At 38.9% G+C, this 234,794-nt stretch overlaps 5 protein-coding genes across 13 annotated transcripts; 1 reads left to right on the top strand and 4 right to left on the bottom strand.

Moving 5' to 3' along the window:
* Positions 1-18,743: 18,743 nt before the first annotated feature.
* Positions 18,744-233,356, top strand: LOC126756393 (inositol-pentakisphosphate 2-kinase). 8 transcript variants are annotated; one of them, XM_050469438.1, is made up of 12 exons: positions 18,744-19,189; positions 110,305-110,359; positions 114,980-115,297; positions 218,126-219,132; positions 219,617-219,763; positions 222,069-222,169; positions 225,847-226,089; positions 226,678-226,736; positions 226,976-227,116; positions 230,778-231,267; positions 232,669-232,892; positions 232,978-233,356. In XM_050469438.1, the coding sequence occupies exons 4-12, from the start codon at positions 218,505-218,507 to the stop codon at positions 233,153-233,155; spliced, it is 2,211 nt and encodes a 736-aa protein (XP_050325395.1). In that variant the 5' UTR covers positions 18,744-19,189; positions 110,305-110,359; positions 114,980-115,297; positions 218,126-218,504; the 3' UTR covers positions 233,156-233,356. The 8 variants fall into 8 exon arrangements, with proteins under 8 accessions (XP_050325395.1, XP_050325393.1, XP_050325398.1 ...); XM_050469436.1 differs by having other exon boundaries at positions 218,139-219,132; XM_050469439.1 differs by lacking the exon at positions 18,744-19,189 and adding an exon at positions 53,773-53,807 and having other exon boundaries at positions 218,139-219,132.
* Positions 83,863-117,443, bottom strand: LOC126756390 (uncharacterized). The gene is made up of 4 exons (XM_050469432.1): positions 116,354-117,443; positions 88,899-89,310; positions 86,716-88,788; positions 83,863-85,467 (listed from the first exon to the last, which is right to left on the bottom strand). Exons 2-4 carry the CDS (start codon positions 89,247-89,249, stop codon positions 84,907-84,909), a joined length of 2,985 nt encoding a protein of 994 aa, XP_050325389.1. The 5' UTR covers positions 89,250-89,310; positions 116,354-117,443; the 3' UTR covers positions 83,863-84,906.
* LOC126756392 (phosphatidylinositol 4-phosphate 5-kinase type-1 alpha) lies at positions 102,255-107,893 on the bottom strand. 2 transcript variants are annotated; one of them, XM_050469435.1, is made up of 3 exons: positions 107,775-107,893; positions 107,441-107,712; positions 102,255-105,632 (listed from the first exon to the last, which is right to left on the bottom strand). In XM_050469435.1, exon 3 carries the CDS (start codon positions 105,558-105,560, stop codon positions 103,227-103,229), a length of 2,334 nt encoding a protein of 777 aa, XP_050325392.1. In that variant the 5' UTR covers positions 105,561-105,632; positions 107,441-107,712; positions 107,775-107,893; the 3' UTR covers positions 102,255-103,226. The 2 variants fall into 2 exon arrangements, with proteins under 2 accessions (XP_050325392.1, XP_050325391.1); XM_050469434.1 differs by having other exon boundaries at positions 107,441-107,893.
* On the bottom strand, positions 137,308-137,901 carry LOC126756402 (uncharacterized; the record flags this gene model as incomplete). Its single annotated transcript, XM_050469452.1, has 1 exon — positions 137,308-137,901. A coding segment is annotated over one exon (594 nt), but the record flags the coding sequence as incomplete, so codon positions are not given.
* LOC126756401 (uncharacterized) lies at positions 138,649-139,207 on the bottom strand. Its single transcript, XM_050469451.1, has one exon. It carries the CDS (start codon positions 139,198-139,200, stop codon positions 138,649-138,651), a length of 552 nt encoding a protein of 183 aa, XP_050325408.1. The 5' UTR covers positions 139,201-139,207.
* Positions 233,357-234,794: the final 1,438 nt, after the last annotated feature.

The raw sequence follows: 234,794 nt of genomic DNA on the forward strand, positions 1-234,794 counted from the left end.
GCAAAGGTTTTAGTTCAACCTAGAATCCGACCAAAGTGACCTGACTAATTTACAAAAAGCGTCTATTATTTGGAGCGCTGATCAACGCATTGTTTTGGCCGTCGTCGGCAGATGTTCATGTAAAAACACCCTAAAACTTAAAATTCTCTAATTTCGAATCAACAACTGGAAATTGTCTTACCATTTGCAGCTGGAATAAAATTTAAGCGAAGTAAGTGCACATTTTAGGCACCAGAGTTTTATTATTATTGTTATTACTTTTCAGAGTGAACACTCATATGTCAACGCAGTTTTTCAGTTATAAAGAGTTTCGCAATGCCCCTGTACCTGCTGCTACCAGCGTATTGTCTACTCTTTGTACTCGCAGATCTCTCCAGCTTTTGCTGTACTTCAAAGAAGCTGAAAAAACAATTACAGTGGCATGTGTGTAAGAAACTACTTCAAAGGTTTTGGACGCTTTGACGCCTCGCACGACGTCAATTGAGAGCGCTGTCACTCACGCAGTCAAACGAAGAAACATGATTGTGAAAGGCGTGAAAATTGATTGCACTGCAGGTATCGCGCCTCCACACACAAAACAACGAAGCGGTTCAAATCCCTTCTTACTCGCGGGAGAAGCGAAGCAATTTCCCAAGCCTTATCAGCGAATTGAATCAAATCTATGGAAGGAAGAAGTGCGGAGTGCCATCTGAAGATACATATGTGTTCTGGTGGGTGGCTTATAAACTAACCGCTTTTATGCTTGAGTTCTACTGTAATTAAATTTAAAATTAAAATTTCAGTTCCCTGTAGATTGAGAATGTTGGAAATCTTAAAAAGAATAGAAACAAACCAAAAGGTATTGTTGCTGTATTCAGACAAACAAATATGCATTATTTGTGAAAAAACTTCTCACCTCTTTAAATAAATATTCACTGTAGATTTTTTTGACCACCAAAGTATCAATATTTGATTTCAATTAAGTTTGCCATGAAGTTTGTAGTACCCAAAAGAAAACATCGGAGACGGAGAATTTTAAAATTTAAAGTTTCGCGTGTTCAGAAGGATCAATTGCCAAAAACAATTTGCATTATGTTGACATTTGTCTGCAGCAAACGCTACGGTAACCAGTTTTTGTGAGCTTGGCGATTTTCGTTTGATAAAACAAATGAATAAAAGCATTTGCTTGCGAATTCTTGGTCAAAAATAATACTGCAACGATGTCCCAACCTCTATATTCGCCAGACGTGGTTCCGTGTGACTTTTTTCTATTTCCACAAAATAGGAATAACCTTAAAGTTCCGTTGTTTCACAAAATGTATAAAAATCGCTGAGAGTTTATCTCTAAATGCGATTCAAAAAATACAGTTTGTGAAGTGTTCCCACGATTGGAAGAAACGTTGACATAAGTGGAAAACATCAAAATATTGTTTTAAAGGCGGCAACTTTATTATAAACGAATGAATAAATATTTTTTTGTTAACATTAAAATTCTCATTATTATTGGTTAGTAGGGAAGGAAGATCCCATCTCAGTCTATACCTACGGGTCCAAAGTGGACTGCGGGTAGGCACGAGAGTATATTCCGACGATCTGGATATCTCTCTCTCTTTCTTAACGAATCTGAGGCAGAGTGGAAGCCCGCTCGGGTCGGTCAGCAGAGAGCTCAACATACAATTTCAACAATTAGCAAACAATAGATGGAAAAATATGACAAAATGCAATACGGCTAAATAATATATGACAAGAAAAGAACTAACGACTTTTTAAAAAGATTCAGGAACAGTATCTATAGACTAACTGCTACTATAACAGAGCATTGGCCTTTTGGAGAACAAGCGTCCAAAACGTGTACGAGTATGTCCTACAACAACATCCGCCAAGGCTGCGAATTAATAGGGAATAAGGAAACAATTTTGCACTTTCTCTGTGAATGCTCAGCCTTATCGCAGATCCGACACAGAACACTTGGAATCCATCAAGCACCAAACCTTGAATGGATGTCTACAAAAAGCATATCGGACATTAGTAGCGTCATCGAAACCACAAAATGCTTTGAAAAAGAAGATGAAACATGATAGTAATAATAAAAAGGTCTACGACTAGTGCATCAAAATGGCACAGCTAGTACTAATTCAGCCCGAAATATAAATGAGTCAATTAGCCATGCAAGTATCTTTATATATAATCCATCAGTTTTTGAGATGTGGATCTGAAACTTTGCATACTAATTATGTTTAGAACATATTATTATCCAAAGCAACACTGTAATTGTAGATTGCTCAAATCGGACCACTATAGCATATATGTAGCTGTCATACAAATTAATCGATCAGAATCAGATTAAAAATTCCTTTTTGCTATAAGAAATGCAGCACCTGTAAAGTTTCTATTAGCTTCTTTGCAGTTTCAGATTACATCTTTTCTTATCCAATTTAATTTTATATTTATTTTTTCTTACCTCTTACACCTTTATTCCTTCTTACCACTTTTCTGCTTTTTAAATAAAATCATAGTAATATGCCCACAAATTCCATAGCTCGTTGGCAAATAGCTTTACGAATGCTGCAAACTCAGCACCCATTCTTCATCGCCCACCAAAGCACGTCTTCACTCATTTGACCAAACCAATACACTTGCAGCCACTCAATATCATCACTTTCTTATGCAACACTTGTTTATTTTGAGGCGAGTTTACTTAGAGTACTTGATTATGGTCTTGTTGACATTTAATTGCATGATTGACCAAACGGAAATAAATTAAATGGCCACCCTGGCAGCCCAAACCGCCGGGCAGCAGCCGAAACCCAGCGTCTAATCGCACAGATTAACAGCGATTTTTACTCACACACACACGCGAGGATGTTGATGCTGAGAGTATGTGCGAGTGTTTGTGAGCGTCTTATATGCGCTGTCAGCAATTGTGTATGCGTGTGTGTGTGTGTGGGTGACGCGATACACCGAGGAAATCACGTCGAAAGCTTCATTGCGCCTGTCGGCATTTATCGCACTTCGCCGCTGTGTGTATGTGTGTGTGTGCGAACTGTAACTGTTTGCTGTGTCATCGATTCCTGTTATTCATTTTATTGTTTGCTGGTAGCCAATTAAGCCTGTGTGTGTGCGTACGTATGTTGGCTGGCTTCACCGAAAACTGCTATCAAATCAATTATTCATTTATTTGGTTTCGACTTGTGTCTCAAGGACTTCTGCCCGCCGCACCACGTAAGTGCAGCGCCACCGCAAAGTGAGCGCTATATATTTACTTGTGTGTTAAGCAGCCATAAGTGTGATTTTGTGGCACGACGCAACTCGAACAACTCGACTGGCGAGAGAGCTGAGAGTGTGAGCTGAAGTGAAATTAAGTGCTGGGTGTGAAAGTGCGCCGAGGAGGGGGCACATAGTGTGAAGAAAGTGGCAGCAGGCGCTATAGATTCTCGCATTTGTATTGATGTACTTGTGTGTGTGTGTGTGTGTGTGGTATTAATAGTGTGCAGACAGGCGAGCGAGTGATGTGGTTCTCATGTGACCTCAAAATCATTAGTATTTTTTCCAAGAAACCACAGCAACACACATACACATACAAAGACAAGCACTCGCACGAATATAACCGGAGATTTTATAACTGTTTCGCTGTAGTTGGGCAATTGAATAAATTGCATCGACGACTTGTCAGCCAAAACAGTTTGGACAACCTTATGTAGTGTATTCAACGAGGTGCGCTTGTTTGTGTGCGTGGTGAAGTATATTTGATTTGATTGCAGTTATGTTTGCGTATGGCTGAGTGCCCTTCATTGCGTTAATTCTGTTTGATTTCATATTTTTACACCTCCAATGCAAATTAATTGCTTTAAAAGTAATTAAGCGGAAAATGGCAAATATGTCGGCAGTTGACAAGCACAGTGCATGCCAAATGTGCGCGTACATACCTGTGCAAATACTGGCTCATCAAATTTAATAAATTTATTAATTAATCAAGTAAATTTATGCCCTGTGTTATTTATAAGCAAACCGCAGAGTGAAACCACTGTTTGATTTAATTACATTGAAGTTGTCAGATGGCTATTAAATAAATGTTGTTGATTGCACGCGCAAATCACGTTTTTGCTCCATTTTGATTAGAAAAACAAATGTATTTTTTTCTTTTTAGGTAGAACGCTTTACAGATAAATATTGTAGGCTGAATTTCTTCCAGAAATCCCTTTAACCTACAAAATACTCCCTTAACCACAAAATCTCCAATTATAAATTTTCCTAATACTTTCGTTGATTTTTTTTTTTGTAATTACGAAAATCTTATTTTACCTCACATGTCGCAATTAAAGGAAATAAAAATAAATTTTGTATTTCAAATACCGGATTGAAAAGTAAAAAAAAAATTAGCTCCAAAAATCGGAAAAATAAGAAAAATGTTAATACCAAAATTATGATTAAAAATTAAACTTAAAAAAGTTTCGAAATTTCCACTTTATAAAATCTGATTAAAAAATTAATAATACATTTTTAATCCAAATAGCAGACACATCTCTTTCTTGTAGGCGCGTATAATCGCAGGAATGTACTAAAGCAATAGCCAATGGGCTTGGGTGATCTCGTTGTTCAGATATACTACTTTTTTTCTGTAAGTTAGTAGTACTGTTAGTGACATCTATGCTAAATTCACGTCAAAATATTCATTAGTATTTGAGATACGCGTCGTTTTGTGAGGCTCTATAAGTGAATTTTTTGATTTTTACTATATTTATTGAAAAAAGGTCGATTAAATTTTGTTTGCGCAATGAAATTTCGCCTGCAGAAACGTTGAGGATGTTAATATTACAAAAAGCCTTTGGAGAACAAACTCTGTCTTCTAAAAATGTTTGGTTTAACGAGTTCCGGTGTCAAATCGGCCAAAAACATCGACTGATGAACATCACGTCAAACAAGTGAAAGAAATGGTGCTTGAAAATCGTTAATGAACTATTAGGAGATTGATGATAGTTTGGGCCTATCATTTGGATCGGTGCAGGCAATTTTGAAAGCAAATTGGGCTTGAGAAGAGTCAAATCTCGAATGGTTCTAAAAACACTGAATTTTTTCGAAAAAGACCGTTGTGTTAATATCTGCGAAACAATGCTTTCTGACTATCAAAAGCGAATGAAACGCATCATAACTGTCAAAGTCGCTCAAAAATCAAGGTCATGTTGACAGTTTTCTTTGATTATCGTGGTGTGGTGCATTATGAATTCCTTCCGCCGCGCCAAACTGTCAACAAGGAATATTATTGGAACGTTATGCGCCGTTTGCGTGAAGCTATTCGCCTCAAGAGGCTAGAATTGTGGACCGAAAACTCTTGGGTTTTGGATGGTGCAGTATCATCTCATATGTACTTCATTGGTTATTCGTGATTATTTCGCTATATTGTCAACTATTATCGTGCCGCAACCACTGCATTTGCCTGATTTTCCTTCGTCTAACTTCTGGCTGTTCAGCAAATTCACTTGACCACTTCGAGGACACCGTCTTGACTCAATTGAGGATATAAAAGCTGAATCGAAGAAGGCTCTGATGGCCATCATGACTGAGGATTTTTCCAAGTGATATTGCAGCGGGCGGGGATTACTTTGAAGGAGATGAAATGGACAAAAGTCACCTTTCAGTTTGATCACAATGTTATAATTTAAGGGATTACATGGGTATATGGCTTTCAAAAAATCGATTTTTTTATTGTTTTATTAAATTTTACAACACCTCTAAAATATTGTCCCAAATTTTCAAGTTCATCCGAGTAATAGTTTCGGAGATACAGCCTAGAGAACCTGTGCGCTCGAGGTTAGGTAGGCTACGTGCGTAGTCTTTAAACACGTTTTTCTCGAAACTTTGGCTTTGAAGTCGGTTGGCAAGATTTCTCGAGAACTACTCAACCGATCTTCATGAAATTTTACACAGGTCTTTGAGGTACAAATCTTAAAGACTTGGACGAAGACTTTTTTTTTGATTACTAACCCAACTTGTTTAAACAATTAAATACTAAATTTCGAATTTAAAATTTTAAATCTAATTAATTAAAAAAATTAAAGCCCTTTTACGATGAGTACTAATCTATTAATACTTTCTTTCTATTTTGTCATTTCAAAGGCTTCTTCTTTAGTCTAAAACCTATTCCCTCAAGTCACAGACCTTCTTTTGTTGATTAACTTTTGAATAATTGCCTTCCGTAACGATTGCTTCGAAGCTTCCACAAAGAAATATAAAAGAGCTTAATTGGAGCTTCCGCAGTCGCTATTAATATTTTGATATAAAATAAATGAATGAAAAACACAAAGCGGAAAGCTGAAAATAAATATTTTCACACAGTAAACACGTGCTTTTCTAAACACAAAGTATCACACTTTCTCTCAGTATTGACTTAATTGCAAAGCTTATGGAAAATGAGAGTGAGCTTTTGCGTATTTGCCTTTGAGATATGCAAAATAACACAAATTTAGAATTAAAATGTTTGCTTCAATAAATATATAAATTAAATATGTGCGTGTGTGTGTACACGCACACTAATGTCAATGTGAAGGCAAACAAAGACGGAAATTTTAATAAAATTGTTCACCGTTAACACTTGCTTAGGCAATTCCAAGCAGCGCATGTGTTTAGTTCAACGATTCCTCACACATACACACACATAATTCCATTTATACATCCACGCATACATCCAATTATATGGCTGAAGGAAAGAATCCAGCAGAGCAGGCAACTCAATTGAGAAATGTCGACAAAATTTAAAAACGAAACAAATCTGCCGCAGCTTTTGCATACCCAATTCGTATAAATATGCCAGCTGGCGGAAATTATCCGCTCAATTTATGCGTAAATGTGTGAAATGCTTGAAAAATAAGAAATCGGTTAGAAAAAATCAGCTCAAATACATACACACATAAAATATACTGCCATACGTACAAGCCTACAGCATTATGAAGATATTATAAGTATATACAGGAGGCGCCAAGTTTTATGCCGGCACTGAAACTTCGTTTAGCAATCAAGTACATAACCGTCTGTTTTATTTGACACATTTTTTTAACACGTACGCTGATGTACGTTTGATTTAAGTACGAATACGTGCCTTGATCCAATTAAGTCAGACGAAATCGAGAAGGACTTTAGAGTTAATAAAACACGCTTATGCAAATTGATCCGTTCTAGTTAGTAGGCGCCAAAAATCTTCAATATTTACATACCGACATATTGGATGACGCACCCTGTATGTGCTTACAATTACACATAAATGCTTCCACGTCTATGCTTACGCTCATACCACGCCTGTTCTCTCATTGATTTATAGCTTTGAATAGAAAATTTTTAAATTGACAAAGCCGCAACTTTGCAATCACGCACAGTGGCTACTGATCCATTAGAATTCTCTATAATTTTGGTCCACATCTATAATTATAATTTAGTCGCATAAAATTGCCTGGTCAAAATTAAGAATTTTTTATTCCTTTTTTAGTTTAATAAATCCTAAGTCATACTTAATCCTAAGGCACTTCTTTGGTGGGTCCAGAAGAACAACAAAGCGGGCCGACGGATTGCCGGCCGAGCTATTCAAACACGGCGGCGAAGAACTGATAAGGAGCATGCATCAGCTTCTTTGAATAATATGGTCGGAAGCATGCCCAACGATTGGAATTTAAGTGTGCTATGCCCAATCCATAAAAAAGGAGACCCCACAATCTGCGCCAACAACGCTGCTTTTGACCGCATGAAAAGAAACTGCCTTTATACCGCGATGTCTGAATTTGGTATCCCGAAAAACTAATACGACTTCGTAAACTAAGCTCCGTTCGAGGCAGCAAATGGGTCTGGTGGTAATGAGGGCAAGACGAAATCATCAAACAAACAGTCGTTGCAACACGACTTGGCTCTCACATCACTGCTGACAGTCATAACTTCAAAGTCGTAGATAATCTCGTCAATCTTGAAAACCAGCATAAACACCAACAACAACGTAAGCCACGAAATCTAACGCAGAATATTTCAATAGTGCTTCACTTAGTCTGAATTGAGAAGTAAAGTCCTCTCTCAACGAACAAACACAAAACTCTATTAGTCACTCATTATTACCGTCCCGCTATATGTTGCGGTGGCATGGACAATGACAACATCCGATAAGTCGACGTTACGACTTTTCGAGGGAAAGGTTTTGCCGAAGATTTATGTTCCTTTGCGCATTGCCCACGGCGAATCCTGCATTCGATGAGCTGTTTGAGATATACGGCGACTTTGACATAGTTCAGCGAATCAAGAGAAAGCGACTCCGCTGGCTAGGACATGTCGTACGTATTGACAAAAACACTCCAGCACTGAAAGTATTCGACGCAGTATCGGGGGAAGCAGAGAAGGAAGAAGACCTCACTCCGTTGGAAAGACCAGGTGGAGAAGGACCTGGCTTCACTTCTAACCTTCGATTGGCGCTACCTTGCGAAAAGAAGAAACGACTGGCGCGCTGTTGTTAACTCGGCTATAACCGTAAAGAAGGTTAGTAAAGAAGAGAAGGAACTGGTTGGAAGAGTATAAAAACTGGTGGTGAATCACTTAAATTCCGTAAAACAGCGCAAGTTAAGTTAGTTCCAAGAAGCAACACGCCTTCCCCTTCGAAGCTCAATCTAAGCCATTTCAACACCAATGTCCAGCAGTCGAAACAAAACCACTGTGCGTAGGCGCCATGACGTCGCCGCTGCGGCGGCATTCCGCCGTCAACTAGTCAGGACTTAGACCCATGCACCGACCGACCGCCTTGCCAGCTGGGATGATTGAGATTATTGAAATTGAAATCAATAATTATTTCCATATCATTAAATTCAAAGAAAGTTAGCATTTCTTGCCGCTGGGCAAGCTACAAGAGCTCAAGCAAACCAAATAAGAAACAACAAATGTTAAATAAGGTAAATAAATAAAAGGAGGAAGCAAACGAAGTACGGTGAGTGCGTAACCACAAACACAACAGTCATGTCGATGGTGTAGGGACACGTTCGCGCACACTTTCGGCACCCACAAAGGCCGCCAGCTGTTTTGCGCCGAACAGTACTACCCGCTCTCAGCACTTCATCTCACATGCACACACACATACACACATTCCTTGTACTCGTATGCGCTGGCAAACGACGCTTTCATTGCAATTCGTTTTATTAAATTTTTTCCACACTGACTTCCCGCTTCTTTTTGTTTAAGTGGCAAGCAAAAGTGATTTGGTCATGTTTTTGCTCTGCATGTTGTTGTTTTTATGTTTCCCGAATTGCGGTAGTAAATCGCAGTAGAAAGTGGTAGCGTAGTGTGTGAGTGTGGTTGCTGCAAATGCTTTTCGATTACTTTTAGTGCTTGAGTTCGCAAGAAAAGTTTGAATTTTCTGCCCAGATGAGGAGTGGGAGCGGACGCACACACCCGCCAGCACATACAAGGAAATGTGTTACAAACATTGTAATCTGATTACCGGCACTACTCGCTGGGTACTGTTATTTTTCGAATTTTTGTCGACAGTTCCCGGAATCCAACCGTCCTACCGAGATGCGTACATATGTACATATGATACGGTCATATACGCAGAGTTGCTCAATATTGCGTATTGCGTAAGTTATGTAAGAGAACAATGTTAGCAAGAGAAAATTAACAAACTAATCACGCAAAAAATCTGCGAAATGCAAACGGAGTATTATTGGAATTATTGGAAAACAACAGTGACAGCAATTTCCCTTTTTAATACGCGGAACTACACATTTGTTATTCGGATTACCCATTTACGAGCACTAATAGGAAAATAAAAATAATAGAAAATCGTAATACTACACCAATAGACCACTTAACTTTGGCCAAAATGACTTCTTTTTTTGTTATGAACATAATTTTATGCCCTTTTTGAACAAAACTCGGCCAAATTGCTCGCGGCACCGTTTGCATATCCACATACATTTCCGCCAATTTTAGGTGACCGGGTGAAGCACTTCGACTGCAATTACGACTATAGTGCGCTGAATGTTATCTTAGAGCTCCTTGGGCATTACTGGTTAATTGGAGTAAACCTTTGACTTAACATAGTCCTAGTCCATAATCTGCAGAAGGCTGGATACGGAAAAAAGCTTGATGTTTGGGATGCCGCATGATTTGACGCAAAGAAACCTTCTAAACCGAATCAACGCCTGAGATATGCTGCTGAAACGTAACAAACTCGACCCATCTTTGAGGCGGATGGTGACTACGACGAAAAATGGACGACAATTTCAAGCGAAAACGGTCTTGGTCGAAGGCCGGTAAATCGTCCCAAACAGTTGCCATGCCTGGATTGACGGCCATTAAGGTTTTGCTGTGTGTTTGGTGGGATTGGGAATCATCCATTATGAGCTGCTCCCATATGGCCCGACACTTAATTCTACCATCTACGGCGAACAACTGGACCGCTTGAAGCAGGCGATCGACCAGAAGCGTCCCGAATTGGCCAACAAGAAGGATGTAGTGTTCCACCAGGACAACGCCAGACCATACATTTCGCTGATGAAGGTGGAACGGATCATACTGCTTCGATAGAATCTTTGCAGGCACTGTTGTGTTAGTTTGCTGTCAGGTCTGACTCATTAGTGGAGTTACTGGAGATTGGCAGAGGATGTGCTCATTCGTTTATTAGATGGTTGTATAAGGCTCGCTTCAATCCACATTTTTGGTTCGGAAATCTGTTGTTTTGAGTTATCATTACTCTGAGATCACATATTATTTATTCTATAGTATGTAGCGGTCATTGGTACAAAATCTGCTGCCAGAGCTCCAAATGGTAAATTCCTCAAAAATACAACACAAAATCTCAACAAGTACACAAGTGTTTGAAAAAATATGAGGAAAATGGGAGCTTTTTAGAACACGACTCAAAATTTACTATTATTAAACCTGTGATGAGAGAACAGCACAAGGGTGTATATGAAGATGTACACTCCTCAATCTACTTTCAAATGCTCGGAGTACTGGACTGAAAACAACGACGCAATTCCACAAAAAGTTGCAAGCTTTTAATGGTAGAAATGGTGGCACTAAAGGCTGAGTTTATAAGTCTCCAAAGCACTGGGTATCACATGGAGAGACTCCGCTTATGACGCATCATGCGTCAAAAGGGCAAAAATAGATAAGTTACAGGCATAATTGTGCATCACGCTTACATAATTCTTGCATTGTGTGCTTCCAACTCACTTGTAATATTGAGAGTTAAAAATAAATCAGGTAAATTTATTGTAGACACTGATACAAAATTTTGTTAAAACGAGCTGGCGGATTACAGCTTATCCAAAGCCCAACAGGGAGAGAGTAAGGAGACTCTCGCCAAAAAGGTGGATCAAGCGCATATAAATGAGTCTACATACTTCGAATGCTTAGACATATGTATGTATGTAGGCAGACACTTAGCGTTTCAGTGAACAAGGCTAGACATATGCTCCTCACAGGTTTCGAACGAAAAATTGCGCCGATTTATAAAAATTAATTCTGTCTAGTTTTTTGCTTTTTTTCTGGCGTCTAACATTTCACGGGCTTAAAATGTGTTTTTGTATGCCCAATGTTTGCTTGTTTCCTTCTAATGTCGTTTAAAATCCGGATTAAATTGAGGCACATGAACACGAAAACGTTTAACTCCACGTCTATCGAACTTGACTTAAGAAAGGGAGTAAAACGCGTTATGTGCGCTTTGATTTAAACTCTACGCACTTTTTGGTTCCAAGAAAATTTCGCTAAATTTCACTCTGCTATGCTTCGTTTGACTTAAACTCGTCAGCGCCTATGTGTGGGCGTGTGTGTCGAGGCCGTTCCCGATGTCAGCACAAACGGCGCCTCGGCGTAATTTAAATTTGCGAGTTGCGTGTCGGTTTCTCAAAGAAATACAAGCAAGTTTAGCGCACACAAACAACAAAAACAACAATGTAAGCAATTTAAGCGCGACGCCTCAGCGTTAACGCAAAACAAAACGCGAGCTCATATGTGTAAAGTAATGAATAACACACACACACATACAAGCAAATGCACGTAGGCATACTTAACCGTACAATGATCACCACTTGTTACAAGTCGTGTGTGTGTGATTGCTTACAAACATATGGCTGCGTGTGTTTGTGTCTTGCGCGCGTATGTATTATTTATAGCTGCATAATTCTAGGCGCTCATACGCGCCCTACGACGCACAGATTTCATTATTCTCGCTGCTTATTTGCATACATTCTTCCTCGTCCATTCACACACCAGTCTGCGGGCGAGCGTGTGTGTGCGTGCGTTCATCTATCGTTGTTTTCTTGCCTCATTGTTATTGTTTGTAATTCATTAATTTGTATGTCGCCGCCTTTGCAGTCAAATTATGCATTCGAAATGCGCGCGCGCCGCTCAGACGCATATCTCATCAAACTCGTGCAACTTGCTGAACGGCGCTTGTGTGCCTGTGTGAGTGTTTGTTTGTGTGAGTGTTATGCAAATTTCGTACAATTTCTCGAGTTTAGTATTCCAAATGAGTGCTTTGAAAATATTCACAAAAATACACTTTGCTTTAATTAAAGCAATAAAATTTATAAAAAAAAAGTTTCATACAAACACACATGCGAAATTCAACTCGGTTAGGCCTTTCAGTTAAGCAAATTGTTTGTAAATTATTTGAAACTGAAATCATTGCCAACCTTGAGTGAAAGAAATGGCGCTTAACTTCGTGGAAGACTTCTGCCTCTCTATAATTAAAGTGGTTATGTAATTTTCCGTTATTTACTGCACAAAGCGGACTTTAATTATCTATAATAATAACTTAAAGGTCGGAAATAAATGGTTAATGTAATGGGATTTCATGTAGGAAATAATCTGCCATGGGCCAGCACCCACAGACAAATTCACAAACTTCAATTTCATCGCATTTTATAGAAAGCAAGTGTCAAAAGCCGAAAGCTAAGCGCTTTATGATAGGCGTTTTGAGTTCTTTAATGGACTCTATTTGATTATAAGATTGCTGGCTATTGAAAGGAAAATATTGAAAATCATTAATGTGTACAGTGTAATAAGGAAACTTTGTGTTAAGGTTGTCCGGATTGTCCAAGATCTGTTGAAACTATAGTTCGTATATATAGTATTTATACATGTTGAACATATTTTTGAAGAAATACAGATATTGCGATTAAAGGAACTTAATCGTATTTGATAAAAACATATAAATCGTAGATGTGAAAAACTTTATTTCAATTTATAATACTGTAGTCAGTTGGCGTATTGAAAAGAAAAATTTCGCAAAATAAAGCGATGTGGACCAAGTTTTGAGAATCTTTCGAGAACTTCTTCTGCAGTGACTTCGCTGTCATGATGCGTGTGCAGCAACGCCAGGCCGATCAATCTATCTTGAAGCATGTTCGTCCTCAGCCACGGTTTTATGCGGCGAAGTGACAGGAAGTGTGCAGACTAAGCAAAGAAAACTATGAATTATGGGTTATAGGTCTACATCGCATTTCTTCAGTTGAAATCCATCAAGTACTTTTCTAGAAAAGCGTGTCTTTAAATCTCCGCCGATTGTACCCAACAGAGGAACCCACACTGAGACCCTGTAGTATTCTTCGCAAGTTCTCACGCAAAAATTTTTGCCTTTTGTTTGTCTTCTTCTTGGTTTTTCTTGGTCAACTTTCAGTTTTGCAGACATTTTTTTGTGCCTGAATTGATCGAAAATGTTCCTCCTTCGGAATGTTACAAGCAGCGTATCTATCATGGTCGATCGATACTTTCTGAAGAATCATGCTGAGTGAATGAGTGAGAGATAGAATATCACATAGGCAAAAAAACCCAAAAAAATTAGGTGAAAACTTTCAATTAACCAAAAAAAGTACAGCGATACTTCCATGTTTCCATTTCTACATGGTTTTGCTTGTCGGAAAAAGCATCAATGTACTCATCGCAACATAAAAATCTAGCAACACGCTACGTCAAACAAGCGTCGAAATTTTTTTATTGTTTTCGGGGCTTTTAACAATGCCATAATTTATGTGAGTTTATTGATAAATTATTACCAACGCCGATGGCATCTCATAATTTTGACACTCAACGGAATGTCAACTTAATAGGCATATACCGACACACTCATAGCGCGCAGCTCGCCAGCCGAACCTCATTGCTGCCATATATCACCGAACGATGCATACATAGCACGCTTTAAGGCGCCTAACTACCACGCAACGGTCGTTAAAAGTCCAAAGACAAAAGCGCAAAATGCAGGTGAAGTGAAACGAAGTCTGTGGTGTGTGCGTTGGTTGTTCGGCTGCGGTTGGAACGTACACTCCGAATGGAGTGTATTAAATACGCCTTGTTGCTCCACAAATTTATAGCATGCATTTAGGGAGTGATAAAAATGATGAATGCCTAAGCGTATCGTACGAATATTTAGATTGTTAAACGCAAAAATCAGTTAGACGCAAAGAGGATTTTGCTAAAAAAAATTGGAGACCTCTAAAAGCACATAAAATCGGTGTTACATTGCATAATATGAGGGAAATTGTCAATAAATCATTGGTTAACAGAAGTGCCAGCTTAGTGCGCGGGCTTATTAGCCAAGGTAGAGCAAGCAGCTGCTTGTAGTCACCTGAAATTTTTAGTATGTTTTTTTGACGATGGTTTCAACATTTCGGCAAAAAATGGATCATAAAGATTTTCATGACAATTTTCGAGAAACGAGAAAAGTATGACAACCAAACCAGCTCTCATAATCGACTCGGTAAGTTACTCGCACTTCCGTTTAGAGAGGTACAGGTGGAATGGCATTGAAGGTGACTCCTGTGAGGTGTAATCCTTTCACTCCGTTGAACTTGGCTACCACCGAAAACATTAAGCAATAGGCTCGGAGATTGATGAGCTCAAGGATCACATTTTTCGGAAACAGTAAACGTATGAATTTTGTGTTTCCATTTCCTCATACTTCGCTAAAATTAGGCAACTTCAATGGGAGAATATGGGCCAAATACTCAGTCCCATTGGAAATATCACTGACCAATTAGTACAGCAAAAAGCACTTGAGTGAGCGGATTGCACTTAATTTAATTAACGCCTGTCTCCACAACCTACCTATGTCACTTTCAACTTATACAACAACAACATAATACCCTTTTATGTGCTTACTCGCGAATCACCATGTAAACCCATTTCATACATATGTATTTGTATATAATCACGAATACAGACTTTAACAAGACAAAAACACCCTGCAACCTCAAAGCAAAACCATCTGCCATTACAATGTGACAGTTTTTTTATCCGAAAAGTTGTGAAAGTAAAAACCTGTGCGAAAATAGTTATCAGTGAACCTTTCGTGCCTACTGTCTGTGCTGACATTTGATTTGTTGGTGTAAATAAAGTTTTTCTCTCCGTCCTCGGCAACAAGCTCTGTTATATGTCATCTCGTGAAAAATGTGCTGGCATGTGGGGACAGGGGTCGGAGGTTAAATTAAACAGCAAACGCAAAAAGAGACATGAAACGACGAAGCAAATAAAAATTAACCTTTTGTCGTTGAAAAGTGTAAGTGCGTGCAAAGGCAAACAGCTCGCACGTGTGTGGTAGTGTGTGTGCGTGCAACAAAGGTGCGATACAAGCACTTGTATTTCGGAGGTCGTTGCCATCAAAGCCGAGGCTCAACAGCACATGCTCCTACAGGATCGGGCCATGGAGCACCTGATGCAAATGAAAGCAATTAATCACCGGCGCTAACAAGCAGACACCGGCACACACACACACACACACACACAGGGGTACGAGGCATAACTGTGAGGGCACGAATGTTTGTAATCAGTCGCGTCGCTGGAGCAGAACTCTCGCAAAGAAACAGTGCGCAAAGAATAGTGCGAGGACCAGCAGCAGAAATAAGTCAAAATGTGGCATGGCAAAAGAAATTGTCAGCAGAAAGTGTGTAGTAAGCAACGGAGGCAAGTAAGCAATAAAAGCATTTCAAATACAAATTCCTAGAAATAGCAGTTACGCATATGTAAATTTTTTCAAATGTCATTTCCAAAGTCCAAGGGTTTCTACCATCCCTTTTTCTCTTGCTCTTACTTTTTGTTGATTAACACATTGTTGTTGCCACGCATATTTTCCCTTCCGTTTGGTTAAGTTTGGTGTTGCTGGTTTCAGTTTGTGCACTTCGCATTTGGAAGGGTAAGCACAGCACTGCCCAGCGGCATGCAACATGTGCCATATCTATAAGCAACATGCCGCAAATTCTGAGTAGCTCAACAGAAAAAATTGTTTTCATTCTTATTAATTAACGAATTATTTGCTATAAAATATTATGCTAACAGTGAATTTTGTTTTTGAGCGATGAAAGTTTATATTTTTTGACTATTCATACATAAGTTAGCTTAGTTCATTTCTATAAAGAAAGTCAAACAATAATTTGAAGTTTGTAAATATTGGGTGGTCGAAAAAGTCTTTTCGTATTTCGCCAAAACCAAACTATACTAATCACATTGTGACATACCATATAATGTTGGAAAGGTGAGATTTTAAGCTTCATTTAACAAAAAAAATCAAACTCGGGGAAGTTGGAAAAAAGTTACATTCGCTATATTTTGAAAATTTTGTATGAAATAGGGAAGAATGCCACGCAAGCCACCAATGGAATTTGTGAAGTTTATGGAGACGACGCTGTATCAGTATCAGTGAAAGTTTCGATGTGAAAGATGCACCTCACTCCGGTTGACCTATCGTTGAAAAAGTCGATGAAATAATGGAAAATATTGACCAGAACCTTCACATAAGGAGTCATGACATCGCTGAGGAACTTAACATTCATCATCAAACAGTTTTGAACCATTTAAAAAAGGCTGGCTACAAAAAGAAGCTCGATGTTTGGGTACCATATGAAATGTTTAATGGACCGACATTTTCCATCGCACCAAGTGAAAAAATCATTAATTTTTTGGTCACAACTTTGATCATGGGTCAGGAAAAGTAAGACTTTAGGCTAGAAACACCTCAGATTCTATACATGATGACTGCCGCCACCACTTTCTGTGTGTGAATAGGATAGCGTTGCTAAATGCACAAGATATCTATAAAAAATTTAGTGAGACCAATTATATAACTGGAACGCGGTAAAATAAATATTTGTGAAAGTGAAATTTGATCACTGCACCTATTAATTTCGAATTTCAAACTCAAACTTATTGATATGGAAAATATATCACCCACAATTTGCAGAACATTATTGAAATTATTTTCGCGAAATTTCAGAATGCGTTAAAAAGTTACCAACAGCAGAGAATGACTGACCGAAAATATGCAAAGCGAGCAGAGATCATAAAAGTTATACACATAAATTGCACTCACGCAGGAAGAGCTGGCAAGCAAACACACCCACACAAAGCATGGCTTTTGCGCAGCGTAACTTTTTAATTTCGCTTAAAGCCTAAAAGTAGGCCAGCGAAAGTCAGTTAGTGGAACGGCATAAACATTTGCAAAACCACGCTTGTATCGCAGCCATATTTTTATAGCTCACTTTTGACATTTTTTAATTCACTTTGGCCACAAGCAGAACAAATCAAATTGGACGGCGAGGCGGCAAAAACAGATGTTCGCTAAAATCGAGTAATTTTAAAATACTTTGGAAAACAGGGTGCTCAAAAAAGTCACATAATTCATGCAAATTTTTATATGAGTTGGTTTTTTTGGTTTTCGGGGTTGAGATTAAATGAAGTTTTTGTACTCTTTAAACAGTCTAAGTGATGCTACCTTAATGGCTAACCCAAAGTTGGCTGAAAACATTAAAAACCAAAACTTGAAAGTGTTGTCGTTTTCGCTTTAAAAATTCGGTTTAGCGAGAATTTTGAATGAAAATGTTATACTTACACATAAATACATAATAACTATAATTTTAGAAATTGCTAACTAGCACTTAAATCCTTACGCTTAAGGCCCGCATTCGCCATGGCTTTACTAACATTTAGTTCCATTTTTGCTTTCACCGTCAGCGGGAAACGACAATGCCGCAACGAAGTGAACAAACGGCAGAACAAAAATACAAACTGGCTGAAACCTAAAAAGAATCAGCAAAGTGGCCAAAGCACGACCGCGTCGCCGATACTTAACGACGGCAGCGCCAGCGCCAGCGCCAGCGACTGTGGCCAAACAAATAAAATTGTGCTGTTAACAGCAACACAAAGCGACAACCGTTATATTTTGTGTTGTGTTTGCTTTGCTAGCCATTTCGGCCAAATGGTGAGCAACCGGGCGCTGTGCGCTGTGCGCTTTTGCGGGCTTGCTACGGCCGCAGTGTTGGCGACGCGCTGATTGAGGGTTTGGGGTCGACGACGTCGGCGAGACAACCAATGACATTAAATTGTGGACAATCAATGGGCGACGGCCAACAGCCGCTGGTTTTTAAAGAATGCGGTGCACAAAGCGAAGGCAAAAACTTATAAAAATTGCTTTGCGGCTGTGGACATATAATTTTATGCTTTTTTCAGCGGGTCTGCTCGCCTCCGCGCCATAATGGCAGAAAGCACGGAGAAAAAGCAATGCAAATAATTGGTGGAAAATCGAAGCGAAAACCAATTTGGGGCTCAATAACAAGTGCACCAACAGGCAGTGTTGTTGTTGTTGTTGTTTTTATTACACTTTATTTGCGCTGTTGTGGCAGAATGACACCGCTGTACTGCCGTTATGTCTAACTGAATGCGCCAGGCGTGTTAGAAATAATGTTTCTGGTAATTATGGGTGGACAATGACAATGCAGAACTGTGCCCCGATACATGGCAAACAGGCGGGCGATAACAAACAAGTGTGCTGGTTGGCCTGTTTCGGCCGCCTCGGGCGCACCGCGTTGCTCCGGCCGTAAGTGGGTACGTGCGCGCCTCCGCTAGCGAATTAATTAAAATTAAAAAGTTTTTCGTTCGCCATAAAGTGTGACTTAACAGCGCGGAAGTAGCTGGAGGCCAACCCCTCCGCGAGAAATGTGACTAATTAAATTTTGTAATGAATATAATTTTTCTGCGCCTAAAAGCAGACAACGACCGACTTTCTTAATGGCCATTGTAAAATGCGAACTCTGTTTGCTTTTCCAATAATATCAAAGAAAAAAAAAACAGAAAAAAATTTACTTCACGAGTTCCGTGTGAGAATGTGTTGCTTATGGATCGAAGACTGTTGGGTTTACGTGAGCTTTAAAGTGAAAATTGCTGCATACTATTCTATGTAGTTAGTGACTTTTAGAAGGTAGGGCTCCAAGCACTAAAAAGGGAGTATGATAAGCTAACCTCAAAAGTGAAGTTACTGGGGACAGAAACTGAAGATGACATGTAGGGACAGGTAGAGCAACGGAGGAAAGATTGTAGACTCCAAGCAAAATCCAGCTCCTGCTCCATGTGGTCTTTGCAACGGAGTGGAGGTCTTCCTCTTCATCTGCTTCACCCGACGGATACTGCGTCGAATACTTGCAGAGCTGGAGTGTTTTCATCCATTCGAACGACATGACCTAGCCAGCGCAGCCGCTGTCTTTCAATTTGCTGAACTATGTCAATGTCGTCGTAGATCTCTTAGAGCTCTATTACCTACTACTTCGAAGATATGACTGTCGACAATGACGTGGGAGCCCAGTTGCTCAATTTACACAGCCGTTTAGTTTTTCGGGGATATCAACTTCAGATATCGCGGCATAAAGGCAGCTCCACTTCGTGCTGTCGAAGGCAGCTTTGAAATCGACGAAGTGGTGGTGTGTGTCGATTCTCTTTTCACTGATATTTTCCAAGATTTGGCGCATGGTGAATATCTAGTCGGTTATAGGCTCCAAATAACCTTATATACGATGGTTAGGAGGCTTATCCCACAGTAATTGGAGCAGATTGTGAGGTCTCTCTTTTTATGGACCGACCATATTCTACAAAGAAGCTGATGCATGCTCCTTAACAGTTCTTCGCCGCCATGTTTGAATAGCTCGGCTGGCAATCCATCGGACCCCGCCGCTTCGTTGTTCTTCAATTACTATTCGAATTTTTTCATGGTCGGGCAATGGAACATCTGCTCCATCGTTTAAATCGAGCGATATATCGTTTTGTGTATATATAAATCTTTCTCTGACTTCGTGTGCACCAACAGCAACATTGTCTTGTCCTCCAAACTCAACGCCGTCGCCATTTAGAATTAACGCCAATCACCAATTCATAGTTGCGAACACAATAGCCTCTTCCTCAGGCGACAGCGAGCAGCCAGCATATGCTCTTCCGCAACGAATCCCTCTAGCTTTATTGTACCACCATCTCATGGCTCACCTTTCCACTTTGCTTCTCACCACAACTCTCCCCCCGGCAACTGAAGTCTGCTCTTTTGTGCCAACGCAAGCATTCTTTCTTCTGTCCATAATAAGTGACGTTTATGAAAAAGTAGAAAAATGTTTAAAGAAACTATTGGCCGACTACAAAAGGTTGAGAAAGCCAGCCGGAAAGCAAACGGAGCAGACGTTACGGCAGCTATATTTCGATTGTTCCTCAACTATTTTTGCCACAAAAAAAAAGCATTTCACATTTTTTTCAATTTCTATCATTAGAATTCTATTTTTTTTTTTTTGCAAAACATCATATTAATTCAATGCGATGGTTGTGCTTTTCCAAGTCGCTATTGTTATTGTAGTAGTTCGTTCACACGCACCCATTGTGCAGCGTCTTTTGTTTGACTGCATTTAGAACTCCGTGGCTTTTAATTCATTGCTTTTCGCGTACCTTTTCTTCGAAATACATATTTTTAAGATTTGGCTAAGGAGTTTTTTTTTTGCAACTTCTTTAGCACTTAAAATTTTTGGATTTTCAGTTAACCAACGTCGCTACTCCAAATTATGATATAAATGTTATTTAAATAATCATTATTTTTGTAGTCTTCTTGTCATAAGCTTAATATCTTACTAATAAATGGACCAAGCCATATGTAACAAATTCCCTGACAGCCTCACATCTTATTGTGCTTCGTGAAAATGAATGAGCACACCACACGAAAGCAATAGGTACTTCCACATACATATATCGAACAATCGGATGTGGCAGCGCTGATTTTGGCACAAATTTCATACCTCAGAAACTACTCGACTGATTCGGGCAAAACTTGGGGTACAATAAATTCTTCACGACCCGTTAACACGGTTTATTAACTGTCCACTTAGAATCTAGTGATATATTCTGTTGATTATCTTTACTCTTGTACTCGTCTATCGATTAGTGAAGCAGATTAGACAATGCGTGAGAGCCAGCTGACTAAGCAGGTTGCTTTTTTTCATTTGGTATTTGGCAACTCTAGTCTAGCAAACTCTTAACTACAACTTAACGTAAAGTTTGATATTTTTGATGTTGTATATACTCAGAGCGTTTTGCGTTGCTTACAGTTACCTAAAATATTCTTCTCGGCCAAAAAATGGAATTAAATCGAGAACATTATTGAGCTTAACTCAATTTTTGGCGATGAAGCTCTAACAAGGCTCAGTGTTTATGGTTGATATGAGGTCGTGCAAAATTGGTTGCTGTTCCGTAAACTATCGATGCTGTACGCAAACTGATATTTTGAGATCGTCCTGTAACCTATCTCGGGATTGAGACAACTATAGATATTACTGAGATCAACATGCATTCAATATTACATGAACATTTCACTGCAGAAAGAATTTTTAACGTTGGATTGTAACCAAATTGTTACTCGTTCAAAAAAAGACTTGTGGCTTGGCAGGTGGAGAATCGTGGTTTTACATATACATATACGGCATATATACATATGTATGAACGCGAAAGTAAATAGCAGTCGACTGTATGCGTGTTTCTAAAAGAGCCAAATCAAACAAAAGTTGTTCACGAACGAAGCACTTCCAAGTAAATGGTTACCATGTGGCAAGAATACGACTGGAACAACGCAGAATAGTGAATTATTATTTATACACAACACTTTTTTTCAATTGTCTTTCAAAAAATCATTGAAGACGGGCCACTCTTCTTCACGACAATGCGAGCATTTTTTGTCGTTGTTAAAACGGTTGTCTAGTCCTCGTTAGGGTCATCAAACGGTAGGCTCAGTAAACGTGCTGTTTCAACGGCGGAAACTCGTTGCATGCTGGATATATATTTGATATGTCGGTGTCGAGGCCAGATAAGTAGAAGTTACCCTTCTACGAAGCTGTGTAAGAGTCAGTCTGGCTTGATTTCAAGCACGCCAATCACTGAGAGGTAGTCGATGAAGGTGTTTATAGCGCCACTGTGCTTGGCTGAAGTTACTTGCGTCCGAAGTCTGGGGCTGTCGACGGAGTTGAGGAAAGACATTTTGATGCTTTTAGAACACGGTTCCACTTCAAACAGGTGACTGCAGGGATAATTGCTACTAAAACATTGCAGCAGAAACTGCTTGGAGAGCAGTTTATTATGCTCCTTAGCTGGGAGCATTCAAGTTTCACTGTGAAGATGTTCTATAGAAGACATCAAGAGGCAATTCCCACTGCTGCCGGTTCTACGGAATTGAGCGCATTTTATTCGGCCAAGGGCAGTTTTTTCGGCTGAAACAATTGCATTTTTGAGCACTTTTCGACCTTTTTTCATTCCAGTATGTAAGAGATCAACGTTTTTCGGCACTCGAAGAGGCGGTTGATGCATTCAGAAAGCACAGTTTTGGAGATACCTCAATCAGAGTGGCAAAAGTGCTATTGTCGAATATATTTCATGTATATTTCATGCCTGAAAACTATTCTTTGCTATATTTATTTCTTTTTCAAATGGGTTTCGTCCCATTATGTAGCTCTTTGTTATGAAATGTAATATACCTTTCTACATATATGTTCTTTATGAGATATAATAATTTTTAAAATGAAAGAAGCAGTTTTAATGTCAATACCTAAAGATTATGTTCGTCGTGTGAATTCAATCAGATTCGGCGGACATTCCATGTTATGGGCAATAAAAATCGAAGTTGCACGCCGCTGATATTCCCACAACGGACGTGTGTGACAGTTAAAACTGACAAAGAACAAACAAAACCCGATAAGGCGGCAGTAAAAGCTTGCGGATGTGCTCGGATATGGCGGAGAGTGGCGTAGAAAAAAGCGATGGATATATTTAGGAATTTAGTTGAAAATACACAAATGAATATGTGCTCAGTGGTTTTTGGAACCGAAAATAGGGAAAAATGCGAGGAAAATTTGTTGATTAAAAGCTCAGCGGCGCATTTTTGCAAATATTTACAAAATGGCATTTTTAGCGATTTTAAAGCGATGCAATCTACGCCCTAAATAAAATAGCAAAATAGGCGCAAGTGAGTTACATGCGAAGTGCATATGTGTGCGTGACAGTGTGTGGCTGTGTGTATGCAGCAGAGATTTCTAATAATCTTTTCAGTTGTCATTTGCATGCCAAACGACGGGCAAAAGCGAAGCAACAGGACACTACGTCACATGCGAACACCCACACACGCACAGGCATATGTGCATGTATAAGCGGCTGCACTGGTCATGAAATATCAGTTGCTGGCTAATAAAACACTCACAAGAACAACAAAACATTTAGTTACGAAACCATCAATAAAATTGCCAGGCCTCGCTCTCGCATTCATTGGCATAAAGGGCGAGTTAAAGCGGGAGGAGCAGGCGCGCTGGACTTGGCGCAACACAAACTATAAACACATGACATCAAACCAGTTATATCTACAACGGCTAGCTCACGCACACGCACACACACACACAGAAATGCGGACATGGCCGAGGCTGCTTTCGTGTGCGCTTCTCTGACTTGAAAATGGCGTAAAATGATGTGTGACAGTAGCCGCTTGCTGGCGCACAAACAAAAACAACAGGAGGCTGAAGGTGGCGCTCCACCAGGCTGGTGCATGTTAAAGTGTGCTCGCTCACCAGTGGGCTACAGCGAACATTATGCTGCCAATGTGCAGGCATTTACAACGAAACACTAAAAATACAAGCATTTTCCTGTATGCGCCTCTTTGTGTGCGTGCGAGCGTGTGTGTGAATTTGCTCGTCAGTCTGGTGTGGGCTAAATTGATTTGTGAAGTACACACACGTGTATATATTTGGCAAACACACAAGCACACATTCTCTTTGTGCTAAACTGGCCGGTGAACAGCATTTAATGGCAGACAATCATGGCAGTCGGTGGAATATGATGCGATGCATGAACATTGATGAAGATTGGCATTGACTTTGCAGTTGTGAGTCTCACAATGTGGTACAGAGCGGCACGGTATTCATGGGAAATGTTGTAACATGTCGATAATATTGAAATAATCGATTACAGGCATTGGCTTTTTAATGGATTTAGTTGTTCGTAATGTTGACCAGAACTGGCCCTCTGCATAAAATCAAACGTTGGGGTCAGTTTTAATGACCGGTGTTTCTGGAACAAAAAATTCTGGCAAATCGGAACACATCCTACTCAACAATGAGATAAATTTTTTTGTTTATGGAGCTGAATCGAAATATTGGGTAGTCGAAAAAGGCGTTTTGTATTTTGTCACTAGATGTCGTTGCAGTCGTATATCTACAGTGCTACCAATAACATTGTAAGTGTTGATAAAGAAGGGAAGAATGCCCCGCAAACCACCAACAAAATTTATGAATTTTACGGAGACAATGTTGCTCGTGTCGCATAACAATGGTTCGATCGCTTCAGTTCTGGAAATTTCGATGTGAAAGATGCACTTCGCTCTGGCCGACCTATCGTTGAAAAAAATCGATGAAATTATGGAAAATATTGACCAGAAGCTTCACATGAGCAGCCATGACATCGCTAAGGAACTTAACATTCATCATCAAACGGCTTTGAATCATTTAAAAAAAGGCTGGCTACAAAAAGAACCTCGATATTTGGGTACCACATGAAATCGAACCATTTCTGAAGCGAATGATAACAAGAGACGAAAAGTGGATCAAATACGATAATCATGCGCGAAAAATTTCATGGTCAAAGCGTGGTGAAGCTCAGCAGATGGTCGCAAAATCAGGATTGACGCCTCGCAAGGTTATGTCTAGTGTTTGGTGGGATCGGAAAGTGATCATTCACTATGAGCTTCTCTAGTCTGGTCGACGATTAATGCTACATTTTACTGTCAACAACTGATGAGATTGTAGCCAGCAATCGAAAAAAACGGCCAAAACTGATCAACAGAAAGGACTACGCCTTCCATCAGGACAACGCTAGACCACACACATCTTTGATGACTCGGCAAAAGTTTTTATGCATCCACTATATAGCCTTGACCTTGCCCCATTGGACTACCATTTGTTTTGATCAATTCAGAACTCCCTTAATGGAGTAAAGTTGGCTTCAAGAGAAGCCTACGAAAATTACTTGTCGCAGTTTTTCGCCGAGAAAGCAGAAAAGTTTTACGCTGACGGAATAATGTATCTAGTAGTGAAATGGCAAAGAGTGGTCCAGCAAAATGGTACATATTTGGTTTATTAAAGTTCATTATAAATATAAAAAGCAATATGTTGAATGAAAGAACAAGGTATCTTAAAAGCTAGCTCATTACCAAACTCTTGATTAAATGAAGTGCCGCTAAGTAAGCGAACCGACATTATTTTACCTAAGACCGTCGCGTATTCAAAGCATGCAGAAGTAATAAGTATGTAAGTATGTAAAAAACATATAAATTAGCGGTACTTTATTAGTTTAGGGCTACATTTAAAAATAAATAACGGTGTCAATTACTGAAATATTGGATTGCACGCGAAATGCGATAATGAGGAAGCCCAATTTAAGCAATATGTAACAACGCCGCGGTTGCCTATCAACTGCTATGGATATAGCCCATAAAGAAAAGCTCCTAAAAGTGCGCTCGTCCTGTTTGGTATTTGGATATTATGTTTCAGTTTACTTACGCAGGATTACATCCCTCCCACATTACATCATAATGTATTTTTAAAAGGTTCCGCACATAAAAAGTTTCATAAATATGCCGAAAGAGGCTTGTTCTAAGCTATTTGATGTTGTATTTTTGAGGAAGTAATGATAACGGTAATATCTCGCAAATATTTTCTGTATAGTGGTACGTGAGTTTATTTATTATAAATCAGCCGGCGAATATGAGAGAAAGAAATTAAAAAATGCTTACACTCGCACCTTTCTGCAGCAATAGGCTCGTAGGCACTCGCTTGTTGCAATTTGTTTACTTGAATAAGGAAGTTGCCCTCATTTAACCCTTTTGGTAATCAATGAGTTTCACGAAATTATATTTGAATTTGCTTGAGTAAAGACGTTGCTGCTCACTATCGACTGTGATCATGGCAAAATTAAAAAAATATTTACTTATGAAAATTAAGTTCGGAAATGGTTTTTTTGGTAATTGTAGGATGATACCCATTAGAAAAGGAAAATAATGTAACAAAACTGAAAGGAGAAATGGAAGAAAAAATAGTTATTTTTCTGAAAACTGCAAGTCCGAAGAAAAAAAATTACTTGCTAAATTTGTAGGCGAAAAAAAATTCTACCACTTTTGAGGTAACATTTCTTTAACATAATCTCTTAACGAAATTTGGGGCAAAATAGGGGTTTCAAACACATTGTAACTTTCCTTAACCTTACTTTGACTTAATATTAAAATATAACCCTATTTTTCAGAAATTCTCAAAACATCAATATTTTTAAATCGGAAGGCTTTTTGACAGCTGCTTCTAAGAAATATCAGATAAGTGAAATAAAGAAGCAGCATTGGAGCTTTTCGTGGGCAATTTTCCCTTTATTTGGATCTACAGAAACCATTGTTAGGTTGTTAGGTCAGCATCAGAGAGATTTCGACCAAGAAAAATGGTTTCTAATGATGAAAATGTTGCGGCTGCATTTTCACAATAGTTTTCTCAAGAAAATTAAGGAATATTCATCGAAAATAGAAAGTAGGATCTTATCTCATTACCATTTTACCCACAAATACGACATCTTGCTGACGGTGTGTGTGCTTCATAATATTTGGTCGGTGCTCTTCAATCATCATTATTTCAACACACACGCATACATACGTCGGTGTGAGAATACTGCTATTCCCAGTTAGCTATCTCCAACGTCAATGCTGAATATTGTCTGCCGCTCTTTTGTTCCAAGCGTTCCCTGCATTTGGTAACGAGCCATTTAAGCTCATCTATCAGCAACTACGCACGTTAAGTCACTTTCGCCCGTTTTGTGCAATATCGGCAATGAGCCAAGAGCTCTGCGGTTCAAGTCCGAAGGCATTAAAACGCAAATACAAGCAGACACATGTAAATGTTTTATATATTCGTAAGATCCCTACAGTCAAGTGAACTACTTAGTTATGAACTACTTTGTAACTAGTAGTTACAGAGATAGGAACTAGACTACTTAAGAGTTGGCAGTAGTAAGATTTTGGAGAGAAATATAACAATATGACAGTACCCACTATTTACAAAAAAAAAAGGTTTTTGAAACGATTATGGAGTAAGTGATATAAAGTAGCACTCCTTATAGAATATATTTATGCATAATTAAAGAAGATCTAGTAATTTTTCAGTCTAGTTTAATTTTTTAAAACTGGTAAATCTTTCGACAAGTTTGAGGTTTCACTATGTACTCATATATACACGAATAGTTTACTCCTAGTTTCTATGGTTGATCGTCAAAATCGCAATAAAAGAGCTAACGATAGTTTTTTGTGTAATTAGGAAGCTGCTGTAATTCGAGTCATTTATCGAAAAAGCGCCTTAAACCGAGCACAAACCCGACTATAATAAATACTCAACCATAGTTTTAGATGCGGATTCGAAGAAAATGGGCTTCTATTATTTTTATGTCCTCGTAGATCAAGAGTGATTAACGAGTGGTGAATCAATTGTCTGCTTTGAGCGCGGCTGTTCCGTTTTCGGCTATTTTTATTTTGTTACTTGTTGAAAAACCTCTTTATAACCGGAAATTGAAAGCTTTCAACTATTTGAGTTTCCTCTTCACAACTTCTTGTCTAAGGTTTCGTAGTGGCGATCTCATAGTTTTGCAATCTCACAAAGCATTTGATCTTGGAATGTGGCAGTGCTCACAGGTAAGGTTTAATGCCTAATATTGGGTAGTAAAAAAAGTCTTTTCGTATTTCTAATCAAATTTCAAGCTCTTTTTTATATTTATAATGAACTTTATTGAACCAAATATGTACTATATGTACTTTTTGCCATTTTTCCGCTAGAGACATTATTCCATAAGTGTAAAACGTTTCAGGTTTCTCGGCGAAAAACTGTGACAAGTAGTTTTCACAGGCTTCTCTTGAAGTCAACTTTACTCCATTGAGGGAGTTTTGCATTGATCGAAACAAATGGTAGTTCGATGGTGCAAGGTCAGGGCTATGTGGTGGATGCATCAAAGGTTCCCAGCCAAGCTCTCCCAGTTTTTGCCGAGTCATCAAGGATGTGAGTGGTCTAGCGTTGTCCTGATGAAAGACGAACGCCTTTCTATTGATCAGTTCTGCCCGTTTTTTTCGATTGCTTGCTTCAAACTCTCCTCAGTTGTTGACAAGAAAATAAAATGTAGAATCAATTGTTCAACCAGACTAGAGCAGCTCATTGTGAATGATTCCTTTCCAATCCCACCCACTCAGCATAAGCTTTCGAGGCGTCAATCCTGGCTTTACGACCATTTGTTGAGCCTTACCACGCTTGGACCATGATCTTTTCACCACATAATTGTCATATTTGATCTACTTTTCGCCGCGTGTTACCATTCGCTTCAGAAATGGTTCAATTTCATTTCGTTTCAGCAAAGAATCGCTGATGTTAATTCGGTTAATTAAATTTTTCACAGACAATTCATATGCTACCCAAACATCGAGCTTCTTTCTATAGCCAGCCTTTTTTAAATGGTTCAAAACCGTTTGATGGTGAATGTTATGTTCCTTAGCGATGTCATGGCTGCTTATGTGACGGTCCTGGTCCATCTTTTCCATAGTTTCATCGACGTTTTCAACGATAGGCGACCAGAGCGGGGTGCATCTTTCACATCAAAATTTTCAGAACGGAAGCAAGCGAAACATTGTTGTGCTACACGAACTGATACAGTATCGTCTCCGTAAACTTCTTCCCTTTTCTTTACAAAGTTTCAAAATATATCGAATTTCTTTTATATTTTCACTCATTTTTAAACAGTTTTTCTTCAATCTCCCCGAATTTAAAGCTTAAAATCTTACCTTTCCAAGTATATGGTATGGTGCAATGCGATTGGTAGCACTGGAGATATATGACTGCAACGACATCTATTGACAAAATACGAAAAGACTTTTTCGACTACCCAATTTTTTCTGTGGAGACTTCAGACAACTAGTCTAAGACACATCTTTAAAAGGTCGGATATTACGGATATTATTAAAAACTGATGGTTATATCATATCAAATAAATCCTCTTCAATTAGAAATTGTAATGGAGCTATGCATCTCTAACATAGCAATCAAATATCTTCGTATGAAATTCTCTGCATTTTAAATATCAGCAAAAGTACTCCTCCGGGGCATTAGTCGGCGACAGCTTTTGCACTTGTTGTTATTATTAAATCGAAGGCGTTGTTTATTTACTTTAACAGCGCCAACGGGTAGCTCTGCTGCTGTCCTTGTGTTCGGCTCATTTCCTTATTTGCGCTTCGGCCTTTGCTTTCACTTATTACGCATTTTTCCTTCATTTCGCTGCTGGCAGATAAACAGCAGACCATTTGCTTTCGCTTCATTTCGTTATCAAAAGCTCGAGCTTCGCATCAGTTAAGCCAACAGCTACGCAATACCATGTTGCTATCACATAGCATTTGAACGAGCGGTGCAGACACACTCACATATATATTCACTCATATATTCATAGAAAGCTAGCAGGGAAAGGATAATATTTTTGGGAGTGATTTTGCTCGAGTCTACTTGGAGCGTTTGCTTCCTTAGCCACGTGCTCGTTGCGGCATATATATGCATATGTCACATGTTTATGATCCATTCTGTATGCCGGCAACGGGTTCCACGTCGCGTCTACCATATTTCACGGTCACTGCCGCCTTCATTACCGTGGGCTTGTTAAATAAATGTAGCATGTAATGAGGGTTAATGCCACTTACCAATCGCATGTTGCATGTTGCGTGTCAGCTTAAGCTTTTTCTCATGTTTCCGTGCCATCTACACGCGGCCATTTAACGCTTCTCACTTCTTGAGCTCGAATTTCCTCAGACATATATCGCTTCCTGTTCCTGCTCCTTTCTTCAACTCGCTTTTTGGCATTAACTACGCCAATAAAATTTCTGTTACTCACCCTTTAAACTTTTGGCCACGTGGACATTGCCTTGCTTTTCTTGTAGCATTCAGGCCCCGCACGCTTATCGGCTAGCAAATCTAAGTCCACAAACCAGCTGTCAATTAAAAGGGATAATTTCCATGATACTCATCATTCAGACGGCAACAAAATCAGATGCGGAAAGGCACACGCCGCACAGAGCAGAGACAAATGTACGAGCCACCCGACACCCGCACACCGCAACCCTTCGTCACACACTACTGCTGGACACGGCACGCCCACAACGAACGCACGCACAAACACACACGCATTTGGAGCTGCCTTATGGTTGCCTCATTTATTCTTCTTACCTCTCCACCCTCCCGCCCCGCGCTGTCAGATAAAACCGGCTGTGAGTTATGGCAGACAAATTAAAGTGGATTAGCGCCGCTGAGTGTGAATTAAATTCATGAGGATTTTATAAATTTTTCGCTTCGTTTAAGGGGATTCGCCGCGAGCCACTGCGTAGCTGGCCTGCCTGCTGTTGGGCAACTTACTTTCGTGATGTGTCGAGCTTAGTTCGAATAGCTGTCTCCTGTCCGTTACACTTACATAGAGTGCAGGGCAAGAGTGAGGTGTGAATTATGCTAAGCTGCTTTGGAATATTTCCGTATATTTACAAGTCAGACACATAAGAAGTGATTTGGTCTTAATTTGACGTAATTTCACGCAAATTGAAAGGAACAGCTTTCAACTAGGAATATTTGAAGAAAATTTGAGAGAATGTCTTTTTGTTGTAGATATGTTTTTCAGGCAGTATAAAGAGAGGTAAAAGTGCTATATCGTTATTCAAATATAAAAATCTCGATTAGAGATTTAGTTACTTTCTAGAGTGGTGTTAAGATGAAATTTTTTATGAAATATTATTCACAGTTTTACTTATACATTTGAATTATTAGACGACGTTATGATGTCGATCCCAACAGGAATCACACTTGGGCAGCTTATAACGCCGTTTCCATTGTCTTACCCAAAACTCCTATATCTATAACAGACCATAAGACACTTATAAATCGAAAATCGTCAGTTCATGCTACGTCCCCTGGTTCATCGTTGGAAAGACTACCGTAATGCTTCAACCTCAGTCCTATGAAGGCTGGACAATGGAATAGAAAATGTCAATGCGACAAGATGAATTTTGCTAACGTCGCAAATTTATCGAAACCTGTGGATGTGGCCGTTCGATGTATATGTCGAATTTCTATCTACCACAACCTTCACAGGCTGCTATTAATCGCTATATCCGCCGAATGGCTTGAATGCGTTGCGTATTATGCACATACGATGTTACTCATACGCCTCAGTGAGCACCATATAATGTAATATGATGACATCCTTTATATTGGGTAGTCGAAAAACTCTGATCTATATCGTATATCACCAGTGTCACATTGTGTCTACCATATAGTGTGAGAAAGTTGAAAAAAAGTTGCAGCTGTTCAAAAATGACTGAAAATAATGAAGAAATTCGATATATTTTGAAATTTTTGTATAAAAAAGGGAAGAATGCCACGCAATCACCAATGAAGTTTGTGACGGAGACGATGCTGTGTCAGCTCGTGTAGCTCAACAATGGTTTGCTCGTTTCCGTTCTGGAAGTTTCGATGTGAAAGATGCACCTCGCTCAGGGTTTTGAACCATTTAAAAAAGGCTGGTTACCAAAAGAAGCTCGATGTTTGGGTTCCACATGAATTGTCTGTGAAAAATTTGATGGACCGCATTGACATCTGCGATTTTTTGCTGAAACGAAATCAAATCGAACCATTTCTGAAGCGAATGGTAACAGGGGGCGAAAAGTGGATCAAATACGACAATAATGTGTGAAAAGATCATGGTCCAAATGTGGTGAAGCTCAACAAATGGCGGCAAAAGCAGGATTGACGCCTCGCAAGGTTTATGCCGAGTGTTTGGTGGGATCGGAAAGTAATCATTCACTGTGAGCTGCTTTAATCTAGTTGAAGGATTGATTCTGCATTTTACTGTCAACAACTGAGGAGAGTTTTGAAGCAAGCAATCGAAAAAAACGGCCAAAACTGATCAACAGAAAGGGCTTCGTCTTCCATCAGGACAACGCCAGACCACACACATCTTTGATGACTCGGCAAAAACTGGGAGAGCTTGGCTGGGAAGTTTTGATGCATCCACCATATAGCCTTGACCTTGCACCATTGGACTACCATTTGTTTCGGTCAATGCAGAACTCCCTTAATGGAGTAAAATTGGCTTCAAGAGAAGCCTGTGAAAATTACTTGTCGCAGTTTTTTGCCGAGAAACCAGAAAAGTTTTACACTGATTGAATAATGTCTCTAGCGGAAAAATGCCAAAAAAATGGTCCACCAAAATGGTACGTATTTGACTCATTAAAGAAATAAGTTGAAGTTTGATTAGAAATATGAAAATACTACCAACAGTACTCGCGTCGGAAGGCAATAAGAGAATTCCGAACACACTTACGTCATCAAAGAAGCTTCATAACTCTTCCAAATTGGTACCAATAAAGTCGAGCACCACTGTTTATGCCAATATTCCATAATCATAGGTGTGTTTTTTAGTAATATAAGATAATACTAATACGTGCGTCTTAATATTTGAGGGTAAATCAAGTCAAATACGCACTTTCTTTTACTGGGGTGTGTTTGCGGCCAAACTCAAGTGAGTTCAACTAAAGTATCCGATTCTTAAGACATGAGCAAATTGCTAAAAACTACTACTGTGGTGCCGCAAGCAGTTTCCAACACAACTGCTTTCGCCAGCTGCCGCCCGCCCGCGCAACTTCAGCATAGTCTCTTCATTATGTTTCGTTGCACATCTCTGCGCTCATCTGTTTTATGGCGCCGCGTGCAGACACTTAAAAGGTTCTAAAATTTCCAGCGCACATTTACGCGTTGTGAATACTTCATGCGCAGCGCCAGCACATTGCGCGAGCGTTTTTGCTCCTAACTATCCTTACTAGGAGTCCAACAGCACGCATTTTTTGCTTTCGCGCGCTATGTTGCAAGCGCATGTTCTTCTGTATGCTGGTATGTGTCTGTGTAAAAAAGGCGAACAAATCAGGGAGCAAGTATCAGGAACAACATAGCACGCTTAGGACTGCCAGCTTTCGCTTGCTTCTTGTGTTCATTTTCGCTCCAGCTTAATGTTCTGCGAAACAATAGATTCTTGTTGCTTTGTATTTTTTGCAGCAATTTGCAACATGAAAAATATTTTCCAATTAAGCTTAATTGAAAATGGATTATTGCTACCACGCTAACAGTGTTTTTGTAGAAAATTTGTCGCAGCGCAGAAATTCGCAAGCAAAACTGCTGCAGGCACCGGGTTGCATGCAACAATGCAATAATAGGTATATTAGTGAGAGATGCCACGAAATTAATTAGTGATTTGTTTTACAATGAACCTACTTGTAGAACATAGACGGTCTTAGACAAAAATAATGCCAAAGAAATTAGATCGACGAGAGTTTATTAAAGCATTCGGATTGCTTCGATCTGATTAATTAAACTTAAGCGATATACTCACTATTTATACCCTGAACTTGGGATAGTTTACCACGAAGGTTTTAACACCCAAAAATAAACGTCAGAAACCCTATGAAGTATACCTTTATATATAAAAGTACGTGTCACGTTGTTTGTCCGCGATGGACTCCGAAACTGCTGAACCGATTTTAGTAAAAATTTAGCACACTATGTCCAGTTTGAAGCAACTTGGAAGATAGAATAGTCAAAACTATTCATAAATAAGAAATGCAGTGAAAGCTGTACAAAATGGACGCCCCTATTATTATTGTCGCTCTATTAAGCGGACAACTCTAACAACTGGACAGAAAGGCTGGTTAGTCAGTGTCTGTATATGGGAGATTTCACTATATATATTTCTAAATATACGCATGTGTTCACAATCCCCGAATATATTACAGTTGAACTTCCATAACTCAAACTTCTTTCTTTCTATTCTCAAAGTTCAATTTTCATTTTATTGAATAGATTATTATCCAAATAATAGTATAAAATGTATAATAATATAATATGTATACCATGCTGTGGTATAATATGTCTACCACACAAACCCGTGGCCGGATCCACTAGTATACATATAAATGATTAACGTGACGAGCCAATCTGATTGCATGAACCCCGTCCTTCTGTATACAAGCGAACTAATCCTAGTCTAGTTTTAGAGATAACGATCTGATATTTTGCATACTTACTTTTCTCTCCAAGAAGCTGCTTATTTGTTGTTTTAGAACCGCTGATATCGGACCACTTTAGGATATAGCTAACATACAGATTGATCGGTTAAACTCAGGATAAAGATTATTTATATCTTAACCGTAAGAAAATACCTTGTGCGGGGTATTATAACTTCTATGCATCCGAATTTTCTTTCGGGCTTATTTTATATTTTGCTTATTTGTCAATTATCTGTCCACGTCTTCTCTCAAATAAAAGGTCCTTTCGTTCTCTTTGGTGTCACAAAATGTAAAGGTAACCCAATTTGATATTGTTTGAGCTTCAGGTATTATTGCCAATCTCATACCATCATTTAAAACCAATTTTGCTTTGGTCTTGCCTAGTCTATTAATTAAAAATCTTTACTATATAGTCCAAAGTTCTTATAACAGAGGTCGTTTGCCACTTAACAAATAATTCCTTGTGATTTAACCTCATTTAGTTATTAATAAACTGATCTGAATAAGAATTGGTGCCAAAATTTTGATATGGGTAAAATTATGTTACTCATACGCACCAACGGTCACTTTTTGTACATTCTTTTGTATTGACTGATATTAATGAACATTTATTTTTTTCTTCATTTTCTTTACGAAATTTTCAATTATGATGTAATATGCAGTTAGAAGCCCGAAAATAAGCGATTTTTTTTTAAGAAAACTGTTAAATTTATTGAACCAAAAATTTGCACACACATTAAAAACCAAATAGATTTCGTTAATTTGAAGGAATAAGCAAAATAAAAGTTTTTAACAAAATTGCAGTTTCACAAAAAAAAAATTGCATTTTGACCAAAATTTCGCCCTTAAATTGTTTAGAAAAAATATTTATCGGTGAAAAAATATCTTCTATTATTTACTAAAAATATATTTGAAAGTTCGTGCTTAAATTTAAAATGCTATTTTGAGGAAAACGTGCTTACAGTTTGGAATGCTCTTCCAAGCACTCACCTCAATATTCACCTAAACGATATGAAATTTTCTGTGTGTATTTTTAAATATACATACATTAAGAAAATGAAATAAAGAATTATATTTTTTTTAAATTTTAATTGTATATAAGCCCTTAAGCTGTTTTAGTACACGAGAGATTTGTGTTTGAGCAACTGATTTAAAACTATTCTGATTTTCTATTTTTCGAACCTTTTATATACCGTTTCAATTGCAAACTCTCTCGATATTTAAATATAAAGTCGAATATGATTAAAATATGAGCAACAGAGAACAAAATCCGATGCAAACATTTCACATAAAACTCTGGTGGGAGGCATTGTATATAAACCTAACTGTCCATACTTTAAATTTCACCGAGTGCCTACGAAATAACATGTCCAAATCAATTGCTACTTCACCAAACCGCACATTATGCTCTAAGTAACTACAAATACAACATAAATAGCATTGTGCGACCAACAGTGAATTGTGGAAAAGTTCACACACGAATTAGGAGCACAAATAAAACGAAATGCAATTTCGAGAATTCCACAAAAGTTGTGCTAAAATGTTTTGGAAATGAGGTAGCGTCCAAAAGCGAAACATAATTTTCCAATTTGACAAAACACAAAAACAAAAAAAAATACAAACAAACAGACACTCAAATAAAAAAGCAAATAAAACACGTTAATGCAAAACTTTTAAATGAGGATACATAATTATGAAGAAGGTCAGCGCATGGGCCGCAAATAAGCGCCACGCAAGAAGAGAAGCGAAAGTACAAAAACAAGACAACACAGTCATTACTACAACAACTGCGGCGCGCTGTGGCGCCACATGCCGCATACGCTTCCGGCTGCCAGCGCCGCCGTCGCTAATGTGGGCCGCGCTCGCCGAACATTACCGCTATGTCTGTTACTACATGCCGCATTTTTGCTGTTTTTTCGCTTATTTCCATTCAAATTATTTTGCTCTTTTAATGATGAAAGTTTTTATTTTTTTACTCATCCCCACCGTTTGTTGTTTGTTCACTTTTATGCTACAAACGCCGTAGCTGTCATCGCTCGCACATCGCCGCCGGCTGCTGGCTTAAGTCTGCCCTGCTGTAAATTGAACTTGTTGGCGGTCGGCGATAGATTTGCTATAACTATTCTACTTCCTAAAGTGACTTATTTCATTGAATCGGAATCGGTTGGGACTTAGACCTAAAAGTGGCAACGAATAACATTTTTGTGGGGGTCAACCAGTCGCTATATATATTATATACATATATCAGCAGAGCTCTCCTGGTGAGCGCTCCATAATCAAGTATTCATCTTGAGAGGTTCAAGAAAATAATCCAGATTTTTTCTCTATTTGGATTGAGAAACCCAACGATCCATATATATGCTGCTGACATTCTGGCTTATCTTACAAGTTGTTTTTTGTTAGGTTTTGGTGAATCTGAAAAAGCAATATGAGTGGAAGTGAAGTCAAAAAGAGTTTTATTTTTTGTTTCTTTTTTTTTGTTTTTCCAAAGATCTATTAATTCTTTTAGATTAACTAAGTAAGGCATTAGGTAAGAATGCTTTATGCTATGCCAGAGACGAGCTTCAAAATTTAAGAAAAAACACTTTTCTTCTATAGAGCTTCAACTAAGCTAAGCGGCCTTGTTCCTACATGAACACATCTTCTTTCCCGTATATATGAGTGTGTGTGCACTATAGTTCACATTTTAAATATGCTAAATTCATAGGGAAACTCGGAAAGTTTCGCGGCGCTAATGCTCTGTGGTCCGCCGCTGTTGGTACTGATTGCAACAATTGCTGCCGTCGCTATAGCCCCAGTGGTGCTGGCGCGGCGCTTTGTTGCGCGCACTTGCTGCTGGTTGCCAACATCATTACGTCCAACCACACGCACAAATTAAGTTATATACTTTGCGAGCGGCAAATGTGGGAAAACGTGCCAACAAATATTACAATTTTATTATAAAAATGAGAAAATCATAAAATTATGCAATGAGTAAGGACGCTGCGGAACGGTTCGGGCTTTGTTAATATATACAACTACATACAGAAGAATTTCTCATAAATCAAACAAGAACAAACGTTAGCTTCGGTTGCACCAAAGCATAAGATGAGAACTATAATCGGTCAGTTTATACGGCAGCTATATGCTATAGTGACTTGATCTGAATAATTTCATGGGAGATTGCAGCGTAGCCTTGGACATTAATCCCTCCCAAATTTCTTGAAGATATCTCATCAAATGAAAAAGCTTTCCATACAAGCATTTCATTTCGATCACTCAGTTTGTATGGCAGCTATATGCTATAATGGTCCAATATCGGCTGTACCGACAAATGTGCAGCTTCTTAATGAAAAGAGGTCGGTTAGATGCACAAAGTTATAATACCATTGTGCAACATGTTGCCCGTGAGCACAACAAGCGGCATTTGGCTGTCCCTTCGGACAAACACTAATGCAAAAATAGTATATAATCATATATAAGCACATATCAGATTTGACTGTGCCTTCATAGACCCATCTACACATGCTCACACAGGCGCGAGTTGGAACTTGTTGCATTTTAGTTTCCCAAAAATAAAGTCGCACTTGAAATTGTCTAAGCAAATGCACGAAGCGCCGAGGCACTAACAAGTTTTTCCACTTAAAATGACGCCTACGAGCAAACATAACGAATTAAAATAAAACTTTTGGGTTTTTTTTTTGGTCTATTAAGCTCCGCAAACACACGCACATACACACACACACAGGCAGGCCTATATGATTCGCCTTACATTTGTTTAGTTGGCTTATTTTTGTTGTTGTTCTCATTCGCATTTATAAGTGTGCTGTCCGCTACCTGTTTTATGGTGTTCATAAATCATGCAACAAGCATTCATTTGTTTTCACGTTGCTTGCCACATCCAATAATCAAATGCGGCATTGACTGAATAGTCAACTGTATTTGTGTTTGTTTGTTTGTGTGTGTTTGGCCGCACTTTTCTATTTTTTTGACCTCTCCTCCGTGCGCAGTCATCAGCATTTCATGATCTCCTTTCAATTTTTGATTTTGATTAGTTAATATTTTTCGTGTGTTAGTGCTGTGAGCGTGCGGCATGTTCATTTTTTCGCTGCCTAGCTTGTTTAGTAGCGATGTAATATTTCAATTTCACAAATCGATTTCCCACCAAAGAGTCCATCCATCAATTTTCGGTGCGTGCAACAGCGGCCAGTAGCCAGTTGCCAGCCCCAAGCCCCGACAAATCCATGTATATGTATATTTTTACATACGTATGTATGTATGTGAGACTTTATGGTATGTATTTCAGACTCTTTCCTTTGATCCTACTTGATTTCCTCCTGATGTAGGCGTGAATGGGTTGTGTGGAAAGTTTGCACAAATTTGATTAAATCCAGTAAATAAGCGGTCCGCTGCGATAAATTTTTATATAGATGCATTCAACTAGTATAGAACCTCTACTTTTTCCTCAAATTTTCTTTTGGTTTAAAAAAAGATATTTGCACCAATGTAAGCCAGATTTTCTGAAGTAAGTAACCAAAACTCTAATCTCCCCTTTACTATGTTACAGTCTGCCGCATATGCTAATTCAACGCATCATTGGTGCTCTTCATCGACTGACAGACACTTCGCACGGGTTCCGAACTGTGACGAGCTTAGCAAAGAACGAAACTTTTTAACGAACTCAATGGATTTTTGGCAAACTTGTATAAATCCAAGAAATCATATGATATTTACGGCACATCTGCCGGACCAGAGCGGACAAGTGCACTTTAACTAGAAACATCAACCACTGGCTGAGTGGTTTCATATGAACTCACGTGCCATCTGATCAAATTTGACTCGGACCAGTCCATTTCAACTATGCGCGCTAAGCGACTCCATTAAAATTTCATCCCGACCCCTGGTAATGAGGACAACATCGAAAAACTTAAAGAAACAGTGCTTGGAAATCTCCGCGTTGGTATCAGAGAGATACTAGAAGATCTTAAAAACATTTTTAGCTCGACTCAACACATTTTGATTAACGTTTTAAGCAGGAAGCGTGTTAAAGTTAGCCTCGCAACAAAAGACCCAAATCTTAAAAAAAATACGTCAAGTAGAGATCTTCAAAGAGATGCTTGACAACTTAGCTGAAGACCTTACATTCATCAAACGCATCATTTCTGGTGAGGAGACGTTGGCTTATGCACATATCGTCGAAATTGTCAAACAGTCTAGCGAATATCACTCCGAAAATGAGCCAAAACAGAAAAACCAAAATTCACTGAAGGCTCTGAGGACTATCCCAGCTAAGTCTCTTAACAAGTATCTGGAATATTGGATTAAGTACTGGCATATAGGTATTGGCTCAGAGGACATTTTGAATTCAATATTAAGGAATTGTATCAAATTACGTGAAAATGTACTTTTTTCTCAGTCCAAGGCAAGTTTCATCATATTTTTCCACCTAATCAATCAGTGTCACTCTTTGCAGCTGCAGTCGAGCATAAGCTTTACTTCCTAAGTTTGTTGTTATTGTCCTGTTCAGACATGTTAATCTCCGAAACTTCTCACTCCGAAGCAACTTTTCATGCCTAACCATTTGACAAACCATGTCCAGGACGGCCACCAAGGGAGGATCAACAAGTAAATAAAGGAATTGGTGCTTGAGAATCGACGGTTAACAGTAAGAAATCAGATCTTATTGGCATCGTTGGAATATCGAAAGAACCGTGAAAACCATTTTGAAAGATCAGAAAAGTAAAAGCACGATTGGTTCAAATTCACTAAATTTTTTCGAAAAACAGCGTCGCCTAATGTCTATGAAACAATGATTTCCGACTTCCACAATGTCATGAAACGTATTATTACTGCCGATGAGTCTTGGATCTAGGCTTATAATTGGGAAAGCGACGATTAATCCGCCAAATTTCGTAGTAAAGGTGAGCCGAAACCGAAAATACCACGTCAAAGCAGGTCAAAAATCAAGATAATCTTGACAGTTTTTTTAGAATATCGTGTCGTATGGATGTGCGTCGTTTGCGCGAAGTTATTCGCAAATGAGGGCGGAATTATGAGCTGAGAACTTTTGGTTTTTGTGCCACGATAATGCACCGTTGGACGCTGCATTGATTCTTCGTGAGTTGTTCGCCAAATTTCGAACCAATATCGTACCGCAACCATCGTATTCAGCTAATTTAGCTCTGCGAGACTTCTGGCATATCAGCAAACTCAGACGACCGCTACGAGGAAACCGTTTTGAGTCTATTCAAGACATTAAACGTGAATAACTACGCGCATTGTAGGTCTTTACATAAATAGACTTTAGCAGCTGTTTCGAGGATTGAAAACAACGTTGACACAAGTGTCTTGGGGTAAAGGGGGATGAACTTTGAAGAATAGATCTTATTATTTTTTGCTCATGGTAGTATTTGTATAGATATACATATTAAAGCTCTCTTAAGTTCAGGGTCACTTAAGATGATTAATAAACCGCAAATTCCACTCAGTGCCATCTTAAACATTCTACAATTATTTAATAGAGACTCAACTTCCTCCGCAAACAACATTTTAAGTGCAAATGATTTTATTACCTAATCGAATATCCATAAGCAGTACCACTGTCTCACCATTAAAGACTGCCAACGCTGCTCTATGACCTTGAAATTCAACACCAGCACCATAACCCAGCAACATAATAATACAGTGGAGTCACATGCCACGCACTTTTCCATAAGCAGCTCGACTTGAGTGCCAATCAATTCAGTTGCTTATGTACACACACATGCTTATAGATGGTGTCAGACAAACACATGCATGCTTGTGAGTGGCTTAGTGAAATATAAGCAAGAATAAACGTGGCAATGTCAATCTATCAGCAACTTGATTGCGGCAATTCAGAATGAGCATCATACACAGACAACACACCACCAGCATAACGGTAAAATACAAATTTTCCATTTACGTTTAGGAACACTCATATTTGCGAAGATATCACATGACCTCGACAAATTATTAGAAGCGAACCTTAACGGCAACTCGTTTTTCATAGCCAAGTAAACTTAACTCTACACACACACATATACAAAAATATAGATATATGTACATATATAAGCATCTGACTGCTCATTGAAATCGGAATGTCTGTGTGTCGGCGTGTGTGTGTAAATTTGGAGAAGATAGAAAATATTGCATGACGAAAAATTGAAAGAGGCTGAACAAATCTTTCTTTCTTTTGCGCAAAGTAATGAAGAAAAGTGAACGGAGCTTGTTTTTGTTGTAGATTTTCTTTATATGCAAGCACATGCGGCGCACTGCTGCAACAACAAAGCCAACATAATTTATAGAAGAGTTTTACAAATTGCCCAAATAAATTTTACACACGCCACATTTACCTAAGGCTTGCCAATACATGCAACAACAACCGCTACAACAGCAGCAATGAGCAGCAAAAGAGGTAACAAGCAACAGCAAACGAATCTGGGAAAGCAACAGCAACACTTTAGGAAACATTGGCAAACAGGAAGAGCAGCAGTAACATTAACAGGAGCATGTATGCGGATGCGAGCAAAAGTGCGCGTGTGTGTGTGTGAGCGTGCAAGTGCATGCTCAAATGTCAAAGCAGTTAACTGTTTGTTTACTGCTTGAACACCGTATTCATAAGCCACTTGGCAGCAGAACACAGTATAAGAGAGACATAGAGAGAGAGAGCGCGCAAAAGCATAGCGGAGTGCCAATTCACCACGAAAACGTCAAACTGCAAAGAGCGTTGAAAAACACGAGCGGCCAGCAAGAGCACGCTTCTTACAGCTAGTGTTGCTCTGAATCACAAGAAGCGTGTCAGATTGTCCACACAGCAGAGCCGGAAGGTAAATTCGTCCTGCGAATGCAAACGAAGGCTTACAGTGCAAGCGATTCGCTCTCTTTGCAGCCTACATTTGCTCTTTATTACTTCGAAGGCTCTTCGCGGCTCTTCTGCAGCTTTTCCAACTGCGAATTATCGCTGCAAGGCCAGTGAAAACACCTAAACAGTTCGTTAAAGTGTTGCGTGCCAACGATTAGAGACGATGACAGCGACGGCGGTGTTGCGGCGCACAAGCGTGAAGGGTGACTGTTTGTAATGACTGTAATACCCTTGAAAAGGTGTAGTGCAACTAATCTTAATTACAATTAAAATGAAGTGTTGCAAAGTAATTTAAAATAGACATAAATTAGCCGCGCGCCACGGCAACTGCCAACCCGTGTTGAGTACAATCATTTTGCGGTTTTGGCGATTTGTAAGCGCCGCGGTCGGACCAACCACAAGCATATATACATATATATATTTTTTTTTTCTATTCTGTAAGGTGAGTTCAACAGCTTTCAAGTACATAGGCTCAGTAAGAGACAACTGAACTTACATTAGTTAATTGTGGTATCTACAGCAAAAGAAGGTTAACGGAGGCGACCATAGCAACCCTAGTGGACAGGAAATAATAAAAAAATATCCGACAAATGCGCTGAAAAGTATTTTTAACTAATACATACTCACTATTCGAAACAATTGCCTTAATACTCGCATAAGCAATGCTGTCCATATAATCTGAAGCTTTTGCTCATAATCTGTGCCTGAGAAAAGAAGGTTCATATGGCTCATAGTTCGAGGAATTCTTATAATGAATATGAAAACAAAACTTTTCTCTTTCATTAGTAACCAGAAAATTGTAATTCCTCCAGGCGAATGAATCACTTTCCTTCTTTTACATATGATATAAGCTTCCTCTCTCTTAGTCTGAGTTTTTTGCTAATGTCTTCATCTTTAAAGATTGGCTTATCATTTAACTGTAATATATATTATAATCTGTCTATGAGTCATAACAAAGCTTAAAACTTTTTTCAACTAGCTGCGGTTGACATCTGATCAAATTTACTCCATACTGACAACAAAACTACATTTTAGAGTAACACTAATATTTATCATCGCCTGCAAAGTGGCTTCTGAGCCAATAAAAGCATTCCAACGCTAAATCTAACTTATTCATTTCATTTTGCGGCGCCATTCGCCCGACTGTTTGACAATTTCGACGTCATATTCATAAACCTGCGTCTCTCATCACCAGTACTGCTGCGTTTGAAGAATGTAAGGTCTCAGGTACATTATCAAGCACATCTTTTATTACTTCTACTCGAAGTATTTTTGCAAGGGTTCAGATCTTAGGTGTGAGCTTAGCATTGACTCACTTCATTCCTAAAACATGAACCACAATGTGTTGAGTCGCTTCCTCATAGATGTTGAGGTCCTTTGCTATCTCGGCGGTAGAAGAACGACTCACATTAGGCAAGCTGAAATGGGCCAGTCCGGGTCAAATTTGATCAGATGTTATTTTTAGGAAATTTGGTCAAATCTGACTTGCTAGTGGAAATATAGCTTAATAAAAGACGTATCTGCCCTCGTTTTCGCGAGACTAATCTACAATATATGTAAGCTTTTAAATCAGATTTTTTTTTGGAAAAAACTGAAGAAAAGATAATTTTGTGGAAATTGATGTGAATTTCGAAAAGTAACTGCTATTCGTATAATGAGCTTTCCTCTCTCTCTCTCACTCCCTCTTTTATACTCACTACTACTAACTTGACAAAAGATTAAGCTTTATACGTCATGTATGTCATTTAATTACAGTTCTTTATAAAGCTTAGTACGCAGCTCCCAAGAAACGTAAAAACTTCATATAAAAAAATGCTTAGGAAACGGACAAGAAACTTTCCTGCGATAAATTTACTTGTGCTAGTACAGCTCTCAAGAAATCTAGTACTGGTTTTGGTTTTGCGAAGAAACATCAAATCAACAATTGTTTCTTGAAGGAAATTCGAAGTAATCGTCAAATTCATCCTAAATTAGTTGAAATCATTATTATGAAGTATATTCCATTTTGAAATGTTGTATAAAACCTACCAATCATCAACAACATTTCTTAAATCTCAATGAAAATATTTATGTTACCATACACATACACACATACATATTGCGCACAAAGTTTGTTTTCTTTGTTTATTCTCTCTTGCTCTGTTATTTTTTTTTCTTGAACAATTACTTGAGAACCAACCTTGAAGACAATTATTTTATCTATAATTCGAAATCGTTATTTAAAATATCCTTATAAAATTGGAATTTTATGTTCTACACGAGTGAAGCCTGTCAATGGTCAAATAAGTTCTACGAAGCCGTTCAAAGTAAGTATCACACAAGAACTATTCACTCAAAATTACAGCGAAAAGTTGTGGTAGTTCGAAAAGTTCGACACTTACAGCAGCCGACTTGCGAGGTCACCAAATGGCCACATGCGGTCGACTGAAGGTGTTGGCATTTAATTGCCGTTGGCTTCTTCCGTTGCGCGTAAATTTAAATTAACGGACCTGCGGCCATTTTGCGCTGTGTGTGAGCATGAATATACATGTATGCATACAGACACACACTCACATACAGCGACACATATGACACAGCTACTGCCGCTGCGCCTTTTGACCTTAAACGTTAATTCATTTTAGCAGTTTTTGTAATTCGTGCAGCGAACTTTTCCCGGCCGGGTCCCTCGCAGCTGCCGCGCCCACCCCGGTTCCAGCCAAACTTTATTAGCCATTCTCACTTTTTCACTCTTGTAAAATTGCAAAAACGTGCACCGCACACACTCACCCGCACACACCAGGCTGCCACCACAAAAATGCTGAAAACTATGCGAAAGCAAGGTAACAGAATTTTGAAAATAAATTAAAACAAAAATCGAAAAAATAAAAATCAAAAGAGAAATTATTAAAAAACACAGAAAAAATCGCACGAAACATTCGAAACGTGTCCTTTTAATGAGTTCCACACCAACCAACCAACACACACACACACCGACTTTTAGCTTTGAAATATATTAATTTCGGTTATGAGGCAAATATACATCGATTGGTTGTTTTTGCTTTTGCTTCGCTCCATAAGTCGGTCAGCGCCTCGACTTGTTGGTGTGTGTGTGTGTGTGTGCGCCCTGCATTTAGTTGCACGAGTGCTTTTAATACCTCGCATGATTTATGTAACGAATTTTTAATCAATGTACAATGTTCAGGTACATTTCTTGTTTCAAACTTATTTCTCATAATTTGTTTTATACTTTTTTCTATTTTCTTTTTACTTTTTAAAGTCTCACCAAACTGTTGGCCGGCTCAGTTCGAAGGATATTCATTGAACTGCTGTGGCAAACGGCAGTTATGTCAGTGTGGCCAAGTTGTGCAAATTGTGAAATATTGCGAAAGATTGTAACGGCTACGTGGTCGTCTTTCTGATGGCTGTTGAAAAGCGTAAATTTACTCTGAATTCATGACGGTGCAGCGACTGCTTAATTACAATCATTTATTGCTGCTATTTGAAAGAGAAAACGAAAGCAGAAGGGTTTGAAGGAATTAATGACTTTAAAACTATTTCTACATAACATATTTTAAATAACTAAACACAGCTGTTAACCAAAATCGTCAATTTTTTCGGTAATTTGAAAACTTTTCCTGCAAAAGGGTTCCAAAACGGACATTCAACAACCATCTCAAAGACCAAAAACATTCCCCAAACCCAATGAAGCGTACTCACTAGAGACCGAAATGGTTCCAAGAACCTTAAAAAATACCGAAATTATGTTGAATGACAATTTTCAGTTTATAGTTTTCACTACCCTGTTCGAAATTTTTTAAGCTGCGCCAACGTTCAAACCCTTAAAAGTTCATATGTTCATATGTCACATATCATGTATATACATAAGATCTATTTGCTTGTGCAAATTTGTAGTTTTTCTATCACAAATAATATTCTCGCCGACCACAAGTTACTCCGTGACCAAAACAAAAAGAAATAACTTCACCAATAATTACAGATTGATTTTCACTTAGAAACTAATCTCTTGAGGGTTGTCGTTCATAAAGATTTTTTTCTTTTATTGGAATTTCCAAGCCATTGTTAACTTTCCAAACTGCTTCTGCAATGTTTTCCAATAAAATTATATGATTTCTTAAAAAACGCACTAATTGTTAAGGAAATTCAAATGCCTTTTAGTTAATGTGAAGTACAATCAATACAATTCAGTCTTGAACATAACATCATCCACAATTTCTTTTTCAGAAACGAATTTGATGAACCCATTTCTCGAGTACCTTTTTCCCTTAATTAAGTCACATGTCAGGAATTGCAAGTTCAATATTTACTTCTAAGGCTTGAAGAGAGTCTGGTTTACTCCTAAAGGCCAATGACTTCAAATAGTTCTATAGGAAGTAGTCTAATGGTGTTAAATCATAACTTCTTGTAGGCCATTAAATGTCAAATAATCGAATCTCCAAACCTTTCCAGCAATAATTCGGTTGTTGTACGCGCTGTGTTGCAAGTAAACTCATTTAGTTGGAAACAGATGTTATCAAGATCAACTCCTTCCAATTGCAGCCATAAAAAGTTGGTTATTATCCATATGTACCGCTCTTTATTGACAGTAACGCTTTTATCAGCAATATTTAAGTAAGAAGTACGAGCCGATGATTCCACCAAGACCAAAAACTACACCAAATTGTCAATTTCGGTGAATGTAATAGTTGTTTTCTTCGCATTAGAATCGATCATTTTGCTTATTTATCGCAATACTTTGATAAAAGTGAGCTTCATAGGAGATAATTATTATTATTATTTAAATTTTTATCGTTTTCAAGTAGTTCTACGACAAAATAAACAAATTTACGACCTTTACAGCGGTTCAATGACTTCAGTTCTTGAGTGAGAAAATTGTATACGGATACAAGCCCAAATCATTTCTCAAAATCCGCCAGGTTGTGGTTTGAAGCAGCCTCAATTCTTGAGAACGTTTTGGAATCGATAAATTGAGAACTTCTGCAACACTTGCCTGAACGGCAGACATATTTTCATTGCTGCGAGCGGTTCTTTGTCATATTGGCGCTTGAACATTATGTATAGAAAATTTACGATCGAACTTTTCAACAACTTGACGAAAAGCGAGAACAGGCGGGCGGTTATTATGATTTTAAAGTGGCAAAATCACGCAAAAAATTGCAATTGGAGAGCGATTATTTGACAATAACATTTAACAATTTTTAAAAGTTGTAAAAGTTGTTCTTGCGTATATCTTCACATTTAAATTTTAAACATTACTGAATACAAAGAAACAAAATTACAGATCATGACATATTAAAAATGACCGAAACGACACTTAGAAATCATATCATTAACTATTAGAAATCCCGGTATAACAAATCTTTTTGACTTGATACAATTTCAATTAAAATTTATAAACCGGAGACAACTCTACGTAGGGTCAATCATATTCGAAATCAAAAGCAATAATAGAAGAATGAAACTCATTGGAACAGGAAGAGAATAAAACAGAAATGATATATAATATAAGAGCCATCTTAAGTCGGAAAGTGTAAGACAGGAGGGCGGTTGAGCTTTTAAAACTAAAAAAAAATTTATCTCGATTTTTGAACACTTAGGACTTATGGTTGGAAAAAGGTTGAATAGAAATGTTGTAGGTGTGAAGCATCTACAAATTTTGTGTTGATACTTTTTCACATAACCTCAAAATTGTTGGCTTATTATTTTCCTTGTATCAAGAAAGTATTTCCTAGCAGTTTCAGGTAACCCAAACTCATAGAATTTTTTATATTAATTCGACTTAATATCGAAAAAACATATTACTTTCAATAAAAAAAAAGCTGACGTTAAAATTTCAGTTTTTTAAAGGTCGATAGGCTCTTCTCCGTTGAAATCTCTACATTCTGGTGATATAAGGAAGGTAGGTAGGAGGCTGCCACCATGGGCCCAATTACTTTTAGATGCGCCATTTTGATGTGCTAGTATTTCAAAATATGCATTTTCACAAATACCAAACTAAGGGATTTAAAGCTACTTTTCCAAAGAGTTTTTTCTTCTTATAACTTTTTTACCATTTTAAAACGTTTCAATTTTGTTCAATAAATTGAAAATACTCAGAGTATTCTATGCACTCTGTATACGTTAGACAGTACGGACTAAGGTCGTGATGGAACCGGAACAGATAGCTTCTAAAGCATCCATGTTCATGTTGGGCTAGATGTTGTCTATTTATCTACGAATGGATGTTGAGATTAGATTGTGGGTCCACCGTCCTTTGGGTGAAATTTACTACCGTTGCTGCCACATTGTGATGCTTTTGGTTCTCTCCTGTTTTTTGTATACCTACAGACGGCTTTGACAGCTGGTCCAATCGCTTGTCTCCCTAGGTGTCAATGAGCGGCATACTAGCTAGAACTGTAAAATTAACCTTCTATGCCTAATTTTATTCTCGATAAGCCACTTCACCGAAGACTTTAAATTCCAAAACAGCATTCTCCTCCGGTATTCCTCCTGTTTTTTTGCCGTTAGTAACTTTGTACCTGTCAAATTTTGAGAAGTCAATGAGGTCAAGAAATTTAAAGTAACAAAGCCAGAGCAAAGAATTATTGTGGAATAAAAAATGTAAAACAATCATTTCCGACAAATTGGCACGCTTCATAATTCCGTGTCCTTGTTTTCAATGAAATTTTCCATTGCTTACAGAGCGTTCAACTTAAAACTTTCCACACGCACTATTTATATACCAGTTAGGCTTCACTACACTCACCAGCTGAAAATAACACTTCTCTCTTATGAGATTAGGATGCGTTATTTAGCCGAGCGGATTTTAACACCCAAATTAGGTATCATTGAAGGAAGGTCAAATGCACAATACAATCCAATTTACAATTGTCATTTTCCGTATGAAAGCCGACACTTCCTGCATACCTCCACACAAACAGATGGGCTCATAACAATATAGACAGCTGCTATTGCTTCATTTCCAAAATAAGGTACAAAAATAACATTATCATAAACGCATTACTATGCCCAAGGTACGGCCGAGTAGATAGTTGGCAGGACGACGACAGTGACAAAAGTCAACGATCAAAGAGGAAGAACAAAACACAGAATATCGAAAAGCCAGCAGCGGGCACAAAAATGCGGGCAGGTGGGCAAAATAGACGACAATCAGCGCCAAATCAAAATCGATAAAGCCAATCGTCAACGAATAATGTAGAGCAAACTCAAGAGGTCTAAGCAAAAAGTGGACACATTCATGCTTGTGCCGTTATGTGCAGTGCGCTTTGGGTAGAAACGGTGGAAGTCATTTGGATAGCAACAGCACTCAACCTTTATTAGTGTCAAACGAAAAAGGGCGCGCAACCTTCGACCCTCATCTTGAGAGTACACTTGTAGATTTGTGCATAATGTCTTAATATTGAAAAATAGATATGACATACAATTTTGGTAGGGATTGGGTACATTTGGTATATACTTCAGTTGTTGTGTGCAGAAGTTGAAGTGGTGTATAAAGTAGTGATCAGTGTCATATTAGCAAGTGATTTTACTTTTATGCCTTTTTTGTTTTTGGTCTTTTGTCTGCCCACTCACTTGGTTGACATGAAATATTAAGTGAAAATTAACAACATTTTTAACAGCAAATTTCTGAAAAGCTGGGAGGAAGTCCTTATGAAGTGTTCTCACTGTTCTTTAACTGAAGATCCCGTGCAACTATCGGAACGCATCAAAAACATTTGTGATTTGTACCAAGATTTCTTATGCTCAAGCTGAAACACTTACTTTCGTAGCCTTAAATCCAAATACTTGGAAAATCCGAAATATCTGACAAATGCTGGGTTATTGCAGTGCTTCCAAAGAAAGTTTCTGAAAAAAATTACGGGGTTATAAAGGAAAACTTTTCTACTCCTATGAAAGGTACTCCCTATTGATATCAAGCAAATCGGTGGAGAAGTTCTCGAGTTAGGTGAGGTAGGTTTTGAGAAGGACAAACGCGTATTTATTATTTAAAGTTCTACTGCCCTTGCCAAATTCAACATTATAATACCTTGAGTTTTATAAAATCACCTTAGAAGATGTAGCCGAGCCAAGCAACTAACGGACCATTACCCTCAGACAACTGTAAAGTCTTGAAACTTTTACATTTTGCAATTTACTCAAAGATTTTGGTCTAAGTTATGATTCCTGTGCAGTTGTATGCCTCGTTTCTTCGCCTATTTGCGCACATTCAAATTTATGCGCCAAATATTATGCAACAAATTTTTCCCACTTAACTCTATTTGAGCAACTGCCGCTGGAGCTCGTGAATTTTGCATTTCACTACGTTCATAACTGCGCTTAGGTACGTACATATGTACGTCCCGCTACATATTTATGTAATCGTCGTACGGCTAAGTAGGTATGCGAGAGTTTTTATTATGCAAATATCGTGATATCAAGTATTTCGCTCGTCGATTCGACAATAAAATGAGTAAAATGTACAAAGAAAAATTTTACCTCTGCTGCAGTGCCCACACGGCCCAAAAAAGCCTTGCGCCACACCTGATCGCCCCTTGCTTACCTAGCAGCGCCGCTAGATGACTCACTCGTGCCGCCAATGGCAGATTTAGCACAGCAACTCAGCTAGTGCTAGTACTTCTGCACGAACTATTCATAATGTGACTTACTTAGTTACCCACTAAGCTGCCACTTTCGGCCGCCTTTTGTGGCTCCAGCGTCGGCTGCTGCGCGCGCTTACCTTTTTCAGTCATTTTATTTACCCTGCGGAATTCACTAAGCAGCTGAGAAAGGGAAATATTTGCAATAGTCGAAAAAAATTCTAGAAAAATGGTGAAGCCAAGTTGTAGGTGCCAACACTTTGATATGAAATATGCATGTGTATTGGTAATAATGGTGCAGTTGTGCGTGTGCCGTGGCATTTTTCCACTTTTATGTACTTTTTCACTTACTCGCTCACGGTCGCTTTCGAAAATTTCTTGAATAACATAGATTTTCAAGTCAATGAAAGACACAGACGCACACACACACTAGTTGATATGCATATTTCTTCTTTAATATATGTGTGTGCATACATCTCGCTTAGGTATGATATAGATATAGGCGGATGCTTACCAGCCAGCCAACTTTACGACTATTTCATAGTGCTGACAAAAATGAGATTCTCTCGCTTTTTTATTTCTACCATTTCTTTACGAGTGTGCGTGCGTGTATGTGTGTGCCAGGTATAGCTGTAAGTCTTACTTTGCCAGGCGACGGAAGAAGTTGGAATTTGTGCTAGAAATTTGCATACGGCTTGCCTCAGCCGCTGCACGAGGCAGCCTTTGAGGCGCGCGCACTTGCTACGCCCACTGGCATCTTCGAGCGAGTATTGCCCGTATTATTGCGCAAGTATATATCCAATTTGGCTGTCGCCCCTTCCCTGCGCACGTATGTGTGTGCACTCACACATGCATGCACTCCCCATCAATTGTGTATATATTTACGAATTATTTGCATTTTATTTGTGCATAGTTTCTTTGCTTTGGCCTCGTGCAACATATTTGCATGCCTGCAACGCCTACATTTTCACACCGAGCATGGTGCCCAGTGAGCATGAAGTGTCTGTACTGCCTTAAGAGTGCAGTATGAGCCCTTATGCTTTCTTGTCTCACAATGTTGCCACAAATAACGGAGAGTAATGATTTTGGGCGCTTTTCATAAATTCCAAAACCTCAAAATCAATCAGATGCTTAACCAGAAACAAAACAAGAAAAACCGTTGACCTCGGCTGCACCGAAGCTTACCCTTCACGGGAGCGTTTGAGAGTATTGATTTTTATATTCCATTTTGATGGACAGTTTATATGATAATCGTAGTACATATGTATATGAACAATTATAACAAAAAAAACGTTTCCAAGAAGATCCGACGTTTTCAAAACCAAGTTTTGTTCTTCGCATTTAGACCCATTTCTGCTCAATGGATATGAAAACAAGCAAAATTTACACATTTGACAAAAAGCAACCTGAAAAGATCCAAGAGTCTGTCATTTCAAAAAACAAACATTTGGTTTTGTTTTTGAGCCGTCATAGTTCTTTAAAATATTTCTTCAAAATTGTGCCGGTCTGAGCGAAATGCATGGCGTTTTGTGGTGCAATTTCCAATCGGTTGCGATGTCTTGTCGGACCGGATTGACCCTTTTTTTTAGTCTCTTGAGTACTTCCACGTTGACGGTTTGTCCAGGAAGAACAAATCCGTGGTGAACGATGGCTTTGATATCAAAAAAGACAATGAACATCGTTTTCACTTTGGATTTGCTCATTCTTCCAGTAATCATCAGCAACCTCTTCCAGGCCTCCCAAAAAGGCCTGGTGCCACAGAAACACAACACTTCTTGCTAAAGCAACATCTGGGTAAACTGCTTGATCATATCAAAAGTCTCTGTGGCAGATTTACCGAGGTTCACACAGAAGAATCGCGTGAGCCTGGGCTTTGTCCTGCATTTCGGCTTGCGATGTCTCACAAAAACATGACGCGCGAAAATGTTTGAATCTCTGACTTCAACGTTAAACTTGCTGCTCGTTGACGGAACGCTCTCTACCGAATCCAGTCGGTGCGTGCATCCTCCGAAGTACAGTAGTGGCTGAAGAAAATCAGTCCTATTACTTTTCGGACAAACCTTGTATACTATATGTTACAAGCTTCGTGACAAAGAGAAAAGCTGAACATTTCGGTTTGCTGGGTGATCCGCACTGCACCGCCCTACTAGTCTAATGCAAAATTTATGCACATCCGAAACTTTCGACATGAAATTCGATATATTTTTCTTTGCTGAGATATATGCGATATTCAACTTCCACTTCAAGCTACAACAACAACAAAAACAGCAATGACAAGCATATAACTCAACGGTCCTGCCAATACTTGCCAGAAGTCGTACTCGCAACTTTGCCCTTCCCCACTACTTTAATCGACTTTTCGTTTTATGAGTTGGCGCTGGCGCTTGCTTCGGCTGCACAGCATCAATACTCAGTTTTATTTCATTAAATTCACTGGCTCGTGTTGTCGTTGTTAGTTTGTCGCAACTAATTTGCATTTCTTCGTTTGCGCCGTGCAACAATTAGAACGGCGCTGCAACAACTGAAGTCAGCAACTACTCGGCGTGGCACGGCAACCAATTACACACGCATTACCCAGTACTTGCTTGCAGTTGGTGATGAATGCTGCAAGTTCGCCTGCAGTTGGTGGCCGGACGGCAGCAGAATAAGCTGCGTTCGGGAAGTGTAGCGCGCCGCGACAGTTGACTGTATTGAAAAGTAACAGTTAATTTCATGGGAAAATTTCTGCTGCAACTTTTCGCTGGCATCAAATAATTACAATTAAAATAAATGCTATTCCAGAACTTTGACTGGGTTTGCGCACATTTCAGATATTCGCGGGCGTCTCGAGAGTCCAGAGGTAGGTGAAAATACGGCTGTGCAAGATGTTGCAAGTTTTATAACTAATTTATTGCTGTGAATTTATTTACTTGCAGCAATAAAATACATGTAATTGGCTAAATATTTGTTGGTAAGTACTCGAACTAATAAAACAAAACTAAAGGGGGAGACGTGGACACCTGCTAGAGTGAAGGAGCAAGGATAAGTGTGGACCACGTACAAGCAGATATAAGCCTTAAATTTCTAAAGTTCTGTGGTTAAGCAAAATAATAACAAGATGGCAATGTGTCTGGAAATGGTTGTTCAGTGTAAACTAAACTTCCCACCACCAAAGTCAGCCAATTTTTTCTAAACAGTTTGAAAGCACTTTGAGAATTATAGAGAAAGCAAGATGTTTTCAAATAGCCAGGCATGCAAGTAATATTGCTTCACAAGCAGCAAAGGGATGGAAAATGCTGTTTGTTTTAATAAATGGCTCCAGCAGTTAGTGGTGACCGATTTTGATACATCCAAAACGTGAAAAACTTAATCTATTATTTTTCTTTACTGGTGTAGACACCGCTTACGCGGTTATAGGCGAGTTAACAATAGCACGCCAGTCGTTTCTTCTTTTCATAAGGTGGCGCCAATTGGAATTGGAAATTTACTCAAATTCGGAATTTTTATTTTCTATAACTCGATTTTCGGATTTTCAAGCCAATTTTCGAATAAAATATTCGTTAGCTTTTGAGTTGTAGAAAGCAAAAACGAAAATTGTACGTATTTATTCTGGCACAGGGTGGTACAACTTTCGCGTAATGATAAAATAGACCCGAATTTCGAATAGAATACATTCACGAATTGAGATACAGAATAGGGCCCCAGGTCCTGCTTCACCGGACCTTTCCAACGGAATGAAAGTCTTCCTCTTTCTCCGCTCCTTCTGGCGGATATTGCGTCGAATACTTTCAGAGCTGGTTGTGCCAAAGATATCTTCCATGCCCATCCCATCCATCGCCAAGCACGATTTTGATATCGCGGCGGGGGAACTCTCATTAGTGCACTCCAAGCGCTCATAGAAAGCATCTTTGGTCATATCGTACTTCTCTTCGTCGGGGAGTGGGCAATATCAGTCAGAAATCAAATCAGTGATATGTTGAAGAACTTCGCTTTGATGTAGACGTTCATCCATCGGGGTGAATCACAGTACTTGGCGGCGGAGTCTATCTCCCACCACAAATCCCACACCGAAGTAGCGCTCCTTTATATGGTCACTGCAATAAATGCCACAAGGACCTATTCGCCTCAGTCCTTGTCCCATCCATTGCATTTCTTGGACGGCGGTGATGACAGCCTTTATTCTCACGGGTACATCAACCAGCTGGGCAGCGGCACCTGCCCAATCAAGGGACCGGGTCGTCTTCAAAAAGGGGTCTCTCATCCGAGGCTGTTTATGCTTTTTAATTGGTATTGTTTTTTACGTGGCGGGTCCAAACCCAGCGCACAACCCTGTGGAGTGGATGTTTCGCCTTCCAACTTTAGCTCGCCTTCAAACGGATTTTAAAGGCTACAAAGAATACTTGGTCAAAGACCGGAAGTTGTGAGCTGCTTGAGTCATATGTAATCATAAAACATGACTCCATCCTCCATAAACTTAACCTAACCATATGAAAAAGAAACTGCATTTCCGCATAAGAGACTTTGTTTATGTGTCATATACTATTGGTTGTGCGAATATACACAAGACGACCTGGCTTTAACTTTGGGAGTCACCCGCCAAGCCATTTCAAAGCGACTACCCACACTGGAAATGTTTTAGAAACTAGGAATTTCGCATTATATTTAGGACATTCATATTAGGAAAGGCAAGAAAAAGTGAGTCTGCTGTATGACAACACTCGGCCTCACGTTGCCGAACCCGTTAAAACATACCTGGAAAAGTTTAAATGGGAAGTTCTACTACACCCCGATATCGATCGATATATTACAATTTTTATGTGTTCCGTTCGATGCAGTTGGTCTGGCTCCTAAGTAGCTCTACTCACAAGACGACATTGAAAAATGGCTTGGTTCTTTAATAGCATCACAAGATGAGTAGTTTCACCGTAATGACATCAGAGCTCTGCCAGACATATGTTAAAAAGTTGTGACTGATGATGGACAATATTCTGAATAACTCACTTGTAACCATTTCAGTCATCCATGCAGCCATCTTTACGCGGTAAGAGCAACTTACGTTATATTCAATACTTTCTCTTTTGAAAAATACTTCATGAAAAGACCTATACTTTCAAAATCCCAGCCCACCGTTATATCTCTGAGACATCTTTGTTAACAACTCTCCTTATAACCGACATTTCTAAACAAATTCTTCCTTTCAAACTCCACTGCTAGTCCCACACAGCTCTACTAGCAAACCAAACAAAGTCAACTGTAATTGTAATTTCAATTACTCTACTAGAGCACTCAACTCGACTCCACCGTCGCGCACTTCATTACAAATCCGATAATATCAGTGACGGCGCTAAGCAGTGAACGAGCTTTAGCCGAGCTGAGCAAACAGCGCCGGTGAGCCTCAATACTCCAGCCAGTCGCCTACAAAGCTGGATTATTAGACGATGCAGCACCCGCTTACCTTCGGCTCACCCCGAGGCATGGGGGCATTGTCGCTGTCTGTCATTAATTTCAATTCAATTTATCTTCGTCGGTGTGCCGTTTATACTCCAGATGCTGCAAATGTTGTTGCTACCCAAAAAAACACAAGCAACGGCAGTGGTAACGGCAATTGTTGCTTTGCATTTGCTGTTGCTCGCTCGCTTCCTTGCCTTTTGCAAACCGAATGAGCAATCGTCTGTTCCGGGTGCCGTTATATGCGAACGCAGACGCGTGCAATCGCCGGCATTGATTCGCTTCGGACGCCAAAGGTGACTGTGTTCGATGCAGTTTGGCGAGGTGGATGGGCAGCTGCAGCCAAGTGGAAATCGCATTGTGTGTGCGGCTGAGATTTTCGACGTGACTAAGCAGCAGGTGGCGGCAACTCTAGTTTTGGCAAACTTGGCCGCTGCGCACTTCGCTTCACGCTGCTCACTACAGCTGACTGCTCATTGTCCATTGCTCATTGCTGTCTGCTCAAAACCAAAGTCAATTGTGTACAGCGCAAACATGCGAACAATTAATCAAGTCAACCTTTGCCCCAAACACTTCAACATTTCCACTGCCAATTTCGAAGCGACCAACCAGCATTCCGACCCGGCAACCAAGCAACCAACTCGCCGACCGACCGAGCAGACAGCCAGACAAGCAGTCAGACAGGGGAGCAAGCAAACGAAATCAGGCACTTTAATTCTGCTCGCTCGCCTGTTTGTCTTGCTGTGAACTACTTCCATCTCTCTCGCTCTTTTCACCTTTCACTATGTCTCTACTTGTACTTCGCTCCTTCATTGCACAGACCGCAGCGGAAGTGCGAGTGTGGCGCTCTGCTAAGGCAATGATTTGAATCGCCTTTACGATTCGATCAGCTGCAGAAGTGCTTTGTGTTGTTGTTGTCACTATTGTTTTTGTGTTTGTTAAGTAGCACTTAGTTCTAGTTGTTGTTATTACAATTAAAACATACAACAAACACTCAACATGACAGCTAACAGCAAATTCAAATAATGCAACGGCGATGGAGTTGAAAACTGTACGGAGGACCATAGAAGGTAAATGCAGTTAGGGTTACCAAATCGACAGAACGTTTTTCATGTATAGATTTTCCCGCAAGCACTTAATGCTTTCAGCTAGGTGGGGGAATCTGTCCGTTATTAAAGCCACTATTGGAACCGTAAATATCATCGGTTTATGGTGTATACTTGAAGTAACCGCGTAGTTCAGGGTTACGATAAGAAGTCGATCCTAACAGAGATCTCACTTGGACAGCTTATAACGCCGGTCCGTTGTTGTGATACCAAAAACTCTTGTTGATCATAAAACCCTCATCCTTATAACTATGACAACTTGAGTAAGACAAAATTGTTAACCTTTCCACAAGAAAGCCTATTGTATAATATCCGGAACTCCTACGATTGTGGCAAGATTAACAAGTGGCGCCAAAACGGACAAGTAGATCAGTAGATCTCCTACCTTCTACTCTAGACCAAAAGGATATTGAAGTCGGACAGAAGCAGGACTTCGACCATCACCTGCTAAGCACACGCAAGTTTCAATGCAGCTTTGCAGTTGCCAGAGATTCCTCTATAGCCGGGTACCCAAACGAGACAAATGACAAAAGAGGGGTTTTAGGATGGCCAAAATCTCATCCGCCCACCATATAAGCTTTTAGTAATAATAGAAATAAGTATTTTACCCACATTCTTCGTGCTCATACAGAGTTTTTCAGACACTCTGGCAACCCTGCTAACGACACAGTTAGTGTTCGGGCCCAATCGTCCCACGCACAATCATTAATTTGTTAGCAAATTGTGTGAGTATCTGTTCGATTGCAACTCGAGATTTCCATTGTTCTTCCGAGCAACCAACTCAACTAACCGTCGGCACGTGTACGCTTGTATTGAACGTTGGGAGCTACAACTACTACACACTCGCACACATAACTGCAGGCATGAGCGCGTGGTGTGTGCTAGCGTGTAATCAGCTTTGCTCGCCTTACCGCAAAACCCGAACGCCGGAATGCCCGAGCTGCAAGTGTGCATGTATGCATGTGTGTATGTGACGGAGTTTCTCTGCAAGAAGGTCTTAGTTTTTATTTGCCCTCACATTGTTTTTGCCGTTCTCCCTCGGGCGCCTTGCAAAGGCATTTGGTGAAGTGATTTTCCTTGTTTACTATCAACTCGCTTTTGTTTATTCTTTGCCGTATTTGTTGCAATGTACTTAAGTGTTTGCTGCGCGCTCGCCACATTTATAAGCATAATTGACAATTGAAATTAATTAGTTCGTTTTTGTTGCAGCTTATATTGTACTTCAGCTGCATTCTCCCCGCAGCATCGCTCTAGAGCTGGAGTCGCACTTTTTGTTGCCTACTTTTAAGCGCCTTAACTCCGTACTCTGCTGGGGTTTCCGCTGAGACTGAAGTTTTTGTTTATTGCTCTGCTTTAACCGGCTTTGTTTTTCGTGTTGAATTTTTCTGTTTCTTATTGCCGTCGCTTTGCCGTTTTTGCTCTTCTGCCACTCCCCTGGAGGTTTGTGCGTTGTTAATCATTTATAACGTCTGCATGCCTTCGCACTAATAGCTGAGCACTCATTAGATAAAACTAAAGAAAGAAATTAATTGAGAAAATGGTGCAGATTCTTTCTTCTTCTGTTACTTTTTACATTTCAACGGAACCCGCATATTTTCTATTAATTAACTTATAAGAAGAAAGCTTTCAAATAAATGAAGTAAAGATGCACACGCTTTTTGCACAGTTATTTATAATTTGGCAACTCTTTTTACTAAAAGTGTGAGATAAACTTTTCAGCAGACTAACAAAGCCAACTTCCCTTAATCCATATTATTATGATATCTTTAAAAATAAGCAGTTTCCACTTGCCCCGATTCTTCGAAGATCATCGAGTTGACTCCCTCAGCCAGAGAACCAATTTAAATTTTTTTCGTAAGAAGATGCTCGAAGTTTTCTTCATGAGCTCATTGAGAGGTAAGAAGATGTTTAGATATTAATTTATTAACGTGAACATTTATTTAAAAACTTCTATCTTTCTTCAAGTATTTCCAGTATGATGCTTTAAAATTTTCCCATCTTTCAGGCAGTTTGCGGGTTCTATATCAAAAGAACTACGTCGACTTGGTGGCCAAGATTATCAAGGCAATCTTTGCTACGCTGTTCTGATGACCGCTTTTCCAGAGAGGGCGCTCTGCATCGACCGAAGTAAATGGTAGTTATAAAATGCATGGTTACAGTTTGCTTCACTCTCCAGCATGACGCTGATAAAATTATCTACATTTATTGGGTCAACCAGGTCTTCTACGAATTCAAAGAATGAGTCACCTCTTCGACTTTTCCCATTCTGTGATGGTACTTTTGAAGTACCCGTGACCGGATAACAGCTGGGTTGTATTAAAGTCGACTTCTGCGAAGTTACAGCTTGTCTTCTACTTTGGTACAGCAATTTTCTGTTATTACGATAGCTTCGCACCACAGCTCTGAGGTAGTCGGGGATTTTAAAGCTTTTTTTGAGAGCGTCGGTCATATTCACCCATTTAGCGCTGTTGAAGGTGTTTCAGACATTTAAAGTCACAACACTTTAATTTGTACTTATGCTATTTACGCTGTACGGCTTCTACACTTTCAATGACGCATTTTATAGCTCCTAGAGTTGATCTGCCGGGTCTAAAGACGTGCTGTTAAGGTTTGTTTTGTTAAGTAGCTTTTCATAGAGTTTCCCGCTGTGTGAAGCATACATAGTGGACGGTATGCTGATGGTGATCTTCTTGTCCCTTACTGATCAGCACCAGCCGTTGCTTTTACAAGGGTTCAGGGTACATTTCGGCTTCGATTCAGGCGTTGTAGATATTCAATAGTACTGCCGAACGCTCTGAACCGATTATTTTCAGAATATCTGCTGGGATCACGCCCGGAAATCTTAAACTCTGTTCTGGATCACTGACCCTTTTTTCGTGTGTGGAAAAGAGTGCGTTTACAATGTGATCCATTTTGGCAATAATTAATTCAGGTGGCTTCGCTCGAAGACCGAGTTTCTTCATCACTATTTTATACTCAAGTCCCCAACAGTTTTTGCTCGCGTAATTCCTACAATTTTTTCTTTTTGCTAGCATGGCATGCTTCAGCTCCTTTTTAGCTGCTTGGTATTGCTCGGCTTGTCTCCGCACGTTCTCCATAAACTTCCATCAAAAAAACAGATTGTTGTTTAGGCATCAATTATTGACTTATAGTGAAAAAGACACAGAAGGAAAGTAACTTTATAAACAATGTTGGAAATGTTGAAAGGATGGAATAATAATCAAGTTACGCCATCTCTTAGCAGATACGAATATAATTATAGACGTTGTAGATGCAAGAACCAGCTATGGGTAAAGGGGATCTCAACCATGCCAAGCCCAGACTGCTTGGAAAACTATGTATCCAAATACACATGTTGCTTCATCTAATCTACCCAAATTTACTTTCGAGCATCCTATTTAAAAGAATATGAAATGGATCGACTTAATGGACGAGGTTGTCTTACATTACCAGATTTGGGACTTATTTTTTATTACTGATGCTCACTACAAATCTTATGATGTTATGGAATGGGAGAATCTTAAGTGTCATACTTCATAATCTGTTTTTTTTAATTTGTATTTAAGAAGGTTCTCTTTTACAAACGATTGTATCTTAAACATGTGCCCCAAGCGCTTAGCCTCAAGCATATGTGCTGACTTAAGTTTATACTCCCACACCACTAGTAACTCAGATAACTCATACGTCACGTTGTACTTATACTATTTGCATGTACATACATACATGCAAATGAGGAAAAACTTTCCAATGCTTGCAAATCATTTCGGTGCTCACGTGTAACTGAGCCGTGCGTGAGTCACGTGAGCACAAAACTTCCACTCAAACACTCCTCACAGAATTAATACCCAAAGCGTGACTAAACATACAAATGGAGTAGAAGTACAGGTGTTCACACACACACACATACACACACACGAACAAAGGTATGTTTTGCTAAATATATGCGTATGTGTGTGTGACAGCAGCAGCCAGAGCCCGACAACGAGCAGAATTAAATTATACTTGAAGTAATTCGCTTGCAAAGATAAATTTTGTATATCACCTCCCATTTGTTGAGCACCTTCCGGCGGATATTAGCAAATACAACATTTATTTAATCAAATTTAGAAGCGTCGTCTCTGCCAAGTCAACTTCGTTTGTCAAACAGCATGCAGCATTCGAGTACACTTGCCGCACAAGTGTGTGTTAGCACTTGGAAATACGCACACACACACTAGTATTAGACGTATGCATGACATATGTGCCACTAACAGACTGCATATGCTTGCCTGTATGTGTGTGTGCGTTTGTAGGGAGCAGCCTTGCAGAAAGTTCGACACTTGAATATCGTGATTTGCTCTTTCAGCTTGCAGTTGAAGCTGTGTCTTATGGAAAATCAAGCATAAAGCGAAATTAAGTGTGGAAGCTGTCTTCAAAGACTTTCTTTGCAAGGAAAGAATGCTTTCAAAATAACAGTTTAGCCCTTAAGCGCCCATTTGTAGAGACCATTTTGGCATCAGAACACTCGCTAGTAACAAAATCTTAGAATTTTCCTACATGGTTTCAAGTAAATGATGCATTTGTGTTGATGTGTGTATATGTGTGAGTGTTTGTGAGCTGCCGATGTAAGTTATTTGCATTTGCATTCGATTTGAGCACGCCTTTCAATTTGAGAATCACTCAGACGTGTCCTGTCACCCAATCGTTGACTCTGCCACTACGTGCATCACAGTCGTAGAGTAGCTGCCATAACAACAACAACAATAACAATAACAATACCGACATTAATAATACGAATTGCAGCGAAAACATCGTGCATACCAATGCAAAATGCAAAAACACTCCGCACACACACATGCTTAACACAGCAAGGCTTCCCTGCCACTCACACACACACAGACAAGAGTTGCACAGCCAAACACACCATCACGTTCCCCTAACTGTGTTTGCATGCAAATTTGTTTGCGATATTGCGAGTGCGACAGTCATTATCAGTAAAGTTATGAATTCTCTCCAGCATTTCGCTCTTCTTTGCCGGAGTTACAGCTATTTGTCCTCTAAGGCCACTCTCATTTACTAGTGTGTACGTGTGTGCCGCCATCTTTTGAATATTTTGAGCCTGTATCGATATCGACTTGCCGGCTGTCTGCGATAATTATTGCTGCTGCCGAAATTTAATGATTTCGCGCGAATCGTGCAACATTATAAGGCACTAAAAGTAATTCGCACGCACACGCACACACATGCACGCACATTAACTGTAGGCATAAAACACTCATTATACTAAATACTTAATGGCCGGCGGTGTAATTTCTTTGTTGCCAACCCCAGAGCTGATTCTCAAATGACGCACGAAAGTCATAAAAAGCATCTAAGAATTTATGGAAATATTGCTGAATGCAGGCGCATACCGGGCGCTGAAGAGTCCACACCTCCTCTCACGTCGAAAGCGCGCCGCTGGCGTATAAATAAGTGCAGTAATGCCACATAATGTTGGCACTGACCGTTAAATTGCAAATTATTGACGATTAATGGTTGTGACTACACACAAACACACACACACGCATAGATGGATTGTACTGTTGTGTGGTTGTTAATTCGCCGCATTTCATACTAAGGCCGATTGTGTGGTCCATTAAGCGACCTCCAACGCTTAGCCGAATATCGCATTTTGGGCTCCACACACACATAAATATTATTAGTTGTAATTGTTAGTCGTTAAAAATTTGGAATGTGAAATCGCTAAAAATGCGCTATTAAGAAATTTTTAATGGCACTTGCCACATAAATGACGTTCCACAAAATGTATGCGGGCATTCACTACACGGCTGCCACCTTGATTGTCTTTGCATATACCGCGGTAACAGCTGGAGTAATTTGGAAAGCGAGAAGCGTAGTAAATAATATTATTTTATACACAAGCAGGCGCCTTTTATTTCCAAGCACTTGGAAAATAATTGAATTTTAACAGAATTGTCTGTTAAAATGTTGCAAAGAATTAATTAAGCATACCGTTAATTTCCCAGCATTCAATTGAATATCATATGGCGAAAATATTAAGCACACAATATTTTATATTCAACGCATTCTGCCTTTTCAAGGTTCGCCATAACGGAAGCCACATAAATCTTCACTGCTGTGTGTTAACCTTCGAGTTTGTTGGTAGACACGAAGACAGATAGAGACGCCCATAAGCGCGCTGAGAACAGTGGACGCGCTCAAGATAAAGTTTGAAACTTTAAAAGAGATATTCTAATTCTTTGTATATATGCATGAAGGAACTTGCTCAGCATTAGAGTCTTAAAGGGTGAAGATTATATAATTAATTATTTTATGTAGTAAATGAGTTAATTCATTACAACTTTGGAGCATATAAAGGCGCTACGCTTGAGTAATGTTTTGTCAAATTTTCATATATTTTTTTTTTAGAAATTCATACATTCAAAAACGTCTGCTTAAACTTCATAGATAAGTGGATGAGATTAGCCGTGATTAATCCAAGGATTTAAAAAAAAAATAAAACGAATTTTTGTTAATGTGCAACTAAAAAAATTGCCTTGAAAAAATTAGTTGTAATCGAAAAAAAATCCTTTGATCAATCATGAGGTCATATTTAGAAGAACCGTGCAAATTTTCAGTAAGAGCGCTTCACTAGTTTCTGAGGAATCGTGACTACCAGCTTTGAAAAGGGTGTTTCAGAAAAACACGATCAAAGATTGAAGTCGCCGACCGGTTTAGTCTGACGGGTCGCTGTTCCAAAGACTCTATCTCCCACATTTTATTGCGATTGCCTTGAGACTTATGTTCCAGACATATCATAGCATTAAGAATAGAATAAAAAATCTAAAAGCCACGTTAAAGGGTTTCGTTGTATTTACCTTCAAAAAGTGCTTCTAAAACGGTATCCAATTCAAAATTTTTTCACTGGAAACATGAGCGTTTCTATTACAATTCCGCAAGAAAGTTTCCAGCCTGCAAAGAGTCGAAAACGATCTTTCACTAGGTGTACCTGATAATGGTAAAGTTGCAGCGATTCGCAGACACCGATGCACATATTCATCATTAAAATAAAATATGCGTCTAACTTGTCGAATGGACGAGAGCCGAGGCGTTCGAGTAACGTTTTGCGGGAAGGAAAGCACAGAAGATAAGATTGAATTCACGACAGTCATCATTTCAGTGTCAGAATGACAATTCTATAATATCTTCAGAATAATAGTTGTCTCGATTAGCCACATTTTATAGTTGTCCAAAATCAATTTGTGGAGATCGTCATTCATCTCCTCCGGTATTTTTATAACTTGCTGTCGGTTCGTCTGGAGTGGAGTTTTTGCGATACTCAATAAGCTTCCTTTAAGCAAATCAAATGTGCAAAAAAATAGTGCGACTTTCTTCATAATTTTAGAATTCTTAATTTATTCGTTAAAATCTATGCAGTCTCCCTTGACTACAATACACTTGTGCCAACCTTTTTTACAATCCTTGAAACAGTTGTTAAAGTCAATTTCCGGAATAATATTCAAAGCGCGTAGCGATTCACGTTTAATGTCTTCAATAGACAAAAAAGGGTTTCCCCGAAATGGTCGTTTGAATTTTCTGAATAGCCACAAGTCATACGAAGCTAAATCAGGCAAATACGGTGGTTACGCACTATACGAGTATTAGTTCAAAATTTGGCGAAAAACTCACAAAGAATCAAAGCAGTAGGCGACGGTGTATTATCGTGGTGCAAAACCAAGCCCAAATCGGCCCATAGTTTCGACCTCTTTTTACATATAGCTTCACGCAAATGACGCATGACACTCTAATAGTATTCCTTGCTGACAGTTTGGCTGGTCGAAATGAATTCGGAGTATACCACACCTCGTTAATCGAAGAAAATTGTCAACATACCTTGATTTTTGACCTACTCTGACGTAGCTTTCTTCGGCTTCGGCTCAGCTTCGCCACGATATTCGTCCGATTGATCATCTGTTTCTAGGTCGTAAACAAAGATCCAAGACTCACCGCCAGATATAATATATTTCATGACATCCTAGTGGTCAGAAAACATTGTTTCACAGACGTTAACGCGACGCTGTTTCTCCAAAAAAACATTAGTAATTTTGAAACCAATCGTGCTTTCACTTTTCGTAGGCCCAAATGATCTTTCAAACAGGCTTCCACTGTTCCTTCCGATATTACAATGATGCCAGTAAGATCTCTGACTATTAATCGTCAATCCTCAAGCATCATAGACGTGGTTCGTCGTCAACGCGTTCTCGACCCTCTTTAAATAATTTGTACTAATCAAAAACACTTACTCGGGAGAAACAATTACCACCGAAGGCCTTTTCCAACATTCTGAATGTTTCGACATCATAAATTTAATTCCGCACACAAAATTTAATGGCACTTCTTTCCTGAATAATTTCACTCATCGTGTACTCCAGAAAGACAAGCGTATACTAAACACTAATGATTATTTTGATGTGACATTTGGCACAGATGCCACTAACAGTCAAACCAATGTAGACCATTTCTTAAACCATCTTTTTGAAGTGCCTTTTTCAATTGAAAATTAGGTTCCTCCTTTAATATTACATCGAAATGAGATAAAAACAAATATTCCCATATTCCGTTTAATTTGTTTTCGTTTGCTGCTCGCCTTGAGCCCACTGTGCAGCGCGTTTAAACATAACATTGCTGTTGCAATAAAGGAGCTGATGTGCCAGCAAATTTATATTCTAACGAAACGCAACTCAATTTAGCAGAACCTTCGCCAAATAAGACACACAACATTCTTCGCAAAAACACACAAACGCTACACATACACAAACACACATGCGCGCGGCAGCATGTGTGCGTGCAACATCGACAAAGACCAACGAAATAAGAATAGAAATTAAGCTGCAACTGCACATGCAACGGTAAATTTGGCTACTTTGCTTGCTTTGTCGGTGTACCTTGGAGATTTTCATTTCAGCGAGCAAATGAAATGCGATGTGCAGGCGAAGTAAGAAAGCGACCAAGAAGACTGGAGGTAGTCTTTGTGGGATTTAACGGTAAAGCACGAAATTTATTTGAGCAAATCCTTATCGCAGTTTGTATCAATGAAACCACGCTCCTCAGCAGAGTTCAGCAAATAATCGGGAGACGCAAAAAAGTCGCCATCAGTGGAGCGTGAAAATAATTGTGAAACCTTTTGTTTTGCTTCTGCCGGCATGAGCTCAAGGAGACCAAACGAAAGCGCCAATAAAATAGCACAAAGTGTTACTGTTAACGATATTTCTGCTGAAAAAAAGAGTTCACATTGACCTTCGCGTTATTGTTTCATTTTCCTTTTGAAATTTCTGTCTTCGCTTTCATTTTTATCTGCAGCTGTTGGGTGTTGCAGGCGATTATGGCGGCAGCGAACTCTGTGGTAGGTGTTAAGCAGCTTGGTGCAAGGGTGTATCAGCAAGTGTGAGCTTGAAGGCCACAAATCGAAGCGTTTGATTTATGATGCGCGGCGAATTAAGCGCATCATTGCACGAAAGTAATGCAATAAGGACTTAGCGCCTTGGAAGCAAAAGCTGCATTGTGCCCTTGTGTTCAGTTGATACAACAGCGATAGTTTGTAGACTCATTTTTATAGCAAAATACCACTGCAAAAGACATTCGCTTAAACAATAAACGAAAACAGGATAAACGTTTTTTTGTGATCGAAAATGGAATGGCGGGCCCCAGAATATATTTGGTGGTATTTAGTATGATTTTTTATTAAATGATTGCTATACCTTCGTGATCTCATTTTTACAAATATATGCCCATACTTTTCAACGAAGACAACTATATACCATTAGCTCAAATTTGACATGGGAGAAAATGCATTTACAGTATTTTAGAACAAATCTTTATTATCGCCTTCAAAATAGGCTACTTTTGAGCTACTACAAACACACCAATGCTTAATCCAATTTTACGTACACCTGTTATAAGCCTATTGTTATTGTTGTAACGGTTATCTAGTTATCGGTTATTTATCGGTTACCTTGTTATAAGCCTCGGTTGGGACGGCATTCAGTGTCTTCAGCGCATTACGGTTCACATGTGCTGTTTTTTTTAGATCTTATAAATGAGGTCTAACCACACCTGAACCTTTTTATATCTAAACGCAACAAAACTGGAAATTGAGATTCAGAAGAATTTACGAAGAAAGATCAATATTAAGGGCGTTCTCTGGTCTAGAAGTATGATCTTCAGGTAATTTTTAAAAAGTCGTAAAAAAAGGCAATTAATATTTTTAGTATCCATTTTTTTATGAGTTATTTGTTAATTTTAGAAGAGTACAGAAAAAAATTAAAACCTATAAAAAGTAAAAAATTTCAAAAATTTCAAAAATTATGAGCTGACGAAGTGGAGGGTCTCTAAAAATTTCCACGTGACCATACCCATGTTTTCAACCCTTCTAGTTATCTGAAACCAAAAAAAAAAAAGATTATTAATCTAGAATAATGTCGCAATGGCCGGAACTACGGAAAAGTGGAAAAACAATTTTTTCACAAAATGGTGACTGCCTGAAAAAAAAAAGTTTTTTTGGATCAATTTTTCTGACTATTTCGAATTTTTTAAAAATAATAGAAATAAAAATTTGGGGATGGGGCTCGTTCCAACCATAGACAAGCCTATAAAGAAGACTCTGTAAAAATTTCAAGTTAATCGGTCCAGTAGAACCTGAGAAATCGTGGGTATCGTTCCGAAAAAGTCAGTTTTGAGAAAAACGCGTTTAAAGTTTCGCATAAAGTCTTTTGTTCGATTCGTTCCGGCCGAACCAGTTTGGATGCCGAGTCAGAAAAATGCCTATATCTCCGAAAATAATTTGAATTTTGAAAAATCCTCTTGTACACATATTCTTGAATAGTTAAGTTTTGAAAATATAAAAAAAATCGATTTTTTTAAATTTCTAGACCAGAATACCCCCTTAAAAATATGTTTGGAAGAAAAAACTTCTCAGAAACAATTTATGTAATATCCATCACCGGTGTCATGGTCATGAAAGGTTCTAACCTTAATTTTGATCGGTAAGATAGTATGCTAGTAGTAGTGTATACTATAGTGCCTCGATCTGAACAAATTCTTGGCAGATTGTAACTCTGCTTTAAAGAAAAACATATGCCGAACTTCGTGAGTATATTTTGGCAAATATAAGAGTTGATCAAAAATTTCAGAGCGATATCTAAAGAACTGAAGGGTTTGTTCGCGTATATACAAACAGACGTCTGTTTGTCTCTTAACGTGAAGACGGACACGACTAAATCGGCTCAGCTTTTTACACTTAGCGATTGTATATTTACTTTTTAGGGTCTCCACCGTTAACTTCTGTATTATTAAAATTTGGTAGTAAACTTAATATTCCTTATATAGGGTACAAATTTAGAGTGTTCGTAGACTATGCTCTATGATTTCAACCTATCCTACCATTTTATTTAATCGAATAATACTCTGAGCACAGAGGGCGTGCTTACAGTGAGTCTAAAAAAATGTAAATAGGCAAAGGCAATTTGCCCCCTTTCTTTATCGAAATATCGAATATATAAGATTCGCAATACAATTTATTATTTTCGATTGTGGTGGAACCCTAATTAAAATTAATTTCCACCGATTAGACACAAAATCACGCCAATCAGCCATTAGGTGAATCAACCAGAAACTTACACACACACACACAATGTGGGCAAAGGAACGCCCTTGCGAATTAGTAACCGCGACCATCTTACTTAGCAAGGCAACGAGATTCTCTTGGCAAAAATGCAAAAAAGAAACGGAATTAACGGTGGAAAAGGTGAAAGAAAATAAATTCTCGTCCACCTTCGCTGTAAGAAACTTGCTTAGTAATGGCCAAATAACATGGGATAATGTGTGCTCATATTTATAAGGCTGTTGCATATGTATGTGTGCTAAGATATACACACCCTCGTATGTGCCGAGCGAGAGCGAAATAAAATACTGCTCAATAATAACCACAATTCACCGAACAGTTCATACTTTCGAAACAAATACTACATATTTGGGCCATTGATTGTGCAATAAACAAATTTTAAGCAGCTCAAGCATAGATACAAACGTATTTGTGTGTGTGGAAATGTGACAGTGCATGTATGTACATATGTGTATGGCAGCTTTAGCAGCTAAATGTGGCACCGTGATACCCTTGCTCCGTGCAGCAACGTCTTGTCGTACTGCATTATTTACTGCTGCTGCCACTGTTGCTTCCCACACACACACACACAACCCTACGTAGGCACACAGCCACACAAACACACACAAGTTCACTAGAAAACCGAAATAACAGCAGTAAGTTGTTACTGGTGGTTAGTAGTATTATGCAGACGTTGGCGTTTGTCGGCTCCTCTGTGTAACGGTGTGTGTGGCAACAATCCACACGCAATGTGGCCATTATATGCTCATTTTATACGTCTTATTACATACGATTATGCCGCAATGGCGCTGGCAAGACAAAACGGACGCAGTTATACAACATCATTTGGGGGCCAAGGGATGACCAATAAGGCTTATGATGACGCTGCAAATGGATTTCGGTAAGCGCTACCCCAACAAACATACAAACACCTATACACATACACTTGCACATGCACATGTGGCAAGTAGCAAAGTCTAGAGTGCAAGCGCATAATCCTTGTGTGGCCGCCATCCTTCCCTTGGCTTTCCCCATTTGGGTCGTTTGCAAGATGCCCAATAAATAATCCTTTTGCGGCTAAATGGCGCTACTGCCTCCGCCCCCCACCCGCACGCCAGCCACATACGCCACTGTGTGTCACAGCTGCCGTTCGCCCTGCTTTCGATTTCTTTCGGAGAAATTCGTTTTACGCATTTTTCGATCATTTCAGTATTGATACGACAATTGTTATGGTTGTTGTTACTGTTGTATTATTATGCGATTATTGCGTGCGGGTGGCTATGAGCTGTAACATCTCGCACAGCCAAACCAACACTTGCTCACACATACATTTGCACATCCGCAATATTTTTTCGCTGCAACTACGCTTGTTTGTTTGTGTGTATGAGTGAGCTCTGAAGATGCTTAGCACAAGCATTTGCCGTATTTGCAGCTCTTGCGTAATAAATTTTTATTTTTACACAAATGTCCTTGTTAATCCGCTTGCCAAAGAGCATGTGACTCTCGACTTTGTGTATGCGTACATGAGTGTGTGTGTATGCATGTATTTATATGTGTGTGTGTTAGTGTAGTTTTGGGTACGTTCATGGTATCAACTGATTTTTATTTCGCCACACACACATTTGCAGCAACAGCTGGTTATGCCACTACTTTGTCGCTGACTCAGTTAACTTAGTGCGTACGTGGGTGTGTACTGTATGCTATGTATCTATGTTGGAGCCAAATTAACTAGTATTCCACGTCATAAATTTACATTATATTTTTATAACCCGAACAGATTAGTTTTTAACTCTCAGAAGAAACTTCGGAGACCCTATATATACATAGATGTAGGGTCTCCGCGCAATGTGATGAGCTGAGTCGATTTAGACATGTTCATCTGTCCGTCTGTATGTATGCAAACTACTCCCTCTGTCTTCGAGATGTCGAACAGAAAACATGCACGCGTTTTTTTTTTTACCAAGATGCTGATCATTTGTCGGAGCCCCCGATATCGGATGACTACAGCAAATAGATTAGGTAAAGCTAAACTGGTAAGCCAATAATCCACGCATTGACCAGTTTTGGTTCTTTGGAATACCAGATGGAGTTCGGTCCCTAGGTCCAAGAGAGGTAGTCGTCCTTTAGGACCTCTCTTTTGCTTTCAACCCCTCCTAGCTTGGCTTCTTCCGGGGACTTCTCTTGCTGTTCGAGTTGGAACCATCGCTCGCCTGCACAGGAGAGCGAAGGCTTAGAGGGCTTTTTTATTCCGAGTCTTAGTGAACAGTGGCACCTGTGCGCTGTAAAGCTGGTTTGGTAGTAATACTACAACCATCGCAACCTGCTCCCGTTACAGTGGAGATGTGGTCGCTGGCGACCTAGTTCCTAAATTCGCTATGCCCGCCAGTGGTAGCAGCTTCGTCTCCCACCGACTTTTGGACTGATACTCGAATCCGCTTCGTTCCTTTTTAGTCCTCCATGCTGAGTTATATATTCCGGGGTCTCTACCTCTAGCGTTTTATACCTACCGCTAGGTAACTCATTAGCAATGGCCATTGTATTACCCATTCTCCTACTTCTGAGGATGCATGTAAAGCACTCCAATATAAGGGTTTGACTGGGTCTGATTGATCGTCTGCCTACAATGTAATAACTCTGCTAGGAGCCAGCTTGAGATCATTACATTGTAAGCCGCGACCCCAATTGCCCAATCGACACCCGCGCGCAGGATACAATTTCATGCATATCAATACCAAGCTTTTCAAAGTACCCAGAAATGTCTGTATCAAGTTTCATCTGGCTACTTTGATTTCTTATGAATTAAGTCAATCTTCTACAAATAACCGGTATGTAAAAAATATTACAAATAACTCAGCGAAACTTCGCACTCAAAATTAGTTGAACAGCGTCTCACCAATGAGTGCAACGTGCGTTTAGCAGCGCTCACAAAAACCATAAACGCGCCGCCACATCTTAGGAGTGTTTAGGAAGTAACCCTAAACGCCGAGTATCAATGGTGGTAGTTGCAGTGCCAAAAACAGCAAAGCTGCTGACCGCAACATCAAAACATTTCACCGCGATACAAGCCAAACCAGCGCCGCTGACAAAGCCAAGCCACCAACCAAGTCAGCGTGGCGTATACGTAACCTCAGTTTTCTTGTGGAATCGCCGTTGCTGTCACCAGCACTTGGACGCACACAAACACACACGCGCGTCACACATTCATTCGGCTGTGTAGAGCGTAGTGCGAACGCATTTGGGTCCTTCCCGCACACGCACACACACACGCGTGCAGTTGGCAATGGCGCGCACGCAAAAAGGAAAGTGCGCAGACGGCATTCCGCACTTGGGCCGAGTTAGATGAGCAGCTGAGCGCGCGCCATTTGTTGCAGCTGTCAACGCTGTGCAGACTGCGAGCATTCCTATGCGGTTTACAGCTGTGGTGATCGTGCATATGTGTGCCGCCGTATTGCTGTTGGCAAAATCATGAGGTCAAGAATGCCATCAAACATGGCACTTACACATGCACCTATGTGTGTTTGTGTACATGGATTTATTTGGTAAACATTGTGCGCATGTTTGTACATCACCGCACGCTTACATCCACACCAACAACACTAAAACACACATATGCCATAAATTCTTGAAAGTGTCAACATGCCGTGCGTCTGTGCAGTTGTTGCTGTTTTACGAAGGATTTTATTAAGCTGCAACAACACGCCTTGTTTCTTGTTTAATGTTTCTGTTGCTTCGGTGCACCGCTATTACAAACGGACTTGTCACTTTCGCCATTATATCTTGAGTTTTATTCGCGTGCAGTTACATAATTCTTCCTGGAACCCGTTGGTGCTGCGCGGCCCTTCTCAATATAAAATATTTTTCCTCTACAACAAATGTTGTGAGTTTAATTTCTAGCTAGCACAGAATTTTACTTTCTGATCCAATCCTTTCTTACACATTAAAGGACATTCTCTATATCCACCTCCTCAAATGAAGACACCGAAACAAGCTTGGTTAAGCCCAGAACCCTGCGCTTTCGTTCTATTATCGCTTAGATATGGTGGAAGTAGATTCCATACTACGACTGAATGGTTTTGAGTAGCTTGTCTTCTCAGACCAATTTATATTCAGTCGAAAAATATTTCTACACAATGTAGTCCGGTTATCTTACCTCTAAAATAAGTGGTAACAATATATATCAGCAATAGGTCAATTCAAAACACACATGCCTACCATAATAAAACACTTTGCTTTTATTTAACATAGCTTCCTTCAAGGGTCATGCACTCCTTATAGCGACTCTGCGACTTTCGATACCATTTTTCTACTACGATTTGTCCTTTGCTTCAAAGTAGACCTCAGTTTCGGCGTTCACCTCTTTATTATTTTTTCCCAGCTAGCATTGTTTTGGGATCTGAGGACAAGGAATACTCGCTGTGAGCTAGATCTGAAGAACACGATGAACGCGGAAGCAAATCGAAGCCTAACTCATGAATTTCTTTTTCTTAAAATGCGCCTGTGTAACAGTTTCATCTTTCAAGGGGACCAACAATGCTATGTAATAGTCGCTGTTTATAGTCCTTCCCTTTTTATGATAATCGATAAAAAATGTTTCATAGGCATCCCAAAATACAGACATCATAGTCTTGTCAGCGGACAGTTGCGTTTTTCAACTCTTTGGAACGGGTTCAACGTGTGTACTTCACTCGGATGGCTGTCGGTTGGACTTTCAAAATTGGTGAAATTTTGCACCCATGTTTCTTCGATTGTCACATAGCGATGCAAAAGGTTGGGTTTATTGCGTTTTAACATCACCAAACGCTACTCCGAATATTCAACTCGTCATTATTTTTGGTCAAAAATGAGCTTACACGGCGTCCACTTTGCACCGAACTTTCGCATACCCAAATATTCATAAACAATAAATTAAATAAATTTCTTTGGTATCTTTAGAGTCTCAGCTCTCTCGGAGAACTGCTCTATATGGGCATCCCAAATGATTTTACGAACTTTTTTGATATTTTCCTTATTATTAACCTCTTTTGGGCGTCCACTGCCTTCATCAATTTCATCGTTTTTTATAGCAGGAGGAAGCATCAAAAGCCAAAGTCCGCTAAACCTAACACCTATTACATGTCTCTGCCACGAGGCCACTGGATAAAGTAAGGATTACCTCATGCAAGAGAAGGAGCCATTGGGGTCTCTTCTATTCTACGGACTAAATGACGCCTAATCTATTGTAAAAGTCTCAATATTGTCATAATTAGAGCTGCCGCTTCGCTATCAGCTTTCTATTTTACAGAGGACTCGCTCAAATTATCCATCCTGAGACTATTTCCAAGGGTGATTTTCGGTTTTTCTTTTCTACTTGAACAACGAGGGCAATAAAAGAGTACGTGTTCAGAGTCTTCTAGTCACTTTGAGTTCGTCGGTCAATATGGACTAAAATCATAACACTAGACTAAAGTCCACAGCACCCATGCCCACTGAGTATTTGGGTCAGGTGGAAATCCAAGTCCTCATGTTGTCTATCTATCCACGAATGTATGTCCGGAATAGATTTAATAGATAAGACAGCTTCGCACCTGTCCTGAACGCAATAAAAGTTGAGCTAAAGCGGTAGGGTGAACAATATACGAAGAGCTATGGGAGCAGGTTGATATTTAATTATAGTTGGCAGCTCATCTAAGTTTTCCCGCCGAACTATCGCAAAATGCATTACTAATTATTACTTATTATATTATTATAATAAGTTTATTAATATACTAAATATATGGATGTATAAACTTCACGTCAAAGCCTCTTTGCCTTCAGATGTCGTCTCCAATTGTCGCCACAAAAAGTTCTACAGATTTTACGGACACATCGTACTGGTTCATTTTGAATGCGCGCTGAAAAGCAGACAACAACTTTTTGTGTCAGTACTTGTTACTTCCGAGAATATGTAATCATTATGCATTCACTCGAGTGAACAAAAAAGTCGCTGCTACAAGCAAATTAGAGTAGCCTCTTAAAACACATCCACATGTATGAAAATATAAAAACCTGTAATGCGACAAATGAACGGAAAATTTTGAGATGATATCTAAAAGGCTTTCACTTTAAAAATGAGTAGAACTTCAGTAACTGAAATAAGTCTTAACACCGCTCTCGGCAGGCGCTTCGGCAGTGCGTGCATCAAATGACCAAGAGCTTAAAAGTCAAAATTGACTGTCAACATGTAAACTCTTTTAAAACTTTAACACTTTGCTTTCTGCCAAAAGCAAAAATGTGACTAGCAAAACTAAAACGAAGAGGAAAGCGAAAGTGATTGTGAGCATGGAATGTCACACCCAAGCCAAATTCGACAAAAGCAAACGAGAGTACTTGCCTGAAGGTCACAGAAGCTTGCGAGGAGTGAAGAAAGCAAGTGAATTTTTGAAATATCAAACGAACTAATCACTTTATCGAAAAGTTTTGCTCTTAAAGCGTATCACAAACAAGTCCATAAACAAGCACAGAAAAGGAGCACACGCAAAACGAGCAAGAGAGGCGTAGACAACAAGTTGTTAGTGTGAATTTGACTTTTAGTCGTTTCGAAAGTAAGGTGAGAGGAGACAACAACAGCGGAAATACTATCACCTTACTTTCGAAACGGAGTAAACGGACTATAAAACAAGCTCAGAATATACAGAAGTGGATAATGCTGGAGATTTAGGATATTCGTAAAATTCTAGAATAAATAAACTCACCAACCGCTGAGAAGGTACAAACGTTAGGTGCATGAAGTTCTTTAGACACCGTCAGGTCTCAAAATAGAAATGAGTATACCTTGAAATGCTCAAATGAACTCAATTCTTATAAGGTATTTTCTGACTGGTGTGTAAACTCTTTCAAAAAATTACTGCCAACACAATCGAGCAAAGTTTTCAAAGCAACGGAAGCCATCTTTCCACATGCAATGCCGTCTACAATATAAAAACCCTTTTCAAACGAACAGCCGACCATGCCTCGGGCCTGCTACCTCATATGACCTATGAACCGCTTTGTCGTCGCCACGCAAATGTACTTTTAAGTGGTATAGTAACTCAAGCAAAAGGCAACAAAAATGTGACACATGAAATAAGCAGAAAAGAACAGAGCATATGAGCCCACAACAGCCGACGGCCACTGTTTTTGCTTTGCATTATTTGCTCTGAATTACTCGCCGAGGAAATTAAAAGTAAAACACATAAACATAGTCCCACAATTGGTGGGAGGTGTGTAAGCCGGCAGGGGCGTGTGAAGGTCAAGCGAGATATGATTTCGTGCGATTGTGTGCGTGCGTAACACGCGCTGATGGGTCACAGCTGATGCAGACGCTGATGACGGACGTGACATTCGCAAAATGAACGAAAATGAAAGCACGACCTCTTCAGCGCCGACCAGCAACCGAATAATTGGGTTGCAGACAAATACTTGTGATGTACTGCATGTAAGGGTGCATCGCTTTGGACTTCTAAAAAGGAATTTGTGGACGTACTCGAATGCTTTTGGGCACATGCGAAGTTGCATTTCTATGGCATGGAAAATGAGTCCATCGATTTCGGAAGTACATAATTGACCAAGTCAAAAACTACAGGTGCTACCAGTTTATACAATTATAATCGGTATTTGTTTTGGCTTCCACTACCCGCTCTCTATCAACTTCAGTTCCAGACTTCTTAAGTATTGCAGTATTTTTCGAGCCGAGGTTGCTGCCATTAAAGGCAGCTCCTTCAAGGAAGTGTCGAGCTCGTTTGAACTCACTAACCGTGCGATCAAGGGTGGTTAAGGAACGCCTAATCTCGGAATCGAAGGACCGCCGGCAGTAGAATGGAAACGTATCGGTTCTTTCTTGTCCTCTTTATTTCGAGAACAAGATAGCTGGGCTTCGCGAAACTTGAACAAGACTGGGCTGCCATCAGTTCATGTGCCATCGCAAGATCCTTTTGGCCCAATATCTATCGTAAGCAATCTATAGTGGTTCTAACAGGTCCTTACCATAATGCAGTCCATGCTGTAGGGTTGAGTATCTTACCCGACGCCAGCTGCAGGATCTTTAGAAGAACATCTCAACATTTTATTCTTGATTGTCCCGAGTTTGCGAGATCAAGACTTAAATTCTTGTGAGCTTCACCTTCACATCACCTTCAGATGTCCCACTGGACTGATGGGAATAGAAATTGTGCAAATTTTTATTGGTCATTAGTTCGAAGGAGGAGTTCTAATTTTATGACATCACCAAGGACTGACATCAAAGGTAACCTAAAATAAACCGCTTGTTCTAATATCTCTAAGTTTAGATACGATTAGAGGGGCGACGAAATGGAAAGAAAATAAGATTTTTCTGCGCACAATGAGAATTACCGGTAAACCCTGAGAATACTGCATTTAACACCCTCGACATATCTAAGTATATACCTACCATTTTATCGACGGAATTGGTAGTAGAACCCTGCGATTTGACGAAAGACTGCGGCGTATGGTAGGCAGCAGTTGCCGGTAGTGGTTAACCAAATGATTTTATTTGAATGTGATACACCACTCGCCGAATGTTGTTGGATCTCGGCTTGTGCGCTCTCATTATATACATATGGCACTTTTGTTGACTGCGTGCGTACATCCGTTTGCCCCGTTCCTATTCCCCACTTCGTACTTTTTGTACTTTTTTCCTTTCTACACCCAACATCGGCTGGACAGTGTAACACATTTCGTGTGAGTTAACTTTTCCCGAGCAACGGCAGGTTCACAGTTTTTTTCGTTTCGCATGTTTCCGGTGTGGCCCTTTTGCAGTTTTTGCCCTGTGCAAGGACCACAGGTGGTCATGGCGAATTGATGTCAAGAATTACAATTACCGAAAGTCAAGACCGTACAGTGAAAATTAATGAAAACGGCACATGAGCACAGTGCATGATTAATGAAATTCCAGCTGGAAGGGGCGTTGGTGTTTCGCTGTGGAACGAATGTGACAGGTTATGCAAGGCAAATCATGTTTCACGTTTCAAGAGCAAACAAGCAAATGGCGAAGTGTGTTTTTGCATTCTGACAGCCGTCGTTTGTCTAACGACATTTAAATCTTTTTTTCATAATTTCTAAAATATGGAAGGACATAACCAAATGACTATAATATTAAGTCGTAGATGCTCACACACCTGTTTTGATTGCCGTTATTATTTTCTAGTTTTTAAGAGCTTACGACTTTTTAATTCACGTGCACTTGAGAAGGGAGAGAACGGAAGGAAGTTTAATGTGTTTTTAAACTAGACAAGAGTGGCTTTCAATTACAGCTGTATATATTTACACACATACACGTGCACTGGCAGCTGTCCTTGGATCAACAGCCTGTAAAAAACCTTTTGGATCTGCAGCTTGTAAAATATTTTCGTATTTTAACGAGTGAAGAGCATTTCATTGTCGGAGATCCAATCAAACTGTGTTCGTCTACAGTATGTTGGTTAAAGTGATGCGTGTGAAATTGCCTTGGGAAACAAGTGGGTCATCTTGCCGATAACATGTTTAAAAATGAGCTAGCAATGTGTTGAGGGCCTCGAACATAAAGGAGCAGTGTGAAACCTGAAAATATGTAACCACGAAAATGTTATTGTCATCTTTCCACTGTGATATTACAATATTTAAAAACCACCGCCACTAATTGGAACTTAGTTGTACTATTCTGCATTCCCAACCAACTGATTGGACTTAGTCAAGGTAGTTTTAGACAATTAATTCAATATCATCAGCTCAATCATAATCATATCAACTCTGCTGCTCGACTGCTCTCCGTATGAGTCTAAAGTAGTCAAATTTTGCAAACAAACTATTAATCGTTAGAATGAATACAAATAATTGTAAAAAAATAAGACCTGCAACTTCAACAAACACCGACAATGTGACTCGTGTCCGCAAAGTTTTGAACACTGACCGTCGACTAAGCATTCGTTTGTTTGCCCAGATGTTAAATTTATCAAAATCTGTGGTTCATGAAATTGCGACGGAGCACTTGAACATATGCAAGGTGTGTGTGAAAATGGTCCCAAAAGTGCTCACTGACGACCACAAAGGTGTGAAGTGTGCCAAGAAAAGTTAAACATGTGTGAAAGTGATCCCAAATTTATGAGTAAAGCCACCGTACAGCCCAGATGTGGCCCCTCACCTTTGGTTTATTTCCTTGCTTGAACAGGCCGATGAAAGACAAACATTTTGAGATGACAGCGGAGATCCAATCAGCATGCACCACGGCTCTCAAGGCTATTCCGGAGAATGCCTTCCGTGACGCCTTAAATGCTTGGAAATCGCGCTGGCAGCGCTGCATCGGCGCGGAAGGAGCCTATTTTGAAAGTTTTTAAAAAATTTTAAAGATTGGTTCAATAATTTTTTTAATCGACTCAATCCTATTACTTTCCGGACAAATCTGTAAGATCATTAGTTTGTGAATTAAATCATTTTGAGTGAAGCAACCTTTGTTATTGTGAAAACAAGGGATTAAAAGAAATTTAGCGTGTTGATAAAACTTTTCTAAAGAATAATCAACCATCAAGATTTGATATCCTAAGTTTAGGCGTGGTCAAACGAGAATCGAAGGCGGGGAACGTAATGGACATTCACAAAATTATTTTGAATAACCGGAAAGTGAAGTATTCGAGATAGCAGACACTGTAAAGATATCAACTGAACTTCTACAATTTATGATTCACGAACACTTGGGTATGAGAATGCTCTATGCAAAGGGGTGGGCCTAATAAACCCAAGCTTTTACGTCGATATGTGAAACTGGATGAAACATAGCGACAGTCATCCGAGTGGACTTCACATGATGAACACGGTCCATAACGTGGAACACAACAATCGGCTGACAAGGTTATATTCTCTGCATTTTGATATATGCTGGAATAATTTTTATTGACTATCTTGAAAAGTGAAGAAGGATCAACAGCGACTATTTCATAGCGTTATTAGGCACTTTGAAGGACGAAATTGTCAAAAAACGACTTCATTTAAAGAAAAAAAAAGCTGTTTGACCAAGTCAATACACCGTGTCACAAATCCGTGAAAACCATGACAAAAATTCATGTATTGAGCTTCGAGTTGTTTCCGCATCTAACGTATCCTTAAGATCCAGACCTCCAGTGGCTATTTCCTGCTCGCAGATCTCAAAAAATGATCGCAGAAACTGAGGTCTATTTCGAAGCAAAGAACGAATTTTGCTACAAAAATGGCATTGAAACGTTAAAAGTCGCTATAATCAATATATCACCCTTGAAAAGAACTATGTATGAACTAAAAAAAGTGACTGATAAAATGTGTTTTACTATGTATTGTAGGCCGGGGCTTTTCAATTAAGCTGTTATTTGCATATGAATCTGTCATTTAATTTCGCATTTATATTCCGCTATGTACATACTGTTATTTAAATTCGTCACTAAGCCGATTATTTAGTTTGATTGCAGCATTATTAAAAATGTGGAAAATTGCCAGTGTTTCATTGAATGATAAGCGTATAAATTTGTATGTATGTAGATATGTACGATATTCTATTAAAATGGTCGTATAACCCAAAAGCTATAACATGAGTGGCTAATTTTTTTTAATATTTTCATTTATTTTAATTTTTGGTTCATATGCTAATCCATACTGGTCCATATTTTTTATTTATTGGCTGTTATTAATCGATAAAGATAACTGTATGTTTAGCTGTGACGCGTATTTATTAATAAAAATAACTGTCATTTTTAAATGAAAGTGAGTTATCACAATAATTATTTTTTTTGTAAAAAAACTGCAAAGATTTGCACTGTAAATTTACTTTTTAAGAAACTTTCTTTGACAACCCATTATTTTGGGTAGTGCGTTAACTTCTGTGCGAGTTTCACTCTTCTAAGTTTCGTCAGGATATTTCGGGACGGTTGTGAGCCAATTTATCTTTGTATCTGGAGAGATTTGGGCTTTTTTTTAAATCATTTCGATACTGTTTCACGGACCACTTTGTTTATTATTAATATTTTATCTTAATTAGAGGTTTTAAAATTTCATTCCGCGACCGTGAAATATTTTCCAACAAAACACGATTCTTAAACTGAGAGTGATCTCAGCTGGACCGTTAGCTCTAACTTTAATAGCTATTAGCGCCGTAGCAAATATTTTCCACCATTAAATGGAATTATACATACATATCAGATATTACAAAGTATCATTTCAGCAAGTCAGACATATGGTTAGGTAATAGTTTTCACTCCGAAAATGTGGTCACTTTTCGAAATTCACATGCTCATAACAACTTTCGTGCGAGGCGACCTTCCATTCGCTTTAAATAAGTTCTCGATTTATCTCGTTTAATGACATAAATTGCGCTTTATTTTCGCTTTCACTTACCAAATATGAAAACACACACATTCACGACACTTATGTAATTGTGTGTTTGCACCAACATGTGTGGATATGTCGATTTCACTGGCATCAAATTTCTTCACAACGCGTTATTTAAGAAAAAATGCAATCGTTCGATTTTTCTACTTCTAAAAAACTCCTTTCGCTCCCCGCCTCCAAACTGACTTCGTATTTTGTGCCAGTGTGTGCAATGTAAATTGATGTGGTGCCCATTTGGCGCACTGCAGCCATTAGTCACCAGCCACACGCGCATGCAAATAACCCTTCCATATACATATGTAGGCAAGTAGTTTAGCACCCACACACACATACGCGAGGGATTTTGCCAACGTGTTAGAGCTGCTTTTCTGCTCCGCACACGTCTGGCCGGCTGAGCGCAAGCAAATTCAAACGCTAATATTTCAACTCAGCAACCACAAATCGACTGAGTGCCGATGTCTGATAGAAGTAGTATTTTCGGAAATTGGGAAAGTACTTAGGAGTGACAACAGCCATTTCGACTGTTAGGCTCAATAAAGGATTTGCGAATAAATACGAATCTATTTCATATGTTTTCCTTTTCTCTGCGAGTCATCAGAATATTTACTTTCGAGATGTAACTTAAATTTTTTTTGACAAAAAATATGGCTTTATCCTGCGACAGATTATGTCCATACACGAGTAGAAGAATGTTTTTGTTTCAAAAGAAAGACTAAAATATAGACAACGTTTCTAAAGTGCTTACTTCGAGGCTTTCAAAATAAGTGTTTAGATAAAGATGGAATTATCTCCTAATTTGATTGAAGCCACAAATTCAAGTTATTAATCTTGGCGGTTGAACTCCAACTTTCTCAAAGACGCCAAGGAGAATAAGCTAAAGATTTTATAAAAACAATCTTAAAAATTGAGCTTGTATCCCCTCTTCTGTGTCGAATTTTTTAGCATTATAGTGGTTATGTTTCTAAGCTAATTCACTTTGCGCTTGAAACTCTGCTCGGTGTGTGCATTAATTTTGATGATCTTCTGATCCGCCTTCTAAAGCATTTTCAAAGTACACAGAGTAAATTATTGTTTGACGAGGAACAAGACCTTTTTTATTGCTGGAAAATTTGTTTCGAACGAAGGCCTTACGAAGAGGCGACGCAAACCTTTATTTCAGTTTATTAGCTCGGCTACTATCCACATTCTTTTGCAAAGGGTGTTCGCTCCAAGAAATACAAATATTTTCAGTTATGTTGTATTAAGCATAACAGGAGCTCTAAGAACCACTCAAATGGTGACTCTTGATCTAGTGCTAAACCCGCCACCTATAGATCTCTTTATTGAAAGCTGAGCAGCAAAATCGGTGGGCAATTATCGGCTGTAGGAGAATTTACACATAGAACCTTCAGGCATAGCTCAGTGGGTAATGGCGGTTCGGCAAGCACAGACTATACTATATGTTTCCACATTTCAAATGTAAAGGAAGTTTCAGAGTAAACATAGAAAAAGGTGCTTGGCGTAAACTGTTATACGGATGGCTCGAAAATGGTGGACAGAGTTGATGCGGAGATATACTATCGGGAGTTAGGCATAATGCTTCCTTTTAAACAGCCGGATCACTACAATATATTTCAAGCGAAGGTGTTTGCTGTTAGGAAATCCGCAGATCTAACACTAATGCATCAGCTGACAAGTCTAAAGCTAACATGACATCGTCATCGACAGCTAAGCAGTAGTTAAAGCTTTAACCTCGTTTCGCATTTCAGCCTGAAGTGTCTTGGAAAGAAGAGCAACAGCGAAAGTGTTGCCAGAACCAAGCAAAATCGCTTCTACTGGACGGCAGGTCACGAAGGCATCCAAGACAATGTCTGACAATGTGTCAAGACGAAATTGCCAAGAGACATGTACTGCTGTCACCCGAAAACATATTCTGCATAGGAAAACCCATGCAATGTCTCAGGTCTGGACGGCAGCCTGACAAGGAAACTCAAAACGCGATGGAACGATCTATCTGGGTGCAAAACTGCAAAGTCATGTGTAAAGCGATTGATCGATAATATACAAAATTTCTACTGGCACTCGAATACTCACTGGTCCCATATTGGCGGCGACACATCTTTCAGCATGAGGCTAAAAGGCCGAGAAGATTGCAGGAAATGTCAAGAGCAAGGCATTTGTAACGCATAAGCAAGGCTACGATTTAAGAATTTGGGGTCCTCACGGTAGACGGCCAAAGAGTGTGCTGAAATAAGCGTCAAGCGCATACATTCTAAGGATTTACTACACCTCATGGACTTCGTAACGGAACTTTATCTGACATCGCAATGGACAAAATCGGTCTGTGCGTGGCTCATTTGTCTACCAAACTAGCCTAACCTAACCTAGTATTATGTCTGTGATTCGAACCCAAAATCAACTGAGTGTTATTAACGCACTCGGCTACCTTGAGTTTCGTTTACTTACGTGAATTATTTATCTCAAAAATATTGAAACACCAAACTGACTCATAATTTGTATTTGAATTGCTTTTTTTTATTACATTCTTTCAATAATAATGCGAAAAAAGACAAAGGTACGAAAAAACTTAATTGTATGAATAAAATTCGTGAATTAATTATTAATAAATTTGTCTGCATAAAACAGGACACTATAAATATTATATACAAATATATAAACATAAATATATTACATTTTTTGAGTAGCAAAATTATTGCGTGTCATTTGTGATTTATAAAGCGAGAGCAGCAAGCAGCAAAAAAACGGCTCACACGCAATTAATACAAACACACACACTCGTTGCCATTCTATAGTGATAATATCGGTCACACAGCGACACACATAAATTTTAACGATTTTTGGCACATAACTGACTACGTTACTCCGTTGAGTTCGCACATTCGATGTGGAAATGGTTTGTACATAATTAATTTAATTACAAGCGCTGTCAAAAAGCAATGCGCGAATTATGGCATGTTTTCAAAATCACGCGTAAATCATTAGCGCACTACATACATACATGCTTACTAGTTTACATTTAATTTTTAATTAATAAAAAAATTATGCTAATTTATAAACATTTTTACAGATTAATTTATTTACAACATTTTTCGCTCAAAAGCGCGCTTTTCGACGCACACAACAAAAATAAAACCATAAAGTAATATATGCATATATTTACTTTTAAATAAATAATACACATATACACAAAAATATCAATTTTATTTTTCAAATTCTTAAAGAGTCTTTGCGCACACTTTTAGCAAGTAAAAGTGGCAAAAACTCGTTTACACTGCGAGCGTCAGCGGCAGTTCCTTTTTTATGCCGGAAAGCGCCTCATGTCAGCGCCACGATGAGCGCATACGCGACGCAACAAGCGCGACTGGCTGGTAAGTAAGTCTGAGGCGAGAGAAAACAAGCGGTAATCGTATTTACGGGACTAGCAGCTGACTGACCGCCGTGACGACGATTGCAGAAGTCTAATGACCCAAGGCGCTCAACGCACAACGCGCAACATACATTTGCAGCTGTGTTGCATGCCATCCAGCAACAGCCACTCAGACGAAACTCTCCTGACGCGTCAAATTGAATTTGAAATTGCCTCTGCCACTGCCACTGCCACTACCACTGCCGCTACCGCCAACTGCGCCCGCCATCGCTTGCGCGCCAACACCATTTCCAGTAGCGGTAGTCAGCGCGCCATCACAGCCGGCCTGCGCGGCAGTTTGCTCCTGTTTTTGCGCCTGCAGCAATTGGCGCGCCAACGCCGAAATGTCTCTGCCATGGCTACCGTCCAGGGACCATACCTCCATGCCAGCACCAGCGCCACCACCACCACCAGCGCTGCCAATTGACAGCGCCTGCCGGAAGAAGGCGGGCACGCGATGCTGCTCCAGCAGTTCAATGCCCAGACTGGACTCGTGCACCAAGTGTGTCAATGTATGCAGAATAGCTTTGATAGTACGGCGCTGTGCATCGCTCTCGGCGCGCGATTCGTAGCACTTGTAGAATTCCGTTTGGTATGCGCACGTGATGAAATTTATGATGCTGCCATTGGCCAAGTGACTGTGGCACTTCTTGTTCATCGACATATTGTGCAACATCGCTACGATTTGTTCCTACAATGGAGAAGAAAAAAACAGGCTACGAATTAGCATAAGTCGAAATTTGATTGCTAATATTCCAAAATGAATGTGCCTCATGGCAATTGAATAGGCATACGCTTTCACACACACACACGCACAGAAGGCTCGGTGCCTCTGTCGCAGAAACACAGAAAGTGAAGAATTAGGTTGTGCCACTAAAACAAAATGAGAAATACATTTTACTCTAAAAGAAGCAGAAAAGAGAAAAATTGCTTTACAAATTTGGAAATAAATTTCACCAGCTCTCATCCCCTCCCCACACAGATTTGGCAACCGGAAGTAGCTGCCGCCAACCACCAAACTGCTTTAATGCTCATAGGCGTCCGCACAAAGCTTAAGCACTTTGTCATTTGAAAACTCTGTCATGGGATGAGTTCATTTGCTTACCAACTCGTGCCTTCATCCCTCTCGCCCACAGTCGTTTGCTTTTGGTTGCTCTCTTCATCCAACAGCCACTTTAATATACCATTTGAGCGAATGTTACTTGAAAAGCTTTCAATAAAATTAGAAATGGCTTTTTAGTAGCGATTGACTGAGTGATTTATATACTCCAGCGGCCATCCGGCGCAGCCTACAGCAGTACCCCTCAAATACTCAAAATGGCTCGGCATCGATTCATGTCATTCGTCAGTTCAATGTCCACACACAGCACAGTTGGCTCGGAGTGTTGGTCGATTTACGAGATTTTTAGTTCCTTCTTGTATGCCATTTCTCATTCGGATCTCACACTACTCGCCTTCTTATGGCATTTGGGCCGCATACTCATCCTTACCTACGTCAGTTTAGAGGCTCATAAAATACACATTCTAATATAAAATTGATTTTCCTTTCTGGTTTAGGTTTAGTTTTACTTTGAACTTGTGTTCTTTCTGAAGATAATATATGATGGCTTGTCCTGTTGAATTGGGTGTTTTATAAGTCACTTCGTGCCTTCGAAATTGGGACAGTTGGGGGAAAGAGACTTAGAATGGCTATTTATTTTTCAATTGACAATTGAATCTCAAATATTTCTTACTAATGGGAATGAAGAATATCCTTTTACGTTAGAACTCTATTAGAAGGTTGCCTTAGAGAAACTTTTCTTTTTCTAAAATATCGAATAAGATCTGGAAATGATAATAAATATAGACATAATCTCCTTTCAAGTAACAAACAACCAAACCTTTTCTCGTAAAACACATACACACATACATAAAGAAACGTTGGTTATTATGTACTTACGTAGAGAAAAATAGATGCTTCTTCGCTACGAGTCTGCACCACCTCGACCAATTTGAAGATTGCCTCATTTGACATTATCGAGTAATGTGACGTCACCTCGATGCGACTCAGATTATTCAAAGCAGCTGCACACAAGAGCAGTGTCTGCGCGCACGCAGTACTCGTTATCAACTGCGTCAGCCCTTCCACTATGATCTCTGCACACGCCTTCAGGCCATCAACACGATGCTCAGGACCATGCCAAGCAGCAGTGATTTGCGTCAGCAGTGATACTGCCTCGCGGCGCTCAATATCGCCGCGCTTAAATTCGCCTTTCCGCTCTTTACCCGGCACTTGTATAATGTCGCGTACGATTTCGATGCCACCACAAGCGCCCAGCTGCGCAATGGCCGCTGGTGAGCAGCAAACCGTAGCAAGTGCACGCAGTGCTTGCGCGCGCACTGAGGACAGCTTATTCTCGAGGCAGACGATGAATAGGGCGCGCACGGCTTCATTCTGCACAAATGCGTCGGTGAGCGAAGCGAAGCCCTCGTAATCGATGTTCATCAGCGTCGCAATCATGTTGATGTTGGCACGCAGCATGAGATCACAGTGACCTTGTTCGACGCTTTGTACAATAACACGCACCATTTTCTCGAACAGTTGCCGCAGACTAATCAGCAGGTAGCGCTTCAGCACGTGCACATCATCTAACAACGACTCTAGATTGATGTAGTGTTGGCGCTCGAGTGAGTAGCGTGTGTCCTTGGTTATGATATGTATTTGCTGAATATTTTCGTCATAACGCTTGCGATCGGCGCGCGACTCATTGAAGAAGACAGCGCGTCGTTCGAGCACCTGTGTAAATTCGGCGACATTCTCCACCAGCTGTTCAGCGCCAGAGAGCGCCTCGTGTAGTGTGGCCTCCTGCGCGCCGGACAATATGCGCTCCACTCGCTCGAAATCCGATTGCATATAAAGAGCGCGCTGCTGCAACTGCCGTATCAATTTGGCCACGGTATTCGTCGTTATCGTCAGATTCTTGAAGGCTTCTTGCGCTATAGACTTAGTTTGTAGTGTAGACATCACTTCGTGTTCGTATGATGAACGCAAGTCATGCAACCAATGCTGCAGATCCGGTGCATGTCCGTTTAACAATGGATTATCATACTCATGTGTGACATGGCGGAAAGACATCTGCGTCCACGGCTTCGCACTGCTGAGTTGTGCGGCTTTCGGTGTGCTCGTACTAGCCAAAAAGCGCTGTTCGGTTGCTTTCAGCGGCGACAACGTGTCGTCCATATCGAGCGCTTCGTACTTAAGCGTATTGTTGTTGCTATCTTCCTGGGGCGCGCTCGTAATTTCACCACCGGCGCCCAGTACTACCGTTTCATTGTTGTACGGCTTTGCGTTGGGAGTTGTGGCAACCACACCAAGATAGACAGTTTCATTGTTGTAATCTGGCACAACATGCAAACGCGTACGTGAGCGATTATGTTCCGCTGAACGATCAAGCTCATCAAATGAATTGCTGTCTTTCACCTCGCTGCCGGCATCGCGTTCCTCATCACTATTATCTGCATCCTCGACTAAGGTGCGGCGCTTTGTGGGCGACATGGGTTTCGTGGGCTGACGTATGATACGGCGTCGTCGTTTCGGTAGCTGTTGTTGCGCTTGCTGCGGTCCGGCAACGGCCAGTCCACCGCTCGCATTAGCATCGTCGAAATTCAATTTCTTCGCAGCACTCACAGCCTCGTCCATCAACAGCTCATCAGCAGTCAAGCATTGCGGCAAATGTGACTTTGAGTCCTGCTTCGCGGCTAAGGCGGCATCCAGCGTGACCGTTGTGGCAGGTGAACCGGAAAATGATATACGACGCGATACGTTCACCAGCGGTGAATAGAATTCCGATTTGCCTACGCGTCTGATAACTGTGGGTGGCGTCTCAACCGCCGCTGAGCGCACTGAACTCGGCGAACTGGCCACACTGCGTGCACTGCCCGTCGATTTGGCGCTGGGTGAGGAGGGTTTCGACGAACGTCCGCCGAGACTGCGACCGCTGTGCGACTCATCATTGTCAGAGAAGCCCGAGTCCTGCAAATATTCGCGGAGCAATGAAATTTATGCTGATTAGTAACAATGCAATGTGAAGTACAAGAGAATTATATTCAATGACTGTCGCCTTATGATGTAATATCACTCACCTGGCTGCGCAGACTGCCGGGACTGTCACGTTTGCCCCACGACAACTTCGAGTGGTTGTGCTCGTCATCGACTTCCTGTATACGCGACAAATTGCCCACGTGCGAACGAAAGCTGCCCGAATCCAGCGAATGATATCCGCCACTGTGGTTGTTGTAATGTGTACGCTGCGCATTCGGTTGTTGTGTCTTTTGTGTAAAGTAAGAGCCGTAGTAGAAACCGCCGCTTGTGAAACTGCTGCCGTCGCCGATGGAGGATGCGCCACCCGCCGCAGAGGACAGCGCCAAAGAGGAGGGTAACTGTTGATTATCGGAGCCCCACCACACTTTGCTGTAGCTGCGTTGGAAGGCCATTGCTTTTGTTTTTATTGTTTTGTGATAACACTGAGCTGGAGAATTCGTTAAAGGAGGTGATCTGTAAGCAAGAGAGTAAAAAAACTTTAGAATGAACCTAATAATTTAAGTTGAAAATTTATAGATTTTTAGAACGACTAAGAAGTAGTAAAAAGCACATCGTAATGTCTGGTTCTAATTTAAATTAATTAAGAATGAAAATAAAATTAATAAAAAATTTAAAATTAAAACTAAAATTAAAATTATATTTAAAACCAAAATAAAAATTAAAATTAATGTTAAAATTAAAATTAAATCCAATGCATGCGTTTAAAATGCATGAAATTAAATTTTTAATTAAAATTAAAATTAAAAAGAAAAAACAAAAAAGAAGAAGAAAACAAAATTAAAATTTTAAGCAAAACTAAAAAAATAAAACGAAAAATTTTAAGCAATAATTTTGTTATTGATTTGGTAGTGTATAAACGAACAAGAGTTAGCATAAAATTGGCTCTCCCTATATGAATATATATAACGGAGCTTGCAATTAAATGTGCAAATATACCGTTATTTGTAGAAGTACTTATAAGCGCATTTGTAATACACAAGCAAACCTGTGCCCTGAGTGCATTTACGAGTACAAATACCCTCGTTCCACATGAATGACCGTAACAACTATGCACATACTCACACACTCACATACACTCTCAGTTGTAACTTACAGTTACACTTCTGATGTTGCAACAGTTTTACAAGTACTCCACAACACTGTACTGCACTTAACTTCGATTCCAGGTAACTGGGCACTCACACAGGCTCACAACACATACACACACACACATCGATATCGCAAACGTCAACAGCCACAGCAATCGAACTTATTTAACGAGAATTACAGCAAAAATTGGCATTTTATTGGTTTCCTCTATGCACCGTTTCGCATGCATTGGATGAGGCGGAAGTGGAGGCAAACCACTGGGCGAGCAATAGGTGTGTCGACACAACCACAAACGACTGCGGCTGTACGGCATGACATGGAAGGGTAATATTTGTGTGTGAATGTGTGTGAATGTGTCTGTGTGCTATTACGCATTAGGAATCACACATTGATTGCTGCCATTTATGAGCAGTTGAAATGGGTCAACTCAGGTGTTTGACTTCTAACGGTGGTTTATAACCGTATTACCCGAGTGTGCTCGTTATAAGTGCAGTGTGCTGCTGCTTTTTTGTTGATTGTTGGCAACGTGACGAGTAAATATGTGTGGTACAAAGCTGCCCGTTGTTGCATAATATGACTGGTCAGTATTTTCGTACTTTGAACTTTTTGGAGGGTGAGTAAGTTATGAGTCGAGTAGTAATATTCTCATTGTTGAGAAGTTCGCTGAAATTAATACATTTCAAATTAAAATAAGACAACAAAAAATACTTTAAAATGGTAACAAATCGCAGAGGTTTCAGAAAAATTTTAAAATTTGTTTGGATGGTTGCCATCTATTTTAATTGTTTGCTTTATTTTATTTTTAAAACATTCAATATTTCTTTAGAAATATCAAACTAATAATGCTCAGCAAGGATTTTTTGTGCAAAGAGTTGCCACCTGTACTAAATTTTTAATAAATTTTATTTATGAAAAAAAATTATATTATATTTAAAGATACCAAACTAAATATGCTTCAGAAATATTTTTTGTATAAAGATTTGCCACCCACATTTATATTTTTCTTCATTTTATAAAAAAAAAATAAATATTTCATAATAAATATAAAATGTAGATGCTTTTCGAATATTTTTTGTGTAAAGAGATGCCACGTGTTTAAATTTTTTACTTAATTTTATTTATAAAATTTAATATTTCTTTAAAAATATCAATCTTGATATGCTTTATGAATGTCTTTTGTGTGAAGAGTTGCCACCTGTTTGAATTTTTTACTTAATTTTATTTATAAAATTTTATATTTCTTGAAAAATGTCAAACTAAAAATGCTTAAAAAGGGTTTTTTGTTTAAGAGTTGCCATCTGCTTTGAACGTTAAAGTAAATAGAGATCATCAGACGCATAAATACTACTTAACGAAGACACTTTATAACACCTCTCATTGGAAACGATTTTGGTTAGACGCCATTTGTCCGTATTTCACTATTTTTCGAATTTTGTTACTTGAAAAAAAAATGGCAATATCTTGAAATTTAAAATGCGTGTTAAAATCCTAACTATGTCTATGCAGCATTAAATTGTCCATTTCACAATTTAATAATTCCAATTTCCCTCACTTCCTTAGCTTTGTATACATTTCATTTAAGCTACAGAATATAAACAAATCCGATGAAAAGAAACTGCACAGCAAACAATCAAACAATCACAATATCAATTTTATTATATTATACACATTTTTATGCATTGCATCGTATTTTATTTACCAAGGATATGGGCAAAGAGCTTAAGCGCTTTTTTCGCCCGCTCGCCCGCTCGCCCCCTCCGCACAACACGTGTGCATTCAATATACTTTTTAATTTGTAATATATTTTAAGCAACATTGAATGTAGCAATGTAACAATGCAACAATGCATAACCGCATAAACAAACAACGGTTTATGTGCACACCCATTACACACGTACAAATAATTCCCACTTGCTTCGCGGAAAAACACCGAAACATCGAAATGATAGTTGGTCGCAAGCGAACACAATTGCACGAAGATGGACTAGTGTGATGGCGACCAGTTACTGGGGCAGTTAAAAATGGAGCAACTTCGGATGTTGCAAAGCGCAATTTCATTGAAGATAAAATACATTTATTAACAATATTGAAAAGGGTGACTCGTATTTTTTCATAATAAAACATTACGATCCCAAAATTTAAAATTGCATTAAAAAAAAATTATATATAAAACTATTAACACAAACTGTCCTACAAGGCAAATAGGTGTCAGTTACTACCGTGTTACGTATACGCCATGACACACACACACGCGATTTTAAAAGGTTGGCTGCCATAAAGGCACACACATACACATGCACACAGCCACACAAAGCCGAAATAGAGCAACACAAATAACAATGATGCTGTGTGTTTGTGTACAACAACAAATGTACGCTGATTGTTGCCATATTGAAATATGACACAATTTTAATTTCCGCAAGAAAAAATTAAATTTCCGCTTTTACGCTGGCATTTTTGTCCCTTTTATAATATGAATAAATAATAAAATTATTTTAAAGTGTAAGCAATAAGCAAAAAGCAGCAAGCATTGCATGCGCTATACAGTAAAAGCATTAAGCGTAATCAATGAACAATGCGCCAGTGTTTATATGGACTTTTATTAGTCTTTTGTGCGAACACGCAAAGGTCGCGCGTGCACTCACACACACATAGGCAAAGTATGTGAGGTCAACACTAAAGCTTTTTGCTCCAGCTAATGCACGTACATGTGGCGCTCGCTTATTTGTTGTTTGCAAATATGAAAATGTTTCATATTTAAATACGAAATCAATGTCGGTCAGCGCGTATAAAAGGAAAATGTCAATGAGTTGAAACATAATTTCGCTTTGGGCCGTATGGCGTGAGTCACTGTATGCGTTTGTGTGTGTGTGTGTACAAAAATTTATTTAATAAATATTTCCGAGCGATTGCAGTGGCTCACAAGCGTGCTACTGTGCATATGTGCTCCGAGCTTAAATCCAATGACAACTAAATTTACACAGTTCAGTTGTTGTTGTTTTTTTATGAGAGTGTCAAATATAAATATAATAAAATCGTGCAATAATACGTGTTGCTTTAAAAATAACATTTTTAAAATTTTTTTAGCACAATTGTAAATTTTTTATATTTAACTGTAAATTGTTTTCTATATCGGAATATAAATTTTTAAAACTTCAAATTTAATTATAACTGTACATTTTTTTCAAACCAAAATTTTTTGTAATTTTTTTTTTGTATAACTGTTAATATGTTATTGTTAATTTTTTGTAACTGCAAATTATTTTCACATAACTGTATTTTTTTCTAAAATTGGATTTTTTTTTAATTCAATTGAATTAAAATTTTTTTTTGTGGAACTAAATTTTTTAATATGAAATTTTGAAATTTTTATAACAGTAACAGTTGCCATTAGACAAAATTTGTTAAAACTAAAAACTGTTTAATATTAAATTTTGTATCACAGTAAATTTGTTTGCCTCTAACGGTAAATTTTTCATTCCTAACACCTGCAAATCAAAACGTATTTAACACAAATTGTAATAATTGAGTACAGCTTGATTGTCAAAGAATACATAAAATCAGCAAAGCAAGGTTTAAGTGCAACACGGCGTATACGTAACATTACGGAAGCATGCCACTCTGATGTTCATATGTTTGATAAAATGCAAATCGACAAGCATGCAGACCAGCACTAGCATAATCTTGTAAACACTGACATAAAATATGTGAAATATAAACGCTGTAAATATGTATGCATTTATTTATTTGACTGCACTTGTCTACAGCACTTCTGTGGCAGTAATGCGGATGGATGCTTATGTAAGCGTATAAGTGTGTGTGCGTGTGACGGTATTAAGTTACCGCAAATTCGAAAGGCACTCAATGAATTTTTGAAATGTCGGCAAGACAAACAAATACCAGCAAAGTCACTGTGGCGAAATTGTGTGAAAATCTCGGCAAAGCAACTACTCATAAGCAGCTTAAAGCGCAAATAGACGAGGCACGCTTACTAAGTAGGTTATATTTTAGAATAAATTATATTCTCTTTTGCATAAATTTCAGTTTGGGGAATGTGAAAGTATTTGCAAAAATACTAAATATCGAAAATCATAAATTTTCAATGAAAACGAAAATTAAATAAAGAAAGAAAAACGATAAAAAAATTATATACAAATAAAATTTTAAATACTCTATAAATGATTTAGGCCAAATTAAACAAAAAAATAATATTTTTTGAGCGAAATGGTTAATTATAACAAAACTCTTAGCACATATCTCGGCAAACCGCTCTTGTTTTCAATATCCCAACCATATTACTCGCCTTTAAACTGAGCTGTCCTCTTATATCAATGTGTGTATAAGTCACAATTACATTCAGTTGGCATTTAAATGGCAACCGACATTTCACAACAGAATTTCACTGATTTCATTTTAAATAAACAAAATAATTTCAAATGTAACAAATCGAATTAACGCCAAGTATTGGAAAGCATTTAATTTTCATTTGAAACACATGCAGCTTTATACTTTACTTTATATTTATAAGCAGGAATTATTGCGTAATATGAGCTGCTTGTGTGTGCGTGTGAGTGTGTGGTGGAAATTTGAGAAATTAATTTCATTTTGAATTTAAGCTGGCGACCGCAAGAGTTCAACTGCTTTTCATTGAAGCCACTTTTAAATGCCTACAAACTTATGTACACACATTTATATATGATATGTGTGTGTGTGTGCAAAGTGTATAATTCAAAGTCACTTTGACTGAGCATTGCCAGCTTGTAAATTTAGTTGTTGTTTTATTGTTTGTTTAATATTTGATTAGGCATAATGCGGCTTAACACACAAATTTCGGCATGTTCATGTAATTTGGCACAATCTAATAAGACATTTTCATAACTAATGTGAGCAGCCGACTAATCAACATACATACAAAGACAAAACAAACACGCACCTATATACAAACACACACATAGCTATATCTTACAACAGATATATGCTTTTAAAATGGTATATATACAGGTATACATATGTAGGTATATTGTATGTGCATATGTGTTGCTGTATCTATGTATGTATCTTCTTATTGATTTAGTTTTAACTTTATGTAAGATTCCACAAATTGAATTACGGTAAAGTATTTAAAGTTTATGCACAACAATTTGTATATATGTATACATGTATCCATATGTGTTAAGTTAATAAATTTGCCTTTGGTTGCGCTTAAATATTTCTGAATATTTACATTCACGATTAAGAGCTTCAACTGAAATTTTCACTTTGGATGGAAAGTAATTATAAATACCGCACGAAATTCCAGCAGAAAAAAGTGTTTGAATTAATTAATTATTATTAAATAAGAAATTAAGTTATTAAATAGTAAATACCGAATACCGGGTACCGGGTACCAACTACCGATTACAAAATACCAAATTATGATAACCGAATTTCTTATATCAATACCGAATACTAAATATCTAATAAAAAATACCGAATAGTCAATATGCAGTATTAAATACCGAATATCAAATACTAAATACTCAGTATTACACATCGAATATCAAAAACCGAATATCAAAATACCAAATATAATTTACTGAGTACTACAAATCATATGCCAAATACCCAGTATAAAATTTGTGTACATATGTATGTATATATGTATATATACAAGTATATCAAATACCGAAAGCCCAGTATAAATACCAAGTACCGTATATCAAATACCAAGTATCCAGCATTACATATGCATATAATACAAAAAACGTCATATCCAATATAAAATAATGACTATAAAGTACTCAGTATTAAATACCGAATAACCAGTTTTATATACTAAATATCAAGTACCAAATACTGAATTCAGAATACCACAAACCCTGCGTTAAATACTGTGTATAAAATACCAAATATCAAATAAGAAATAGTATTGCACGTCGAGCACAAAAAACCGATCTTCAAAAATTAAATACCAAGTACTCAGTATTAAATAACAAACATAATTTACCGAGTACCGAATACCAGAAATTAAATATCAAATGCTTAATACTCAGTATACTGAATATTAAGCACCAAATTCCCAATATTAAAAACCGAATATCCAGTATAAAATACCAAATACCGAATAACAAATACTAAATACCGAATACCACATACCCTGTATTAAATACCATGTATAAAATAACAAGTACGAAATATCAAATACCAAAAACGGAGTATCAAATATGAAATACCGAATACTCAGTATTAAAAACCGAATATCTAATACCGAATTCAGAGTAAAAATATCGAATATCAAATACGCTGTACCGGATACCAATACCAAAAACCGAATACCCGGTTATACAATTTCATATTTCTTCAAAATTTATGCTTGCTAATAACGGAAAGGTCACAAAAATTTATCCGATAGGTTTTAAATTTAAGAACAATCTTTTTGAATGTTAAGGCAACTTCAATTGTGAAAAAAAAATATTTGTTTTTTTTTTTTACAAACGTACAGTTACAATTAACGTGGCAATGTGAGGACAGCGCCACAGCCAACAGGCAATCAGCATTTTTCCAACATTTCAGAACATTTTTCATTCAATATCTTAATTTTTCGGCAGCAGCAAGGCGGAACGGACACAAAATTTCAACAAACGGCAAAAGTTTTTGCAAACAGTGATTAAAACATATTGAAAAAATTAAGCATATATTTATTTATACGCGATGTGTGCGTAAAGATAAGCCGGTATGTGGCAGACAGTGAAATGTTACATGCCGTTGACATATGTACCGTTAACATAAAAAGCCGCCAAAAGCAATCAAATTACTTTACATGTGTACAAACCCTAAATGGGGTACAACTGTCAGGTGGAAAAAATATAGATGTACCGTTACATGGATATTTGGCACCATAGCGTGCTGCATGTGTGCTGGGAAGGGCAATTGTTATTGTTTTTATAGGCCAAAATGTCAAGCCTCATTCGCTATTAATTGACAGCCGAAGCGCAAAATATTGCCAACAACCAGCCAACTAGCAAGGGGGGCCAAAAATATTGAAGCCAGTGGCGGCGATATCGGCTTTTTGCTAACACATTTCCATCTTTTTCGCTAATTTATTAACGCAGAGGTAAATGCGTGCAAAGAGTCACATGCGACGATAATAAAGTTGATTGCAGCGAGTAAACAAGCACAGGGTGGGTGCCAGCGGCGCGCTGTGAAAAAAGTAACAGCTCAAGCTGGTGTGTGTGTGTGCAAATAGTGGATTTTCATTTGTTTATTTCATTTGTTTTTTTTTTTTACTTTTTCATCAATTTCCATTTCCGATATTTTCAAATTTTTTCAACGGCTTTCATGAATTGTAGAAGAGCGTAAAGCATATTCCATGAGAATATTTCAATTATGTGCAAAATGCCGAGCTTAATGCAATTATAGCGACAGCAGACAATAAAAAACATATTTTTTAATGAAAAGTATAGACGTACAGCTCTATATACTCCAGCCCTCAAGTGCTAATTAAAGAAAACATTTTTTTTTATTTATTTTAATTTATTCTATTTTATTTTTATAATCTATCTGAATACCTACAAACCGAAACAAATCAAAATATTCGATTTCCACTCGCCAGATATGCCAATCTGCCGTAACAAACAAAGAATAACAACACCAACAACGAATTTGCGAAGATTTCCTTTATTTCAACAATCAAATAAATATGATAAATCTATTTTGTTACTGAGTTTATGTAGGAAATTGCTGTTTTCTTTTATTTTGTTGCAGTTTGCATTCAACCAAATCGAATTGCATATCAGCCACACATAGCAAATACCAATACAATGCAGAGTTGTATTTTTAAAAGCACTTTGTTGTGCATATTTGTATGTGCTTGCTTAAGCATGTGCGCTCTTAAATTTAAACAAATTTTCTGAAAAAATAAATATTTTCCATTTACTGCACTAGTCAATGAGCACGAAAGGTAGGAGTTGGGAGTTTTGCTACTCGTCAACCACACTCAACAGTGGGACGCATTAGCATGCATTTTTGTGCGAATGTGTGCAGCAAATTTGGGTTAAAACGAGCAATGTTGGAATGTTATTCAAAATATTTTTTTTTCCAATAATATTCGGATATGTTGTAAACAACTGCATATTAATTGTAGAAAAAAAACATTTAAAACATATTGCAAGCCTAACTCAGCTATAAAAGTAGCTGCCAAGCTACTACTCAACACTAATGTGCAGCCTAAAGGTATGCTAAGGTTGTACTGCAAACGTGGCATTTGTTATTGAAGTATTAACTTATTTTGTAATATGCTTAGTTTTCATTCCACAATAAAAAGTAAGAAAATTGAACTAAACTCTTAAAAATTAAATATCAAAATATAAAAAAAAATTGTTAATGATTTTAATGTCATTATTGCTATAAGTCTGCTAATGATTAAGGGCCCATTTGGTTATTTCTCAAATAACGAATTTTCTCAATATTTGCTTCAAATATGGCAGCTTCAAGTCCACAAATCTGAAGCATACAGTTTATCAAATACCGAATACCCAATATTAAAAACCGAATACACAGTATTAATTAGCGAATGCTAAACACGCAGTATTTAATATTGAATACCAAATGCTAAATATCGAGTAACAAGTACCAATTTTAACTACCCAAAACCAAATACCAGATATTAAATGCTGTATATCGAATGTCAAATAACGAATATCAAGAATCAAATAACCAATATTAAAACCGAATACTCTATCTCAAATACCGAAATCTATACATCCAATATTAACTACCTAATATCTAATACTGAATGCCAAAAACAAAATGCCAGTATTAACTGCCGACTGAAAACCGAATATCAATTACCGCATACCAAAGATCAAATAGCCAATCTTAAAACTGGTTAATTTATGTCAACATAGTATTAAAAACCGAATATCAAATAATACGAAGGATGAAATGGCCAATATTAAAACCGATTACTTTATATCTAACACAGTATTAAATTCTAAAAATCAAATACTAAAGTACGAAGTAACCAAATACCAAATACCGCATACCAAAAGTCAAGTACTCAATATTAAAACCGAATACCATATGTCAAGCACCGAATACCAATTACCGAATATATCGATTGGATTTACCCGGCTTTTGCTCTTAGCAATCAAAATAACTTAAAATCACGTGAATTCATTGTAGTTTCCTCATTTTCTCAAAATTTAAGCGCCACATTATTAATTAAAAATATAAAATATGTTTGAGGCTTCTAAGAAGGTTAAGGGGAAGTGCGATCCGCAAAAATTGTAAACTAATATTTCAATTAGGTTTTGAGGTTCAAACAAGTATGTATAAATATTTCAATTAAATTTATTTAAATAATTGATGTAGTAGTAATTCACACATATGTATATCAAATGAGTAGGGTCCACTACCTGCCACCTCAGCTTTCTCATCCATAAACTAATTAGCCATAATGTCTTTGTAGCCTGCTGGCTGAAAAGAGCGCTGCAATTAAAACCAAGGTTGTTGAATTAAACTTATGCAACAATTAAAATAAACATACTCGTACAGGATAAGGGGAGAGCAAAGACACAGAGAGGCAGCGCTCATAAAATCCCACAAGCGGCGTAAATCATATCGAAACAATGAAGTCAATGGGCCATTTCATCGAGCAACCGAGCAGCGCACGCGGGAAGATTAATTAAGATTTCAACACTGCTATTGGCATGTGTTAAATTGTAGCCGAAATGCGCCAGTGCTCGGTGCAGTGTAATCGCGAAGCGTTTGTTTGCATCGGATGTGTCTGCCGCAGCATAAGATAGGCGAACTCGTGGTAAAGCAGAAGCATGCACCGTAAATAAGGCAGCGAGCGCACTAATACTAGCGCAACTGCTTGAGTGTATATATATATGTGTGTATGTGTGTGCATGTTGTTTTTGTACGCTTTAACGGCAGTTGTTTTTCGTTGCACGTGCCCCACACATATTTGTGGCTACTACACACACACATACACATACCAGTAGAGCCAATCACGCAAAACAACAACAACACGCAACATCAGCGGCAACAAAAACAACACACATGCTGCAAGGAAGCTCATAACAACATACCAATACATGCGGCGCGCCCAAAATACAGTATAACGGATTTTATTATCGAAGAAAAATTAAATGGCAAAAGGGAAATGCGAAAAAGAGGCCGCGCACTTGATCATTGCTGTTGTTGTGTTTGCTGCAGAAACTTGCGGCGGCAAAATCAAGATTTTATCGCAGCAACTACAACAACAACAACAATAGTACTAGCCACTACACATTGACGCCCACACACACACACAGACGCATGCAGGTATTACTTTCTGCTTTACCACTTTTCAATTAATATTTACAGCTCTATTATGTTTAATGATTATTGCGCTGGCAACCAGTTGTACAAAAGTAATATCAATCGACTGCCCCCGCCGCCGCCGCCGCCACACGCATGTTGCACGAGCATGTGTGGCTGTGTGCGGGCGCAAGAGCATGTCGAAAACCCCATTAATTTCGTTGATCTCGCGCAGAAATCAGCTCCGCTTATGTGCCGCAAAGTGTTTAATCGCCGCTGCATGTGTGTGTGTGTGGGAGCATGAGCGAGTGTGCTGGTATGTGTGGCATGCAAAATTCACGCGCTGTCAGCAACTCACGGCAAAGTACCGACTGCACGCGTTGCCATTGTGTTGGAATATGGCGTGTGCTGGCATGCAAGGGGTCGTGCGACGGGGCGTATGAGTAATATATTAATTTATGCGCGCCCAACACAGAGACGCCACGCACACGCATGCAGCCATGCAATTTGCAACTGTCGGCCCGCATAATATTTTTCACTTTTCGCCCGTGTTTCAACACAATACTACTTATTATTGAGTTTCCTCAATTAATCGGGGAAAAATTTGAACAAAACGAAAATGCCGTGGAGCGAGTCAAAGGGAAATAAAATAGTTTCGATGAATGTGGTTGATCGCTTTGCGCCAGCAATCACACACACGCTCGTGCTTACACAGCCTTGTGGCATATACCCTACATTCTTACATATGTATGTACATGTGTATGTACTTGTATTTATGGCTGGGGCGTATAAAAGCGCTTAAGCGCAAGCGTAAACGTCGCAAAATCCTGCCGCTGCAATATGGCTTTGCCGGATATGCGGCAATAATATTTTTTTAAAATTCACTGTAAACAATTGCATAAGAAATAATGCAATAATAATAAAATAATAACGCCACACAATTGATGAAAACAAACTGTGGCGCACAATGAGCGCTGAAAGCTGGCGAATGTGTTCATAACTCAACTGAGAAATATACATTAGGGTGGGTCAAAAAAATTGGAAATTTTTCTTAGAAAGAACAAATATTTTAAAGAATTTAAAAAAATGCTCAAAAGTATAAACAAATCTAAAGTATTAAAGCTTTAAATAATATATACAACAAAGTAATGTTAAAAAATATAAAAAAACAAAAAATTAAAAAAAAAATATTCAAAAGAATTAATAAAAAAGTTACAAAAAAATATTAAAAAAAAGTTTAAAAAATACTTTAAAAAATAGTTAAATTTAAAAAATTTAAAAAGTATTTTAAAAAATATAAAAAAAGAATAGTTTAAAACAATTAGTTTTGAAAAAAATTATTTAAAAAAATTAAAAACATTAAAAAAAAGAAATATTAAAAAAAACGTAAAAAAAATATTTAAAAAAACTAAAAAATAAAATTAAAAAAACGAAAACATAAAAAAATAAACAATTTTAAAACTTTTAGTTTTAAAAAATATTAGCAAAAATTTGTTTAAAAAAAATATTCAGAAAGAAATAGTTTACAAAAATTATTTAAAAATATAATAAAAAAGATTTGAAAGAAAATTTGAAAACATTGAAAAAGAAATATTAAACGAAAATGGAATCCAAACAAATTAAGAAAATATTTCTGTAAACTTCTCTTCTTCGTCTCCGGACGATATTTTCACGGTGGTCAAGGAGAGCAAGAAAAAATATTAATTCGGTTGCACTTGGTCAGTTTGTATGGCAGCTATATGCTATAGTGGACTGATCTTAACAAATTCTTCGGAGGTTGTACCGTTGCCTTAAATAGTAGTGCGCGCCAAATTTCGTGAAGACACATTGTCAAATAACAAAGTTGTACATACAAGAAAAAAAATATTTACCTATCAGTTTCAGGCAGCCAAATACATACATATATGTATGTATATATGCTAAAAGTTTTGTTTGGCCCACCCTACTGTATGCACTCGTATACATATGTATACATACATATTTTTATGTGCAATTGCGACCACACAACAGCAAAAAACGAATGGTTTCTTTTTTATATTTTTTTGTTGAAAAATTACATTCATTTATTTATAGCATATGTATGTACATAAAAATATAAAGATTGCCTTTTATGTCGGTTCGCTGTGTAATACTATGATTATAGTAGACTCTTAATCTTGCTTTACAATCAGTAGGATAAATACGTTATAAATAATTAATATTAGAGCTAAGTTATAATAGCAAGTTAGATTATTACTAATACCAGTGGTTAATCCGTTAGCCAACTTTACCGAACGCCTTACTAGCGAGAATAGCTGTGTAAATTTCCAGTTGAAAACGTTTTCTAACAACAAAAATCTGTATCACCGAAACGCTTAAAAATTATATAATGTTTTTTCCAATATACGCAGTTCTACTGCGCCTGTGCATAAATATGTAAGTGTGTATGTAGGCATATGAATATTTAATTATCATTATAATCGCACATTGGTCAATTAATTTGTGATAGTCAACGAAAAGTAAACTTTTAAATAATATCGATGATAGCCACAAATAAGCATAAAGTAAATAAAGCAGATATCGAAAGAAAATAATACTCAAGGAAACATAAAGCTTAAAAGTAGATTTCGTTTTTCGATTCGGAAGGCAGCAAGCACCAGCGCAGCAACACTTTTCATAACCGAAATGACTCAGGCACTAATCAGGCGATTTGCATGCAAATAAAAACAACCGTTATTGCATCGGATTACTCGCGCTTTCAACAAGCACGACAACCGCGGACTTCGAGCACTTTTAACAGCTAACATTATTTCTAATAAATAAGCGATTGCTTAGTGTAGTATTAAGCGCACTTGGTATATGATGGCTGGCACTCGCACAGACGACGTTCAACTTTCGTTTATTTAAATAATATATATATTAGCCCCTCACACGATCACTTTCCTTACTATATGTACTTGTTCTCCTGCTAGCCCCGCACAAACGCCGCCCGAAGCGCTACAGACGTTGCTTTGCACTCATCTGACATCGTTCAGCACCAAAGTGGTTGTGTAGGTTTGCGATTGCACCGCCTTCACAAGTGTTGTTTTACGCTGGATACCGTTGGAGTTGATTTCCTCGGTACTGTTCATGAGTACACCCGACTTGGTGTTGACCACGATGCCGTTGTTGTCGCCGTCGTGCACATGCACCGGCGCGTCTTCAATGCAGCCGATGGTGGTCACCTGCACATCGGTTTTGGAGAGCCGTGGCGATCGTGCACGGCGAGTGGGCGAGCGTGCGCCACTGCTGGAGGCTACCTCATCGTCGCTGTAGTCGTCGGTGGCGCTGCTTATGGCGCTGCGATTGGAACTCAGGTAGGAGCGTTGCGGCGCCAAGTGTGGCCGACCGCCATTAATTGCCGAGTTGCGATACATGCCGCCTGTGGTGGAGGGTGTAGCGGTAATATCTTCTTCGGAGATATCGTCGAAGGCTGGTGGCGGCGTCGATGAACCGGATAACAGCGGTGGGCGTGTATGCGAGGCCAAGTTCTGTGATGGCGTGCGTTGCGGTGTGCGCAGCGTTGTCGAACTCTTTCGCTTCGACGGGGAATGTTTCAGCGGAAAGGTGGGCGTCTTCTTGAACACAGTTTTACCCATGAAATTTTGGAAACGTTGCGCATAGAAGGATGGTCGGCACACCGAGACCGTGTCGCCGTTGTAAATGATGCTCTTGAACGTGTGCTCGAGCTTCTTCTCCAAACGATACGATTGCAAGATATCGATTATACCGATGTACAGGATCAGACGTTCATCGTTCTCGGAACGTGCTGGTATGCCGCCCGCTGGCACATCTTCGTCTTCCTCCATAGGTATGTCCATGTCGGCGGTGATCGATTCGAGTGCCGTAGAATGTGCCACCAAGCGCTGGCGATTCATGCTGCGCGAGCGATTCAATGCGGTACCAGCCGATTGCAGCGCAGTGGTTGAACCAGCATTCATCGTTTGGTCGAAATCTGGTGGCTCTGGTGCCTCGCGCACCTCTTCGGAGCGTTGTAATTTGGCGCGTGCATTTCGTATCCGCTCCTCACGTTTTTCCTTTTGCGCCAAGTCCAGATTGTGTATGCCTACGAGCAGCGAGTAGTCCATTATCTGGAAACTCTCAAGGACCATACAATCTCGCTGGATTGTCTTTATGAGTGCATTGTATTTGTCTGTTTCGAGAAAAATACCATTTGGATGATGCTCCATGAAGTCTAAATCTTTAAAAGTAGGACTGGCTTTCTGCCGTTCGGTTTTCGATGCCTTACGACGAAATGTGGAGCCTTTCAAATCGTATTTCGCGTGCATTTTGATATCAGAGGGCAATAGATTATTCATCGCCACCAAACGCACATTCTTCGCATTGTAGTGGAAGCAGTAGAGCCCGAAGAATTTTGGCAGTAGAGTGCGCGGATTCTGTGACAGGTTCATGTAGTAGCCCGGCAGTAGTTTTTGTAAAAATTCACATTCCTTCTTCTGCACTGTCTTTATGATAAACTCATCGTCGTCGGTCAAATAGAATATCGAACCGGATGCGCCTGGATTCGATAGTTGGCGCAGCGGTGAAGCACACATCGACATGAGAAAATCATCGGGTGCTATGCCGAACAAGTCGCGAAAGTACCGAAAAGCAATGGGCGCATAAACTTTGAAACGAAATTCGCTATAATGATGAGCTGGCGTTATCGATGAACCGTCTGGCGGAAAAGCTATTGTTTCCATTTCCCAAAAGTCTTTCATGAGCAAGTCCCGTTTGGGTTTGCTGGCCAAACTGCCAACCGTGTGCTGTATGCCCAACTGAATAGAGCCCATTATTTGCTTAGATTGTATGCGTTTATATGTCACCTCGCCACCTTCGTCAACGCGCCGATGTCCAATTTTCTTCTCATGCTTACCGGCCGCTGACGGGTTTCTCGATACACTGGCGTCTAATGTCGAACTGGCACTACGTAAACGCTGTTGCTGCGCCGCACTTATTTCCATTTCAGCTTGCATGAGCCGTGTAGACTCATCGCCACCGTGTGCCGCAGCTGCCTCACTATAAAAGTTGCGTGACGTCGATGGCGCAGCAGGTAATATACTATTTACGGCATTCGTACTTTGATGTACGTCCTGTAATTGTGCTAAGGTTTCATCACTAGATAATCTCTTCTCCGACGTGACATGCGGTGTTATGGTGACGGTGTTGACAACCAGTGGTGGCGATGGTGTGGACGGCTTCGAAGTTGCAGGCGGGATGTTGGCAACATTGTCAACTTTCGCCTGCTCATTTGAGTTTTGTCGGTTAACCGTTTCCATTTCAATGGCATCCGCTGTCTCACCAGTTGCCATTATGGCTGAGTATATGTTTGTGTTTTACACGTGTTGCTGGTCTCTGTACGCTACAGAGCGTAAGTTAAAGGTCTGAAAGTTGGTAAGAGAAAGTCAAAATTGGCAAACCTACTTTGCAGAAAATTCAAAAGCAGGAAAAAAGTTGCAACATTTATATAAAATTTCGTTTTACTAAAATTTTTAGAGTTTAATTTTTTAAGACTTCTCAAAATTAAAAATTATCCAGTTACTCCCAAAATTAAACTAGTTGTATAACGAAACTACTGACCGAGCAGCAAAACATTTGGATATTATCTGCTAGTGGTAAGGTCACGTATTCAGCCAAGCACACATGTATTCATCGACACACAGTCGTGCGCTGGCCAATGAAGCAACTAAACTATTGTTGTGCATTTCTCTTTCAACTCGAAAGCGCACCAGAGAGCACATGGGCAGCAACCAAATTACAAAGCAAAATGTTCAGCATTAAAATTCCAGACGCGTACAAGTGCAATGTCGTTGCACCGTTTATGGGTGTATGGCAAGGTGTGGTCGACGCATTGTCAATCTCATGCGCACTCACCCACTTCATGGCCCGTCTGTTGGATGAGCAACCGGCTGAAATCTCAATTGAAATCGATAATGTATCATCCTAAGCACTATAAGCAAAAATTGCTAACGATTTCAGCAAATCATTTAAAATTATGCTCAGAATTCGATTTGGAACTTTATGAGAGTAAGGCTTAAGTGAAAAGGTATGAAAATAAGCAAATGATTTTGTAAAAACAAATACAAAGGTACTCTATATACTTATAACGCTTTCGAAGCAAGCACAAAAGGAAATTAGGGGGAATGACAGTTTGTGTGCTGCCACTTTCAACATCTGTACACACATCACTTGTTATGGAGTATAAGTATAGCTAGCATATTTTGAAATGTTTATTTTCATTGCTTTTGTCAAACCAGACCGCGAGCAATATACTTGGAAACAGACTTTTGCTACGTATGAGCACAAAAGCTATTTTTATGCACAGTTGGCGAGTCAAGTGGTCAGTATTCTGAATGTGCTGTGTATCACATGGAGAAATTTCATAAATTATATAAAAACAAAAATCGAAAACAAAACTCTTTATTTACTTTTGATAGCCAGTGGTTGGCGGTGGACTTATGTAAGACATAACGAAAACGTGCTACTTAGTAGCTTCACTATTCAACTGAAGGAAGAATGAATTGCTGCCAATTAGCATTGTATACATATGATTTTCAGGGCAAATGTGTATCACCATTTTTTTAATTGCGGGGAAGAGACAGTCGTACGGCAGTGGAATGTAATCTATTTTCCTGCTTGACTTATCAGCATTTTATGAGCTCGCCTCTTACGTAGCAGATTTTTATCTTTAATAACTTGTCGCTTATCTGACGAATGGCAAACGTCGACTATGCATCAAGGGCAGCGGCGCTGTTTGGATTTTTAGACCCTTAAAACACCTTTTCAATTTCCAAATAAAATAAGAATATTTAATAGTAATTAAAAAAAAAAGCTTGTAATGTATAACTGTTTCAGTTTTTCTATATAGTGAGCTACAAATATTTGAGCTTTCGATAAACTTGATTTAGCAACAATTTAGCTCAGTACATACTTTGGCATTGGAAGTATGTCGTCATTTCGTCGCGTTTTTATGGAATTCACAACTTTTCACCTTGAATAGCGCATAGTCTATTGACACAAAAGCAAACAGCTGATATGATTTTTAGCCTAAGCGTTTACAACACAAACATATGTTGTAAAGATAATGATTAAATGAAATATCTGTTGTATTAATCATCCGTCAAAAATATGTTCGAAGATCAAGAAAACGTGATGATTAACTGTTGCAACTTTTTTCGTACGGTTTACTCACAATGGGATAATTTGCCAAAAATTTCCAAAACTTCAACTTCAAAGTTGTTCTCCAAATGAAAAAATTTGGAGAAGCTGACGCCCACAAATGAAGTTTGGAAAGCGTACTGTTGAAAATTGTTTTACTATATTATTTAAAACTTTCCGGCTTCGTACAACAGAAAAATCTGCGTAATGCACGTATCACCAGCTGCTCCAACACGTACTCAGCTAACTCTTGAGGTTGTGCTCAAGCATCAGTTCCGTATTTAGTACGAAATTTACCCGACTTCGCTACACATTAATAATTCCAACTATAATTTTTGCAATTAAAAATTAGAAGAATTTTTCTCCACCTGATTTGCATATAAACTTATCCGCAAATTTAACTCAACACTTATTCACTGCTTATTCTATTTGAAAGTCGTCTGCGCTGATAAATTTTCACACAATTGTCAACGCCAATGGCTAAAAACCGAAGTGCAACTGAAATGGCAGCACTAACTTACGCATTGCCGAACGAAGCGGGAACGAAAGAGCTAGCAGCACATACATGACAGTATTATGAATCATACGCGCAACTACTGTGTAGGGCGACCTCACACGGCCACAATAAGCGATCAAATTGCATTTGTAGACAGGGTGATGACTTTAAAAATATTCAATTATTTTCGACGATATTGTTGTCGACTCCAGTAATATTTAATCCATTATTTGCGATGATATTGTTGTCGACTCAGGCAAGCACAAATATTTTGAGTTTCTTGAAGATGAAATGTACTGCTTTTGGTAGTATATTAAACGTGTTTAATATGTTTTCATCATTTTTCACTTGGATGCTGGCGCTTGTCTACAGTATATGAGTAATGAGGCAACATTACGCATACTCTTAGTTAGCGGAACTTCCGTACAAAAATCCTTTTTATACCGAGTGGCAGCATCCTCCTACGACCATATTTTGAAGTCCGCAAATTTGTAATTTTTCTCGCGATTGTGTAGCTATTATTAAATAACTTTAAATTTGTGTAAACCTAAAGTGCAATATTAGTTAGTCGTACATTCATCGTAATCAGATTGTCATCATTCAATTAGCAAAAGAAAAATGGCTTCATACACAAGAACCGTAAACTAATATTGTAAGTCCAACTGTCGGCCAACGCTAGAAATTTCATTTTATGGATTTTTTTTTTATTTTTCTAAAGAAAGCATAAAATAAGCGTCGAGCAAAAGCAATTAGAAAATAAGAAGGTGCTGAATGACCTTTCTAAATTACGCCATACTCGTATTGGTGTCATTAGTAACCACGCCTGAGTGTTGTTTTCTGCGGCCGTTTGTGGTTTAATGACTCGCTGACCATAATAAGCCTGCAGCGCTGAACAGTTAGTACTTACAACTAACAAGGCGGACAGCGCTAGCTACCGTTACCGCCGACACTGCATACTGCGGCAGCGCCAGCTTTAGTACCATGAGCGAATATTAATTGGATATTGGCAAGCACGTGAAGCTACATCGAACGTCTTTAGCTCGGTAATCCACAAAGCCGCTAAGGAACAGACGACCTAAATACTCAAGTGTTTGCTAGTTGGGCGAAGAAACTTCTTAATTAAAATTCGATAGACATGCGCATTAACCAAATTAGTTATATTTTGTGCTTAAGTGTACTTGAATCGCGACAAAAAAAAAATCTACTGGATTTTAATATTTGTTGCCTTTTTTAATTTTTGTTTTCAGCGTTTTTAATTTCCTCAGCTAAGTACGCAATTACTGCAAAAAAAATCATTTGACCATGTTTACTTGTGTTGTAGTTGTTGCTTGCCCTCGGCACGTTATTAAAATTGTTGTCATTGACCACTCGAATCTCTTCCAGCTCATCTACACGACAAGTGCGTAAATTCGCAATTATGGCCGGCTAATTTGCAAATATTCGTATTTTTAAATTAGTTACAAAAATATAAAATTCAATTATTTCAGTTCCTCATTGCCCCACACCTCAAACCGGTTCTAGGTATATGGAAAGAATTTTGTACATCACCGCGCAATGAAGCACATCTCCGTCGGCGAATATTATGGTGGCTGCGATGATTAAGCTACACTTGATTGGAAACAAGTGGTTGTTGTAACCGCACAGATATGTAATGAGGGTATACGAGAGTTGCTACTTATTGAGCGACGGGAGGGGAGCAAGTGATTGCAGCCGAGTGACCGCGTTCAATACACCGAGTGTGTCATCTACTATTGAAGCGCAGAGAAAATATGTACATATATACATATTTATATTGAATGTTTACATAATTGCTAACACTGTCCTCACCTCCAATCGCCTTGTTTCGCTAATTCTATGCATTTTCATTCCGTTCTCGTTCACTTGCTCATACATACATACACATTGGCGATCCGATCACGTTTGCCGCAAAGGCGTAAGATATTTATTGCTGCAAAGCTGACTACTGATGCTACTTCTGCCATTGTTGCTGTCATTTATCTCCTTTTTGCGCTGTTGCCATCATTGTTTATAGCTTTTTGCTTGCATGTGTGTGTGTGTTAGTAAGGCTTTACATTTACATAAATTGTTTTGCGCTTGAATGACTGAATTATATTAAGTCTCAATTGCGCTTCGACTGGAATTTTGTTAAATATTGAGCTTTAATTGTCGGCAATGCACAGCAGCGCTGCAAGCATTGAAAACAGCAGCGAAATTAGCTGTCATATATTTATGGAAAATCCTACTTAGTGATTGTCGCAGGTGTGCTCATGCAAAATGTGCTTAGACACATACATACATACATATGTACATGTATTACTGAGTAATCTGTGTATAAACCCAATTAGAAACATTTAATCTATCATAAGAATTTATTGTTATTTATAATTTTTTCTTTATTCCAGATAAATTCAATTACACAAAGTTACTCACATCTTGAAAACAAGCAAGCAGTCTGGAGTAAGTAAATACAGTACAAAGATACCGTTAAGTTTAAGTAGAATCATTTAAAAAGATTTTCCGTTAGATTTATCTAATAACAAATTTAATGCTTTATTGAGTCATAAGCGCGTAAGTACAATATACTCCTTTGTAAGTAAGTATGTACAGTTCAATATTCAATATAAACGCATCTATTTGGCGCCGAGTGCAATATAGAAACACGTGCTTAACCGAAATAGCAGTGAGAATAACAAAAACAAAATTGAAGTGGATAAAGTTAATATAAAGTGCAGCTGATAAAACAAAAATACAAGAAATAAAAAGAAAAAAAATTATAGTGTGGAAGTAAGTACCCAGCCGGAAGTTGTCACTTAAAGGTAAAAAAGCAATTAAACATTAATTTTTATCTTCTTTAGTTTCAAACAAAAAAATTTTCCATACAAGAACTTGATTTTGTTCCTTCAGTTTATATGAATATCTCAAAAAACGAGGAAGCTAATGTGTATACAGACGGGCAAACGAACAGGCAGACGTAGTACTGTGATCAAATTGAAAGGTGAATTTTGTCCATTTCACCTCCTTCAAAGTAATCCGCTCCCGCTGCAATACACATGCCAACGAACTTTCAAGTCATCATAGCACTTTTAAAAATTCTCCGTCGTCAGAGCCTTCTTCGATTCAGCTTTTATATCTTCAATTGAGTCAAAATGGTGTCCTCGGAGTGGTCATGTGACTTTGTTGAATAGCCATAAGTTATTAGTTGAAAATGTGGCGAAATGATCACGAATAACCAATGCAGTATGAGATGGTGCATTATCGCATTTCTTTGTTTAATAAATTCAGACATAGTAAAAATCGATTAATTCACTTTTAGAGCCTCACAAAACGACGCGTATCTCAAATACAAATATTTTGACGTCAAATTTAGCATAGATGTCACTAACGGTACCACGGTAACTTACAAAAAAAAAAAATAAATTACCCATTTGAAAAACTCGCGAAGTATAAATTAAAAATTCACCTTTCAATTTGATCACAGTAGTACAAGCCCAGTTCGTCACACTGATCATTCATAAATATATGTACATATATTTTAGAGGGAAAAACTTTTCATTCTGGTTTGCCCTTAAATACATATGTATATAGTATATTTACGTATGTACATATGTATCTTTTAACATTCATATTAACTAGAATAGAATATTATTTATTTATTTTTAATGGAATGGTGTGAACTTTAAAAATATAAAAATATTTTCAGTTTAGACATTCTCTACATAATAAATAGCTGCTGGATCAGATTGTGGTTTAGGCTGTTATAGAAAAGCTTAGCTGAATATTTTAAATATTTTATTTTATTTTCCGTAACACATTCCATAGGACGTATAGTTCACTGCTGCGCTTGAATTGTGTTTTCTTTTATTCATCTTTTTGTCCGACACATTCACACACACATTCAGCAAATGGCCGAAATGACCGAAATGGATACACAAATGTGTTCATTTGAATTGCTTTGGACTTTTGGTCAGCAACAATTTCAAACTATCGGTTGGAGTACGTAAATGTCATTTAAGCTCAGCAAAAAGAAAGACAAAATACCTCAGAGCAATTAGTTTATATTTTATTACTTGCAGATAACTAAAATAGACACATTTCAAAGTAGGAAAATTTGTTGCGATAAATTGGATACGGTATACTTATTTCAGAAATAACAAAAACTGACATAGAACTAAAGCGAAAGCGGTAGAGAAAAAAGTGGCAAAGCGAGTAAAAATGCTTTCCAACGCCACAATAATGGAGCTTCGTGTAAAAAAAAGAAAAATTCTCGGCCGTTGGGTCATTGGCTTCTGGTGGTGCACTGCTGAACAGTCAACATTCGAGTTATACAAAAATTAGCAACAAAAGCTCAGTTTCCATACGCCGAACTGTCAGCGATATTGGAGCTCGCACTGATTGGTGGCACTGACCGTGCGCTGTCAAACGTCAGCTGCATAGAGTGCCGTTACATGTAGCCATGGCATGTGTCTATCAGTCCGCATTCTACCGCTGCTGCATTTCCAACAATTATACGTTAACTGTATTACGTTCGGACACATAATGACACTAATCATAATGACAATAGCTTGTCAAGACGACGATAATAAAGCCATAGCAACTGATGTTGACTGCTGCCTGATGCATCAGCTGTTGATGATGCGTCCATTGAAGTGCGAGGCATGATATTAGAGCCAAGAGTAAGCAGCTTTTTGAACTACTTAGAAGGAAGACTACAGCAAGCTTGCTAAACACGTTTTACGGTGGCGAAGCACTGCTTCAGACACGCTTAGCGTTAGGGTGGCACGCATGTAACGGTATCACCAGCACTGAGGACGAAGAGGCTAAGCTGTGAGGGAAATCCCACGTATCGCCCACATTCATCAGCTCCGCATTTGGTAGCGAGACGATGGTCAGCGGTGACAGTTATGGCCAATCGTCACTGCAATTGTCGTGCTCGTAAATGCGCATCAGTGCGCACACAATTGGCAATTAACTTTAGTTGCTGTCATAAGTCTAATTGAATTGAAATAGCATTTGCGCTTGTAAATCTCTACAAAATGATCGCCACTTCGCCATAAATGCAGCTCAATGAGTCAATGAGTCGCTTAAATGCTACCGAAATGGTCACGATAATGTAAACGTTGTCGCATTCAACTTGCCACATTTCGCACAATTCACAATGGAAAACTAAATGGCGGTTGAATTTTATAAAATTATTATTTTTTTCTGATTTGACTTTTACTGTTATTGTTTTGTGTGTGTGTTTGGATTTTCAGGAAATCGTTTTTATTTATTAGTTGGTATTTGTTGAGGCCATTTGAGTGATACTTAATGTTGCGCACGCTGTTGTTGTTGTTGTTGCTTGGTATAAAATAAGTGTTGCAATAATTGTGTCAATCGTTAACACTTTTCCGCGCTTTATGCCACTTATGTGCATATTAGGGTGGTCATTAAATAACAAATAAAAGATTTTTTTATTTAGCGCGTATAATGATAATACATACATATGTTTAAGGTAAAGGTAGATCGTAGGGTTGGTCATATCGATGGACCTCACGTGGACAGCTGTAAGAGTTGGTCATTGTGATACCCAAAGACTAATAGAAATAGATCACAAGCTCCTCTTTGATCATCGAAGCTTTTTGAGCTTTTAAAAATTTATTGAGGCTTTTTGTTTTAAGCCCAATCATTTCGAGGGACCTAAGACGTGTCTATCGAGATATTTCAATGCCACTCTGGCAAGAGCTGGGCAAAAGAGAAGAAAGTGACAAAATGATACAACTTTGGTAAAATTACATACAGCGTCAGTAAAAGAGTGGAGAGTGTCCAGTCAGAACACCTACAATAGCGCAAGATTGATTTTAGCAAGTAGCTCAGACGATCTGTTACAGATCACTCTAGCCCAGAACAATTTCGCAGCCGCAAAAGTTCTGGTTGATGACCAGCGCTTGCTGTGAGCATGAAAGGGCTAGTGCAAGAATGCAAGGGGATAATGAACTCGCTTCCAATTCGGATGAAATTGGAGTAAGGGTGCCCTCTCTAGCAAGTTCATAAGTTTTGCAGTTTTACCGGCGATTCTGCTGTGACTGGGACAGGAAAAAGTCTAATACAGAAGAAGCTTGATGTTATTGCTAAGAGGTCATGCACTCCTTGACTAGTTTTGAGCGCACAGTCAGACATGATTATAAGTTTTGGTTGACTTTGTAGACGGTAAAGCGCGTTACATTGGGTTTAAGTTTAGATTTTCGTTTGGCGACTCAAGAACTGGCTACATTTGCGTCTAATTTCAGCTCTTCTTCTGCAGACTCACATAAAATACAAAGAAAAATAATTGTGGAAACGCCTCGCAGCAGCCTCCTCTTCAAAAATAATTTGGTTATTCAAATGATGGCGTGAAAAAAATACTTTTAATATTTCGAGTCTATATAGAAATCAGAATTTGTCGCCCTTGCGCCGCGCCCTAACATTTAAGTGTCACTTTAGCGCGCACGTAAACGCTTACATTAGTTCAAGTGTTGTGCATGATTTTTACAATTTTGCTTTCATTATTAAATATGCTGCATTATTTACCGCATAATTATGGCTTAATTGCGCTGCCTATTTCATTCCAATAATTAATAACGGTATTGTTGTATTGCGCAATTTTAATACCGCATTTCTCAATATTTTCCAATTAGTTAAAAGTACGAGTATGTATTTATTTTTATAGCCCAATAAGTCTAATAAACTTAATGCAGCGATAAAGGAGGATAATGCCGGGATTAAGTAGCAGTATTTCGAAATCACGAGATTAATTCGCTCCTCTGACTTTTAATTCCTTTTTTTTTAATTTCTCACACAAATCAAAATAAAGCGTTTTCAGTCAACTCACATATAAAAAAATTATAAGTGGAATAATTAACATTTTTATAATAAAAATTCGAGAAAACATACATATAAAGTAAGTCACTACATTAAAAAACAGCAAATTATTTTTCTGCTGCCTCCAGCTATAAAATATGCTCTAATTTGTTACATATTTTCTTTCAAAGTTTATGGAATATAGAATTTCTTCACACTTTAAATAAATAATCAAAGATTTCTTTGTCTTTCATCCCGCAGCTGTTTTGAGCACGCTTACGTGTTGGAGTCATGTATGAGTAAAGTACAAATGGACGGAGAATACGCATAGCTACATACATATGGTATTTCCAGCGAACTCCGGAGTGAGTCACAAGCGATAGCGCGAATCCAAAAGTCAGGAAAGCATAGAAAAGTAAACAACTTCCAGTTGCACAAAGAACCTAAGGAACCGCATAGACCCCAACGCATAAACGCATAAAGGAAATTACAGAGCTAAATTTTAGCGCATAATTACCAGTAATTACTTAGTCTAACACGGCTAGCAAAAGTGTGGCCGCAATTGTCGTCACTTAACAAGTAAGTAGAACAATTTTGATTATTATTGTGCTTCGACAAATTGACAGTGCAAATTAAGCAGTAAATTATAGTCAAGCTGCAGTAAACAGGTAGTTATCGTTTGACATATGTATGTATGGGTGCATTTAATACAATCAAGGCCTTTGGAATATCATAAATTTATCACGCACGCTAAGAAAAGCGACTTTTTTTTTAAAAACTTTCTCAATTAGCACTTTCTTTTGTTTGTTTTTGAAGCACTCAGAATTGTAGGAAGAGATAAGCAAATTAAAGCTTAAAACAATGGGCGCACACACACGCGCGCCATTGCAGACGAATTGATAAGGTTCCGTAGTATTTATTGGCGGCATTTGTCATATATTTTCACAGTGGCGGGCACAAAAATGAGGTTGTGTAATGGGTGGAGGCTTTGACGAGGTTTTACATGTTTGCGTAATTATTTAATTGTTTATTTTATTTTTATAAGACGATAATGATATAAAGTAAGAGGTGTTTAATAAGTAAATTTAGCTTTGTCAAGTATTATTTCTGACTCAGAAGATCTCAGCATCTAGATACGAAAAAATACTTGGGAAAGACAGAGTATATGGTCTGTAAACTTTAACTCAGGACAGCAAAAAATAAATAAGATAGCGTCTCAAAATAATTCTCAAAAAATCGATAAATTGCATTTTCGAATAGAACAAGCTTTAAGGGTGTAATTTTACGCCTAAATATGTTTAAAACAAGTTTTAGCTTTCAATTCTCGATTTAAAATAATATTTATGAACACTCAGATATAAAATCGCAGCAAATCTATCAAGGTAAAGCTTTTACGATTTTTAAGCCTAAATCTTTGTCGCCTTAACGATCTTATATCTCTCACATTTCCTGGCCTTTCAGCGATCCACACAGCGCTACTTTACATGCTGTTTGCCTGCAATGCCTTTTTGACACACTTTTCAATTTTTCGTTTTTTTTTGTAAATTTTTGATTTAATGCGCCTGACTGTGCAGTCAGTTATTTCCGCTGTCTTTAACCCGTTAACAGCCAATTTGTACATCAAAGCTTACTTACCAGTATTGCCTCCAGAGCCGTTGCACGCTTTTAGAACAGTGGAAAGGTAACGAATACGCGTAATCCAAATATGTTTGTGCTTAAAATCGACGTAGCGGTCCGTAAAAGGCGGCGTGTATCCGTTGAAGCAATGACAGTAGCCAAAGTTATTGACAATCGTGTTTACAACGGCGAGCACTTAAGAGTGTGTGACGACGTTACAAAGTCAAAGGTTTTTTTTTTTACTTTAGTAGACTTTTTCGTAAACTTTCGTGTGTTTGTTTTTTTTAAGAATTCCACTCACTTCTTTGTATTTTGCTTCGAATTTGTTTTGAACTTTTTGTTTTTGTTTTGTGTGTGGCTTTCTTATTCAAAACACGCACCAAACGAATTGTTGTCAACTGCGATTTTCTGTTGTTGCGCGCAAGATTATTGTTGTTTTCTCATGCCACCACAATTACTACTCTTGTTAGTAACAATTAGCAAGTTCTACTTCGACTCGGAACTTTTGTGGGTGAGACACTGCTTTTGTGTAAATATTTTATGCTTTTCCGACACAAAACAAAGCCACTTTTCGGTTCACCAAATTTTTAGTCTAGCAAATAAACTTTTTTGACGCTTTGTAGTTTAGCGCGCGAAAATATTTTTTAGTAAATGAAACACTGTTATATAAAAAATATCCAAATAAGCACTTTTTCAACACTTTTTTATTTTCTTTCCAAAAATGTTTTTTATTCCTTTTTTTTTTTTTTTTTTTTATTATCTTCGCTTAGTGTCCAGTTTTCTTTGCAAAATCACATATCAGTTACTTGCATTTGTTTACTTCGTTAACCCCCACATATCATCTGTTCGCGCCCGTCTCTGCCCAACTACTGCCAATAACTGATATTCACGTCTTAAACGCTACGATCATTCCGAGTCGCTGCCTACCGTCTTTCGTAGCCTTTGCCGAATGCGCACACGTTGTCTTCGTTGTGGTGCGAGTCAATCGCGTTTGTTGTCAACAATTCAAAAAAGACTGTCAATGGGCTACAGGTAAACAACTCACAGTCGCACTCTCCCTGAGCGCGCTCTTATGAGTCAAAGCAGTAAAATGAGTCAAACTGGTCAAAGTATGTTTGCATTGAGTTGTCGAGAACTTACGTGCTATCGCATGACTCATTGCGCCCTTCTAGTGACTAAGCCGGCAGCCAGGCAGTTAGCATTCCTCACTCGAGTCTCCCAGTGCGCGCTACGCCCGTGCACTCAATGAGTCTCTTGGCCTCTCTTGGTTACTTAGTAACCACTTTGAGTGCCGGCTTTATCAGCAAAGTTAGCAGCTAGCACAGTTGAGTCTTCAGCGCGCAAAACAGCTGTGCACGAATAACCGAAAGAGAAGCAGAAGAAACAATACGACACACCGGTCGCTCCAGTTGGACTAGCGGTAAGTGGCACGTTTGTTATCGGCTGAGTCTTCGGGCGTTATTGGTAGGTGCTGTATGTGCTAGTTTCTATGTCGTGTGCTCAAAGTCGTGCAGCTGTCGTTTTCGGCTGTCAGACGTTAATGCGCTTCCTACTCGCCGCGCTGCAACCCCCTTATGCCTCTACCATCGTCGTTGTTGTTCTTCTGTATTTTTGTACATTTACCCATAAGTGACTCGTTCCACATAATGCACCGCATTGTTACAGCGTGTTATATTTATTATACGTATATTTCTATGTGAGTGTGTGTGCGCGCATAAATTCCATTTAGTCGCGTACATTTTTATTGCTCTTTCATCTGAGTAATGTTGTTGTTTGATAGTTGGGACCGCGCAGTAGCGCCAAATAACACAACTGCCGTTTTACGCTTGTTTGTTTTGGGATTGTTGAGTTTGCGCACGCGCTCTTCCCAAACATCCCTCGTGGAGAGAGCGTTGCACTGCGCGCCAATTGACACCTTTGACGCAGTGGCGCAGCGCCGCACAGCGCGTTATGGCTAAGCGGCGCTAGCCCGCATCTGCTGCAAACAGTAACGTTCACCAGATGCACACTCATCAAAGTCATAATCCACACATGTGTGCGTGTGTGTATGTATTGCGCAGACTATTTGATAGCCATCGGCGCGCATGCGTCATTACCATTAGTTTGTTGGGTGTCGGAGACAAAGCAGGGGTAGCTCATGCCGGTGATGACGAGCACCGGTGGGCACTACACACACATACATATATAATTATATCTTGCTGCGAAGGGTGCTTTGTAAGTAACGTTTATTTTGCTTTTGCGGCGACGCAGATGAATATGTGGCTGCCATAATCCAACTTCTGGTGTGCTGCTGGAAAGTTGTGGACGATTTTTATGCCTGTATATATATACATATGTTTGTGACTTATGAAAATAAATATAATTTAATAGTTTAATTGAGCATAGCTAGTGGTAGAATGCTAGTACTCTCCGGCAGTCATACAAGCTTTGCTCTTAAATTCTACCAACATTTTTTAAGAATACAAAAATTAGGAAACCTCAGCTCACTTGCTACTTGCTTCACTGCTTACTTTGTTTAGCGGAATTTGCATAACTTGTCCTTAATTTATTCATAAATGCAACTCCAGCAAACTTCTTAAACACAGATTTGTCTGAAAAAACTACCCTTAAGTCCAATAACAGCTTTTGAAGCTACTTGACCAGACCTGACCTTCTCGACAGATCTGCTTTTTTTTCGTCTCAAGATAGGGTATTTTAAGGCAGTCTTTTCATCTTATTTGTATGGTAAGACGAAAAGACCGATGTCCCGATTTATACATAAAGTTTTAATTTCATCAAAAATACACTACAACGGTTTGCTGCTCTCTGCAAAAGTCAGCAAAACTGTTAAAAAATCTGTCTGTATAATTTTCCTGAAGTTTCTTAGTTAAAATGAATTGTTTGCTCTTTCATCGGGGATTTTGTTTGCTGCCATTCGTTTAGTTCCAAACTTTAACCAACATCCAAGGAGCATTGGTTCTCAGCGTATTTAGGTAAGGTTAGGTAAATCTGGTAGGCCAATACCTACGCATAGACCAGTTTGCCATACCAGATGGAGTTCAGTTGCCAAGTCCAAGAGAAGTAGTCATCGTTTAGGATGCCTGCGCTTGACGCGAATTTTAACAGACTCTGCGGTCTCTCTATCGATTCCTCCTACAGTGCATCATACAGTAGGGACCCCAAATGCTCGTAAACAAAATATGTTAAGTCGATCCATAAAGGTTACTGAGGTCCTCTGCTATATTTCTGATGCCAACAAGATAATTTGCAAAGACTTGTCTTTAACTTTTTCGATGTTATCGTTATTAACAGAGGTGAATGGACAACTCTCTTGAAGAAGGTTTTCGATGACTTCACGACCTTTACAGAATACTTTTTGCCACTCAAAAACCTTGATGATTAAATAGATCCTCATGACTCTTCTGCTACGTTTTCAATGATGCCGTAGCCGTGATAACAATGAAATTGTAAAAATTCGAGCGAACTCGTTGTACAACTTTTTCCATGGTAAAAATTGGCAGATAAACCTTTCGAATCATAGACAAACAACTGCAAAACGCACACTAATTGTGGCGATCAAACTGCACACGAACTTAAAAATGGTTGTATCAATCTAAAAAATATATTTTCCGATTCAACAAGTCCCCACAAAATTTTATATAATTTTATACGAAATAAGCTCTAAGGCCAAATATAGAGACTATGTAGAAAGATTCGAAAGTGAATTCTATTTTCATCTTGATCCTTTAACCATTCAATTACTGTCTATACACCCTGTTTGGGAACAAAAAATACTCATACTAAGACTTTTTTAACCCTTTGGTACTTGAACTTTTTGTAACCGCCCAACTTCAATTCAGCAAATCAATTTAACTAGAAATCACACTATTTATCTTTTCGTAAATAAAACATTTCCTTTGCTTATCATATTCATTTGGAGTTAACAGTTTGGCATTGACCTAAAATAGAGCCCTTTCTGTGTCGTTGCTTTGATGAACTTATTGGTTTTTGTCGCTGTTTGGTGGTATAGAAGTAAAAGTCGATAGCGGTGTTTCATCACCCCAGTGGAATTTTGGTTTGATGCATTTTTGTTTTCGAAAAAGATAACCAACGAAGTTGAGCAACTTACACTTGGGTAAATAGAAACAGTTATGCGTCTATTTGCATTGCGATAAGATAACTGTTTGTGTTGAGATAGTGCGAGTGTCAATGCACAAAAGCTCTGATAGGTGTTGGGGGGTTTAAAACGAATTATTGATTTGGATAAATTGACGGAAGTGAGTTGTGGATAATTTCAAACGAATTGCTCGTTATATGCAACGATAAGACAGGAAAATCATATTTTTTTTTTATAGTTTTGGAGTATAAGTTTCACAAGCGCCGACTAAATGTCTGTATTTTTCGAAATTTAACGCTTTGAGAAATTGCTCTTCGATATAAAAGTTTGTTGGTACTATTGCGAAAAAGAATAAATATTCACATTTTTTGAGCCAAACAAATAGCATTGATGACGCGACATTAGAAAGGCGGAAAATTCATCAGACTCACCATGGCAAATAAGTTCACTTTCGTCATATTCAAGTATGTACCATTTTGGTCGACCACTTTGTGTCATTTTTCCGCTAGAGACATTATTCCGTCAGTGTAAAACTTTTCTGGTTTCTTGGCGAAAAACTGCGACATATAATTTTCACAGGCTTCTCTTGAAGCCAACTTTACTCTATTAATGGAGTCCTGCATGACCGAAATAATTAGTATTCCGATGGTGCAAGGTTAGGGCTATATGGTCGATGCATCAAAACTTCCCAGCCAAGCTCTCCCAGTTTTTGCCGAGACATCAAAGATGTGTGTGGTCTAGCGTTGTCCTAATAGAAAACGAAGCCCTTTCTGTTGATCAGTTCTGGGCGTTCGAGCAATCGACTTGCTTTAATCTCTTCAGTTTTTGACAGTAAAATGTAAAGTCAATCATTCGACCAGGCTGGAGCAGCTCATAGTGGATGATTCCTTTCCAATCCCACCAAACACTCAGCATAACTTTTCGAGGCGTTAATCCTGGTTTTGCAACCATTTGTTGAGCTTCCCCATGCTTGGACCATGATATTTTCGGCACATTATTGCCGTATTTGATCTACTTTTCGTCTCCTGTTACCAGAATTGGTTCGATTTCATTTCGTTTCAGCAAAGATTCGCAGATGTTAGTCCGGTCCATTAAATTTTTCACAGACAATTCATGTGGTACCCAAACATCGAGCTTCTTTTTGTAGCCGGCCTTTTTTAAAAGGTTCAAAACCTTTTTTAACGATATGTCGACCAGAGTGTGGTGCATCTTTCACATCGAAGTTTTCAGAATGGAAGCGAGCGAACCATTGTTATGCTACAGCATCGTCTTCGTAAACTTTTATTGGTGGCTTGCGTGGCATTCTTTCCTTTTTATACAAAACTTTCAAAATAAATCGAATTTCTTCGTGATTTTTACTCATTTTTGAACAGCTGTAACATTTTTCAACTTCCCCAAATTTAATTAATTATTTTTTTTTAGTTAAATGAAGCTTAAAATCTCACCTTTCCAACACTATATTGTATGACACAATATAACAGGTAGCACTGGAGATATACGACTGCAACGACATCTATTGACAAAATACGAAAAGACTTTTTCGACTACCCAATATATATAGGGAGTGTAATCACTAAGCGCCACAGCTGATCCTAAATTAATGAAACGATAGAAAATTCTTTTGAAAACGATTTAGAGGATTTATTTTTTGCCTTTACGGCCTTAACGAGCCATTAATTTACGCATTACATGCTTCACAGCGGAAAACTTTAATGGCATACATTTAACATAACACATGAATAAATTCTGACTTTAATTCACAAAAATGCCTTGGTATTTAACCAAAAATTCAAATATGCAATAATTGAGGTAAATAATATTGCAACCAACAACTAACCAAAATTTGGTTAAAATAAATTTGTACACATGTAATTAAGATAGCATCAACTTGTCGTTTATGGTGGATTTAACCAACAACAGCAAATGATATAACTGCATTTAGCATATTTTAAGGCGTTCGAGCACATAGGTCGTCCACTTTGCTGTGATTGCCACTGCATTTGACAATTTTGCACATAAATATATATATATATACATATATATTTGTGTGTGTGCATGTTGTGCTTAAATAATTTTGCATTTAAATAACATTGTGGAGCCCAGATTCGATGATGAATGAGCGGATTTGTCGACTGTGCCGGGTGAATTATCCTCTGAGCGGAGCGAGCATAAATCTACAAAAATCGCTCCGGCTTCCCAGTTGTGCATGCAGAGCATTACAAGTCAGCAAATCATTGTGAACACTAAAGTGTTTGTACATTGATGCACTGCTTTAATCCTGCCAAACATTCCACATTCATGCACACACCAACACACACGCACGCTTCGTTGCACCGGATCTGTGCCACACACAACCGTATTGATGACATGATGCGCTCATACATATTTATTTGGAAGCCACGCCACCGAATGTGATGCTTCAGCATGATTCAAACCGCACGGAGTAACACATAAAAGCCATAAAAGTGAAAATAAAAAATGATTTATGTAGTTCAAGTGTTAGGCAGTCGGTTAGCCAACATGCCAGAGTAAATCACTGGTTGACAATCGGTGCGCTCTGAGTGAAGTTAGGCCATCATTGGTTTGCGTTGGCTTGCTATATAGTAAATAATTAAATATACGCCTTCAAAAGCTGGTACAATTCGATTGCCTTCACTAACTATGAAAATGGAATATTATTTCAATATTTTTTCACTAAAAAAATATATATAATATTTAAAACTCATCATCGATGATATTGATATCATTGGCTTCAACAACCGCGCGGTTAGTTCTGCTTTCTCCAGATTTAATAAGGAAGCAAGGCGTATGGGTCTGGTTGTGAACGAGTACAAGACAAAATATCTCCTGTCATCAAACAAACAGTCGTCGCACTCGTGATTTGGCTGCCACGCCACTGTTGATGGTTATAACTGCGAAGTCGTAGATAATTTCGTCTATCTTGGAACCAGCATTAACACCAACAACAACGTCAGTTTCGAAATCCAACGCAGAATAACTCTTGCTACTTCGAACTGAGTAGGCAATTGAGAAGTGAAGTACTCTCTCTCCGAACAAAGACCAAACTTTACAAGTCACTCATTATTCCCGTTCTGCTATATGGCGCAGAGGCAAAGATGATGACAACATCTTATAAGTCGCCGTTACGAGCTTTCGAGAGAAAGGTTTGGCGAAATATTTATGGTCCTTTGCGCATTGGCAACGGGGAGTATCGCATTCGACGGAACGAAGAGCTATATACGATGACATTGACATAGTTCCGGAAATGAAGAGTCAGCTATGCTGACTAGGTCATGTCATCCGAAAGGATGAAAACACCAGCTCTGATGGTATTCACCACAGTACCCGCCCGTGGGAAGTAGAGGAAGAGGAAGACCTCCACTCCGTTGGAAGGGCCAGGTGACGAAGTACCTGGCTATGCTTGGAATTTCCAATTGCCGCCAAACAGCGTTAAGGAAGTAGGTAGTAAACTCGGTTATAAACACGTAAGCGGTATCTACGCCAGCAAAGAAGAAGCAGATGGCAAAATGTAGTATTTCGGAGTTCAAAATGGCCACACTTGCTAGTAAATGATGAAAAATTTCGAAAATAAGTGTGCTGTGAAGACTTTTTAAACTACCGATTTGCAAAGAAGAACCCCGCAGTTTGATTTCAGTTAACTAATTTTTACTAAAAATATATATTTTTTGAGTTTTCAAGATTGAGAGATAAAGAGTACATCTCGAGATTCTCTCCGATGATTACGTATCACAAGCGAATGCTTCAGTGAAAAATCTCGCCAAGAGACACCACAATGACTACTTGAATGTTGAAATTCGAAAGCTTTCTTAGAATATCGAATCGTTGAGTCACTTTGTGGTTTTACAATATGAAGAAGCGGTTATTTTTGGAGCGGTCGGTGGACCAGAGTCTTTCGGGTGCAATATTTCATCTGCATTCCTTTGCTAGTCATATTCGCATTTTCTCTGCAAAAGAGACAACCATTTAGCAAGCATGTTTTTATGTGTGGCTGTGCTATATTTGAGGTATCCACTCAGATGCATTCAAATCGGGCATTGCTGCGACAGCTTTCGTGAAGCTAGCAACCGGATTGACACAGTTAAACTGCCGCACACGCACTCACGCACACACACACAGGCACACAGGCACGCATTCGCAGCTATTTGCAACCGAGGCGAGTAGTTGGCTGTGGTAAGTGAGTATAAATAAATAGAGAATGCGAACACGTACGATTGCATATTTGTAAAAACCATAAATACGAATTTTGTAAGAGATATAAGTACATCAGATAAGCAGCAGCAGCAGCAGCATCAGCATCAGCAGCAGCGGCAAGTCCAAGAGGCAGTGCGGCTTACATATGTATATGAATTTGTGCCGGCATGTTGCACGAGAAGTGAATTGTGCCACAACAAAGTGCAATGCATGCAAACTCATTGCTGATATGTCAGCGCAATAAATCCATATAGCGAACGAGCAGACTAATGGACACCGAAGTAAATGAAAGCTCGCAAACATTTGTAAAAAAAAAATGTCGTCACACAGACGTCGAACGCCAAGCATGCCACATGCAACCAGCCGCGCTGATTGTTGTTGCACACATTAAGCTTCAAATAAAATATAACGACTGAAGAGTCATAAAAATAGACGAATAAAATAAATGCACTAAAAGGATATGAAATAAATATAACGGCGCACAGTGGCACAGCAGCGCTGACGAGCAGGGCGCTCACGGAGCGGCAGCGCTGATAGCTGGCTCATAGGTATTCATAGACGACGACAGGAATTATGTGCCCGCAAACACACGTATTTGGTGTGCACGTGTGTGTGTGCGCGCACTTGGCGCAGCTGTGGCAGCATGACGACAAGAAATACGGGCGCGCAAGTCGTGATTGGACGCGACTGGCATTCCTAATTTCTAAGTGGCGCTCGATATTAAGCGAACAAGCAGCAATTTACCGACATGCAGCTACTGTTCGCATTGTTGTTATTGCTGTTGTTGTCGACAACATTTATTGCAATGCGGATAAGGACAAGGCCGGGCGCAGACCGAGCAGACGTCGCCGAACTGAATGCACCTATGCTTGCACACACACACACACACATACACAAATGATGTGAGATATATACAGTTATGCGCTGACAACAAAAGCGCCAGATCAACAGACTAATGAAAAAGCCGAAAGGACGCTGGCAAAGCAGCTGCACTCAGCATTCCAGCGCCTGCAAGGAGATGCCAAGGAAAAAGTGGCATTTCTTCACATGTGAGTTGTCAGACCGCCGGCATGAATGCATGAGTGAATGCCTGCATGTGTGTGTGAGTGAGTGAGTGGCTGGCTGACGGGGTGACTTATTTGACTGGCTGCTTGCCGCTGCAGGCATTGCTTCAGCACCGTTGCCAAGCAGCGGTGGCGGCGGCAGCAACAGAAATCACGATTGCTAAGTAAGCCGTCCTTTGATATGAATTCGAGTTCCACAATGCTCAAATGCTTCCTCTTGCCGTTTCTTATTCGATACTTCGCGCTGACTGCCTGCCAACAAGGGACAAGTACATAAATAGGCAACCGCGGCAAAAAGTGAGGCATAATTTATGTGTTACGCGAGACACGTCGGAGACGTTGATGATGACGACGCGTCGGCCGGAAGCGCCGGGCGCTGAAATGGAGGCAAAGCCGCGCTGTCGCTTTGACTCTCAGTTGGTTAGTAGTGGCAGCGAAATTTGTGGCACTGCTGTGAATGACAATGGCAGCGCGATTTTTCCCATGTAATTGCATACCTTTGCATATGCAAACAAATCTACAAACACAGTTCTCTCACACATACATATATATTTACATGAGTTTTATTTACAAGACGTTCGTAATTTAAGAACACGAAGCTCGAAATTGCCAACAATTTGAGTATGGAAAAATATACTAAATCCAGCACGCTTGTTTACAATGACACAACGCTGAGGTCATTCAACTAATAAAGTCGCGTTTCACCCTGTGATCAGCGTAATAACAGTTTTCCATTATGAATATTACTGTGTGACAGTTTTAATATTTTAAATTGTGCTTTTAGCATTGCAAATAAGTGATGATTTATGATTTAAAAAATGAGCAAACGTAAACGAAAATATCTGTCTACATTCATAGTTGTACAGGATGAGTCAGAATATAAACACAGAACAATTCTGGCATTAATATTTGTTAAAAATTGGAGCTGGGAAGATATTTTAAAGACGATGAACATTCCTATCACTGTATATTGGTAGACAGCAAACTCTTTCAAAGCTCTTGCGTTCTCTCTCGCTATAAATGAAACTATTCGGTATCTGGTACAACAATTTCCTGGTCGTTTCATGATCAAAAGTGGCGACATTTCCACGCCATCCAAAGTTATAATAGCTCTAAATAAAGCTCTGATTAACATAAAGGAGAAATGTTGTATTCAAAAATAGTCTACATAAATATTAAGAAGTCAAAATAAATCAATTATAAAAGACTAAGACTTTTTTTTTCAAAACTATGCAATATTTTCCGACATAAAATATGTCTCATCCCACACCTTTATATACCATCTAGTGAAAGCTGACCCGCACTGGTCTATTAAAACTGCGGCGCCTACCGAATCATTACAAAATTATTTCCTAGACACTTAGGTGCAACCTTTTCTACATATATTCGTGTGAAGTTTGGTCTTCATATGTCAATTAATGTGTATGTGGCAGCTATTTGATTAAAATCCGAAAAGTTTGTCGGCCATTTTTCATAGAAATAATAAAGAGTTTGAAACTTCGTGTTTCAAAAGGAAATCGACTAGAGAAACGTTGAAAATGTTGCATAAGTGTTTTTGGAAGTCCACTTTATGACAAGTACGAGTATTTAAGTGGCACAGAGTATACAGTGAAGGTCGTGGGATTATAGAACACGTATCTTATCCTAGTTGTCTCTCCAACTCTCTTAATGACAATTACATCGAAAAAGTTAAAGAAACAGTTCATGAAAATCAACATTTTTTGGTCAATGTTTTGAGTATGCAATGTGTCAATTCTAAACTCGACGTTGAGTAGAGGTGTTCGGCATCGTAGCTTACTACCTGTCATTAATCTAAAACGTACCAGCTCTTGGATAGATAAAATCCGGTTCAATTCCGATTACGTAGAACCGGCTGTCGTGGAAATTGACATTTGTTCTGAATACTGTAGCAGATTAAACTCTTCTTTATCCCGAATTGACATACCAAATAGTTGTCCAGCATGCAAAAAATCCCTGCGCGAATCAAACCACCTCTTTGTATGCCCAGCTAACTCTAAAAATCTGACACCCCTCCCCTATGGTCCGACTGCGTCGAAACAGCACGTTTCCTGAACCTACCGTTGGATGACCTCGTTGACAACTCATCTGAAACTTACCACCCTAACGGGGATTAGATAATCGTTACAACAACAACAACTTGCAACTGTCCAGCAATCTAATGAATGGCGTTCCTAAAATGAGTCGAGACCGATAAAACCAAAATGAAGGCACTTTGGGTCATCCCAGCCGAGGTTACAAGTGTAACGTAAATTGGATCAAGTGTTGTCTGAAAGCCTATTTTGAAGTCCATAATAATGATTAATATTATAATACGTGAAAATGTGTTTTCGTTTCCAGTTGGGGTCAAATTTATTGGTATACAAGTGGTCCACATAATATAATATGTTCTTCTGACATAAGTACGAAAATATCAAGCATGACATGAGAACATTTGAATCGGAGGTAAGAAACATATATTTTTAGGAAGAAGTCAAACGAGTTTTTTAGATTTTTTAGTCAAAAATTAATTAAAAAAACTGACTTAGAAATGATCTGGAATAGTATTAATCTGTAAATGCTATTAGCGATCTTTTTAGGTAAAACTTCATATTGTTATCAAATCACAAAACCATCGATATCTTTGTCGATTTGATAATCATCGCCATTGTCAATGCTTTTCTCCACATTCTTAGATTGAATTCTAACATACTCAACTGCGAAATATTGCCATATGGTAAGCACACACATCAATGAATGCGATAAAAACAATATTTCTTTCAAAAAAAAAAATGCATTTTTCCGTAATTTATAGCAATTATATATGTTATGTAAGATATGTATGTATATATAGTAAATATGGTATGCATTTCACTTAATTTCAAAGCATTCCGCCAATCGTAGTCGCCTACTGTGAGTCAGCCAAAAAAGTGCACAGGAAGTGTTGCTGATTGGATTTATTGCCGCGTTTTAATTTATTTGCAATTCAGCAATTTATGTAATACATACGTGCATATACACAAAGCTTTACAGACATAAGCAGAATGCACTCATAAAAACGTATTTGCCAACGAGGCTCACAGATATTTATTTGTTAGTAAATATTTATGCAACTGAACTTGACACCTTTTTTATGGGCCGGTTTTTACCATATGTAGCGTTATCAATTTAACTTTGCGGAGAATGCAAAAAAATCAATTAAATTCGCGTTCAGCAATTTTCAGCACTAACGAATACGGCACCTAAACCATTTCACTTCCAATTTAGAGCTACCAATTTTGGAGTTGCCGTCAATTGCTTGAACGCTTTTGCCCAAATAAAGCTGTGTAGCTTCAAAAGCTGCCCACAGCCACTGTCAGGTGCTTAGAGGCGCTGGTAAACATTTAATTTTGTTTTTATTTTCTTCTTCCTACTTTTACTCTGCACTTGTTCGTCGATAAAATAGACATGAGAAATGTCGGGAAGTAATGAGAAAATAAATTCATGAGGTAAGGCCAGAGACATCAATATTAAAACTCTATATACATGCAAGTATATATGAGAATATAGTACCACTAATTCTTACTTTAGTCAGAGTTCGACTAGTTAGAAGTGTCCAGTATTTCTAAATTTTCTTCAATATGACTTTTCCAATACATATTTCCACCTCTATAAGGGGGGAAAATGGTTTCAAATTGACCACGGTGGCATTATATTCCTCTTATTCTTTTTCTATCCAATGCAATACAGTTGTATCTACTATTTCAAAAAAAAACTTATATTCAAGATTCCAAAAATTTAAAGAATCGCATTAGTCAAAAGTTTCTCGCGACACACCTAATCGAAATACTCTTCCTGACAGTCTACAATCAGATAAATATTTATCCACAGTCTAAGCGAAACTTTTATTTTCCAAGTGATAATTGCCTTTGTAGGCTTGACAATCTTGACTCAGATCTCAAATGTCCGCTCTAAAAGCAACAAATAAATCACTTTTATTTTACTTTAGTTTATTTCTCGTTTGTTTATCTTCGATATAATATTCATAAGCATTCTTAAAGCCACACGGGATTTATACTGCTTTTCTAGTAGGCTTGCGGATGGAGGAATAGAGAGCATGCAAGAGAGGTAGTGTTTATTTCGTTTCGCTTTTTTTTGTGGCATCATAATTCATTATTCATCAGCGGTAGCGGCGAGCGATTACGCGTCATAGCTGATATATGTATGTATTTAACTGACACACCGCAAAAGAAATGAGAAAATCCATGAAAAGAGATAAAATGTTATGCTTGGTAGGAAAAGAACGAGGTGATGCGCACGAAATGAAAGTAAGAGTAAAATTTATACAGATAAGAAGAAGGAGAATAGGAAATAGCAATATAAGTAATTATATTGAGCAGTATGTAGTTATATTAAGGCGAGCCAAAAACTAAAAAATAGATTTCATGGGATGGAATGAATCTACGTACTGTATATACTATGTAAGGGGAAAAACAGCTCTGCAAGGAAAATTTTTTAGCTTTAAAGTCTAGCTTATCAAAACTTGCAATGTACGAATTTTTGAACTGAAAAAATCTCACTCTATTTTTTATCTCGGTATCTTTTTTAGATAGTTTTAATGTCTTAAAAAATCTGCGTAGTAAATAATTTTATGCTAAATTATAACATTTCTCATAAAATTAGATTCTTTTACGAGTTTTTTTATATATGAACCGAGACCTTTCAAGAATAAATTTTATTTCACAGGGATATTTTTTTTCTTTATATAAGCTCATTATAATGATGAATACGATAGGTAAATTTTTGACTCACCCTAATATACAAATTGAAGATATGTATATGTCTTATATTGCATAAGTATTCGCTACTGTGTATGAATCACATTTCTTGCCAATAATCTGAGGTTGAAAGTCATCTGAGGTCTAGTAATATGCTGAGATCCAAATTTTCAGAATCACAAAGCGTATTGACTTCACAAAGTGCTAGAGGTCCCTACCCATTAAAACTGATACATACATACACAGTTATGGAAGGTAGGTTAAGGATAATATTTTGATCGAAAGTACTAAAACGGCGCTAACAAAACAAAAAAATATACATATTGGGTAGTCGAAAAAGTCTTTTCGTATTTCTAATCAAACTTCAACATATTTGTTTTTATATATAATGAACTTTAAAGAACCAAATATATACCATTTTGGTCGACCACCTTCCTCCAGAGACATTAAATCTCAAGAGAATTATTCCCTCAGTGTAAAACTTTTCTGGTTTCTTGGCGAAGAACTGCGACAAGTAATTTTCACAGGCTTCTCTTGAAGCCAACTTTACTCCATTAAAGGAGTTCTGCATTGACCGAAACAAATTGTGTCGTTCGACCAGGCTGGAGTGGTTCATAGAGGATGATTCTTTTCCGGCGTAAGTCCCGGCTTTGCGACCATTTTTTAAATCTTTTTCACACATTATTGTCGTATTTAATCCACTTTTCATCTCCTGTTCTATTTCTATCGAATCACTTCTTAATAATTAACTAAACTCATTATGTTGGGCCAGCCATCGATTAAAATTTAATTCAAACTATTGCACAATAAAAAATTTAAAAATTTATTTTGTGCTTCAACAGTCACTTGAAAAAATCGAACTCGACTAAAAGTTAACAGATATGCACTTGTGTAATGTATCACTTTTGCATTCGAAATTTTTGAATAAGTTTCATGTTGCACGATATTGAATATCTCACTGCTCAAAATCGTTTATGGTTGTCAACAAGTTCTTTGTGAAATTGCAAAGGAAACCGCCAAGCAAGTCGCAGCATTATCATTCGATATTTGCTTGCAATCACTGGTGAATGGCTAAAATTCGACAGAAACAATAACAACTAAAAAGGAATTACGCAGCACACATATAGTTTACATGCATCTGTTGCAAATAGAAGACCTAGCAGAGCGGCCCACCACAGACGACTTTGAGTTGTTGTTCGCCTTTTATTATTTCTAACGGCAACAAGTCCGCTCGCGCACCTACCGAACGAAGCCAACGCAGTGAAATCCAGTGAGTAGCCGTCAAACGCCAATCACCTCTAAAATGGAAACAAAAACACGAAAATAGCAAAGCGCAGACAAAGATAGCCGACAATGTGGCAAAAATGACAGACAGCTTCCACCCGCGCAGTTCACTTTTATTTTTCGCCCATTTTTTCGCTTGTGTTACACAAAACGCGCCAATGTCCGAAGTGCGAAGATGCTTTCTGTGCAGTCGCCACAGCAAGGGCGAGTCGTGGCTGACTAACAGTGAGGCGCAAAAAGGCCAAGCGCGTCAAATTAAATAAAAAATTCCTGAGTGCTGTTGCTGTCGAGAAGTGGCCACCGACACTTGTGCGAGTTAAGCTGGCGCTTTGGCAGCATCACTCAAAGTTAACAAATTGGGCTTGAATGCTGGTGATTAGGCTGACTCGCAACGGTCAGTGGCTTTAAGAAAATGCAATTCATTTGGTGTTGCTCTTGATTCACCGACTCTGGTGCTCCGAAGCGTTTAGACGGAAATAAAAAAGTCACATTTTAAATGCCAAAATCGAGGGGAATTTCTTAAAAAGGGTTTTTACTTTATCCATGAATTCACTAATTTCTAGCCCCTTTTTCGCGGAATGTTTATGAGTTAACTGTTTTAAATTTAATACATTTGAAATTATCATAAAATGTGGTGGTTGCTCTTCTCAGAAAACCCATCCATTCTTTTTTATACTTTTTCTAATCCGTATATGTATATAAAACTATCGTGTCACGTTGTTTGTCCGCGATGGTCTCCTAATCCAGTAAATCGATTTTAGTAAAATTGAATACACTATGACCAGTTCGAACAAATTTAGAAGACAGAATAGTAAAAACCATTCGTAAATAAAAAAATACAGTGAAAGCTCTATTAAGCGGACAACTCTATTCACTGGACAGAAAAGCTATAAACAAGACATTAAAAAAGCAGCCTTAAATTCGTTATTTTTTCCAATGAAATTTATTTGTAAGAACATTTTCTAAATTAAACCTCAAGTGCAATCCCTTGGATTCCTATACCAGCAAAAACACAGCAACGCGTGGCCAGATCCACTAGCAGATTTATGGAATATAAGTTCAAAGATAAGTTTAAGAAAGTCACAGGAGATTTAAATAGAGTTTTTTTGGTATATACTATATATATGTACATATTCTTGACTTTTCATACGTCTTCGCTAAAATATGAAGTCCTTACTTGAATAAGTAAAAAAAAAGAAAAAAAAATACTTAATTTTATAATCCATAGAGCCACTCCTTTGGTCCCCGTTCGTAATGGATAATGTGGTACATTCAACTCTAGACAATTGCTCCCTGACGATTGGACGAAAAAATACTGCATTAGGGCAGCTAGGGGTAGACATATTGGCCAACTGTCTGTTTTTTAATTTCGTGCCTTGTGTCTAAGTAGATACGATTAAGATAGAATACTTCCAGTAAACCGTCCACAGTACACAAGTAATTTTCTAAAACTCTCTCTTCCATCGCAGCGCAATTTGCTACGGAATAAAATGAGCACTTCAAGTGCTTTACCTTTTTTTCTAAGAGAGAACCCAACAGCCTGCTAATTGCTGGCATTTTTCTCCATTTTCCACTTGCACGCTTTTGCACGAATTTACGCTTTGCTGAATGCTTTAAGTTTAAGGCTTTTGTGGATTCTCAGTTCTCAGCATTGCTCATTGTTATGGCCAAGGCTGTATGCTAACTTAGTTGGTTAAATAACCGAGACGCAGTCATGGAAGTTCACATGTGCGAAAATGTCAGAACAAGTCGACGTACGAGTATATGTTATTCATAGATATAAAGCATGTGTATATAATTATTTTTTTTTACGCTATATACATATGTATATTTATGTAAATATGGTTGAAGACAGGTCAAGAATGTAAAAATTCTCTTGAAGGAGCTTCAATGTTTCCTGAAAACACAGGGAATGTGTTGTTTACTGGGAGCGAAGCACACGATGTGGTAAGTATGTCAGTAAGAGAATACCTCAAAGCCCATGCGCGTTACCTTAGAAGTCTATAATTATAATTTCTTTTTTTTATTTTGAGAAAATCTGAATAATTCCTTGAAATTGCAAATGTTTTCTTGAAAAGATACGACTACTGTTGTTTTTGAAGCGACATAAAATTGCTTCCACATTACCTTGAATAGTGCTTCGACTTCAGCGGCGGATAAGGTTTACTTCTGCTCCAGTTATGTAAGCTCGCGCCGAGCGTAAATGCTTTAGATATCCACCCTGTGGGCGTCCTAAGTCTGACTTTTAACAGGCGCTCACATAATTCACCACAAATTTACATTTTTCTGGTATTGGCTGATTTCTAACGAATGATCCAAGCAGATGCTTCGCTCTATAGGGCCTGGAACAGTTTTAAAAAGATCCGACGTTTTCGAACCAAATTTTATTCAACGATGAGGTCCATTTCTAGCTCAGAGGGCGTGTAAACAAGCAAAATTGGCGCATTTCCGACGAAGAGTAACTTGAAAAGATTCAAGAGCTGATATTTCGTCCGGAAAATACAACGCGTTGGTGTGGTTTTTGGGACGGTGGAATCATCGGTTCATATTTCTGACGCCGGTGAGATCGTAACCGTCAATGGCGACTTTTATCGAGCCATGATAACCAGCTATTATATTTATATCTGAAGCTAATTAACTCGGTGGCATTTGATTTCAATAAGACGACGGCACTTCCCACACAGCGCATGAATCAATGGATTTATTGAGAGATCACTTCGGTGAGCAGATAATTTCTCGGTCTTTTCCTGTGGGGATATGTAAAGTTTTCTTCCCGCTTCGATTCAGACCTTGGAGCAAAAGATCACGGTTGTCATTCGCCAGTTACTAGTCGAAATTCTCGAATGAGTCATCGAAAATTGAACGCAATAGATGGACCATTTGAGTCGTATTCGCGATCAATATTTAAAATAGATAATTTAAAAAAATTAAGGCCAAAGAATATTCTTTCGAATGATAATAAACATTCCCCATTAAATTTGAAGTTTCTGTGTCAAAACCAGCTGTCAAAGTGAACACAGGCATTTGAAATCTATGTTGAACATACTCTGAATCAATTGTGAAGAGATTCTCCAAAGATGGTTATTGCCTGATGTTGTTTACCTTCTGAAAGCTTTGGCTGCATGCCAAAGGTTTTTTTTTGTTAATTTTTAACACTGAATATGGAGCCAACTTTGTCGTGAGTGATTAGCTCTAGAGACAAATGACAAATGTCATGTGACTAATTTTCATTAGACTCCTACTAGGTCTAGTCTGGTAAGACGGAGCTTGTATTTATAAACTTTCAAGCTCTTATACTGAAAAAGTAGCCGAAAAATGTTGTTCATAAGTCGCAGTGCCGGCGAACATTAACCCAATATTTCATTCAAGCATTTAATGCCATCGTATTTTCGAACTTGTAAGGCCAAAATATTGAACATTTTATTTACTTTTCTATGTTTTTATTTAAGCGAAAGTTCTGCACATCCAAAAAGCAGCGCTCCAATAATTTCCTGGCATTGCCTAGAATTATGTTGCCTCTTCCTGCTTTTCTAAGAAGAAAACTTAACACGTGGCTTACTATATTTTAAAGAGGCATTAGCAGGCTGCAGTAATGTCAAAGTGAAACTATATGTATGCATATACAAAACTATATACTATGTACATATATATTCGAATACAATAAGAATACGTTTGTAAATGCCTCCAAGTGCAGCCCGTATGCCTGCAACTTTCGGCGAGTCAGCTGTATTTACCCCGCTTCATAGCGCTGCCTTGTAAGACGCCAGGAGTAAATGTGGCACATACATACACACAAGCATATGCACATGCATTTGCAGCAAGAAAGCAAGAAAACTAACATACCAGCAGCAGAAGTCAAAGAAGTTCGTTGTAGCATTTTAAGACTTCTGCATAAGTATTCTTACAATTTCAGCGCGCTGGCACGGCTTTCACAGTTGATTGCAGCGCATTCCTGGGTTGCATTGTGACAAGACTAACGGCAGTTAGTCGGGCGCATGTGCTGTCTGGCATATTGTTGCGCGTTGAGGCCAACCACCCCATAATTTCGTTTAATTTATGGCGCGAAGAAGTAAATGTCGACACAACTCGAGGAGCTGCCTTAAGGGATGTACATTTACTATTACATTATTACGATAAAATATTTGTGTTTGAGTGAGAATGTACGAACATTATGGTATATAAATGCATTTGAGCCCGCGGCGGTTAGAAAACTTCACTTCACCGTGTTGCTGCCGTAATGCCAAGTCACACATATGAATAACTGTATATATACATATGTATATGTAGTATATTACAAGCAAGAGTGTGTGCGTGTATACGTTTAAATGTGTGTGTAATTGCTTTCTACCTGGCGGACAACTTAAAAAGCTACATTTAATTTCATTCTCATAATTTTTGCCAAAGCTTGCGAAGTGAACGGAACGCTTTCTATGGCTACATCGTCATACCTTCATACAAGTATACAGCGTGTATAGGCAAACCAGCTTTGGTTAATGCAATATTATTGGGAGTACTACTGAATGTTTTTATGGTAACCCATCTTGACCAACAAAACCACAATAACTTCTCGAGCATTCAGAGATCGTTTATGGTCAACATAATGGATCTACTGAACGTACTATTCACAACAGCATCAGCCAACTTGAGACCCCGCATTCATTACTAAATAATATTCGACCGAATATACCACGTCCAGCATGCAGTGAAGAAAATATAGCAGCCTTAGATGAGCGTGTACATGAAGGCCGGGGGAAGTCGATTCGGCGCCGTACGCAGCAACTCGGACTGATGTATGAAACGACTTGGCGCGTTTTACGTCTAGATCTTAAATTAGCGTACAAAATACAGCTTATGCCAGAACGGAAATCGCTAGACCTTTCCAAGCGACATCGCTCCGTTTTATGAGCTTTTGAAAACTTCCAAGAAGATCCGACGTTTTCGAACCAAATTTTGTTCAGCAAGGAGGTCCATTTCTGGATCAATGGCTATGAAAACAAGTAAAATGGCCGCATTTGAGACAAAGAGCAACCCGAGGAGATTCAAAAACTGCTGTTTTATCCAGAAAAAACAACAGTTTTGTGTGGCTTGTGGGCCGGTGGAATCATCGGACCATATTTCTTCAAAAATTATGCCGCAACCGTCAATGGCGACCTTTATCTCGACATGGTAACCGACTATTTGATGTCTGAAAGGGAAGCACGTGATCTCGGCGGCATTTGGTTTCAACAATATGGCGCTACTTTCCACAAATCTTATCCATCAATAGATTTATTGGGAGAATATTTTGGTGAACAGATAATTTCACGGTTGATTGGCCACCAAGATCGTATATCACACCGTTAGACTTTGGAGCAAAACATCACATGTGTCATTCGCCAGTTACCGATTAAAATGCTCGAACGAGTCATAGAAAATCGCATTAAAAGAATGAACCATCTGAGACATAGCCATGATCAATATTTGAAAGAACGTTCTTTCGAATAATAATACACAAACCTCATTTCCGTGCATAAATTATTTTTAAATTTTTTTACAATTAATCATACCGCTTCTTAATTTTATTCATAAATGATTTCTGTTCATTTGAATTAAGCTCATAAACAAAGCTACTAGCATAAAAACAACAGCGAAGGCGCTATCGGCATTCAAACGAACTTGTGCCGAAACCAGCGGTGGCATGTAGCTATAATGCAGTACCGTATATAAACAATGGCATTTCAGTTTTGCCAAAGTATCAGCTTGGTCGAAACACAGATTCAGTAAATCAGACATATATTCCAGGCCGAAATTGAAGCAATAAAACATCTTTGGTTTCATTTTGATCTCCTTGCTTCTCGCTAATGTAATCGTCATATTTTTATTGATTGCGATCCAAGTGCTATTCTGTATTTCCGAATCGAAGAAGGTGATCAGGGAAGCTTCGCCTTGCTTTGCCAAGGTCATAATCTTATAAGGTGTACCGACTGTGGTCAACTGATCTTTATATTTGATTTTTATTTCTTTTGTTATAACGCCATTGCACAGATGTATCCAAGTTGAGTTCAGGAGCGGCTCACAGCTTTCCCTCAGCTTTGCTGCATCTGTCACAGTGCACAGACTGCAGATAAAAAGCACAAAATTTGCGAAACTACTAATCATTTGACCGTTGAGTCTTCTTTTCACAGCAAAAAAATAAAGGAAAAAAATAAAGTTTCACAACGAAAAAAATATACAAATGAATATTTCGTATTCGAGTTCGATCTTTCGATATGGAAATTCAATGATTTGCATGAATGATTTGAAACAAACAAATATGGCTAGGGGAAACCGGATTTATAGAAAGGGTTATTTGTTAATAGAGAACAAGCTATTTATTTAAATGCTGATCGAAATCATAAACTGACTGACTGAGTTATGTACCATATGTTCCCTTATGTCCTTCCAACAACTCTCCGGTTTTTCTACCATTTCTAGTTTTCATGTTGCTGGAACCTAAGGTGTCTGCATTCGCTGTATATCTGGGTATTAAGCTTATGTTCGAAGGTCCTAAAACCTAAATTACAGTTTTGTATCTCAAATAAGACATGAGTAACCTGTTTGCTTCAAGGTGCTGAAGAAGAGAAACTAAAATAGTTCCTGAGTGGGGAGTTTAAAAATTAAGACAAAAATGTTAAGATCAAAGTCGACGGGTTTAATGTCTTATCTTTTAAAGAAACCAAAAACAAAATCATACCAAAAACTGGCGTATAAAGACACTAAACGGGCTGAATAGTACCGTGTTCTCCCAAAACGTTGCATCAACATTTCAACACTCTGAATAGCAACCACCCTGAATATTTACCGAACGTCCGTGCAATATGACATGTTCATATAATATTTTAATGCAGATCATTAGTTTATATATACACATGTAATCATGTCTTTTTACATTATCCACACCAGAATAGCGGTGATTGACCAAAATACCCACTTCATTCCTATATCTAAGCCAGCTTGACCTGCTTCAATCGGTGGTTTGTATGCATAATGAAGTGCTGTAAATCGAATTGGGGGTGCTTGTCGTGTCTTCGAATCAGCCGGATCGTAGCATATTCGCGTCAATTCATCTGCATAAAAGAGATAAAATTCAAAACAGTGAATCATAGATCTCTTTATCGTATAGTTCCCCTTATTTTCGCACATGGCCACCGAATTACTGTCGACACGAAGCGAGCTACAATTTCGTAGATACGAATCATAGAAAGTCACCAGAAAGCCCACGTCTGCATTTTCGGAGATCATTATTTTGAAGGGTGTGCCAATGTTTGTCAATTGATCTTTGTATTTAAGTTTCATCTCGTTCGTTATAGTTCCGTGGCACACATCAACCCATTTTACGGTTGTCATAAGCAAACAGGTACGATCGATCGTTTCACTCGCGCCCAAAGTCAGCACATTTAAGAATATTATAATGCTAAACGTAATTGTGTTTACCATTTCTTTCTAAAACACATTTTGCTGCCTTTTACGATATCGAAAACAAATTTCCAAATGAAAAGCAATGACAAACTGATTTGCTGGGGTTACGTGGTTTCGTAAAGTTTTCGGCTAATTAACCGGTTTTCGGTTTTTGTCCTTGGTTCTGATTGGAAACGAAGATGGTTGGCAACATGATGAAAACGCTAGGTAAGTACAAGCTGTTGACCTAATTTTCTGCTACTGGAAGGGTTGGGGCGTACATGAATACTTAGTTGTGATACTAGGTGGAAGCTTGAGATTTTGTAGAATTCAAGAATGCAAGAGATCACCTCGTGTAGCCTCGATGCCGAGTTGCTGTTGTAGTCGGTTGCCGATGTATGACATACTTCACAAATTGACTTTACACTGTACCATGTACTCGTATGTGACGAGTAGCTGACCGAACGTGTAACACCTTCTGAAAGAGTGATTGTTTCAAAATCTACTAGAATAGTCTTATCATATGCTGAATGGATAATGATTTTAGATAAAAAATATGGAATCCAAAAACACAAATACAACAATTGCAGTATGGGTCGCTGTTGTCGGTAAAGCAGCCTAAGCTAGGTTTGGTAAAGTGGTTGTCTTGCGATGCACCTAGGCCTTTAGGATACCACCGGGACTGCTGGAGCTCTTATTACAGCAGCCTAAGTCAAATACAAAACGTAAAACATTCCATTTTTTCTATTGGCGGGGGTTTCTCGTTAGGTATTGCCAAAAGTTCTGAAAAACTTAAGGAAAATTCTTCAGACACCCAAAGTAGGTTTGGCGTCAAGAAACCCATCATTAATTGGAAAAAATTTAATGCTGAAGAGTACTATTTTCTAGGCAGAGTTCTATGTATATTTTTCGGTAGCATGCTTACTTCAAAGTGACAATTGTTGGCTATTGATTAGCACTAACCAGTAAATTTTTGGATAGATAAGTGCCACAATTGTTTAAAACCTATTATTCTTCAAAAAACATGACAGAAAGTTAGCGTTTTCCCTTCTATAAAGAGAATCGCTAGCTCTGATAGTTTGCGGTAAAAATACTGGCTCCTTTAAATAGTCTGTCGCGACAGACACAAGACAAGGTGGACAAACAAAAGCTTGATTGTTCCGCTTGTATGTACACATATCAATATGTGTGGAACAATCCAGACCGGCACATAAACGTGGAGTAAAATATTTGCCAGACGTAGCATGTGTTGTCAGTGGCATGCCACAATGTGCTGCTCACATTTTCTGGTCGTGCAGATAGCAAAGGAAAACGCACATCTGCCGAGCGTCCACATACACTTGCACTGCACGGTTGAGTCTGAACATGCCAAAGCGCCCATTTGTGATCTAGGTGTGGTTGGGTACCGGCTGTTATGCGCTCTGTTCATTGCCTGCTTACAAATGCCACACGCATATATCGTGAAAAAGCCTTATGAATGAGTACGTGCACATGTGTGTGTGTGTGTGCGTTTATGTGCCAACAGAGCAATGCTTTGGCCGACATTCCTTTACTGCGTTCGCTTGCCAGCGTTTTGCTTCTGTTTTGCTTTTTCACTTCATATCTTAACGCTGCTTCGTAAGTTTATGCGCTTTCGCTTTGCTTGCTTGCTTTTTGGCGCGCGTTTTTATAAAATGTTACTCTAGCGGTTTTGTTCGCTAACTTACACACACACAGCCACACATAGCAGCGGCAGCAAAGACATTGAAAATGGCGCAAGTAATGCGTGTAAAATAGTAAATTATGACGTTGAGCAAGCTTAACATGTAAGCATACTTTTGTGGGCCATGCGAAAGCCACATGTGTAAACAAGTAAGCCAACCAGCAAGTGTGTGTGTGTACATGTATACATGTGTATATGTAGGTAAGTAGATGTTTTTATCTACCAAACATAGTCGTTGTTGCGCTTTAAAGTGGGACATACCCAGCTGGCTGCCAACTAAACTTTAGAACCACTATTTTGCCACTCGTGAGTAGTTAGCGCAAAGCAAGGTCTATCACTGGGTAATAGAGGGTGTTATATTATAATATATTCATACTCAATTTGGGAAACGTCAAAACTAAACTTAAATTTTTTATTAAGCATTGAGGTTAGGAAAATTGTCTTACTTAGCAAATACTTCGATATTAACAAGTACTGAATCCAATCAAATACTTCAAGCTAACACTGGGTAGCCGCACAATTCCGCAAGTTTATAGTAAAGTCGCTAATTTGCAACTGCAATAACTTGTACTTTGCTTAACTTTCACGCAACCCCAGCAGCACGGCGCAGCGTTGCGCTCTAACCTCCCGAAAACTTAGAGTTCCTCACCCGATTGCCAGACTTACTTATGCTCATATTTGCGCAGCATAAACAAATGGGCAAAACAGCTTTGCTTGTTAGTTTGCAAATAAGCATGAAATGCCATTATTATGGTGAAATATGTAGTACCAAGTGCTGTGGTTATAGCGCCTAAATGCATGCTATGCGCTCGCAATAAAACGCAAAATTCATAACTTAAAATGTAAATTCTATCAAATGTGCTATGGAACTGCATCCGATTTGAGCAACCGACAACGCGGACTCCACCTCGCACATCCACACAAATATACATATGTGAGTGTGTTTATAGAGTGCTGTGTCCGCGAACGTGAATAAGCTCAAAACGAATGCACAAATCCAGCAGAAATGCAATTTCGGTGCGCTCATATGTTAAATTAGTGTAAGCGCTTTAACGGAGATACGGATGTGAAAAATGGCACCGACACGCATTATCCCTTGGCAGTGAAGTGGCAGGAATTTCTCAGCGAGGAGCGTATTAGAAGTTGATCGTAATTTTCGACCGAGGACGCATAACTGCGTACTCTCTTTCACTCATTTCGTGTCTGGCTTCAAAATGACGCTATTGAAGATCTGATGTGATCACGTGTTCTGTGCTGAATTCAGTCCAAATTTAAACATGATTTCTTCCATCGAAAACACATTATGGAAAGCTTAAGTTTTTAGTAAGCTCTCGAAACATTTCCGAAGCGAATGGTAACAGGAGACGAAAAGTGGATCAAATGCGACAATAATGTGCGTGGTGAAGCTCAACAAATGGTTGCAAAACCAAGATTGAAGCCTCGAAAAGTTATGCTGAGTGTTTGCTGGAATTGGAAAGGAATCATCCACCTTGAGCTGCTCCAGCCTGGTCGAGTGATTGATTATACATTTAACTGTCAACAACTGATGAGGTTGAAGTAAGCAATCGAAAAAAAGGCCATAACTGATCAACAGAAAGGGCTTCGTCTTTCTTCAGGACAACGCTAGACCACACACATCTTTGATGACTCAACAAAAACTGGGAGAGCTTGGCTGCGAAGTTTTGATATATCCACCATATAACCCTGACCTTGCGCCAACGGACTACCATTTGTTTCGGTCAATGCAAAAACTCCTTAATGGAGTAAAATTGGCTTTAAGAGTAGACTGTTGCTGTTTTTCGCCGAGAAACCAGAAAAGTTTTACCCTGATGAAATAATGCCTCTAGCTCAAAAATGGCAAAGAGTGGTCTACCAAAATGTTACATACTTGGTTCAATATAGTTAATTATAAATGAACAAAACTAAATTGAATTCTGATTAGAAATGCGAAAAGACTTTTTCGACTACCCAATATTTTTTGAAATTCCGATTTTGCACTTATCATGCAATTATTCGAAAAATTATGGAAATAAAGTAACTTGAAGAGCTCGTAAGCTTTCCATAGTCTCTTAAAATATCCGTTATGGTGATTCGATGTAAATTCTCTGGCTTTCGAATCCACCTTTTGTGTGCCTAACGATCCGAAGTAGTGACTGGGCGATTTTGCAGAAAAAAACTCCCAAAAATCGAATAACAGTTGAGCCAATTTGTATATAGACCGAGGTCTAGTTATCCACCAGATGTTCTTATTTTATTCCACGACACTTTTGACCCCCTCAATAGCCCTGATATATGTCTGTTTGCCTTAGAACACATCCTGATTTTGTGGTTTGTGGAAATCCGCTTTCTCCTCATATTATTAACATAAACAACTGAAGCTTATGCTACCGCTAACTGCCATGTATACTATGTGACCACAGGTCCTAAACGCAAAAATGTGCTTACATATGTGTGTGTGTGTTGGTGCGCACTGTATGTCCTAGATTGTCCATGCAGTCGGACCCCTCAATGTATTTGCAACTGTGTGTGTCGCATGCACTGCAGTCCTGTCGGAGCGTTGCCTCACATTTCATTGCGCAGATTATCAACTTCCTCCTTTCGGCTCTGCACTCAGTTTGTGCAAATTAATGTGTGGAAAATGTAAGTAAATTCATTAGAAATTTTGCTAAAATGTGAAATTATCCCCAGCATTTATTTCGCAATGAAAATTGTACAAACGATTATAATTTCCCTGGCTGTCGTAATATGTGGGGAAGTCATGTATGCTTACTCACACACATACACACACGCTTCCACAGCACAAGCGCTTTGCAGCCATAGAAATGCTAAGTTTATTTGCTACCATGTGACATCATGTTGGTTGGCAAAAGTTGCATTTACCTAACGAAAATACATTAAAGTTCGTGCGACTTTGTTGACGTGGAAAGGTCTGCTAACTGAATTAGTGTGTTAGGCCATTTTTGTGGCGAGGCAGGGTATGAAAAAGACTACCATTGGATCTGCAATTTAAAATTTAAAAAGCTGGCAGTAAGAATGACAAATGAGCCGTTTGAAAATGCCTGGTGAAGATAAATAGTTTAAGGCGTAGAATGAGAAAGGGTGGCACTATCATTCGAAGCGCTCTCTCTCCGGCCTTGTACTATCTATATACAAGTATATTCGTTGAAGTATTTGTTTTAGTAAGAAACTAAGCTCAGTATTCTTACTACAAACAGTGTTCCACTCATTGAATAATATATGATAGATTCGAGTGAGAATAAACAAGCGCTATTGCTCTGGTTTGTATGTTCATGATTTGCATAAGAAAAACAAATAATAATGAAAGCCCCTTATTCCCTTTACAATAGAACTACTACTGCTTTTAGGGAGAAGGAAGCAAGATATTTCCAAATTATATACCCTATAGAGGCAGACACTATTGCATATATAAACGATCAGATTGACGAGCCTTAGCAATGCTCATCTATATCTCCTACATACATCAGTTTATGAGAAATCGATCTTAATTTTCGCACATGCCAATTTTATTCATCTTAATATACAAGGCAATAAAACTGCTAATTTGTCGGTTTGTTAAGTTTTTTTTCTGTTATAGAACACTATAAGATATCGCCCGTGATCAAAAAAATGGATTAAATTAACATATTGTTCCTAAAAACATTGATTCTGGGGTTTACAGTCATCTAAGAACTTTATACCCATCTCAAAAAAAAGTCAACATTAAAAAAGTTAGAGACCGAAGAAAAATGAAGGGCCAATGAAAAACTTCTGTCCATGATTGTAACTCAAAAAAAGTCATGAACGATTTTATATCTTTATCACAGATAAAGTGATAATCGAGATTTCATTATCATTTATTACATATTTTTCAAATACATCAGTATTTTATTCCGCTATCATCATTGGTTCCCAATGTATATACTCGTATTATTCAGAGAAGGCATCAGATGGAAATCAAAATAGCGTTATATTGGAAGAAGGCGTGGTTGTGAACCGATTTCACCCATATTTCGTACATGTCATCAGGGTGTTAAGAAAATGTTATATACCGAATTTCATTGAAATCGGTCGCGTAGTTCCCGAGATATGGTTTTTGGTCCACAAGTGGGCGAAGCTACGCCCATTTTCAATTGTTAAAAAAAGCCTGGGTGCAGCTTCCTTCTGCAATTTCTTCCGTAAAATTTAGTGTTTCTGACGGTTTTTGTTAGTCGGTTGACGCACTTTTAGTGATTTTCAACATAACCTTTGTATGGGAGGTGAGCGTGGTATTTATCCGATTTCTTCCATTTTTGAACTGTATATGAAAATGCCTGAAGGAAACGACTATATAGAGTTTGGTTGACATAGCTAAAGTAGTTTCCGATATATGTACAAAAAACTTAGTAGGGTGGGGTCCACGCCCATTTTTCCAAAAAAATTACGCCCAAATATGCCCCTCCTAATGCGATCCTTTGTGCCAAATTTCACTTTAATATCTTTATTTATGGCTTAGTTATGACACTTTATAGGTTTTCGGTTTTCGCCATTTTGTGGGCGTGGCAGTGGGCCGATTTTGCCCATCTTCGATCTTAACCTTCTTATGGAGCCAAGAAATACGTGTGCTAAGTTTCATCATGCTATCTCAATTTTTAATCAAGTTACAGCTTGCACGGACGGACGGGCAGACAGACATCCGGATTTCAACTCTACTCGTCACCTTGATCACTTTGGTATATATAACCTTATGTCTGACTCTTTTAGTTTTAGGACTTACAAACAACCGTTATGTGAGCAAAACTATAATATTCTCCTTAGCAACTTTGTTGCGAGAGTATAAAAATTCACCTGTGAGGGATGTTATATCTTCGGTGCAACCGAAGCACAAACAAGCACACTTTTTTTATTTTTCGGAGTAACTGTCGTTCAGAGAACCGAGATATCCGATATGCCAGAACTTAAAATGAGAGTTCAAACTTTGAAAAAATGTCACAGAAGCTTTTATCAAGTTAGAAAAGCAATTGGAATTCAAATAAAGTGGAGATATCTTAAATTTTATCGTTTAATATATTAAGAACATGAAGTCTCACAGACTTTAAAGCCGATCTACTAATCGTTCAAACCTCGGATTCTCCAGCTTTAAGTTCAGCGCTGGCAAAACTCACAGACATATTATTGATCAATGGCGTGTCTACCTTCCCCTCTAAAATGTTATTGTCATGTGATATTTTAAGTTAGCTTTCCCACATTCACACAAATAAAAGTACTGTTAATATATTATTGAAAGCTGCAGAATGGCAACAAAAGCAAGCATTTTCATATTCAAGTGTTCATATACGAGTACATATGTACATATATATATATGTACATATATACATGTTGTAATGCAGATATGCTTATTTGTAATCAAATATTGTAATAAATTCTTCGATTCCCCCACAACAGGAGACCAATGTGAGCAAGATAAGAAAGTCGAGCTTATCTTTCCAGGTAACTGAACTTCCCGCTTTAGTTTTCAAGTGGCAATAATAACATTGCGTATTCAAACAACAACAATAAAAACAACAACAATAAAAACAACAACCAAGGAAATGGCATGAGAAAATATTTATAAACTTTTGTGCCACACAATATTTGATTTGTCGTTCCGTCGGTTGTATGGTGGTTGAGGGAAACAGAACGTAGTAGTATGAGAGCGTGTAAGAGTGTGTGGTGTGCACGTGCTCTTTTGTTCAGTTTTAGATATCAAACTGAAAAGTTTAGTTTACATTCGAATTCTATTGCGGTTGGGAACCAAAAACTTAGGTGTGGATTATTTGTACCGAAACTTGGTTGGTCAAATGAATGCAATTTTTGTAATAAAATATGTTTACAGTTAGAAAATGTGCCCTCTCCACAAGTTCCAGAAATAAATTTGGTGTGGAGAAATGAAAAATGAGAGTGGAATTTCTCAATCGATTTAAAGGGTGTGCTCATGCATTTACTTATTTACGGAAAGGTAAGGACTCTTGCTCAAAATTACGGGTAATTATTAATTTGGGTAATACAAAATGATTGAGTTACGTTAATTTGCATTTATGGGCGGGTCTATACTGGAAAGTGATATCATTTCAGAAACAACTTATAAAAATTCTCGTTATTCTGAAAACAGCGCAATAGTCGTTTTTCGTTTTCGCTGTTTGGCGCCAATTGGAGATTCCAAGCAAAGCCAGGTCCTTCTCCACCTATTATATCCAACTCTGTGGAGGTCTTTATTTCTGCTTCCTTTCAGAGCAGGAGTGATTGTCCAGACATGACCTAGCCAGCGTAGCCTTGTTTTTCAATTCTGAACTATGGTCAATGTCTCATATAGCTCATCGTTCCATCGATTGCGATGTCTTGCCCTCGTTCACTACCAAACCCATTTTCTTCGCTTCCTTATCCAGTCCATAGAAAGCAGACCTAACGTAAGCAGTTCTGCAGCTCGAATTATTTTCTCCAGCAGCAGGTTGAAGAAGTCGCACGATAGGGAGTCGCCTTGTATTAAACCCCGTTTGGTATCGAACGGCTTGGAGAAGTCCCGATCCCGGCGGAGCTTCTGGTATTGCTCAATGTCAGTTTACATAGCCGTATTAGTCTTGCGGGGATACCAAATTCAGATTCATAACGGCAGCTCCTTTTTATACTGCCAAAAGCAGCTTTAAAATCGACGAAGAGGTGGTGTGTATCGATTCTCGCAGACATTCTACGGTGTGTGGTGTGTATCGATTCTCTTTTCACGGGTCTTTTCCAAGATTTGGCGCATGGTGAATATCTGGTCAGTTGTTGATTTGCCAGGCCTACGTATAAAGCCACACTGATAAGGTCCAACCAGTTTATTGACGGCAGGCCTTAACCTTTCACACAATACGCTCGATTGAACCTTATATGTTGAGGAGACTTACTGACTGATAATGTTGTCAAATCCAGAAGAAGAGGTCCCATGTATGTAAGAGCAAGGCCTCCTTAAGCTGCTGTGAGAGTTTCTCCATATTTTATTCTTAGAAAAAGAGAAGAAGTTACATAAGCTTTGTACCCTGCACAACGGATTTATAAAATTTGGGAATATTTAAATCTTATTAAATCTTTGATTAAACGAACAAAATTGATTGAAAACCCCGTAAATTTCGACGAATGCTTCAGGCATTGCAGCTTTAATTGCAATATTAAAGAGTCATATTTGGATTTTAAAAATACATTAGAAAGGAGGCCAGGAGCCAATATATCTTTTTTTGAATATCATTGGTACACTGAAACTTACAAATAAACATTACAATGGTAGATACATATTTGTATCTCATTCGAGCAAATATGAAGCTAAATTTATTATTATTAGAATATGTGAAAACGCATTGGGCGCAACACTTACAAAACTCAGTAACTGTCAAATTTCAATTCACAAAACTGAGCAAACTCTTCCTTTTGACAGACCAAATATCGATAATCCCGAGTATGGTATTAAAACGGAAACTTGAAGACATCAACATTTCACGGGTAAATGTCAAAAGCGTCTATATAAAGCACTATACTGCGCTTACATGGGTTCGTGCATATAAACATTCACACACACACACACACATACACACAGATCTAAGTAAGGAGTTTACCCTTTGGCAGGAATGTCCATATGTGGCAAAACGGAGCATGTGGGCTCACAAAGAATTTTTATTAGCTACCCAAACATGGCTCATTATGGAATTCAATAAAATGGAAGCTTCTTTAAATTTATTTCATATTTCCCTACTCATTATCAACAAACACCCTCGTCTTTTTTGTTGTATACTATTTACTTGTATACTCACGTGCCATAAAGGCAACGACGAGCCATACGGAGACCGTCATTATTGCGGTGGACGCATAATCATGTGCAACACTATGTGGCACACCGTGTGGCACACACATTGACACATTCATTCATCAAACAGCATAAAACACACGCACACACTCACACATACATACATAAACAAGTGAAGAAGCAACACTTCTGCTGCCGCTTTGGTCATCCTGTACCACAGCTCCTTGCCTCGCTCCTTGTTGCTTGGTTTTTCATTATTATTATTATTCGATGGCCACGCAGGGAGCCTAAACGCACGCAGCCGACGCAACAAAGCAGGCAGGGTATACGGCATACATTAGAAGGACGACAAGCACATGTGTTGCAAGTGTATACGTGTGTGTGTATGAGTGCCGCTTCGCATAGTTCACTTTTCATTTCCTTTCGTTTTTTTTTTCTTACACTGTCGTCCTTTTGCGAGGCACTCACAGTCGTGCCTGATGAATTACAGCGATAGCAAAGTAACTTAACAACAACAACAGCGCAATATTGTATGAAAAAACGCACAGCCATTAAACACAAAAAGGGACAGACACGCTGTCTGATTGAGCGCGCTGAACGAGCGCAGGTTGAGTGGCCGAATCGAGTTGAGTTTATTAATATTTATACACTGTGTGGCATGTGCCACATGATGTTCGCAGCAAGCATACTACACACACGCACTCGCTCATTCATGGCCGGAAAATTGCTGCGGTGAGTGCCGAGCGACAACAAAAGGACATTACAAATAAAATTAAAATACTTGCCTGTCCGAAAGAGGGACCATTGGCGCTAAAAAAGAAAATCCAATAAAGATTCAGGTGTGTGTGCATGTGTGTGGAAAAGGAAACCGCTTTCATGAAACCATGCATGCAAAAAGTTGGAAAGTTTTTCCTCCAGACCCCCGTCACCGGCTGACAGCAGCTTTTTGTTGTCGTGGCTTAGCGGTAATGCCGAAAATCAACTCGAGGGCGAGCGCCAGCAGTGCATTAAAGTGAGTGAAAAGCTGCAACTTCAAAGTAGCTAAATTAATAAATGAAAGCGAGTAGAAAGCGTAGGAAGACAAGTATTGTCTGCGTGCTGCTAAAGAGTAATGAAAGCTTTTTTCTTTGCTACAGAATTCATCATGCGAATTAAGTGGTGTTGAGTGCATTAAGAGCACGTGACTATATCTGTATGTGTGTTGAATAGCCGTTGGAAGAGAGAGTTTGTGAGGAAGAGGAAGTGAGCTTCTTTATGGATGGGTCAAAGCTTGGGGGGAAGGCTGGTAGGAAAGGAAGGTAGATTTACTGCTCCGGAGTGCAGCTCCTCTAAAGAAGTAACCATCTAATCAGACAGCAGCGCTGCGATACTAGCCTTGAACTCATTAACAGTACGTTCAAGGCTGGTCAAAGAGTGCCTAATATCGCTATCAATATCATCGATGGTTTTTGTGATAAGACTGGTATGGGTGCCAGGTCACAGCGTAATCGGAAGAAACTGTAAAGCTGATGAGCTAGCATGAAAAGGCATCCTAGAACCTCTATCGGTGGAATGGTTCTGTTCTACTACTAAATAGCTGGACTCCGCGGAAGCTTAGCCAGCGCTGGAATACCATCGGTACATGCGCTGTCACAAAATCCTCTAGGCTCAACATCGATCGCAAGAAATCTATTGATCTCTCTTGCCTCAGTAAGACTAGCCTCATCTTAGTTTTGGCGCTTTTGGCGCGTTATTTAGCGTCCATGCAGTAAGGCTGTGACTCCTACCAAACGCCATCTACAGAAGCTGTATGGAAGAAGATGAGGTGGAAACAACTCAACACTTTCTTCTTGATTGTCCCGCCTTCGGGAGGTCAAGCCTTAAACACTTGGGAGCGCATACCTTCAGAAATCCCACCGAGCTGGCTCGAATGGAAATTAAGCGTCTTGGCAAATTTGTATTAGCTACTAAGTGGTTTGCTAATTATAAGTTCGGACACAGGAGTTCCTCTTTTCTATGGCCTCACAAAGGACTACATATAGCAGTCCACGTACGATACTTGATCAGCCATCTAACCTAACCTAACTCTAATCACCAAAGACCCCTATTTAGCAGTTTGTACATTAAAAGAGAAGAGAGATTGGAAATTATCGTCTTATTGGACATGCATTCAATATAAATTGTAAATATGCGAATAATTTTAGAGTGAGTTATGAGTTTGCAGAAAAGAAGCATCTTACATGAAACATGAATCAAAATGTGGAACTGATAAATTATGCATTTCTATGGAACCGACTAGCTTTTACAGCACCATTATTCATGAAATTATTTTAAATATCATCATGCTCACGATCGTTTATCTACATATTAATTATGAGCCCTCGTTAGAGAATCTAAAACCCCCTTAACTGTTATCTGTGGCACAAATACTTATCGATTTATAACTTCACCTTTAGGTCATTCACTTCTTTTTTTTTACCACTTGCGCATTCTCTATAGAATGTTACATACGATGTGCACTCGAATGACCTTTAATCTCTTTGTTTATGACATTATCTAAATGAGTTGTAAAAAGCTTTGGCTAAATGTGTTGACTGTCAGTGGCTATCAACGTGCTTACCACTAATGGCACCGACCTCAGTAAGTTCATCTACTACACTATATTAGTGGGCTTATTGCCTGCTTTTAGGCGTAGTGGCTTTCAATTTTTAATGAACAGCAGGCGGTTGTGATTGGCTTGTTGCATTCTGGTTAAGAGACTATTCTCATTGTTTATTAAACTTTAATAAACCGTAGAATGTCTGCATTAGGGAATATTAGAATAATATAATACACGCTCCTAAATGTATGCAATGTAATGTGAGGTTGTGCGTTTGAGCTTTTCGCTTAATCGTATGCGGGTCACTTGTGGCTTTCGCCAACTCACGCCTTTTTTTGTTTTATGTACACTTTATACAAGTGAGAGCTGTGGAAACCGAAGCCGAGTTGTCCGAGTTCGTTACCATCAGTCGGTGAATTGTGGTTCGCGGCCTGATTAAAAATGACAGAAGTCAATATGAAGCTTCTTAACGAACTTTTGACATAAGCGAGTTTTTCTTGATGGCACTGCAAATGTCCATATTTACTAACAAGTTGTTAGAGTCCTCATTTCTCGGAAGGCAAAGTTTGCGCACCACAAATTCGAAGAAAAGCTCGGTCTAGGAGCTGCCAGCTGCAAGCGCCATTTAAATATTTATTTATAAGTATGTGCGCTTATTCATACATTTATTTTGTATCCCTTTTGATACAAAAAGACTACGTAAAAGGTGCTTTTTGTATTTCTGTGTCCGCTTTACTGTTACATGCAGTTTCGCTTGCTTTAGTTTGTTGTTGCTTGCGCGTTATCTTTATACCTCGACTTTCTTTTTGTTCTGCTATTTATCTATTATTTGCAAAGTTCAAAGCTCTGCACCTAACCGTGCCAACAGCCCCCGCTCCTCCGCAACACACCCCCGTCAGCCACCTCTTTCAAGCGCCGCCAGGTTGTGGTCAGTTGTGTGGAGCCTCTAATGCACACTGTGTTATTTACGCATGAGTACCTCCATACATATCCATACCGTTATATTATTCATGGCACAGTTCGCAGCCGAATGAGCGCGCCTTTGTTGTGGCAAATCCGTCGACTTTTTGGCTGTTGCTGGCAATGCGGCCTAATCGGGCGTGGCCGGGCGCTGTCAATGAGGCAGAAATTTTTGATTTTACACTTTTGATTAATGGTAACGGTGAACTGTGCTTTCTTCTCCATGTTTTCAATGTACTTGTTGTTTTTGCATCCTTATTATCATCGCTTGCTTGTTATTGTAAATAATTTTGCATTTTCCAACGTACAAACAGGCTTTCAATGGCTTTTCTCGGCCTTTGAGCGGCGTATTGTTCACGATTTAGTTAAAGGATTATTTATAAGGGTCGAACATGGCCGCATAGATGGGATGACGTGACTTCGACTAGATAATCCCGCACTTGATTGAGCATTTAAAATGCCAATCATTCAGCATTCAAGTGCATTTGCCTGAAATGATGGATTCCGCTGATAAGTGCACCTGAATAGCGGTTAAATTGTGGAAGAAGAGAAAAATTTTATGGCAATGTTATGTGAGAGTTCTTTAAAATGTAGCTTTCATGTTTTAATAATTGACTACACAGGAGTTCAAGGGCACCCAATGTAATTCTAAATTTCATAAAGACCGCTGCTAAATCCTTTAAAATTGGTAGGAATGAAAAAATAATCATATCAGGATGAAAGGAAAAATAATTTTTCTTTAGTTTTATTTATTTATTCTGTGTCAATGCTTTTAAAACATATTTTCCTTTCAACTTTGAAATTTTAACTTCCCTTTCAAACTGGTTTGATCTTCTGTTATTTCTTGCTTTCAAAAATTATTGACCCTTGTCTATTAGTTCTATGTAAAATGGTAGATTTTCAATTTTGAATACAATAGGTAGGAATCAAGACATGTTCTTAGAAATTTCTTACCAAAATTCAATGAATAATCTTCTTTTGTTTCGATTTAGTAAACCTTCTGGTAAATTTTTTTTATCTGACCTGGTTCCATTACTGAATCAGATTATACCTAAGATGGTAAAGAAATACGGAAACTCACGACAAAATTAGTAATGAAAGAGATCTTAAAGGTCTTTATACCTTCAATAACTCATTATGTATGAGATATATATATTGGGAAGTCGAAAAAGCCTTTTCGTATTTATAATCAAATTTCAACTTATTTTTTTTTAATTTATGATGAACTTTTCATATGTATTATATGTCAAATATGCCACTTTTTGCCATTTTTGCATTATTCCATCAGAGTAAAACTTTTCTGGTTTCTTGGCGAAAAACTGCGACAAGTAATTTTCACAGGCTTCTTTTGAAGCCAGCTTTACTTCATTAAGGGAGTTCTGCATTGACCGAAACAAATGGTATGGTCGATGTATCAAAGCTTCCCAGCCACGCTCTCCCAGTTTTTGCCGAGTCATCAAAGATGTGTGTGGTCCAGCGACGTCCTGATGGAAGACGAAGCCCACTCTGTTGATCAGTTTTGACCGTTTTTTTCGATTACTTGCTTCAATCTCATGAATCGTAGACAGTAAAATGTAGAATCAATCGTTCGATAAGGTTGGAGCAGCTCATAGTGGATGATTCCTTTCCAATCCCACCATACACTCAGCATAACCTTTCGAGGCGTCAATCCTGACTTTGCGACCATTCTTTGAGCTTCACCACGCTTGGGCCATGATCTTTTTCTCACATTATTGTGGTATTTGATCAACTTTTCGTCTCCTGTTACCATTCGCTTCGGAAATGGTTCGATTTCATTTCGTTTCAGCAAAGAATCGCAGATGCTAATTCGATCCATAAACTTTTTCACGGACAATTCATGTGGTATCCAAACATGGAGCTTCCTTTTGTGGCCAGCCTTTTTCAAATGGTTCAAAACCATTTGATGATGAATGTTAAGTTCCTTAGCGAAATCATGGCTGCTTATATGACGGTCCTGGTTAATCTTTTCCATAATTTAAACGACTTTTTCCACGATAGGTCGACCAAAGCGAGGTGCATCTTTCAAAATTTCAAAATATAGCGAATTTATTCATCATTTTCACTCATTGTTGAACGACTGTAACCTTTTTTCAATTTCTACATATTTAATTTTTTTGGTTAAATGTTATTTTCTAAAATTAGCTAAGAAGAAGAAGTTATGTCGCTTGAAAAGTTTTATTGTAAAGACATATGGAGACTCGATATAAAACGAGAAATGAAAGTGATCCTAAAGGTCTTTCTACCTTAAATAACTCTTATTGAGCTCCTCATTGATGGAAATTCTTATTGTTCATCTTTTAGAGAGACATTTTTTTAAGGCTTGGTATTACATACTTAGATCTGCTGCAGGGGTTTTGGTCTAGTCCTCCTATATATATCCTAGATGAGTTTCCAAATAGAACTATGCACACTTCTTGATTTTTCCAAGACGGAAATATAACGGTTCTTCTGTCATCTGTCAATGGTGTCTTATGATGAACTTTCAAGATGGAGAGTTACATTCCTTAAAGATCCATGCCATGTGGGTTTTCTCGGCATTCGCACTCAAATATAAAATAATAACAGTCTGAATATCCTATATACATACATATATATGTATGAATATCCAGGAATATTAACAAATGTCTGCAAACATATTTAATATTTATTCAGCCTATCAAAATATATTCCTGTTGCCACCCTACCGCTTCGTTTCAATATGAAAATACGCGTTTTATCCAAAAGCAATTACGCTTCAGTAACGTCTTCCCAGCTGCGCCGTGCGCTTTAATTGAAGCGCGCAAACAACTCTAACGAACGTTATGAATTTATCGGCACAGCCGGCTTCAAGCTAATGTTAAACATGCTATGAGTTTATAAATACACATACAAGCGGTCTATTTCACCCCTCGCAGCTAGAGCGAGCACATTTCAAACCCAACGTTTCCTGGCGCAGCGAATCTACAGAGCAGCTGTGTGTGCCAGCAATGTGATGTCGCGTCATGAACAACAACACATTTCAGACATTACTGAGGCGCTTCGCTCGTAACAACAACATTTGATAGTAATACGCCAACAACAAATGCCGGCGCACCAAGTGAAACACGCAGCTCAATCAGCGCGCATTATGCTCTTGTATAAAAATAATTATTGCATATCCTGTGTAAAGGAAAAGTGCGCCTGTTCACCAGCACACACCACCGCACGCATGCACTTTAATTGTGCGCTTCAGCTGTGCAGGGAGGGCTGTACTCTCGCCCTCGCTACCCCTCCTCGCTGATGTGCTGCTATACCTATAGAAGAGTGTGTGTGATTTTTAGTTGTCGGTTCGCCACCCTTTGGTGCGCATTCACAATGCTCCGTTGTGCCTGCTTTTGTTTTGATTTAACGGAAGTGCAGCGATTGTGTCGTTTGTTGTTTGATTAAAGATTTGAGAGATCGTTGTGTCCTTTGAGGTCCTTTATTCACTTGCATGGCCGTTAGATATCAACACCACGCAAGCCTTGTTTCCCTTTGTTTGTCTATGCAATTAAAAGCGCGAAGGTAAATTTGCCCGGAGCGTTTACGGATATGGGAAATGTTTAGTGCATGGACCAAATTTCCGGTTGGAGTTGTTTTGCTCGCTGCTGTTGTAGGGGAAATGCGTGGCAATTGTGTGGCACTAAGTTCGCTCGGCAATTATTATGTATTTAAAAGTTTTAACACTTAAGCGTAAGTATAGTTTTATTCCCCGAAATATATAAAAATTTTCCTCCAGCACAATGTAACTTTTGGATCATTCTTTAACCCTTCTGTTATGTTAATAAAAATATGATGTTAATGTCACGGAATGACCTAGTCAGTGTTTTGTAAGTGTGTCCTATAAAAACCGTATGATTTTAGTTTCCTTCTAATCATCTAATATTTCTTAGTTTTACTGACTACTTATTAAGTTTGATTTTAACATTTCATACATTATAATCAATAAGGGTATACTCCACACTTTGTAGAACTATAAAAATCGATTATTTCCGACAACTTCTTAGGATGGTTTTCAATAATGCTTTTATTATGTTGCAAAGTGCTCAACACAGTAACCATTTTCTACTTTTTTGGAATGTTTTGAACAATGGTGATCAAAAAAAAAAAGACTGCTTCGTACTGGTAATCGTCTTAACTCCTGGTTAGTGCCACAAACCGGCAAAAAGCTTTCTGCTGTTATATTCCGTCTTTCATACCCACTTACGGTACTAGATCCAACACCACTAGTTGGCCTTGGCTTGGCTTCGGCTGTGCTGAAACTTTTCCCAAACAGATTTAGAAGTTTAGACAAACTATTGTATACTTAAGTTTTAAATGAACCACATTTTTTAAAAAATCTTAAAAAATGTTCTGAACTTTTTTGAAGCGATTTCTCTCAATGCAATAATTCATAAAAGGAATTTTGTGTATTTTATGAAAAATAAGAAAACATAACAAAAAAAGGTCCTTTAGGTGATAGAAAGGTTAACCAGCATATAAAGTCGGGCACGTTAACGGTTAAATTCCATTAAAATGTCGAACAAACTCGACTAAAAAGTTGGAGACGACTATATTAGGTATACATTTATGGATGCTAGAAGAATTATTGACACGATTATAACTATTTTCAAGACAAGGACAGATAATTGTCATGAAAAGACACTGCCTGATTTTTATTAAGATAACTCACAAATTTACCGATAGTTGTATAAGTCAACCGGAAATCCAATAAAGTTCTTACTAGATATGTACATATTTTAAGGTTAGGGGAAGTACCGACCCGATTTTACACAGTTTTGGCACAAAGGCATATTATTATAAGTAGTCTCTGAATTTCATTAATGTATCTCAAATAATAACCGATAGTTTTGGTAATAAGTCAGACATAGGGACAGGGGTCCATATATTCGGTGTCTGAAAATGAGAAGGCTTACCTTAAAGGCACTCTTGCAAAGGTTTATCACGATAATGTCGTTGGTTCTCGATTTATATACTGTAAAGTGAAATAGTCGTTATTCAGGTACACCAATTTTCCCAAAGTCTGCGAAAATACTCAAAATGTCTTTAAGTTTAAGTTCAGTCTTCTTAGTAGACTTTATATCCAGAATTTATCAGAGATGGAAAATTTTAAAATTAAATAACTTAATTTTGAACTAGAGAGGAACTGCAAGCATAAGGAGGCTACGTACTATGTCCTAGACTAACAGACTAAGACGACGTTGGATCTTCCATCAAACTGGGTTTTATTAAAAACTTCACTTCGGAGGATGATTTCAGAAATAATTACAGAAATAATGACACATTAGACGTCATTGACTTGCCTCATCTTCTAAGAGCGGCATTGAGCTCTCAGAATTGTTTAATAATCAAATTGAGTGCATACACACTTCCAGTTAGTTCACTAAAGCTAAAAATAGCATGCAAATATCAAACGTAACGGCATTTGGCAATAGCCATTCGTGTCATGCAACAATAACTGCACAGAGAGCTTCTGGATATTTGACAAAGTAATACAAAGTGGAAACCACAATCCAACAAACAAAAAACAAATTCCCTGCAATCCCTGCGGCATAAGACAACAAGGAGCACAGGTGCATATTCCATTGGCAGACAAAACTACAGAAACGCTCACAGCAAGCATGACGTTAGCAAGCCACTGGAAAGAGGGATTTCCTTTGCCAACAAATTTGCATCGCTTTTCAGCTTCGACAGCTCTCCACGTTGAAACATGTAAAGATAAACCGACGCCGACATTGAACAGCAGAACCATTTAATCATTAGCCACGCTGTGGCAGCAGTAGTAATTACCACACACACACACATACTTATATGAGTTCCTTTTTGCGCAACAATGCCACACGACTGCTCACCTTAAACAAATAAAAGCGTACATATGTATGTGTGTAAATAGTAATGGGCCTATTTGTGAGTAAATATTTGGCTGTTGGCAACTCATACGCACTGCTGCGTGCTCAAGAGGCTCTTGTGTGCATTTCACTTTGACTTGAAGCCATTTCGCTTGCATTTTGTGGCAACATGAGAGCAAAACTCCATAATGTTCCAGTCGAAAAATATAGAACTGCCATTCATTTGCTCGTACAATGCTGTTAATCAGCTGGCTCGACAAGTTCAGTTGTTGTGGTTGCATCCCCCCAACCTTGATTTATTTTAAGATAGGCGTCTGGTTACATAAATGTTAAAAATAGGAATTACCAAGTTGAGAATAATTACATATTTATGGTGTGATACTTGATTTATATCAAAAATTATAATTTACAAAAGCGCCATTCGTCAGAATGTTAAATTTTGAATAATCGGTTTAATCATAATAATGGGTAGTCGAAAAAGTCATTTCGTATATTATCAATATATGTCATTGCATTGTGTCGTACCATATAGTGTTGGGAAGGTGAGACTTAAATTTTAAACCAAACAACCAACCAAAAAAAAAAAATAAAATTCCGGTAAGATAAAAAAAGTTACAGCTGTTCAAAAATAAGTGAAAATAATGAAGAAATTCGCTACATTTTGAAATTTTTACATAAAAAGGGAAGAATATCACACAAGTCACCAATGAAATTTGCGAAGTTTACGGAGACGATGCTGTATTTGTTCGTGTAGCACAACATTGGTTCGCTCTCTTCCGTTCTGGAAATTTCGATTTACACTGATGGAATAATGTCTATAGCGGAATAAGGACAACAAATGGTCGACCAAAATGGTACATATTTTGTAGAAAAGACTTTTTCGACTACCCAATATTATTACTGTCAATATAGATTTTGTAGGCATTGGTGCATTTTAAGTTTGCTCCCATCTCTGCTGTTGAAACACCGAAAAAGGACAAAAAAGTCAGTAAGCTAGTTATTAGGAGAAACCATAAGAATCACTATAATGTTAATCAAAGTTAATAATACTACATGTACGGTCTGGTGAAAATAAATCCATTATTTGTTTGTCATAAGGAGAAGGAAGTAATCGCTTGGTGCCTGGTGCGGACTCTATGCTGAATGTATAAGAACCATTTATCGATTTCTGAGAGCAGGCGCTGTTTTGATTGAAAACAATTCTCCTCCTATTGGCGAAAGCGAGCCGCTTTTGGACGATTACTTCCCTCAGAAGATCCACCGCAGTTAGACCGCGACCGTGTTTACTTTTGATCTTGCCGAAAAATAAAAATTCCGTCCATGAGTTTTTGTTTTTCCATTAACGTGGTACTCATACGAGGTTTGTTCATAAAGTATCGCGAATTTTGTATTTCATATATTTTGTATCCTTCAAAGTAATAACCCCCAGATGTGTTGCACTTTTGTTGGCGTTTTTTTTTTTTTTAAATCCTCTAAGGACTTAAAAAAAATAATTTTTGTTTAGCTTCTTCTTCGATGCAGTTTTTATCTCCTCAATCGTAGCGTAGCGTCGGCCTCTTCAGTTTTGGGAACAAAAAAGTCACAGGAGCCAGGTCTGGAGAATAGGTGGCACCATTAATGTGTTGTTTTACACAACTCTAGGCGTTTATATTGGCTTTCTTCCCGCTAATGGCTGTTAACTTGCTGGCAATATCTTCACTGACCATACGACCCTTTGGCGAGAACTCAGGATGCACGACGCCTCTGGAACCGAAGAAAACTGTTTGTAAAACCTTCACATTCGGACTAACTTAGCGAGCTTATTTCGGTATTGGCTCATGGGACAGCTTCCATTGAGTTGATTGAGCTTTGGTTGCCACGTTTCAATCATAAACTCATGATTCGTTCCCAGTTATGACCCATTGAATCAGATTTGGGTCGTCGCGAACTGAGTCCAACAACTCCTGAGCAATGCCTACGTGACGCTGATTTTGCTTGAAAATGAGCAATTTGGCAACTTTGCGGTGATTCATATCCAAATCATTGATTAGAATTGAATGGCACCATGCCAAACGATACGCTTGTTGTTTTAACGGGAGGCTCAGGAAACTTGCTGTTTCGACGGGGCGGACCAAAGGGAAAAAGGTGTCAGATGAGCGGGGTTGGTGGGGCATGCAAAGAGGTGACCAGTATCATGCGGAGACTCATTGCACGCAGGACATATGTTAGATATGTCTGGGTCTACATATTCTGGACAAGTAGGAGTTTAATCTGCTACAATATCCAAAACGAAGCTGCGCAACGGTCATTCGCGTTTCTCGTGGCAACTCGAGCCCTTCGTCTGCAACGGTTTGTGATTTGACTCCAAGAACGCCATTCACTGGAAGGGAGTCGGCGAAGGTGTTGATAGCTTCACTATGAATGGCGGTCAGTACCTGTCGGAAGTTAGTTGCGTCCGAAGTCCGGTCGGCGTATTGTTCGATGTCGTTGACGTAATTGAGGAAAGACCACTTGATGTTTCTAGGAGGCGATTCCGCTCCAATCAGGTGGCTGCAGGGGTGATTTCTGCGAATACATTCCAGCAAGAACTGCTTCGAGAGGAGTTCATTATGCTGCTTGATATATGTTTAGTTCCTCAGTGGTTGCTCCAATGGTGATTCGATCATTGGCCAATACTATTTTATTTACTTCGTTTAATAAGAGACATGAACATAACAAGCAACGCAACAAAACAATAGAAAAACGAATACACGTAGCCTGCGAAAATTCAAAACTTGCAGTTCGAAACAGTGCTTAATTGTGGGACTTGACGATTTCTGTTTTTTGTAGATATAATCAACGATTGGTCTTCTAGATTGTGGAGCATCTTCGACATCAAAACTATCGGAACGGAATCCATGAACCCAAAATTGGCTCTTACAATATCAGGATCATAAACACTATACTCAAACGATACTGAGTCAAACTATCCATTTTGCTAAAGTCATCTGTAAGAAAAGTAGTAATTTAAAGGATGTGCCTTACATGTACATAGGAATGTGTGCGAAGCAAAAAAAGCTTTAATTCATATCCTTCATATAATTTTCATATAAGTATTACAATTACATTATAGCAGTTCCTTGTGCGTTTATTTATTTAATAGCAAGGAAAATTTTATTTCACAAAATAATATAAAAAGCTGTTTCTCAAGGCAAACAGTAATAACTAGCAGCCAAGTTAAAAAGTTGTTCATTAACTCAACTTTGCTCAGTTTTGAAACTAATTAGCCCAAAAATTTAATCTCACTTGAGCTACTCCCTCACATATGCTCTACGGCATTAAAAGTAGTTTAAGAACATCACCGTTGTACTGCAGCCGACAATGTATGCAACTGCACTCATACATCAATACACACACAGGCGTGCACATTGCTGGCGCTGCAAGTGAAGAGCGAAACGCATTAATTAATGCCATTACGCTTTGCTCGTGCAAAATTCAAGAGCCCCGAAAATACACGCACCCATACACAAACACACACATACGTGTGAGAGAGAGTGCGAAAATGTCTGCGTTCGCTGATGAAATAAACAGCCAGCGGCAAATGTGCAACCTTCAAACGCGACCGCAGCGATAGACAGACAGCCAAAAAGCACAGCTCACCAGCGCTGGCAGCGAGCAAGCAGCCACGCCATTCACGCCCGGGCCCCCTGGGCTTAACCGCAATTTACTACTTTACTTAATTAAGTCAGAGTTTAAAGGAAAACACGGGAAATGGAATCAGACACTGCCCTGCCACGCCGCTGCTCCACGACTTCTCGTGTCTGCTTCCTCTCAAAGCTCATTGCTCAATCAGTGTACTTAGAGTGAAACTGCAGCTCAGAGATGCGCTGCGCAACGAATATGCAATGTGGCGTTAGAGTGGCTTGCCACCCAACAAATGCATTCATATATGTATGTGTAAGTGTGTTGCGAATCTAATGAGCGGAGGCAATAATGGAAGTTTCGGCTGCCGTTCTTCGAAAAACGAGTTTTATCAGACCAGCTTTCGCATTATTCGACGACTCAAAGTTCCGACACTCAATCAGAACGGGAAATCCCGAAAGCGCCTAAAGTTTTCATGTGTTCGAAGAACGTTATCAATTATAGAGGCATATGAAAGTGCATTTCCGAAGAATACAATAGTATGGGCTCACAAACTGTTTGAGATCTAGAAAAACTTATCCATTTATGTAAGTCTTCTTCTCTCTAAAAATGCCTGGAACTGATCTTTCATTGTTCCAAAATTCTACTTCGCAAAATATTTACAAGCAAGGGCCAAACTGAAGCCGCAGTTACTAACTTTAACCTCACATTTTTATGAAGCTTCACAAGGCACACTTTTGTTCCCTAATAAGCACCGACGAACCTACAGATTTCCCCACATAGATTGCGGCGCATGAAAGAGTTAAAAAGTATTAAAACTTCCGGCAGCATCATGTTTTCGACATGACACACACTCACTCACACACGCACACATGAGCTCACATTTGCGCACTCATAAAAGAGCTCCCTGTTGCAGCTCCATAACACAGCGCTGGCAGCGAATATTCTTTTGCGTGTTTTCGTAATGATTGAATTTTTAAAATTTAATTAGCTTTGCGTGCACTTTGACGCCTCCGCACAACGACTTCGGCTGTGCCTTTGTAAAATGCGTGACATAGTGTTGCCATGACATATTTTTAAATTATTTTTGGGGGTAGGAAAATGCTGGTGGTACTCTCTAAGTTTTCTTCTTGAATTTAGTAAAGAAAAAACGCCCTGTTTTGGGTTTTTGTTTAATCTATTTGAAGGGTGCCTTTAGTTAGAAACTTAAAAACTCATATCTTATTTGTAATATGTGGTACTGTTCAAAATTGTAACCCCACAAAAAGGGCGTTCGAATCGCTTCTTTCGGCTATATTTGTTCCAAAATGATATCATTTGGAGAGCTTCTTTTTATTTCAAAATGTTTTGTAAAAACTCAGTTATATTTATTCTCAAATCAAATGGGAAATTCATTGCTGAAAATTTTAACTTTCTTATTTTTTTTGAAAATTTATTCTGGTACTCCTAACCGATCGATTACAGTAACCGCATGGTTATTGGTTCATATCTGTATGGCTAACTTTGGTAACCAATTCTGAGATTTAACGATATATTTTACCTTGTCGAGTGACTTGAGCTCGGTTGTTTTGTTCGATTATACACGAACTTAATAAATATTCCTCTAAAATCTATTTCTTCCAAGCAAAATTAATTTATGATAATTTTTGTAAAAACAAATGGTAAGTGCAAATTTCTGGCACAATAACCCGACATTTCTAAAGGTCGACTCTATCTGCGCAATCTTTTGCAATTGCGTTCCTTTTCCTGGCAAATATGTACATAAGTATAAAGTATAGTTTCTAAGTACGTTATGAGTCAGTCATCCCTTATGCGTTATACGCTGTTAACATTCCCGCAAATGACAAAATTTAATCCAAAACGCATGTATAGAGTAGCACGAACGAAAAAACTTTTTTTCGACACATATTAACTGGTATGCGTGGCAACTCTGCACGATAATTACTTAATAAGCGAAAAACGAAGGTGATGCTGCTCCCGACCACCGCAACGCTTCAGCTTCCAGCAATGTTAAAATACTTCAGAAGCAGTATTTACCAAAAACTGTGTACATCTTCGAGCTTAAAAACCGATATTCCACCTTGCCGAAGGGCAGTTTTGTTGGTTGCACAGTGGCAGGTAATCGCATTTACGAATTAAATTGACTTTTAGCAAGGCTTAAATTACACTATTTATAGGAAGTGGTTAATGAAAGCGGGAGAAAGCGATGTTTACCAAGTATCCTTAAACGGATATTTCTAAAATATCTACTTCTTCTAATTTACTGCCACCGTATACGCGGTTATAGCTGAATTAAGGTTAGCGATCCAGTCGTTTCTTCTTTTCGATATTTGGCGCCAATTCGAGATACCAAGTGCAGCCAGGTCCTTCTCAGTCTGATCTCTCCAACGGAGGGGAGGTCTTTCTCTTCTTGTGCTTTCACTGTGCGGGTACTGAATCGAAAACCTCCAAAGCTGGAGTGTTCTCTTCAATCCGGAAAATATGACCATACATCTTTGTAAAACTTTTCTCTCGAATACTGCTAATGCCGACTCATCAGATGATGTCATCGTCCATGCTTCTCCACCATATAGTAGGACGGGAATGATGACTTGTAGAGTGTGGTCTTCGTTTGTCAAGAGAGGACTAAACTTTTCAATTGCTTACTCAGTCCGAAGTAGCACCTGTTGCGAAGAGTAAGTGCGTTGGACTTCAAGGCTCATATTATTGTTGGTGAGGATGCTGGTTCCAAGATAGGCGAAATTATCTACAACTTCAAAGTAAGGACCGTCAACAGCGACGTGGGACCCATGTCGCGAATGGTCTCTCTTTTGAAGATTGGGTTGAGAACACTTAGGTTCTAATCGTCGGATATGCTTTTATCCGACCATATTTGCCATATTTGAACTGCTCGGCTGGTAATCCATCGGCCTCTGCCGCTTTGTTGTTCTTCAGGAGGGTAATTTCTGTTTGAACTTCATCAAATTCGGGCAATGGAACGTGTATTCCATCGTCATGGATTGGAGAATCAGATTTGCCATATTAAGATTTTACACTTTCACTGCCGTTCAGCAGGCTGGAAAAGTGTTCACTACTAAAGAGTGATCCATTTCGTGGTTCCTACTTTTTAAAGACAAAAATAACATGACAGCTTGATATGTTTCACGTCTGTCAAAAAAAGGCTATTGAAAAAGGTGCCTCCACTTGGATCACCCGCTACTACTACTATTAAAATTATACCGTGGTTAGATGGATTGGATTGGGATGTGCTCAGCTCTGATCTACTCAATTAATATTATCTATGCTTTTCAACGGAGAATTGCTATTCTCCTAGAACTTGTAAAAATCACAAGCAAAAAAAGTGCTTTCAACTTCTGATTTTTTCCAATTCATTACAGTTTCGGCGAATAATGCAAATATTAATTAATTGAATATGTAATTGACAGCGTAAATTGAGCGCCATGCGCCGCCTGCTGCGACGTTAAAGTCCGACATTAATCACCAATTCAATTTGTAGATTTCAGTGCGAGAATAAATCATAAATTTCAATTTAATTGTCTCAAATCGCTTGAGTGGACGCACAACGCATAATTCATGCGGAGCGACCGTGCAACAAGTGCGAGAGCGCCGCCGTGCACTTCCACCGAAGGCGAGTGACCGCACACACACACACACTCACACACACGGACACTGCTTGCTAAACAATTCATTGCCGTCGTGTTGGCAGTCGAAAATTAGTTTGAATTACTTTCTATGTACGCTCCGGTCAACTACACGAGCTTCCATTTGTCTCTCTGGGCATTTGTCATCCAGCGAATGCTGTGTTGCATTGCATTTCGTGAAGGCCGTTCGTGCCGCACAGCTTAATTACCAAACGATGGAAAGTCGCCGCGTCACATGTGGTAAGGTGGTGGTGGTGGAATGGGAATATGGTGTAAATGGTATGAAGGTACATACATATGTGGCATGTGGCAACCTCATGCCGGGATATGCTTGTATGTGTGGCACGAGTGCCACCTCTGCGTACCTAGTACACGTGGCGCGTTGCTCGAAGTTATGAGTTAATTAAAATCCACTTACTGGGAACACTTGCAAATAATAAATGACGCAGATTTCTAGAACGCGGGCTTGTATGTGGCAGCTACTGCTCATATGTTACGTGCACTTACATACAGACAGGCAGACCTTCTTTCATGCCAGATTTGTCAAAAGGTATTCGGATTTGTTGTGAGTATTTTAGGAACGACAGCCGAGCCCATATATCGTAGACGATTAAAAGATTACGAGCTTGAACCTCACAAAATATGACTTAAGTCAATTGTTAGACCATTTTTCGCACTCAAAGTAAAATTTTGGAAATAAAAAATTTTTATTAGTTGTTTATAATGACAGAAGGGAAATTGTGGTTCAATCTTAAGCTTTCTAGCTAACAGATCTTATTATATGCTTTGGATAAGGTAACGTCATATGGCTCCTCTTCGGCCCTTTATCCTTTATACTTTATAAAGACAGTTGATCGCTCCGTCGTTCAGTCTACATACATATAAAAATTATTTGAGTGCTATAAAAGAGGTTCTTATTTCGTTCTTTCATTTAGTTCGACTCATATGCGATTAAAACACGACCTGTTTTCTGAATATTTCCGTTTGAGCAATTTGTAGGTCAAGGCGCAGCACGCATATACGAAGGGCAGATCAGTAGAAACTGAACTCCATACACTGGTATTTAATATCGAAAGGGCTTTTGAATATAAGGAATACGCTCTTGGAGTATTCATGAATATTTCTGGAATATATTCTGAACAGTATCCAGTCCAGTATGCAGAAGCCTTTTGACTTTTAGACGGATTAAAGCAGAATGGAACGACGGTAAAATGAGAAAGGAAGTCTGTAGAAGTACTCGCCAAGGTGAAGCGGTATCTCCGTTTCTATGGACACTAATGGTGAATAAACTGCTATGGAATCTGAGAGGCAAAGCCCCTAAGATAGTGGCTTATGCAGACGACATTGCCATCTTAATAACGGGAAGGTGTCTACTGACCATTACCAGTATTATGACCACCACTCTCAATACAGTCCAGAACTGTAACGAAAATCCACCTACCAGAAGTTAAAGGAAAGCGTTCAGAGGTTCGCTGCGCTGCGCATAACGGGGCTTTGAGAATAACTCCAACAGCGGCTCTTGAATCTTCACTAAACCTGCTACCTAGAGACCTTTTCGCTGAAGAAGAATGTACATATAGAACGTTCGGGCAGAGTTCGGGTAATGGTGGTTGGGCAAACATCGACTATGTGACCCAACTTTTCAACTGGGTTTGGCATAAGGCAATCTTTTAAGTTGCCGGACTACTGCAGTATATTTCAGTCTGAGGTCTTTGCTATTGCGAAAGCAGCGGAGCTGGCCTCTAATGCACCTGCAGATAATTCCAGAGGCAACATCCGTTTAGACAGCCAAGCTAACATCCGAAAACGTGAACCACATTGGGAAACCCATGCATTGTCTATACGACGACAAAAGCATGGTAAAGAAAATCAAAACCCGATGAAACGAACTACCAGGGTGCAAAACCCCAAAACAGTAGATCGGAAGTTTACAGCATTACTATTGGCACTCGATAGAAGATACTATAGGAGCATGATTTGAATACTAACTGACAACTTTCTGGTGACGACACACGCCTACAAGATGGGGGTGACAGATCGAGAAGACTGCAAGAAATGCCTAGAGAAAGGCACCAGGGAAACAATGGATCATCTCTTGTGCACTTGCCCCGCGTTGGCTAGACTACGCTGAAAGCATCTGGGGTCCGCACAATAGCAAGTGAAGTGAAGGTATCGCAAAGGACCAAACTGGTCTATGCGTGGTTTATTGGCCTACCAGATTATATTAGAATTAGAGGGTGACCTTTGTTCCAGTACTCTTTAAATATTGATTATTCATTCAAGGATTTAATAAAATGAAAACGGCATTATTTTGTTCTGAAACTTTTTAGTATTCTCCTTTTGCGCTAGTCAACACTTAATTACCAGCTACTAAATATATCACATTCTAATCAAAGTTCTGCAATCTCACGTTGCCACATCGCGTAAACAGATTTCATAGCCATCCGACGACGCTTAGCACATATCCCGGATGCCATAAAAATTTAATTAATTAGCCAACTCAAATTGCGTGCTCTCGTACAAACTAGTTGGAGAAACTCCCGAAAGTACTTATGTACTTTGCCGAAGTGCAAACACAAAATGCAAAGCCATCAAAGATATGCGCCAAAAACAAAAATAAAAAGACACAAATGAGAACAAAAACAATAACGATTATAATTAAATAAGTGAAATGGCAAGGCGAGTGTGTGCGGGTGCGGGGATGTGAAAAACTTTTTAGCAACTTTTATTCGACCGGTTTACGAGCTCGTTAAACACCGCGTAATCTCCGCCAGAAACTATGCGCAAATCTCCGCAATTAACAATGAAATCTAGCGAATGCTCATGCGGCGTCTGCGATTACGCCACGGCAGACAACGACACGAGGGTGAGTAACAAGTGAAATAGTTAAGATGCGACAATCTGGAATGCGCTGGACTACTGAACCGCGGCGTTCTCCCGAAGGCGCCGCAGCTGCGCCTGGTATGAATATAAACATCGTGTCACGCTTTTCCGCCCAAAGCGGAGCTATAATTAACCGCAATTACACAAGCGTACAACCAAACAGCCACACACACACACACATAGTAGTCCTTGCGGCGATCTGACCCACTAACCGAGCTAACGAATGAAGTTGAATGTGCGGAGCGTTGCTTTTTGGCCAACTCAACTCTGGCGCAGCGGCGTTCGGTGGCCGAAAGTGTTCTTGTGACGTTGTGGTTAGCGTCGCGTGAAAGGTTTAACATCCGTTTCCGTTTCCGGTTTTCTACGAAACCGGAAGTAGCGCAGCGGGTGTTGAGCGCTGGTTTGTGGCTTACTCACTCACACAACAACACTCACAAAAGTGCACATTTTGAATTTGCTGGTGGCCGTGCGCCTGTTGGTCAGCGCCACGCCGTGCGGCAACTGGGAAAACTTTCACTACCGGCCAGAGCAGTGAGGCGGCAAAAAATTACTTAATTAAAATGATTGACTGACAGCAAAGTTTTTAGCTGCGGTGGTGGCGATTTTTCGCATTGCTGAATATTTTTCCTCACACTTTCCATTGCCCTAACGTCTTTTTTATCTGCATGCCTCATCGTGGCCACACTCATCGGTGTCGGATATTTTAATTCTTCACGCCTGGAGTGTAATTCCTTTATTTATAATTATTTTCGCTGTTGTTGGACGTTGCGTGTAAGTAGTTGTTTACAAATTAGCTGCAACAGCGAGTGGCAAATACTTTTACTTTCATTTTTCACTTACTTTTACTTTTTGCCAAATTAGTTTTCGTGGGTTGTTGCTGATAAAATAAATAAAAAAAAATAGTTATAATTTTTTTGTTGGCTATTGGCGATTATCCTCAATCGAATAACACTCTGACTAGTAGGGCTTTATTATATTATGGTAGTGCGAATATATACTACTAGGAGTAAAAAATAATAAGACTTTGTTCTTAATTTTTAAATTTTTAATTAATTATTTAAAATCTATATTGTTTACCCCAAAGTAATCTCCCTTGGCCCAAAACACTTGTGCCAACGTTTTTTCCAATCCTCGAAACAGTTGTTAAACTCAATTCCGGAATAGTCTTCAATGCACTTAGCGATTCACGTTTATTGCATTCTCCAAACAATTTCCCCATAGCGGTCGTATGAGTGCGCTGAATAGCTAAAGTCACTCCCAGCTAAATCAGGCGAATACGGTGGTTGCGGGACGATAGTATTGGTTGAGAACTTGACTAAAAACTCACGAAGAATCAATGCAGTAGCTTCGCGTAAACGACGAACAACACTCAAATAATATTCCTTCTTGGCAGTTTCACCGGTCGAATGGAATTCGGAGTGCATCACACCTCGATAATCGAAGAAAACTATCAACATTACCTTTCTTTTGACCCTCTTTGTCGTAGTTTTTTCAGCTTCAGCGCATCTTTGCCACGATATTCCGCCAATTGATCGTCTGTTTTTGGTTCGTCATGACAGATGCAAGACTCATCGTCGGTAATAATATGTTTCATGATATGATCGTAGTCGGAAGGCTAAGAGCGATTTTGGAACCAATCGTGTTTTCACTTTTCTTAAGTCCAAATAATCTTTCAAAATGGTTTTAACTGATCCTTCCGATATTCCAACGACATAAGATCTCTGACTGTTAATCATCGATTGTCAAGCACTAATTCCTTTATTCCATTGACATAGTGATCATCAGTAGATGTTGATGGTCGCCCTGGACGTAGTTCGTCGTCAACGCGTTTTCGACCCTTTTTGAATAATTTGTACCAATCAAAAACACTTACTCGCGACAAACAATTATCACCGAAGGTCTTTTCCAACAAAATCTGATTTGACAAAACGTTTGGTTTCGTAAATCTGAGCACTAAATAAAGGTATAAAACTGTTATTTGTATTTCAGAACAGAAATAAAGCACAAAATGTCGGCCGATCGGTGATATTTTATAGAATTTCTGAGAGAATAATTTTTTGATAATGGTAAGGCTGTATACAAAAAATGGGTTGAATCGGATGAATAGTTCCCCCACATACCTTATATAAAGAATTTCAGACAACCAGTTAACTTTATGTCGCATATAGTGCTAACGGTATGTTAGCTACCATACCTTAATGAAACTCGGAGAGCATCCTTTTATGTTAATACTATTCAGTAATGACAAAAATAAATTAAATAAATGTACGCTATTAGTGACATCCGACTTCCTACCTTTCTTTAAGCCGTCTACGTTAATCAAAATGTGTGATAGTTTTGTAAAATTAAGTGGACAAAGTTTAGCCCTTTCGATTGCATAATGTCAGATAGATCTTATTTGAGAATGATTTTAATATAATTTTTGCTGACGGCAAGTGTAATATGGCCATAAAACCAATTTAACCTATGTCCTATAATACACGTTAGTAAGATACTAATTCGATTGTTATTCATTCAGGCCTTCTTCGAATAATGAATGTTGGATTGCTGGAAAATTTTTTTAAACAAAGTTTCGCAACACGTGTAGGTACTTCTTCGGCTTTGTTCGTTGCAAATTACAAAAGCATGAAATGTTCGGTTACAGCCAAACTTTGCCTTCCTCACTTGTTTTGCTTAGTTTTGGTCTGAATACATTCCTTTCGTTTTAAGGCTTGTTAAGTTCATTCTTTTCATAAAAGTTGGTATATATGGTTGGTACTTCTTCTCTAGGTTCTTTACTTTCTTTTAATCAAACTTATTGTGTTTAACCTACTTTACTGGAAATTGCATACAATTTTAATGAATTTCTTTAAGTAACTTTAATGTGCTTTCTTTAAATCTCACAGTGAAAACTTTCGCAGGGTTATGCAATGCGCACATAACCGTTGGAACACAGCGACCGCCACAACAGTAGCGAATAACACACAAAAGGCTATCCATAACGCGATGTTAGAAAATAATGAAAACGTGCAACGCTGCCAAAGGACGAGCGTAACGTTACGTTACAGTTAGAGCGGAAAAAATTGTGAGTAAATTGTGCGGTCATTTTTGTGCGCGTATTTTTTCAGCAAAGCAAACTTTTTGCTCCACCTAGCCTTTTGCTGCTTTCTTTTTTTATTTTACACTTTATTTTCATGCCTTTTTTCTGGCACTTGCCGTTCACTTCGTTCCGTGCTGTCATGTCCTGCCATGTTTTGTATGTCCACTCTAACTGTTTGCTTGTTTTCGCTGTAGTAGTTCTCGGTTAAAGTTGCGTCTCTCTTTTACTGACAACTGAAATTGTTGACTGAGCTTTTTGTTGTACGCTTCGTGTAGTTTTTGCACGACGGCACTCTTGTTGTTGTCGCTATTATGAATTAATTTATGTTTCCATTTGAAGAACAGTTTGCATAATCTTTTGAAAACTAACTCAAGTGTTTTCTAAGGAAATTAATACGTGAGAGTATGCTTTCCACTTCACTAGCGTTTTGAATAATGAAAGTTAAGTTTTAGCAGGAGGAAGCTTTACGTGCCACCTGAAAGTTGTGTAACGAAGGGAGGCTATGGTTGATGAAGGTTTATTTTTGATATGGGCATATTATGATATCAGTACCTGTGCTGACCGTAGACACTATTTAACCCTCATTTTCACGATTTTAAATTAATCAACTTAAGTATATTAGCCAAGTTCGAAGGCAAGCTTGATAATTTTCATAATAAAACACACATCTTCGAAACTCCAATCTCTATTTTTGTAAATTTTAATGAGCTTTGGTAATGAACTTTCGAGAAAACTTCATCTTAGAAAATATTTACTATTGTTCTTTAAACTAAAAAAAAATAAAAAAAAGATTTTGATTGTTGAACATTGCTGACAAGCGCTGTAATATCCTAGAAAGCATTCAAGAATACCATATTGCAGCAACCACCAATTTAACGTCTTCCACGCCACACAATAAAGCATGCTTTCATGCGCGCTTCACTCCCCACATTTATGCAGTGGCATGCTGCGCTGCCTGAAACTCCCCGCTTCTAAAGCAATGCGTTTCTTTCGTCGCCAATCACCGCTGCGGTGGTAAAAGTCGTCAGCATCCGCGGAACGTTGAATTATCGTTTGACTTTCGCAAAATCACAAAGTTGCAACATGTCCTGAATTTCAAAATTGATTCCTGAGCGCATCACGATTCCCCAACTAACATTGTAAATGAAGCGTGCAACGCGATGCAGTCAATCGCAGACGAATCACAGAAAAAACGTAAGGGAGAAATGTGAAAGCTGTCTTCGAGTACCTGGAAATTGTCACAGGTTGCGGCGTATCTGTGGCAAATACGCAATGCACGGTGTAACATTTCAGTCAGCGGCGTGTACGCGCGACCGTCTGTCGATTGAAGGCAGTCGCCCAGTAGTTCAGTCAATCAACGAAACTAATGTCAGACAAAGCGGAGTGTGGCGAATGACTAGACGAGTACAAGCGCTACGAAAGGAAATGTCTTACAAATCGCTCCGAAATGTGTGGGGAGGACAAAGTTTCTTTGCGAGCAGATGTGTGGCAAGTTTGGCCACAGATATGCACTGAAATAAGCGCTGGTTGGCAGATGATGAATGTGCTTCATTGCGTGTGCTCTCAATGTGGTATCTCATGGGAAGTACCGTTAGACAAGCACCGCCGACAAGTTGTAATGCATAAGTGAAGTTTTTGTGCGAACTTCTGCATGAAATAAAGTTTGCCACACTCAAGTGGCAAGTTATGGCATTAAAACAGTTTAACCACTAAGCATGAAAACGCGATAAGATGGATATGCGCGTTGACCTATAAACTAGCATATATCCCTGCATGCACACACTTCTTACTCAATGCGGCCAATATGATTTTATGAATTCATAAGTTTAAATTTATTGAACCGCGTAGTATATGTTGGGCTGGGGGTGTTGAATTCATTTTTGATTGAATTTAAGTATATTTTTTAAGACAAGTGAGTAACCCTATAAAGGGTCTAGAGTTCATCAAAAATGTTAAGAACAAATATTAGGAAAGTTCTCTTTGAAAGAGAAGAGTATACTGAATCTTTTGCAACTTGTTTTCAAAATAAAAAATGTATATAACCGTTTTTCAATAGGGACGCTACAAAAGTAGACCGATAGTGATTGCGAATGGCCACATTTTTTCCCGCTCTTTTGACTATTCTTTTCAGTAAAGTTTGCCATTTCATCTTGGAAAGTTATACGATCGAACAATGACTTGAAATTATTAAAATTTACTTCCGAAATTCGGAGTCAGTGGCCTAAACTTTAAGAGCGCTACGTCCAATTTATGGATGTCATAATCGTCCTGTCAGATCAACAATTGAGCGTCTAGCGGAAAAGTTTGAGTACATATGCACAGTACAAAATGTAACCGTGCCAGTGAGACAAAGAAATGTCCGTAGTGAAGAGAATATTGCTGCCTGTAGCGCAACATTTGAGGAAACCCCCTAATCAGTCTCTCACACGTCGTTCTCAAGCGTTGGGCAACTCTGTGACGTCGTTGTGATCACACGAGAACTGAAGCCGCTTGACCAACAGAATCGTCGTATGTTCGTGAATTGGGCTGAGCAACAATTTGAAAATTATTAGGATTTTTATCAAAAAAAATGATCTGGGTTCGTCAACAAGCAAAATATGTGTTATTGGTCAGCAGCAATTCACACGTACTCTATGAGACACTATTGCATCCCGAAAAAATTACGGATTGGTGCGGTTTATGGGCCGGCGTCGTCATTGGATTGTACTTCTTCCGTTACGATCAAGACCGGCACGTTACTGTGAATGGGAATCCGCTCAATGATAACCGAATATTTTTGGTCCAAATTTTATGATTGGACTAGGACAATGACTGCGCCAAAAGCCACATAACGAATGTCAGAATCGACTTATTGAAAACCAAGTTTGGTGAGCGCGAAATAGCCCTGTCAATTGGTCACCTCGGTCGTGCGCTTTGATGGCGTTAAACTATTACCTGTGGGGCTACGTCTACTTATGCCAAAAAGCCAGTTACAATTAATGAACTTCGTACGAATAACGAACGTGAACGTGGAAACCGTTGAAAATTGTGTTCAGCGTCTGGACTTCTACAAGCGTACCCGTGGCGGCCATGCAAAAGAAATCGAGTTTCATACATAATGGTATCGTATGTACATTAACTGGATTAAAGAATTTCATTGATATCCCAAACCGTTTGTAGCGCTCTTACTGAAAGTCCCCGCTATTTGAAAAGAGCAAAAGTTAGGTTAGATTATTTTGACAGGCTCGTGAGCCACGTTTACACTAGTTTTGGTCTTTGGAAATGTCATATGGAGTGCCGTTTCGAAGTACATGAGAAGTAGTCGTCCTTCAGGACGTCACCGTAGGACCAGAATAAGTTCAATAGGTTCTTCGACCTCACTGTCTCTATCTCTTCCAGTGTCTTATACCGTTGGACCCCCAAATGTTTTAAGCGCTATCTTGCCTGTTTGAAGCAAGAACATGTCCTTAATAGTGTGGAAACCCGTTTGTATGATCTTAATATGAAGACATATTTTTCTTCATTTCTGATGCCGTCAAAGGTGCTGAAGATTTTTATATAAACATTTTTGCTGACCACTTCAGCTTTCGTTCATTGAATATGACCTCATATGATTCAATTTCTACCAAATATATTCGACTTTTCTATGAATAGATCACAGGAATCCCTTTAAATATTTTTCCCATAGCTCGGCATCACGAATATGATCTTTAATATAGTATTCATATGCTCGAATGAAGAGGATGATCACCTATGGCACTCACTTTCCAAAAAAAAACAATAAACTACAACTAAGGATTAGTTGCTTGCGCTAACAAATAATGACCATTAAAGCCGAAAACTCGACCGACCACTTTATACATTCAAAGCAAACCCCTCTAGTCTCTTCCCTCCTTCTAGCGAAAGACTTGAATTATTTTGGCGTCACGAAACCACACGCGATTAATTTGTGGTGTTATTTCACTTGCTAATTTTCCAATTTATCTGCACAAATATTTGATATGTGGCAACTATGTAGCATTATAAACACAAACCAACACAGATCTTCATCACTTATCGAGCAAAAACGTTGGCACCACTGAAACAGCATCAGCAAAAAAAAATCCATCTTCGTAAAAGTACTTTAATAGAATTCCGCTTGCAGCTCGTCTGTATAAATAAGATTGTGAATTTTAGATTTTCAGACACGAACTTAATCAGAGAATGTAATGAATTTCGAACGAAATTGAAACAAAATCGCAAAATAAATGCCAACGAGCTTGCAATCGATTTGACACGGACACTTTGTGAGCGCTCACCAAAGGAATTAACGATTGTGGGTTGAGTAAATGGCTGAACGGACGGACGAACGGGCGACTGAATCGGAATTGATAAAATGTTAAATGGCTGCTGCGTGGCCAGAAGGGCACATTGTCCGCTCGAGGTTGCCACTTAGTATGCGCAGTCAATTGCATGTCGCAATAGGGGAATTGCAAGCAATTTGTTGTCCTTGACGCCACCGCCGATATCAGTCTGTACAACTGTTGCAATTCCAATACGCACAAACAGTTGGGGGGAGGAGAGAATGAGGGCAGTGTACAAAATACAGATGAATTATTGAGTAGACAGAATGTTAGAGGCGATTGTCAACCGACATAGAAGTAAATAAGTTTTTGAAGTTACACAGGGTGCTGGTTAAGTCAGTAGCTCTGTGAATTTGGAAGGCAATCAAAAAATTTGTGGGCTAATTATAGAACTTCTGACCGTACAAAATTCGAAAAACAAAAATGCCAGAAATAATTAAAGGTGTATATTTTGGCGTGAAAAATACCGTTTCCTCGGTGCTGCCAAGCAGTCTTCCTTTACATAAAACCTGCGCCAAAAGCAGTCTTTTTTTTAATTTAATCTCATAATCTGCAAATACATATAACCCGGTATTACTTACACTGATTCATAATTGGTAGATAAATATATTATCTTTAAATGAAAATTACTATATTGAATAAGAGAAATATTGAATATACAGAAATATTAGATATAGCAATGATTAGATCATTAAAGGTAGCTGCAGAAACAACAATATTGGTGAAAATGTTTAAAAAGTTTCTTCTTTTAAACAATTCACGGATTTGTCACGCAAACCTCGTAACAACACAGTGAACATATGTATAAACACTTCACTTTTGTATGTAAAGGTTTGCATTTTTAAAATGTAAGCAAGACCTTCAAATATATACAGATTTGCAATTAAATTGCAATCGTCAACAATTCGTGTCCTTTAATCGTTTACGTTTACGCCTACTTTACTTAAATGCGGCTTATCGGCGGATTATGTCTGCTTGAGCACACATATTCGCATGCATGGGGGAAGTGTGATGAAAAAGTTTTAATCCTTAAATCCATTTGTTTTCTCCGGCAGTTTTGTGTAACGGAACTTTCAATACAAAAATTAGTTTTTCTGCTTTCTTTACAACAAATAGTGTAGGAATTTGGAGAAATAGATTTAATGAGAGAAAGGACCAGACGAATGCTGTAGACAGCATTATTGATGAGCATTATGGTTCCAAGTCTTTGATTTGGAAGAGCTTAAAAACAACATAAGCGGTGAAGTAATATTAACCACCTTGTGTTTTGGATATTTTTTTTATCTGGAAGTAAAGGTTGCTACGGATATTTGTGGTGCAATATTGTTGAACCTGCTATTAGTGATAAAAAATAAGGTTGCCATTGACCTTGTTCAACGGAAGTGGAGAGGAACGCGTAGTTTCACTAGCGTTGGGGTGTACTCATTAGTTTTTAGTGTTGCCAGAGATGTGCTGTCAAGACTACAATCCTGTCGTTCGTGATAAGTAATAAAAGATTACTTCCTCTGCATACTTCTGAGCCGTGCTGGCATTGAGTCCAAATTGAATCCGTAAAACTATTTCTGCCTAGTAGCTAAAATATCTCCAGATGCTGAAATTCTGATTGAAATTTTGAGGTATTAAATATCAGATGTTAAAATAATTACTGAAAACTCTACACATTATATTTTCTATCAGCCTAAGATGGAGTCCATATAATTTAAATATGTAGATGTTTTATGATTTGGTAGTCGAAAAAGACTTTTCGTATTTTGTCAATAGATGTCGTTGCAGTCGTATATCCCCAGTGCTACCAATCACATTGTGTCATGCTATATAGTGTTGGAAAGATGAGATTTTAAGCTTCATTTAACCAAAAAAAATTAAATTCGGGGGAGTTGAAAGAAAGGTAAAGCTGTTCAAAAATGAATGAAAATAATGAAGAAATTCCCTATATTTTTGTATAAAAGAGAGAAGAATGCCACTATATAGCCTTGACCTTGCACCATCGGACTATCATTTGTTTCGGTCAATGCAGAACTCCCTTAATGGAGTAATGTTGGCTTCAAGAGAAGCCTGTGAAAATTACTTGTCGCAGTTTTTCGCCGAGAAACCAGAAACGTTTTACACTGGTGGAGTGTCTATAGCGGAAAAAATTACAAAAAGTGATCGACCAAAATGGTACATATTTGGTTCATTATAAATATAAAAAGTAGAATTAGAAATACGAAAAGACTTTTTCGACTGCCCAATTTAAGAATAAGGTTTTAGGGAACTTTGTGCTTAGGAGTTGGCTGTCAATGTTTCTCATTGGAATTAATATATTAAAACGTACGGTCTCGAAGAATAGCTGAATTGAGATATTGCTTATCGTCAGAAAAACTATAAATCAAGCAATCACTATAACCACTTCAGTTCCCACGACAATCGGGTCGAGGTAACCGGAACGGACCCGGTTTTTACTAAGCCAAGGACTGTCAACTCAGCACCATTCCTCGAAATTACTTCATGATACGTGCCGCTACAAAAACAATAACAACTCTCCCTACCGTAGCTTTTATTAGAGGACACACAACTTACACCCTCCTAAGAGAAGGTAAACTAGTAGCAAAAACATTAGAATTCACTGTTATTGAAATTAGACATCTTCATTGTCAAGCAGACTGTTTTTACCTTTTTTGTTTCGCATACTTACTTTGCATTTACAGCTGTTCAGTTTCTAAGGTCTATAAACTAAGACTATCCTGAAAAACTTTGGTCTGTAGTAGTATCGATTTTAGGTACAAGTCAGTTTGTTTGGCACAGTTTGTATCGTAGTTCAAAAATCTTAAAAGTAGTTAGTGCCTAACCTAAAGTTAACCATATTCAAACAAAATTCACGATTTGCCAATTTCTGAGGAAAAACGGCATTTATACTCGGATTTATTTTAATTCAAAGAATTCAATGAGTATTCAGTCATTCATGAATATTCCAATCAGCTGTTCGCACTGATTGCCAGCAAATCACTCTTCGAGTCACAGTTGAGTGTATTTTCACCGTTAGCTGCAATGCTACACCTTATCGCCCCATTACTTACCGCATTTGTGGCTTTTGTGTGTGTGTGTGTGTAAGAGTTCTCGAAGTTATTACAAAGGGTGTCGCAAATCCAGATGAACTCATTTGAAAAGCATCACGAGTGTGAGTTTTCGCACCATTTACGCAGATGCAAACGCATTCACCGAATGCACACACACACACACACACAACTATTGAATGAACTGCAATGGTGTTGCAACAAATGCGGTTAGTGTTGTAGCCAAAGGAGTGCTTAACCCAAATAGCAATCAGCTTAAATTAATAACGGCAACGCCTGAATATAAACGACGCCCAAGACCGAAGCAGAATGAATGGAGGAGTGCGAATTGCATATTCATGAGGCCGGCGGCAACAGCTCAACGCTGGCGGTGGCTTCAAATCAGGCGCAGCACGGGCACAACAAGAGCAAAACATTCGAGAGACACTGCAAACACGCGTCAAAAGGAATGGAACCCAAGGGAATTAATCTTCCAAGTGTCGTTCCTCCGTTTTCCATACGTCCGTCCGTCCGTCCGTTGGCCCGCTTAGCGGCAACGTTTAAGAATTTAATTTTTGTGTCAATTGAATACGAGGAAGGTGTGGCTTAGATTTGCATTCATTAACACCTAACGGGGCGCTGCAATAGCCCAGCCAACAACAACAACAAAATCATTCAGCCACAGGAAGGATGCAAGGATATGCAAAATATGTGCACCTACAGCGGAGCGGTTCGCATGCAAGTGCAGGAATAAGGGCTGAATGAAGGGATGGACGGGGGGGCATGAATGAAATTAATCGCTGAATGGAAATGAAATGGAAAATAACACAATGTTCTGCAAAAATGGGTCATAGAGGAGCGAAACCGTCTTAATCCTGCTACAAACACATTTGCAACAACAACAAAAACAACAGATATGCACGTAAATGCCGTCAGTGATTAGTGTGCGACGGCACAGGGTGTCCAGGTCGTTCGGTTCGGCAAACATAAATGCATAAAACATAAGCGGCCCAAAGCGTTGGGATTAGGATAACAATAACGGCAGAGGGCGCAGTGCGGTGTGTGGCTCGATGCACAACAAATGAATAATTAAAAGCAAATATACTATGACAACAACAGCAACACTTGCTGTAGTGCCAGTAGCGGGCAGATTAAAGATAAAAAAGCAAAGCAAATGCAACAAACAAGCAACAACAACAAACAACGAACGCATTTAAATTCAAATCTTGAATGCAAATTCTGTTGAGAAAGCAAGACTAGGGACAAAAGCGGATGCAGTTAAGCGAGAAATCATTACAGTAAAACCAAGATGCAATTTTGTTTTTGTTTTTGTTCGTTTTTTATTTCTACCCATATGCATACCCTGTTGGGAAAATTATGCGAAAAGTTGGAAGAATAAGATAAGTATAATAACAAAATTTCTTCATTTCATTTATTTATTTTTTTTATTTAATTTTATTTAATAATTATTAAAAATAAAATAAAATTATTTATTAACTATTTTAAATTAATTATTAAAAATTATTTTTTAATTATTTTATTTTATTTCATTTGATTTAATTATGTTTTATTTTATAAATTTAATTGTATTTAATTAAATTATTTTCTTTTAAAACATTTTTAATTTATTTAATTAAAAATAATTTAATTATTTAATTTAATGTAATGCAATTTTATTAGTTATTTTATTTAATTTAATTCAATTTAATATTTTTATTTTTTAGTTTTCGTTTAGTTTTTTTTTTATATTATTTTATTTTATTTCATTTAATTTTATTTTATTTTATTTCAATAAATAGTATCATCATCAACGAGCAACCTTCATTTTCTTGCATTATTCTTTAAATTTCCTACTAGGGTACTTATACACACTTGCATAGTATTGAGGGAGCGCGTGCACTCGTAGGTGTTGCCGTGGGCCATTCTCTATTTTCCGTATTTTTAATCGATGCAAAAAGGATTGCACTAAGCAATCCTATTATCCTTTATGTTCAGTCTTTTGTCACAATAGCTCACGGGGCATGGACGTAGTGGTCAGAAAAAGTTTCTAAATTGAAAAGCAACAAAAAGTGAATTTCAGTCCGTCTTCTGGCTGCTTCTGAGTTAACTACGGCTGTGGGTAACGGTTTATTCTGTTGTTAAATGGAACTGATTTGCATGAAGTGGCAACTTGCGACTTGCAACTCGAGCTAACATGAGCTGAGACTTTTTTAGAAGGATTTTTGCACAGATTTTCATTGAAAAAAGCAATTTTTTGAAATTTCTTTCTAATATGAAAATTTCATGAAAGTTTAATTTTGTCACAACTTGTTCGAAAAATTTTTATAAAAAATCAAATTTTAAAATTTTCTATTATTAAAATTTCAATAGCATACTTTTAGGGTTATTAATAAAGTGCACCAAATAAATCCAATTTCAAAACTGAAGCGTATTTTCTCAAAATTGTTTAAAAATAAAATCTTATTTTAGTATTAAATATTTGCACCTTCTTAAGCGACACTTTTAAATTCCGTTAAAAGCAGTACCCAATATTTATTACATCTTCCGTTAGTTGCAAGTATAAGCCGATTAACGTATTGAATTTCGAAAATCAATTTAGCTCGTATGACAATGTTTGTCCTCCTTTCTCCGCATGTGCGACAAGCCGCTATGTGCGCCGACATGCATATTGCAGAGCTCCCTAAGCGTGGGTTAAATGCTGTCGTGCTTGTGCTCTGTTTGCGGCATTATCTATGCATGCATAATCCCGCCGGAGCAAACTGCTTACACATGCGAGATGCCATCGGAAAATAAATGAAATAAAATAAAATCAAAGATACAGCAACAACAACAAAAAAGGCGATTTGAATGACTTGTTGTTGTTGTTGTTGTCATAAATGCAAGCACTCACACAATGCAACTAAGCCGAGCGTTTTATCGCAAACTCGCACACACACACACACGCATACGCAAAAAAGCAATCAATGCACTCGCCTCCATTCAACCTCAGCCGAGCGAGGCGAAAGCGAAACCCGAAAACAATTTTTCAAATATGGATTTGCATTTTTCGCCCATTTATACGCAATTTGCATATGCCATAACCACAATCACACCAACAGCAACAACAATACTAAGGCATAACGCAATTTTCTGCTTGGCGCTGCAAGTTGTACGCTGCCAAAGGCGAACACGCACACGCGTCCATTCAAATACACATATGTATGTATGTATGCATTTACACGCACACACACACATGCATATGAACTTAAGTATGGATGGAAGTACTTGTTGTGAGTTAACAAACAAGTAAGATGATCTAGTTTTTATGCTTTTCTTCTGCACACATTTGTATTTCTTCCGGTGCTTACCTGTTACAACGGCCCGTAACACACACACACGCACTTATACTTGCCGCACGTGCAAGCCAGTATGTCTTTATTCTGCACACTTGTATACTAATGCCATAGTTAAAGACACACACACGCGCAAACACACAAATATATATGTATAGGGAGATATAATTTGCATATGTACATACTTTTACATATTCATATATGTGTGTGTGTGTGTGAATATATTGGCCGTGCGACACGTGTGTTGCTGCAGGTTTATTAATCCTTTTGCACATAAACAAACCTAACGGCTTCTTTACAGCGCAGCTGTAGCTCGTTGTAGGCGTGTAAGTAAATTAAAATGAAGCCGAGCCATCTGGGAAATTTGCAATTTTTCATTTTCTTTTTTTCCTGTGTAGCGTAAACTATTGCAGTGTAGGTAGTTGTTGTTTTTGTTGTTTCCCGTCCATTGTTTTAGGTGTTGCTGCTGCCATATTTTGCTTAACGATCGAATTGTGCACAAGTGCGTTAAGGGCGCATGCCTTCATTGATGGATATGAGCAATTGGCAAGCGGTGCGATTTCGGGATTGAAAAGTTTCAATTTCGGGATCCTGATTTTTATAAATGAAATGCTCTAAGTTTCATAGTTGTAAAACTTTTGCTATGTGCATTATGCGAGCAGCACGATTTCGGGATTCAAAAGTCTCTATTTCGGGATCCCCATTTTTTTATTGAAATGCTTAATAACAATTGTATAACTTATGTATGTATATCTGTGCAATTTCGGAGCATCACGATTTTGTAATTAAAAATTTTAAACTACACGATTCCACTATATCCCGGGCTATAAACCATAGATTTCTGATTTTAGAACTTTTTTCTGTGCAAATGCCAAGCGGCATGATTACAGAACTGGAAATTTTTATTTTCAAGACAACTTTTTTCGGGACAACAGAAAAAAGTAGAATTTACGTATTGAATCGAAATAATCAAAATCCCGAAATTCAAAATTTTCAATAAAAATTTTATTAAGTTCTACTTTTTTATGTCGTTCCGAAATCGAAATATAAGAATCTCGAAATTCAAAATTTTCAATACGTTAATTTTACTTTCTTCGGGATGACAGAATTCGGTATTCTGATTTTTTCGATATCTAGGGTTTTATATTTCTTTGACTTTTTTTCTATGTCGATTTTCAAGCAATATTATTTTGGAATTGGAAGTTTGATTTTCGGGATCTCGATTTTTTCGACACGAAAAACTGTAAGTTTCATAATTTTAGAACTTTCTCTCCGTGAAATAAACAAGCAACAGTATTTCAGGATAATAATTTCGGGATAAAATTTTTCGGGACGATAGAAAAAATTTTAATTTCGGAATTGAAAATTTTGAATTTCGGATCCAAACTTTTTCAATATGAAATGCTCTAGGTTTTAAATTTTAAAAAAATTTTCTAGATAAAATTTTTCTATGAAGCTTTAAAATTTCGGGAAGATAGAAGAATATAATTTCGGGATTTAAAATTTTGGATTTTGGGATCCCGTTTTTATGAGAACGCGAAGTTAGATAGGTTTGGTATAACATTACAAAAAAAATGCTTAGTGAAAAATTTTGAAATTTCAATCCCGATTTAGCGTGACTCAACATAAGATTACCAACTGCATTGCATTTTCCTATATTTACATAAACACATTCATACATATATATGTATATGCACATAAAGGCGTACTTGAATACCCTCAGCTGCACTTCATTCATATGCTAAAACTGCCGAGATCCTAGGAGCTCAGCCGTGTGTCGCACACTTCCTGCTTATCCGTCGCTTCATGAATGAATGCAAATCAATGGCATTTTTATAGTTTGCTCATGCGGTTATGTTGTGAGCCACTGTAAAAGTATTTGTGTATGCGTGTGTGTACGTGTGTGTCTGCTGTTTTTACGAATGGCTTAGTCAGAGGTTTAGTAGTTCTTAGTGTTAGTGGGATTTTCATTGCATCAGCAGTATCAGAGGAATGAAAGTGAAACCTCAGCGGCTTGCAGTTGGAGTGTTGTACGGAGCTCAACTAAGCCACACCGAGTTGTTGGATATGCAAAATTGTTTATGTTTGTTACAGAAAAATTAAAACTATCAACAGAGTAGTTGTAAGATGGAAAGCACCAAGGGTTTTTTAGAGACGCCTTGAGGTTACACACATAGAAGTGAGCCGGGGTTGAAATTTTCATAAAACAATTTTAAATTATTTCGTATAATAAGAGAAACCTATGGAAACCTAATTCAGTTCTAAGGAAAATACTAGTGTTCTGTAAAGTACATTTTTTCGTTTAAATCAAAAGCCAAAGGTTAGGATGATAAAACAAGATAGCGTACATGGATTCCTTAATTTAGATTCTAGTAATATTAAAATTATTAAGGAAGGAACTCTCTTACTGCTGCTTATATATATTAAACTTATCCTGACTTACGACTCTACAGAAAAGTCATTACTACACCGAAAGTCTGTGCGGGTCCTCGGTCATAAAGGAAACGTCTGGAAGTCCAAAGTCGATGAGTCTGCTAAGAAGAGCACCAATTTGAAGCAAGACTACTCAGTTGTTCTCTTTCTTCCAGCGCTGGACCTTCAGTCACCTTAACAAGCGCTGTTCAATATCCAGAACTTGTACGGCTGTGAAATCCCTTTGTCCTAGGATGAACAGCAAGACGTCCTCTGAACTTCTTGCTTTTAGCAAAGTAAATTTTGCCGGAATAGTAAGTATTCCAATAAGGCTTTACACGCGGTGCGGCTAATACTTTGCCAGACATTTTTCGCCAAACCTGTATGGACGAAGGCGAGATGGAATCATCTTGTCTCCTGCTCTTCTATTGTCCCGCTTTTGCCCGACTGCGATTGAACTAACTTGGTTGGCATACCTTCGGCTATTATCGCCTTAACAACTTTGTAATAAGTTCAAAACGCTTCGTTGTCTATAAGAATACTTTGTCTTTTTCCCAACATGTTTCGCTTCTTCACTGCTAACAGCTTAAGGGGTTACCCTTACTAAGGACACAATACTTTGACATTCCTGGAAAAAAGTAAAACTTGACTTAGTGACTGAATACACCGGAAATTTTCGATGTTACATAAGACAAACAGGAGAGTCACAAACTCCACAACGGTAGTAAGGCCGTCATTTTCACATCAGATTAGCGTACTTTTGGCTAAATGTTATCCAAACAGTAACTGATGTAATCGAAAGAACGACTCCCAGGTAGACAAACCCTGAGATCAAATTGATAGGTGAATTTTGTCCATTTCATCTCCTTCAAAGTAATCCTCTCATCATAGCACTTGGAAAAATCCTCCGTCGTGATTGCCATCACGCCTTCTTCGATTCAGCTCTTATATCCTCAATTGAGTCAAAACGGTGTCCTCAGAGCGGTCGTTTGAATTTGCTGAATAGTCAGAAGTTACACGAAGGTAATTCAGACGAATGAGGTAGTTGTGGCACGATATTACTTGAAAATGTGGCGAATTAATCACGAATAACCAATGCCTTATCGCACTTCTTCGTTTAGTAAAAATCGAAGAATTCACTTTTAGAGCCACGCAATAAGACGCATATCTCAAATACTAATGAATACTTTGACGTGAAATTTTGCAAAGATGTCACTAACAGTACTACCAACTTACAGAAAAAAAATTTACCGATTTTAAAATCACAGTAGTATATATTCATACAACTAGCTCTTTGTATGGCTACTAGCAACCGTCCATCTGACACCATCTCCCTTATATATTTCTTTAATACCCTCAAAGAGAGAAATGGTAGCTTGATATTTTTGAAACAGTTATGCTTATTGAAAAAGTTTACAAAATTTTCGAAATAAATAGCCACCGCCTTTCTGCTTTATTCATCATCTGTTCCTTTAAACACCAACTTCTAACTCCGTTCTGTATGCATTTTAAACGGCGCTGCAAATTCCCTCTTCGATTTAACCAACAAAACGTATTCCACCCGCTTCTTCCATCCGCCAAATGCTTAAAAGCCCACTTTGAAATATGTAAGTGAATTAAACACACTGCTACCACGTGTTTTGTGGCAAAGCCGCGCCAAAACGCCTGGGCATATGCAACAAGCATTGCTTCCTGCAGAGCCAACAACACAAAACTGTTGTTGTATGTTATGGAAGGAGGCTATCTAACGCCTGGCGGCACTGTTTGAAGTAGTAAAGTTAAAACAATAATAAAAACAAAAACAAAGACACGGCAAAGGCAAAGGCAAAATAAGAGTGCATAAAAAGTGAACAGAAAAAACGGTAACAGGGGCACAAAGCTCCTGGCAATAGCAGGGAAAACTAGTAGAGGCTCAACAGCACTGACAAGGCTCGCGGCCGGCAGCTGCGTCCGAATATCATCGCGTAAAGAGCAATGCAACAGTGTCAGCCGGAAAATGGGAAACGCAACAAAAACGCACACATTTCAAAAAACCCGTTAAACGTAATGCTTTTCTGCCACCTTCTGCCCACGTTCCAGACTCGGCAGCAATAAAAAGTGGCAACAAAGGCGGCAGTGGGAGCGCGGTTTAAGCGCTGGTGAGCCCAAATGAATGAATGGGATTTTAAGTGAACCGAAAATGTTTTTTGTTTTTTCCGCTAGAAAGAATAGCCTCCGAAGTCAAAGGAATAAGCGGGGCGCAGCAGATGAATGGACGCGGCAGCAGCTGCACGCATTGAGTGGGTGACAATGACAATGCGAACCCGTTTTGGGTTCGGTGCGAACTTAGTGCGAGCAACAACTGTAAAAATGTCAGTGTGCTGCGAACATTGTAATGGAACATGTGGTTTGGGCCAAATATGCCATAAAAAATGCGCGGCTAAAACAAGCAAAACAGTCAGTGCGACACGACTTCCTGATGCGCTGGATCGAGCAGTGGGCCACAGCCGTAAATTGCGATAGGCCAATGGACGAAAAACAGTTAAAAACAGTGGCAGCCTACGGGGCGCACTGGCACGACACAATTTTGTTAATGTGTATGTGACACATATGAACATTTCTAACAGACAATTATTCAACGCGAATGTGCGAATGGCCAGTGGGCTCGGTTGCTGTTATCTTGCCAGCATTTATTGACTTTATGGCGCGTGCGCTAAGGCCATCGCAGCTGCGCTCACACCACACGATGTTATCAGGCTGCAGCCCTGGAGGAAATGCTTTTACTTTAGGAAGATACCAACTTTAGGACCGCCAACCATATTCTGCGTAGAAAACATTATGTGTCTTCAACTTCACATAAAGTTAAGAATATAATGCGAACTCAGCTAGAGCTAAATGAACCCCATTATTGTTCTGAAACATCAGAAAAAGTTTTTCCAAGATGTGAGTCCGTCCTATCCACGTATCCTCAACATGTTTTTTGTAATGGCGGCTTTTTGCAAGATCTGTTACGGTAGCTTATTTCTGGGTTTTGTGATCTCAATGTCGCTATGAACTCAGAACTCTAAGACTAGAGCTGTAAATTCCGTAGTCATGTGAGGAACCATTAACTGTCTCTAGTTTTCTCAGAATATATATATTTTTGTTCCACCAAAAACGCCAATTGGAGACTCCAAGCGAAGCCAGGCCCTTCTCCACCTCGTCTCTTCAATGGAGTGGAGGTCTTCCTCTTCCGCTGCTTCTCGCGGCACGTACTGTGTCGAATACTTTCAGAGCTGTAGTGTTTTCGTCCATGTTATCATGAATATCTATTAAAATTCTTTTTTCGTACGGGGATAACTCGCTTAATTGCTGCCGTTATGCCAACACGTGGCACACAGCCGTTGCTGACCATGTCCCGCGCGTGCTGGCGGTTTTGCCTCTACCATAGTTGCCGTACTTACCATAGTATTTGTCGCCTGACGTGTGACGATGTTAGTTTAGTGGTTGTATTGCCACTGACTCTCAGGTCTACTAATACTGTTTACCACCTGCGCCCAAAGTCGCCAACGCAGCGGTACACACCGGTCGCAACGTGCCACTCATTCGAGTCAAACTTTGTCACGCTCGACTGCGAATTGTTGTTGCTACTGCTTGCACCTCACCTGCCCCTAATATGTGTGTGTGTGCGTGGCACGTTCCGTACGCGTGGTCATGCGGGCACACATGATGGCAGTGACGGTGGCAATTTCGAGCCCGTTGGCAACGCGTCAGCAAGCGGAAGCGTCGCACGACACGTTTCTGAATTCACTTTTTAATTAATTTGTTCGAAATATTTTTATGCAGGCACTGCATTTCAGCACACAACTCAAAGAGCAACTCGCTGCACAAGCGTAATGAAGTTGTCAAGCAACAATTTTCAAATTAAATACTTTTAAACCATTACGCCAGCAATGACAATAAAGAGCAACTTTAAGCGAGCAACAAATATACGAGTACATACATGCAGACATCTGTAGTATTTTGGTATATTTATTTGCGAGTTTCCTTGAACTTACTTTGATAGAAAAACATAAGGTGCAACTATTCATGGCCCAAGCGCAATAATTCATAGAGTGAGGTTAAAAATATGCACGCGCTTCAATGGAAATATTTCTTTGACGACAGCAACAACAATAACCGCAACAACACCTACATTCACATATCATCAATAAAACATACAATTTTCTATGGCGAAAACACCCGAGAACAACAGATTTTTATTTTCCAACTGCGTGCTGCTTCTTCTTTTACTTGTTTACCTTTGCTCTGCTAGTTTGCTGGTTTTGCTTTTTGATATTCCAGCAAATGGCAGAATGCAAAAAAAATATTTGCACAACCTTTTGACTTCGAATACCATTTGTCACTCCCGCATTTGCACAGTGACATGTGACAAGAGGATGAATCATTTCCAAGTAGCATTGCAAAGTATGTTTTAACCTCTCCCACTGCCTCTCTCTCTCTCAGTGAGTGGGTGAAATTGATTTAAGCTATTTCCAGGTCATATTGTCAAGAATGCAGTATATGCCCGTGTATACAACTGATTGAGGTGCAAACATAAAATTCAGTAATTTTCAGAAACATTTGAAGTAAAATGTGCTTTTGTCATTTGAGTACAGATATCTAAGTCTAGTATTAAGAAAGCACCAGTTTTCGAGAAATAAGCGCTGAAATTGGGAGCTTAAGCTCCGTCTATTGGCTTTACTTAGAGCTTTCTGGTAACAAATATATTTATAAGAATATACCATCAGCACAAATATGAGCAGCATTCATCAAATACATCATTACTGGTGATGGGTCTAGAATTAAGACGTCGAAACTGTGTAACGAATAAAGCTCAACAAATCAGACCAAACCGAAAAAAAGCAGTGAAGGTCATCTCAGCCGAGGCTTATAACAAGTGTATGAAATTTAATTTAAAAGGACTATTTTGAAGATGGTAACAAAGATTTGTATTAAAATATGAGAAAATGCTTTTTTGGTCAGTCCGGCTCAATTTTGGCCAGATGGTACATATTAAACAATGCAACGAAATATTAACCAAGTTGTCAATGCTCTCCTAAACTGAACTTATCACAAGTACGAAAGAAGCCAGCTCGTAATGTTAATGAAGGGTGAGATGACTAAGTCTATATATTGCGGCCAGGGAAATACAAGCACCTAATATTGGCTAGTCGAAAAAGTCTTTTCGTATTTCAAACCAAACTTCAACTTATTTTTTTTTTATTTATAATAATAATTAAATAAACAAATATGTACCATTTTGATCGACCGAAGTCGAAGTTTCGAAATTTCCAGAACGGTAGCGAGCGAACCATTGTTGTGCTACACGAACTGATACAGCGTCGTCTCCGTGAACTTCACAAATTTCATTGATGGCTTGCGTGCCATTCTTCTCTTTTTTATAAAATAATATCAAAATATAACGAATTTCTTCATTATTTTCACTCATTTTTGAACAGCTGTAAGTTTTTTCAATTTCCTCGAATTTATTTTTTTTTAGTTAAATGAATATTAAATTCTTAAATACGAAAAGACTTTTTCGACTACCCATTACATCACTACTGGTAACGAGACATGAGCTTAGAACGATGTCATATTCTCGAAATGTTTATGAAGAGTGAGATAACTTTACCCATATATTGCGGCCAGAGAAAGACATGCACCTACTATTTCGACAAGCTTTTGAAGTCTTAAAGTCTGAAGTCTTTTTTTGTGGGCACGGTAAGTTCTTATTTCCTCAATTTGTAATAACAACATACCAGTAGTACTAAGAAGATTTTTGTATTGCTTAGTTACATCAGGAAATCTATTCGTTCTATCGTCCTGATCATGATTTCTTTGAAACAAAATTTATTGAGTTGTACCACATTGTGACCGTTATTAACCGGCTTTGGCGTTTTTGTTTTTTTTTGGGGGTTTCGGCTCGTTTTATTCCCTCTATTCCGATGATTGTTGACTCTCAAACCCATGACATGTCAAACTCTTAAACCCATGTCTCATTAGCAGTTATAATGCTCTCCATGAATGTGGGATCGGAATTTGCACGATCAAGTTAAAAAGACCTCTTTACGGTAATATTTTTAGAAAAAATTCAGCTTTATCGGTACGAGTCGAATAAGAACGCGATTCATAACCAAAATATCCACCAAAATCATTCGAACGGATTAGCCAGAGATGTTGAGCTCTCTTGCCATCTCTGCAAATTTGCCTGATGTTTCTCAAGCACCATATTCTTCACTTTTTTTTAAGATTTTCATCACTTAAAGAGGTCGAAGGTCTCCAAAACAAGCCATGTATTCAACCATCTCTCGACCGCCTTTGAAGGCTTTGTACTACTCTTTGGCTTGTAGTTTTGGTAAAACTAAATCACTGCGAGCCTTTTCCAGCATTCAAAATGATTCCGCACACGAAATTTAGTTCGAAATACAAAATTTTATCCAAATACTTTGTTCGATATTTTTATCCATCGTAAAAATCGCAACGCACTACTGAGGTGTACCGGCTTAAACATCTGCTGTAAACAAACTGGTTGACAGATCACGCTAATATTTGGCATGGTAATTAAGAACAGTCCTACCAATCTACCAAAATATTCATATTTTTGAAATACCCGGAGAATTTAAATATGCATTCTTTTGTTACAATCTAGATTCAATACGATCGGATTGATTTTCATCAATTGATGTAAAATAGATATTGCCGAATAGGGTATGCAAGGTTATTGACTTCTTCAAGTTGTAAATCCGTATTTGTGTCTTTAAAAAGCTTGGCATTCGTCACTGAAAGCTTTTCCACATTTAATTTTCTGAGAAAATAATGATGGTTCTGCTCGGAAGTTTGATTCTAAGAAATTTTAGTCTACAGATTTACTAATTCGTAGTATACGATGCAAAAATTTTTACAAACTCAACATAATACTTGATAAAATGAATGCCTGGGAAATCTAAGCAAAATCCTTTAAAATCACCGTTCACAGTTCTTAAATTTAGTTTGCCGCCAACTCTCCTGCCGCTTTAAGCGAAGAAATCCAACGTTTTATTAAATTTTAAATTTGAAAGAAACTAAAAATCATTGAACCCCTTTGTTGTACAAAAAATAACTTTACCTCATAATAGCTTTAAAAAGAGTCTTTACAGCATTCCTTTCATTTTTAATGAACTTAAATGCAAGTCAATTGTCATATTTCCATTTTTACAAGTGTCTGCCGCTGATTTTGGCAGCCAAATTTCAGACTCATAAAAATGCAGCTTTATGGCTTTGTTTGTACACTTTTGGCAGTTAAAGCGACGGAGCAGGGAGTGTGGGCGGTGTCCTTATTGAAATTTGGCAAAAAAGCAACGAATTTGCATTGCTCACATACACATACTCACAAATGTATAAGTAGTAAAAGCAATAACTGTGAGAAAATATGGATATTCAAATTAAATGCGTAAAATATAGCCTTTCTTCCTGGGCGGCGACAACTGGTAATTTAGAATCTTTGTGCTTCATGTAACTTAATCGGTAACTAATCTACCGTATATAGTTATGGCCTTAAGGAAAGTTATACGCTTTCTAAAGTGTTGGTATAATAACTACTACATTCATTTATTTTGTTTAATCTGAACTTTGCTTATGTAAGGTTTGGTCCTACTTTCTCCATTAACATGTAAATATAAATGTTAGTGTAGGTGATGTGGAAACTTTCTTCTATTTTTCCCCTCTGAATCCGTCACTGGAAAATATATTAAATTGGGTAATAACCACGCCCGAGAGATCAAATCGCTATTGGTGTAGGGGCGTATAGAACGGCTGAAGGGTCTATCAGATCATAAAAAGTGCACGTTATCTGGGTGCCCGGTCAACGAGGTACAGCCGGGCGTGAACTGGATGATGAGCTTGCGGTTGTTCACCATACCATAAATGAGTTGCTCCGCAAGTATGAAGATGTGGGTAGAGAGGTGTATTGGCAACAACACCAAGGCATGCACCATTTCAAGTTGCGAATGGGTGGATACAACCTTAAAAGGTTTAAATATGTCGCTTTCTACTTGTCGCGTTCTACACTGGCCATTGTAAGCTCAAAAACCATTTATATAACATGGGCCTAGCTTCCTATGCAAATTGCCGGTTCTGCGACATTGAGCCTGAACTTCCAGAACCCCTTCTAAATAATTGCACAGCAGTCTGTAGGTGCAGAATAAAGACCCTTGGTTGCATGGTTTTAAATAGGGATCGCATCGCCTCAATAACACAGTGGAGTATACTGAAATGTATCAATATGATGACGCTAAGTGAGCCGTTGTGACTTAGTAGAGGCCCCAAAAGACCTTAAGTCGCGATGCAGTCCTCATTTATTTATCTGATCTAATCTAATAACCACGCCCGCCTCTCTTATAAGTAAAGAATAATTTAAAAATGTAATTTAAATGAAATGAGTAATTCAAAAATCTCACTTATAACTTCGATAAAACTTAGGACCTAGGTTAAGTTAGATTAAAAAAATTCGATTCTAGCAGAGATCTTATCTAAAACTGGCATAAAACGGATCCTAAAAACTATCATAAATCGACAAAGCGTTTTGATCCAATCAAAATTTGTTGAGCTTATATCAGTTCCCATGGTTCGGTGAAGGTATGAGTGCCGAGATGTTTCAAGCTCAGTCTTGCAAACGCAGGACCATGAAGAAGCATATGTTGAGATGTTTCCACCTCTCTTTCTTAAATACAACTTTGATAATTGGCATCCGGCAGTATTTTTAGTCTTACCGCAAAGTCTATTGGAAAATATCCAGTAAGAACCCCTTTGATTGCAGTCAGATGAGCTCTGCTAAGGGCAAATTGTTCAGTAGATCTCTTTTGTTCTACTCTAGAGTGGAATGATCTCGCAGTCAAACAGAAGCTAGTCGTTAAACAGCGCCTGCTAAACGCAGCATAGGTCCAGTGCTTGGATGCCTGATGGCAACGGAGATCCAACTCGTTTCCACTTCTTTGTGAGCGGCGTAAGGGTGCGAGTGTAGACTTTTCGAGCATCTTCCACCAGACAAATACACTATAGAGTATAATTGGCTTGACGACGATTTCATAAAGCCACAACACCACTTTCGGTGGTAGTTAATAACTCTTCCCTATAATTCATTTAAAGCAGTATAAGACAACCGGTGACTTCCTTACTCTATTCTCAATATTTGACCGGCATGAAAGCTTTATATCAAGAATAAGCTCAAGAATTTTTTCTTATCAATAAATGAGCATCAGAATGAGAAGATTTCTGGCAACTTAAACCATTTCAGTTGGTTTGGTTTGACCGCTAAGTCGCTTCTATCCCCCAGACTAAACTATGGAATCGCAGCTATACTTTTTCAAGGCTTTAAACACCGCCTTTGGCCACACATTGTTGAAGGCCATTTAAGCCCACTAGTATTTTTTATAAAAGTGCACATCTTATCATTTACTCGATCGAATTCAATTAAATTGGATTCACAAAATTCTCGACATCTTCTATTTTTGCACTTCAAAAATATGTTTCATCGGACGATTTCCAATATAATGTTTATTATCATCAGCTTATTTGCTTTTACAATACTTCAGGCACTAACAGAGGTATCGAAAATAAACCATAGATCATGCATGTTTGTAAAAACTCTGGATATTTATTTTCTAGTTTACTTAGGGTTGTGATTGCTACACAGTTCCATCATTCATCTACTGAGTTCCATCCTGTGATAGACACCTACTTCGCAAGGCACTCGATAAAAAATGCATGAGAGTACCGCCGCACGAAATGAAAATAAATATTGCATAAGTTCTGAATTTTTACAAGCTGCAAAGGCGCAAAAAATGCAAAACAATTACTCTTATTATGCCCATCAATTTATGCAAATGCCATGGCATAAGTCCATGCACAGCTCTAAAATCAATTTCATGTCTAATAAATGTCCATAAACCATCCTTCAAAAACTTTTCTACTGTGAAATTGAATTTTCATATTTATTTACATGTTGCATGCAGCTTCCGCTTACAACAAACTAATTCAGGCACATGCAACAAACAGCACACATTCAGCCGAACAGGTGCACCACGAACACAACACTCGAAGCAGAGGACTGCCTAATGCAGTGAGCCATTGAATATGTGTGAGATGCTCATGTGCATGTGTGTATGTGTGTGTAATAAATTGAAATTTTCTGCATATCATCTTTGCTGTTATGATGTCATAACTTATTTGCCCCACTAGCACAACAACCACTTACTGCAACGTGTACAACGTGCTCATGTACTATTCAACGAGCAGTAATGCCGTTATATCAAAAATGTTGCAACAACTCGTATCGACGCACTTCAATTCGTAAGAAGTTGGCTGCTTGCAACTATTAGAAAACTGCTGACGGAAATTGAATTCGGAACCTGCGATGGACCAACTCAGCCACCACTCGGCGACTAGGCGGCTGTGCAGTCTTCAGCACATGCACATATGCAACTGCAAAACTTATTCACTTTGGTAAGTGGTGCCAGAGCCATGGTTTGCATCTTCTACGTAAGCCACCTTTTCAGTAGTTGCTGCGAGGCCGACTTCTGCCACTCGGATCAAGCGCAGCGTAACGAAGTGTAAAAAGTCGTAGAAGAAACTTTCATCGCCGTCGCAGTCCAGCTGCCTTAGCTGCAAGCCTGTGTATGTGTGTGTGAGTACAGCTGAGCTGCTGCCATGTTGCCACATGTACATATGCTATGGATTAAAATTACTTTTTCCACTTTCCAACTTTTCCTTGCGATCCCTTGAAAGCTTCTACTTGACTTGGTGTTCCACTCATTTCCAGCGGAAGAGAATAAACTTCGACTTGTCACTGAGCGGGCGGTGGCTCTTACATATGGTACAAGTAAAAAATTAGCCAACACCAAAATGTAACTTAGCATTTTTACAGCAAATGTCCGAGTTGCATCATAATCGGGAAGTTAGTTTTGAGAAACTAAATATTTTCTTATTTAATTTTTGTGCACATCATTTCGTACTCCATCTTATAACCATAACCTAACGAATAACCGCCCAAAGTTTGTAACATCCAGAAAAAAAACTCGGACAGCCTAAAAAACATTCAGAGTGACGAACTGAGTTGATTTAGTCATGACCATCTGTTCGTGTACACCCGATCTCGTGCCGCAGCTTTTGAGATATCATCTCATTTTTCCGTAAGGAGTTTCTCTATTATCGGAACCTTCGACATTGGACCACTGTAATATTGTGTAGTCGAAAAAGTCTTTTCGCAAATGTTTCGTCAATAGATTAGGTTGCAGATACCAATCACATTGTGTCATACCATAAATTGTTGTAAAGGTGAGATTTTAAGCTTTATTTAACCAAAAACATTTAATTTGCGGAAGTTGAAAAAAAGTTACAGCTGTTCAAAAATGAGTGAAAATAATGAAAAGTGAAGAATGCCACGCAAACCACCAATGAAATTTGTAAAGTTTACGTAGATGATGCTGTATCAGTTCGTGTAGCGCAACAACGGTTCGTTCGTTTCCGTTCTGGAAATGTCGATGTGATAAATACACCTCGCTCTGGTCGACCTATCGTGGAAAAAGTCGATGAAATTATGAAAAAGATTGACCAGAACCATCACATAAGCAGCCGTAACATCGCCAAGGAACCATTTAAAAAAGACTGGCTACAAAAAAAGCTCGATATTTGGGTACCACATGAATTGTCTGTGAAAAATTTAATAGACCGAATTAACATCTGCCATTCATTACTGAAACGAAATGAAATCGAACCATTTCTGTATCGAATGGTAACAGGAGACGAAAAATGGATCAAATGTGACAATAATGTGCCAAAAAATCATGGTCCAAGCGTGGTGAAGCTCAACAAATGGTCGCAAATCCAGGATTGACGCCTCGAAAGTGATTGAGTGATTGGTGGGATTGGAAAGGAATCATCCACTATGAGTTGTTCCAGCCTGGCCGAACGATTGATTCTACATTTTACTGTCTACAATTGATGAGATTGAAGCAACCAATTGAAAAAACCGGTCAGAACTGATCAACAGAAAGGGCTTCGTCTTCCATCAGGACAACGCTGGACCACACACATCTTTGATGGCTCGCCAAAAACTGGGAAGCTTTGAACATCCACCATATAGCCCTGACCTTGCACTAAGGGACTACCATTTGTTTCGGTCAATGCAGAACTCTCTTAATGGAGTAAAGCTGGCTTCAAGAGAAGCCTATGAAAATTACTTGTCGCAGTTTTTCGCCGAGAAACCAGAAAAGTTTTACACTGATGGAATAATGTCTCTAGAGGAAAAATGACAAAAAGTTGTCGACCGAAATGGCGCACATTTTCATTAAAGACTTTTTGGACTACCCATATGTTATAAGTATACCTGAGTCTCGGTGGAAACAATCCCTCACTTGTACAGCAGGCTAACCATCGTGAAATCCCATTTATTCAGAATGGACCGTATATGCAGACTATTAAAATTTAACCGGAATAGGCTGTACGCAATAGAAGAAAAGAAGACTATAAAACGCAGTTTGTGCGGACATAAACCTGTGTATAGAAACATAATCGTGCTGATGAACTTCTAATGATGAATGACTATAGAATGAGTTTATTAATTTGGCTTTTTATGTCTTGTTGGTGCCAAAATCTAAGTATTTTTAAATACTACGGGTGTACAGCTATAAGCCTTACAAAATCTTCGAATGGAGTTTTGGCTTATAATATTCACAGAACCCTTTACCTCGCAAATAGTTCATGCATAAGCCCGTAATATCTCTTTCATTACACCAGCGCTGTTGCTCTTGGCCGGCAAAGTTTAATCACACGTAGTCTCACCATCTCATTTTCCAAAAAGTTCACCAAACGACCATAAAACACTTAACGATGGATCGAAATTAAACTGCGAAGCTGGTAAAAGACAATTTAATTTGGGTGCAACGGTCACTCCGCACTCCAAAAAAATTCTTTCAAATGAAAAATATATTAAAAAATAAAATTTCCAAATGTAAACTTCAACTCACGTGTCCTCCTATAAGAAGAGCGAAGACTTGTGAAGCCTCCATTACTTTCATATGATTCTTTTCATTTCCATCGGCGAATGGTTTTAATTTTCTTTATTTATCAGCCAATCAATCAGCTCATTCAATCTCAGCGACATAAAGCTGCTGTCAGCAAGTCCAACGTCCTTATAAATATACTCACACACATGCAAGTACTTTTGTATTTGCACACATACACAAGCACATTTTTAAAGAACGAACTTTTACTCTTGCATTTCCGTAAGTTTCTCATACAGGTCTGAGTGCTGCAAGAACATACTTCCTGACATAATGCAATATGTGTGTATATTTGTATGTGAATATGTATATGTATTTGTATAGGGTTTCTGCATATGTGCGCCTTGACAAGCAGCAGTAATTTACAGCGTGCGTACGTGTGTGTTCCAAGTGAGCGCTGCCGTTGCTTGGAGCGATGTATGACACCCAGCGCCGTTTCAACTTTTGCAACAAGAAAAATTAAAAAAAAATCGGCAGCAAATTGAAAACGACAGACTAAGTTTGTCCCCTGCGAAAATCTCACAGCTTTTCGGGCAATTCAACTATTAAAAGTACATGAAGGTAATTTCTGGTAGCTCTGCTTTCACCTTCAGATACTGCCACACTTTATTATTATTAGTTTTTCTCTCATTCCTCTTCGTCGTTTTTGTTTTGAAAAACTATCAGTTTGCTGCTTCCGACTGACCGTCCACCGTGTTCTTGTATATGTATGCATGTGTGTGTTTGCGTTTGTATGAGTGCACTTTGTTATTTCTCCCCAGCACTGACCTCTCCATTCAGGAAATGCGCCAAGTTTGACATTTTACTTTTTGACATCCGAATTCGGTTCGGGATTAAAGTCTTGGTCCATTACTGCCAGTATACGTGTATGCGTATGTGTGTGGTGCGCTTTTGTGTTTGTTGTTGTGTGTGAACAAATATTTTCATAAGATGCTCGAGGGTAGGCAAAGAGAAGTGCACTGAAGTGCAGCTCGAGCAAATAAAGTGAAATTTTGAAGTAAAATGAAAGCATTCGTTTGCTTCTGTGCAGTTTTCGATTTCTTAACCCACTAATAGACGTCGGACACTTTTGACACTTCACTCAAGATTAACACGTTTCGAAACGCAATGACTTAGTTTCCAGCTCATTTTTGCGACCTTTTTTACTATGTTTATCGTCCGGATGTTATCACCTCGAAAAAGCTTCAAACCCAATTTAAGATGATGTTCCTTTGAGGCGACGATTGTCTGGGTAGAATAAGTTGACTGTTTAACAGTTACCCGAAAGACGGGACTTGAAACTATGGAGGAGCATTTAAAAAAAAAAAATTGTTATGTATCAACTCTCGGACGTCACTCTCAATCATTTGTGAGTACCTCGGAGTTGAAAATATAATTCACCCGAATTCTCTGATTTTGGTTTTGCGAAACTTTCAAGAACCTATATTTGCTAAATAGGAAGTATGTCCGGTCAAATATCTATTTCAAATTTTAACTAGAGATCTAATTATAAATTTCTTAAGAGGCTATTTCGAACTTCATTCTTTGTCATATTTTTCTGCAAGCTTAAGCGGTTAAATAACTGTACAACAAAGGAAGTCTTATTAAATATGCCCTTGTATTTTCTTCATTCATTATGAAAAAGATCTTTCTTTGCTGCCGCTCAAAGTGAAATATACTTAAATGTAGAATTGTTGTTGTTGCCACCATATTTTTTTATTCCGTTATCTGCATTTTTAAGTTTTTTTTCGTATTATTCAATTGCATTTTCTTTTTTGCAGTTGGTGTGGACAACTGATTGCGGTTTGGGGTCAGAGTTGCCAACTGCATGCAAATCAGTTAACCGCGAAGAGAGGAGAATTTTTAAATTAAATTAGTTCGGGTAGTTTTAAATTAAATCAATTCGGTGGGAGGGAACAAAACTAAATGTGTGAAAGTTGAATGCAGTAAGGCGGGGGTTGTACATTGTGACAAAAAAGCACCCAGAAATTGTAATTTACAAGGTGCGGTCCAAAGTAAACAGGACTTAAAACAACAGAACAAATGGTTTTTTCGGCAAAATCAATTTATTTTATTGAAAATTCTCCTTCTGCTTCAGTACAGCTTTTTGCACGGTCAAAAAACCTTTCGAGAGTGTTTTAGCTCGTTGGCCGGTATGGCCGCCAGTATGCCGGCGCAAGCCTTTTGAATGACCTCTAAGTCTGCATAATGCTTTCCTTTCATGGAAAAATTAATTTTTCCGAAAAGGAAGAAGTCGCACGGTGCCATATCAGGTGAATACGGGTATACGGGGAGTTTTTAAAGGTTAAAATGTGATTTTTGGTCAAATAATCGTCCTTCGAATGTAGGATTCTGAGTCGTCAGTCAATTTGTGCGAAACAAACCGTGCACATACTTTTCGTAAGCCCAAATGTTCGGTCAAAATGCGACAAATCGATGTTTTGGAGATGTTCAATTCCAATTCCAGAGCGCTAGATTCAAAAAGTTTTCTTTGGAACACACCTTGTATTCCCCGGATAAATGCTATTTCAAAACAAATTATTTTGCTATGTTGGAAGAACTATCCTTAATTAATATGGCAAATATGAGCACGATCTGTTAACTAGCTTTTTTACAGCAGCTGCTTAAGTCGATAGACCACGTTAGTGCATCGCGATTATACAATGGATAAAATTTAACGATTTTTATGTCTACAATTTTATATTTCTAATCAAATTTCAAGTGCGGGCTCTTTGAGAATGTTGGAAGGGGCTTACAGTGATTCAGTTTTATCAAAAAGACGAGCTTAAAATTGGTACAAAGCCTTCAAAGGCAACCGAGAGAACGTTGAGGAAATGCTTCCTTCTGGATGATAATCGACCTTCTCCACTGATGAAAATATTAAAAAAGTGAAGGATTTGGTGCTTCAAAATTGTCCGGCAAGTGTTAAAAGGACGGCAGGAGAGCTCGACATCACTCGCGAGTCGGTTCGAATGATTTTGATGGATATTTTGAGTATGAAACGCGTTCTTGCTCGATTAAACAGGTTTCTTTGGGCTTGCTTGATCGTGCGAATTCCGATACCACATCCATGGAGCGCATTATAAGTACCCATGAAATATAGGTTTATGAGTTTGACAAGTCAACAATCATCAGAATGTAACCCGTTTTCAGTCGATCGGTCACTGATATGATCGATTTGTGATAACATTTGTGAGTTATACAGGGTTTGTCCGGAAAGTAATAGGACTGATTTTCTTCCGCCGCAACTGTACTTCCGAGCTTGCGCGAACCGGTTGGTCACTTGCCTCCGAGCACTTGGAGAGTCACGACGAAAATTTTCGCGCGCTCGACTTGTTTCTGTGTAAATCGACTTAGTTCTATTACTTTCCGGACAAACCTTGTGTACGACCCCTTGTTTCTTCTGAAAAAATATTTCTTTATTTCTTGCAACTCTTCTCAAGCACTCTGTTCGCCGTTAACCACTGCGCTGGTTCGACGGCTCTTCATATAGTTGGGCTTACGTTACATAATATTCCAAAAAGTTTTCGATTAGTCCAGATATTTGACATATTGATCACATACCGCAATAACCACTTTCATATAACGGTGCGGATCAAAAGTCTCAAAAAGTTATCATGCTAACAGCTTACAAGTTAAACCATTCTTAATGTTCCCTCCACTTTCTACTAAAGCTACAAACTTTCAAACAAAATTAATCACATTTCACTACTTGACTCCTGAAATTGCAAAATAACACGAGCTTCCACAAAGTCTCAATTTCATTTTGTAAATAATCGGACCGCAAACTGTCGGTAACCTCAAAACTTAAACTTTTTACATTCGAAATATTTTCATTACCGGCATTACTCGAAGAGCATGCGTAAGTAGCAAAAAGTGTACGCGAGACATTTGAAAGTACGAAGCAAAAGCACTCCTCTGCCGCTCGGCGAAAAGTTCTCATGGCCGCGCTTATTGAGGCAGCCGAAAGTGTGGAATTTTAATCTAAGTTCCTTCCAAGCCATTCAACTCTAAAACACATTCACGAAATGCATTTACCGAAATCACAAACTTTTTCGCATTCACCCAGTCAACTGCTCGAAACTATGAAGTCGCATCAAGCTATCAAGCAGCGCGCAACTAACTTTTCCATCACGCAGTCGTTGACTAATGTCACAACCACTCAGCGAGCACAGCGCTTCAACATGCTTTCCGCGCGCCTTCACTGAGCGGACGGCAGTGCGAGCGTGGCCGCGTGGAGCAGCAATGTTCGGAGGGACGGGTGGTCGTGGTGGAACAACTATTATGCAAATATCAAAAATAATTTCTTTTCAATTTCCTCAAAGTAAATAGCTGAAAGCATAAATATCCAATTCTGCATTTCACTCGAAGGTTCATAGCTCCAGCTCCAGCGCTGGGCCGTGGCAGCAACTGGTAAGGTTTTGAGCTTTGAGCGCAGCATGTTGCAAACGGACACCGGCCATAATGCAGGCGCAGCTCAGCCGCGCCACCCCGGCTTATTACGCCGGAGCCGCAGGGGTATTCAATTCGACTTAAGCAACAACAGCAATAAGCGATGTGAAAACAGTTGTGAAACGGCTGCAACGCAAATAATAAATTTGCATAATTCTGTACAAACAAGCAATTTGTAGTTATCCGCACAGGCACACACACATACACACATACACAAGTAACTGCATAATCGCGTCGCCATTCGCGTCCTTGGGCTGACAGTGGGCCCTCCCATCCGGCAGCAGCGCTTCGAAAATTTCGAGTGCATGTCGCACACTCTGCAATTGCACGGTGTGGCATGGCGTGTTGCAAGCCATTGTGATTACACTCGCCAAGTGGTACGTGCTGCTAACCCGCGCGCCGCCAACTCCGCGGCGCACTTACCCATTGCCCGTGATGCTGTGATGTTGTCAGCCTTAAAATGTCATTTTCGTGCAAATTTTTGCTCAAACAACAAACAAAAACAACAACAGCGACAAAGCTGCGTCCAATGCGAGTCGCTAATTCAATTACGAGATTACGAATTTTCCAAAAATTTTCAATAAATGTTGCACGCAAAGTCGTTACAACTATGTATTTATGTATGTGTGTCGCGGGGTAAATTGTTATTCGTTTGTCATTAAAAATCACGTCCGACATTTCAACATCAAAATGCAAATTGCTCTTGAGGGAGCGAGCACAGCAGTCAAATGCATTTTGCTCGCTTGTCCGTGAGTTGTTGGTAAAAGTGTTGCAAATGAAATGTCGGAGCAAATATTTTGAAGCGCTTAGCAAATTTCCCGTTACGTTACGGGCATTAATTATCGAAACAAGACAAAATATTTGCCATAAACACAAAAAGCTGAAGTCCTGAAATCCACTTATTTTTTTTTAAATAAATTTAACTAATAAGATAGCACGAGCGCCATCTATTTTTTGATAATTTTCCGTAATCGAAGGTAGTCCCAGAGTTCCAAGAGCAATACAAATTTCAATAATTAGGTGCTTTCACAAGCTCTTCAATGTTCTGCAAAGCTAAAACTCTATATGAGCCTTGTTTCAAAAGAATGTTTATAAGAATAGGGATCACTTTCAGCAATGAATCAGCTCATATCTTATTGGAAATTCTTCCCGCATTCTTAAGCCTCCTAGGAACTAACAAACCAAAGCAGACGTCGGTTTAAGACTTATATAATTTGGCAATTCCCTTCATCTCTTTTTGCTTAAACTGCCACAATGGACCAAAAATAAATTTCCATCAAATAAATGAGAGCCCAACTTGGAAAGTCCTTTCCAAGCCGCACTGAGTTCTATTATTATCAATTTTTATTGCTCTTTTAGAAAGTGGTAATCATTAACCTCCTCATCTAAATCATGTTCACATAATACAAAGTCTACTAAAGAGTAATATAAATGGGGAAATTGGTCATAATCCTAAATTTAGAAAATCCTTTGCTATAAAATCATCAAGTTTAATTAAACTCATGCAAAATATGACCCGTTATTTATATTTTAGTAAGTCAAGCGCTTTTGTTTTGGACGCATGAGTTAATGTTAGCAGCTTAAATAAATGTACAACCCAAAATTGTCTATTTAATCCCAGCAATCTAACGACCCTGCTGGAAATTCATGCGTGCGTTGTTTGATGGGTCATAGCAAAAGGTACCGAGATAAGAAATAGGAAAAGTTGTAATTACATAACAGTGATACACACAATGATTCTAAGTGGCAGTGACGCGACTAGTCTAGACTTTTGAGTCACGATCAAGAAATTTCTTTGGGATTGGAGAGGTCACCAAAAAAATATGCATCAGGTCTGGAAAATGGAAATTTCGGTGCAGAAGCTAGTTACAACCATTTCAATAAGCCAGGATTGACTATTAGAAAGGATTTGCTGTGTGTTTTTGATGTGATTTCCTGGGAATCACCCACTATAAGCTATCTCCTTAAGACCAAACTCTTAATGCGAGACTGTACTATAAACAAATTAATAATAGTCAAGAAGCGACAGCTTTAGCCAATAGGAGAGGAATTGTGTTCCTAAAGGACATGGTCAGGTCACTCACCGCCAGAAACTGCTTGACTCGGATATTTTTATGCATTGACCATATATTTTGGACCTAACACCATGTGCCTGTGTCATATTTTGATAGTAAAGTTTCGCTTGTAAAGAAGCTTGTGACAATCAACTGTCCCAGATTTTACTAATACAGACAAAGGTATAGAACAAAATGGTGTATATTAGACCTAAATCTTAAATCGACACTCCGTCATAACGTCTATGTTGAACATAGGACATCCATGTTGTTGCATAATGTGGCATTATACAGGCTTTGTCCGGAAAATAATAGGACTGATTTTCTTCCGTCGCGACTGTACTTCGGAGCGTGCGCGCAGCGACTTGATTTGGTAGAGGGCGTTCCTAGCTAACGAACGAGCGGTGGAGTGGTCAGTTGTCTTCGAGCACCTGAAGAGTCAGGAGTCATTTCCGCGCGACGTGTTTCTGTGAGTGGTGCAAGCCAAAAATGCAGCGTTTGTTAGAGCAGAAGTACGCGATCAAATTCTGTGTGAAACTCGGTAAATCTGCGACAGAGACCTTTAATATGATCAAGCAGGCTTACCCAGATGTTGCTTTGGCAAGAAGTGGTGTGATTCGGCGGCACTAGGCCTTTTTGGTGGGCTGGGAAGAGGTCGGTGATGAACGAGCAAATCTAAAGTAAAATCGATGCTCAATATCTTTTTTGACATCAAAGACATCGTCCACCATGAATTTGTTCCTCCTGGACAAATCGTCAGTGCCAAGTTTTACGTGGAAGTCCTCAAAAAACTCAAAGGAAGAGTCAATCGGGACCGAGAAGACATCGCAGCCGATTGGAAGTTGCATTACGACAACGCCCCGGCTCACACTGCCTTTCTTGTGAACAGCTACCTAACCAGGCCCAGCATCCAACGCTTCCGCAGCTGCCCAGCCCAGATATGGCCCCAGGACTTTTTTGTTTCTTTGTGTGAAAAGCGGGGGTTGAAGCAGCATGCACCTCGGCTCTCATGGCTATTCCGGAGAATGCCTTCCGTGACGCCTTCAATGCTTGGAAATCGCGCTGGCAGTGCTGCATCAACGCACTCTTATTACTTTCCGGATAAACCCTGTAATATGACATTATTATACATTTCTCCACATTCCTAATTTAAACCACACTAAGCGAATATTATTTCTGTTATAATTTTCGTTTGTTCTTTCTTCATGGGTTTTATTTAAAGTCAGTACAAATTCTAAATACATGCAACAGTTTTTCATTAGGGTGAGCCATCACATTATAAAATTGGTATTAAGATTTTTAAGGGAGTTAAATTATAAATTGTATTGATTATAATTACTTGATATTTACAGATATTTATTTATTCTTATTAGAGTAGAGACAGACTATTCAACAGTACCTGCTTTATGGTTAACCTTACATACTTCATTCTCGACTGAAATGGTTCATCCATAAGAACTTGTCACTTTACTTTAAACTACTTCTACTAACTTAAACTCCAATTCAGAGTAAAATATAGGACATTTTTTAAAATAAAAATATTTATACAAAAAGTCGGACCACCCCAGTGTTTACAAAACAGACAAACTAATCGCCTAAGCGAGAGTGATCAGTCCAAAACTCGAGTGCTGCTAACAAAATCTGTTTAATGCGAAATACTAAATATTTTTTTGGAAACTCTGCACCATCAAGTGGGCGTTTAAATAGGACCATTAATCGAAAGCGCATAAAATCGGCTCAAATTTTGTTGACACACCAGAGTAATCGGCAGAAATCTATGTACGAGGTTTTTATGACAGCTCACTAAATATTTATGGAAAAATGAGGTGAACTAGTCTCACGCACACACACTCATAAACACATATGCAAGTGAAAGCCACTCACTGAGTGGCACTTAGTAAACACACACATATGCATATATGTATACTCTTTATATAAAATTTAGCGCTGGTTAGATGAGCCCACGCGCGTCTCGCACATCGTAAAACCAAACAATGTTGTGGCCCTCAAAACCCAATAAAATATACCAGAGAGCATCCCCACTTCCGAACGCCACAAACGCCTACCGAAATGCCACTACATTACAACCTCTGCGCCGCGTAGCCACTTTCTGTGTATATGTGTGTGCGAGTGTGAGTCCGAGTGTGTGTGGTGTATACCGTCCGCCGTCTGTCGCTCGTCAGCTGTTGGCTGGCGCTTATTAAAATAGCAATAATGCATATTTATAAATTATGAAGTGCCCCATCCGGCTCGTGCCCTTCAACGCCTGTCGGCTAACTGTGCATATTAGTTGAATATTCATATTAGAAACAACCAAAGTGCACAGACATGAGAACGAGAACGAGTGGGTGTGTGTGTGCGCTGCTTTGTCTATGAAAATGAGAGCATTAGGGAGTTCTGTCTATTGAGCCAAGCATTTACATATGCAGTTATGCGTCTGTGTGTGTGTGAGTGTGAGGTGTGGTCTGGTGCTAAATTTCGTAAATAATATTCATATGTAATTACGTAACGAACTCAAGCTGGGGCTTTAAATTTATTAGGGACCATTAAAAGTTTTGGCAAACAATGCACGCGCCACACACACTCACAAACGCCTGCAAATGTGGCACTGGTGTACGAATTTGGGTGGACCCCTGTATAGGTGTCAGTAAAAATATGCTTTGGTCAGAATTACTTATTTTCTTACGTTTATATTTATAGCGTATATGTGTATGTTTATTTAGGGCAATAAAGTTCGCCTTATAAATAATTAAAAAATACTCAGATGCTCGCCTTTGATCCGAAAGTGAAAATTTCTAAGAGAACGGTAGCCCAAGCGGAGAATAAAAAAAGGATACCATCTTACCTCGAGTCTCAAACAGTATAGAACAGAAAAGTAGTTCCACAATCGCGGATGTGTTGGCTTAAAGCTCCCAAACCTTAGGCTTTCCCATGAGTTGATCGGAGAGAGCTTTGAGTATTTCTTTAGTAGCAAAAGAGAAGTTTGGCTCAATATGAATGGATCCAGTTGAATACTCGACTTGAGACTCTATAGCTTTCATTTAAATAATGAATTAACTCATAGTTCCTGAGGCATTCTCCGTAATAGCCTTGAGAGCCGAGGTGCATGCTGCTTGGATCCCCTTTTATCAGCTTTTCAGGCAAGGGAACAAAAAAAGTCAAGAGGGCCACATCTGGGCTGTAGGGCGGCTGCGGAAGCGTTGGGATGCAGGCTTTGGTTAGGAACAGCCCGATTGACCCTTCGTTTAAGTCTCTTGAGTACTTCCACGTAAAACTTGGCGTTGACGGTTTGTCCAGAAGGAAACAATTCATGGTGGACAATGCCTTTGATGCCAAAAAAGACAATGAGCATCGTTTTCATTTTGGAAATGCTTGTCTGACTCTACAGCTGTTCGGAGACAACTGGCAAACCACTCGTTCCTCTACCGCATCCGGTCGGTGCGTGCACGTTCCGAAGTACAGTTGCGGCGGAAGAAAAATACGAGTACTTCACATTTTGCTTATGGTAATTCTTTCTCAAAGCTACTTAACAAATAATTCTTGCCAATTAAGAGCTTTCTTCCATTCTATTATAATCCGAAACATTTGGAGCTTTAAATCTTTTCCGCTTCGGCAGTTTCAGTTAATAATAACAGTATAATTTCGCCTGTTGCAAGCACATGCCCCTAATTTGCTTCCACCAGACGCAATTCACAGCAGTCAGTCCACTGCAATCTGCGAGCTGGCTTCCCACAAAGAGGCTCCCAACGGCTTCTTCCGTAGACCAAAGCAAGCAAAGGAGCTTTGTGAACGCATGCTGTGGCTCTTGAGCTGTTGGTAGCTGAATTTGGGCCAACGAAAACAAGCATTACTTATACTTGGTCACCAACATAAGAACACGTGAACGCTGGGCCTTTGCATTGTGGCTGTGGCAGCGGCAACGACTTGGCCAATATTTTTGCAACACGATTTCTTGGCGCGAAACACACATATTTTCGCACGACACCATGAAAGAAACAATACACAACAGCTGCGGCAACAACACTTTCCTGGTAACCATAAATTGAGGTACACGACGGCTTGCAACGGCTTTGTAAGTATGGTGTATGCAATAATAGTGGCAACTACCGACAATATTCCGCGCTGCAGCAAGGATGCAGTGTTGCCGCGCCAAATGCTGCAGCCCGTTGACTATGGCCCCCTCCCGTAACAGGTGGTTGTGTTGGCTTCTACCCGCTGCGAACATTACCATTATAACCAGCAGCTTCCGCAGTGCCACAAACAACGAAAGCAACAACAGCGGCTGCAGCGCCGCCACAATACAGCATTAAACTAGCTGGAAATTAAATTAAAATCCCCCCGAAAATAAAAAGCTGTAGGAAAATATGAGCTGTCAAAAGTTAATTTATAGTAACAGGCGGTCAGTCGATGTATCGCAGCCAACCGCCCGCGAGTGGTGCCCGTACCGAGGTGTGTTTGTGGCCAAAGCGGCCAGCTCGTAGCGGTTCGGTTGGTCGTTCACCCGTTGCATCTGGCGAGTGGGCAATGGCCCCAAAATTTGTGTGAACTTAAATTACTTTTTGTGCATGAAATAATCACGGGGCTGTTTGCGAGAGTTCGGCGTGGAATGCCAAAGGGTAATACTAAAATGGCAACCAAATTAGTGAGATGAGTGTCACATGTTGCTACAGTATATAACAGTTTTGTTCACCTAACGGTTGTATGTGTCACCTAAAAATGGTCGAGATAGATATCGGGTTTTATAAATATAAATGATCGGGCTTACGAGACGAGTTGAAATCCGGATATCGTCTGTCTGTCCATACAAGATGTAACTGGAGTAAACTTGAGATATCTTGATGAAACTTGACATTAAATTTTAATTTCGTGATGGTATCGAATATTTGGATCCCAGTACCTATAGTTGACCTTTGACCGAAAATATTGGTCAATGTGTCAGATTTACCAAGGGAACGCTATTCCCTTTAATTCTATCTGAGAGAACATCGATAAACAATATTAGTTAGTGGCAAAGGCAAGCGGGGTAGTCATGGACAGTAGTTTTTTCGATACTAGCCACATCCATAGACATTTCCGAAGTTGGAATTTGTAACTGTGATTACTGAAAATTTTCTGATGTCGATCGAAAGGAACAATGTCTATGAAATACCATAAAGCTGAAAGTGCTATCGTGGCTTTGCCAACGAGTCGCTACTCAGCAGTGCTTTTGCGCTCTAAGTTTGGATCTATAGATCTCCTTTGGGCTCGACAAGCGCCGATCAATAACCAGAACTTGTTTAGAGTCAAAACTGCAACCCAAGAGGTTCTCTGAACTATTTGCTCTTATCAAACTTAATACCGCCGCTATGACCCGTTCTAACCCGACGCTGTCCAATAAGCTCATAGATGTTGAGGTTACATAACCTGTGTCATACAAGTTTCCAAAGCTGTATTGAAGAAAGCGGGGATACTTCCTTCTCAACTGTTTTGCTTATGCTAGTATGGGGTTTTCTGTATACACATGTACTTTCAGCGAACTTGTTGAAGATGCTGAGATTGTTCTTAATCGCCTTAACAAATTTGTGGTAGGATCAAAGCGCATCGTCGATCTATAACGCCAGATGAACCATATCTAGCAGTTTTGGTAATTATAAGCACCAGCGGTGACAGCTGCTTAAGTGAGATCCTGCGTGACCTTTGGTACGAAGACCATCCTTAGCTCCTAACCTAACGATTGTCTAACTTTTTGATATGATATTTCTCGTACAAATGGTTTTTTAACCCAAAATAGGTCTCAGTCTCGGCAATTTATTTTTCTGTATTCAGGGCTGAGAAGCACCAAAAGACTCTCGGTGCCATATAATATAATACTGTGAATGTTTAGCAATTCCGTATCCAATTCATACAGTTTTCCGTTGAGCCCGGCTTTGCACAAATGTGATTGGTAGCACTGGAGATATACGACTGCAACGACATCTATTGACAAAATACGAAAAGACGTTTTCGACTACCCAATATATAATTTTAGGGCCTCCGACGCTCCCTTCTGGGCGTTACAAACTTTGTTGCAAACTGTTCAGGGTAAATATATTGGTATATATTTTTCTCTGTGTGCTACATTTCACAATTCTGGCTCCACTGCCAGCTCATGGCCAAAATTCACACATCGTTCTTATTATACAATGGAATGTCACTTGGAATCAAACAAAGAAGGAAAACTCTCGCCTGCAAGTTCGAACTGTAAATATTTTACGGCTATAGAAATATCAATACTTCAATCTTCGGGCGCACAAAGATTTGATGGACAGCAAAGGGAACAACAACACCAAGACGGATGTGGCACGTCAACGCCGTCGCCATTAGTTCGGCGCCAACGTCCACAAAGCAACACAAGTGAAGGGCATGGGAATTCAGGACGACAGCGAGGCGATGCAGTTGATTGAGTGAAAGTCAAGTCGTGTTGTGTCAAAGCCTGTGCACAGCCCAGCCCTGCCCTGTCCTTTTACAAGTGCCAAAGCAGCTGGCTTCCGCTCCCAGCAAAAATATACAGCTGGCGTGGGTGTGCGCGCGTGTGTGTGTGCGTGTTGGTGTTTATTGGTTTGTGTGCGGATGACACCACAAAGTGCCAATTCTAACACTTTAATGACTTTCTAATATGCAACACGAGAAGTACATAATTTAGTTGCACGTGGCAAGGCTGCACATTCCATTTTGCCCTCAAACTCTGGCTCCTCCATCTTTTTTAGTAACTTATTTACCGAACCAAAGTCACAGTGTGTTAGTCAACACCGAAAGACGTGATGAGAATTTCTATGCCCCATATGCCTTTGTTGCAGTTGCATTCTACAGAGGCCTCTCTCACCGGGCAGCGGCAAATGTACTGTGTGCCTGATGTGTGTGTGTGTGTGTATGTGAGTGTACTTTCATTTATTGGCATTTATATGTGTGTGTAGATTCCAACATTTTCCGTCCGAGTGCTGCCATGGGGAATTGCAAAGTGCGACACGAGCGTCAAGTTACTGCTCCGTAACAGAGCACGTAAAGCTGGACAGCCAATACCTTTAGAGGCCGTACGCAACTGTGGGTCCACTAACAAAACTGTGCACTCGTTTCTCTGTGTGTGTATGGTAGTGTATTGGTGCGGCGTCTGGTGACTATAATGAATAATTTACAAAGGTGTTTGGTGTTAATTTGTTAATTGCTTAAACGTCTCTGTTAAATGTGGAGACTGCCATATTGTATGCCTCTCATTGTTTACTAAACGCCAGCAATCTCATATATTTGCATTAGCACAAAGAATCCTTTCATTATTGCGTTATGAGATTTTATTGACAAAATACTATACTTGCCACAAACTGGGTCAAGTAATGTCAATGAAGGGGCTGCATATCCTTTTGTGTCTGTGTTAAGAGCCATTTTGTAATTCGAAGTTAATGAGAGAGGCACTTTGCAAAAATGTATGACTCCTTAAGTTCTTTAGAAGATGAACAAAGTATATGACTCTCAAAAAGTATAAAACTTAAAAAAATATAACCAGAACTTTGAACTACTTTATTTTTCCATAATATTGTTCTGTAATCTGGTTATTAATGGGTTATAATACTTAGACTTTGTTCATACTATGTAATCACACCGCGAGAATCACTTGAGAATCAATGATTAACAATCGTAGATCTCACCGGCATTTTTGGAATATCAATAGGATCAGTAAAAGCCATTTTGAAAGATCATTTGGGCCTAAGAAAAGTGAAAGAACGATTGGTTCAAAAATCATTATATTTTTTCGAAAAACTGCGTCGCGTTAACGTCTATGAAACAATGCTATTCGACTACCATAATATCATGAAACGTATAAATACTGGCGATGAGTCCTGAATCTATGCATACGACCCGGTAACAGAGATCAATCAGCCGAATATCGTGGCGAAGGTGAGCTTAAGTCGAAGAACCAACGTCAGAGCAGGTCAAAAACCAAAGATATGTTGATAGTTTTCTTCGATTATCCTTCTTAGATTTTGCAGAATAATCTAAAAATTTTAAAATTATGAACAAAGTCTTACTATTTTTTGCGCATAGAGTGTGTAGTCGTAGAAGTTCTCTAACGCTCTCTCACCCTCTCTCTCAATATTCATTGTTATGTAAGCCCTGAAAGAGTCCAGTTCAGACTTAACAGTCGAACAAGTACTCTCAGTCTTGCAAATGTGGAATTTCCAGGATTTCAAAATGTATAATTCCTAGTCCTATCTATAGAAGTTGACGAAATCGGCTATGTGGACAAATCGAGGATAGTTTACTATAATGCCGAGAGTCTACGAGAATGTATAACTTTATAATAAGCTTGAAGTTACGGACCAGATTTATCGTTATGTATGTATTTTGCAATCTCTACATAAAAAGAATCGCCATTATGCAGAGCTGCAAAGAAACAGAGGGAGAGAGAAAGGGAAGGGACAGAGACAGAGAGAGAATAGAAACACTTTAAGTGCTAACAGCGTGATATTTTATTTTCACTTAATATATTTATTATTAATAACTTGCATATAAATGACCGCAATAAGATTGAGATTGCAAGCTGAATGCGCACACACATCAGGACACCGCAGCGCCACAAGTGAAAAAATAATAAAAACCAAGCGATATCGATGCAAATAGGTTCCACTCAATTAACCACAAGCAGAAGCAGCAATAAAAGACTTCGAATGCACTTCAAAAGTATCTGAACGATGCGACTGTCACACTCCACCGGAGCGCAGGATACAAAGCAGCGAGGCATGCAGAAGAAGAGATGAGGAGACCCAAAGCTGTGATGTGGCGAGCGCCTGCAGCGAAGAACAACAATGTCTTTGAGACTCAGCAAGAGTGCAAAAAGCAATATACACACGATGTACGTACGTGTTCATGTGCTTGACACCACTATAAACGCCACAATCGTGCAACGTGATTTGTATTACTACTTAGTTACGCTGCATACGCATGCGCATCCTGTCTAGCTTCAGCACTGGGACACAGTAACCCGGCTAGGCGCTCGTTGGCTTGTGAGGGTATTGTGTTTACATTTCAAGCTTCGTTTCCCAGCGCAAACACACAGCTTTCCAAGCATACTTACAGGCGCAGCCGCTGCCTTTTGCTTTGTAAGTCGGTACAATGCACGCGTGCGCATGTGTGTGTGTGTGTCTAGCGAACACGTCACTATTTAAATGCAACGTTAAATTTGCAATTGAAATGAAATTGTTCGCATGCATCTTCAGCGCGCTCCAGAGTACACAATCGTGCCAATGTCAAAGACGCTTTCGGCATTTTCTTATTGCCAGGCGTCTCTGTGCTCGAAATCGACGTTGACAAAAGACTTTCGATTACTTCTGATTGCCTGCACTCAAGGTGACATCCAGCATTGTTGTGCGCCGGGGGTGGACGTTAGGCGGGCGACGTGCGATATAGACGTCTTTTTGTAGGAAAGAAGCAGGAGAAATATAAAACTAGACGAAGCTAAAGGTCATAGGGTTAAGACGATATTGAATTTGATGTTTCTGAACTGCAGACAGCACATTTTTTAAGCATTAAAATGGAGCTGCAGTCGCTGAGCGCGAACATGCTGTCCTGCAACGTCGACTCGCCCTTGAGCTCGAAATTTTCATTTGTCTAAGACACATGACCGTCGCCTTCGTTATAAATTACTGTGACACATAATTTTCAATTACGCGATTAAAGCCCAGTTAACAACAGCGCACCAGTCGTTTTTTCTTTTCGCAACGTGACGCCAATTGGAGATTCCATAGAGCTCATCATTCCACCGAATGCAATATTCGCCGTGGCCAACGCGCAAAGGACCATAAATCTTCCGCAGAACCTTTCTTTCGAAAACTCGTAACGTCGACTCATCAGATGTTGCCATCGTCTATGACTCTGAATCATGTAGTAGGACGGAAATAATAAGTGCCTTATAGAGTTTGGTTTTTTTCGTCGAGCGAGCACTTAACTTCTCAATTGCTTAATCAACCCAAAGTAGCACCTAGTGGCATTCCGCGTTGGATTTCGAGGTTGGAGGATGGAGTTATGTGTAGAAGTTCACGCAAGTGAGGAAAATTCTCTGATTGCCATTTACTTGGGAGTGGCCAGAAATTATTATTTTAAATATGGATTAAGCAGCTCATGACTTCCGGTTCTAGATCAAGTATCCTCTGGGTAGCCAAAAAACACCCGTTTGAAGGCGAGTTTAAGTGAGAAGGCGAAATATCCCCTCCACAGGATTGTGCGCTTGGATTGGGACCCGATTTTTCTTTCGTGGCAGTGGCTTGAAATGCTATAATGTTGCCATGGCAGTCTTTTCGTGATCAGCAAATGAAGATATGGGCGTGGACTTTTACAGGTTCCATAAAAGGAAAGGAAGGAAGGAGGCCTTCTTAACTAAAGTTAGTATCTCTGCACTCACCGACTGCATTGGACTCTCTTTATGTTTTTAGCAGGTAATGCCGATAGATTGCGAATTAGTTTTTGAAAACAGTCTTCACTATGCGGAAGTTCCTCACAATTTATTTCCGAAGCCAAGAAAACTTATTGTTCTGTTCACTATATTAAATTTTTGTATTTTAGTAGACCTGCGTCTGATCTTCTTCTTTTTTTTTATCGTAAACACCGCTTACGCGGTTATGCCCGAGTTAACAACAACGCGCCATTCGTTCTTCCTTTTCGCTGTTTGGCACCAATTGAAGATTCCTAGTGTAGCCAGGTCCTCCTCCACCTAGTCTTTCCAACGGAGTGGAGATCTTCCTCTTCCTCTGCTTCCCCCGGCAGGTACTGCGTTGAATACTTTCAGAGCATGAGTGTTTTCGTCCATTCGAACGACATGACCTAGCCAGCGCAGCCGATGTCCCTTAATTCGCTGAACTACTTCAAAGTCGTCGTATAACTCGTACAGCTCATCGAATGCGATATTCGTCGTTGAATATGAGCAAAGGATCATAAATCTTCCGCAGAACCTTTCTCTCGAAAACTCGTAACGTCGACTCATCAGATATTGTTATCGGCCATGCCTCTACAACATATAGAGGATGGGAATAATGAGTAATTTGTAAAGCTTGGTCTTTGTTTGTCATCTGATGAATACACCAGTTTATGTTCAAAATTTGTTAGAAATTGAATTAATTCATTGTTGTTGTGCTGGCGTTCAAAATTACTCCCAACCGAAGCGCTTGCAGCCAAATCGTTAATTATCTTTCCATAACAATGAACGAATTTACTACTACAAACATACTTTTAATAATCTCTTAAACGGGAGTTTATCTACAATATTACCGTTGAATGCATAAATTTCTCGAACAAAAATTGGCGTCTGAATTATGACTGTTTTTGAATAAAAGCAATAACCTTTAAACCGGTCTTAAGGCCAAGCACAAGCAATAAAACTCGGAGCAGCACACACACACATAAAGTGTTTCAACGGAAAACAACGAGATTGCATAACAAATCGCAGCGGCAGATTAAAAACAAAAAATGCTTGAAATTCGCGCGTTCCACAAGCGAACATTTCTGTTTTGGCCTTTGATTTCCCAGCTGCTTTGATAAGTACTTCAAAGGATTAAAAGTAGGCTGGCGCATGGCTGGAGTGGGCGAGGGTGGACGGCGGTAGGAGGATGTGCGATGCGCGATGAAAACAATGAACTTGCCCCACAGCCACAAAATAAATTTCCACGTGGCTTCTGGTTGGCAAAGTCATGGACGTCGACTCAGCCAACTAAGTGGCCAATGTCTTCCCAACAACACGGACTCCTTCACAGCGGCCTGGCGTCTTGTTTCAGCGCTCTGAGGGAGATAGGCCAAAGCGGAAACGTTGCAGACACATTTTGAAAAGGAATTTGTGGCCGAGCACAAAAGACTCGTGCCGACAAACCGTCTTTTGCAGAAGAGGTGTGGCTGAGTGAAGGAGTTATTTCGCGGTGCCTGTGCAATATCTGTTATTCTCGGTTTCGTATTAGCTTAAAATGTAGTATTGCCATCGCAACCGCAACACAAGTCATCGAACAGAGGCGGCTGACCAGTCTGAGGGGTTGGCAAGCCAAATTATCTAAATTAGACAAGAAATACAGAAGATATTCGAGCTATGATTTATTTCTCTAATCGCAAACCACTTACTAATCCAAATAGTTCGACTATGGCTACAATTAGATTGCTCTTGTCAAAATGGCAGCTTGCAAGGAAATTTAAATTTAAATTCTCAAGCAATATTTTTCACAATATCTGCGCCCCTGATATAACTTGAGGAAACGCCTTTGTAAAACCGAGTTGCATACCTCCCACATACCAAAACTTTGCAATAACAGTTGTTTTAATACAGCATTCCTTGGCTGCGACGTGAAGTTAGAACTGAAACAGGATGAAGAAATTCATTGAGAACTAGAATTCGTTGTAAAATTGAATTGGCAGCGGTGTTAATGTCGAAAGGAAATACACCAGACACAAGTCTGGCTAACGTTTATATCTGGTCAAAGAAAAGAAACGAAAGTCAGCGTTGAAGCAATGGAAAAGTTTGTTTGCAGTTTCAGGAAGGGTAAGCTTTACAACTTCATATTTGAAGAACAAAGAAAAATTGAGTACTGGTAATCTATTGTTTGGAATCAATAGAGCATTTGAACATTAACTTCTAGAATTTACAAGTTTTGAATGAATTAGTAACACTCAACTTCCTTAGGTTATGTCATATTAAACAGATCATAATTTCATAAATTTAACTGAAATAATTATAATCGTTTTATATCGACGCTTAATGCACATATGTATATATACCTAATTCATTAACGTTTGACATATACCCTCAATCACCCTCACCCCTTAAAAAAGTAACAAATTACCCTAATAGTATGAAATTTCCTCTATTACCTTGCATATGCAACACATATGGCCTTAAAAGAATGAAATGTAAACACTGGTAGAAATCCACCTCCAAATTCACCACGATATGTGAACGCCGGAGTGCCGCTAAACAGCTGATAGAACGTAAACAAAATAAAGCAGCTGCAGCCCAAATTGATTTGTTAACAAATTACGAATTGGAACCAAAGAAATATAAATTTAGTGCTAAATAATCGGAAATAACAATACGATTGCGTTTGATAAAAATGCACAATGAGTTCAGTATAATATCTTAAGTTGTCAATAAATTTATCCCACGGATACATGATAAATCAATTCGTGAAACTACAACTTGTTGCCGGTAATGAAGAAATAGTACAAGTGTTTATTTTAAAACGATTAATATATTATGTAGTATTTAAAACGAAATCGTGTACATTTATAAGTCTAAAAAGGTTAAACTTTTCAATACTACGTCATTTAAATCAATTAAAATTAGAAATTTGATATTTAGCACGCTCAGTCATTAAATTATTAACAAACGTAGATGCTGCAGCTACCCGTTCCCTTTTGGATAAAGTCCTCGATTTAATTCAAGTTATTATTCGTACATTGCCCTACTAGTAGTTGAAGTGGCAAATAAAAAGTTGCACAAAAATCGGAAAAACTGTTCCTTAATTTACAAACCACATTAACCAATACAGCGGCCACCACGGGCGTCAATGCCACAGCCAATGTGAAGCAGTTACGTCAACAAAAGCGCTTCAAAAGTTTATAACTTTCCTGCAATAGCAAATTGTAACGCTATACCAGTATATCGCTTTGTTCATTTGGAGCAAAAACTTTTGTAAAATAGCTATAAAAAATAGTAAATAAAGGACGAGTGCACGGCAAGTGCAACTGCAACTATAATAGAACTTGTGTATATTTGTACATATACATACAAATGTATATACTAGCTGCACAAACTTGTGCAGGTTTAGCCATAAAATACGAGTAAAATGCAATTTGTAGGAAAGCTAAAAACTTTTATTTTGAATTAAACAAAATGGAGTTCACAAATATTATGCCATATACAATCTGCGGAGTAGATTCCACAAGTGAGTTTCAGTCAGTTAACCAGACAGCAGTTGACATCGTATGGACAACTTTCAAGCAACTAACTATTTACTTGCATAATTTCAACTTTTATGTGTTGAATTTAAATTACTTCTCAGAAAACTGTTGTGCGGGTTATTGTTGACCGTTTCCTTACATATATAAATTTAAAATTTAAATTCTACAGGTAAAATACTTCTTTAAATTCTTAATTTGTATTAATATTAAAAAATATTTTAGTACAAATTTCAATGTTATATTAAATTATTGGCAACATGATTATTTTGAAGAGCGAATACAAATCGCCTGTAATTTTCAAAAGTTTTAAATTTCAGCCAACATTCGCTTCGTGGTATGCAATTCGAAGGGCACTTAACATAATTTGTCGACGGACATGGATGCGCATTGCACACCATGTCCACCTAATCTGTTTATCTACAAGATAAGCTCTGGCTATGAATGTGACGCTTAATACAACAGAGTATAACAAGCCATACGAAAAATAACAAGAATTACACAAAAAAAAATAGCAATAACAAAATTAAAACTTTTCAATCCGCACACAGACGAGTTGTTTTTTGACAAGTGATATAACTGCGGTTGCAGTTGACCAGCTTCTCCCTACTGTTCCGGCTATATGCTTATCAACGGACATTCAGCTGGACAACTTTAACCGAGAACAGGGTGAAGAGCAACAAAAGATGGCAGCAAACACCAACATTGCCACAACCGACATCAACAAGCAAGGCGAGCAGCCACGGGACAGCACCCGCATGGCGTTTGTTGCCGCATCGCCAGCGCTAGCTCCATCGTCAACATCAGCCTCGCCACAACAAAAGCGACATCAAGAACAATGCTCAACGAAAATATTGCAAGCACTACTGGGTATTGCAGCGCAACCGCAAGGGGAGACACAATCGGACGAGCCGGAATCAGTGGCAACGCTAAAGCAGCAGTGGCATATGGAATTGAGCCAAATTGAGTTGATCTATCGCGCGGAGGGTAATGCAAATTTGGTGCTAGCATTGCCGCAATTTAAAAAAGTTTTGCGTCTGCCAAAAACGTCGAGACTGCCGACAACTAGCCACAGCAACAGCTCCAAATATAACGAAATGAAAATTGGTAATACACAACAGCAAACGGATGCGAATGTGGCGAAGGGGCGGCAAGTGCCCGACAAAGAGTGGCAGCAACATCAACAGCATCAACAACAACAAACACAACAACGGCAAACTCAAGAAATGCAATTGCAACATCAGCCAGAGCAGCAAAAACATCAGGAGGTAGTCCAAAGTGCTTCCGACCCGGCTGTAAATCAAAATGCAAAAGGTTAGTTTTTGTGGCAGGATATTATGTGGTGCGCTGTTTTGTCCTGATGGTGGCGTTATCGACCCGCACAACCAGCAAAGCGCCATCAACACTATGCGCATTATTGTTGTGCTAGCAATATTGTTTGGGCAGCGGAGACACACTCACACAAACATTCATGCATTTAGAGGCATAAACAGCTCAGCATTACAGCGTGCTGTGGCATTTGCTGCTGCTGCATTGTTATTTCTGTAGTGGCGTGGATATGCTTGTTGGCAAAACTTGGCACGAATCTCTGACGAAATGTGTTTATTTCATTTATTTGTTATAAAATTCCATTGGCTTCGCCGCTTGCAATCGCCACTGGTAGCAGCTGTTCTCCGTGCCAGATTTTGCCGTGCACTAAGCCATCTACATAAATACTTTGACTGCTGCTGTGCATAGTTTTCATTGCTGGTCATTTTATTGTTGGCTAATTTATTTCAAATTGTAACCGCAATTGCAGACTTGACAATGGAGGATTTTGTAGCTTACATCGAGGTAATACGAAAACTACTTGGTAGCGAGTTTGTATTCGAGACCGAGATTGTGCGGATAACGGCGGAGAAGGACATACGGTGGATAAATGAACGGATTCGTGCGGATCGACCAGGTGAGTTGGCGGGCGGGTTAGCAATTGAGTAGAGACAAATGGAAAGGTAATAAATTTTATGGAGATTTGCTATGTATACGTAATATTAAACATTTCTATGCCTTTTCTTTTATGTACATAAGTATATGTGTACAACGTTGTAAATTTATGAGGATGAGTCGATTTGCGTGCTAATTTAACTTTAATTTCTAAGAGTTTTATATTGCAAACTTTGCGGAGTAAAGCTGACCAAGGGGTTAATGCGGAAGAGATGCAAAAATTTTCTTCTAATTTAATTTCGAAAAAATTCTATAATATATTTAAAGCATAAAACAAATTTAAACTTTGTTCGTCTCGAAATTGCTAATCTCACCAGTTCTGATAGGATCTTACTAAATTGTCATGTTGAATATACATATTTGCTGGAATGGTAAGTAAGTAGCTGTAGCGGTTATCTAACGACGCACTTAGGCCTTTAGAAAGCTCTCTCTATCGGCTCTTCTGTGAACCACGTCGTGCTTCTTATGAAGTTTATTAGTCGACAAAGTTTTATCTGTGCAACCTCTGAAATATCCTCAAAATACCCTCGGCCGATAGTTGCGACTCTTTCCCTATCCCCCATGATACTGATCACCTCTTTGCATGCCCCGCCAACCTCACTCATCTAATACCCCTTTCCCTTTGGTCCGACTCGGTCGAAACAGCACGTTTCCTGGGCCTCCCGCTAGATGACGTCGACGACAACCTGGATAACCCTTACCATCCTAACGGGGATTGATACTCCGTTAAAACAACAACAACAACAAATCTTTCCCTATCCGTTCCCCCGACAGTCGGAACGGACCTGGATTTTTATCCAGCCAAGGACTGTCAACTTGGCACCATCCTCGAAATTACTTCAAAAATGTTTTCTGCCACTACAACAACAACAACAACTCTTTCTCTATAGTATCCTTGCTTACGTCTTGCCACCCAAACAGGGTTTGGATAACGGTTACAACAACTACAACACCAAGCTATAGCGCCTATAACTATGCAAACTTAAAAGAATGTAAGCTCATTGTTGTTGTTTTGCTAAGGACTAATCTCTCTTTAATACCCGTTGCCCTGCATACAAATACACTTCATGTGCAGTTTGTTTTTGCTAGTATGAACTTTCTAGAAAAATAAAACATGTCCACATAGTTTGCACATACGCCATTTGTTATTGTTGGATTTTTGCTGCATCATTCCAAAGCAATACTCTTTTCAATTTCCACAGAATTGTTATATAGCAGCAAGCTGTAATGGGACCACACCACCGCCTTAGTGTTGCACGAATTTTGCTGCACTTGCACATTTTATTGTGCGTCACTTGCCACACAGCCCGCCTGCCTGCCTCACCGACCGCCCGCCTGCTGCTTTCTGACAGTCATTGGATTTCGGCTATTATTGCTGCCACAACCTTGCTGCCCAACATCCCGTGCCTGCAACAGCGCATGCAATCGATCATAAAATTCCTCTATGCACTTCGGCACACCGACGGGCTTCTGGATCATAAGCGCTCAATGCAGTGGAGTCACAGTGTGAATGATTGTGGCATTATTGCAGCTGCACATTGTAGCTTATTGTTGCCTCCCATTCGTTTCAATTTCATAAGGCATTCTTTACGACACACCAAACTCACCGGGAGATAAAGGGCCATGATGCAAAAGAAAGGGAGATATAGAGCGGGAGAGCTGATAATGTTAGGTGCTGTTTGGGAGGCGTTTGGGGCATTCCCAGCTGACTTATTAAGCGTTTTAGTACACGCCAACCGAACAATGACAACTAACAGCTGGTGCAAAATGCCGCACGCTGGCGGCTGGGGTGGCGCTTGAGATGGATGGCAGTGGTGTGGTGAAGCAGGCGGTCATGTGGTGTGCGGGTGAAGCGCTGGCGCGCGGCTGAGTGACACACGTGGTTGCTGCAAACCTAATATTTCAACAAAGCTAACTTTGTTGTGCATGTTGCCACAGCTAATGCCACGCTGTGTAAATAGTACACATTCAGTGGGTTTAGCTGTAGCCATAAAGTAAATGCGTCCATATTGTGCAATATCGTAGTAAAATGCCCATTTCCTTAGCAATGCTGCACTCCACTCAACACTCACACCACTACGTTCTTTTCAGCATTTTCATCAATTGCATTTTTTACTATATTCTCTCTTTTATTTTCTTTTCTCTTTCATTTCGATTTTCATGTGCTTTTTTATCGGTGCTTCCGTTTGCGACGTCTTCCCTCGGCACCACGGCGCTGGAACTACCCACACATCGACTCGTTGGCGCTGGCGCTGGCGCTTTTGCAGCTTATCGTCGTGATAAAGAATTTTGTGGGGAATTCGGTTTGCTGCTGCCAGATGCTACACGCTTACCAATAGCATTCGATATTTTACTTTCCAATTTGCAGGTGAGTTTGGCAGCGCTGCCGTTAGATGAATTATGATGGTGTTCAGGTGTAATGCTGTTGCATGGAATTCCTCACACAGACACACACCCATACACATCTATGTAAATCCCTGTTACCAGCGCACCTCGATTATATCAGCGTTCCGGTGTTTGTTGGTGCTAGATCCACTCTCGGTGGGTATTGATTATAAATACTGTTTTCTGATATATTTTTTGTTTGTTTTGGTGTTCATAGAACTACACCAATTTCGGCTTCTTTATTGCGCCATCGGTGCAACGTGGCCATGCAACAGTGGCAATAAATCATCGCACTTGTTTTTCTCTTTAAACCGGAGTACAGCGGACCCAGTGGTTTATAGTTCGAACTAAAAAAAAAAACAAAAAACACATAGAAGGCAAGATTTTTGTGCACAAAAGTGATCGTTAACCTGGTTTAGGAGCATATTTCGGTGCAACGAGCATTTTAGCAAATTTTTAATGGCTGTGCCGTGGAATGACTTGGCATTTTATTACACTGTGGCTTAAATTTTTTTTACATAGTTTGGTGAAAACAAAAATTCGCTTTATTGAGCGTTTATATGTCGAAATCTATAAAGTGGCAATTTATGGGCAAAAACAGCAATTTTCTAAAATTCCAGGTAAAGAATATTTGCGTACGATAGTTTAGGTAATGAAAGTTGTGATCAGTTTCTACGTTTTTCGGAAAATGTCCCGGCAAATACATATACAATAACAACTTCAAGACTAAGTATTACTGTCACTTACTTCCAATATTTAATTGATTATCAACAAATAAGGAAGGACTTAGTTCGGATACAACCCAACAGTTTATACTCTCGTAATTGTCAAAGATCAAAACCAGCGACATATTTCTCGCTGAGAGCAGGAATTTGTAAAAATGGTTGCGAAAGTATTCATTATTCGACGAAATAATGAACAAATCGCGATCATAATTGGCACCTAGCTAAAATCATAGGCCATGTCCGATGTATCAATATTAATATTATATTAAGGGTTGGAGCTTGGACTGAATTCATTCATATAAATATCGCAATATATTGGTAAAAAAAAGCACCCGGAAATTGTAATTAAATTCCCCTTAATTGACCTTATTTACTAATCCAAATATGAGCGCGATCTGTCAACCAGTTAGTTTACATCAGCTGCTTAAGTCGGTACACTTCAGTAGTGCGTTGTGATTTTTAAAATGGGTAAAAATATTATACCTTGAATTTGTCTCAAATTTTGTATTTCTAACCGTAATATCGTGTGGGGAATCGTTGCAAATGTTAGAAAAGGCTTAAGGTGATTCGTTATAGTAGAAATACAAGCCTACGAGTAGCACAAAGCCTTCAAAGACAGTCGAGAGATCGTTGAAGACATGCCTCGATTTGGAGGAACTTCGAGCTTTCAACTGAGGAAAATACTAAAAAAGTAAAGGATATGGTGCTTAAAAATCATGAGGCAAGTGTTAGAGAGATGGCAAGAGAGCTCGACATCTCTTGCGAGTCCGTTCGAATGATTTTGGTAGATACAAGTATTTTGGATATGAAAGCATGTATTTTTAAACATGCGTGATCCTCTGAATTTCGATTCCACATTCATGAAGAGCATTATAACTGCCGATAGGGCATGAGTGTATGAATTTGACATGCAAACATGTCAACATGTCTTCGGAATGGAACCCGTTTTCAGTCGATCGAAGAGATAGAACAAAATTCGCTGAAGGAGCTGAAGGCCATCCCAAAAAGTGCTAATGAAAAGTGTTTCGAGGATTGGATTGGGTCGTTGGCATACATGTATTACATCTGATGTGTATAATAATGGGTATAATAATTACGGGGTTATAGGCCGATAAAATGAATGTATCGAATAAAATATAATATAAGTAGGCGTGAAAGTAGTCCTAAATCGCCTATTTTTACACGGTAACATAAATATCCTAGGGTAGTATTGTGTACCGAATTTGGTTGCAATTTGTCCAGTCGCTACTGATATTTAAGATACTATCATCTTAAAGTCATTCCCTTTGTCCAATTTTGGTACTGGTTCCTTTAAAGAATTTTATGCCGGTATTCTGCTTGTCACGATTGTCTCATGTCTCTAATTGTCACAATCGCAATTTAGTCTCTGTTAGTCAGGAGTCTCATTTTGGTATTCTGGCAGATACAGTATACTACTATACTATACTAACAGGCTGTTCTACACACTTATAGTTCTCGTCGGTACTAACGAGAATTTTTTTCACTCCTAACTTTTTATTTTACAACCCTTTCTTTGCTAAAATAAAAGGACTTTTTTTTTCAAAGTCCGCCATTTTGTTATTTTCCCTTGAAATTTAACTTCAGTAGTTCCGACCAGAATGATATGTCTATAGATTAAGAATAATCAAGAATATTTGATTTCGGATAACCTCAAGAGCCAAAATCACCCGGCCACCCACGTGCATTTTTTTGAGGTTCCAACTTCGAGTGACAATAATAATTGTAATAAAGTATTAAAATTTTACAAATAAATATTTTTTTTTATATTTTCAATATGTAAATAAAAACACTCTAAATATTCGAGATAATTAATTTTTATATTCCTATAAAAAACCACCCTCCAAAGAAGTAAGTACCTTAAAAAATTCTGATGTGTAGCACGAAAGCCGTAAAGGCCACCTTGAAAAAGAGTATTAAAGTATCTTTTATATACCAAGCACATGCTCAAAAAAGCTTGGAAGAAAAGAATTCGATTTCATAGCTCTAAACATTGAATCTCCCTTAATATTTAGGTTACGTGGGAGCTTTAAACTGGTTACCACTTAACTTGCTCCTCGAACAAAGCTTACAATGCCTTAGCAACTCAATTTTTACAATGAACTAGAGGGCGAGAGTTTATATCTATCCACCCTAAATTTAACTTTTAGTTTACCAGTTTACAGGCTGTTTCTTACTAGTTTTGCGTTGCTAAAACCGAAAATGGTAGAAAAAATTTCTTAACACGTAGGATTTTTTTTTTTATTGTAATCAAGAAATTTGGGGTTAAATCACCATCATTTTCTAAACTTTTTCCTCAGATTTGTCGCGTAGTGTTATTTGTAATTGAAGAGATCGTGCTGAATATGAAAAGAAGTTTAATATTCTAGTAGAGAATATCAAAAGTAGTGAATGATAAATGAAAATCCATAACAATCAACAGTTGCCCATAAAAAATATAATTATGGAACCGCTGCTATAATTTTTATATCCCTCCAATATGCATATCATCTGGTTTAAGCGCTTACATACTTCCTTTATGCGACTTTTGTATGTTCTTTTCAATTGCACAATAACATTTTTAACGCCACCATCGTGTGCAGCCAATTGAAAGCACAATAATTATTTCCAATTTGAACTTGCTTGCACCGTTATGCACCGACTGCCATTCGTATTTTTCATATTTATGCGATAACTGGAATTTACGCCATTTACAACCACATATTTCTGTGTGTGTGTGTGTGTGTGTGCGCTCGTTTACTTTATGCACTTTATTGTTGATGCTTTCCAGCAGCAATTTCACAATGCGCGGCAATTAACAATATGTTGTTTATTCTTCTCTTTCCATAAAACGCATAACGGAACACATGGCAAACAACAACACCCAAACAACAAATACGGCAATAAAAATGGCGTAAAATAAAAAATGCAATCGAAGGCGGAATTGATCGGCGACACATACGCCATCGAAATAAAACCGAAGCAGGGCTGGCTGCTACCCACCGAGGTCGTCAGCAATTTATGCGAATTGAAGAAAGGGCCAGCGCTGGCCACTGCAACAGCAGCAGCGGCGGCGGAGCAGCGGCAAGAAGCCAAAGGAGCGGAGCAAGTGGAGGGAATGGAAGCGCCAGCGCGCAGCCACGTCGCAAGGTGTCGCTTCTGTGCGATGCAATTTCTGAAGGTAAGGCGGGAGAGCGCGCCGTAAACGCCCGCGACAATGGCATAAAAAGCGCTGACGAACAGCCACAACGCCAACAACGGCCGAAAGTGAACAGGCGGTGGAAGAAAAATAATAACGGTTCAACAAAACACCGGCATACCGCAGCATTGCCGGCAAACAATTCCGTTTATTTCGCTTATTCCGTTTTTCATTGCGCGCACTTGCAATTGCCCGGAACGTCACGTGGTGCGCCACGTGGTATGAGCAACATTGCTGCCCGCGGCCGCGTTGCGCCGAGCGAGCGAAATTGTCATTGAATGCGCCGTGCTTTATTGCGCCACTGCTACGGTGATTCTACGCTTCTGCTTGGCTGCTGAAAAGCATTTCTTATGCAAATTCAGTCGTTGAACCGCAAACAGATTCCTGCTTTTTACTTCACGCTTCCGCCATACATTTTTATGCGCTCGGCGGTTGCTGGTGTGTGCGTTTGTGTGTATGTATATTTGCGTGTTGTGCTTTTAATATTGCTTTTGTTTACGGCGCTTTGCTGCTCGTTTTTACTTCCGTCACTTTTTTCCTGCTCTTATTCGTTTGCTCTCTTCCCTGCAGCTGCACACGGGCAAAATCAACAGGCGAACTTCTTATTGCCCGCTGGCGTTGTTTTCCGGGTAAGTTGTGCGGCATCTGTTGGATCTATTTTTTGAAATTCTTATGTGCACTGTGCGGAAGTTCCGAAGTATGTGCGTAAGCGGCTTTTGATTGTTGAATTATGCCGCAAAGTTTTTGTAGCGCAAACTCCTCATGTATATTTAGTTTGCGTAGTTTGATATTTCTTATAATTGTTTTGCAACTGATTTCATTTCTGGTTTGCTTACTAATTCTTGTCCGTTGTCTTGTTTTCCTTAAGTGTTCCAGCGCAAATGGTTACCGCCATCGATGCTCTACTGCGGTGTCCGCAAAATAATTTACGAATATTTCGTAACGGTATTTTAGTGTATGATGGCGAAAAGCATTGCTACGAAGATTTGGCGCAGACTATATTTCCAGGGTAAGTGTGCTGCTTTTGATTACCTATAATCACATCATCATACATTATTATTATTATTATCGAATATGACCGCAAATACGTGAACAAATTTATTGAACGATATTTGGAGAATATAAAAGGTGATCCATTTCGAGGTTCTCTAATTTTTTTAAGAAAAAACACAGCAACTTCAAATTTAATGGGGAATGTTAATTATCATTCGAAATAGCATTCTTTGGCATTCATTTTTTGAAGATTATCTCTTTCAAATGTTTGCGCGGCTACGTCTCAGATGTTCCACCCGTTGAGTCCAATTTTCGAGGACTCGTTCCAGTATTTCGACTGGTAAATAACGAATGACACGCGTGATATGTTGCTCCAAGGTCTGAATCGAAGCGAGATTGTCCGCATAGACCTTAGACTATACACATCCCTACAGGAAAAAGTCTAACGGAGTGAAATCACACGATCTTGGTGTCCAATTGACAGGCCCAAAATGTGAAATTACCTGTTCACCAAAGTGTTCTCTCGGTCTATTGATTGATGCGATATGTGAAAAGTGGCGCCACATGTCGCCGAGATCAGGAGCTTCAGTTTCAGGCATCAAATGGTCGATTATCTTACCGCGATAAAGATCGCCATTGACGGTTACGTTCTCACGGGCATCCTCTTCGAAGAAATATGGACCGATGATTCCACCGGCCTGCAAACCACATCAAACCGTTGTTTTTTTCTGGATAAAATGACAGCTCTTGAATCCTTTCAGGTTGCTGTTCGTCCCAAATGCGGCAATTTTGCTTGCTTACATATCTATTGAGCCATAAATAGATCTTATCGCTGAACAAAATTTGGCTCAAAAACGTCGGATCTTCTTGGAACTTTTCAAGAGCTCATAGAGCGAAGCGCTGTCGCTTGGGAAAGACTTAAAATGCGCCAACTCGTTCCATACGTCAGTCCGAGTCGCTGCGAACGGCGCCGAAACGATTCTCCACGGTCTTCGTGTACACTCTCAGCTACGGCTGCTTTGTTTTCTTCACTGCGTGTTGGACATGGTCCTTTCGGTCGAATATTATCCCATAATGAATGCTTGGTCTAAAGATGGTTGAGTGTTGCGAATGGTACAGCGATAAGCTTTAAGTACCCTTTGATAAACCAAAGTTAAAAACAATCATCTAATATTGGTGATGCCGGTTTGAGCAGCACAAAACCCATTAATTTTGTTAACCTTTTTTAAATATATATATGATAGGCTGAACCATATTTGTATAGCATTTTCGAACAACCAAATTAACTTAGTACATTGAGATTATAACTGTGAAATCGGTTTTTGTCTTTCGCCCAGGTGGCTACTCGATTAACGATCTAAGCAATCCAAATAATTGTTATCTAGCCCGTTAGGATGGTAAGGTTCAGTTAAGTTGTCATCGAGGTCATCCAACGGTAAGCCCAGGAAACGTGCCGTTTCGAAGGGTTCGGACCATAGGAGAGGGGTGTCAGATGTGTAAGGTTAGCTGGGAATGCAAATTGGTGGTTAAAGTAATGCGCATGATGGACATATATGTATTTTATATGTCGGAATCGATTCTGTATAAGTAGGAGTTCAACCTGCTACAGTATCCAAAACAAAGGTGCGCAAGAAGATTCTAGATTCTCGCGGCAACTCAAGGTCGCCGTCTGCAATGGGTGGTGGTTTGACTCCAAGTACGCCATTCACTAAGAGGGAGTCGATTAAGGTGTTTATGGCTCCACTGTGAATGGCGGTCAGTGCATGTATGAAGTTAGTTGCGTCGTCGAAGTAGTTGAGGAAAGATCTCTTGATGCACATGAAGCGGTTGCGTTTCAAGTAGGTGACTGTAGAGATGATTTCTACGAAAACGCCCCACCAGAAACTGCTTGGAGAGGAGGCACATTGTGTAAATATTCGATAGAAGACATCAAGAGGCATCCCGTTATAATCCGGAGTGCAGTTTTTGACACACCTGAAGCCTCCTCGTCTTCATTTAACTACATCCAGGCGACCATTAGGGTGCAGCGTAGTAGACCGGTCGGCCAATTGCCTTATATGTTGCCAACAACGTTTCTTTGTCTTTTCCCCATGTGCTGCCTGCTAGCGACGCTTACACCTTAAAGATATTGACAGTTGGAATTTTAACGCCATCGACTGCAATATTAAAGTTAAGTCTGTACTCCTTCGTCCAGTTTGTGAATATGGTCGCGGTGGTTTTAATGGAAGAGAGTGTTATTACTCATATGTTCAGCCAACTGGCTTGCGGTTTCGTTTTTATCAAAACACAACTGTTAAATATGGAGTATTTCCTCTTTTGCTGGCAAACATCTTCGAATACTGGGTCAAGCAATCTCAAAACTATATGAAAGAATTTTTTTGGACGAATTGTTATTTTCTAACGCCATATTGCGTAATTCGATCGAAGATTCAGATTATTAAATCCGTCTATGGGAAAGGATGGATATCACCAGGTTTGCGCATCAAACACTACAAAATTGGATAGTGGCTTTAGCAAACAAAAAGTAGTAAATAATCTCGACAGTATCATATTAAAGTTCAAAAATGGGCACATTTTGGTGTGGACTTGGTGTAATTATTTTTTCACTTGGCAATACAGACAGACAGTTTGGTCTTTCTTGTATAAAGATGATTAGTAGAGGATTTTATCTTCCCAAGTCAGTTCTTATCACTGACTCTTTATCAAAAATATCGGTTTTGTTCCTGATAATAAGTAGTCTGGAGTTAAAAGTGAATGAAATGAGTTCAGTGTGTTTTCTTCCCTGTCAATTAGGTGAACATGTTTCAGAGTAATCTCGCGATTTTAAGGGCCATAGATCAAAAACTTAACAATTAGTTTAAAACATACTTACTCTTGAGTTCCCAGTTACGCTTTTTTCCCTTTCTTCATAATGATTTTTATACTTCCCACTTTCTAGGCCTTTGGGTTTCTGAAAGTTTGTTCGAAAATAGTTAGAAGTTGAGGAATTTTTATATCTTAAAGTCAAAAAAGTTCGAGGCTTTTTATTTTTTCCGCTAAAATGTGCGAAACGCCATCAATCAGAGCAATATATTTTTACTCGCTGCACACATTTTGACGCACATCGACACATTTTTGGTCTTTTTTCGTATTTAAGCTGCAAATAAATGGGACAACCATGGCTGCACAATTACATTTGCAGTTGAGTGCGCCCACAATGGACCGACTGCACACACACACACACATTCCGTTGACCACTTTGGTTAGGTCCTCCACTTTTTCCATTTACGCTCACTCGGCACTGTGTCCCAGAAAAAATTCAATAAATAACACAAACTAAACAATTCATTTATTTATTCAACCATTTTTCCTCTCTACTGTAAATAAATATTTTACAACATTTTTCGCTTTTGTACACTTCTACACACTCTTTTCGTTTGTATATATGTATACAACATGCACTTCACACGCGACCCCCCGCCCACTCGTGCAACATCCGGTGCTGCCCTCGATGGAATGACGACACCTTTTCGCGCACTGGACCGGCGCTGGTCGTCAACGTGCCACATCCATAACATAACATGACATTGCAATGAAAACTGCAATTCTGCAACAATAACAACAACGTTGACAAAAATGAAAAAACGGCAATAAAATGTGAAAAATGCCGAAAAATGGCGAAAAATGTCCAACAACAGGCAAATAGAGCTTTTAAAAGATTTGGTGGTGGCGTGCCTGCTGAGGGACTACACGGCCAACGACAACAGCAGCGACGGCGCCGGCGGTGGCGAAGGTAGCAGCAGCAGCGTTGCAACCAACGACGAACCCGCTGACATTGTTGAAGTGGCCAAAGCTGCTTCTGGTCAGCCGCACTTAAGCGCGGCGTCAGAACAAAGCGCCATGGCAGAGGAGAAACAAAGAGCGGACGAGATGTGGAGGACGACGGAAGAAAGTAGCGTGATGCCAGCACATCTAACGGATAGTGCCCGAGGGGCGACGGAGCCGGCAGCACGAGTGGCTTCTAGAGGCGCGCCGACTCCGCCCCGTCCACGGACCAAGACGACGACAAGGACTGACACTGTTGCACTGGAGACAACTTCGCAAGCACAAATCACCGAAGTGGAAACGCTGTGCTTACCGGCAAATTGTGTGCTGCAAAAAATTTTGCATCTGCAATTGTTGGCCAAGGTGAGGAAACCTTCACTTTAAGTGTATGCAAGTGTAGGGCTGTGTGTGTGTGACTTACTTTATTTAAATGTGCTTTTGTTGTGTGTGTTTGGTCGAGGGCCGCGTCGAGGAAGACGAGCCACAACATGGCTAACCGGTGAGGATTTACACAGAACGAGTTGCAAACCAAGAAATAAAAACAATGTGGGAAAGGCGAAAAGCAAAATAAAATTAAAAATGCCACCGAAATGAAGTCCAACAATAAAACCGACAACGCTTGCCGAATAAGAGACGAAAATATAAATAAAAATTAAAATGCGACATTGTATGTGGACAGTTTAACAGTTAAGTTACACAAGCATACAGGTCGGCATTAGGGGCATGACCTCTCTGTAAAGAGAATAGAAATAAACCAAAAGTCACCGGCTCCTTTAGCTTCCCAATCCTTTGTGATGTCGAATACCCGCTGTTAGCCCAAAGTGTAGGGAATTTCTTTAAGGCTACCTAACAGACCAATTTACAACCTATCAACCTACCAATTTACAACCTCTGGAACGTAGAAGACCCTTATACAATTACAGAGTTTGTCCGGAAGGTAATAGAACTGATTTTCTTTTGCCGCGACTGTACCTCGGAGCGAGCGCGCACCGACTGGATTCGATAGAGGGTGTTCCTAGCTAACGAACGACCGGCAGGTCAGAATGTTTTGGTGGCACCAGGCCTTTTTCTAATGCCCGGAAGAGGTCGCTGAAGAAGAAAAAGAGGAAAGATGAGCAAACACTGAGAAACTAGTTTTGGTTTATACAGACAGACTGACGGACAGACGGACAGACGGACATGGCTGAATCAACCCAACTCGTCTTATACAAGTATATACATGTTTTATGGTCTCCGATGTTCCTTTTCGGGACGTACACCCTACTCAGGATATAAAATCCATATTTGCTTTTAGGATGGTCATACCCCAACAAAGCGCACTTGTTTACCTGAGTTGGTCGCAAAACGGCAAACTGCCACTCAAGTGGTTGGCCGAAAAGTGTGCAGCTAGTAATTTCCACTTGGATGCCGGCCAAGGTAATGGGAAATGAAAAGCCGCCACGACTCTGAGGCCACCACGAGCAAACAAAACAAATGCTGGCACAGGCTTCCCTTGTACATGTGTGTGCCGGGAAGTAATTGTCAGTACAGTCAGCTTATTCGGCGCTTTCGCGCAGTCCGCGTTTGTTTGGATGGCTTGTCAGCTTCGTCTTCTCGCGGTCGGTGGTCAGTGGACGGTTGTTGGCTGGCTGCCGTCGCCTTTGTTTAAGTTATATTTAAGAGTGTCGTCAATACTTCCTTTTGCTTTCAAGTGACATTTTTATCGCATTTCTCACTCAATCCATCTTCCGTTCTCTACAACTTCGCCGCGCTCGCATTCCGCAGCACCACATGCCCGCTCTGCATGCGGCCGGTTATGCGCGTAAATCGGAAAAATCATACAACGCCTTAAAAGCCTTGTTGCAGCATTCGTGCCAACAACAAATTGGCGATGCATTGCAGCCCGTGGAAGCATACATGCTGGGCGCCACAGCGCTTGACTGCTCGGTAATGGTGGCGTTTCAGGAAATATCCACGCACAATACAGAGCTCGCGCATCCACGTTCGCCGTAAGTAGAATGATAATCGTATGCAGCTGCCACCGCGTAATTAATGACATATTTAATTCACTTTTTTTTTGCTCGTTTCTTTCAGTGAAATGACAACAGCGACTGCGCTGCCGAGGCATTGCGTCGTTTTGCCGCGCTATAAAAGAACCTTCCTTACCAAAGTCACGCTGGTCGACCTGGATCCAAAGCCTGATAGTCACTTGTGTAAATACATTAAACAGACGTCTCAAGCCCTCAACTTATTTATGGATAGCAGTTCGTGATGGCCAGCTTGTTTGTCTTGGCGCATGTGTGTGTGCTTACAAGGCGAAAGAGTCGGTAAAAGCCTTGAAAAGGAAGTACAGCATAACATTAACGCTCCGGAATGTAAATATAAAAATGTAAATACATCTCTTTTTTTGTTAATATATTCTTCGTAATAAATGCAGTGTTAAATTAAAAAATGCACTCAGCCTCAAATTGAAGACTTTCTTGCATATATACTATGTATACATATGTCTATTTCAACTGCATTTCAATATCCTATTCATATAAAATATGCTATAAAGATAGGTTTAAATTCCTTGAGTTAGTGCTGAAAAGTTTGTGGAAGTGTATATATAAGCTCACGACAACTCAGAAGCGATCTATCAGTCCAGCTACATATGTGAAAGTTTTAGGCTGTGTGTCACAAAACCCCTGATAACTCTGATAAAAACCGAGCAAAAAGTCGCCACAATCTTCCTATCAGATGGGATAAATAAGGTCGGTAGGTCGTGCGACTTTATTAATCTAATCTTGGAGAAAATAATTCGAGCTGCAGAACTAAAAAGAGAAAGTTCCATCTTCTATAACAGTATACTGCTGCGGGCGTATCATTAGCCTCAACAACCGCGCCGTTAGTTCTGATTTCTCCAGACTGAATAAGGAAGCGAAGCAAATGGGTCTGAAAGTGAGAGGGGCCAAGACGAAATACTACATATCCTGTTATCGAACAAATAGTCGTCGCACTCGCGACTTGACTCCCATATCTCTGTTGCCAATCACAGCTTCGAAGTCGTAGGTAATTTCAACCAAAATGTCAGTCTTGAAATCCAACGCAGAAGGTGCTAGGTCATGTTGTCCGAATGGACGAAAACACTCCAGCTCTGAAAGTATTCAACGTAGTACCCGCCGAGGGAAGCAGAGGAAGATCTCAACTCCGTTGGAAATACAAGGTGGAGAAGGGCGTGGTTACACTAGTAATCTCCAATTGGCGCTAAACAGCGAAAAGGAAGAACGACTGGCGTACTGTTGTAAACTGGGCTTTAACCGCATAAGCGTTGTCTACGCCAATAAAGAAGAAGAAGTCACTTAACCTTCCATCCATAATAGACATCGTCGATGTGTTTTTATCCTTAGGCATGGCATTTAAACTCATCATAGTTCTGAGCTCACTTTCGACTTCAATAATGGTAATTTTGTGGATTTCGTCCCGAAAGTACTTCGCTGTTTCGACGGCCAAGAATTAATGAATTCAATTTTTGAAGGAATTACAGTAAGGGCGTTCGGCATCGACAAGAGTTAGATGTGGTAAGGTCTGGTTTTTAGGCAGGTGAGATTAAACTACGCAGCCACTCTTTTCAAAAAAAGTCTTAAAGTCTTGTCATGATCGAAAATTATTGTCTCGCGTCTAGTCGCAAACTACGGACGTTTCTCGGCAATCCATCACTACAATTCGATGAGTTGTTATCAGTTATAGCGTTCCCCTTGGTCATGGATAACCGGTATTGCCGTTGATTTGGCTGGTTAACTAGGTTTCACATATGATTTCTTTGCGTTTAGGGTTGTAATGGATCCATTTTTCATCATCCTGTAGTGTGGAAAGAGCATTTCTGGCATGAAAAATTGCTTTTCAACGTCTCGGCTTGAATTTATATGACA

This window comes from Bactrocera neohumeralis, chromosome 4 (genome assembly GCF_024586455.1).
Source record: "Bactrocera neohumeralis isolate Rockhampton chromosome 4, APGP_CSIRO_Bneo_wtdbg2-racon-allhic-juicebox.fasta_v2, whole genome shotgun sequence".
NCBI lineage: Eukaryota > Metazoa > Arthropoda > Insecta > Diptera > Tephritidae > Bactrocera > Bactrocera neohumeralis.

What these genes read in the sequence shown, in the direction of transcription:
- LOC126756393 (XM_050469438.1), top strand. Translation starts at nt 218,505, where the DNA reads ATGGCAGCAAACACCAACATTGCCACAACCGACATCAACAAGCAAGGC. An exon ending in GATTCGTGCGGATCGACCAG is followed by an intron (nt 219,764 to 222,068) that starts GTGAGTTGGCGG and finishes GCGCTTTTGCAG; the next exon opens with CTTATCGTCGTGATAAAGAA. An exon ending in TTTTACTTTCCAATTTGCAG is followed by an intron (nt 222,170 to 225,846) that starts GTGAGTTTGGCA and finishes ATGCAATCGAAG; the next exon opens with GCGGAATTGATCGGCGACAC.
- LOC126756392 (XM_050469435.1), bottom strand. Translation starts at nt 105,560, where the DNA reads ATGGCAACTGGTGAGACAGCGGATGCCATTGAAATGGAAACGGTTAAC.
- LOC126756390 (XM_050469432.1), bottom strand. Translation starts at nt 89,249, where the DNA reads ATGGCCTTCCAACGCAGCTACAGCAAAGTGTGGTGGGGCTCCGATAAT. An exon ending in CCGGCAGTCTGCGCAGCCAG is followed by an intron (nt 88,789 to 88,898) that starts GTGAGTGATATT and finishes GAATATTTGCAG; the next exon opens with GACTCGGGCTTCTCTGACAA. An exon ending in AAGCATCTATTTTTCTCTAC is followed by an intron (nt 85,468 to 86,715) that starts GTAAGTACATAA and finishes TCTCCATTGTAG; the next exon opens with GAACAAATCGTAGCGATGTT.
- LOC126756401 (XM_050469451.1), bottom strand. Translation starts at nt 139,200, where the DNA reads ATGGTAAACACAATTACGTTTAGCATTATAATATTCTTAAATGTGCTG.